Raw genomic sequence first — 288,358 nt, 5'->3', positions numbered from 1 at the left:
TACCGGTGGTGAAGGGAGTGTATATTTAGAGTGGTGGCTGGGGTGCCAGACAAGCAGGCTGCTTTGTCCTGGATCGTGTCGAGCTTCTTGAGTGTTGTTGGAGCTGCACTCATCCAGGCAAGTGGAGAGTATTCCATCACACTCCTGACTTGTGCCTTGTAGATGGTGGAAAGGCTTTGGGAGTCAGGAGGTGAGTCACTCGCTGCAGAATACCCAGCCTCTGACCTGCTCTTGTAGTCACAGTATTTATATGGCTGGTCCAGTTAAGTTTCTGGTCAATGGTGACCCCAGGATATTGATGGTGGGGGATTCGGCAGTGGTAATGCCATTGAATGTTAAGGGGAGATGGTTAGACTCGCTCTTGTTGGAGATGGCCATTGCCTGGCACTTGTCTGACGCGAATGTTAATTGCCACTTATCAATCCAAGCCTGGATGTTGTCCGGTTCTTGCTGCATGCGGGCATGGACTGCTTCATTATCTGAGGGGTTGTGAATGGAACTGAACACTGTGCAATCATCAGCGAACATCCCCATTTCTGACCTTATGATGGAGGGAAGGTCATTGATGAAGCAGCTGAAGATGGTTGGGCCTAGGACACTGCCCTGAGGAACTCCTGCAGCAATATCCTGGGGCTGAGATGATTGGCCTCCAACAACCACTACCATCTTCCTTTGTGCTAAGTATGACTCCAGCCACTGGAGAGCTTTCCCTCTGATTCCCATTGACTTCAATTTTACTCGGGCTCCTTGGTGCCACACTTGGTCAAATGCTGCCTTGGTGTCAAGGGCAGTCACTCTCACCTCACCTCTGGAATTCAGCTCTTTTGTCCATGTTTGGACCAAGGCTGTAATGAGGTCTGGAGCCGAGTGGTCCTGGCGGAACCGAAACTGAGTATCGGTGAGCAGGTTATTGGTGAGTAAGTGCCACTTGATAGCACTGTCGATGATACCTTCCAACACTTTGCTGATGATTGAGAGTAGGCTGATGGGGCAGTAATTGTCCGGATTGGATTTGTCCTGCTTTTTGTGGACAGGACATACCTGGGCAATTTTCCACATTGTCGGGTAGATGCCAGTGTTGTAGCTGTACTGGAACAGCTTGGCTAGAGGCGCAGCTAGTTCTGGAGCACAAATCTTCAGTACTACAGCCGGGATGTTGTCGGGGCCCATAGCCTTTGCTGTATCCAGTGCACTCAGCCGTTTCTTGATATCACGTGGAGTGAATCGAATTGGCTGAAGACTGGCTGCTGTGATGGTGGGGATTTCAGGAGGAGGCCGAGATGGATCATCACTCGGCACTTCTGGCTGAAGATGGTTGCAAATGCTTCAGCCTTCTCTTTTGCACTCACGTGTTGGACTCCACCTTCATTGAGGATGGGGATGTTCACAGAGCCTCCTCCTCCCATTAGTTGTTTAATTGTCCACCACCATTCACGACTGGATGTGGCAGGACTGCAGAGCATTGATCTGATCCGTTGGTTGTGGAATCACTTATCTCTGTCTATAGCATGTTGCTTCCGCTGTTTAGCATGCATGTAGTCCTGAGTTGTAGCTTCACCAGGTTAGCACCTCATTTTTAGGTACGCCTGGTGCTGCTCCTGGCATGCTCTTCTACACTCCTCATTGAACCAGGGTTGATCCCCTGGCTTGTTGGTAATGGTAGAGTGAGGAATATACCAGGCCATGAGGTTACAGATTGTGCTGGAATACAATTCTGCTGCTGCTGATGGCCCAAAGCGCCTCATGGATGCCCAGTTTTGAGCTGCTAGATCTGTTCTGAATCTATCCCATTTAGCACGGTGGATAGTGCCACACAACACATTGAATGGTGTCCTCAGTGCGAAGACGGGACTTCATCTCCATGAGGACTGTGCGGTGGTCACTCCTACCAATACTGTCATGGACAGATGGATTTGCGACAGATAGATTGGTAAGGACGAGGTCAAGTAAGTTTTTCCTTCGTGTTGGTTCGCTCACCACCTGCCGCAGTGCCGGACATCCCAAGGAAATCAGTTTTGAATCAGGGATGGGGGCTCACCATAATTAACAGCAATGAAGGAAATCATGGCACTAAAGGGTAACAAATGCCCAGGACTAGATGGTTTCCATCCCTGGGATTTAACGGAAGTAGGTGTAAACATTGCAGAAGCCGTAACTATAATCTTCCAATGTTCTCTCAGTTCAGCAACTGAATTTCCTTTAGATTGGAAAATTGCACATGTCACTCCGCTATTTAAGAATGGTGAGAGAGAGAAACCAGGGAATTATAAGCCAGTTAGTCTAACATCTGTTGTCGGGAAATTACTAGAGTCTATAATTAAGGATAGAGTGACTGAACACCTTGAAAATTTTCAACTGATCAGAGAGAGCCAGCATGGATTTGTTAAGGGTAGATCATGCCTGACGAACCTGATTGAATTTTTTAAAAGAGGTGACCAAAGTAGTGGACAGGGGTATGTCTATGGATGTTGTTTAAATGGACTTCCAGAAGGCATTCGATAAAGTCCCTCATAAGAGACTGTTAGCTAAAGTTGAAGCTTATGGAATTGAGGGCAAATTATTGACCTGGTTAGGAAATTGGCTGAGCAACAGGAGACAGAGAGTAGGGATAATGGGCAGGTACTCAAATTAACAGGATATGATTAATGGTGTCCCATAGGGATCTGTGTTGGGGCCTCAACTATTCACTGTATTTATTAACGACTTAGATGACGGGATGGAGAGCCACATATCCATGTTTGCCGATGACACAAAGATAGGCAGCAATGTAAGCAGTGTAAATGGAAGCATAAAATTACAGAGAGATATTAATAGATTAAGTGAATGGGCAAAACTTTGGCAAACAGATTTCAATGTAGGCAAGTGTGAGGTCATCCTGGACTCCAAGGGTTAAATTACGAGGAGAGATTACACAAACTAGGGTTGTATTCCCTGGAATTTAGAAGATTAAGGGGTGATTTGATTGAAGTTTTCAAGATATTAAGGGGAACTGATAGGGTAGAGAGAGAGAAATTATTTCCGCTGGTTATGGAGTCTAGGACTAGGGGATGTAGCCTTAAAGTTAAAGCCTGGACTTTCAGGAGTGAATTTAGGAAACACTTCTACACGCAAAGGGTGGTAGAAGTTTGGAACTCTCTTCCACAAATGGCAGTTGATGCTAGCTCAATTGTTAATTTTAAATCTGAGATTGATAGATTTTTGTTAACCACAGGTATTAAGAGATATGGGGCTAAGGCGGTTATATTGTAGTGGGTGGTGGTGTGTGTCAGCTTCACCTCTGACTTCTGAGCGGTTCAAATCGCTCCCACTCCCTTGGTTCTAGACCTTGGACTTATTTGGGGGTTGTGACAAAAGTGCAGCAGACAACTGGTTTTGGTGCAAGAAAAAATTGGGTTTATTGAAGTCACAAATGATCTTATAACATTAGGATTACACTGAGATTATACAGACCTACAAAAGTACACTTAGTTAAGAATGGGGAACACACTGCATAACGAGGGAAAATCACGCTACTAATCCCCTTACCCTTGTCCCATCCCCAAAACCTAACTAAATTGAACTAGGAGAGGTCAGGGATCATGCTCACCAACAAGGGTTCCTTGACAGTTCGAAATCCAGCCAGGTAAGCCGGTTGCAGTTTTCGGGGTACACTCTTTGTGTCCTTTGGGGCCTGCCGTCCCCACGTGGTCCTGGTCTGTGGAATCTGCGAAGGTTCTTCAGTTGGATGGAGTCCGCTGATGCGGTAAGGCGCGGTTGTGGGTTGTCGATTTTCGTGGAGGACTGCGGTTGCGGCCTTGTTGTCTTTGGTTGAGCCTGCCACGCCATGCCCCTCGCCGTGATGTTGCCTGCGGTCCTGCGAACCTCCGGATCTCCTTCCTCCGCTTACCTCAGCTATCTCTCCCTGCTTAAGCTCTGCTTAAAACTGCTTAAAACCTGCCCCCTTCGTAACTGGTGGCCCAGTTATACTGTTTTTCGAATTTCTTATCTGAGTGCCAAATCAAGTTTAGTGCTTTGTCTGATTTAGGTGGGCTTCTTCGGGTGATTATAATTTTTCGCCTTAACTGGTTTTGGGGCGGTTGTCTCGTTGTTTTTAATGGGCTTGCATAATGTTTATCGTTGCCTTCCTGCCCCCGTAACTAGTCTTGAACTGAAAGCCATTGTATATGTGAAGTCTTGATGGGCTTGCATAATTGCTCCATTGTTGCCTTCCTGCCTTAGTAGCTAGTAGTGATTATTTATGCAAGGTTTTGATGGGCTTTAGTTTCGTGTAAGATGAAGTCTTTCTCTGGGTTGATTGTTTTAAAGGGAAGAATGCGTGTTCTGTCTCCTCTCATTGTCTGGTTTCAGGCAACAATCCACACTGCACCCAACAAGCCCGGGCATGTCAAGTCCCAGGTTCCACATTTAACCCAGCAGTTGGGTCCTCTGCCATAAAAGTCCAAAAGTCATATCCTCGTTGATGATATGAAAAATGTGGGAATTTTGAGAACCCTTCAATATGGAGTTAGGTCACAGATCAACCATGATCTCATTGAATGGTGGAACAGGCTCAAGGGGCTAAATGGCCTATTCCTGTTTCTATGTTCCTGGAATATTTATGGAAAAGAACAAGAAACAACCAAATGTGAAAATGCTTAACTGGAAGAGGTCAAATGGAGTTAAAAGGAGATCTTGCCCAGGTAGATTGGAATCAAAAATTGGTAGGCAAAACAGTAATTGAACAATGGGAGACCTTCAAGGAGGAGTGGGTTCGGGTACAGAGTAGACACATCCTTACAAGGGGGAAAGGAAGGACATCCAAAGCTAGAGCTCCCTGGATGACTAAAGATATAGAGATTAAAATGAAACAGAAAAATAAGGCTTATGACGAATGTAAGGTTCATAATACTTTCCTTTATTAGCCGAGGCATAGAATAGCAGAGCAGGGAGGTTATGCTGGAACTGAATAAAACACTGGTTAGGCCACAGCTAGAGTTCTGGTCACCACATTACAGGAAAGATGTGATTGTACTAGAAAGGGTGCAAAGGAGATTTACGAGGATGTTGCCAGGACCCAGAAAAACAACTACTTTCAACACCCACCCGCCCCCAACCCACCTGTTCTTGGGGTTTAAAATCACCCACATATGGTACAAAAGCAAGGAAGTTATGCTAACCTTTATAAAACACTGGTTAGGCTTCAGCTGGAGTACTGTATTCAATTCTGGGCACTTTAGGAAGGATGTCAAGACCTTAGAGAGGGTGTAGATGAGAATTACTGGAATGGTACCAGGGATGAGGGACTTCAGTTATGTGGAGAGACTGGAGAAGTTGAGGTTGTTCTCCTTAGAACAGAGACGGTTAAGGGGAGATTTGATAGAGGTGTTCAAAATTATGAACGGTTTTGATAAAGTAAATAAGGAGAAACTGTTTCCAGTGGCAGAGGGGTCGGTAACCAGAAGACACAGATTTAAGGTGATCATCAAAAGGCGACATGAGGAAACATTTCTTTATGCATCGAGTTGTAATGATCTGAAATGAACTGCCTGAAGGGTGGTGGAAGCAAATTCAATAGAAACTTTCAAAAGGGAATTGGATAAATACTTGAAGGGAAAAAATTTACAGTGCTATGGGGAAAGAGCAGGGGAGTGGGACTAATTGGATAGCTCTTTCAAAGGGCCGGCACAAGCACGTTGGGCTGAATGGCCTCCTCCTGTACTGTACCTACTATGATACTGTGATTGTGGGGGAGTCCAAAACTAAAGGTCATAAATATAAGATAGTTCACTAATAAATCCAAACTTCTTTACCCAAAGATTGCTAAGAATGTGGAACCACAGAGAATAGTTGAGGCAAATAGCATAGATGCATTTAAGGGGAAGCTTGATAAGCACATGACGGAGAAAGGAATAGTAGGATATGCTGATAGGGTTAGATGAAGAGGGGTGGGAGGAGGCTCATGTGGAGCATAAATTCTGGCATAGACCAGTTGGGCCGAATGGCCTGTTTCTGTGCTGCAGATTCGATGTAACTCGATGATGTAACATTGAAGCCTCTCACCCAGTGCACAATCTGTGTCCTTACAACCCTCAATGCTTCCTCCAAGTGTTGTTCAGCATGGAAGAGTACTGATTAGTACTGTAGGAGGTAATCAGCAGGAGGTTTCCTTACTCATGTTTGACCTGAAGCCCCATGAGACTTTATGGGGTCCAGAGGCAATGTTGAGGACTCACAGGGCTACTCCCACCAGACTGTATCCCGCCTTCCAGTGGGACAGGACATTTCCAGGGATGGTGATGGAGCAATCTGGGACATCGGCTGATAGTTATGATCCTGTGACTATGACTATGGCAGACTGTTGCTTGACTAGTCTGTGGGACAGTTCTCCCAATCCCCAGATGTTAATGAGCAGGACTTTGGAGGGTTGACTGGGCTGGATGAACCTTCGTCATGTCGCGCCAAGTGGTCCGTCTGGTTTTCTTCTTCTTCTTCTTTGTAGCATTTTGATACAACTGAGTGGTTTGCTAGGCCACTTCGGAGGGCAATTAGAAGTCAACCACATTGGTGTAGGCCTAGAATCACCGGGTATGGTAGCATCGTGGTTATGTTACTGAACTAGTAATCCAGAGGCCTGGACTAATAATCTGGAGTTATGATTTCAAATCCTGCCTTGGCAGCATAAAAAATCTGGAATTAAAAAGCTAGTATCAGTAATGGGGGCCATGAAACTACTGGATTGTCATAAAACCCCATCTGGTTCACTAATGCCCTTTAGGGAAGGAAACCTCCTGTCCTTACCCAGTCTAGCCCATATATGACTCCAGACCCACAGCAATGTGGTTGATTCTTAATTGCCCTTCTCAAGGGCAAATAGGGATGGGCAATAAATGCTGGCCTCACCAATGATGCCCACATCCCATAAACAAATAAAAAAAAGGTCGGACCAGGTAAGGACAGCAGGTTTCTGTCCCTAAAGGATATTAATGAACCAGTTGGGTTTTTACAACAATCTGTCAGTTTCATGGTCACTTTTACTGACACCAGCTTTTTATTTCCAGATTTATTTATTTAATTGAATTCAAGGACTCAATTTTCAAATGAGAGTCCGGGTGTGTTGGGGGTGGGGGACAGCAAAAATCGGTAAAATCCCGAGCAGGTAAGGATCACGGCTTCAACCCGCCAACTTCCGTGTCTCACACAGACACACCTATGTGCGCGCGGGGTTCCAGAATCCGGAAGTCCCGCCGGGCAATTAAAGCCAGCAGGACGATATTTAAAGAAGCAAATGAACCTCATTGAGGTTCTTAAGGTACTTTATTTGTTACATAGTAGGTAGTTGCAACGATTTTCAATTTACCTGGGCAGCTTTCCCATGGCTTCAGATTCATGCCTAGTGAAACCAGACATGAAGGGCCAGATCAGGCAAAAATAAACTAAATAAATTAAATAAAATAACATTTCACAAAGTTAAAAAAATAAATAAACCTACCGTTCAAACGATATCACCTGCACCCCCCGCTCCAATGTCTGATGTCTCTTCCCTGATGTCCCTTCTCCAGTGTCTCCCCGCCGATGCCTCCTCTCCGATATCTCACCCACCGATGTCTCCTGATGTCTCCCCCCCCCCGACGATGTCCGATGTCCCTCCTCCATCTTGGCGTCCCCCCCATCTTTGTCCCCCCCCCCCCATCTTTGTCCCATCCCACTCTTTGTCCCTCCCCTCTGATCTTTGTCCCTCCCCACTCTTTGTCCCTCCCCTCTGATCTTTGTGCCCCCCCCCCACTCTCTGATCCAGCCCCCGATGATGTCTCACTCTCTCTTTCTCCCCCCACCCCCAACACTCGGCATTGTAGCTTCTGTCGGCAGCCAGCCTGTCAATCAGGCTGGCTGCCGGGTGCAAAACCCGGAAACAAGATTAATGAGCATCAATTACCTCACCATCGCGTGGGGAAAGGTAAGTTTTTTTTATTCTGTTTTGCCACGCGCCCATTGACCCCCCCCCACCTGCTGCTATCCCGCCACCCTTTTAAAATTGAGCCCCAAATTCTCAAACATTCATGTTGGGATTTGAACTTTCGTTCTCTGGATTAGACAAATCCTATTGTGAAAAGAGAGAGGAAGAAGGTGTTGCAGGGTGAGGTGAGAGGGAGAGAAGTTCTATTGTGGGGATGAAGAGTACATCTTGAGAGGAATCAGTACCACAGGGATCAGTGCTTGGGCCCCAGCTATTCACAATATATATCAATGATTTGCATGAGGGAACCAAATGTAATATTTCCAAGTTTGCTGACGACACAAAACTAGGTGGGATTGTGAGTTGTGAGGAGGATTCAAAGAGGCTTCAAGGTGATTGAGACAAGTTGAGTGAGTGGGCAAATACCTGGCAGATGCAGTATAACTTGGATAAATGTGAGGTTATCCACTTTGGAAGGAAAAACAGAAAGGCAGAGTATTATTTAAATGTTGATAGATTGGGAAATGTTGATGTACAAAGGGACCTGGGTGTCCTTGTACACTGGACACTGAAAGCAAACATGCAGGTGCAGCAAGCAGTTAGGAAGGCAAATGGTATGTTGGCCTTCATTGCAAGAGGATTTGAGTGCAGGAGCAAGGATGTCTTACTGCAGTTATGCAGGGCCTTGGTGAGACCACACCTGGAGTATTGTGTGCAGTTTTGGTCTCCTTGCCTAAGAAAGGATATACTTGCCATGGAGGGAGTATATCCCTCTATGGCATCAAGGGGTATGGGGAGAGAGCGGGAATATTGAGATGGAGGATCAGCCATGATCATATTGAATGGTGGAGCAGGCTCGAAGGGCCGAATGGCCTACTGCAGCTCCTATTTTCTATATTTCTATGTTTCTAGGGGAAAAACCTATTAACTGCGGTATAGAGACCCTGTTGACTTAGGGAGGAGAAAGGAAGAAATATACTCTGCTGAAGGACAAAAGAATGAGGGACCAAAGCCCCATTGTAGGTGAGGGGCATCTCTGAGCCTGCTGGAAGCAGAAGGTATGACTGGTATCAGGGCTTAGCGGACTCACCTGACAGAATAGCCTATCATCATCAGTGAGCAACAGCGCAGGAAAATCCACTATATAATATGCAATGCATGGTAACAAAACATGTTTCATAGGTTCAGTTAGAAGAGAGCATTACAATTAGTGTTTAAGAAATTGCTATAAAAATGACAAATGATTCTTAGACAAAACGGAAAGCAAGTGAGGGACAAACAAATTTGAACATCAAATGTTACCCCAAAATTGAGTTCGCTTACTGGTAAAACTGCAATTTCGAGAGAACACTGAAAATTCTTGTGCTCTACCCTTAAGCAGTAACCCCAGCAGCACAGCATTACTCATGGTCCCATTTGCTTTGACATTCTATCCTTATGGGAGAAAGATGATATTCATGAAGGCAATTCCATGAACCATTACCTTAGATCTACGCTCCAATTAGAACAACCTCGCGCTGGGGTGTTATTGAAAGTTTTCCACGGGAGGTATGGTTCTGTTAGCACTAATATGCAATAATAGGTATCACACGGTGTTAAAACTGATACAAGATTTACATTCAGTAAGATTGTAGATTATAAATATTTTGCCTTAAGACTTGGCATGCGTTTAACTTAAAACACTAATGAGAGGATATTTGTTTATCAGATAACACAATTTGATTTTGTGAAAAGCCAAATGAAATTAATGGTTCATTTTGAAAATGTTCCATTATTTCTCCACCAAATATTCTTGTCAAAATTGTCCACATGTTATATCATCAGTCTCCAAATCAGACCCAAGGGAAAGAGTGCATAAGATATGAGCACAAAGTGGATATGCAGTTTCACCTTAAGGAGCGCAAAAGATATTATTCCACTTGGCTGTAATTCTTAATTATTCTTGTGCAGCCTCAGAAAACAGTTTAATTTACAGCAAGGAATAGGCATAAGAACTCCCAACATTTGGAATTGCAAACCATTTGTATTTTCCTCCAGCTGCTTTCTTTATTCTCATCCATTAAATCTTACTTTGGATTTAGGATTTGTGGGCGATAAGCTGATTACTTTTTAATCATCATCAAGGTGAGAGATGTTAGTGATGGAGAATAGAACATCTTTTCCAATTTTGACAGCCAGTGTTACCAGTGAGCACTCCCAGCTGAAGTATAGCACAGGGCACAGGACAGATACAGAGTAAAACTCTCTCTAGTCTGCCTGAACCTAAGAACAGCAGCCACAGCCCCTTCCCAGCTGCATTAACATGATGGTTCCATTTCTCTCACTTTCATCAGACAATAGGAGGTGGGCTGAGCAGATCCATAATTGATTTTGTGGAAGAATTTTAAAGCCAGTACAGACAGGAGATATTCAGCCTGGGCTAGATTCAAACCCAAACCCCAAAGCTAGAAGAATAGTGTGGCACTAAGCTAGCACTGGTTCAGTATTATTATTTATATATTTCCTCTTGTTTCTATATTTAAATATTTCCTGTTTTTTACTCTTGAACAATCTCCGTGGCACAGACCCATAGACTGCTGGTTTTAACTTTCTACTAGTTCTGGATTAGTAACAAAAAATAAATTCTCCCAGCTCTCATTGCCCTCCAAAAAATCTGTTAAAAAGATCACTTTAGAAGTTTAAATAGATTCCAAAAATTCTGATGTGGTAACATTTGCAATCATTTACGCTAACTTCGTTTTATTACTTTCACATATTTCAGTGGTTTCGGCTCTAAACTTCCCAAAACTAGGTAGAATAAAATGGTAAGATAATGTCTCTGAATGGTAACTGTCAGTAAAAGTTACAGAGCTCTGGCAATTAGACAACCTGTGGGCTAATAACACGAGGAAATCAAATGACTGTTCCAGTAAATATGAGATGGATCTGTTAATACAATTCTACAAGATTTACTTTAATAGTTCTGAGTCTATAATTTATGTCTAGTATTTTGAGTAAGCAGATTAGTCACTTTAGTTAATGGAGACTGGACATTGCTGCAAGTCTAGATCCAGTCATTTATCATTAGACCCTGACAATTCAATTCAGCTCTATTTCATCTCCAATTTGCACACATTAATTCCTTCAGAATCTCGCTTCAGGACTTTTTTTAATATGGTCTGGTTCTCATTTTGTTGCACGATACAGTACAAGATCAGAATTACTCATAAATCGGACTTACAGAAAAAGGAAATCACATACTGAGGCTCACACATCAAGCAAGCAGGAAAAGCGTATTCTCCAAAAGTGACCTTGCCACTTGTTCTTTTATTTTGTTAAATCTCGTCTCCTGTCAAAGGTGGCTAGTGTAAAATTAATAAATAGCAATAATTCATAAGTAGGTCAACATAAAGATATGGATCAGTATGCCAGTATTCAGCATAAGGCCACTGTTGCAATTCCCCGCATAGAAAATGTTTTTATGTCGGCCAGGCTATTGGTGGAAGCACCAACAGAAGATTTAACTCTTTTCCACAGCAAAGAGATCACCTTCAGATATCTCTGGTGACAAGTTACAGAGCAGCATTGGCAACAAACAAGCATAAAGTCACTAGCTAGCCCATCTGCTGTGAAATGGTCCAGACAAGGGAATCCTAAAGTGAGGAGAAATGAACAATGAAAGGATATAAAATAGAAGTTACAAACAAAACCCTGCTAACATGGTACAACATAATTTCTTTCATTTTGTTACATGAATTAAATATTTAAGTTATCATTTTACCTTTTCAGATACTACAATTAAAAGAATTCAGAGGGAACAAAATAAGGCAATAGGTTAATAAGAGAAAAATCTATTAAGTTTCACTTGTAACCATTATATATATATATATATATATAAAAGAGACTCCACCCAAGCACAGAATTATTTGACTTGTTTTTTGCACATGTGCATGGCCATATCATCAACAAACTAACCACTTCAAGCAACATCTGGTCTAAGAAGTTGGATAGCATTGTATGTTTCCAATCAATTTCTAGACTCTGATGTTACATGTGTTTGTGTTACGATCCTTTAATGCCATACAGTGAAAGAGATGATTCATGAGTGTACAGTACGTATTGTGCTGAGGGACTACATGATTCAATAAACTTTAACTTCACACCTAATCTCAACATACCCTTGGGTTCACAACTCCTATAATGATTTGCATCTGAATTTAGACAAATTAGTATGATTCTGATGCTGTTCCAACACGTTGACATGTATTACATCGTGCTGTGCCAAAAAATATTGTCTAACACAAATTGAGTGAGTTTGGCACACGTACCTACATTAATGAAAGTGACCAAAAACAGATGCCTTATGCTATTTCTGTGATAGTGGAAGGGATATCAAGCATCTCATTTATTTTACATTGATATGTGTTAAACCTATTGAATGTGATATTCAGAAATGTGATATTTGACCCTTTCCCATCCAGTACAGCTGAAAACAGCTGTCATTATACTCCCCAGTGCAACAACAGGTAGTTTCCAATACTACCGTCTGTTTTATTTTCTAAGCATATGGCATATCATTTTAAAGATTTCTCACAAGATCTTTTTCTTATTCGCATCAGCTTTTCTTTGCTAAAATTGTCAATAGGAAGAATTTTTCCCCTTAAATGGATATTAACATTGGACATTTGAAGAACTTTTATTAATATAAAATTGGCAAGGATTTTGGCTACACTAAGGGAATATTCCAAAAAATCAAGGAAGCAAGCCATATTGAAAAACCATCAGGCAGGAGTTGCATTGTTAAGTTAGAACCATTGTCCAACAACCTTCTGTGTTAAGAAATTTCTCCTAACCTCTCCTCACTGTTTCAGCGACAATTTAAAATTGATGACCCTTCATCAATGACTCTCCGACCTGATTCACTCTATCAAAACCCTTCATAATGTTAAAGACATTTATTAAATCTCTGCCTAGCCTTCCCTGCTCTAGTGAAAACAAGCATAGTCTCTCAAATCTCTCCTCATAACTGTAACTTTCCATTCCTCGCATCATCCTGATGAATCTATGCTGTACACTCTGTATTGCTTTAATGTCCTCCCTATAATGGGATGCCCAAAACTGCACACATACCTTAACTGTGGTCTAGACAATATTTTGTATAAATTTATCTTTACTCTTGTAGAAGTCGACTTTCATTGTCTTCGCCTGGTGTTAACGGTGCAGGAACGGCCTCAAAATGGGGGCGGTAGCCTTCCCACACGTTAACACCAGCAATGCGGCCGGCTCCATTTTGAAAGGGTCCTACCATCGTGCGTCCAAAGCGCCCGCCTGTTTCAGACAATGGGCCCATTTTAATATGGAAATCGGGATCCTGTAACATAAATAGAATCCCGATTGCCATTTTAGATCGAAATTGGTCAGAGCGTGCACTGTACAGGCTCCAATTATTTCCATGGACAATGGAATCGAAGAGGCCCGCTAGAGATTAGCGTTCAATTATTTTTGTGGGCCCCAGGACCCACACCCTCCACGATCGCGACCCCCCGCAACTTACCTTGTGGGCAGCGGCTCCATTCCTACCTTGATTTCCTCAATCCGGAGAGCTGCACCAGGACGTCCGTTTGGCACCCCGCAGCTTGCCTGCCAGATTTAAATGAGACTGGGGCCTCAAAATCACAGGGGCCTTTTCGCTGCTGAACTGGGCGGCTGACCAGCATGCTCCGCTGGTCGGTCATCCAAAAGTTGAATTGGACTCCGTAGTCTATGCCCCTGTTTATAAAATTCAAAATTCCATTGCTCTTTCTTTATAACTTGCAATAGCTTTCTCAAGGAATTATGTATTTGAACCCCTGTTCATCCACATCCTTCAGTGCCTTTCCATTAAGTGTATACTCCCAATTCTTGTTTTTCCTCACAAAATGTATTATCTCACACTCATCCACATTAAATTGCATCTGTCACCTGTGTGCTCATTCCACCAACCTGTCTACATCTTCCTGAAGCATTTCTCCTCACAGTCTGCCACACCTAGTTTGTGTTGTCAGCAGATTTTGAGATCGTGTTCCCTATACCCAAGTGCAATTCATTTACATATATATATACACCAAGAACAGAAGTGGACACACCACTGATTCCTAGGGTGCACGATTACCAACCCGTCTCCAATCTGAGCAACACCTATTTACCCTAACTCATTGTTTCCTGTCTGTCAACCAATGTTTCCTCATTAATTATTGGAGTTCGACTCCTGCGTGAAGTGTAAACAAAATAACGGTTCAGGCTGATACGAATAGCTATGAACTACAGCAAAGAAAAAATAAACTGGGAGAAGAAGAATTTGATATTACAAAACATATTTTGAAAATGTTATATTATTAAGTTTAAATTTTGTGAAGTAGTATTCAAGATAAAGAAATGTTTAAAGGCAGGAAAATGTGCTATGGTTGTCTGCTATTTTAATGGAGTAATTAACCAATTTCAAATAAATGGCTTAACAGCACCATTAAAATAGCAGAGGAATTCGATACAAACTGGCTAAGTATTCATATAATATCACACAGCATAATTACTTTTATGGGATTTTTAGTGATCCCAATTTGGGACAGTATGGGAGTGAATTTAGTCCGACCCGCCCAGTGACATATTGCTGCAAATTGCCCAGGCGCAGGACGAGCCCTGGTGCAAATATCAATTTACCTGATTGGCAGAAAAAAAATCCTTCCCAAATAATGGGGAACAATTTCCGCTAGATTCTCCCGATCTGCCATCATAACTTCAGCAGAAGATCTGCAGAAACTCTCATCCATGACTCTGTCACCTGAGGGCTTGATTATATCCTATATAAACTCCAACTCATCCAGAAGTCTGATGCTCATATCCTATCCCATATTAAATCACCCATCACCCCTATGCTTACTGGTCTCCATTGTCTCCTCACCCCCCAGTACGTTGAGTTTATAATTTTCCTTCTCACTTTTAAGTTCCTCTGTGGCCTTGCTCCACACTACCTCTGAACCCTCCTGCTCGCTCTGCTTCACAACCAGTGGCAAAGCCTTCAGACACAACCCTCCTGTAATCTGAAACTCTTTCTCTAACCTCTCCGCCAAACTCATCACAGTCTCCACTTTCAACCACCTCCTCAAAAGCATTCTCTTTGATCACATCTTCAGTTACTTTGTAGGAGAAGTGCCCTAAGAATTGCTGTAAATATTTCCTCAAAATGGAGTCAGACTGAATGCTAAGAAAGCAAAGGTCTAATGCTAATTAAACAATGAAGGCTTAAACAGTCAAAGCATTCCTCTCCAGTGATGGAAAACATGACGAAGGGTACTCTGTTGGTTGTGTCCCGTGTTTGTCTTCTGAGGAGGTCTATGCGATTCTTCGCTGTGGCCCGTCGAAACTGTCGATCGACGAGTCGAGCGTCATATCCCATTCTTACGAGGGCGTCTTTCAGCGTCTGTAGGTGTCCATCGCGTTCCTCCTCGTCTGAGCAGATCCTGTGTATTCGCAGGGCCTGTCCATAGGGGATGGCCTCTTTGACGTGGTTAGGCCATCCCCTATGGACAGGCCCTGCAAATACACAGGATCTGCTCAGACGAGGAGGAACGCGATGGACACCTACAGACGCTGAAAGACACCCTCGTAAGAATGGGATATGACGCTCGACTCGTCGATCGACAGTTTCGACGGGCCACAGCGAAGAATCGCATAGACCTCCTCAGAAGACAAACACGGGACACAACCAACAGAGTACCCTTCGTCATCCAGCACTTCCCCGGAGTGGAGAAACTACGCCATGTTCTCCGCAGCCTTCAACATGTCATCGATGACGACGAACACCTCGCTATGGCCATCCCCATGCCCCCACTACACGCCTTCAAACAGCCACCCAACCTCAAACAGACCATCGTTCGCAGCAAATTACCCAGCTTTCAGGAGAACAGCGTCCACAACACCACACAACCCTGCCACGGCAACCTCTGCAAGACATGCCAGATCATCGACACAGATACCACCATCACACAAGAGGACACCACCCACCAGGTACATGGTTCATACTCCTGTGACTCGGCCAACGTTGTCTACCTCATACGTTGCAGGAAAGGATGCCCCGGAGCATGGTACATTGGCGAGACCATGCAGACACTGCGACAATGGATGCACGGATACCGTGCAACAATCGCCAGACAGGAGGGTTCCCTCCCAGTCGGGGAACACTTTAGCAGTCAAGGACATTCAGCCACCGATCTTCGGGTAAGCATTCTCCAAGACGGCCTTCGAGACACACGACAACGCAAAATTGTCGAGCAGAAATTGATAGCCAAGTTCCGCACCCATGAGGACGACCTCAACCGGGATCTTGGGTTCATGTCACGCTACACGTAACCCCACCAGCGGGAAAAAAAAGTTATCTGTTTTTAATACAACTGGACATTCTCTCTCTCTCTCTCTCTCTCTGCCTTTCGGGTCTCTTTCTCTCTCTGTCTGTGTAATCTGACCCATTGTGTATTCAGTATACTGAGATGTAATGTTTTCCGTGGCTAACCTGTCTGAACACCAACGACACCTTTGATTGCTGTGATTGTCTCCCAGCCTAATATATGCAATGCGATTTTAGAACCCTTCACTCACTCACCTGACGAAGGAGGTAAGCTCCGAAAGCTTGTGATTTTCAAATAAAACTGTTGGACTATAACCTGGTGTTGTAAGATTCCTTACATTTGTCCACCCCAGTCCATCACCGGCATCTCCACATCATTCCCAGAGGAAGGCAAGAGAACCAGTGTATCCACACCAGCTCACAAGGACAAGGTCATATAAATTCGGGAAACATTGTTAACTACACGACTTTAATCATTCAATAGACTGGCTCTCTATTGCTGTTAAATTGTCAGCCATCTGGAGAGCCTAATCCTAAATTAACCTCACCAATTTATATCAATTTCAGACACCGATCTCAACTGTAAACTTATAATCAGCAAACAGTTAATGCCAAATTATTGTGACATAACTGAACTGCCTTTGTAACCTCATACATTTCATCAATAAACTCTATCCACTAATTATTTGCATACTCAATGTTTAAGTGCTGCTAACTATGATTCTAAGGTTAGTAAACAATTGTTAATTCATTACTTTTTTGTTTGACTTCTCCTTTGATAACTGGCAAGAAAGGTTTCATTTATTCACTTAATAGTTTGTGCAGTTACTGATGGGAGGTTAGTAATGTAGATTCTAATATAATCTGAACTGGTTGATGCAAGACAGTTCAGCGGGCCAAATTTAGGCATCATCAACAGTCTAGACATAGACTGGGTGATAAACACCTGTATTTAGAAGTCAATGGAAATAAAAATCAGGAGAGATGTAAAATGAGCTGCCAACTCGCCATCACCCATTTTACACTATCGCACAAAGTCAAGACCTACCCCATGGTGTATAACAGGCATAGATGCCATAAATCTAAGTAGGCTATTTGAATTGGAGTGAATGGGCGTGATTTTAAACCCCTAGAACGGGTGGATTGGGGGCGGGTGGGAGTTGAAAATAGTTGTTTTTTTGGGTCGCAACCGCAAAATTTTCGGACTTTGCATTCCCATGGGAAGCCTGTACTTATACGCGCCGACATTAAACCCGGAAATAAAGCCGGGGTGCTGTTGTGACCCGAGAAACAACTATTTTCAACTCCCACCCGCCCCCAACCTACCTGTTCTTGGGGTTTAAAATCACCCCCTATGTATAAAACTGGATGCAGGTTGAAACTTAACAAGCCTTAGGTGAGACTAGGAATTATAACATTGTTGCCCACAACAGAACAGACTCCCAGCAAAAACACTAGATGCTGTTTTCAAGAAAGAGCTAGTTAAATGTTTGATTGGGACTGAAGGTTCTAAGCATTAGTTCAGACAGATATGGGGCTGGAGAAGGACAGAGAGGGGGACAGGGTCATCTCTGCTAATTAGGACTGAATAGTGGCGGTTTGCTTGATTACCGTAGGGGATCAGGGGTATTTATGCAAAACTTTAACCCAGGAGGTTAAGCAGGTGGATGGAGTTCATCATAAGGTGTATTGTACATAGTCATAGCTCATTCTCATGTTCTGAGTTTAGTATTGGAAAGATTAGGGACACTAAATTGGGCCGTGTAGCGCCCGTTGTTTCGGCGCTACACGGCCACTCTGACATCCAAGATGGCGTCTTGGGTGCGCATGCACATTTCCTGCGTGATGTGCGCCAGACGCCATCTTGGTATAGGAGTTAGGACATGCGCAGATAACGAAGGCTGGAATCAAGTAAATTAGGGAGAAAACGGCTGACTTAACGCTCAACTCAACGCACATTCTTAACCCCGACCATCTGAATGTGTCTTAGTGTGCCTGGAGAACCCCCCAACAGTGCTATTTAAAGGGACCATGCAGGATTTACAGGTTAGTGGCTGGATTATTGCTTCTGGCTGCCGAGACATTTGTAACTGTTTTTGGAGGTCTCCTAGACTTCAATAATAGGACGTGGGGACATAGCCTAACATTTACAGCCAGGACATGCAGGAGTGAAGTTGGGAAATGCTTCTACACGCAAAGGGTGGGAGATGTTTGGAACGCTCTTCTGCAGATGGTAGTTGATGCTAGCTCAATTGTGAATGTTAAATCTGAGATTGATAGATTTCTGTGAATCAAGGGTATTAAGGGCTATGGGGCTAAGGCGGGTATATGGAGTTAGGTCACAGGTCCACCATGATCTAATTGAATGGTGGAACAGGCTCGAGGGGCTAAATGCCACTGCCACTTGTTGCCTTTTGATATGCGCTACCTTCTCCTGCAAGAAAGCGGGACATGTGTCTGGGTGATGTGCCTGGTCATGGTTGAATAGCTGCCAGTGTGTGTGGCCTGTGAGTTGTGGGTGGGCGGCTTGAAACTGAGGTAATGTTTAAGGGTGAGAGGAAGCATCTGATTGGAAGAGTTGAGTACTGATGGAAAGAGTTTATTGGTATGTGGGGGATGGGGGGGTGTTGTGCATGGTGCAGTTGGTAGGAGACGCCACTTGACAGTTGACCTCACTCACCTTGACTACTCATGTCAAAGCATTGAACTTCTTCCTGCACTGCATCCATGTTCATGATGTTGTGCGCCTGGCATTGACTTTATCCCCCGCTGCCTCCTACTGGCCTTTGAGTATATGTCTGAAGGGCCTTTAGGCCCCCCCCCCCACTGCGGATATAGGATGTCCCTCCTTCTGTCCACCTCATGCACCCAAGGTCTCTAGTGCATCAACAGAGAACCTTAGTGCATGCACTCTCGCAGGCCTGGTACCAACTCAACTCGGCAGATTGGTGAGGTCTGGTGTGCAGATTGGAGGATGTGGGACTTAGTACTGCACAATCTTTATTCAATGTTTTAACATAACTCATCAGTGTGTAAACATAGAGATGAGACCTGCATCTGTTTTTATGTGTGCGATATCTGATCTCTGTTCTGATTCCGTGCAGACAGTAGACTGTTATTTTCAGCAAATAACAGGTACCAGCTACCTTTAAGAGAGTTCTAAGAAACATCCTCCCTTTAAGAGATTGAGCTCCCTCTGGTGGTGGAAAGTGCGAATTGCATTGATTCCACGGGCAAGGCCTGGGAAAGGAACGCTGATTGCAGGTAAGTGAACTGGTGGGTCCAAACTTGTGTCCTGCCTGCACAGGGGCCATTGGGCGCGGGGTACTACCGCATCGCACTACCCGCATCCAAAAACGGCCCCTGTTGAATTTTTTCCCCCTAGGTTCTTTTGAATATCTGATAGGTTGATGATATCAACAGAATCATTTCCATGGAGTAGCATGATGTGCTGATGCTCCAATATGTTATACCAAGTGATAGAATGAGGAAAGCGGAGTCTGGACACATCCCCAAAGGGAGATAAGGAAAATCAGAGAGTTAATTGATGAGGGCCACTCTTTTATATTTACTAACCTCTGGCTCAAAAGTGGCATTAGTAGATCAAAAATGATTTAGGTGCGCATGGAAGGAGAATTCCTCGCCTGCCTCTCAACAAGAGCCAGGGAGACCTAAAGGACAACCAAAAATACAAGAAACTCACAGACCCAACAGCCTTAATGTCAGCATTGGCAAACTTTCCCCTTTATGGCCACTCCATAGCCCGGAAAGAAAATTGTACCTTTTACCACACGAGACCAATCTCAAGGTTTCCTACAGTTGAGTGATGTCAGAGCACCTGTCAGACTGGTTTTAAGTCATGCTCACAAATGTTTTGAATGGACTGCTCTTGGAGACACACGACAACGCAAAATCGTCGAGCAGAAATTGATAGCCAAGTTCCGCACCCATGAGGACGGCCTCAACCGGGATCTTGGGTTCATGTCACACTACACGTAACCCCACCAGCGAACAAATGTTATCTGTTTTTAATATAACGGGTCATTGACTGTCTTCCTTCTCTCTCTCTCTCTCTTTTTTTGGGGGGGTTTGTATATTCGGTGGCCTTTTAGGTGACACCTTTCTGTCTGCTCACTGTGATTGCCTTGGCAACGGGCAGTAATCACCAGGCATTGTTCTGTGATTTTCAAATGCGAAGGATTTGAAAATGTCATTTCCATACTGTTCACCTGAGGAAGGAGGAAGCCTCCGAAAGCTTGTGAAATTTAAAATAAATTTGTTGGACTATAACTTGGTGTTGTAAAATTGTTTACAATTGTCAACCCCAGTCCATCACCGGCATCTCCACATCTTTATATATCATGAAGTATAATTTAAAATATATGTCTATTTCCTTTCAATTTCCAATGATCTTTTTTCAGTGATTGCACCAACTGCATTCCTTCTCTTATTTTGAATGAATAATGTTTCCTTTACACTCAGTGAAATTATAAGTGAAAACATAATCTCACATGATGAATAAAGCTACTTAGATGTTGAACTATCATGCTTTGTCATTTAGTCATATGCAAATGTTTATAGATATGTCTGTCTGATGATGATAGATAGACATACATATCTATAGAAGTGCAAAATTATACAAAGAAATAAAAGTAGTTTATTGAAAACAGCTACCAGAAAATAAACAGCAGTTGTTATTGTTTTTTTCTGGGTAGCTGTTTTCATTAAATTACTTTTATTTCTTTGTACAATCGATAAATGTTCAGATATAAAGACTTGTGAGACACACATCTGTGAAGGAGCTTGTTAAAACAGTTGGGAAATTAAGCCTTGACATTTTCCTATTAAGATCAAGGAGACTTGCTAGGCTCATTTTAAAATGAAGCACAACAATTCAACATGAGGATTTACAAGATGAAAGCCACTGAATCACCAGGGTAAAGAGTATAATAGAGAAAGACAGACAGAGAACACAAGATAGCTTAGTAATGTTAATACCAAAGACAACACTTAAAGGGAGACCAAGAAGTCAAAATATTAGCCCACAATAATAAACACAGTGAAGATAGTGAATAATCTTGTACCTCATTTACAAAACATATTACAAAGCAGCAAAAGGACTGGTAAAATACAATGAGCAAAATGTTTTTCTTGAAGGAGTAGCCAGTGCAGACTCATTTTCAAGTCTGACATTGGTATTTTTGCCTCCCCAGTATCAGCCTCACAAAGAAGTTAAGATTGTAAGAGTGATATCTTGTTAAATATCGCCCTTTTAGAGTGATATTTTTGTTTTATAATGTGATCGATTTCGATATATCTCACTATGAAAAGTAAACATTGGTCCCTTTATTGAACTAGGTTTGCAATCTGGCTCACTCTTTTTGTTCATAAATAGAAAATTAACAATTCCTTGATGTTAACGGTTCTGAAGAGGGGGAAAGAGAAAAGGAATGTCTCTGGAAGGGGTTATATCGGCTTGCAATTTACTTCATGATATTCCTCTAATGCAGAGCACATTTGCATAGCTCTTACTCACATTATGACCACCTTTGGAGATACCACAGGGCCCCTGTTACCCTTCAAACTGTACAGCAGCACGAGTTACTGACTCCAGGATAGAAGAAGAAAAGTGGAAAAACAACCCTTGAGGTCCTTTTTAAAGAATTCATCACAGGTCTGTAATTTAAAGTCACTGGCCTAGAAATTGGATCGCGCCTAAGATTCAAATATGGTGGGCGGCATGCACACACTCATTCCGCACCGGTAGTGCACCGCACATCGTATTGGTAAAAGCTCATTCGTTGGTGTCCAGGGCGCGCACCTGAAACAGGTGATATGGCCCTTTGCAAAATTGGATTGAAAGTGCTTGCTGCAACAGTTTCTTTAGGCACTTGGCAGCCAACCAGTGTCCTTAAACGGATCGCTGGAGACTGAAAAGTAAGTTTGAACTTTTTTACTTAGCTTGTTGTGGAGCTGGGAGGAGCAGGGGTGCTCCTCCCAGCTCCATATTAAATCCGCAGGCCGCCCTCCCAATTGCCTCTCACCCTTGGATTCTACCAACGCCCTAGGCCAGCGACCTACCCCTAGGGCCGTGACTGACGCCCGCAGCTCGCCTGTAATAAGCAAATGATGTGAAGGCCTTAGAGAGGGTGCAGAAGAGATTTACTAGAATGATTCCAGGGATGAGGGACTTTTGTTACATTGATAGACTGGCGAAGCTGGGTTGTTCTCCTTGGAACAGCGAAGGTTGAGAGGAGATTTGATAAAGGTATTCAAAATCATGAAGGGTCTAGACAGAGTAGATAGGGAGAAACTATTCCCATTGGCAGAAGGGTCAAGAACCAGAGGACATAGATTTAAGGTGATTGGCAAAAGAACCAAAGGCGACATAAGGAAAAACTTCTTTACTCAGCGAGTGGTTAGGATCTGGAATACATTGCCCGAGGGGGTGGTGGAGGCAGATTCAATCATGGCCTTCAAAAGGGAACTGGATAAGTACTTGAAAGGAAAAAAATTGCATGGTTTCTGGGATAGGGCAGGGAGTGGGACTAGCTGGATTGCTCTTGCATAGAACCGGCATGGACTCGATGGGCCAAATGGCCTCCTTCCGTGCTGTAACCTTTCTATGATTCTATGATTCTATGAAATGAGGCCGGCAGACCAATTTGCGGCCTCATTGGGGGCGGGCTGCATTTGCTGCACTGGGATTGTGTCCCGATTCAGATGCAATCCAATTTCTAAAACATTGTCATCATTTCTTGACATTAATGTACTTCTTTACGCTAAGGACCAAAGTTTTACGTTTAACCTCCTCATTAAATTCATGTTCCATCCCCAACATTAAAGTTGAATTTTCAGGTGATTTAGCTGAGTAAGACAAACAAAACCCTGCATCTTTCTCCCCTTAACATATTCAGAACTCAGTGGGAAGAGGAAGTAGTTTATTGTTTCCTTTCCTGAAATCAAAACATGTATTTGTAGTCAAACAGAAATCAGTGCCGTGGAGTTCCTCAGGGGTTCTTCTGATAGGCCACTGTAAGTTCGGCAGAAGATCAGCAGGAACCTCATTTACATGCCTATCCAGGATTTCCTCTGATCTTCTACTGAAGTAACAACAGCCGATCAGGAGAACTCCTGGCGCACATCTTCATATAGCCTTAGTGGTGCAGCTTTAAGAAGATATGCATGTTGAAATGAGAATAAGTGACACTGAATGCCCCATTCTTTAGGACCTTTCAAGCACTGATATTTTTTGTTCCTTTCCACCTGCGTGGAGTGCTGTTTCTTATTCCTGTCCCTTTCCGTTGTGTCAATTGAGCCCGAATTTGCTGCATTTGATGGATGTTTATTCTATAAGGTAAAGGAAAAGTGCAGAGAAGAGTTGGTATTTTCCTTTCCTAACTTGAACACCTCCAGATTAACACCCAAGCCAGCCCAAAGCTTCATTTTCAGGGTTACTCTATGGAGTTGTAATCCATAGTATTGGTGCAGTTCCGTGGAATAACTCAGTACAAGAGGAGATCCAAAATGTTGCCAAATTGTGTGATAGGCAAAGTAAAAATGATGAAGTTATTTCTTTGAAACTATATAGATGGGGAGAGTAAGCAATACTGAAAGTACTCACTGGAGCTTTCCTTCTCCTTTAATAAGTAAGCACAAAATTTTCCTATGTCTGATAATGATCAGCTGGATTTAATGCTGACAGTAAGATTTCTTTCCGGTGTTAAATATGCATGGGGTAGATTTACTGCTTGTTTAGAGTTTCCACTTGGTGCTGATGACCATTGGTAATGCTAATCACCAGAGCCAACTTAAGTCCTATTTGGTGGACAAAACAACAGAAGAAAAACTCCACTGCAACTTTTGATTACAAGTTCTAGTTTTCATTGCTGGAGGTATTTAGCTCAAATCAAAGGATTTAACATTTTTTAAATTGTGAATTCTAGGCGAAGGGCCAAGACCGTAGTGCTGGACATCATCAAGGTCGAAAAGATTATGAGAGAAGGTGAGGTAAATCAAGAAATAGTGGTTAGGTGATGCCAATCATGGGTGTAAATTGTAGGTGAAAAGAGAGGCTGAGGAGGATTAGGACTTCCACAACTTTGAGATCTTAGAAAAGAAAGAGTTAGAGTAAGAAATGGCACACAGGCCTAGTAATTGGTTCATGCCAGCCTGTCGGCAGGGAACAATTGCTGTGCTGCTGGAACAGGTAGCCCGAGACATACCCAATATTGGGCCTCGGGCATCATTTGCCTGAAGCCTTCAAACTGCAGACGTCTGCTGGGCATCCCCAGACAAAAACTGGCAAAAACAATTTCAATTTCAGGCCGCTGCGTCGGCGACTGTGGCCGTCAGATGGGTCCTGGGAAAGGGGGAATAGCGATCAGGAGGTAGAGGGATGATCGGGAGAGGGGTCAAGCGATTGGGAGGGAGACGGGGTGGAAGCAATTGGGAAGGAGGGAGGAGGAAGCAATCGGGAGGGAGGGGGGTGGGACAAGCTGGGGGCGGCAATGGTCTTCGGGACTGCAGTGATTCTTGTAAGTTTTTTTTTAAATCTTATCTTTTTGGTGGCAGCCTCCAGCTGCCCCATTATGGACTATTGGTTAGGCCGCATGTAGACCACATTTTCTTGCCCCAGGTCCATTCAGGGCAGCTCAATTTTGCATAGGGGGCCTCAAAAAGCCGTTAAGCCCCCATTTGCATATGCAAAGGGGATATCGCCTGGTTCAGGCACGGGCCCTGGACGCTTCCTTTTCTGCCTTTACCAATATGGCAGATGGTGCACTTCCGGCGCATAATGAGCGTGAGCCCTGCCCACCATATTGAATGCTCGGATGCCCATGTTGCGCCTGAAAAATGGGCATGGCACCATCGAATTTCTGGGCCAAATGACTCTTAATTTCAATACTGCTAGGACACAGGGTGGAGAAAGAGCATGTAGGGTGGTGTATTTGAAGCTGAGGAGAAACAAGAAAAGAACTCAGAAACAATGACCAGAATAGTATTGACAAAACAGGAAATATTGTGGCAGAGAGAGAGGCTGGAGGCTGGAGATGAGAGAAGAATAATCTATCAGATGTCAAAGATTTTCTTGTGTCTGGGTGTGTGAGAGAGGTGCCAGGTGAACCTCCCAAGATATTTGAGTACTACTCAGTCATAGCCAAACTTGGGTTCTATAAAGGGTTAAGAGCTGTTGAGAGGAAAAGAAGTTTGATCAATTGTTACTGATCCCCATTGTTCCTCCTCAGAGGATATGAAAAAAGGAAGCAAACTTCTTGGAGGCAGGTTTAACAATGGGGGAGATGTGGAAGCTCCAATTGAGGTCAGAAGAGAAGATATGAATGTCAGTAGAAAAGATGGACTAATGGTGCAGCTGCCAATGCAGTAGCTGTTGGTTGAGCTTGCAAAAAACATGCAGAAACTGAGCATTCAAAAAATTGCCTGCCCCCTGTAAAAGTACTGACAAAATCATATTCAAATTAATAATCCCATAAAACTAGCAAGATGATGATTCTGAGGAGGAACAATGGGAATCAGTGACAATTGATAAAATCTCTGCAAATTACTTGTTATTACTGAATGCCAGCTTCAGCTTTAGCAGATTGGAATTAAATACAAAAAAAATTGCCAAGTGAATAGAGATATCACCGACATTTTGCTGCTTCACTATTATCCAGTAGTTTTCCAATATTGAAAATAATTGTGCTGTCGGCTCTGACACTTCTGTTGTAAACACCTCCACTGATTTAAGGGACATCAATCAATCTATAATTGTGTAATAGGTAAAGCAGGTGAAGGCTTATAATGAAAGGCATATCTCATCCACCAGACTTCTAAATAGAAACTGAAAGCATTGTGTATCATGGAGCACCTTACTGCCTCACACCAGTGTCAAAAATGAAGAGAATTTTAATTATAAATAATGGCCCTGAAAACACATGGGATTCAATCAGAGTTTGTGGGGTAAATGGGAGGGCACTTCATTTGCATGGGGCCAGGAGGCACTTGTGCCATCATGAGACTTCTTCTCTGCCTGCCTACTCTATGCTGCTGGAAACTCTGCTGCCTGCCACTGTCAATATTTGTTTTTAAACTACCCAACTTCAGGGGTGCAGGCTGCTTTCACAGATGGAGCCCACTTCTGCCCTTCTGGAGGCCATCATAGCCCACTTCATTCGATGTACCAGCCTTCAGTGTTACACTGGGTCATGGGCTAGGGAAGTGGGAACTCTTAGTAAAAGGAGCTAAGCGGCCACTTTGTTTTTGGCTTTGGGCTTTGTGTTTAGAATAGATTTACTGAGCTTTATAGTGACTCTCCAATGAAATCTTATAATAGAATCATGCAAACAATTACATTCAGCAATCTATTAGAGAGTTTATCAATATCAAGACATAATTAAAGGGGTATTATTGTCACTTGGGAAAAGTAATAGTCAGAAAGAGTCCAGCATCATTTTAACCATTGATTCACCAAGATGACATCAATGTTAGCGACAAGGTGACATCATACTTCCATGACATTAACGACATCATTACATTATATTTTTACAAATACATTGGTCCCAAAATTCCACAGTTGTAACTTCAGTAGAGACTGGTTGAACCCTAGAGTAACAATGCAAACTGCCATTTTCAGCTGGTCCTACCATTACCCTGGGAGCTCCACCAGTCTCCCCTATAGAATTTCAGTTGGAAAATTACGTTCAGAACTGTTCAAAGGCAACAACCATAAAATTCAATAACTCAAGGAAATAACTAATCACATTTTTACCAGAACAACAATTGATATTTTTCTAGCTCCAGTGACCAGCAGCCCATAAGACACAGTTTGTCATACTATGAATAACAGAAATGGACAAAGGTTCCATGCAGCATTTCGCTCATTCACACAGACAAATCTATTCACAAAGTCTGCATCAATACATTTGCATCTCATTTGCATGATTATTTAATTTCAATTTGTCTGTTCCTCATTCCATGAATTTGTCTGTCACTCATCCACCGCAATTTTGGGTAGAAGAGCGGCGGAATCCCTGGAAAAAGGTCTAGACCATTTTTTGGGGGTTTCCACAGCTCTCCCACTGAAGTTACTGCGGAGGAGTGGAAAAACGTTGCAGAAATTCACCCCCAAAGTGTATTCCTGATATGGACACAAGTCAAGGCAATGGCTTTATATGCGCACATGACAAAATTAAGCTATGTCCCAAAATGTGAAGGTTAATCTTACTCAAGCCACTTCAAATTATGAATTTGATTCACCACTCGTTCCTGCTCATGACTGAAACTAACTTATTAAGATGAAACATTTTTAAAAAATTAATGGAGTGCAATTCACTCTCCCTAATATTCTTTTCTGCACTATCACAATCAAAATTTAAATGTTGATGTTTATAAACTAAATTAAGCCTTTTACACAAGATGTTAAAATATATTTTTGTAATACTTCAACTTCACACTTCTTCTGTTTGCAGTCACAACAGCCAGTTTGAAAGCGACTAAGGCCAATCTTGTCCTGAAATTAAGATGGCCATGGCATTACTAAAGTTGTGTAGAATTGTAGCTGTATCGGAAGCTGCAACCTGCATGTTGCATTGTTTTATTTTGTCTGTTTCTTGCCTGGCAAGATAGATGAATAGAACTTGTTGGAAAACTCATTATAAATAAGATGTTTTCATCAGGGGCACAAAGTTTAATTTGCACACATTTTAACTGATAGCTTCTGTAGGACATGTCTTGCTACGCATTACAGCTGTCATTCCATTCTATGTTTCTAATTCCAGATGTACATTGCTGCAAATGACAAGTAGATGTGGTGAGTTGATGTGGTATTTCCTGAAAATGGTAATTTATAAAGACACTCTGTTGAAATCTACAATTAAAGAAACCATTGTGGGTGCACTGTAAGTTCATAACAGTCATTACTAGACACTACAGAGAGTATTCCAAAATGCTAAACAGGATCGTTAAACCAAAAAAAAACTGGATTCATCCAACTGGAAACATCCGTACTTAAAAAGTTAAAGTTCCGTTGGGAGGAGAATTTAGTGACAGTAAAACACATAATAAATAATACACTCCTACTCTGCTGTCTACTTGCAAATTTAGTCATTATTCTAAGTGAGGAGGATAGGCAGTGCAATCCAATCCTGTAAGACAGAAGGAAAAGTATAAGCTATCAATGGTCGCACAATAGGAGAGTTCTTTTTACACATTGACTCTTCAAACACAGGAAAAAAAGCTTTGCTACAAAGAATTTATCAGAAAGCTGATATTAACTTGCTAAAAAAATATCCTATACCTAATCCTGTTGAGATGGTAAACCTTGAAAAGAAATGTACAGGTGAACCCAGCCAAATGTAATGGTGCTCTTTGATGCTAGTATTTAGTTACCCATTCAGCTTTTTCTATTGCAATTCAAGTACATTAGATTTAAAACTGCAAGTGAGTTACCACCCTATGAGAATGGAGGTTCAGTGAGAATGGTGGTTTATAAATAAGCTGTGTAAATGTTCCCTCCTCTATCTGTGTGTACTTAAAAATTACCAAGGTTACTAACACAATTGCACTCCTGCCTATAGTATTTATTCCACCTTGTACTCCAATACTAAATGCGACAAACTGAAGAGTAGACACATGATCGAAAGTAGTTTTTAATTATTGGTTGTCTCCTTTTTTTAATGCTTTGTCAGTGAGGCTAATGGTTGAGAAACAAGCCCACTCTTCCTATGAGCTGAAATGCAACCTTGTGTGCAAAGCAATCTGAGATCGTGTGCCCTGAACAAACAATAGGCCTGTTTATTTTCTTTGAATTACATGTAGGATTTTCATTACTTTTCCATGTACTTCAGAAATCAAATGAGTAATATCAATCATGCCAGGCACTTTTGCAACACACTAAACTTCCAAAAGGTTTATTTGCAGATAGGATAATTTACTGAAGTAGTGACAGCAAATTTTGAAGTCAGTCCACATAACACAGCAACTTTGAACCTGTTCATGAAAGGGTTAAACAGACAAAAGCATCATTTAAGTTTCTTTGATTGACTTCATTTGCAGATCTTTCCAAAATAAAGGTAGAACAAGTGCTTTCAGAATGGGAGGAGCTGTCTGACCCCCACCAGACACATGGAGAGAAATTGGTTTTGTCCCGTTTTTGGGTGGGAAATGGTTGGCGTGCTCAGAGTGCACGTCAGAGGCCCAAGGCTTGTCCAAAATTGGGCCTTGGTCCTTATCAACATAATTCTGACAAGCTGCAGACCCCAATCGGGCACCCCAGTGTAATTTGTTGGTTTCGAGGACACCAATTTGGACTGGCTGTGACTTTGAAGTGACCCTCAGGTATGTCAGGGAGAAGAGAATGAGGGGATGGTGAGCACGGTCCAGCAGCGACCCGCCGTAGTATTATGGACCATTCCTGCTCTCGTGGCTCCACGTTAAGATAAGTTAAAATTCAACAACTTAGCTTTCTGTTGGCCGCCTCCAGTGATCCCTTTAAGGATCACTGGTTAGGCCACAGAAGAACCCGAAAAATTGAAAAGAGCCTGGCCAGTGCGTGCTCCGTTCAGTCCTACCGAATTTCAGATCAGAGTCGTGACTAGGCATTAAGCCCCTCATTAGCATATGCAAGGTCCTAACGCCTGTTTCAAGTGGCCACCAGGGACGCCTATATTAGCCCAAACTAATATGACGTTGGACATACTTCACGCACCGTTCAGGCACAGGACATAGAAACATAGGAACAGGAGTAGGCCATTCAACCCCTCAAGCCTGTTCTGTCATTCAATTAGATCATGGCTGATCTGTATCTCAACTCCATTTTCCCGTCTGTGTTCCACATCCCTTGATTCCCTCACCTAACAAAAATCTATCGATCTCAATCTTGAAAATTTCAATTGACCCAGGATCCATCGCCTTTTCGGGAGCATTCCCCAAAAGATCATCCCTCAATCGTCTAAACTCAAGGGACAACAAATCAAGTTTATGCAACCTGCCCTCATAATTTAAACCTTTAAGCCCCGGTATCATTCTGGCGAATCTACATTGTACCCCCTCTAAGGCCACTGTATGTTTCCTGAGTTTCGGTGGCCAAAACTGAATGTAAGGGTCCAGTGGCACCACCATTAACTTCTTGGGAGCTACCAGAAGCTTAACTGGACCAGCCAAATCAACACCATGGCTACAAAAGCAGGAAAGAGGCTGGATGATTGGATCACCTCCTGGCTCCTTAAAGCCTCTCCACCGTTCACAAAGCTCAAGTCAGGAGTGTGATGTGGAATACTCACCACTCACCATGATGGATGCAGTGCAACAACATTCAAGAAGCTCGACTCCTTTCAGGACAGAGCAGTTCACTTAGTCAGCAACCCTGCCTCTGGACTCAATATTAAACCTTTCCATCACCAGCGTACTGTGACTGCAGTATGTGTATTTACAGGATGCACTGCAACAACTCATCAAGGTTATTCAGCAGCACCTCTCTTCCCTGCAACCTCTACCATCGAGAAGGACACGAACAGCAATGTTGTGGGAATGCTAACACCTCCAAGTTCTCCTCAAAGTCACACACCATCCTGACTTGGACATCTATCGCCATTCCTACACCATCACTGGGTCAATATCCTCGAATTCCCTACCTAACAGCATTGTGGGAGCACCATCACCACAGGGACTGCAGCGGTTCAAGAAGAAGGCCCGCCACCACCTTCTCAGGGCAACTATAGATGGGCAATAAATGCAGCCTTGCATCTTCCACATCCTGATAATAAATAATAAAGCAAAGACTTATCAGAGTGTTTTATATTGAGGAGAAAAAGCAATCGATGCCAAGCAGGAGGAAAAAAGGAAAACAAAAATCAACAGAGGCAACATGGATTTATGAAAAGGAAATCTTGTTTGACAAACCTATTGGAGTGCTTTGAGGATGTAACTAGTAGAATAGATAAGGGGGAACCAGTGGATGTGGTATATTTGGATTTTCAGAAGGCTTTCAATAAGTTCCCACACAGGAGGTTGGTGAACAAAGTTAGAGCACATGGAATTGGGGGTAATATACTGGCATGGATTGAGAATTGGTTAACAGACAGAAACAGAGAGTAGGAATAAACAGGTCTTTTTCAGGTTGGCAGACTGTGACTAGTGGGGTACCACAGAGTTCAGTGCTTGGGCCGCAACTATTCACAATCTATATCAATGATTTGGATGAGGGAACCAAATGTAATATTTCCAAATTTGCTGATGATACAAAACTAGGTGGGAATGTGAGTTGTGAGGAGGATGCAAAGAGGCTTCAAGGGGATATAGACAGGCTAAGTGAGTGGACAAGAACATGGCAGATGGAATATAATGTGGAAAAATGTTATCCACTTTGGTAGGAAAAACAGAAATGCAGAGTAATTTTTAAATGGTGAGAGATTGGGAAATGTTGATGTTCAAAGGGACCTGGATGTCCTTGTACACGAGTCACTGAAAGCTAACATGCAGGTGCAGTAAGCAATTAGGAAGGCAAATGGTATGTTGGCCTTTATTACAAGAGGATTGGAGTACAGGAGTAAAGATGTCTTACTGCAATTATATAGGGCCTTGGTGAGACCGCACCTGGAGTATTGTGTACAATTTTGGTCTCCTTACCTAAGAAAGGATATATTTGCCGTAGAGAGAGTGCAACGAAGGTTCACCAGACTGATTCCTGGGATGGTATAAGGAGAGATTGAGTAGACTAGGAATGTATTCTCTAGAGTTTAGAAGAATGAGAGGTGATCTCATTGAAATATACAAAATTCTTACAGGGCTCGACAGGGTAGATCCCTGCAGGGAGGCTGTTTCCACTGGCTGGGGAATCTAGAACCGGGGGTCACAGTCTCAGAATAAAGGGTAGGCCATTTAAGACTGAGATGAGGAGAAATTTCTTCACTCAGAGGGTGGTGAACCTGTGGAATTCAGAAGGCTGTGGAGGCCAAGTCACTGAATATATTTAAGAAGGAGATAGATGGATTTCTAGACACAGAAGATATCAAGCGCTATGGGGAGAGACGGAATATGGTATTGAGCTAGAGGATCAGCCATAATCATATTGAATGGCAGAGCAGACTCGAAGGGCCAAATGGGCTACTCCTGCTCCTATTTTCTATGTTTCTATGTTTCTAAATTTCTTCATTCAGAGGCTGGTGAATCTTTGGAATTCTCTACCCCAGAGGGCTGTGGAGGCTCAGTCACTGAGTACATTAAAAACAGAGATCGATAGATTTCTAGATATTAAAGGCATCAAGGGATATGGAGATAGTGCAGGAAAATAGTGTTGAGGTAGAAGATCAGCCATGGTCGTGTTGAATTGCGGAGCAGGCTCAAGGGGCCGGATGGCCTACTCCTGCTCCTATTTCTTATGTTCTTATGTTCTTAAAAGGAGTGTGGAGGGTGACCAAAGGATTGATCAATGGGAAGAATTATAAGGAGATTGTTGAAACTAGGGAAGGAAGTTGGAGGGACCTAGAGAGGAGGTTCCAGAGAACAGGGTCATAGTGACTAAAAAAGTTGAGCAAAGGGAGGTGGAAACATCGAGCAATCCAGAGGAGTGCAGAGTGCTTGAAAGCACGTAGGCTGAAGGAAATCACTGAGGTAGGGTGCTGCGAGGCCATGAAGGGATTTTAAAGCAAGGATAGAATCTTCAAGTCAATTCGCTGGACAACAGGGAACCAGTAGACTTTGAAAAGGAAGGAGTGGGCAATGTTTCAATGGTGGAGGAAAGTGATTTTAGTAATAGAACTGTTGCAGGGAACTAACTCATTTCAGGGCTGTGCAGCACACCACGGTTGCACATCTCCCAACTTAGCCTAAGAGGTGGCTGTGGAAGTAAATGGAGTCAAGCCCATATGTGCTAGAGCTGTCAATAACTGAAGAAGATGGCTTCAGTTTTACCAACAATAAGCTGGAGAAAATTTTGGATCATATAGATCTAAGCATCAGACAAGCAATTAGATAGTGTGGCAACAACTTTTGGACCAGCAGAGGAGGAAGAGTTGGTTGTCCTCAGAGTGCATGTGGAAGCTGATAACCTGCTTCCGATGATATCACAATGTTATCGCCAAGTTTTTGCATTTCAGAGTGGATGATTGCTGGGATTTTTCTCACCTCTCGGATTTACTAATTTGCATACTGTGCGATTTGGCGAATCACAGATCAGGAATTTGAACATGGTGTCACCACGAGTTAGAAGTGCTAGCAAATAAGTCACCCACTTCCTTTTTTACAGTAAAGCCTTGACAAACCATGATTGGATTATTTCTACTACCCACCCATCCAGTTTATATGTACACTCTGGTTTCTCTTCAGATTGTATAATCTTTCAATACTTATCTGGCAGAGGAGAATCTGTGATCCTCAAGGTGGATTTCCCAGAATGAAGTGGGACGAGTAGAAACAGCTATAACCTGTTTGTAGTTTTCCTGATGTGGAGGTGGATCTCAATGCTGGCCAGGGACTGGTCTAGCGCCTTTTTCCAGTAAAGTGAAGACGGTTTCTTTTTTGCATCGGACATGGCGAACAGAAGTTCCAGAGCACCGGGGCATATGGTGGGCAACACGATCAGGCTGACCACAAGGACGGGTGAAGGACCCTCGCCGTGGCAACTGGATGTCTTTGTGAGGAAAGTTCTGTTGGGAGCCTGTGGTTTCGAGCCAATAGACATCTTCTGACTGCAGGAATTCCCGAGGAGCAGCTATTTCGACATGACCTTCAAGAACGTCGAAGGAACCCTGAAGATGTTCCAGGCTTTCAAGGAGAAGGGGAAGGAAGTGTCGTTGTCACTCCTCAACACAGAACCTCTCTTTGCACTCCCTTGGGAGAAGGAACGGATGCTAATGGTCCACATGTTCAACCCACATGTGCCCGTCGTGGATGTGCTGATGTTCCTCAAGCGATACGTGGATGGAGCGGAAAAGAGCATCGACATGCACGGGATCTGGACCAGCAAGAGGAACATCCAGGCGAAGCTGAGGGCGGACACCAATGGTAACATCATCCACCTACCATTAAGCTTCGCGTTTGGGACAAGTCAAGGCTATATGGTTTACCCGAGGCAGCCCAGAGTGTGCCGATCCTGTGGCAAGCCCAGACACGAAGCAGCCTCTTGCAAGGCGGTGATCTGCAGGAACTGCAGGAAGGAGGGCCACCAGACGTTGGACTGTCAGGAGGCCAAGTGCTGCAACCTGTGCAGAGAGGCTGGTCACCCGTACAAGAGCTGCCCAAACCACAAACTAAGCTATGCACGGGCAGCAAGAGGCGAGGTGACACAGGAGATGAGAGCAGCAGTCATAACTGCCCCGAAAGAGGCCAGACCCCTCCCCCCTCCCCCCCCCCCCCCCGCTGTGGTCCCACGTAAAAGGGCCACGACTAGGAGAAGGTCAAAGAACAGAAAGAGAGAATCGAGGAAAGCAACTAAACCCCGACACCCAGCCCCAAAACTACCCCTGAGAACGCAGAGCCAATGGAAGGCGAACCAGCGACGGATGAAAGTTGGACGATACAAGCAAAGAAAAAGAGGAAGTCCCGCAGGACCAGAGGCACGAACGCCAAAGGTCTGGACAGCAGCAAGAGGAGCTTAGAGTTCCCAACAGACAACAGCGACCACTCCTCAGATGATGACCGAGGAAAGGGGGGAAACCCCAGCTTCATTAAAGGAAGAGGCAACACATGATGGTGACCAACGACACCGACAATGTGCTCCAACTCCAGGAACCTGGGAGCTGCAACACCCACCTCCAGGGCACGGGAGCAGCAACGCGCCCAGTGCACCCCAACTCCGGGACGCTGGGAACAGCAACGCGGAGAGCAAGGTCCCCCAACTCCAGGCAACCAGGAGTAGCAACACGGAGAGCGAAGTCCCCAAACTCTGGATAACCGGGAGTAGCAACGCGGAGAGTGAGGTCCCCAAAGGCCGGGCAACCGGGAGTAGCAACGCAGAGAGCGTGGTCCCCAAATGCCAGGCAACTGGAAGTAGCAACGCGGAGAGCGAGGTCCCCAAATGCCAGGCAACTGGAAGTAGCAACGCGGAGAGCGAGGTCCCCAAATGCCGGGCAACCAGCAGCAGCATGTCGGATGCGGAGAGCAAACCACCGGTGACAGACGAGGAGCCGGACCTGGTTGTGGATCTCACGGACACACCACCCCACAAGACCCCGCTGTCGAACCCGGGGTGAGGACCCTCCCCCAATGGAGGACAGGCCTCCTTCCTCAGCCCAAGAACTGTCTAGAAGTTCCTGTACACCACACAGATGCAGAATCTGAACCCAGGGTCCCAAATAGACAGTAACGTAGACCCCGGACAGATGCAGTAGTAAGACCTGAATGTTTTGCTTCCTTTTTATTTTAAAATGGATTTAAAATGGATCCATAAACATGTGTATCATCAAATCAACTACGCGATGTGCTGCAGCCCTGGACTACCTGTCCAGGGCCAAGAGGGACCTGCTGTTCTTGCAAGAGTGTGAGATCCTGCACCTCGGCAGTGGTCATGCATGTGGACCCACGGGCAGTTGATCTGGTCGGGGGGGCAACGATAGTCGTTCCTCAGGCCTGGGGATTCTGCTGCGAGGCGGTAAATTCACCATCACCGAGGTTAAGGAGGTGGTGGAGGGCCGCCTGCTCTTAGAAGACGCTCAATACAAGAACACCCCGCTCCGACTGATCAATGTGTACGCCCCTACCCTCTGGAGCAAGCAGATGGAGGTCTTCCAGCATCTCCCAATGCTGCTGGCAACCTCCAGACCAATCGTTCTCGCCGGATACTTCAATTGCATCATCGATGCAGCTGGTCGATTCAGCAGGGGCGGCAGTATACTGGACATGACGTCCAAACTCCTGATAGAGGCAGTGAAAGACCCAAAGCTTTGTGACATCTTCAGCAACCCTGCAGACGAAACGCCGCAGAGATACGCCTGGTCCAGGCCAGACGGGTCCGTCCATTCCAGGATAGACTTCCTTTTTATGTTCCTAACACTCAAGTTCAGATCCACCGATGTTCAGCCGGAGTTCTTCTCTGACCACTGCCTCCTACTGGCTGACTGTCAATCGCAAGAGGACCAGAGGGCAGGCAGGGGGATATGGAAGCTGAACATGAGACTATTGACCCCAGGGAACATCGAGGAACTAAAGAGGGATTATACAGGTTGGAGGACCATGAAACCCCTCTTCGACTCCACAGTGCACTGGTGGGAAGTGATCAAGACCAACGTCAAGAGGTTCTTCATCCTCGAAGGTGTTCAGGAGGCAAGAAAGAGACAGAGTGAAGTGTCACAATTCCAGAAAAGCATGCAGGATCTACTCCAGCTGCAGTCGATGGGGGTTGATGTCGAGGAGGAACTCAGAGAGGTGAAGGGTCAGCAAGCCTCGCTTTTCGTCTCTGAGGCCTCAAAGGTCATCTTCCGGCCCAGAGTCCGCTCTGTGGAGCAGGGCGAGAAGTGCTCGCGCTTCTTCTTCCAAAAGCTGCACAGAGAGACCTCTATGATCAGCAGCCTGAAAGAGGAAGACGGATTGCTGAAGTCCTCGCAGGCCGCTATTCTGAGGATCAGCAAATCCTTTTATGCCGGGCTGTACGATGCGAAGCCCACAAACAGCACGGTCTCTCAGCCCTTCCTGTACTCTATCATGGAGTCTTAGAGGACAGCGAGTGGGAGAGATGGATCAGCCATTGACTTTGGATGAGCTGACAAAGGCCGTCCGGTCCTTCAAGAAGGGTAGAACTCCCGGAAGCGACGGCTTACTGGTCGAGTTGTACTCGGCTCTGTGGGACTGGATAGGCCCAGACCTTCTGGAAGTGTACAGGGGTATGCTTCTGGCAGGCAGCATGTCAGAGTCCATGAGGAAAGGCATCATCACCCTCATCTACAAGCGGAAGGGGGAGAGGGAAGAAATCAAAAATTGGCGACCTATTTCCTTGCTAAATGTCGACTACAAGATTCTGTCTAAGGCCATCGCCAACAGGCTCTAGTCTGCTCTGGAACTGGTGATCCACCCAGATCAGACCTGTACTGTACCTGGCAGGAAGATCTCTGATAGCCTTGCGCTACTCAGGGATACAATTGTCTACGTGCAGGTCAGGGGGACGAACACCTGCCTCATCAGAATGGACCAGGAGAAGACCTTTGACAGAATATCCCACACGTACATGATGTACGTGCTTGCCAAAATGAGTTTTGGGAAGGGAATCCGTGATTGGATCCGACTGTTTTACGCGAACATCCATAGTGCAGTCCTAATCAACGGGTGGGAGTCAGGGAGCTTTCCGATCAGATCTGGAGTCAGGCAGGGCTGTCCCCTCTCCGCGGTCTTGTTCGTATGTTGTATCGAGCCGTTTGCCACGTCTATCAGGAAGGCACAGGTATCAGGGGTTGATGATCCCAGGCAGCGGAGGCTGTCAGGTTAAGGCCTCCCTGTACATGGACGACGTCACCATCTTCTGCTCTGATCAGCAGTCGGTACACACACTGATGAGCATCTGCGACCGTTTCGAGCTGGCCTCGGTTGCCAGAGTGAACCGAAATAAAAGTGAGGCCATCTTCTTTGGCAGGTGGGAGGCCCGGTCCCTTGTCCCCTTCACTGTCAGGTCGGACTTCCTGATGGTGCTGGGGTTCTGGTTCGGGGGCCCGTGGCCTGCACAAAGAACTGGGAGGAACGGATCACCAAAGCCAAACAGAAGCTTGGTATGTGGGTGGGGGTGCTCCCTCCCCACAACCACAGGGACCCGGTGATAAGGTGTGGGGTACTCGTGGTGTTGCTCTACGTGGCCAGGGTCTGGCCCATTCCCCACAACTCTGCCGTCACAGTCACCCGAGCTATCTTCCCAAGGTAGAGCACATCCACAGGGCCACCATATACAACTCTCAGACAAAGGGGGGAAAAGCGTCCCCAACGCCACTCTGATCCTGATGGCCTTTGTGTGTGGTTGCCTCAGGATATGTGTATAGCCCCAGTACACAAACACCAAGTGCCACTTTGTGCTGGGTTTCTACCTGTCCAACACACTGGGAAGGCTGGGTCTGGCCACGCTGGTCGACCAGGCGCAAGACGCTCGTCCAGCTGGACTGTCCCCCTTCACCTGTCCCAGGTGAAGAAGTTCCTGAGGAGGAATCCCTTCAACCTAAAGGCAGTCAGACAGTGGTCGGCATGGAACGTTCTCAGAGTCCTGCAAGGAATGGAGAGGGTGGACTCGATCGGTTTCTCCCCCGACCAGACGGTCGATGTCATTTGGCAGAATGTCTCGTCACCGGAACTGACCAGCAGGCACCAGGATGTGGCCTGGATAGTGGTGAATGGTGAGAAAGGCCCACCCAGTGAGGTCCTTCCAACACGCATGGAATCTCAGCGCCACCACGAGCTGCCCTCGAGGCTTCAGCGAGGAGGAGACAGTCATCACCTCCTGGTGGATTGCCCCTTTGCGCAGAGGGTGTGGAGAGAGATGCGTTGGTATCTGTCCCGGCTAATCCCAAACAGTTCAGTAACACAGGACGCTGTGGTCTACGGGCTGTTCCCTGGGGTGCATAGTGAGACAGATATCACCTGAGGCTGGAAGACCATCAACTCAGTGAAGGAGGCCCTTTGATCCGCCCGAAACATGCTGGTCTTCCAGCTGAAGGAGATGGCCACGACTGAGTGTTGCCAACTGGCACACTCCAAGGTCCAGGAGTATGTGCTGCAGGGTGCAATGAAGCAAGGTACAGCCTACACAAAGGCTCTATGGGGAAAGGCCACCGTGTAAGGCCATCCCACCTTGTATTGTACACTATGAGTCATAAGAAATATTGTTTGAATTATAATAATGAGATCACTTTGTGTACGATCTATAGTGTTTTGGTTTGAATTGTACTGGTTTTGAATTGTGATATTTACATTGAACTGTGTGTATCCTTAAATTCTATGAAATAAAGTATATTTTGAAATTTAAAAAAAATCCACCTTATATGTGTGGCCTTCCGGGATCCACAAGATATCCAGGAGAAGTACATGCATGAAGTGTTGGAAGGATGTGTTGCTTGAGCAGGAAAATGCTGAGCTCGAGCACGAGCTGACCACCCTCTTCACCATACAGAAAGAGGAAAGATTTGTGGAAGTGGTCACCCCACAGTCAAAGAGGAGCAGGAGAAATGGGTGACCACTCGTGGGACAGCAAGGAAAAGCAGAGAGGAGTGGGAAACCACTGTGCATCTGAAACTGTCTAATCCTTATTCAGTGCTGAGCGCCTGTGATGGGGACAATATTGGACATACAGGAGAGGGTAACCATAAGCAATGCCATGGCACTGTGGACCAAGTGGTTACCCAGGGGGAACAAAAAGAAAGAGGAGAATAGGCAAGTGGTAGTGGTGGGAGATACAATTATTAAAGGGATAGACAGTCTTTTTGCAGCCATGACTATGAGTCCCGTCTGGTGTGTTGCCTCCCTGGTACCAGGATGAAGAACATAACAGAATGGGTGGAAAAACTTTTGGAAAGGGAAGGACAGCAGCCAGACAACTTGGTCCATGCAGGAACCAATGTCGTAGGAAAGAGTAATATAGAGGTCTTGCGGAGGCAGTATGAGGAATTAGGGTAAAAACTGAAGAGCAAGACCTCAAGGATGGTAATCTCAGGATTATTTCTTGTGCCATGTCCTGGCTAGGTTAGATAAGTACAGATTAAATCCATTAATACGTGACTTGAGAGATGGTACAGTAAGGAAGGTTTCAGATTCCTAGAATATTGCAACCAGTTCTGGGACAGAGGGAAGCTGTTCATGAGGGACGTACTTCACCTGAATGGGAGGGGTACAAATCCGCTTGCATAAAAGGTAAATAAGGCAGTGGAGGTGGATTTAAATTAGTATGGCAGGGCGGGGGCTGGGGGGGGAACCAGAACAGACTGTAGGTTAGGAATAATTAGGAAAGAGGGAGTAGGGATATCAAAGGGTAGATCACAGCTGGTGTATTGTGTCCAATTCTGGGCACCACACTTTAGGAAGGATGTCAAGGCCTTAGAGAGGGTGTAGAGGAGATTTACTAGAATGGTACCAGCAATGTGGGACTTCAGTTATCTCGAGAGACTAGAGTAGCTGTGGTTGTTCTCCTTAGAGCAGAGAAGGTGAAGGGGAGATTTAATAGAGCTATTCAAAATCATGAAGGGTTTTGATAGAGTAAATAAGGAGAAACTGTTTCCAATGGCAGATGGGTCGGTATACAGATTTAAGGTAATCGGCAAAAGAACCAGAGATGAGGAGAATTTTTCTTTCATGAGTTGTAATGATCTGGAATGCACTGCCTGAAAAGGTGATGGAAGCAAATTCAATAATAACTTTTAAAAGGGCATTGGATAAATACTTGAAGGGGAAAAATTTGCAGGGCTGTGGGGAAAGAGCAGGGGAATGAGACTAATTGGATACTTCTTTCAAAGAGCCGTCACAAGCACGATGGGCTGAATGTTCTCCTTCTGTGCTGTATCATTCTATAATTCGATGATTATATAACCTTATTTGTGCTTATATGAATGCAAGGAGCATAAGGAATAAAATGGATGAGCTAGAAGTGCTGGTACTTAGGGAGGAAATAGATGTTGAAGGAGTGACTGAAACCTGACTATACAGATAACTTGCAGGGTTTTGTGTATTTTAGGAAAGCAAGACAGGAGGTGGGGTGGCATTACTTGTTAGAGAGGGACTAGTTACAGTGGAGTTGGATATTGGAATTTAAAACACTTTAGTTACCCGGATAGACTCAACAAGCTGGATCTCTGTACATCGGAGAAGTGGAGACTTGGGGGTGATTTGATCGAGGTTTATAAGATAATGAAGGGGGTCGATTGTTTATGTATACCAATTATTTCACCTGGATAAGTTAGGGAGGACCAAGGGTCACACTTACAAGTTATGTAAGGGCAGAACTAAGTTGGTGTTAGGCAGTTCCTCTTTTCCCAGAGAAAGTGGACCTGTGGAACAGGTTGCCGGCTTGCTCGGTGAATGCTGATTCATTGTATGCTTTCAAGCGAGAGCTCTGCCTGTTTCTGGATGGGGCGGAGATCAACTCGTGAACATAAATCACGGCCACAATGATCTCCTAGACTAGTTTTGATAGCCTAAGGTGGGGTGGGGGGGGGGGTGGGGGCCGGAGAGGAATTTTCCTGGTTTTTTTCTCTCTAATTGGCCTGAGTTTTTATCTTTTTTTTCACCTCTCCCTGGCGATAACATGGCTCCATGAGAGTGGGGAGTGTATATATTGTGATACATAAAGCATCACAACTGTATGGAACAGGCCGGTTGGACCAGTAGGTCTTTTCCTGTCCGTCATTCTCATACGTTTGTATGTAAAGCAGTACTGGATTTAGTTCCAATGACTGAGGAGAGAACAATAAGCAAAGTAGAAGTAAGGGAAAATTTGGGATCTTGGGACCATAATGTTCTGATATTCAGAGTAGACATGAGGGTAGAAAACCAAAGGAAGCCAATTAAAAAGCTAAATTTTAAACAAGCTAATTTTAAGGGTATGAAATAATTCATGGGAATGATAAAATGGAAAGATATACTGGAAGAAAAAGATATGGAAGGAAAGTGGAATAGTTTCAAAGTGGTAGTTTTTAAGATGCAAATGGAATTTATTCCTGAAATAGGTCAGAGACAGAATAAAAAAGTAAACTCAGTTTGGCTTACTAACAAGGTTGTAAAGGGCATTAGGGAGAAAGAGAAAGCATACAAATTTTTTAAATGTTCAGGAAAGGAACAGGATAAGGAGATCTATAAAGATAGGCTGAGGAATGCCAAGAAACTAATAAGGGCTATAAAGAGAGATCCTGAGGAAAACATAACTAGAAACATAAGGCAGAACAGTGAAGCTTTCTTCAAGTATGCCAGGAGTAAACAAAGGGTGCAAAGAGGGGTTCGCCCACTAAAAAAAGACAATGGGGAAGTAGTGGCCAAAGATAGAAAATTGCTGAAGTACTTAGTCGTTATTTTTTAACAGTGTCCACAAAGGAAATGGGAACTGAAATGACAGAATTGGGGGTACATTTTAATGTGAATGTAGACTGAAAAATTTTAAAATCACAAGGGAAGACATATTGGGGAGGTTGTTGATGCTCAAGGTAGATAAGGCTCTTACCACCTTCATCCCAGCATCCTGAAGGAATTGGCTCAAATGTTTGTGAGTCCTCTTGTAGATATTTTACACAGATTACTGGACTCAGGCCAAATTCTAGAGGATTGGAAAATAACAAATGTGACTCCCATTTTCAAAAGAACCATCAAATTATAAACCTGTAAGCTTTACTTCCACCGCTGGGAAAGTGTTTGAAAGTATCATGAGGGATAATATAAGGGAGCACCTTAAGGGGCAGGAGCTAATCCAAGACAGTCAGCATGATTTTAGGAGTGGGAGGTCATGCTTGACTAATTTATTGGATTTCTTCGAGGAGATGACAGGCATAGCAGATAAGGTATAAACAGTGGATGTTATCTACCTAGATTTTAGAAAGGCATTTGACCCTGTCCCACATAATAAACTACTACATAAGGTCCAAGCCCATGGGATAGATGGGAATGTATTAAATGTATAGGCAGGTATCAGGTTGGCAACAAGTTACCACTGGAGTTCCACAAGTTTCAGTGTTAGGGCTGCTGTTGTTTATGATTTTTATAAATGATTTAGAGGAAAGAATTATGTGCAAAGTGTCCAAATTTACAGACAATACTAAATTGGGCATAGTGGCATATAATGAATACAATGCACACAAATTCACAAGGATCTTGACAAGTTCAGTCAGTGGGCAAAGAAATAAAGAAGCAATGTAATACAAGGAAATGTATGGTTGTGGTTATTAGGTTTGACAGAGGAAAGATTAATGTGGATTATGTGCAAAATGGGAATGTACTTGAGGTATCGGAGCAGGAATGAGATCTTGGGGTTTTAGTGGACAGGTCACTAATGTTCCCAGACTGTTAAAAAAGCAAACAGAATGTTGGGATATACAACAGGATGTGTAACGTATAAATCCAGAGAGATCACTTTAAAACTCTATTTGGCCCTGGTGAAATCACATCTGGAGTACTGCATGCAGATTTGATCTCTATTTCAAAAGGGATTTTCGGTTATTGGAGGGGATACAGAGAAGGGCTACATGCTTGATACCAGAACTTAAGGGAATGACATATGAGGAGAGGTTTACTACCCTAAGTCTTATCTCTCTTGAAAAGAGAAGACTGAGAGGGGATATGATAGAAGTGTTTAAAACGATGAAAGGTTTGAACAAATTGAATCTGAATAAGCTTTACTGTCATGTGCAGAATTTAAGCACAAGGGGTCTTCTCTGCTTGAAACTGTCACTGTACAAATGATGCAGAAGAGGGCTTTGTCATACAATAATATTTCACAGTGTAGTTTCCAGGCAATAGTTTCTTCACAAGTTTATTTAGGTTGCGTGGGTTTTCCTGTTGTGAATTATGGTTAAATTATACCACTACACTGAGAACGAGTACAATTCAGAAATTCTGCTCCATTCGGGGTCAATAATGCAGCCCCAAAGCGGCTCATCCAATGCAATGTGTGCCTGTGCCCCACATAGATGATCTTGCCCCATAATGTGGGGTCAGCTAACTAACGTAATTTGTCACTGTGCAATGCATGATAGCTGCGAGAGTGCGGAGGTTACAGGGGCTGGATTTCGGGTGTCAGCAGCCACTGAAGGTGTACTGGCTGGTCTTAGACTACCTCAATTTTTTAGCGGGTTTTAAATATTTATGACACAACAACCCCATTCAATAATTGGCCTTCTCTTGCAGAACTCATTTGTAACAGCTGCTGAATGACTGGAGTTACTGTTTAGGTGCTTCAGCAACTGTACGGTGCGTTGGCCTCATTTAAATAAATTCTGGGTCCTTAACGAGCCTTGTGCACAGTTTATCCCTAAAAAGCTGCAGCCATTCCGACACACTGTAACTTCGGTGGCAGTCCGGCAGCATGGCTAGAAAATGGGCAGCACCCAGTTATTCAAGGTCCCGCCTTCCCCCAGAGTTTCTTTTATGGTCTGTTGAGCTGCAGCCTCCACCCACCCTCCACCCCCACTCCACCATGAGCCATCGTTAGAAGGGGGTCCGAACATCGAAGGTCCCACACCTCATGCCTTCAGTGAGGTCCAGTGCATGGTGAATGGAGGTACACCATGTCAGACCAGGCAAAGATCCCAGAAGAGGAGCTGAATTAAAAACATATATATTTTTCAATGCAACCCCCTTGGGAGCACCACAATGTTGTTCTGGGAGCGGGGCAGTCCCCGGCATCCTGCATGGACAGGCACCCTCCTCCACACTTTCGAGCCTTCCCCAGATGGTGGTATTATGCCTTAATTTCTGTGGGAATGTGTTAGTGTCATTGAACAGAAGATTGGAGCTGTTAGGTGTTTAGTTTCGGTACATGGTTTGCTGTGGAAGCGTCATAAGGATCAATTATGAGAACTCTTATCAATCAACTGGCTCTGATATACCAAATGATAACGTTGAGTGTGACCTACCGTCAATGCCTATTCCATCTAGAGAAGTATTTTTTACAGTTCCTCAGAAAGCTTCAGATGTTTCGCTTATTCCCAGATGTAATGAGCCAACCACCTCCCAGGACATTGCTTGTGCTCCTGATTCTGCTGTGAACTTACCAGGACGGTCTCTGAAAAAGGTTTCAGAATTATAATCTGATTCTTTAAACAAAAAGACAATCGCCATAAATGTTTTATATAGCTTCTCAAAATACTTTGTAAAATGGACTTGCTTGCTGTGACCTGTTTTGGGGAACCAGTAAAAAAATCTTTTCATGACTGAAGCTCACTTTTTACTTTATAATCTCATATAACCCAGAACATTATGAAAACACCAGCCTCTTGGTGAAATGCCATAATGAGTCTGTAACATAACGCAGAGTGATTTTTTTTTTGGTCCTGGTTGCCAATCAAGGCTGAGTCTGGAAAATAGCTGTTACTAAATATTCAAGGGTTAAATGTCCCCGATTGACGTCCAGGAGTAAAAAGGATGCTGATCCACACTGGATCCTCTTCTATGTAGTTTTGTGGAAAATTACCAGCCTTAAATACCATTTCTGCTGGAGACTGCAAGGAGAAAGTTTTTAAAATCTAATTTCTCCTACAAGGTAAGCTTTGTGATATATTCTTACAGTGTGTGTTTGCTGGAGACTGATGGTTTATACACAGTGCCCCCATTGTTTAGTAAACTTGTACACTTTATGATGCCATGTAACTTCATATCCTACATCTCTATCATCTTTATTAGCCTTTCACATAAGTTGCACATTCAGTACACCCACCACATAATGGTAAGAAAAGTCTTTAGTAAACAATCTTTTAAAATAGAAAACAGGAAGCAAAGGGTGAGGGTGGACGGGTGTTTTTGTGACTGGAAGGCTGTTTCCAGTGGGGTCCCACAAGGCTCAGTACTAGGTCCCTTGCTTTTGGTCGTATATACCAATGATTTGGACTTGAATGTGGGGGGCATAATCAAGAAGTTGCAGATGATACAAAAATTTGCCGTGTGGTTAATAGTGAGGAGGAAAGCTGTAGACTGCAGAAAGATATCAATGGACTGGTCAGGTGGGCAGAAAAGTGGCAAATGGAATTCAATTCAGAGAAATGTGAGGCAATACATTTGAGGAGGTCAAACAAGGCAAGGGAATACACAATAAATGGGAGGATACTGAGAGGTGTAGAGGAAAAAGGGACCTTGGAGTGCATGTCCACAGATCCCTGAAGATAGCAGGACTGGTAGATAAGGTGGTTAAAAAGGCATACGGGCTACTTTCCTTTATTAGCCGAGGCATAGAGGTTATGTTAGCACTGTATAAAACATTGGTTAGGCCACAGCTTGAGTACTGTGTACAGTTTTGGTCACCACATTACAGGAAAGATGTGATTGCACTAGAGAGGGTACAGAGGAGATTTATGAGGATGTTGCCAGGACTGGAGAACTTTGGCTATGAGAAAAGATTGGATAGGCTGGGGTTGTTTTTTTTGGAACAAAGGAGGCTGAGGGGAGATTTAATCGAGGTATATAAAATTATGACTGAGCTAGATAGAGTGGATAGGAAGGACCTATTTCCCTTAGCAGATGGGTCAGTGACCAGGGGGCATAGATTTAAAGTATTTGATAAAAGGATTAGACAGGAGCTGAGGATAATTTTTTTCACCCAGAGGGTGGTGGGGGTCTGGAACTCACTGCCTGAAAGAGTGGTAGAGGCAGAAACCCTCAACTCATTTAAAAACTACTTGGATGTGCACTTGAAGTGCTGTAACCTACAGGGCTACGGACCAAGTGCTGGAAAATGGGATTAAGCTGGATAGCTCTTTATCGGCCTGCATGGACACATTGGGCTGAATGGCCTCCTTCTGTGCCGTAACTTTCAATGATTCTATGATACTCAGTGATTATACACCAGTACAACGGCAAATACTGAGTCTTGGCATCCAAGCATTTCCAGTCAAATTCTCATGGAATCATAGGGCATAATTTTAACATGGCGGCATGAACTCCAGCAGGGGGAGGGGGGGATGAATAGTAGCATGGGAAGCCCAGAAATTTTTTTTGTGCGTCGGCTCAAGAGATCATGACGAAATTGAAGGCCCTAAATGTAACTTCTGGGTTTCACGTCTCCAAGCTGCGCAGTGGTCGTACTGCACACCCGAATGACGTGCTGTGAACTGGAGTATTTAAAGACCCACTGTAACCCTGGATTTTAAGGGAGGAAAGAGGAATGTGCAGAGATGCTGTATCAAAGGAGCAGGGCAGCACCCGACTTTAACGACCCTTCGCTTGAGTTGCTACTGGCCGGTGTGAGAAGCACGAAGGAGATACTGTACCCGGCTGATCGGAGGAAGCGCCCTGCTTCTGCCACCAAGAAGGCCTGGCTGGAGGTGGCAGAGGAGCTGAATAGCAGGAACACGGTGGCAGGATCGTGGGTAAAGTGCAGGGAGCGCTTTAATGACCTAACTAGGTCAGGAAAAGTGAGTACGGTTACTGATCCACCTACATCCTGTGGTGTACATCACCCTCCCTCTCACTCTGTCTTGCCAAGCCAACTCCATCACATCACTCCTCACACCAACTTAAGGTTCATTATCAACTTATCTTCACTTTCTGTGTACTTCCTCACCCCCCCCCCCAGAATAGACCAGATGAATGCGTGGCTGGAGGGTTGGTGCAAGAGGGAGGGATTCAGATTCCTGAGGAATTGGGACCGATTCTGGGGAAGGCAGGACCTGTACAAGCCGGAAGGGTTGCACCTCAACAGATCCGGGACTAATATCCTCGCAGGGGGGTTTGCTACTGCTGCTGGGGAGGGTTTAAACTAGAGTGGCAGGGGGATGGGAACCTGAGCGGGGAGTCAGAAGAGAGTAAAGTTGAAAGCAGCAAGAGAGGGAAGGACCCAGGGGAAATTTACAATACAAATAGCACAAATAGTTGTTCAAGAACAAGTGAAAGGGCAAAGCGTAGAGCAGCAGAAAGAGAGTGTACTTTAGGCACTACAGATAAAGTGAAAACGAGAAGGTGTAAAGTGATTAATCCAGCATCAAAGCTGAAGGACAGGCTAGGGTGTGTGGCCCAACTAAGAGTTCTATATACAAATGCACAGAGTATAAGGAATAAATTAAATGAACTACAGGCACATGAAAGCTATTACTGAGACATGGCTGCAGGATGGTCAGGATTGGGAATTAAATATAGCAAGTTATAAGGTCTACAGGAGAGATAGGGAAAATGGAAGAGGGGGAGGAGCAGCCTTAGTGATTAGAGATGAAATCACTTCAATGATAAAAGAGGATATAACGAGAGGTAAGCAGCCAACAGAGACCTTATGGGTTGAATTGAGAAATAGGAAAGGATCGAAGACTATAGTGGGAGTTGTGTATAGGACCCCTGGCAGCAACTCTGAAGTGCTAGATTGTATAAATTCAGAGATTAGACAAGAGTGTAAGAAAGGCATAGTGGTCTCAATGGGGGACTTTAACCTTCACATAGATTGGGAAAAGCAGACTAGCAACTGTCAGAAAGGTAGTGAATTTCTTGAGTGTGTTCGGGATAGTTTTCCACAGCAGTATGTCCTAGAGGCAACAAGGGGGCAAGCCATACTAGATTTAGAAATGAGTAATGAACCAGATTTAGTTAACACCTTAACTGCACGTAAACATCGATCCAATAGCGATCATAACATGATCGAATTCAAGGTAGTGTTTGAAAGGGAAAAAAGTGAATCAGCTGCTAAGATTCTAGACTTGGGTAAGGCTGACTTCAATGGGATGAGACAGAGACTGTCCACAGTAAACTGGGCAAATCTGTTAATGGGTAAAACAACTGATGATCAGTGGGAAATGTTTAAAGAAACATTTAACGTGATACAGAATCGGTTTATACCCCTGAGGGGCAAGAACTCTACTTTCCAAAAAAAACAGCCATGGACAACTAAAGAGGTAAGGGACAGTATAAGACATAAGGAAAGGCATGCAAAAAGGCAAAAAATGGCACAGATCCTGGTGAATGGGAAAGATACAAAGATCAACAAAGGGTTACAAAACAGATAGTAAGAGCTACAAAAAGAGAGTATGAAAATAAACTTGCAAGGAATATCAAAACCAATACGAAGAACCTTTATAGTTATATTAGGAAAAAGAGGGTGGTCAGGAGCAGTGTTGGCCCCTTAAAAACTGAAAATGGGGATATTGTCATTGACAATGGGGAAATGGCGGACATGTTGAATAATTACTTTGTGTCAGTATTTACAGTAGAAAAAGAGGATAGCATGCCAGAAATGCCAAGAAAACTAATATTGAATCGGGGACAGGGACTCAATAAAATTAACATAAGTAAAACAACAGTAATGAAGGAAATAATAGCACTAAAGAGTGACAAATCCTCAGGACCAGATAGTTTCCATCCCAGGATTTTAAAGGAAGTAGGTGAGCACATTGCAGATGCCCTAACTATAATCTTTCAAAGTTCTCTAGATTCAGGAACCATCCCTCTAGATTGGAAAATTGCACATGTCACTCCGCTTTTTAAGAAAGGAGACAGAGGGAAACCAGGGAATTATAGACCAGTTAACCTAGCATCTGTTTTGGGGAAAATGCTGGAGTCTATAATTAAGGATAGGGTGACTGAACACCTCAAAAATTTTCAGTTAATCAGAGAGAGCCAGCATGGATTTGTGAAAGGTAGGTCGTGCCTGACAAACCTGATTGAATTTTTTGAAGAGGTGACTAAAGTAGTGGACAGGGGAATGTCAATGGATGTTATTTATGTGAACTTCCAGAAGGCATTTGATAAAGTCCCACACAAGAGACTGTTAGCTAAGATAGAAGCCCATGGAATCGAGGGAAAAGTACGGACGTGGTTAGGAAGTTGGCTGAGCGAAAGGCGACAGAGAGTAGGGATAATGGGTAAGTACTCACATTGGCAGGATGTGACTAGTGGAGTCCCGCAGGGATCTGTCTTGGGGCCTCAATTATTCACAATATTTATTAACGACTTAGATGAAGGCATAGAAAGTCTCATATCTAAGTTTGCCGATGACACAAAGATTGGTGGCATTGTAAGATGAGAACATAAAATTACAAAGGGATATTGATAGATTAGGAGAACGGGCAAAACTGTGGCAAATGGAATTCAATATAGGCAAATGTGAGGTCATCCACTTTGGATCAAAAAAGGATAGAACAGGGTACTTTCTAAATGGTAAAAAGTTAAAAACAGTGGATGTCCAAAGGGACTTAGGGGTTCAGGTACATAGAACATTGAAGTGTCATGAACAGTTGCAGAAAATAATCAATAAGGCTAATGGAATGTTGACCTTTATATCTAGAGGACTAGAGTACAAGAGGGCCAAAGTTATGCTGCAGCTATACAAAACCCTGGTTATACCGCACCTGGAGTACTGTGAGCAGTTCTGGGTACCGCACCTTCGGAAGGACATATTGGCCTTGGAGGGAGTGCAGCGTAGGTTTACTAGAATGATACCCGGACTTCAAGGGTTAAATTACGAGGAGAGATTACACAAATTGGGGTTGTGTTCTCTAGAGTTTAGAAGGTTAAGGGGTGATCTGATTGAAGTTTATAAGATATTAAGGGGAACAGATAGGGTGGATAGAGAGAAACTATTTCCACTGGTTGGGGATTCTAGGAGTAGGGGGCACAGTCTAAAAATTAGATCCAGACCTTTCAGGAATGAGATTAGAAAACATTTCTACACACAAAGGGTGGTAGAAGTTTGGAACTCTCTTCCGCAAATGGCAATTGATACTAGCTCAATTGCTAATTTTAAATCTGAGATCGATAGCTTTTTGCCAACCAAAGGTATTAAGGGATATGGGCCAAAGGCAGGTATATGGAGTTAGATCACAGATCAGCCATGATCTTATCAAATGGCGGAGTGGGCTCAAGGGGCTGAATGGCCTACTCCTGTTCCTATGTTCCCCCATTTGTGAACCCACCACTCCCACTCACCCCAATCATGATCCAATGTGATGTCTCTGTCTCATACTCACCCTATGATGCATCTCTTTCATGGTCAGCCTCTGATACATCTGCTTCTTTGGCAGCCTCACCCAAAGCAACGCATCCATTGGGTGACCCTGTCACCCTCACTCACTCACACGTTTGTTCTTTCTCCCCTTGAAGGAGAAGAGAACACAAAATGCACAGGAGAGAGTAGGTCTGGAGGGGGACCACCACAAATAGTGCCCCTGACAGAGGCGGAGGAGGATGCTTTGGAGCTCAGCCACAAGGTGGAATGCCAGGTCTGAGATGGTAAGACTGGCACCCCGCAAACGTCTGGTGACAGAATTTTAACATCTTTCACACACATCAATTGATGTTATCAATGATTGACCTGTTGCACACCTCATTGTGCTCACTGCAAACTAACTTCTGCAGTAATTGTTAATATTGCTTTATGTTCTCTTCAGGGCCTTCAAGGATTGATGAGAAGGCACACATCATGGAAGAGGGTGATTCCTCAGAGGAGCTCCATTCCTCTGAGGGTGCACCGTCACATCATATCGAGCCATGCACCAGCGCAGATACTCACACTTCAGTGGGTCCTGTTAGGCAGATGGTTGGGTTGTCACCTAGTGATTCACCACTCACAAGTGTGCATGAGCAGAAACTGGTGGCAGGGGCAGCTGTGGAGAGTTCGCATTGATGGGCACACTCCTCTCCAAGCTCTGCTCAGCTGGACACAGATGCTGAACCCCAGGGGCCATCGTTGAGAATAAGAATGATAGAGGTACAGCTGCACCTTTGCGACGGACTGGAAAATGTGCCACACACACTCTTCACAATAGCGGAGAGGATAGAGGAGTCCACCTCCAGCATTAGTAGATTGGTGGCACAGGTAAGTGTAGGAATGTCTGCGATGGAGAGAATGAAAACCTCCATTGAGCTTCAAGCCCGGCTCACAAATGAGTCCATTCAGGCCATGACAACGGCCGTGCGGACTCTGGATGCCAACATATCTGCCATGTTAAACAGGCGGACAGATACTTTAGCTGTGGCCTTAGAATGCGTCACAGATCTGCTCCAAGCTGCTGTTCAGCAGAGTGGTAGGAGTGATGTGGCCCTGGCCCAGGAGAGGGATGATGGCAAAAGGGGACATGGAAGTCAAAGCGCTCCCACGTCTCACCTGATGTCCCCCCTTACTTCAACCAGTACCTGCAATGCTGCCTCCTCTCCCGATGGCCGAGACTGACTCTGCACAGATTCAGGTGGAGCAGTCTTTGGCGGGGCCCTCGCGGGCTCTAAAACCCAGAGGCCAAGAGCATTTCAGCAGTCAGGGAAGGGACCTGAGCAACCTGCCACTACCTCTGCTGAAGCCCCAGGGGATGCATCACGTAGAAGCGCCAGGAAGAGGATGGCTAAGGTTTTGTAATCACCAAGGGTATGAACAAGGGTGTCTGACACAATGTCATGTTTTTCATTTATATTTGTTTTTTCTTACATGCAGATTAAATGTTAGAATTGTCACCACCACTGCCACGTCTTGTCCATTCTTGAGTCTCTTTTGAGAAAGTGTCCTTTCATGTGCTTTATCATGAACATCATGACTTGTTGCCATCCATTGGACACGTTTACAATGGGTGTATGTGTGGTTGAAGGACTGTTTTGTGGAAGCGGGGGTGAAAGGGAGGGCTGGTGTTGGTGCCGGTGGTTGTTCCAGGCGGTCTGAGTAGTTCACTATCTTTAGTTTGCAGATCTCCTTATGACAACCTATTAGATATGAGTGACTCCCTGGCATCACGAGCAGCCATGTGCGCCGCTGCTCTGCCGATGGGTTGCCCTTCTTCATCCTCATCCTCCTTCTCCTTCACATCGTCTTCTTTAATGTTGCTAGAAGATGAGGATGCTTTATGAGCGCAATGGAGCTCCTCCACCTGTAACCCTCTCTGTTGAGCAATATTGTGCAGGATGCAACACATGAGTATTATTCTGCTCACCCTCGCTGGTGACTACTGAAGGGCTCCCCCAGATCGATCCAGGCACCTGAAGCACATCTTCAGCATTCCTATGGCTTGTTCATTGACAGTTCTGGTGGTGATGTGACTGTCGTTGTACAGCTGCTGTGTCTGGTTGATGGGGTTCCTCACAGGTGTCATGAGCCAGGTTGCAGGGGGTATCCCTTGTCTCCAAGGAACCAGCCCTTAAGTCTGTCTTGTGCGTGGAAGAGGGCCGGGATGTTGGACTTGTGCAAAATGAAGGAATCATGACAGCTGCCAGGGAATTTGGCACACACCAGAAACCTCTTCTGGTGGTTGCAAACCAGCTGCGCATTGATAGAGTGATATCCCTTTTGGTTGATAAACAGCCCTGGCTCATGTGGAGGTCCTCGGATTGTTACACGTATGCAATCAATTGCGCCCTGCATCGTGGAAAGCCAGCCAGAAAGTTGAAACCCACTGCCCTCTCAGTCTGGTTGAAGTCATCGCTGGGGAAGTTGACGTGGCCATCCGTGACCTGTCGTATACATTTATATGCAGACGACTGAGAGACCCTGGAGATGTCACCGGTGGTACCCTGGAAGGATCAGGAGCCAAAGAAATTGAGGGCAGTGCTTACTTTAACTGCGACGGGCAATGCGTGGCCACCAGGCCCAGCTGGGAGCATCTCTGCATGAAGGAGCCTGAAGATGTCAGCAATCACCTGGCCACTCAATCTGAACCTGCGTAGGCACCGCTTCTCAAAGAGGTCCAGTAAGCTCATCCTCTGCCTGTACACCCTCTCATGTGGGCAGTGCCTCCTTCAATGTTGGCCCCTCCCTTGTTCTCCTCTCTGCTCTTCTGTAGATCCTTGTGGTGCACCTCTGTCTTGTGCACCTGCAACTCCCAGAACTGCACGTGCACTGCTCTGCTGTGCCTACTGCGGATGGTGATGTGCCTACTCCTCAGATGTACTGTTGAATATATCCATTGCAACCCCCATCCTGATATTGTCTGTATAAGGGTAAGGAGGTCTTACTGCAATTATATAGGGCTCTGGTGAGACCACACCTGGAGTACTGTGTACAGTTTTGATCTCCTTACCTAAGGAAGGATATATTTGCCTTAGAGGGGGTGCAATGAAGGTTCACTAGATTGATTCCTGGGATGAGAGGGTTGTCCTATGAGGAGAGGTTGAGTAGAATGTGTCCATACTGTCTGGCGTTTAGAAGAATGAGAGGTGATCACATTGAAATGTATAAAATTCTTAGAGGGCTGGACAAGGTAGAAGCTGAGAGGTTGTTTCCCCTGGATGAAGAGTCTAGAACTAGGGGTCATAGTCTCAGGATAAGTGATCGACCACTTAGGACCGAAATGAGGAAAAATTTCTTAACTCAGAGGGTTGTAAATCTTTAGAATTCTCTACCTCAGAGGGCTGTGGATGCTAAGTCATTGAGTATATTCATGACTGAGATTGATAGATTTTTGGACACTAAGGGAATCAAGGAATATGGAGATCGGACGGGAAAGTGGAGTTGAGGTAAAAGATGATCTTATTGAATGGCGGAGCAGGCTCGAGGGGCCATATGGCCTACTTCTGCTCCTATTTCTTATGTTCTTATGTCAGTTTGAGGGGGTTCAAAATATAGGTAAATATTTCTGAACACATTGGGTCATTGGGGAAGCTGCATATACCCAATTTATTATGGTATGAATTCATAAATCTTCTATATCTCAGTCAACACTATCATACATTGCTCTGCTCTAAGTTTGAGACCATGGGTTCAGCTGCCTCTGCTGCATCCTTCCCTTCCCCTAGCCCATTAAGCCAAACTTCCCTCAAGGTTCCTCCCGCTGCCCTAGCCCTGAACTCGCATCTTTTTCAATTTTCTCTCCTTTCTCCCCTCATGCCCTTTCCGAGCTCAAACAGAATTCAAAAGCAGAGAAGTTATGTTAAACATATGTAGAACCTTGGTTAGACCACACTTAACAGTACTGTGCATAGTTCTGATCTCCTTATTACAAAAAGGATATAGAAGCACTGGAGAAAATGCAAAAAAGATTTACAAGGATGATACTAGAACTGAGAGGGTGCAGCTATCAGGAAAGACTGCACAGACTGGGGCTCTTTTCTCTAGAAAAGAGAAAACTGAGATGTGACCTGATAGTGGTCTTTAAAATTATGAAGAGGTTCAATAGGGTAGAGATGTTTCCACTTGTGGGGGAGTTCAAAACTAGGGGCCATAAATTTAATTTCTTATATTGTCACTAATAAATCCAATAGGGAATTCAAGAGAGACTTCTTTACTCACAGTGGTGAGAATGTGGAATTCGCTACCACATGAAGTGGTTGAGGCGAATAGCATAGATGCATTTAAGAGAATGCTAGATAAGTACATGAGGGAGAAAGAAATAGAAGGATATGTTGATAGGGCGAGACGAAGCAAGGCAGGAGGAGGCTCGTGTGATGTATAAACACCGGCATAAACCTGTTGGGCCGAATGGCCTGTTTCTGTGCTGAAAAATTCTATGTAATTCTATGTAATCTTGTCCACTAGACCCACCTCCTGCTCTCTCGACCCTATTCCCATTAAACTGCTGATGTCCCGAGTTCTCTTCCTGGCCCCCAAGCTAGCTGACATTGTAAACAATTCCCTCTCCTCTGGTACTGTCCTCCTCCCTTTCAAAGCTGCAGTCGTCATCTCCCTCCACAAAAAAAACACCCTTGACCTGTCTGTCCTTGCAAACTACCATCCCATCTCTAACCTTTCTTTCCTCTCCAAAGTCCTTGAACGTGTTGTCGCCTCCCACATTTGTGCCCATCTTTCCTGCAACTCCATGTTTGAACTTCTCCATTGAAGTTTCCATCCCTGCCCATATCAAAGTCACAAATGACATCTCATGTTACTGTGACTATGGTAAACTATCCCTTCTCATCCTTCTCGACCTGTCTGCTGCCTTTGACACAGTTGACCACACCATCCTTCTCCAATGCCTCTCCTCCTTGATTGGACTGCCCTTATCTGGTTCCATTCTTATCTATCCCGTCGTAGCCAGAGAATCTCCTGCAATGGCTTCTCTTCCTGCTCCCACACCGTCACCTTTGAAGTCCCCCAAGGATCTTTCCTTGACCCCCTCCTATTTCTCATCTACATTCTGCTCCTCGGAGACGTCATTCGAAAACAGAACATCAGATTCCACATGTACATTGATGACACCCAGCTCTACCTCACCACCACCTCTCTTGACCCCTCCACTGCCTCTGATTTGTCACACTGCTTGTCCAATATCCAGTATTAGAAGAGGAGAAATTTCCTCCAATTAAATATTGGAAAGACTGAAGTCATTGGGCTTGATTTTCCAGTGAAGTATCGGGTGCGTTGGGGGCGGGGGGGCTCCGAAAATTGCGGAAATCCCAAGCAGGTTCAGAGCCTGGCTCCAACCGCAGACTTCCGGGTTCCCCATTGACGTGTCTGGGTGTGCGCGCACCTCCCGAATGCAGAAATCCCACCGGCAATTAAAGCCGGTGGGATGATAGTTAAGACACTTATTTAGATACTTAAAGTACTTAATTTTGTCCACAATGAGGCAGGGGTCCGATTTTGAAATATTCCCAGCGTGTTTCCCATGCTGTAAACACTCCATGCTCTGCCAGGTATGTTTCAGCCAGCAGCCAGTGGGACATTCAAATGTTTGTTTGACAGATGGGGAGAAAAGGTGAGTTCTTGCTGCAGGACACTCAATTCTTTCACACAAACTTTTGGCTGCAAGATCTTTGTGTTTTTGCTGAAAATTCTTACTTTCCACTCACAATTCTTCTGTTCACACATATTTAATAACTTTTCGGACCTCCTCAAACTCACATCATCAGGATGGGGGGACGCCATGGCTGCATTCACCACTACATCTGAGGACGAGCAACATCACCATCCTTGCCAGGCACGGCGTGCACTTCCGCCACTTGGAGCTCCACAACACAGTGCTGCGCCACAGGCACCTGCACAAGAGCACAGAGGGAAACAACAGAGAGGGGTGTCGCTTGAGGAGGACCCATCCGCATCTGCCACCCACATGGAGGAGGAGGAGGAGGAGGAAGAAGCCATGGGCAGAGCAGCAGCTCACCTGGCTGCTCGTGAGGCCAGGGAGTCACTGATATGTGAACGGTTCTCCTAACATCAGAAAGTGTGAAGAGTCCAGTCCTCACACCACCTGGAAAAAGCATCACCCACACCAGGCCGCCCACCCCTCCCTGCACAAAACAGTCCTGCAACTACACATACACCCACTGTAAAGTGACCCAATGGGTGGCATCAAGTGTCGCCGTTCATGGTGAACCTCAAGCAAGGGCCTTCTCACAAAAGCCAATCAAGAATGGGCAAGACGTGGCAGTAGGGTGACAATCATAAAATTTAATGTCACTTTAACAAAAACTAAATATAAATAAAAAACATGACCAACCGTCAAACACCCTTGTGCATACCCTTTGTGTTTACAAAACATTTGCCTTTCTCTTCCGACTACTTCTACATCATGCATCCCCTGTGGCTGCAGCAGAGGTAGTGGCAGGTTGCTCATGTTCATGCCCTGACTGCTTAGATGCATTTGGCCTACGCCCTCTGGGTTGTGGAGCCCGTGAGGGCCCCACCAAAGACTGCTCCACCAGCACCTGTGCAGGGGCAGACTCGGCCACCTGGAGAGGAGGCAGCATTGCAGGTACTGGATGAGAGGGGTCAACAGGTGCGACGTGGGAGCGCTTTGAGTGGCGTCCCCACTTCCATGTCCCCTTTCGTCATCATCCCTCTCCTGGACCAGGCCCACATCACTCCTACCAGCCTCCTGGAGAACAGTTTGGAGGACATGTATGATGCCTTGGAAGCCCAGTTGTAAAGTTTATGTCTGCCTGTTTAAGGCGGCAGAATGTTGCTCACCCTGAGTCTGAACGGCTGATGTCAGGGCCTGAATGGACTCATTTGTGAGCTGTGCTTGAAGCTCAATGGAGGCTAGCCTTCTCTCCATTGCAGACATTCCCGCACTTACCTGTGACACTATCTCAGAGAGTTGCTCACGTCCCTGTGGCAGTATCCCAGAGATTCCCTCCTGTATCTGTGCCACCATTCCACTCATGCAGGAGTTGGACTCCTCCATCCTCTGCGCCATTGCGGAGAGTGCGTGTGGCACCTGTTCCAGTACCTCGCAAATGTGCTGCTGTCCCTCAATCATTCTCCTTTTAAAGGATGGCCCCCAGGGTTCTGCATCTGCATCCAGCTGAGCCTGAAGAGGAGTGCTCCCACCGACGCGGACTCTCCGCAGCTGCCCCTGCCACCAGTGTCTGCTCGTGCTCACATGTGTGTGGTAACTCACCAGGTGCCAACCCAACTAACTGAGGACTAGGACCCACCGAGGTGTGAGTATCTGCGCTGGTGGATGGCTCAATGAGATGTGACAGTGCACCCTCAGAGGCCAGCAGGTCCTCTGAGGAATCGTCCTCTGCCGTCACAGCGGTCGCTGAAGGCCCTGTAACAGAACAGAAGACAATATTAAGCATCATCACAGATGTGTCATGTTGCGATGAGAATACTGAGGTGCTGAAGATGGCAAGGCATGTTAACATCAATTCATATTGTGTGTGATGAATGTTAAAGTTGTGTCACCAGATGTTTGTGGGGTTGCAGTCTCGGCGTCCCCAACGGACAGGCACTCGAGGGTGCGGCTCAGCTCCAGCGCCTCCTGCTCCACGTCTGTGAGGACCACTATTTGTTGCGGCCCCCCTCCGATCCACGCCCTCTCCCGTGCATTTTGCGCTCTCTTCTCCTAGAAGGGGAGAAAGAACAAACATGTGAGTGAGTGATGGTGACGTGGCCAACCGATGAATGCATTTCTTTGGTTGCGGCTGACCGTGAAAGAGATGCATCAGAGGGTGAGTATGAGACAGAGACACCACATTGGATGAGGATTGGGTTGAGTGGTAGTGGTGGGTGAGTAATGGGGAGGTGAAGAAGTGCTGAGGAAGTACAAGTAAGTTGAGGATGAGCCTTAAGTGGGTTTGGGGAGTGATGTGATGGAGTAGTGTTGGCAGTGCAGAATGAGTTGGGGGGTGGGGGCAGTGATGTGGAAGATGGAATGTAAGAGAATGAGTAAGTGTACTCACTTTGGCTGACCTAGTTAGGTCATTAAAGCACTTCCTGCACTGGACCCAGGTGCGGGAGATGTTGCTGCTGTTGGTGACCTCCTCTACCACCTCGAGCCAAGCCTTCTTGGTAGCAGAGGCAGGCCACTTCCTCCCGGCCGCCGGGTAAAACAGATCCCTCCTCCTCCTCACCCCATTCAGTAGCACCTGGAGTGAAGCATCATTGAATCTTGGAGTAGCCTTGCCCCTGTGCTGCTCCATTGTGGTGTGTGGGTGTTTGCACCAGGAGCAGCCATTGGACTAATGGCCCTTTAAATAGAGCTCCTCCAGCTGACAACCTGTGATGCGGGTGCGCAGTCCGTCCACTCCACAGCTTTTGGACGGTAAACCCGGAAACCACGTTAAATGGCACCAATTGAATCGCGATCGCGTGGGAAACGGACATTTTTTATTGGTCGGGTTACCCATGCACTAATTCACCCCCCGCTACCATCCTGCCTCCCCGCTAATATCGGGGCCATTGTCTTTGGTCCCCGCCACAAACTCCGTTCGCTCTCCACTTCATTGATATCAATCTTATTGGTCCAGATTCTGAAGTCAATTGTTTTGAAGTTCAATCTAGAGTACTTTTTAATTTAGTGACTCTGACAGAGATCTAGAGTTTCTAACGGTATTGTGCTGATGCCATTTAGTGTTGTCTGTTTTGAACGTTAACTCTCTCATTCAGCAGTACTAGTTCCAGGGATACATTTTATTTTTAAAGATTACTTTTGGTTAGCTGCTGATGTGTTGAGGCCCAAATCATCTTTCTTAAATCTTCTTTAAAAAGATAAAACAGGGAGTAACTGTGGATATCAGTTTGTGCAGCAGTCACATTTCATCCTTGTTTAGTGTTTTTTTTGTGGGGGACGAAGTTAGCCATTGCATTTTTCTCATTGAAAAAAACACTCCTCGTTGTTGTTGGGAATTGCTTTGTTGCGGTAGGCAGTGGTTGGGGTGGAAGGAATCAGCAGTCCCTGGTGTGGTCATGAAGGGAGTCAGATGGACTCAGTCAATTGACTAGAATTCGGAGAATGACATTTTTTGTGCGTGTGTTTCAGTTCCTGTTATCCAGGGGTATCTCAAGCCACTAATTTTGCAACACCCCCCAGCCTGAACAAAGAGGACTGGTAGCCGCCAACACACTTTGCCAGAAGTTCAGTCCCTGGCTATTCAGGGCAGGAAAACTACAGCCAGTTAATAAATGTAAGGAAACCAAATGCTGCTAACTGCAAGAAAGCAATTGGTTGCTCTGTAGTAATAGATATAATAGTCAGATCATCTCTTAGAGAAAAACATTATTTGCTAGGGTCTATGTGAGTTTGGCAATGGAATTTTCTAACAGTGAGGACCTGCTGCATCACAGAATATGAGGCATCCATATGTTTTATTTGGAAGAGGCCTATGGTGGTCACTCAGGGGTAACAAATTTTACATAGAATTTACAGCAGAGAAACAGGCCATTCGGCCCAACAGGTCTATGTTGGTGTTTATGCTCCACAAGAGCCTCCTCCCACCTTATTTCATCTCACCCGATCAACATATCCTTCTATTCCTTCCTCACTCATGTGTTTATCTAGCTTCCCCTTAAGTGCTTTTTGTTTTTTACTGCTTGCTATATCAGAGTGAATTAAGGTTTAAAATAATTATCATTTAATCAACTGGAAGCACATCGGTAGCCAGCTCTTCTGCCTGAAGGGATATAAACATTTAGGTATCCCAAACTGCAGCAGGGAGCACACTGTTAGTTCCTGTGACATATGACCTTTAACCTGGAGTTAGGTGCTCAATTTTAACAGCTGTCATAGCAAAATGTGCTCCTTAACAGATTAACTGATAGAACATTTTCATGTCAACATCAGCCAGGCTAGATACTGGTTCACTAGGCCCTAGATGAATCATTTAACTTTTGTATTCATTGCCTTAATTCCCCTTTGGCACCAATTCCATCAGTAACTGTTACCACTCATCCTTTCTTTTCAGCCACAGTCCTGCCCTTTGCATTTCCTGCTGTTCAACATGAGAGTCCTGTTTCCTATCAATTTGCTTGTAACTTTATGTGGAATAAACTTGAATTTGGAACAATGCTTACTATAAATTTTGATTATTTGCAGCTTAAACCTAAGATTTATATAACATTTTTGAGGTTTGGCAAATTAACATTGTAAATTATGGGGTGATACTCGTCCTGGGCACTAGTGCAAAACAGTCGATGGCGAATCGGCTGCCTCTTTTATATTCCGCCCGACTCGTTGACTTCAATGGAAAAGAAAATCGAGCGGAATATTAAAAGGGCGGCTGATTCGCCATCGACTGTTTTGCGTTCCCGCCCAAGACGGATTTCACATCCAAAATGTCAAATAATGCAGCTGATACCTTGTGGCAGTGAGCTTCATTTTACTGTCTAGTTGGCAAGAACAGTTTACTCAATGATGCAACCTCCTTATGCTTTGAATGTAAATGATCCTTAGTCATGTATCTGATGACTTGGAATGAGTTCCTTTATTTTATTACCTATCTAAAATGATTAAAGTCCTTCATCAGGCCAGGAAGGCCATCTGCTTATTTCACAATAAAAACATCAGCAGCACTAGCCCAAATGGGGTCCCAGAGCTGACATAACTCAAACTATTCTTGGAGGTGACAGTTTTTATGGTCTACTGTATATTGTCGGACAGTTGATTATACTTTATACATTGGTCATAGGACAGTGGATGCAATGATGGAACTATAGGGAACCAAACAGTAAATCATGAAGACAGTGGAGCTACTCGAGACCACTCTCGGATTGTTATAAATCAATCCCGAGACATAGAACTTTCTGTTGTTCCTCCCGTTATAAAATACTTTGGAATTGTCGATTAGTTCATATCTTCAGCAAACACTTCCAGACTATTTTCTTCAATTCCCTAATCTCCAGCCCAGTCTGGCAAATAGTTCAGACTTAGTCATCAGTTCAGAAGAAGAACAGAGAAGGAAAATGAAAACAATGCAGAGAACAAAATTAAGGAGCAAAAAAGTTTGATATTTCAGCAGCAACGTTCCCAATATCTCGAATGCATCTGGACATAGAATAGGAAAACTAATGAAAGCTCTCTGTTGTCATGCAGGAACACTGGGCCTGAATTTGCTGGAACGGCGTGTTTAGCGGCGCACATCGTTATTTGGACTTTTCAGCTCCCCTTTCATTTTGATTTATATTTACGCTGTAATTTGCTGGAACATCAATCCGTCTATGGTGCAGCGGGTCAGTGGCGAATCAGTAACTCGTGGACGATGCAGCCAATGACTTACCCTGCAGACCAACCACATGGCGCAATAAATAACTGAGAACAGATGCCATAAGTCAGGTTGAGGAGCAGCACTGGGAGGTAGGTGAGCTGCAACTTCTGAAATGAACCTAAAATAACTTTAAACAGTTATTTGCAGTTTAAAAAAAAAGTTTTAAAAGGTTGTAAAAAGTAATCTCTAATGTCTGCACATCTCCATCATGAGCACTTCGCCAGTGCTCTGAATCCTCAGTTGGACATCGTGGACAGTTAGCACACTTAGCGATTGCTAACCCTTTCTGTTGAAAGTGACAGGTTCCTCAAGTGGAGCCTTCAGCGGCACTCGGGTCCCGTCGATAGCCCCCTGCACCCCAAGAAATCCAGTAATCCTAAGTTGACGCACCTATCTCTTTGCTGTGCAGGGGACATGTATTTAATTAAGTCGCATGTCCTGCGCAATGCAGGTCCTCACAATTACTTGACTGATGTTTCAGACTTCTCCAGTGCCTGACTGGAAGGGGCGGGTTCCATAGAAATTGGGGGCCATTATCACGTTCGTTGCCCCCGACAAGGTCCTGCAGGAGGTGTACCACAGCTTTAGTTCTTCATGGAGCATCTCACATAGCTGGCCAATTGATTCCTTGGGGAAATGCAGTCTACGCACGCACAGGTCCTCCGACAGTGCATCAAATTACATTTGTTTCCTGTACACTCTCTGTGGGGGATAGTAGCAAGATGGGTTCAGTCTCCAGCCATGGTACCTCAAGCGATGCGCCTGTTCCCTCTGCTCCTCCTCCATTGTCATCCATAATAATCAGGAACAGGGGAATGCCCAGTGGATAGGCCTGTTAGCACCTGAGAAACGGTCACTGCACAGCCAAATTTCTAGACCATAGTTCTTGATGGTTTGAAACTGGAAATAAGTCTGGGAACACAGATCTCAAAAATTCTGAATAAATATTGGTTGCTATGATACTGCAAAGGCCATAACAACTGAGGATTAGTGAGTAATGCTGCCTTGGTGTTCGTGCCATCTCATGTTGTGCACCAAGTGTGCTGTGTAATAACCAATATCTTAGAGATTTTAAAAATGGCACCAGTAGTAAGGTGACATGGAAGAATTCGGTAGGCATCTGGCTCTCATCATTCCAGTTATTCACGCTGGTTTTTTGAATCCCTGTCCTTGTAACTAGTTAAGGCACAGGCTGTACTGTTCAGACTTTGGAAGAGAAAATGGGTGATATATATACTCCATGAGTTGAAACCGATCCCGGATTATTAAAGTAGACTCAGCATTTAACATGTTCAATCACTTCAGAACTGCAGGCAACAGTTGAGGGTTGGGGGTTAAAGACTTAAATATGGGGAACGTATCCCCAACACAACTTTTTTACGGCGGTGGATATCAGGGCGTCCAAGTGTCCCACCGTGGATAGGCAGAGCACTTCATTAACATATTTAAATCGGGCTCCCACAGTACAATTGGGAGCCTGATTTAAAATTCACTGCTGCTGCTAATGTTTCCCAGTGTCCGGAAACCCAACAGTAAAAGGGAGGCGGGAGATGGCGGCTCCACAACGAAAGTGCCTTTTCCAGCACTTCTTGTGAGCTAGGAGAAGTAGCCGTGCTTCCCCCAACCCCTCAAGGAAGTCTTCGGCCTCCGCTCTGCTGATCGCAGCCTCCTTCTTCCTCCCTGCCGCATTTGCCAACCTACCAATCCCAGCCCCGGTGGACTCTCTCCACCCTGCCACAATCGCCGACCTACCCCACCTCCCAATTGCTAGGGATCATCTCCAAGAGACCTCGTCTGTGGCCTCCTGCCACTGGCTTTCCCTACCGGCCGCTAGCTAGGCTATCAATTTGGCCGGCTGCCGGGCGGGTAACAGAACTCAAAAATGTTAATGAGGTCATGCCATTCTTTTTTTGTTGAGGTAAATGATCTCATTGGGGTAGTAATAGGGGCACTACAAATAGCGCCAATGTCCCTGGGCTAGGCAGGGGAAAGATCAGCTAGAGTTTCCCCTCCTGATTGCTGTCAAGTGACCCCACAGGAAAGTATGCGTGTGTAGAAATCAGCTGAGGACAGGATTAGACTTGGCTGTGATCTTTATGATAAATAGTCTGCCAACATTCGGTGACTAGGTTTACCCACTAAGGATGGTCATTTGGGCGATACCACAAAGGGCGGCGAGTACACATGGAGCCTACACATGGAGCCTACACAAAGAGCCTACACATAGAGCCTACACATAGAGCCTACACATGGAGCCTACACATAGAGCCTACACATAGAGCCTACACATAGAGCCTACACATAGAGCCGACACATAGAGCCTACACATAGAGCCTACACAAAGAGCCTACACATAGAGCCTACACATAGAGCCTACACATAGAGCCTACACATAGAGCCTACACATAGAGCCTACACATAGAGCCGACACATAGAGCCTACACTTAGAGCCTACACAAAGAGCCTACACATAGAGCCTACACAAAGAGCCTACACATAGAGCCTACACATAGAGCCTACACATAGAGCCTACACAAAGAGCCTACACATAGAGCCTACACAAAGAGCCTACACATAGAGCCTACACAAAGAGCCTACACATAGAGCCTACACATAGAGCCTACACATAGAGCCTACACATAGAGCCTACACATAGAGCCTACACACAGAGCCTACACATAGAGCCTACACATAGAGCCTACACATAGAGCCTACACAAAGAGCCTACACATAGAGCCTACACATAGAGCCTACACAAAGAGCCTACACATAGAGCCTACACATAGAGCCTACACAAAGAGCCTACACATAGAGCCTACACAAAGAGCCTACACATAGAGCCTACACATAGAGCCTACACATAGAGCCTACACAAAGAGCCTACACATAGAGCCTACACAAAGAGCCTACACATAGAGCCTACACATAGAGCCTACACATAGAGCCTACACATAGAACCTACACATGGAGCCTACACATAGAGCCTACACATAGAACCTACACAAAGAGCCTACACATAGAGCCTACACATGGAGCCTACACATGGAGCCTACACATGGAGCCTACACATGGAGCCTACACATGGAGCCTACACATGGAGCCTACACATAGAGCCTACACATAGAACCTACACATGGAGCCTACACATAGAACCTACACATGGAGCCTACACATAGAGCCTACACATAGAACCTACACATGGAGCCTACACATAGAACCTACACATGGAGCCTACACATAGAGCCTACACATAGAACCTACACATGGAGCCTACACATAGAACCTACACATAGAGCCTACACATGGAGCCTACACATAGAGCCTACACATAGAACCTACACATGGAGCCTACACATAGAACCTACACATGGAGCCTACACATAGAGCCTACACATAGAACCTACACATGGAGCCTACACATAGAACCTACACATAGAGCCTACACATAGAACCTACACATAGAACCTACACATGGAGCCTACACATAGAACCTACACATAGAACCTACACATGGAGCCTACACATAGAACCTACACATAGAACCTACACATAGAGCCTACACATAGAACCTACACATGGAGCCTACACATAGAACCTACACATAGAACCTACACATGGAGCCTACACATAGAACCTACACATAGAGCCTACACATAGAACCTACACATAGAGCCTACACATAGAACCTACACATGGAGCCTACACATAGAACCTACACATGGAGCCTACACATGGAGCCTACACATGGAGCCTACACATGGAGCCTACACATGGAGCCTACACATAGAGCCTACACATAGAACCTACACATGGAGCCTACACATAGAACCTACACATGGAGCCTACACATAGAGCCTACACATAGAACCTACACATGGAGCCTACACATAGAACCTACACATGGAGCCTACACATAGAGCCTACACATAGAACCTACACATGGAGCCTACACATAGAACCTACACATAGAGCCTACACATGGAGCCTACACATAGAACCTACACATAGAACCTACACATAGAGCCTACACATAGAACCTACACATAGAACCTACACATGGAGCCTACACATAGAACCTACACATAGAACCTACACATGGAGCCTACACATAGAACCTACACATAGAACCTACACATAGAGCCTACACATAGAACCTACACATGGAGCCTACACATAGAACCTACACATAGAACCTACACATGGAGCCTACACATAGAACCTACACATAGAGCCTACACATAGAACCTACACATAGAGCCTACACATAGAACCTACACATGGAGCCTACACATGGAACCTACACATGGAGCCTACACATAGAGCCTACACATAGAACCTACACATGGAGCCTACACATAGAACCTACACATAGAACCTACACATAGAGCCTACACATAGAACCTACACATAGAGCCTACACATAGAACCTACACATGGAGCCTACACATAGAACCTACACATAGAACCTACACATAGAGCCTACACATAGAACCTACACATGGAGCCTACACATAGAACCTACACATGGAGCCTACACATAGAGCCTACACATAGAACCTACACATGGAGCCTACACATAGAACCTACACATAGAACCTAAACATAGAGCCTACACATAGAACCTACACATGGAGCCTACACATAGAACCTACACATAGAACCTACACATGGAGCCTACACATAGAACCTACACATGGAGCCTACACATAGAACCTACACATGGAGCCTACACATAGAACCTACACATGGAGCCTACACATAGAACCTACACATGGAGCCTACACATAGAACCTACACATAGAACCTACACATGGAGCCTACACATAGAACCTACACATGGAGCCTACACATAGAACCTACACATGGAGCCTACACATAGAACCTACACATAGAACCTACACATGGAGCCTACACATGGAGCCTACACATAGAACCTACACATGGAGCCTACACATAGAACCTACACATGGAGCCTACACATAGAACCTACACATAGAACCTACACATGGAGCCTACACATAGAACCTACACATGGAGCCTACACATAGAACCTAAACATAGAGCCTACACATAGAACCTACACATGGAGCCTACACATGGAACCATAACACAGGAAACATCAATAACATAATGAAAGGAAAGGAGAAATCAAAGAGAATTTAAAAAATTTTCAAAGAAAACAGGGGGTAAATTTTAACACACCGGCAGGATCTCAGTGGGGGATCAATACGCTGCTGGGAAACAGGGAAAAAAAAATTGTGTGTTTTCTCGAGCGGTCACAACTCAATTAAAGGCCCGTAACATAACTTCCGGGTTTCGCATCACCAAGCTGCGCAGCGGGCGTACTGCGCACCCGAATGACATGCTGGGACCTGGATTATTTAAAGGGACATTGCAGCCATGGGTTTTGAGGGAGAATGGAGAAATCCACAAACACGGAGCAGCAAAGGATGAGGCCAGCGCCCCGGTTCAGTGACTCTTCACTGGAGTTGCTGTTAGCCGGTGTGAGGAGCAGAAGGCAAACAATGTACCCGGCAGATAAGAGGAAGCACCCTGCCTCTGCCACCAAGAAGGCCTGGCTCGAGGTGGCAGAGGAGGTGAGCAGCAGGAGCACAATCTTAAGGACTTGGATGCAGTGCAGGAAGTGCTTCATTGACCTAACAAGGTCAGGAAAAGTGAGTACAGTTACTGATTCACCTGCATTCTGTGATGAACATTACCCTCCCTCACACTCTGCCTTGTGAAGCCTACTCCATCACATCATTCCTCACACCCACTTAAGGCTCAGTATCAACTTACCTTCACTTTCTGTGCAATTCCTCACCTCCCCATTTGTGCACCCACCACTCCCACTCACCCCAACCTTGATGCAATGTCATGAATCTGTCTAATAGTCACCCTCTGATGCATCTGTTTCATTGGCAGCCTGACCCAGAGCAATGCCTCCATCAGGTAACCCCATCAGCCTCACTCACTCACACGTCTGTATTTTCTCCACTTTTAGGAGAAGAGAGCACAAAATGCAAGAGAGAGGAGTTGAACTGGAAGGGGTCCTCCACAAATCGTGGCCCCTACAGAGGCAGAGGAGGAGGCCTTGGACATTAGCCAAATGGTGGAGCGCCTGGCCGCCGGGGATGCCGAGACTGGCAACCCACAAATGTCTGATGACAGAACTTTAACATCCCTCACACATAACATGAATTGATGTTATCAATGATTGAACTGTTGCACACCTCAGGATGCTCATCTCAACATCACTTCTGTAATGATTCTTAATATTGCCATATGTTCTCTTCCAGGACCTTCAAGGAGTGCTGAAGCAACAGACGACCTGGGCGAGAGCGATTCCTCAGAGGCGCTCCCTGCCTCTGAGAGCGCACCCTCGCATCATATCGAGCCATGCACCAGCGCAGGTACTCACACCTCGGTGGGTCCAATTAGAGAACTAGTTGGGTTGTCACCTGGTGATTCACCACTCACAAGTGAGCACGAGCAGATATTGGTGGCAGGGACAGCTGTGGAGAATCCACCTCAGGCGACGCACTCTTCTTCAAGCTCTGCTCAGCTGGACACAGATGCTGAACACAGAGAAGGAGAATGATCGAAGTACAGATGCACCTTTGCCATGCACACTCTCCACAATAGCAGGAGGATGGAGGAGTTCGCCTCCAGCATTAATGGAATGGTGGCGCAGGTAAGTGCGGGAATGTCTGAGATGGAGAGAATAGCAGCCTCCATTGAGCTTCAAGCACGGCTCACAAATGAATGTGTACAGGCCCTGACAACGGCTGTGCAGACTCAGGGTGACCAATATTCTGCCGCCTTAAACAGGCAGACAGATATTTTAGCAGTGACCTTACAAGGCATCACATGTGTCCTCCAAGTTGTTCTCCAGCAGGGAGGTAGGTGTGATGTGGCTGTGGCCCAGGAGAGGGATGACGGCGAAAGGGGACATGGAAGTGGTGGCTCCACTCAAAGCGCTCCCACGTCTCACCCGTTGCCCCCCCCACAACCAGCAATGCTGCTTCCTCTCCTAGTGGCCGAGTCTGACCCTGCACAGGTGCATGTGAAGCAATCTTTGGCGGGGCCTTACGGGCTCCAAAACCCAGAGGGCGTAGGTGGAGACTATTTCAGCAGTCAGGGCAGGGACCTGAGCACCTGCCACAGGGGATGCACCACGTAGAGGCAGTCGGAAGAGGAAGGAGAAGATTTTGTGATCAACAAGGGTATGAACAAGAGTGTCTGACTAAATATCATGTTTCTCATTTCTCTTTGTTTTTTGTTACATTCACAAAATGATATACTTGTCACCACTATTGCCACATCTTGTCCATTCTTCAGTCCCTTTCATGAAAGTGCATTTTAATGTGCCTCTTCATGAACGGCAAGACTTGATGCCACCCATTGGGCACGTTTACAATGGCTGTATGCGTGGTTGTAGGACTGTGTTGTGCAAACGGTGGGTGGGGTTGGGGGGTGGGTGGTGGCTGATGTTGGTATTGGTGGTTGTTCCAGGAGGTCTTCAATTTGAAGATCTCCTTATGAGATATGAGTGACTCCCCAGCACACGAGCAGCCAGGTGTGCCGCTACTCTCCGATGGGTTTCCCCTCGTCCTCCTCCTCCTTCACATCGTCTTCTTCTTCAATGTTGATGGCAGGTGCAGGTGCTTCATGAGTGCATGGGACGTCATCCACCTGTGACCCTCTCTGCTGTGCGATGTTGTGTAGGATGCAACGCATGACTATTATTCTAAACACCTTCACCGGTGAATACTGAAGGGATCCCCCAGATTGATCCATCTTGAGCATTCCTATGGCTTGTTCAAGAACTGAACTGGTGGTGTTGTGACTGTCATACCGCTGCTGCACCTCACCAGTGGGATTCCTCAGAGATGTCATGAGCCACATCTGCAGGGGATATCCCTTGTCTCCAACGAGCCAGCCTATAAGGCTGTCTTGTGTGTGGAAGAGGGCCGGAATGTTCGATTTGCATAGAATGAAGGAATCATGGCAGTTACCAGGGAATTTGGCACACACCTGCAGGAACCTCTTCCGGTGGCTGCAAACCAGCTGCGCATTGATGGTGTGATGTCCTTTTCAGTTGATGAACAGTCCCAGCTCATGTACAGATTCTCGGATTGCTACGTGTGTGTAATCAATTGCACCCTGTACCCATGGGAAGCCAGCCAGAGTGTGGAAACCCACTGCCCTCTCAGTCTGGCTGATGCCGTCGATGGGGAACTTGATGTAGTCGGATGTCCTGGCAAACAAGCCATCCATGACCTGTCGTATACACTTAGAATCATAGAAAGGTTACAGCACGGAAGGAGGCCATTCAGCCCATCGAGTCCACGCCAGTTCTATGCGAGAGCAATCCAGCTAGTCCCACACCCCCACCCTTTCCCCGTAGCCCTGCAAATTTCTTCCTTTCAAGTAGTTACCCAGTTCGCTTTTGAAGGCTATGATTGAATCTGCCTCCACCACTCCCTCGGACAGTGCATTCCAGATCCTAACCACTTGCTGTGTAAAAAAGATTTTTCTCATGTCACCATTGGTACTTTTGCCAATCACCTAAAATCTATGTCCTCTGGTTCTGGACCCTTCCGCCAATGGGAACAGTTTCTCTTTATCTACTCTGTCTAGACCCTTCATGATTTTGAACACCTCAATCAAATCTCCTCTCAACCTTCTCTGTTCCAAGCAGAACAACCCCAGCTTCTCCGGTCTATCCATGTAACCAAAGTCCCTCATCCCTAGAATCATTCTAGTAAATCTCTTCTGCACCCTCTCTGAGGCCGTCACATCTTTCCTAAAGTGCGGTGCCCAGAACTGGACACAATACTCCAGTTGTGGCCGAACCAGTCTTTTATAAAGGTTCATCATGACTTCCATATTTTTGTACTCTATGCCTCTATTTATAAAGCCCAGGATCCCGTATACTTTTTTAACCACTTTCTCAACCTGCCCTGCCACCTTCAGCAATTTGTGCACGTAAACCCCCAGATCTCTGTGTTCCTGTACCCCTTTTAAAAATTGTGCCCTCCAGTTTATATTGCCTCTCCTTGTTCTTCCTACCGAAATGTATCACTTCACACTTTTCTGCTTCAAATTTCATCTGCCATATGTCCCCCCAGACCACCAGCCTGTCTACATCCTCTTGAAGTCTATCACTATCCTCCTCACTGTTCACTACCCTTCCAAGTATTGGGTCATCTGCAAATTTTGAAATTGTGCCCTGTACACCCAAGTCCAAGTCATTAATATATATCAAGAAAAGCAGTGGTCTCAGCACTGACCCCTGGGGAACACCACTGTACACCTCCCTCTAGTCCAAAAAACAACTGTTCACCATTATTCTCTGTTTCCTGTCCCTTAGCCAATTCTGTATTCATGTTGCTAATTCCCCCTTTATTCCATGGGCCGCAATCTTGATGATAAGCCTACCATGTAGCACTTTATCAAATGCCTTTTGAAAGTCCATATACACCACATCAACTGCATTGCTCTCATCTACCCTCTCTGTTACCTCATCAAAAAACTCTATCAGGTTAGTTAAACATGATTTGCCTCTGTCCCTTAGCCAATTCTGTATTCATGTTGCTAATTCCCCCTTTATTCCATGGGCCGCAATCTTGATGATAAGCCTACCATGTAGCACTTTATCAAATGCCTTTTGAAAGTCCATATACACCACATCAACTGCATTGCTCTCATCTACCCTCTCTGTTACCTCATCAAAAAACTCTATCAGGTTAGTTAAACATGATTTGCCTTTAACAAATCCATGCTGGCTTTCCCTAATCAATCCACACTCGTCCAAGTGACTGTTAACTCTGTCCCGGATTATCGTTTCTAAAAGTTTCCCCATCACTGAGGTTAAACTTACTGGCCTATAGTTGCTGGGTTTATCCTTACACCCTTTTTTGAACAAGGGTGTAACATTTGCAATTCTCCAGTCCTCTGGCACCACCCCCGTATCTATGGATGTTTGAAAGATTATGGCCAGTACCTCTGCAATTTCCGCCCTTACTTCCCTCAGCAACCTAAGATGTATCCCATCCGGACCGGGTGACTTATCTACTTTAAGTACAGCTAGCCTTTCAAGTACCTCTTATTTATCAATCTTTAGCCCATCGAGTATCTCAACTATATCTTCTTTTACTGAGACTGTGCCAGCATCTTCTTCCTTGGTAAAGACAGATACAAAGTACTCATTTAGTACGTAGGCCATCCCCCCCGCCTCATGAGTAGATCTCCTTTATGGTCCCTAATCGGCCCAACCCCTACTCTTACTACCCTTTTACTGTTTACATGCCTGTAGAAGACTTTTGGATTCCCTTTTATGTTGGCCTCCAGTCTATTCTCATAATCTCTCTTTGTCCCTCTTATTTCCTTTTTCACTTCCCCTCTGAACTTTCTACATTCTACGTGGTTCTCACTTGTGTTATCAACCCGACATCTGTCATACGCCCCTTTTTCCGTTTCATCTTACTCAGTATCTCTCTTGTCATCCAGGGAGTTCTGACTTATGTGCAGACGACTGAGAGATCCTGGTGATGTCACCAGTGGCGCCCTGGAAGGATACAGAGGCGAAGAAATTGAGGGCAGTGGTGACTTTAACTGCGACGGGCAACTCGTGCCCACTAGGCCCAGCCGGGAGCAGCTCAGCATGAAGGAGTATGCAGATGTCTGCGACCACCTGGCCACTCAATCTGAGCCTGTGTAGGCACTGCTCTTCAGAGAGGACCAGGGAGCTCAGCCTCTGCCTATAAACCTTTTCATGTGGGTAGTGCCTCCTGTGACTTCGGCCCCTCTGTTGGTCCCCTCTCTGCTCTTCTGCAGGTCCTTGTGGCGCACCTCTGTCTTGTGGAGCTGCAACTCCCAGAAGTGCACGCCTTTCCTGCCGCACATAGTGATGTGCCTCCTCCTCAGATGTACTGTAGAATAAATTCATTGTGCCCCTCATCCTGATGTTGTCAGTTTGAGGGGGTCCAAAATGTAGGTGAATATGTCTGAACACAAGAACTCGGAGCGTGAACCAAGAAATCTCAGTCTAAACACAAAGAACTCCCAGCCAATGGTTTGTCTGAGAGAACTGAATACCCTGCTGCAAAAACTCACCTTTTCTTCTCGTGTCAATCATTGGTTTAAAGGCCCAAATGAGGGCCAGCTGCAGCTCGCCTCTGTTTCCATGGTGCCTTTCAGAGGCCACGGGAGACACGTTCAGAAGCAGTTAAAATGGCCTATGTAGTTCAAACCACAAAAGTTTAACATCTTTAAGTACTTGAAGTACCTCAGTTGGCCCTTTAAATATCGTCCTGCCATCAGGGTTTCAGAAACGCGCGCGCACCCAGACGCACCTGGGTCAAACCCAGAAGTTGGCGGGTTAGAGCCGGGATGCGGTCACGCTCCCAAAACCAACAATTTTCACTGCCCACTCGTCCCCAACCCACCCGTTCTTCGGGGTTAAAATTTATCCCAGAGAATCAGTAAATCCCTAGATTCACAATTAATAAAATTGCACCAAAAAGTATCCGTTATAATTGCATAATAATCTTTTTCTGCCCAACCTGCATCTGTATCCTGTAGAGGAACATTCCAAGGTAGTTTCAGTAAATTCAGTTTCCATTACAGTGAATAGGGGCATCAATTTCCACCTAAATATTTAAGCAGATGAGTTGAGAAAACATGTTTCCTCTCAGTATTGTATTTCTGTGTTCAAGGTTTAGCCATTTGGTCAGACACTTGTCTGTCACGTAACCTCTAATGATGTAACTATGCCCTGGTATCACTGTAGTCACACTTATCCAGACAAACCCATCTAATTTACAAGCCTGAATGGAAAAATCTGAGAAGCTACTTTAGTCATACACCTCCTAAATAAATAGCATTAAAATCCCATTTTACTCCAATGATACTTTTCTAACTCCAGCTAGCAAATTTAACCTACATCACTGAAAACAAGCTCCATTCTTCTGAAGAAAATTTAATTTAATTTAGATCAAAATACAGTTTATGCATTGTAACGTAAATGTCTTGAAGATTATAAGAATCATAGGGTTGGTTTCCTACATTTCTTATGATGCTGCTTTGCATAAAACCCACATATAGGGCAACATTTTCCAAGACCCCATGACACCGGCAGGGCCTCGGAGGCAGCAGATAGTTTATCAGAAAATCGCGGGTGTGCTGCCAGCAATTTTCCATTCATTGAAATCACTGGACAAATGATTAGGCAGTGTGCCAGTGATTTTCTAATAAGCTGCCAGCTGCAAGCAACGGGTCTCAAAGATTCTTGCCAGTTATCTGTATATGATATAATTTAGCACTGTTGCACAAAAATAGTATTTGACTCATTTTTTATGCAAGGAATTTTCACTGTTATTGTTAAAATTAGTCAGCGTTCCATTAATTGTGCCACAGCCAAATGTATCATTGAGGGTATATTTGTATATTAACAGTCATTTTTATCAGTTTTGATGGTAGAATTTCTATGTTAATACAGAGGAAAAAGAACGAATATAGGGATTATGATGGAAGAATTTAGTCTTCAATGTCACCAAGTTTTTTTTAATGATGTTTAAAACAAAAATAAAAGATAGACTTAAATAGAGAAATAGCCGTAGACTTCTGCTGTATGGAGCCATTCCTCCCTGTCACTGAAAAAGGTCACAAATTTTATTGTTTGTAATTCCATTATTTAAGTGGCAATGCAAAAATGTGCAGTTAAGGGTAGAATTCCCAAGATCCATTTTGTGGGGGCAGAACTGCAGGGGGTTAAGACTTCTGCCATCAGTGTAATACACTGCTAGCCCTATCCCCAATCAGTTTTGTGTCAATGGGATGGAAACCTGGTCAATCCAGGTTCCACTCCAAATGACAGCCCCCCTCCATCGGGCATCAGCCCCACTTGCACCTCCAAAAATCATGGAACTTCAGGGTTTTAGCATTTCTTTTGCATGAATGTAAATTGGTCAAATGAAATTGCAGCCATAAATCCCAGGGACCAAATTTATTTTCATTTCATTGTCTCTGGGCTACTATTTAACTGAGCTAATAGCATAACAGTGGAACATTGGGGTAGAAATTCGGGCACGCCCATTTTTGGGCATGCAATCCCTGTGCCTGAATGGTGAGGCTTGACCTCATTTCAGTGGAGCCGGCGTGTCATGAACAGCCAGCCGCAAAGATCGGGCTGCTGCTAGCGTCACAGCAGCTCTCAGCTCAGTGAAGTGTGAGGTGGTGCATTTTCATCGGAAGAATAAGAAGGCCGCATACTGCTTGGATAATAAGAGTCTAAACGGGATAGAGAAGCAAAGGGATCTAGGGGTACGGATAAACAAAACATTAAAAATAGCGACCCAGATTAATAAGGCCATAAAAAAGACAAATTAAGCACTAGGGTTCATTTCTAGAGGGATAGAATTGAAAAGCAAAGAAGTTATATTAAACTTGTAGAGAACTTTGGTTAGACCACACTTGGAGTACTGTGCGCAGTGCTTGTCTCCATATTATAAAAAGGATATAGAGGCATTGGAGAGGGTGCAAAAAAGATTCACAAGGATGATATCAGAACTGAGAGGATATCCTTATCAGGAAAGGCTCAACAGGCTGGGGCTCTTTTCTCTAGAAAAGAGGAGGCTGAGGGATGACCTGATAGAGGTCTTTAAGATAATGAAAGGGTTCGATAGGGTAGATGTAGAGAAGATGTTTCCACTTGTGGGGGACTCCAAAACTAGAGGTCATAAATATAAAATAGTCCATAATAAATCTAATACGGAATTCAGGAGAAACTTCTTTACCCAAAGAGTGTTAAGAATGTGGAACTCGCTACCACAAGGAGTAGTTGAGGCAAATAGCATAGATGCATTTAAAGGAATGCTAGATAAGCACATGAGGGAGAAAGATATAGAAGGGTATCCCGTTAGGGTTAGATGAAGTAGGGAGGGAGGAGACTCGTGTGGAGCATAAACGCCAGCATAGACCAGTTGGGCCAAATGGCCTATTTGTGTGCTGCAGTTTCGATGTAATTCAATATAAACTGGGGGTCGAGAGTTAGGAGGCTGAGCGTTGGGATCGGAGGCCGGGTTGGGGGAGCAGCAGCGATCGGGGGTGGGGGGGGAGCAGGAGCTCACCTTCTTTAAATGTGTGGTCGGGAGAAGCACTCCTGTTCCCCCCACATTCAGGTAAGTAAATTTGAAAAATGTACCTTTTTGATAACAGGCGGCCCCAAGGTTTGGTTTTATTGACTACAGTTGACGCTAGCTGCCTCAGGGCAAATCAATTTTGTAGTGGGGGCCTCATACGCATACGCATACACAAATAAGGGGCCTGAAACATCTGTTTCAGGCAATGGGCCCTGGACACCTATTTTATTTCCTTCACCAATATGGCGGTCGGCGTACTTTCTGCCGGAAACGTACACATGCTTCCTGCCCGCCATATTGGGGGTTTAGTAGGCTGGTTAACGCCTGAAAAACGCTGTGCGGCTGAATTTCTAGGCCATTGTTTTTGTTCATGTGAGAATTGCACACTATTAATGACACCATGCTGCACTAGGACTACAAATGTATAATAACTGGAAATGTTGTTTCAGACAACGCAGATACTTTAAATGTAATATTCTAACTGAAAAAGAAACCTCTGAGGTTTCTAAAGCTCTAGGCTGGATAATAGGAATTTGCTTACTCAGTTATAAAGGTATTGACTTTATACCATCTGTCAGGGTAATAATTTATTTAAAGATTTGTTTCATTCTTTTTTAGCCTACCTGTAAAGTAACATCACACAGCAGTTCAAAGGACTGCATTTTGCCCTAAAGCAATTGCATTTAGCTCTCATCTTAGAGTGTCTGCTGTTCACTTGACTGGTAATGTAATGGGTGTAGAGCTCTAGAGCAAAAGCGTAGTCAGATATGGTTCAAATAGCAGGAGAGAATAAAAGACAGGAGCTAAACTACAGAAACACCAGCAGAGTGTCTCGTCTCAGTATAGGGCTGACAAGTTGACATATCTTATGCTTCATTTAAGAGGGCGGGATAGGAAGTCTTGGAGGAGGAGCACCAATCTACCCCCAGATGAAATACTGTAATACTAGAGTCAATTTGAAGACTTCAAACAGTTACACACTGGCTGTTGTGTTAACACCAATCCTTTTGTTGCAATTTGTGCACTGGAACAAACTCTTGAGTTACGGTGAGTTTATTTAACTGTAGCAAGCTGGTGAGATGCAGTTCATTGAGGTTGTTAACTGCAGAGACACCAACCTGCTGCCAAGTAGGATCTGCTGTGTTGTGACACTAATGAGATCCAGATCGAGAGGCTAGGCTGCTGTGATCTCCCTTAACCACTGCACTGCAGGGTGAGTATGTTTCTGCTTTTATCCTAAGGAGAGAGAGAAAAAAAAAAGTTTTAAAAAATGGCCAGGAATTACCGGACTTATCCAAGATTAGTTGAATCAAGTGACAGATCTGTAAATTTAACCCTGGACAAATTTATCTAGATTTTTCTGTGCAGCCTTCTATCAGTAATAGTTGCACTGCTCAAATATAATTGGATGAAGTTAAAGGATATAATGAGTGAAAGAATAAGATAACATTGAATGCTGCTGACAAAAAATATGGCCACTCAACCCAGATTAGTTAATCTCATGACAGATCTGTGATTTTTGTTGCCTTGTATAAGGGTGTCTTCAAAGAAGGTGAGTAGAGCCTGTTAAGCAGGTGGCACTCACTTTTCCTAATGGATAAACTTAAAAGAGAAAAGTGTGGAAGAATGCAGTGAAATTGTTTTGATCCATTTGCTGTATATTCATATGACTATTTCCCAAACTGATCTTTATTTCCCTTGCAAAGACTAGAAGAAATTGCTGTGGATTTTTCTAGATTCTGCTTCTCACTAAATTGTGTAGATTAACAGTCTGAAAGGTTAATTTGCACACCTGACAGTAATGGCATTAAAGGACTTCTCAATCCATATTGCTTCAGACATTATCCTCAATTGTATTTATTCTTTAGTGCACTTCATGGGCATACAAACCACATGAGACGTACCAAAGCCCTTTGGAATTTCATTCATTATTGTCACAAGGCATAGCTTTCATCTGATTTAATGTTCCATCAAAAAAGATTGTTCAAACAGGTGAAGACTTTGAATAGAAGAAAAATCTAATGGTTTTACAGCCTTATTCTGTTTGTCAGAAAAATAAAACACAATTTTAGAACAGCACAAGACAACTATTAATGTTTATGTGTAAACTGTAATCAGAAAGGTAGCTGATAGGAGCTGACCTGTTCAATAGTCTTTAAAGAGGGAAACAGTTTCTGCAAACAGGTGGAATTATAATAGGAAAAGTATCACACTAAAAATCCATTTTGCTTATTATATTAACAGTGAATAGTGATATTATTCACTGTCCTATTTTCTGTACAATTGGATTAGAGTAAGGTCTGCAATACAGTCAGCATTCACTTGAACCATTGAAGATCTTTAATGTTATAGTCACCATTATTATCATATGCATATTGCTGAATATACCAAGTTGTCCAATACAATTTTATGCTTCAATGTTATGAAAAAGAAAAATTACTGCATGAATAAAATATAATCACCATCTCCATTAATTTACATTATTTAGACAAATGAGAATTTGTTTTAGATCTGTGAAGCATGATAGTTTTGCATGGCATATTTTAGAAGCATTTTCTCAAAATAAAATGATGTATTAGCTCATGTATATGTTTTCAAAAGATCTTTGGTCAAATAATCTGTTCAAGTGACCTATCATTAATAACTGAAAGTCCTTTTTTCTCAGTGTATGGACATTGATGTGAATTTGTTTAAAGCTATGCCAATTTGAAGTCTGAATTAATTCAGGATAAAACATTTCAAACCACATCTGGTTAAACTGATGCCTTGTAATTTAGTACCTCTCTGTTATTATTATACGAGAGAAACAGATAAGTTAGAAGTTTTTTTTGTGTGAGACTTTAATCACTCATGCTGGGGTTCCTTTATGATGGCAGCAGTTTATTTTATTTCACAGCTTTGGGGAGAGCAATTTCTAGAGCTACTCCCTCCCACTAGGAGTGTTTAGTTTTTGAGAGTTCCTTCAGCTGTTAAATGGTCACTTGGTGCAGCCTGCATAAAAGGTAGTCATGCACTAAATGCCTTCCCATCAGCCTGCATCAGGCTGCGTTTGATGTATTCTGTGTGAAATTGATTTAATTGATGAATTTATTTGTGCCCTGTTCATTCTTTCAGCATTTCTTAAAGCATGAATCATACATCCAAATGAAATAACGGTATTTGGTAATGGTGCTTGATTATACATTATTCACAAACCTTAAATTAGATCACACTTGTGCTACACGGAGTACAGGGATCTGAAATCATCTTTGGCTTTTTTGTACTTGCTTTCTGCATCAATGCATCATTAAATAATATTGTACAGTAAACCAAGCTGTTTTGGTTTGAGTTTTTTCTCCCCCTGCTTTTTAATCCTTACATAATGGATTTTCAATAAGGAGCTAAATGATCCATTAAAAACAGATTTGGCATTTTGTGGGAGGTGCACACATTTAGTAATCTTTAGTAATCTTATCCACCTTGCAACGAAGGATCATGTGTTTGGCACATTATACATTACCTATCGCCCATAGCGTGAAACGTCACAATCAAACTTTGGCTGAACAATTTCTAAACAGCTGAATCTAAGATATTGAGGTTATACTAGAGATGGTTTCTTTAACAAAAAGGTATATGACTTTGCTTGATCAGAAAAAAATACAATTGATAGGTTCCCCTACTCCCAATGGCGCAATTGGTAAATGCATCACCTAAGTGTGGTACTGAGCAATATAGACAGGGGAGATCGCAGATTCAATCCCTGGTCTGTGCTGAGTTGACCGACATCATTGTCCAATGGCTAGTAAAAAGCAGCCAGGGTTCCCACTTTTGATCACTGTCCAGTAATTCCTGCTGAAAAAAGTGCATGCGGACTTTAGTTGAGGAAGGGACAGGCTTAGCCGATGTCTTAATGTAAAAGTGATGTCTTCACATGTTGATGAGCACGAGCACATATTCAGGCAATGAGCAATAAATGCTGGCCTTGCCAGCGACGCCCACATCCCATGAATGAATTAAAAAAAACAACTGTACTAGTTGCACCTAGATGCAGAAACCTACTTTTCATGCTGGCCTGAGTGTGTCCTAGAGACCTACTAACACCGCAGCCAACTGTGGTGCAGATTATACTGTCCCACCATGTTTGAGAGTGAACTGTGGAGAAACACTCAGAGCATCAAGTAAGATCCCCATGTCTTTCAACCGGAAGAGCAGTTTATTTATGAGCTAAATGTGGTTTCCTCTCTGGAATTTCCTTTTTTACTTTCAAATATTAAAATATGGGGCCATTTCATACCTGGTGTAAAATGCATCCAGAAATCCATCAGCTTATGCTGACAATATTTCTTCACTGAAGCACAGGGAGCACTGAATCCTGCCTCTATCCTGCCAGCATAATTCCTTGCATATACTCCAATTCTACTAGGAAAATCAATTCTATTTTATTACCAATGGTCTGGCATAAACCCTGGTGTGCTCCCGAACTTTGGAAATTGCACTTTGGCACAAAGAGCACTGCTGCCTTGCTTTAGAGGTTAAAATTGTACCCAGTAGAGACGTAATGAACATAGAAACAAAGGAAAGTACAGGCCCAGAAAAGACCATTGCAGTCCATCAGTCTGGCCCCAATGTTCAAAAAATACCAACTGCACATTATCTTTTATTTCCCTTAATTACTTCTTTCACAACAAGCTATCCAGCTACCTTTTGAATTTACTGAAACTATCCACCTCCACTATCTCCATGGACAGTCTGTCCACATATTCACCACCTTCTATGTGAAATTGTTATATCTAAACTGTTTGTTCACATTCCCTCTTCTGAGCTTGAAGAATGTTTTAATTGGTCAAACATCTATATGTTTGAGTTAATTCAGCTGGCCGGCTCTACCTCTTGCCTAAGCCAACCTTTATGAAGACAGAAATTCTAAAAATGCACATCAGCTTAGTCAGTATTTGAAAGAGAAATATAGGTTAATCTCCTGCATGAAGCCCCAACATCAGAATTAAGATCTAATCAAGCTTCTCAATTGAACATTAGCGTGTTTTTTTCTCTTTCAAGGGCTGACTTACTGCTATCCATTTCCAGGATTTTCTGTTTGTATTTCAGTATTTGCAGTTTTTCTTTCTAATTCTAACCTTCTATTCTCCACCTGTGTTGTTAGTTGTAAGGACATCTCTAATTAATCAATCATTGAACATTGAGGATCATCTTAAAAAATAGTATTGTTACATCGACTGGGTTCTGTATACTTCACCCCACAATCCAGCGTGAATGTTAATTGTTATTCCACCCAGCTCTTAATCTACCTTCAAAGTATGTTTATCAGCACCATCCAAAGTCTGAATTGTAATACATATATTAGGTCTTTAATCAGGATAAAGTACTTTGAGGCATATATACTGTAATAAAAGCATGTCTGGGAATGTGCAGAACATGTGTCTGTACCATCCTCTGAAACAGTTCTACTAATTGCAGTGTTATGGAGCAGTGGTGAGGCAGCAACCACATAAGAACATTGCTCTTTCCTTGGTTTTTTTTTGGTGAACATTCTGATGTTGGAATGTGTGCTTTAAATAAAACAGGCAGTGAGATACTGACTGAGGTTCATTCGTTTTATGGCAATGGAGTAGTTCACATTTTAGGAAGGCAATAGGGCCTCAGTTTATATTTTTATTCACCTGCATCATGTACTCCATAAAATATATTTGCCTTAATGGAATGAGCTTGATGGTGGCTTGTATTGTGGAGGAGTGTTCCAGGTATTAACAACACTATTACATTAACATAAGGCTATTTGTTGCGGAGAAAACAATGTGGGGATTAAATTTGGCCTCATGGTGCCCATTTTTCAGGTGTAATGTGGCCTCCTAGGGCCCCAAAAATGGTGGGCAGGAAGGGTCCAGACCTTCCTGCCATATTGGGTAAGGACAAGCAAGAGGCAACCTTTACCAATGCCTGAAACAGGCGTTAGGCCCTTTGCATATGCAGATAAAGGGCCTAACACCTGTTTCAGGTTCTCACTCCAACATTGGTTTGCCTGAAAACCATCCCTAAACATCGCATAAATAAAAAAAAGATAAGTACTTACCACAACCACCATCCCGATCGCTGCCGCTCCCGGTCCCGAGACCCCCGAACTCCGGGTCCTGGCCCCGACCTTTGATGTCCCTCCCCCTGTCCACGACCTCCAGGCCCCCTAAAGTCCCCGATCCCTCCTGTCCATGACCTCCAGGCCCCCCAAAGCCCCGATCCCTCCCTGACCCCGCAACAACAGATCCAAGGCCCCCAATCCCACACTGGCCCCCGGGACAACAAGTCCGAGTCTCCTGATCCCTCCCTGATCCCTCCATGACTTTATGGTGGAACTTTCAACTTTAGAGGGTACGTAAAACAGGCGGTATTGGATCAGCCACCTGTTATAGATCCCACCAGATTTTCCTTTCCATTTGGGGTTTGTCAGCTGTGACTCAGTTGGTAACGCTCTCACCTTTGAGTCAGAGGATTAAGAGTTCAAGCCCCACTCCAGAGACTTGAGCACATAATCTAGGCTCACGCTCCAGTACAGTGCTGAAGGAGTACTTCACTGTCGGAGATGCCAACTTACAGATGAGACGTTAAACCGAGGCCCCAGGTGAACGGTCCCATGGCACTATTTTGAAGAAGAGCAGGGGAGTTTTCCCCGGTGTCTTGGCCAATATTTATCTCTCAACCAATCTGACTCCCCTTCTTCTTACTCCTAACTTCCCAAATGTTAAACAGTGTCACCTGGTATCTAAGACCTTCATTTTAGTGGAATAATCTTTGTCAAGATGTCTTGGTTGAGTAATCATTGTATTAATAAAACAATGGCCTTTGGATTAGGATGCCTTAACCAAAATCATATCATATATTGATAATATAGTTATTCAACAAGATATTAAATATAGCATTGGCAGTCTGTTATAGCAGACCTAATACATCAACTTGCATTTATGTAGCGTCTTTAACATAGAAAAGCGCCAAAGATGCTTCACAGAGGCGTAAGAAAAAATAAGATGCTGAGCAAAAGAAGGTGATATTAGGAGTGACCACTTGGTCACAGTGGCGAGTTTAAAGCAGGGTTTAATAGCACCAGAAGCCTTCGTCCTATCATATAGGTGCTAATGTTTACACTCTAAAGAAAGTAATTTTAAATTATCAGGATACTTTGAATACCTGCAATGAATTTTGCCAAATGAACAGGATTTAAATATGTGAGTAGGTCTGGACGAGCTGATAACCAATGTGGCTGAGTGTTTGATTCCCAAATAAAGGTATGATGTGGAGATGCCGGTGATGGACTGGGGTTGACAATTGTAAACAATTTTACAACACCAAGTTATAGTCCAGCAATTTTATTTTAAATTCACAAGCTTTCGGAGGCTTCCTCCTTCCTCAGGTGAACCTGAGGAAGGAGGAAGCCTCCAAAAGCTTGTGAATTTAAAATAAAATTGCTGGACTATAACTTGGTGTTGTAAAATTGTTTACAAATAAAGGAATGGAGCTGAACCTTGGTTGCTTGTCTCAGTTGGGTGACTTTAATCAGTTCCTAGGCAGACAGTCACACAGAAGCAAGGTGTTCGATCTCAAAGGAGGGAACTCCTGCCCTCGACAAGCTTGCCCTCCTCGACCTAAGCCTTTGCTACTGGCTGCTCTTGCTGTGACATTGATAGCAGTTTGTGGAGACATATATGACTCAGACAATTCGTTTTCTCTGGCTGGCATAGGAAACAGACGGTGATGATCTGCTTGTAAATGGAGTAACTAGAAAAGTGAACAACACTCACAAAAATTCCAAGGTGACAGAGAAGTTTCTTGAAATCATTTAAATTATCTAAATTCTGATGAGAAGAAAAGTTCATCAATATAAAATGCACAACAAAAGTCTAATAGAGCACAGTCTGCTAAAAGATTTGTCACCTATCCTTTCAGAACATACCCTTAAATATACAACTCGAGAGGCCTTTTGAGAACAAAATGTTAATGGGAAAAAACAGGAGAAATTAAAACCAGAATCCTGCTGATTCTAGTTTGCTGCATATTTTTGACTTTGTAGGAATGAGTAAAAATTCTAAGTACTATTATTTTTTTTAATTTCTATTTTCTTCTTCCTCTTTCTTTAGTTTGACCCATTGTCTGAGCTACAAAGCAGTGACCAGGCACAAACCTCTGGAGAATAGGGGATACATGAGAAACCGATTTTTTTCAACGTAACATGAAAATCTGAATAACCAAAAATCATTCCAAAAACTTCTAATGACTGTTTGACAGTATGTGTAGGGAAATCTTGCAAAGCACAAGGCTATAGAGAAGCGTCATTTTCATTTGTGGATTTCCGCATCCCCTATTGTCCAGCGGTTTGTGCCTGGTCACTACTTTGTTGCTTAGAGTGGCAACATTTCCCAGCATTGATGAAATGCATCTTTCCCAACTTGTGAATCATTTCCAGCTTCCTGGGACTGTGGCTGTGGATATGAAGTGAATGCCAAACCCTTGTCAAGTGTCCTACACTTTGTACAGATCTTAGGCGTGTTAGTTTTGGAAGAGATTTGAAAACCCGTCCCATGCCTCGTGCCTAATGAAGGGAAGTCTATCACATTTGTTTAAAATCTGATAAGGCTTTTGTTTTTAATTACTGAGTTGACATGTGAATTGTTGGATAAAGTCACATGACTGCCTCATCGCATTTTAACAACAGAGGGGAAATGAATATTTTAAAAAATAACTGTTGTCAGCATGCCCTCATATCTACATTTATTTCAGTATTGTAAGGTGGAATGGGAAGTTCAGCCAACAGATAATTCTACTTGCTATCATAGTCTATGATTAGTCTGCTTATCATAAGATCTTGCACCAGTGTAAAGGTACCAGTTCAATGGCAAGCTGGCTAAATTATGGTTGTACAATTGCATTAGTTCAGGTTTGCAATGTATAAAATGTGCATCAAAGTGCAGTCTGTAGCTATTCCCAACCAGATACTCAGCAAGTCACCATTAGGGATGATTTCTTTTGCTTCCTATAGGTTAGTGACATTGTTAGTGTAGTGGGGAGATTTCCTATGTTCACTATAACTGGTGAAATCTTAAACACATTTTAAAAACATTGCATTTATAACTTCACTAGAATTAGCAAAGAGAGGATATCTTACCACTGTTTATAATGTTACTAACCCATAGCAACCAGAGAAAGTCTTTCCACTTTAGAAACAGAAGCTCCTCATATTACCTAGCCTTTCTTTCTTGTAAGGCGCCATTAACAAAGCAATAATGGTGAAACCAGTATCACTAACATGCCCGAATAATGATTAGTATTAATTGTAAAAAGTTATAGATCATTTTTTAAATGATTCCCTGTTTTATGTACATTTTTTGCTAATGAGAACAACTTGTAATCTGTTTGTAAGTTTGTTACTTCCTGTGGGGCTGGTTATTATTTGATAACATGTGATGTTCCACAATGTGAACCAAGCCTCCTGGTCTGTGGCCTCATGGTCCTGTTTTATGACAGAAGTCTTTCATGTCGTCACTATACAATCAGGGAGAAGGTCAGTACGTAAGCTGATAATCCCTCATGAAATTCCATTATTTCTATCTTCTACTCTGTTACACTGTCACAAAACAGAGTGAATTTTGGTGCTAGCCTATAAAGTTTCTTAATGCATGTGCATTTACATTTACTCACCTCCCTATCCATTACCCTAACATCTGTAGGCACAGGCAACAATCATTTATTTGTATCTCACACCTAATAGCTTCCATACAAACCAGTGTTGAGGGTGAAATAATGGGGTCTGCTTTCTCATTAGCACACTGAATTTCCTCATCTTCCATAGCAATGCTGAACCTTTGACTTTTAGAACGTCTGACAAAGATAATGGTCCCTGATGAAATCGTGCCGGGAAAAGCCATAATTAATTTGAGCTTAAATCTCAGAAAGAGTGTAAAATACTTCCGTAGTTTTATATGAGACATCAGAAAGAACTAATGTCTTAGTAAGAGTGCTGTCATGGTTTTCATTATCGCTTAAAGCTAATCAAAAACACTTTTACCTCCGGCTGCCAGCCAGACACCACGAGACACCTTGTACACTAAGCCACATGAATACACTGACTTAGAAAGGTCAGCATTCCCAGCTCAGGCACTGGAGTGCCTGCTTTACAATTGCTTGCTTGTAGGGATTGAATACTCGGATTATTTGTCTATTTCTTCTGCCTGCCACTACTAGAAGCAAGTTTGTTTCATCAGTCCTTAGTCAGTCTGCTAGGTTGTGCCTGTGACAGCATCCTCTGTCTTGCATTCAGGAATAACTGACAGATGTCTTCATTTCACAATACTTCTGCTGAGCTGCTGAAATACCTCTACAAGTGACTATTTGGTGAAAACAAATTCAGTTTTGTGAATAAGGGAGATAGTCAACAGCCCTTCACTCCAGATTCACTCTTGACTAGCTGATTGTGGAGCAATATTGATTGGAGGCAGAGAGAGCTCAGCCTTTGTAATTCTGTGCCCCTGTGCTGAAGGGAGTTATTAAAGGGAAAATTCAGGAACACAAATAAAGTCAGAGTGTAAGTCAACCCGTGTCCTTCTTGTACACCTCCTTACAACCAGTTATAGAACTCCATAGGCAGAAACCATGAAGCACGTGGTCTTCAAGGTTGGGGCACAGTCTAAGGAGCATAAGAAAAACAAGAAAAGATGCGGTAAATTGTTATTTTGAATGATTTATCTATAAACATACAAACAGTTTTAGTCCATCACATTTCAGACGTCACATGCCCGAGCATGAAAATTATGAAGAAAGAAAGACAGTCATTTCATCTTGATTTTTTCTAACCTGAAGCTGTGAGTTTACAAATACCTTTCAAACTGCAAACTTTTCTCACAGATAGTAGCAAGGCTTTATTTGATCTCAAGGTGTACAGCAATTAGATTTTCTGACCATCAAGGCATTGGCTAACACAGCAACACCTTATCAGCAGAATAATACATTGTGCATTATACATTATAAAACAGTACATTATCTGACATCCATGCACAATGCCATAGAAGATCTGCTAATAAATATATATTAGTTGATCTCCCGTGGCATTGCCCACAGTGATTCCAGGCCAAGTGCAGACTTCAGTTCACGCAGGTACAGAGGGCTTCTTGCTCAGTCTTTTTTTCTCTCCTGGAGGTGGTAGATAACATAGCACAGTGTGGAAAAGATATAACAACAGCTGCATTTGGCATGGGGGTTACAGGGAAAATGTGGCCCTTAGTGGTCCCTTCCCATTCCCTCCCCCAATCATTTATGCTTCTCCCTTGTTCCCATCATGTCCTCTACCATTCACCTTCCCACTATCCCACTATCATTATATCTTCCCACCACCCCACCACTCCTTCAGTTCGATCACTACCCCTATCTCTTCCCTTTTAAATTGCCCACTCAACCCTTGTATCCTCCCTCCACCTTGCTCTACTGTCAGTCACCTCATCCATAACATCATCCAGATCCCTCTACTCCCACTTGTTTCACCGCAAGGAACAGTGACAAGAGGCAAGAATCCTGTGCACCTTCAACCTGGTTCCCTCCTGTTCTCCCTTCTTATATGTTTCCTTTAAAGAGGTTTCATTTGCTCTGAAAATTCAATTTACTTGTTTTTTTTAAAAAATCAATTAGAATGCAAAAATACAGTGACTGCCTCTCTCTCTCACACACATATAGGTGTAGTAACCTATCCTTTTATAAAAAGGATAGAGGCACTGGAGAAGGTGCAAAAAAGATTTACTAGGATGGCACCAGAACTGAGAGGTTGTATCTTTCAGGAAAGATTGAACAGGCTGGGGTTCTTTTCTCTAGAAAAGAGAAGACTGAGGGGTGACCTGATAGAGGTCTTTAAGATTATGAAAGGGTTTGATAGGATAGTCCTGGAGAAGATGTTTCCATTTATGGGGGAGTCTAGAACTAGGGGCCATGAATGTAAGATAGTCGCTAATAAATCCAACAGGGAATTCAGGAGAAACTTCTTTACCTAGAGAGTGGTTAGAATATGGTACTTGCTACAACATGGAGTACTTGAGGTGACTAGCATAGATGCATCTAAGGGGAATCTAGATAAACACACGCGGGAGCAAGGGATAGAAGGATTTGTTGATGGGGTTAGATGAAGAAGGGTGGGAGGAGCTTATCTGGAGCATAAACAACGGCATGGACCTACTGGGCCAAATGGCCTGTTTCTGTGCTGTACATTCTGTGTAATGATCTTTTCTAACTGTCAATAAAACACAGGTAGATAATTAGTTGGAACCAAACTCAAAGTATTTTTGAAAATTGAGCTATCATTACATGAAGTCTCTTTCTCTCTCCCCCTTTCCCTTTCTACCTCAGCTTTATTGATACACTTTCTAAAGTTCATAGAACTCAAATCAATAGCTTCAAGAGGTGTATAATCAGAATTTTACCATTCATCACAAACATAGCCTCTTCATTAAAAAAAATCAATATCAATTTTTCTTCAAAGATTGAAAAATTTGTCCTCTTATTTTTCAAAATTATTTGAAGAAAAGCCACTGACTGCTTGAAGTTAAAGAAAAATATTCCATCAGTACAGCTGACTGAATTGTACTGATGCATCCTGGGAAACACTTGCACTGCACATGCTCAGACTGCACAATCCAACATCAGCTCACAGAGTTATAGCTCTGGATAAAAATATCAAGTCCAAGCTCAGTATTTTGGAAGAGCTTAAAGCCTTAAAGTAAAACCTTTAATGAAGGCACTAAAAGACACAAAAGACAATTCAGTGGATAAATGTAATTAGGTTATTGTGAAATACATATTTTTTTACATTTTTACTTTATTTAAATCCTTATTTTGTAAAATTAGAATTTTCGGTTAATGAGAAAATAAAAGCCATTCAAAAAAATTTCAGAAAGAATTCTGAGCAATTTGTAGTGTCCAGATTATGTAATCACAAGTTAATAAACTCCCACTATTAAATAGCTGCTATTTTGTTTTTGCACAACATGACAATTCTAACATTGAAAATACCTATCCCAGCTCTACCTGCAAGAGTAACAGGCACTGCAGGTACTTTTAATGCGTTTTCCATGAAACGGATGCTCTAGGTATTGAATTTAATATTCACAGAGAAATTTCCCCAGCAATTAACCTCTAATTTGCCTCAGAAATTGCCTAGTGTCAATTATTCCCTGGTGATGCCTTTTTTACAGCAATTACACCTTATAGCTTTAATGGGAGATTTCAGATTACTCAGATCTCTACCTTTGCAGCACTATAATACACCATAAGTTACATGGTATCACTCTCTTAGCATTATAAACAGCATATCCTCCAACTAACTGTAAGCAAAACCACACATGGTTTGTTAGAAAGTTTATTAATCACTTTAGAGTATCAGTAATATGAATTAATATTTCTCAAGACACCTCTACCTATTGCCTAATGTGCACACAGTAGGAAGAAATCAAGCTGAAACAATACTGTATGATGATAAAATACTTGATTTTTCAGGAATTTATGTCTTTAGGAAACCTTTGAAAGATTGTAATGTTAATAAACGGATATAACATTAATTTGCCTGCAGTACGATACTTATGATGAACACCTCTAACTAACTAACTGGCCTGTGTGAATATCATTACGCTATTAAGATTATCTTCAGAGTACTTTGTCTAAAGTTCCCAGGTTCAATCCCTGGTCTGTCTTGAGTTAGCTAACCTCAGCCAGGGTTCCCACTCCTGATGATGATCCTATGACTGATGCAGCAAAGTGGATATCAGGTGAGGACAAGACTGAGCTCAGACATGATTTTCCCATAGTCAAATATCTTGCCAACACTCTTTGTGTGGGCTCAAACATGATCACTTTGACAAGTTGCCAGAGGGTGACTAGCACCCATAGAACTGTACCCCAGCATTGTCTTCATTAAAGAAGGGGGAAACAGGTAGGGGTGGGGCGCTTGCGTGAAGGTCAGTGACAACTACAGTCAAAAACTGGTCACAGTAATGTCAAAGATCAATTAAAACTACAAATATTTTTAAGCTTTATTCTACTTCTACCATTTTGTTATGTAATGTTAGAACAACCCTGATAAGATTACCTTTAGATCACAGTTTCAACCCATCCTAATGATATCATCTCATCAGATTTTCATTGTAATTTAGTGCAGCAACACCATAATTAGAACTTCAATTGGTGTTCATCCTGATTTAAATGGGGCCAATACTATCACTTTTGTGGTAATAATTGTAATAATCATAATTCATGTCTTGTACATCATTAGTGCTTTATATTTTTCTTGGTGCCTTTATGGATCATTTCCCTTCTGGTTCGGGGAAGAAATTGTTGCTTAAAAAAATTGTTGTAGATCTTTTCTTCCATCATCCCCTCCACCCCCCATGAACCTTTGCACCTTTAATGAAAGGTCTGTGTTTACTGCCCTCTTCTCTTTACACTAGGTACCTGTAAGTAAACAGATTAGGAGAGGACAAGACCCTTGTTTGGGCAATGAAACTAAGTTACCTTTTTGTGTCTCATTTGGTCATCTGCTAAGTCAGCTGTTTTGATCAATGAAGCAGATGAAAGCACCTAGCTAGAATTTTAAAACCCAAAAAGTGAGTCATTCTTCACAGGGTGAAATCCAAATCCTGTTTTATTATGTTGTCAATACACTGCAGAGATTCACTTCAGCTTGTTAACATGATAGCAGACAGAGGAGGTGAAATAAAAAGTACTGGTCTGTGAAAGCCAAGTGAAGGGAAATTGTACAGAACTCTCAAGTTACTCAGGTGAGTCTCAAACCACAACCGGAGACCCAGCCAATGGCCAAAGTGATGCAAGTTCCATTTGGCTAAACCGAACACTTTGACATGGTATCCAACTGTCTGCACAAAAGGGTAGATTTGCAGTTTCTTTTGTGGTCTCTAAACACAATGAACAAAGACTTCTTAAAAAAAGAGAGAAAAAAAAGGTACACAATAGTAAAGGAAGAGAATGTGAAGTCAGTAAGAGCACAAAGCCTTTAGAAAGCATGAACCACAGTACACACCATGTATTGTAGAGATTCCTCTGGTGAAATATTATGAAACAGACGTTCTTCGACAATATCTGGGATTCTGAAACTCTGGCTATTTCACTTTCTTGTATTTAGTCTCAAATACTTATGCCTTCAATTCAACTCATCAAATTGGATAAGTTCCCTGGGGAGCTCGGATGCAAAGGAAAGCTTCATTCTGTGATTAGTTTCAGTAGTGTATTAGGAAATTTGATTTGCTTGTGTTTCTTCTGAAAACTTCAATGTTTTTTTAAAGCTGTGCCAAGCATATTTTGTGTGTGGGTTAACCCTTTAACTACAGCTTTGTGGAGTGTTCTGGGTTGCAGTTTTTTTCCCTATGAGATTGCATACCTATCATTTCAAACAGCACTAATTCTGCATCTAAACCAAAAATGAATGTTAAAAACTGGCAACTTTGCAGTTAATTTCAAGAATATTATGAATTAAGAAATGTTTTGCAGTGTTGTCTATTTTTGCTAATATTACTTTATAATAATAATCATAGGAAATATATTGAATGTCAATTTTACTGAGATTCAATGAAACAGAAGTGTTGGGGTGGTGAATAGGTCCCTCAGTTAACGACAGCAAGAAGCATCTTTAACATACTAAAAGGCCCAACGTGTTTCAGAAGCAAAAATAACCAGACAGCAAGAAGTGTTAAGGGTGATAATCGAAGATGTTAATAAAGGGGAAGGATTTGAAACTTTTGAATAAAGGAATAGAGTTTGCAAGGTAAATTGGTTTAGAGAGCATTCCAGAATGTAGACATGAGAGAGCTGAAGGCTCGGAGGGCAAAAGTGGAGGCCAGAGTTCAAAGAGCAGACAGGCACACACTGCAACATAAGAATGAGGGAGGTTACAAACGTGGGGAGCAATGAGACAACTGAGGGATTTGTAGATGAGGAACAGGATTTTGATGCGCTGGAGGGATCGGGAACCAACGAAAGTTGGTAAGGACAGGGTTAATAGGTGAGCTAGATTTAGTGTGGAATAGGATGTGGACAATGGAGACAAGTTGACTACAGGAGGCTAGCAAGGAAAATGTTGCAAATAGTCGATTCTGGACTCCAACTCAGTACTCGAAGGCTAATTTTCTGAAATTGTGGAGTGTACAAGATGTAATTTAATGTAACAGATACATTTTACTTGTAATAATATTGTAATCATTTTATTTATGTGACAATTTAAGTATTTGATAGTGATAGGTTGAATAGACCCTGAAGCTGATTTAAGATATTGGGTAAAGAAAATTAATTTTTATTAAAAACCTTTAATGCAGAAATGACATCTGATATAAACTAAATAAAATGGAGCTGTCTGAGCGGTTTCTGAGAGTCTGACACAGCACACAGCCTCAGCAGATCATTGTAACTCCTTGTGAGGGAGAACCAATGGTATATTTCCCTCTTTATGTAAAATTAAAGAAAACATCTGGTAGTCTTGCTTCACCAGCACAAGTACAGCAGGGCCAAAATACCAGTCTGCCATCATCCACTGCCATGGACCCCGCATCAAATCACAGGGATTGGATCCTTTAAGTAATCAGGGCAGACAGCCCACGCCTGTGAGGGCACTTCGGAGGTGCTTGGCCTGTTCTGCCAAAGAAAGTCAGAGCAGCACACAGCCACTGCGCTAGACCTGTGCTGCTCTGACTTTCATTGGCAGAAGGCCTGAAGAGAAAACCAAGGTAATTGGTTTCTAGGGAGAAAAGTCTCATATTGTTAAAGATAATCAATCCCCTCTGGGATCAATGACCTTTCTTTTGAGCATTCTTGGGACCTTTATGAGGATCTCAGTGGAACTCACACCAGCTGTCAGCTGATGAGAGCTCCATTGGGCCTAACAAGGTTGTAATGAGCACAATTCCTGGGATAGCTGGATTTTAAACTAGGTTCCGCCCCAAATTCCAACACCCACCCCCCCCTCCATCCAACCAGTCTCCACCCTCCCCAAAATTCTTTACTAAACTGTCACTGATTTATAATGACAGCCGAGTAAAATATTTTTTTCTTTAACTTTATGTAGAGGAACAATTTTCAGTATATCTGTTATATTTCCACTGGTCGCTTTGTGCTAGTGACTAGTAAGCATACATATTCTTTTACGATTTCACAGGAAGTAGTGAACGGAGAAAATCTTCCCGTTATGTTTATGGTATTATTAATATACCTCAACTTGCCTGTAGTTGAAAAAAATCTATGCCGTTGATCAAAGCATTCAGGCCTTTAGTACCTAGAGATTGTCCAATCCATCACTAGTATTTATAAATGTTCTTATACCACATATGTCACACTATACTTCAAATAAATATATTGGTGTAGAAAATCCTCAAGGATGCGATCCCAGCATTTATACTGGCCCCACTGAAGCTCACAGGGGAAGGGGAGGGGCATCCACGAAGGGCCTTTGATAATTTAGGGGTGCATCTGTAGTGCCCTCCACATAAAGGACTCCGGAAACGCTACTGTAAGCTGGGCAGTTGGTTGGAGGTTGCTAGATCCCACCCCAAAAGGAATCTAACTGCCCCCCTGTATCAGAGGCCTTCTTTGAAATGTAAAAAAAAATTACTCCCCACCTCAAACTTCAGGATTCCAGGCCCTGACCCAGACTCTGACCCCAACCCCAGCCAAAACCACAGGCGGGCCTCACCTCCACCACTATCAGCAAGGTATGCCTGATGCGGCAATCATACGACGGATCCCGTCAGGGGGCCTAGGAGCGGGAACATCCGATTTAGGGAGTACCCGCCCCTGGCCTCGCCCTCCCTTATGTCAATGGCCTTATAGAGGCATATGACAGTTCTGTCTCCACAAGCCCACACATTTATGGCAGGGACCCAGTGTATCACATTAACATCAAGGACATGACAACCAAGAACACTTTCTAAAAACAAATGTCATCTGCCCTTTAATTTTGTTACAAGCCCAGCTCCAGCTGCATCATAACCCTGCCATTGACCATTAGCATCAGTGCGCTCACCATGACAGACCGATGGCCAAATTCATCAACACAAACAAATACTCACAAGTACATTGTATAAAAAAACACATCATTAAAGTAATCATTTAAACAGATAGAAGTGGGTCCCTTCACTGACTTGGGGCATTGCACAGACAGACAACAGCCCCAAATTAATATAGGACCATATAGGACCAAAACTATGGGCCATAAACATAAGATAGTCACTAATAAATCCAATAAGGAATTCAAGAGAAACTTCTTTACTGAGAGAGTGGTTAGAATGTGGAACTCGTTGCCACGTGGAGTGGTTGAGACAAATAGCATAGATGCATTTAAGGGGAAGCTAGATAAGTACATGAGGGAGAAAAGGAATAGAAGGATGTGTTAATAGGGTGAGATGAAGTAAGTAGAGTGGGAGGAGGCTCGGTATAGACACCGGCATGGACCAATTAGGCTGAATGGTCTATTTCTGTGCTGTAAATTTTATGTCATTCTATGTAATAGAACACATCTGCAATTCACTCTTGACCATTTATTATTCTACATGTACTGGAAAACATCTCAAGAATAACTATTCTGACAGATGGTGAGATAGGTAAAGATGTCAGCAATATGCATTTAGGAAGAGAAAAAAGTGAGAGAGAGAGGGTAAGCAGTTCTTTCAAGGAACCAAGCTATCCAGATGTCTGATGACTATGAGCCTCTGCCAAATTTAAAATTGAAAGAAATATTCAAAAGCCAATACACAATGACAAATAACAGATCAGATGTAATTCTTTCCTTGATTTTTGGGCATGGTTCAGTACAACGTGCTATTAATGACCTTACCTGTAAACAGCTCAGGATAAATGAGATTTAGATAAAGAGTGCGTTAGGACAAATGGAATTTATGTTTTATCCTAACTGACCCTTACTCTCTGCCACAAAATAAGGTGTAAAATAATATTGGGCCAGATTTTTCTTTTTAGTGCTTAGACATAAAACATTCCAGGGGTGGAGCACATAATAGGAAAATCAGTTGGAATGGAATGCAACCCTGTAATGCATTTGTCCAAGTTTCCATCCATTTAAAATAATAGATGGAAAATCAGTCAGGTTGTATTACTACTATACAACCCTCATCTGATTTTCCAATATGTGCACCATATATATGATACTTTACATGAAAGCGCTAAAGATAAAATCCGGTCAATTGTTTTTGTTTTGCTCTTGAAACAGGTTGATACACATTGCTATAAGTGTAGCTATAAAGTCTTCTGAATTGTGATAGTAGACACTCATCAGAAAGATACAATATAAATCAGGTATGCTAATTCCTGTAATATACTGTGAAATCAAACCTAATGGGCTGGAATTTCTGGTGGGAAACCACCCTGGCGAGTTAATTTCCTCCCCGCCAGAATGAGACCCGGCTGATTTTAATGGCCAGGCCTCATTCAAATCCCACTGGTCAACTTCTCAACTGTTCCAGCAGAAAGTGACGGAAAGTCGGGCGACTTAAAGGCCCGTCAATGACAGCAAGTAAGTGATGGGATTGGTTACTGGGTCATCCCATGGGGATCCTGCGACCGGGGTGGGGGAGGCAGGGGAGGCCTAAGCTTTCCATGTGGGGCCCAGAGGAGCACTCCTGTTCCTCCTGGCCTTACGAGAAAAGTAAAACAAAATTAAAACCTCTTTCCTCTCCTTCAAAAGCCTCCTTGAAATATACCCCTGACCATGCCTTCAGTCACCTCCCCTAACTCTTTTCTCACCACTGCTCAGCATCAATTTTGTTTGAAGTGTTTTAGGATGTTTTGTTATGTTAAAGTTACTATATAAGTACATGTTATTGTTACTCACTCATGCTGAACTCAGGTGTCCTGTTCAACCTTGAGCTAATCTTCAACTTCACATCTGGCCAATTGCCAAGATCACTTACTTCTACCCATAAGAACATAAGAGATAGGAGCAGGAGTAGGCCGTTTGGCCCTTTGAGCCTGTCTGCCATTCAATGAGATCATGGTTGATCTGATTTCCCACCTGTTCCCCATATCCTTTGACTCCCTTGCTGATCAAAACCCCAGGAACATTGCCCCCCTATGCCCCTGTCTCCCCCTTCCACTGCTGAGGCCCTCATCCATACTTTTGTTATATCAAGCACTATACAAACCCCAACTCATCCCCTCTCCTTCAAAAGCTATCCGCAAAACTTACCTCTTTGATCATGCCTTCTGCTAACCCCATCTTCTCTCCTAACTCTTACTCCGTGTCCATCACTCCTACTATAAAGTGCTTTGGAACATTTTGTTACTTGAAAGGGGCTATATAAATGTAAACAGTTGTAGTGATTTAATTTAGCTGCAACAAGTGGGAAAGGCTGCCTGGCTCATACTACAGTAACAATTTAATTACCGCTTTCCTTTCCCAATTTATTTTCTTCTGTTTTAATCACTCACATTACTGCACCACTCCACTAACAAGGGGCTGAGCAAGTGAAATGGTCCCAGCTCTTTGCCTATGCAGCTGTTTACCAGCCAGCATACCAGAGTGATTTGAGCCAACACAGATTCTGATGTTCCTTCTCTTCCTCCCTCTAGAAAAACACTTTACCTTTTCTCACTGACTTCTCAGCAGCCCAACTTTACATCAAGGACTCATCATTTAGGGAATTAACAGAGTGCAAACCTCAGGGAAAATTAGAGAATGAGATCCCCAGTCCCATCTGCCTGAGCGGAGGTCACATTTTCAGAGGGAAAGCAGTGTATGATCTATGAATAACTAAAAAGAGGACAAAGATGGGAACAAGAAAATAAAGAAACTATCTCTTCATTTGTTCTTCGGCACAAAGATATAGAACTGTTAGAAACTAAAAAGTAACATAAAATGGACCAGTTCACAGGTACAGTGTAATAAAGCATTGCACCCAGAAGGTAAGCACATAGGTTTATGTATAATATTTCCCATAAACTGAGCTCCTCACCTCAATTAGTCTACTTGGCATAATTGTCAACATCAAGGAAATATGAGAAATTAGAAAACGATAGTGACAGATCACTAACCCATTTAAACACTGGGAGCTGTATTTACTTGTAAGGGTGACACATATAAAAACAGGTTACATTTTAAACCAAACTGAACAAGCCTTGTTCGAAATGACGGAGACTTGACCGGTCTGGAACCAAGTATTAGCAAGGTGCTTCCTAAAGGAGAGAAGGAAAAATCAGAGATTGAGATAGTGCTGTTGGCTCTCACACATTTCCTAGTAGCCAGTTACTGAAAGGCATTAGTAGAATCTTGGCAGTAGGCTGTCTGCCTCTCTTCTCAGTTGTGGCATGCGGGGAAGCAAAAAGAGATCAAAAACAGGGGATAAAAATAAATTAAAATTACAGAGGAAGCAAGAGATTAAAAACAATATTTATCTACCTCTAATAAATATTTGGGCCACTGAATGTGACCTAGAACCCATTTAATGCTCATATGAAGAATATCAAATCAAGCCCCTTCCCTCAAGCATGACCTTTACAACTACATGCTGTTTGGATGGCTCCAAAAGACAACACTGTAGGGAGCTTCCGCTGTGTTTGTTTTAGAAAAAGACTGAATTTTACTGATGCCGAGTTTTTACAGTATAGTTGGATCCTAATAAATGCATAACTAATTTGCCATGGAATCCAATGGGTGCAGCTGGGCTGCTGTATAACTGAAGTGAATTGGAATGGTACATTATGATTCTATGCTTGGAATAGAGTTTTGCTTGGATAAAATATGTGTTTGTCCAGACTCTACCATGTATAGAAAAAAAAATGGCAACTGAAAAAATCCAGTAGTTTCAGTTGTTAGCTATAATTATTTGCAGTGTGTACACTGTGCAACATCTGGACCTGACTTAAATAAGATTAATAATATTCAACTCAGAGAATTAGTTTCATATTTTGTACGCCACAGCTTCAGCCTCAGTGGCGAAAGCACTATGGCTGAGCAAGTGCAGCAACATTTAATTTTACATTTTGCGACACTTTGGAGTTGAGGAACAAATCCATTATAGACTATTTACAGACAGCAGAGCCACCATTTTGTAATTGCCAATTAGAAGAATGACTCCTAGTTGAGGTAAGTTAAGGGACAGTTCCCTTTTCCCTTTTTTTTGAAAATGCGGGTTTAAAAATAATACTTTTTAGTCTCCGTTTGGAGTCTTGTCTTTCCAGGGATGGAAGTCACTTGTATAATAAATGTATTCTTTTGATGGAATAATGCCAAGTGTAACCTGATAATAGTTCAGAAATTGAGCAAGCCTTTGGCTTAATGGTAGCATTCCTTCCTCTGAGTCAGAAGGTACAAGGTTCAAACCTTGCTCCAGACAGTCCTGGTGAGTGGAGACTGGAGCACCAACTTGCTCTGAATTCTGGGTTGACATCCAGTAGGGTACATACAGCTGTGGGTGGATCCCCCTCCCCATAGTATAAGTTGTGGAAGCCCATAAACTGCCCTCTTTCCCCCCCCCACCCCATATAAGACTATCAGCTGATATAAAGATGGCTAAAGCCATGGAAAGAGTGGTCATGTTGCAGACTGTGAATCCTTCCACTACTTCTCACTATTCTCCAAGGGAAGACTGTGAAGATATGACAACAGCTTGGAAGTGTAAAGGTGGTTTTCTTGGCACTAAAATGTCAATGTGCCTGTCCATATGCTACTGCTGCCATAAAAGTATCTAATGCTGCCTAAATATATCCCTCACACAAACTTTAATTTGCAGCAGTAACTGGTGAAGAATTTGTTTTACATCACCACGACAAACATAAAAAAGAGCCCAGTATATTTCAGTAAAACTTTTTTTAAAATCCCCCAAATCCCTTAACATTCAAATTCTTACTGAAAATATAAATAATAATTAGTTTAAATAGTTAAAAAAAACAAGTGGCCCATATGTGCTATTGTCCAACTTTTGATCCGAAGTCACTCGTACCATTTTAAGAGTATTGCAGTCTTGAACTCACTAGTTTTTGTGTCAGCATAAAATTGCAGGCATCAGTCTCCCAAGTACATAGGGCTAAAAACTCCCCTCAAATAAGGAAAAGCTGTTATAAGTCAGAATAGTTTTTGAGTATCACTGTAGTGCTTTTCACCATCATTGAACAATAATTTAATTTTTTTTGAGTTGTTCAAAGAAACGTTATGTTGTATTCTTCATTACCAACCCCATCATAATATGCAGCAGTTAATTTTGTATGGTATTCATCCTGCAAATGAGAAGTGGAAAAAGTTCCCATACTTTGCAGTGCATGTTAATCATACTATCATTTGTACCCAGAGTAACTGCCAGTGTGGCTTCATCTAGGTGTTACTGAGTAAGCTCTGAAGTCCACAGTATTTATATTACTGCACATCTGGACCCTGCTGCACGTCCAGCTGTGCAGGCATCCAGGTGCCTTGAAATGTGGCAAAGATCAAAAGTAAAACTTTGTGGTATGACTGTAGGCAAACATATACACTACAGCAACAGCAGTAAGTGTTCCACTGGTGTGGAACTCATGGCCAGAAGGGAGAGTTGTTGTACCATTGATAGTGGAAAGAGTTTATAGCTCAAACTTCATAAGTTGCATTCATTATAACTGCATTGCAGAGTAAAGCTTATACTGTAAGCGGGGCTTCTGAGAATCCTACCTCTGTGTGGAATAGACGAGGGTCTAAACTACATGAACAGTGACTTCATCAGTCTTTAATGTCAATGTGACATTTATTTTCATATCAATGACATGTTAACATTGGAAAGAAGTAGCATATATATAAAAATAAAAAGCAGGTCCAAGGCATGTCTTTGCTGTTAGCATCATATCAGTTTGACATTGAAATATATGCTCATGGCAACTGCAGCTACTTAGGTCAAAACTGTCAGAGTTTTTATAAGGCATTGGGGATCTTTGAAAGGACCATACTGGGAAGCAATTCTCAGTTATTTAATCACATAGCTGTGGCTGATTGCCTTGCTCAGTGGTCAAGGTGGAAAATGTCTGGTAGTTCACAGAGAGTTAATTTCAATCAGTGTGGTTTAGTGAAGAATGTTAATGTCTGAACTTTGATAGCAGAGTGACAGATTCAGAGGCCTCCCTGCTGGAGCTTTCAGTCTCCTCTTCTGTCTCTTACGACTGTCTTTCTCACTGAAGGGTGTGCGGCCACCTCTGCCCTGAATTGAAACCACCTTTCCTATTCAATCACAGCACAAAACAACAATGTAAGATCTGTGTCTTACTAGTCAGATCATGGACAGTTTTTTTTATATACTTAAAAAAAGCTGACACTGAAGTATAAAATACAAGGTAATGTCTTAATTATTACCTGACCAAATAAACTGAACATTCATCATAATGGTTATCTGTAAAGACTCAACATTAAAAATGTAGTTTTTGTTTTAAAGAAAAATAAGGTAAATTTAAACTCAACCCTTAACTTTGAAACTTTGTATTAAGGACAATCCTTTTTTTCAAATAGGACACAGAAACAATTAATAATGGAGTCTATTAAGGTCTGATTGTTGCCACTAAGAGGGAGGTAGAATTTCAGTCCTTTGAAGTAACTGAGTATGAATCGGGCCTCATTACAGAGATATAATCTACATTCATACATTTATGTTAGTGACTTGAATCTATTGGGAGAGATTGAATTCCGTTACATAGTGCATCTTTACTCTGGAACTTTTCTCAGGCTTTCTCAAGTTAATCCAGTAGGTGACCCAATAATACAATGCAGTAGGACACTAAGGGACGCTGCGATACTGATGCAGAAGGGACTGAAAGACAAAGGAGAAAAAAAGTCTATAATTTTTAAAGGACTCATAAATGTGTTGTGTGATCTATAATACAGACAGCATCACAAGTGCATTAGAAAAATGTGTTTTCTACATGTTTTGCAGTTTGTTAAACAGAAAAGAGCCAGACTTGTGTTTTTATGATCAAAACATTTGTAATAATACGAGATGCATGAGCTTTGAAGAGAAAACGTAACTCAGGATGACTCATGTTAGCAATTACAAACTGTTTACAGAGGTTTCTTTAATCCTGTGAGCATAAACAGACAGAAAATCTTACATGGTTAAAAAAATTTAAAAAGCAGTGACTAAAAGTGTGAACACTTTGTTTCTTCTACGGAAGCAAAGAGCAGATGATTCATTAAATTAGGACCTCCTTCAAAGCTGGCTAAGTTTAAAAAAGAAACTAATTGTGTCTTTCTGCTCTTCCTGACCAGTATATAATCTGGTTTGCAGGACTCTGCAGACTGGTCTCCTTCACATGTGCAGGAACAGTCAGAAAGCAGCAAGCTCCAGGTGGCTCTCAAGTACTTCGCTGCCAAAAAAGCCCACGCTGAAAAGCAAGTCCAAAGGGGCTCCCTAGAGGGAGTTGGATTCAGCCCGGAAGAGAGTGAGATTAGTAAAGCATGACTATACAACCCATGCTGGTGGCCGGCTTTCAGAGGAAAGAGGAACAGTAACGGCAATTAGCAAGACTGAAAGCTCCAGAAGGCTTACAATCAGTGATCTGCATAGTTCCCTCAGAAGGAATTTTCTTCCAGTACATGGTTTCAGATGTCCACTGCTGCCTGATCCATAACAGGCTGACCACCGCGGTAAGCACATCCCACCTCAGTGTGGCAATCACTGACATTTTTCACCAGGCTTTGACCTGTTTACTACAAGGCGAAACACTTCTGTCTCTTCAAAGCCACCAGCTTCCCTTGGGCTGCCGGGTGTCTTCAACAGATTCGAACCAGCTTTATGTGCCGTAGCCAAGACAAAGTGAGGTCTCTGCAGCACATCGTACACTTTTGTGGAGTTACATTATCAACCAGTTCTCAGAAAGAGGCATTCATAAAAACATGTGATCAAACGAATAAAGAAAAGAAGGAATAATTGAGGAGCACAGTAATTCTACAAAACGTGGAAGGTGGTAAAAGAGACCCCACACTGGAGATGATTCATCACTTGAGCTATGGATATTGATGAACTTCATTCAAAGGATAACAGAGGTCAGACAGAGAAGACCAGCAACAAACTCTCAACCTGCCGCATAAGTTTCCTTGGCATTCCAGTATGTTTCTTTTTATGAGACTTTTTCTAGTGCCAAGAGCTTCAGTACAATGTGGAAATGGATACTGACAAAGGGTGCCTCAGCCTTTACACACCTGGCTTATGTCTTTCTCCTCTTCCTCATCTGTTCTTCGTCTATTGCCTGCAATGACATCAGCAGAGATATGTTGTCTTCAAATATCACAAGCTCTTCATCCAGCCTGGGAAGGCATGTGCGCAGCTACAAATACCTGGAAGGAGATGTGCGGTGGAGGAAGCTGTTCTCTTTCACCAAATACTTTCTCAAGATCGATAGGAATGGCAAAGTCGGTGGAACAAAGAGGGAAAACTGCCCCTTCAGTGAGTATGGAATCGTCATTCAGCTTCATCCAGATGTTAGAAAATAAAATATTTACTTTAGTTTTATTTTTAAAAATTTGAACAGCTGATTTTTATTTTTTTTAGCAATAACATATTGCTTCATAAATCCAGACTTCTTGCATGCTTCAAGCAGGAGCTTTAAAGCATGAATGGTTGCCTGTTATTAGTAGCTCTTGCATAATTGCTGGGATGATTGTTGCATAATGATTTTCTTTTATAGCAGTTAATATTATCCAAGGGATCTCTAAATTGCTACCAAAGCCTTAAAATAATTACTGAGTGCCATTGAAGCCATTTTATATAAAGTTAAGGACATTGAGTCTTTTACAAGTTAAAAAAGTGCCCGTTCTGTTTTTGATTTCTTTTCCCGCATGTTGCTTTGACTGATTGCAGTTTAAGAGGCAAAGTTAAGGCACCACTACAGCTATTTGTCTTCTCCGATGCCTTCTTGCTGGTAACTCGATACTATTCCGTGTCTGTATTGTCAGTAACATATGTGGCACTTTGTGGTTCTTTGTGGTATTCTGTAATTTTATGAGTTCTTGTCATACTCCTCTGTGGCATTTTAAGCTTCTAAACAATATAATCAGCAAAATATACCCCAATACAAATACAGTACATTTTAGTTTATTTGGAGAATAAATCTTTTCAAAATTGTCCTATTTTCCTCCTGCGTGAGTCTTGCGAAGATTTTGTTTATGTGGCTAGTGTCTTAAAAACTTGGAGAAAAATGTGGCATTCAGTTAGTTAAATGGAAGATTTCTTTTGTATTTCAACATAACATCTGACGTTATCAGTGTCAATGTTTTGGCATCTTTCCTCTCCTTCGCAAGAGTAACATTTAGCATGGGAGCAGATTAGATTAATTGTGGTCTTCTTGGCCCCATCTATCCATATTTATTGTTTCATAGTGTTGAAAATGCACAAGTCTTGTTTCTGTGTTCTAGAATCTCTTATTTTACAATCGTTATTGCATAATAAATAAAGGAGTGAGGGAAAAATGTGTGATTACTTATTAATGCATCTTTGAAACTGTTTTCAGTTTATACACATTATAGAACAAGAAAATGCTGTAAACACACTGTAGGTCAAACAGCATCTAAAAGCGATATATTAATCTTTCACTTATAAATGAATTGGGTCTTGCCTTATCAGAATAAAATGCAAAATGGATGAAGCGATCATTTATTTTTTAACTAATAATCACTTTTAACCAATAAACTGAATTAGTCTAAATTAAAATCCATACTACAGCAATTTTCAATATTTTTTCTGTTCCTGCTTTTTAACAGCAGGAACATATTAAGACTGGGAAATGTGAAAAGGCCATTCAGCCTATCCAGCTCATTTCAGAGTTTGCTAACATTCTGTACTTGCGTCCCTGACAGGCTGTTTTATTTCATAGAATCACAGAAAGTTACGGTAGAGAAGGAGGCCATTCGGCCCTTCGTGTCCGTGCTGGCTGAAAAAGAGCTAGCCCACTTATTCCCACTTTCCAGCATTTGGTCTGTGGCCCTGTAGGTTACCGCACTTCAAGTGCATATCCAAGTACTTTTTAAATGAGTTGGGGGTTTCTACCCTCCTTTCAGGCAGTGAGTTCCAGACCCCCACCACCATCTGGGCGAAAAAATTTCTCCTCAGCCCCCCTCTAATCCTTCTACCAATTACTCTAAATCTATGGCCCCTGGTCACTGACCCCTCTGCTAAGGGAAATAGGTGCTCCCTATTCAGTCTATCTAGTCTGGTCATAATTTTATATACCTCAATTAAATCCCCCCTCAGCCTCCTTTGTTCCAAAGAAAACAACCCCAGCCTATCCAATCTTTTCTCATAAAATTCTCCAGTCCTGGCAACATCCTTATAAATCTCCTCTGCATCCTCTCTAGTGCAATCACATCTTTTCTGTAATGTGATGACCAGAACAGTACACAGTACTCAAGCTGTGGCCTAACCAATGTTTTATACAGTTCTAGCATAACCTCCCTGCTCTTATATTCTATGCCTTGGCTAATAAAGGAAAGTAGCCCGTATGCCTTTTTAACCACCTTATCTACCAGTCCTGCTACCTTCAGGGATCTGTGGACATGCACTCCAAGGTCCCTTTGTTCCTCTACACTTCTTGGTATCCTCCCATTTATTGTGTACTCCCTTGCCTTGTTTGACTTCCCCAAATGCATTGCCTCACACTTCTCTGGATTGAATTCCATTTACCACTTTTCTGCCCACCTGACCAATCCATTGATATCTTCCTGCAGTCTACAGCTTTCCTCCTCAGTATCAACCACACGGCCAATTTTTGTAAAATCTGGAAACTTCTTGATCAAGCCCCCCACATTCAAGTCCAAATCATTAAAATACACCACAAAAAGCAAGGGATCTAGTACTGAGCCCTGTGAAACCCCACTGGAAACAGCCTTCCAGTCACAAAAACACCCGTCGACCATTACCTTTTGCTTCCTGCCACTGAGCCAATTTTCGGTCCAACTTGCCACTCTCCCTTGGATCCCATGGGCTTTTACTTTTTTGACCAGTCTTCCATGTGAGACCTTGTCAAAAGCCTTGCTAAAATCCATGTATTCTACATCAAATGCGTTACCTCATCGACCCTCCTTGTTACCTGCTCAAAAAATTCAATCAAGTTAGTCAGATATGACCTCCCCTTAACAAATCCATGCTGACCGTCCTTGATTAACCCATGCCTTTCTAAATGATGATTTATGCTGTCCCTTAGAATCAATTCCAATAATTTGCCCACCACCGAGGTTAGACTGACTGGCCTATAATTACTCGGTCTATCTCCTTCTTCCTTTTTAAACAACGGTACAACGTTAGGAGTCCTCCAATCCTCCAGCACCACGCCTGTAGCCAGGGAGGATTGGAAAATGATGGTCAGAACCTCCGCTATTTCCTCCCTTACTTCTCTTAGCAGCCTGGGATACATTTCATCCGAGCCTGGTGATTTATCTACTTTCAAAGATGCTAAACCCCTAATACTTCCTCTCTCACTATGTTTATCCCATCCAATATTTCACACTCCTCCTCCTTAACTATAATCCCTGTATCGTTCCCCCTCTTTTGTGAAGACAGACACAAAGGGCTTGATTTTCGCACCTGCAATCGGGTGCGTTCGTGGCGGGGGGCTGCGAAAATCGGGGATTCCCGGGGCGGGTCGGGAGCCCGGCTCCAACCTGCCCCATTTCCGGGTTTCCCAATGACGCGCTCACATGCGCGCGCAGCCCCTGCATGTGGGACTCCCGCTGGCAATTAAAGCCGGCGGGGTGCCACTTAAAGTACTTGAACAGGTACTTCAGGTTGTTTACAGACCTGATTGACCTGTTATTTTAGCAGGGATGGGATTTTGCAACTGACTGAGACTGTTTCCCGTACTGGGGGAAACACTCCCAGTTGAAATGGACGTGTTGCAGCCATCAGCCTGTGGCAGCTGCAAAGGTCCATTTGACAGGTGGGGGGGGAGACCCTCACTCATTGCAGGAGGCCACTCTGTCACTTTGGACAAAGTTTGGCCTCCACCACCCTCCTCCTAACAACAAAATTCACCAACTTGCACACTTACCCCGGTGTCCAGACACATTTACCTACCTTGCAGACCCCCTCAGATGTGCATCTTCCGGATGGGGGCCGCCGTAGCTGCAGTCATGACCTCCTCAGAGGGCGAACAGCATCACCAGCCTCGCCGGCCACGCCGTCCACCTCTGACACGTGGAGCTCCACAACACAGTGCTGTGACACATCCACCTGCACAGCAGGAGGGAGGGCAACTGCAGAGAGAGATGCGTCGCAGAGGGCACTACCCTCGCCACAGGGTCCACATACCAAGGCTCAGCTTCCTGGACCTCTCTGAGCAGCAGTGCACATGGAGGCTCATGTAGTCGTGGACATCTGCAGCCTCCTTCATGCTGAGCTGCTCACGGCTGGCCCTAGCACCATCTTCTTACCTGTCGCTGTCAAAGTCACCACTGCCTTCAACAACGTCTCCTCCGCATCCTTCCAGGGTGCCACCAGGGACATCGCCGACGTCTCTCAGTCGTCTGCACAAAAGAGCCCTGCAAATACACCTAGACCCACTCTGCAGTGACACAATGGGTGTCATCAGTTGTGGGTCTTCATAGTGATCCTCAGGAAAGGGCATTATTGCACAAACCAGACAAGATTCGCGAAGACATGGCAGTAGTGGTGACAATATAATATGTAATGTGAGTTGATCAGAAATTACATATAAGTAAAAACCATGACAAACCCTCAAACACCCTTGTGCATCCCCTTCATGCTCACGACATGTTTGCCTTACACTTCCTACTGCACATGTGTGATGCATGCCCTGTGGCTGCAGCACAGGTAGTGGCAGGTTGAGTGAGGCTGACCGTGAAAGAGATGCATGAGAGGGTGAGTATGAGATAGAGCCATGAGATTGTATGAGGATTGGGTTGAGTGGTAGTGGCGGGATGAGTACTGGCGAGGTGAGTAAGTGCAGGTAAGATGAGGATGAGCTTTGAGTGGGTGTGAGGAGTGATGTGACAGAGTAGTGTTGGCAGTGCAGAAGGAGATGTGGGGTGGGGGCGGTGATGTGGCAGACGGAGTGTAGGGGAATGAGTAAGTGTACTCACATTGGCTGACCTACTGAGGTGATTGAAGCGCCTCCTGCACTGTATGTAGGTGGGCGATATGTTGGTGGTGCAGGTGACCTCCTCTGCCACCTCGAGCCAGGCCTTCTTGGTGGCAGAGGCAGGCCACTTCCTCCTGCCTGCCGGGGGGGAAGATCTCTGTCCTCCCCCTCCTCCTCACGCCATCCAATAAGAGCTGGAGTGAGGCATCATTAAAACTGGGAGCAGCCTTCCCCCTGGGCTGCTCCATGCTGTAATTTTTCCTATTTCTTGCAGCATCAGTCAGTGGAGGACTGCCCCTTTAAATAGAGCTCCTCCAGCTGACAGACCTTATTGCGCATGCGCAGTCCGCCCGCCGCGCAGCTCAGCAGCGGGGAACCCGGAAAAACAGGTAAGTGGATCCAAACAGCCTGCGATTGCACGCGGGGCAGACTGATTTCACCGGGCGCGTTACCCATGCGCCCAATCTACTCCCCGCCGCCATGGTAATATCGAGCCCAAAGTATTCATTAAGAATCATACCCACATCTTCCACCTCCACACAAAGGTTACCTTTTTGGTCTCTAATAGGCCCAACTCTTTCCTTAGTTATCCTCTTGCTCTTTGTGCATTTATAAAACATTTTTGGGTTTTCCTTAATTTTACTTGCCAATATTTTTTAATGCCCTCTCTTTGCTTCCTAATTTCCTTTTTAATTTCACCCCTGCACTTTTTGTACTCCTCTTGGCTTTCTGCAGTATTGAGCTCTTGGTGTCTGACATAAGTTTCCCTTTTCTGCCTTATCTTACCCTGTATGCTCCTTGTCATTCAGGGGGCTCTGAATTTGGCAGTCCCACCCTTTTCCTTTGTGGGAACATGTTTACTCTGAACCCCTTGAATCTCCCCCTTGAATGTCTCCTACTGTTCTGACACTGATTTACCTTCAAATATTTACCTTCTGTTTTCAGTCCACTTTTGCTAAGTAACTTTTCAGCTTAGTTAAATTGGCCTTTCACCAATTTAGAACTTTTACTCCTGTTCTATCTCTGTCCTTTTCCATAACTATGCTAAATCTAACTGAATTATGATCACTACCACCAAAATGCTCTCCCACTGTTACTCCTTCCACCTGCCCAGCTTCATTCCCTAAAACTAAATCCAGAACTGCCCCCCCCCCCCACCTCTTGTTGGCTTTCTACGTACTGGCTAAAAAAGTTCTCCTGAATGCAATTTAAATATTCTGTGGCCTCCATACCTTTTGCACTGATTGTATCCCAGTTAATATTAGAGTAGTTGAAATTCCCTACTATTATTGCCCTATTGTTTTTGCATTTCTCAGAAATTTGCCTGTATATTTGCTCTTCTATCTCTCTCTGACTGTTTGGGGGTCTATATTACACTCCAGCAGTGTGACTGCCCCTTTTTTGTTCTTTAGCTCAACCCATATGGCCTCATTTCATGATCCTTCTAACATATCATCCCTCCTCACAGCCGTAATTGTTTCTTTAACCAATTTGTTTCTTGCGACAACGGTAAGTCTATATCCTTCCACTCCCTAATCAGAAACGTGTCTATTCCTTTTGTCAGTGATTCAGCAGACCCAGCACTCACCATACTTGGTGGGCAGTTTGCTCCATGAATTTATGACTCTTGAGTCTGAATAAACAGCCTCTTCAATCACATTTAGTTTGTAGTTTCCTAAGCTTATAATCATAGGCTTATGCAACAGTGGTCACTAGGGTATATAAAAGATATTAGAATTTAAATTAATATCAGTTTTCAATTAATTGCCATCTCTTTCATAGTAAATTAAACAAAAATGTTAGAATGGAATCTAAACACATTTGTGATTAGCTTCCAAAGCTACATAGCGTGTTGTATCCAATTTGAATCTGCTGTTCTTCAAGGATCATTCATTTTTCAAATATGGAATATTTTTCTCAAAGAGTCCATATAATAATATTGAGGTGTTTCAAAAATATATAATTTCAAACCTGAGCCAGGATGAAAGAAGCACAGAAAATGGTGTCAAATGAGAGCAATTTTAAGTGAAATGTTGATGGATTGAAACACATCATTTTTAATTTCTGAATTTTAAAACTTTTGACATAACCTGGAAAGAGATGCTCAGTTCATGACCTTTAATATCACTGCCAGCAACATAGGGCAAATGACCAAAAATGATAGGCTATGTGATGTGTGACTGTGTGACACCTAAGGCACTAACATAATTATTGGCTAAGATAGTTATTTTAACACAAGTATAGAGTGTCATTAAGATGTCGTTTTAATGCTATGTAATTACAAGGGAACAAAGCCTTGATGCCCCAATGCTATCCCGCCAAATTAATGCCTTATTATGGTTTCTAACCTATGACCTTGGTATCACTTCTCAAACCTTAATGATATGTTTGGGGCTGCTTTTATTCAAAAATAAGTACAAATTCGCTCTTTAATTATATTATAGGACTAATTGCCTTTTTGAGCAAAGGTGCAACTTGTGTATTTTTTAATCTTAACTGTGTTATGACCAAATAATAATGAGTGAGAAATACCTCCAGTTTAACTTATTATAATTCTAATATACATAACAATTAGCGAAAGTTTTGTCGTTAGATTCAATTGTAGTTTTAATTTTTTCAATGAATTGTGAGGCAACCTAAAAATTGAATCGCTCTTCCAGTAATATACAGTGACTAGCTATTGGTAGAGTTATCAAGTGGCTGATATCTCACGTGCCTATCCTTCAATATGAAATATATTTTTTAAAATGGCCACCGTATTGACATGTTAAAATTATCATGAAGCAACAATCTCAAAAACTTGACTGAGCTGATGAAAAATGGTTAAGAGGCAATCCTAGATATGGCTGCAGGTTCAATCCTCCAAATAGCTGACTTCCCCAGTCTCAATCACAGTGTTGTATGGAGTGGGGTGGGGGGAGGTGCTAAGACCAGACACTTCCCGAACAGTGAAGGAAAGAAAACTCGAAGGGGCAGTATTCCCTGGCCTATCTCAATTACTTCCTAGTATGCAGTTCAGAGCAGCATTATTTTACTCAGAAATGAACGTCAAATTAGCTCTTTAATTATGGAGTGTTATAGGAATCACTGCCTTTATGAATAAAGGTACAATTTGTGTCCTGTTTTTAAGTCCTATCTATTATAATAATGAAGCATAATTTACTTCAGTTTAGTTTGGAGGCCTCGGCACAGGTTGGTTGTCCACCCACCTTCTTAACTGCAGTTGATGCATGACCCATGGCATGATTCCTATAGCTTGGGTGTAAAGCATTGTTAAAGGGTGGAAACAGAAATAAGAATGATCGAGAAATTGGTCCATTTACCGTTGGGACTGCTATTTTGTTCTGCCTCTCAACCTGTCTATATAGGATAGCGGTGCAATTTCACATTCTGACCTGTTAAAGTACTCACAGAGTCAATCACATTCAGACAAGGTGTTAGAAGATCTTATATCTCATTTATATGGCAGAACTGCTTCTAGTAGGAATGTCCCAGTCTGTGTTCCAAATTCTCCTTAGTTATTCGGCAAGATGGATTCTGAGACAAGCACCAATTGCTCTAAAGTCATGTTTGCAAACTTACAATTCTGACTGTGCACCTTTTACAATATCAGGAAAAGGTCCAACAGGTCAGAATAGCAGTCCCAACGGTAAGTGTTCCCAGTGGCAGTGATTCACATTTGCCGTTGTGGTGCTATACCTTTAGAGGCAGATTTCAAAACCATCTCTGGAGAGACCATTTTAATATAAATGGAATTTAACCTAGCAACAACACCCCAGAAATTGCTGTTGAACATAAGAACATAAGAACTAGGAGCAGGAATAGGCCATACGATCCCTCAAGCCTGCTCCATCACTCAATCAAATCATAGCTGATTTTCAACCTCAACTCCACTTTCCTGCCCGATCCCCATATCCTTTGATTCCCCTAAAATCTAAAAATCTGTCTAGCTCAATGACTCATCCACCACAGCCCTCTGGGGTAGAGAATTCCAAAGATTCACCACCCTCTGGGTGAATAAATTCCTCCTCATCTCAGTCTTAAATGGCCGACCCCTTATCCTGCGACTATGCCCTATAGTTCCAGACTCTCCAGCCAGGGGAAACAACCTCTCAGCATCTACCCTGTCAAACCCCTTCAGAATCTTATATGTTTCAATTATATCACCTCTCATTCTTCTAAACTCCAGAGAGTATAGGCCCATTCTATTCAATCTTAGGTATAATGTTTTATGCTAATGGCAATTAAGCAGAAATATCAGGAACATAGGAACAGGAGTAGGCCATTCAGCCCCTTGAGCCTGTTCTGCCATTCAGTTAGATCATGGTTAATCTGTATCCTAACTCCATTTACCAGCCTTGGTTCAATATCCCTTAATACCATTAGCTAGAAAAAAAATCTATCGATCTCAGATTTAAAATTATTAATTGAGCTTGCATCTACTGCTTTTTGTGGGAGAGAGTTCCACACTTCCATCACCCTTTGCATGAAGAAATGTTTCCTAACTTCTCTCCTGAATGGCTTCACTCTGATTTTAAGGTTATGTCCCCTTGTCCTAGACTCCCCCACTAGCGGAAAAAGTTTCTCTCTATTTACCCTATCAATTCCTTTCAAAATCCAAAAACCTCAATCAAACACCTCATAATTTAACCCTTGGAGCCCTGGTAACATATTGTTGAATCTGTGCTGCACTCCTTCCAAGGCCAATATATCCTTTCTGAAATGTGGTGCCCAGAACTGTACACAGTGCTCCAGATGTTGTCTAACCAGGGCTTTGTATAGCTGTGACAAAACTTCCTAGAACATATGAACATAAGAAATAGGAGCAGGAGTAGGCCATCCAGCCCCTCGAGCCTGCTCTGCCATTCAACAACATCATGGCTAATCTACTACCTCAACATAATTTTTCTGCACTATCCCCATATCCTTTGATGCCTTTAATATCGAGAAATATATCGATCTGTTTTGAATGTACTCAATGACAGCCTTCACAGCCCTCTGGGGTAGAGAATTCCAAAGATTCACCACCCTCTGAGTGAAAAAAATTCTCCTCATCTCAGTCCTAAATAGCCTACCCCTTATTCTGAGTCTAGGTTCTCCAGCCAGGGGAAACATCCTTCCTGCATCTACCCTGTCGAACCCTGTAAGAATTTTGTATGTTTCAATGAGATCACCTCTTATTCTTCCAAACTCCAGAGAATACATTCCTAGTCTACTCAATCTCTCCTCATACGACAATCCCACCATCCCAGGATTCAGTCTGGTGAACCTTCGTTGCACTTTCTGAGGTAAGGAGACCAAAATTGTACACAATACTCCAAGTGCGGTCTCACCAAGGCCCTATATAATTGCAGTAAGACATCTTTACTCCTGTACTCAAATCCTCTTGCAATAAAGGCCAACATTCCATTTACCTTCCTAATTGCTTACTGCACCTGCATGTTAGCTTTCAGTGACTCATGTACAAGGACACCCAGGTCCCTTTGAACATCAACATTTCCCAATCTCTCACCATTTAAAAAATACTCTGCATTTCTGTTTTTCTTACCAAAGTGGATAACTTCACATTTTTCCACATTATATTCCATCTGCCATGTTCTTGCCCACTCACTTAGCCTGTCTATATCCCCATGAAGCCTCTTTGCATCCTCCTCACAACTCACATTCCCACCTAGTTTTGTGTCATCAGCAAACTTGGAAATATTACATTTGGCCCCCTCATCCAAATCATTGATATGGATTGTGAATAGCTGGGGCCCAAGCACTGATCCCTGCAGTACCCCACTAGTCACAGTCTGCTGACTTGAAAAAGACCTGCTTATTCCTCCTCTCTGTTTTCTGTCTGTTAACCCATTCTCAATCCATGCCAGTATATTACCCCCAATTCCATGTGCTCTAACTTTACCAACCTCCTGGGTGGGACCTTATCGAAAGCCTTCTGCAAATCCAAATACACCACATCCACTGGTTCCCCCTTATATTTTTTATTTATTTATTCGTTCATGGGATGTGGGTGTCGCTGGCGAGGCCGGCATTTATTGTCCATCCCTAATTGCCCTTGAGAAGGTGGCGGTGAGCCGTCTTCTTGAACCGCTGCAGTCCGTGTGGTGAAGGTTCTCCCACAATGCTGTTAGGAAAGGAGTTCCAGGATTTTGACCCAGCGATGATGAAGGAATGGTGATATATTTCCAAGTCGGGATGGCGTGTGACTTGGAGGGGAACGTGCAGGTGGTGTTGTTCCCATGTGCCTGCTGCTCTTGTCCTTCTATTCTACTGGTTACATCCTCAAATAACTCTAATAGGTTTGTCAAACATGATTTCCCTTTCATAAATCCATGTTGACTTTGCCAAATCCTATTATTATTTTCTAAGAGTCCTGTTATCACATCCTTTATAATAGATTCTAGCATTTTCCCTACTACTGATGTCAGGCTAATAGGTCTGTAGTTCCCTGTTTTCTCTCTCCCTCCTTTCTTAAATAGTGGCGTTACATTTGCCACCCTCCAATCTGTAGGAACCGTTCCAGAATCTATAGAATTTTGGAAGATGACAACCAATGCATCCACTATCTCTATAGCCACCTCTTTTAAAACTCTGGGATGTCGATCATCAGGTCCTTGGGATTTATCGACTTTCAGCCCCATTAATTTCTCTAGAACTGTTTTTTACGAATACTAATTTCTTTCAGTTCCTCATTCTTGCCAGACCCTTGGTTCTCTAGTATTTCTGGGAGGATTTTTGTGTCTTCTTCCATGAAGACAGACACAAAGTTTAATTTCTCTGCCATTTCCTTATTCCCCATTATAAATTCTCCCATCTCTATCTGTAAGGGACCCATATTTGCCTTTGTCAATCTTTTCCTTTTTACATACCTATAGAAGCTTTTACAGTCCATTTTTATGTTTCTCGCTAGTTTAGTCTCATTCTATTTTCCCTTTCTTTATCAATTTCTTGGTCCTCCTTTGCTGAATTCTAAAATGCTCCCAATCCTCAGGCTTACTGCTTTTTCTGGCAACTTTATATGCCTCTTCCTTTGATTTAATACTATCTTTAATTTCTCTTGTTAGCCACGGTTGGCCACTTTTCCTGTTGGGTTTTTGTGCCTTAAAGGAATATATATTTGTTGCAAATTATGTATTAATTTTGTAAGCGCTAGCCATTGCTTGTCTACCATCATACCTTTTAATGTAGTTCCCCAATCCACCACAGCCAACTTGCGCCTCATATCTTCGTAGTTTCTTTTGTTTAGATTTAAGATCCTAGTTTCGGATTGAACTACATCACTTTCAAACTTAATGAAGAATTCTATCATATTATGGTCACTCTTCGCTAAGGGCTCCTTTACAACAAGATTATTAATTAACCCTTTCTCATTGCACAATACTAGATCTAAAATAGCCTGTTCCCTAGTTGGTTCCTCAACATACTGATAAGAACATAAGAACATAAGAAATAGGAGCAGGAGGAGGCCAAATTGGCCCCTCGAGCCTGCTCCGCCATTCAATAAGATCATGGCTGATCTGATCCTAACCTCAAATCTAAATTCATGTCCAATTTCCTGCCCGCTCCCCGTAACCCCTAATTCCCTTTACTTCTAGGAAACTGTCTATTTTTGTTTTAAATTTATTTAATGATGTAGCTTCCACAGCTTCCTGGGGCAGCAAATTCCACAGACCTACTACCCTCTGAGTGAAGAAGTTTCTCCTCATCTCAGATCTAGAAAACCACCTTGTATACATTCCAGGAATTTGTCCTCCACAGTATTAGTGCTAAATTGGTTTGCCCAATCCTCCCCTTTATATTCTAGCCCTCTAAATATAAATGATGTGGAGATGCCAGTGATGGACTGGGGTTGACAATTGTAAACAATTTTACAACACCAAGTTATAGTCCAACAATTTTATTTTAAAATTCACAAGCTTTCGGAGGCTTCCTCCTTCCTCAGGTGAATGTCAAGAAATCCTCGAACCTCTCGCATTTATAAATCACAGAACAATACCTGGTGATTACAGAAGTCTTTTCAACTGCCTGTTGCCAAGGCAACCAAAGTGTTCAGACAGATAGGTGTTACCTACAGGGCCACTGAATATGCAAACGGCCAGAACAAAAAAAAACAGAGAGAGAGAGACAGAAACATCCGGAAGGAAAAGACAGCAATTGACCCGTTATATTAAAAATAGATAACTTTTGTTCGCTGGTGGGGTTACGTGTAGCGTGACATGAACCCAAGATCCCGGTTGAGGCCGTCCTCATGGGTGCGGAACTTGGCTATCAATTTCTGCTCGACGATTTTGCGTTGTCGTGTGTCTCGAAGGCCGCCTTGGAGTACGCTTACCCGAAGGTCGGTGGCTGAATGTCCTTGACTGCTGAAGTGTTCCCCGACTGGGAGGGAACCCTCCTGTCTGGCGATTGTTGCACGGTGTCCGTTCATCCGTTGTCGCAGCGTCTGCATGGTCTCACCAATGTACCATGCTTTGGGGCATCCTTTCCTGCAACATATGAGGTAGACAACGTTGGCCGAGTCACAGGAGTATGAACCATGCACCTGGTGGGTGGTGTCCTCTCGTGTGATGGTGGTATCTGTGTCGATGATCTGGCATGTCTTGCAGAGGTTACAGTGGCAGGGTTGTGTGGTGTTGTGGACGCTGTTCTCCTGAAAGCTGGGTATCTACTCTAGATATAAAGGCAGTGCAGTATACCCTCTCTTACCATATGTTTCCTGACACTAAGGAAATTGCAAGAGGGCAAAAGCCAAATGCAAGCATTAATGTACCCAAATCATTTAAGGGGATCAGGTAAGGTACTTAAGGAGATCGCACCTATATTGTTGCATTTACCCTTCACTGGTAAAATGCATTAATCTTACTCAGGTGGAAGAAATGTTAATGGTGAAGCTGCACTAAGAAAGCTGGAATCTTCATTTAAAGGTGAGTAGATTCAAAGTTTGTTTTGAAATTCTAGTTGCTAGAGGGAACTCATTCAGTACTCTGGACTTGGGCAAGAAGGGCAAGCAAGTGCAGGTAAGGCCTGTCCATAACGTCAGGTGGCAAGCGTGGCATACCGACAAGTCGTGTCACCATGCAACACGCCTGATTTCCTGTACCAGTCACAGTTAGATGATGATGACACTCCCTCTTCCATAATCTCCAACTTGTCAAAACTCAGCTGGAGTCCCACACTAAGTTACATATGTCCATCACTCCTTTCCTCTCTGACCTACAGTGGCTCCTCATCCCCTAACACCTTAAATATAAAATTTTCATCCATTTCTTTAATCCCCCAATGGTTTCCCCTCACCCTATCTCTGCAACCTCCTCCTGACATTTGAAAACAAAATGCTACACAGACTTTGTTGTTTAAGCTGTCGGTGTAGACAACATTCCTTCGCTTATATTACCATCCATTTCCCGTTCCCTTCACTTCCCCCCCTACACTCTCCTCTTCATTTCCATCCTTTTCCCTCCTTCGCTGCCTTCCATTACCCTCTCACTGTTATTCATCCTCCCGTTTCCCACTTGCCAAGCATTCTGCCCCTCATCTTCCCAACCATTACCCCTTCCCTTCTCTTCACCGGCTCTATCCTCTCCCCTCCCCAACGAATTCTCTTCTCCCTTTGCCTAATATTCCCCTTAAGAACATAAGAATGATAGAATGATAGAAAGGTTACAGCACGGAAGGAGGCCATTCGGCCCATCGAGTCCGCACCGGCTCTATGCAAGAGCAATCCAACTAGTCCCATTCCCCTGCCCTATCCCCTTAGCCCTGCAAATTTTTTCCTTTCAAGTACTTATCCAGTTCCCTTTTGAAGGCCATGATTGAATCTGCCTCAACCACCCCCTCAGGCAGATCCTAACCACTCGCTATGTAAAGAAAGTTTTTCCTCATGTCACCTTGGTTCTTTCGCCAATCACCCTAAATCTATGTCCTCTGGTTCTTGACCCTTCTGCCAATGGGAACAGTTTCTCTCTATCAACTCTGTCTAGACCCTTCATGATTCTGAATACCTCTATCAAATCTCCTCTTAACCTAAGACCATAAGAAATAGGAGCAGGAGTAGGCCATATGCCCCCTCGAGCCTGTTCCATCATTCAATAAGATCATGGCTGATCTTCAACCTCAACTCCACTTCCCCGCCCGATCCTCACATCTCTTGATTCCCTTAGAGTCCAAAACTCTATCGATCCCTTCCTTTGCTTTCCCCAACAGTTACACCTTCCTTTGCCAGCCATTCTCCCTTCCCTTGTGAACTATTCCCCCATTCCCTTACAAACCAGCCCTTTCCTCGTACCAATCACTTCTCTTCCTCTCTTGCCAACTATATGACCCTGCCATTTATCACCCACATTTATTTCTTCTTTATGTAGTGTGTGAATGTTAGCAGTTTGAGTTGGCATGGGGCTGCCCCTTTATGCTTGTACTTTGTTTTAGATGTGGGATAACTAATCTACTACTCCTTCTAAGTGATTCCTTGTGGCAGGAGTAAGTGTGCTGCTTGGCTGCAGATTTTCACCGACCATCTGCTGGATTTATGATGGCCATAGACCTTCTTGAATTCTGCATTAAAAGAATCCTGGATGTGAGTCAATGGTCTGTGGTGACTGACTGCTGTTGCCTGCTCCATAGAACTGCCCTTACTCGGTTTCGCTTCTATCTATCTAATCACAGCCAGAGCATCCCTAGCAATGGCTTCTCTTCCCACCCCCACACCATTGCCTCCAGTGTTCCTTAAGGATTTGTGTTTGGGTCTGCTCTCTTACTCATCTACAGGCTACCATTGACAACATCAGACATTGGCCGGGATTCTCCTCCACATTCCCACTGCATGTAAAAGGTGGTGTGGGGGCAGGGCCCAAGTCCCTGGAAGATTTCCCTCCCACTTTCTTTGGTTGCCACTTTTATTGGCTGCCATGGAAATGGTGGCAGTAAGCCCTGGGAAGGGGTGGTAATGGTCTTATCGTGTCCCCATGGAGGGGGAGGGTCATGTAGTATCCCCCTCTCCCTTGAGTCTGGCCCCCAACACGTACCTCCTAAAGCCCCAGTCTTAGCCAAGGCCTTCAGTGGGATAGCATATCCAATTTTCATGGTCCCTCATTGGCTCTTCTGGTATTGCAGCAACATCCACCATTGATATTCTGCTCTTCCCATTGGTGGGCTCCCGCTTAGTGGTGGGAATACTTCTGGGAGCCCACCATGCATTTCTAATGAGGCCTGATCTAAGGAAATGGATCAGGGGTGGGGCAGAGTCAGAGGGGCATGCAGAGGTCCCACTCCACTGGAAATGCAACCTAAAGAAGAAAATCCTGGTCAATGCATCAGGTCCCCATGTATGCCAATGACACCCAGCTCTCTACCACCTCTCTCAATCCCTTCACTGCCTCTGTGCTGTCAAACATCGAGTGTTGCATGAGCTATAGCTTCTTGCAACTAAATATTGGGAGGACTAAAGCCATAGTCTTCATTCCCTGCCACAAATTCCATATCCTTACTGACTCCATTCCACTGCCTCAGGCTAATCCAGACTGTTCGCAACCTCAGCATCTGACCTTGAGCAGAGCTTCCAACACCATATCTTCTCCATCCCAAAGACCTCCTAATTCCAGCTCCATAACATTGCTCACCTCCATCCCTACCTCACTCCAGCTGCTGCTGAATCCCTCCAACATGCCTTTTGTCACCTCTAGACTCAACTATTCTCTACACTACAACAGTGACCACACTTCAAAAGTACTTCATTGATTGTAAAGCGCTTTGGATCATCCTGAGGCCATGAAAGGCACTATATAAATGAAAGAAAGAAAGACTTGCATTTATATAGCGCTGTTCATGACCTCAGGGCATCCCAAATCGCTTTATAGCCAATGAAGTACTTTTGAATTGTAGTCACTATTGTAATGTAGGAAACATGGCCGCCAATTTGTGCACAGCAAGATCCCACAAACAGCAATGTGATAATGACCAAATAATCTTGTTTTAGTGGTGTTGGTTGAGGGATAAATATTAGCCAGGACATGGGGGAGAACTCTTTCTTTATTCCAGTGCTCTTTTGGCATTCACCCATCCTCCACCCTCCATAATCTTCAGCTCATACAAAACTCTACTACCTGTATCTGATACTACACCAAGTTCCACTCACCCTGTGCTTATTGAAATAGATTGGGTTCCGGTCACTCAATGTCTCAAATTTAAAATTCTAATCCTTGCTAAATCCCTCCGTGATCTCACCCACCCCTCCATATCTCTGTAACATCCTCCAGCCCTACAAGCCCCCTCCAACACCCGCCCACCCCCACAATTCTCTGTTCCTCTAACTCTGGCCTTTTGTTCATACCCTCTCCCTTCGCCCCATCTTCAGTGACCATGGCTTCAGATACCTAGATACCATTTTATGGAGTATCCTCCTCAAACCCCTCAGCCTCACCCTCAAATTTTTGGTCAGCATTTTCGTCTTTGGCTCAGTGTCCATTTCTTTCCTCAAGCCTTTGTGAAGCACCTTACGGATGTTTTTCTACATTAAAGGTGCCATATCTATGCAAGATGCTGTCATTATCAAGTTATCCCCTCTTATGCCTGGTGCACCATGTGCTTCTGGGCATGGTAGAGGTAGCTATCAGTCACTTAAATCGTGTGCCTCCTCACTCAAAGACTTTGCCTTTTTAGTGCTAATACAGATTCTTAACTGCCCCCTAGTTATAATTCATAGAGGCTTTAGCGGATTGATACTGCTCCCTCCTCATTGGCTGACCCACTGTGCAAAAGTAAATGACCAAGACTGAAAAAGCACTACCACGGGTAGACCAAGAGGATTGAATTGTCCCAAAAACCTTTTGTAATCCACAATCCTAAATAACACACTAATAGCAATTTCTGGATAATATAATGTTAAATAGGGTGAAATTTTTTTTTTAATACAGAAATATATAGGGTGTGGTTTGGTGGTTTAAGAATTTGGGGATAATAAGTGTATCATGATCTAATCTGAACTGACTGTTAATGATTAGTAATCAGCTGCAGATGATCAATAAACCTGCAGTGATTATGTCAAGATCATTTTCTTTTCAATAAGGATGTCAAAACACATCAGCTACAAAGAGCGTCCTGGCCATTCAAGTCTCAGGCAGCCCCAAGCAACTGAAGTGGAAATGAAATAAACTACCTCCTGCCTCTGCTGTACATATATTATAATAAAGAACAGATAAACAGGAGTGATTTCCAGGCAGCAATCTGATCCAAACTTTGCTCTGGCAGGTTTTGATATCATGAGAGACCCTTGATAAGGCTTCTACCCAGTAGTCACTACTGAGTACCTTAATATTGTATGGTAATAAACAGGTTATATTATGTTGTAATTTTATACTTTATAAATATGAATTAAATGATCAGGTATAAAAATTCAATTGATACAGATTACATATTTAAATCCCACCATCAAATAAAGAACTTTATTAGCAAAGCCCCCAGCACTAATCATCTGTTTTGTTTAATATATATTCAGACATAACCATTAATAAACTTAAAAGAATAAATCTTTCAAAAGATACAGTAATAGAACATCAAGATAGTGTTTTTCTTGCATAATAACTTCATTATCATATCAAAGATGACTTTATAGTTGCTCCATACAAGTAAAAACATGTATTGATCAGAAATGGTAAAGATACAGTACTTTTCAAAATGCTTTGCCAATACTGAGGTGATTATTCATCTTTTCAATACCAGAGAATGCGTTCCTATCTTAGTTCAGAAAATAATCTGTCATGAATTCAATTTCTGCTAAAGCAATAGTCTCTCCTAGTCAATGTCATTCTCAGCTATAGAATAGTTTAATGTTATTTTGAATTGCGCAGTCTCCTGCCAATCTTAGCATCACATTTATATTCCAGCTATGTAAACAAACATATATACCAGATTTATGAACATGTGGGGAACTGTATATTTTACTGCCTGTCTAAGCTGTTTAGTTTTGAACTTTCACCTCATCACCTCTCCAGCCTTCCCATGCTCCCTCCTTTCATATTTTTAATCTGCTTTTGTGATTTACATCTTTTTTAACTTGTTGTATATTTACAATAACAGATAGCTGGGACTGTGTCACAAAGCTGTAATGAAATCAAAGGGTTCTGGTTATATAACTAGCTTGTAAATGGGATCTGAACCATAAAGATATGCCACAACTTTTCAACTCACTCCCAAACATCAGCTATTTTGTATAACATAAAATTCAGATGTTTTAATGCAATAAGCCATTCCTGATTTACCCTTGTGCATATCATATTGTGACGTTTACATCATGTGGCAGGAAGGCGGGTGATACAAGCGTTGTGATGAGAGCTACATTGTGATCTATAGGCAGAATGAAAGTATTACAAGGGCATTCTCTTGTGTTACCAAGATATTTTCTTTAAATATAGAAGTATTCTCTTTACCAATCATCTTTGTATGATTGCTATTGTTTATGTATAATATTGCTGACAGTTACTATCTATGTGGCAAGTTACACTATAGTATGATCTTTAACCAAGTGCCAAGATCCATCAAATTTGATTAAATATTACAGATCAATTGCTATTTGATAAAAATTATCAGCCTTTTATCGATATTTTCCTCTTATCTCGTTCACTGCGCATTACCGTTACAATATCTCCTGCCACAGCCTATGCCCACTCTGCACAACTGCAGTTACTGCATCAGTCAACATCTTCCCAGGAGTCCACAATGGCCATTGGGGGTCATACGCGGAGAATGAGTTGATAAACCTTTATTAATTACTCTTCCCAGTAACATTAGCTTTGCACTATGTATTGTTAACGGTTAATTGCGCAAAGTAATTAGGTATCAGGGCTAAATTGTGGCTGGAACTGTGCTTTGAATAACCATTTAGTTTAATACTTAGTTTGTCAATGTTTTCTGACTGGTAATTCTTGAACAGAAATATTCAGGATGTAAGTGTCATTACATTGGTCTGTGCATCACCTCAATATGTTTCCATACTATCCGTAACATTTTCTAAGCATTCTCTGCCGCCAGATACACTGCAGACAGTAAGTGCACCGGCAACAATGTTCATTGTATCTCAGCTGAGGATTAACTCACCCAATGTACTGAAGGAGGAATCCAAAACCAAAATAGAAACATTAGTGAGTGGAGAAGATGAGAATGAGAAGCATTCTTTGGTTTTGTGTGCTGGTAGACCTCTCCAGTAATTTCCGTGGGAGATTCTTCTGATTTCCTTCCTTCGGTGGAAGATCAGCATAAACTCCAGGAAAATGGTGTAAATGGCCGTTTCTCCAGTATCTCCACCAATCTTGTGCCGAAGCTATGGCAGGCAATTCTACTCTCTGCTGTCTATTTCACCATTTTCTGTTGTATCTTCAGATTTTCAGCATTTACATTTTTTCTTCTTTCTTTTTACTGTAATCCATTGGATAATTTTCAATAAACATAACTAATGTATGTATATGTGAGTAACATCAATTCATATTTGACCCCAAGTGCTAACCAGTATAAAAAAAAGACTAAACAAAATTCTCAAAGTTTGCTCCCGGCGTGTGTAGCTACGTGCCAGCAACACTCAGAATTAAAATTTACCTCACTATTTCAATTAGAGCAATGGCTTCTGTGTAATATGGAAATCAATAGAAAAGAAAGATCAAACTCCTGACCTAACCTGGCTTCTGAAAATTTTGTTCTGGGCCTGATGTGTCATAGACTTTAGCCCAGGGTGGGAGGGAGGGGGGCAATTTTAACCATACCCACCCCGCAGGTGGGCAGTTAAAATCACTCAGGTTACATACCCACCCTGAAGCCGCTGTGAGCTGACATGTTCTGATTTTCACCTGCTCAGCTGAGCAGGTGGTAAGAACACCTGAGTGGTTCCTGGGAAATCAAGGCTAGTCCGTACATCCACCTCTGATGATACTGCTGTGTTTTCCCAGGACACCAGCTGAGCACCCCTATCATGACCATTTTTCCGCCAGAGTTATCACAGAGCACACCAGTGGAATTTCCAATGCTATATAGTTCAGCTAGGGTCTCAAGAATCAGGTTTTACACTGCTTGCTGCACAACTTTGCCTTATGAAGCATCCTCATCATGGAGGGCCAAGAGAAGGAAGGAACCCAAGATGAATAACTGTAGCCAGAAGAGAATGCAGAGGACAGTAGTATTTTTTTAATTCGTTCATGGGATGTGGGCATCGCTGGCAAGGCCGGCATTTATTGCCCATCCCTAATTGCCCTTGAAAAGGTGATGGTGAGCCGCCTTCTTGAACCATTGCATTCCGTGTGGTGAAGGTTCTCCCACAGTGCTGTTAGGTAGGGAGTTCCAGGATTTTGACCCAGCGACGATGAAGGAACGGCAATATATGTCCAAGTCGGGATGGTGTGTGACTTGAAGGGGAATGTGCAGGTGGTGTTGTTCCCATATGCCTGCTGCCATTGTCCTTCTAGGTGGTAGAGGTCGCGGGTTTGGGAGGTGCTGTCGAAGAAGCCTTGGCAAGTTGACGCAGTGCATCCTGTAGATGGTAAACACTGCAGCCACCGTGTGCCGGTGGTGAAGGTAATGAATGTTTAGGGTGGTGGATGGGGTGCCAATCAACCTGGCTGCTTTGTCCTGGATGGTGTCGAGCCTCTTGGGTGTTGTTGGAGCTGCACTCATCCAGGCAAGTGGAGAGTATTCCATCACACTCCTGAATTGTGCATTGTAGATGGTGGAAAGGCTTTGGGGAGTCAGGAAGTGAGTCACTCGCCGCAGAATACCCAGCCTCTGACCAGTTGGAGGGAAGACAATGAGAAGAAAGATTCAAGTAGATTGCTGAGGAGCAGAGTTCACGTAACTTACTAGAAGGAGTAAATTTAGGTAGCATGCACGCCCCAACTGAGATTTTCCTCCCAAGACCTGCAGGGAAGGCCACTGACCGCCTCTTCACCACTCCACTCTATTTAAGCGATAGCAGTGAGGCAGGACCAAGGAACCCGTCTGATTCCCCTGCCTTCCGCCACTGATACCGCCAATCTCAAGGACTGCCAGGAGAGGGGTGGCAGTCGTCCCCGAGGCAGAGGCAGAAAGCTAGCAGAACCCCTTTTTGGAGGGAGAAGGGGTAGTTGTGGGCACCTTGCCCTCTCCTCTGGTCCAACAACCTTCCCTTTGTTTAGGCCTCAGCCCAGTCCATAACCTAAAAAAAATTGTTTCACCTCTTCAGAGCTATTATGCCCCTTTAAATGGGTTCCCCCTCCTGATGCTGCAGTGGGTGTCAGTTGATTCCAAGCTTTTATTTGGGATTAGCTAATATAATACTTAGATACAGAATAGTCGCTAAACTGCAATAGTAATTTATTAAGTGGAGCGTACTGAGACATTTTAATACAATGTTTCAGCACAAACCAAGGATTGGAGGTGATTTTGAGATGTGGGTAAAGTTATTTTCAAGAATTTTCTGAATTAAGACCATGTAGCACACAGCCCGAATTGTATCATTTTCCATATGAATTTGGTTAATTTTGCCAGACCTAATTTATTGCTCAAGTCACAGTTTGGCAGCCTATTTAATTCCATGTTGCATGTTCACAATTACTACTAATTTTTATAGAAAGGAATTAGTTGAATTTTGCCAGATGACATCAACTAATACTGATATGTGAATTAATATCCAGATGAATACTGACATGTGCATTGATATGTCAATTAATGCTAATGTCTACATTGATAACTCAATTAACAGAGGTCTGAACTGATAGCTCAATTTACGCTAACATTTGCCAACTGCACTAAACCTCCAGCAATACTAACATCTACATTGATACCTTAGTTAATATTTACATCTGCATTTGTTCCTAGATCAATCCAATGATGTGATACAAAATAATTTATATTGCAGTTATTCTGCATTTGCCAGGTTAACACCATCATTTCTAGAGTTGTGTAAATGATCAGCTCAGAGTTATACTGACAGTCACACTGAATCCTGATCAGGCAAAGCAGAGCTCTGCTCACCAATCTATGACAGTTTTTCAAAAGTCTAACGTCAGAAGAAGACTGACAGGACAATCTTTTTTAATACTGGGCAATAAAAGGCACTTTGTAAAAAAAAGGTTGACTTTGTAGCTGTTGCAGTTATAACACAGTCAAATTGGAAAATGCCCAACTGATTCCAGTTCAACTCCAGGTCATCTTGTATTGTAGTGATGTGGAAATTGCTTTGCAATAACACGAGATGTGCAGTCTACATGCGCCATTAATCAAACAAAAATGTATAACATAATATTAACATATTTAATTTACCCTTTTAACTTAGTCAAAATGATGATGCTCTTTCTACCAAAGCATTAGAGAACATTTCAACTAACGTCCGGAAAATCTGTCCCTGAAACTGCGATGTGCCACTTTACACCCCTGTCAGTCAAATAACATCCCTATCATGCCAGATTACACTCCTATCGTACTACATTACACCCCTATTGTGCCACATTACACTTCTATTGTGCCAGATTACACCCCTATCATGACACATTACACACCTATCGTGCCACATTACACCTCTACCGTGCCACATTACACCCCTATCGTGCCACATTACACCTCTACCGTGCCACATTACACACCTATCGTGCCACATTACACCTCACTACCGTGCCACATTACACCTCTACCGTGCCACATTACACCCCTATCGTGCCACATTACACCTCTACCGTGCCACATTACACCTCTACCGTGCCACATTACACCCCTATCGTGCCACATTACACCCCTATCGTGCCACATTACACCCCTATCGTGCCACATTACACCCATATTGTGCAATATCACACCCCTATCATGCAATATTACACCCCTATTATGCCACATTACACCCCACCATGATACATCACAACCCTATCATGCCAGATTATACCCCTATCGTGCCACATTATACCCCTATTGCACCATATTATACCCTTATCACGCCACATTACACCCCTATCATGACTACAGTAACGTGGATTTTTGGAGCTTGCATTTATAACTAAAGGTTAGAGCTCCCCGGATGACAAAGGAAATAAAGGTTAATATAAAACCGAAAAATGAGGTTTACGACAAATGTCAGATACGGAATACAGTCAAAAACCAGGCAGAATATGGAGAATGCAGGGGGAAATTGAGAAAGGATATAAGAAGGGCAAGGAGAGAATATGAGAAAAGATTAGCGGGTAACATAAAAGGGAACCCAAAAATCTTTTATAAACATATAAAAAGTAAAAGGATAGTTAAAGGAATGGTTTTAGGGAAAAAAATTGAAATCTTCTTGTGGAGGCAGAAGACATGACTGAAGTACTGAATGAGTACTTTTATCTGACTTCACAAAAGAAGAGGATGAAGTTAATATCACAGTAGAGAAGGGGGAAGTAGAGATATTGGATAGGATAAAAATATATAGAAAGGAGGTGCTAAATAGGTTGGCATTGCTCAAAGTTAAAAGTCACCCGGTCCAGACGGGATGCTTCCTAGGTTGCTGAGGGAAGCTAGGGTGGAGATAGCAGAAGCTCTGACCACAATCTTTCAATCCCCCTTGAATATGGGAATGGTTCCAGAGGACTGGAGGATTGAAAATGTTACACCCCTTTTCAAAAAAGGGGAGAGGGATAATTTTGGTAGCTACAGGCAAATCAGTCTAACGTCAGTGGTGGGAAAGCTACTAGAGACCATTGTCAAGGACAAAATTAATTCTCACCTGGAAAAGCATGGGTTAATAGTGAATGGATGTTTTTCTGACTGGAGAGAAGTATGCAGTGGGGTTCTCCAGGGATCGGTATTAGGACCATTTCTTTCCTTGTTATATATAAATGATCTGGTCTTGGGTATAGCGAGGACAATTTCGAAGTTTGCGGATGATACAATGTAGTTTGCAGATGATACAACTTGGCAATGTAGTAAATAGTAAGGAGGATAGTAGCAGACTTCAGGAGGACATGGACAGACTGATAAAATGGGGAGACACATGGCAGTTGCAATTTAATGTGGGTAGTGTGAAGTGATGCACTTTGGGAGGAACAATATGGAGAGGCAGTATAATCTAAATGGTACTATTTTGAGAAGTTGCATATTCACAAATCTTTGAAGGTGGCAGGACAAGTTGATAAGGCGATTAAGAAAGCGTATGGGATACTTGGCTTTGTAAATAGGGGCATTGAATACAAAAACAAGGAAGTCATGCTAAACCTTTACAAATCACTGGCTAGGCCTCAGCTGGTGTATTGTGTACAATTCTGGGCACCACACTTTAGGAAGGATATTAAGGCCTAGGAGAGGGTACAGAGGAGGTTTACCAGGATGATGCCAGGGATGAGGGACTACAGTGGAGAGATTGGAGAAGGTGGGATTATTCTCCTTAGAGCAGAGAAGGTTAAGGGGAAACCTAATAGAGATATTCAAGATTATGAGGGGTTTTGACAGAGCAAGTAGGGAGAAACGGTTTCCTCTGGCAAGTGAGTCGGTAACCAGAGGTCATAGATTTAAAATAATTAGCAAAAGAACTAGAGGGGAAATGAGGAGAATTTTTTTCACACAGAGGGATATTAAGATCTGGAACACACTGTCTGGAAGGATGGTGGAATCTGATTTCATAGGAACTTTCAAAAGGCAATTGGACATATACTTGAAGAGGACTAATTTGCAGAATTATCGGGAAAAATCTGGGGTGTGGAACTAAATTGGACAGCTTTTTCAAAGAACCGGCACAGGCATGACAAGCTGAATGGCCTCCTTCTGTGCTGTAAGATTCTATGAACTCACTTCTGAAGTTGTTAATTAGTGAGAATTGTAAAATTCTTAATTGCAGTAGTCATTTTTTTGAGATATAATTGGCTGAAAGGTGCATACTATTGTTAATATATTATAAACCATTGGAGAGCTGTTTCTGAAGGGAAAGACCTGTTTATTTTTAAATCAATTTGATGTGTAATTGTCTACTTTCACATTAGACAAACTCCAATGCCACAGGAAGAGAGAGTCTTTGAACTGAGCGTATGAATAACTTGAATAACAACCTACTGTATATTCTTATGGAATCTGTGACATGATCAATTTTCCTTATGTCTCAAACTTTTAGAATTCAGTCTAGCCAATTACTGTGTCTATAGAACTGATAAGCTTATAGGAATCCACAAGCTTTTTTTTTCAATTTGTGTTTTACTTTCTCAGAAGTTTTTATATTTCAGCCGGATTCAAATATTTTTTCAAAAATATGTGGGACTCCAAAGCACATTCTTAAAAGGAAATGATTAGTCTAAAATGCTTGCTTCTGTTTACCTAAGTCCTTGTTCTTTTCACTGCGTTCTATTCATTGCAAGTGGAGGTTAACACTGTCGGGTCAAAGTGTGAAATTGTAGCCCCTCGTAGTTTTTGACTTCCCACATATTGACCTGGCGTTTTCTTTTTGAAGAAGGCCTAGTCTTCACAGATCATATGTCAAAAGGCACTAAAAGTGTCAGAATCCCACAGCAGGCTTGTAGTAGCTTGTTACTTTCCCCTGTCCATAAAGGAAACTGGCTGACCCATTAAAATCTAATGAGGGCCAGACACGGCCAATGCTTCGTAGCTCCCACTGAGAGAGGTGACCCTTAAAACAACACCATTCTGTTTTCTTGGATTATATTTTGCAAAATTCAAAATACACACATAGCCTCATAACTCAAATATTCAAATACTTGAATCACACCAAAAGTTTTGAGCCCCAGGATGGTTTTGTTACTTAAACTTGGCCTGCCTCATACGGGTGTGTTTGCAAAATTCTCAGTAGTGTCTTTTGGGTGGAGTGATCTGCTTAAGGTACTCGGTTCTTAAATGGAGGAGCAGGAGAAATCAGCACCGTCTAGCTTGCCAGATTTGAATGATTTCTCCCTCCAACTGGTCATGGAGCAGTATTGACAGTGGTTGTGAAGAAGTTTATTGCCCAGAACTTTCTGTTCCCTCAGGTGTAAGAAGATGCATGTTAGCTTGCATATGGCTTACAAAGGGGTAGAAAATTAGTTTTTATTATCGAAAATTCTATTTAAATAAATACATAAACCCTTTTCCAAAAAAGAAATATGCACCAGCTCCAAAATAAACAATGTGTGAGTGTCATGGTCATTAAAGGAAAAATTCCACATTTCGAAATGAAATATTATCACAGATGACAGGAGTCTGTGAATGTCTTTTATGGGAAATCATGGTGAATGTTTATTGAGGGTTTTGAAGTAAGAGTTGTAAAGTTTTTATAAACTATCAAACCAAATGGAATCTCTGCAGTTGAGTGATAAACCCATTTATCTTCGTCTTGCGTCTCAGTGTGCCGCCTTAGGTTCTACACGCAGTTTGGAGTTGTGTGTCACATTGCTAGCATAATGTACCAGGCTGCAAGCTGGCTCTTGATGACAGAAAACATTTGTTGTATGTAGTTTAAGGAATTATTGTAGTGATATTTTGCAAGTTATAGCTCTTTAACCTTCTCACATATCATGTTGTAATTCTATAGTTAGATCACGTATCACTCAATTTATCAGCTAAACTGGTATTGCAAGCTTGGAAAAGCATTACGCAATACTCTTAATATTTTAGAACAAAAAGATATGAAGGAATGTCAAGCATGAATAAAACATTTGAAACCTTAGCACTAAAATAATCCTAGCCTCTGGAAAATGAATAGAGTGCAATTGCACTGTGCAAAATTAGTAACAAATGCTTTAACACATTCATTTGAAATGCCGCAGTCCACTATTTTAATAAAGGTGTCTTAAAAAAAAGGTTAAAGTGTTTCTTGAAATAGTGGACAATGAATTTCATATGAACATGTTATTGTTACAGATATGACTAAGTTCAATTCCAATCCTCAAAAAGTGCACCCATCCAGGGCTGTCACTATTCCTGGATGGGTGCATTCTTCAAGGTTCAGTCAGTAGAACCTCTTGGCTGATAACTGATGGTGGCAAACCGGGCACCAATTATAATACTAGGTACTATTTGCATTGATATTTTGCTTTTTCACATCTTCAGGATACTTTATAGCTAATGAATTACTTTTAACATGTAAGCAGTGTGGAACCTTTATAAAACACGGGTTCTTCCACAGCTGGAGTATTGTGTCCAATTCTGGTCACCGCACCTTAGGAAAGATGTGAAGGCCTTAAAAAGGGTACAGAAAAGATTTAATAGAATGGTTCCAGAGATGAGGGTCTTCAGTTACGTGGATAGACTAGAGAAGCTGGGGTTGTTCTCCTTAGAGCAGAGAAGGTTAAGAGGAGATTTGGTAGAGGTATTCAAAATCATGAAGGGTTTAGATAAAGTAAATAACGAGACATTGTTCCCATTGGCAGAAGGGTCAAGAACCAGAGGACACAGATGTAAGGTGATTGGCAAAAGAACCAAAGGCGACATGAGGAAAAGCTTTTTTACGCAGCGAGTAGTTATGATCTGGAATGCACTGCCTGAAAGATTGGTGGAAGCAGATTCAATCGTGGCTTTCAATAAGGAATTGGATAAATACTTGAAGGGAAAAAATTTGCAGGGCTAAGGGGAAAAAACAGGGGAAAGAAACTAACTGGATTGTTCTTACAAAGACCCGGCAAGGGCTCTGTGGGCCGAATGACCTCCTTCTGTGCTGTAACCATTCTATGATTCTATGATATTGCAGGCAAATGTGGCAGCCATGTTGTGCACAGCAAGGTCCCAAAAACAGCAATGAGGTGAATGACCAGACAAGGTGTTTTTGGTGATGTTGGTTGAAGGTTAAATGCTAGTCAGGATGCCTGCTCTTCTTCAAATAGTGCCATGGGATCTTTTCTATCTACCTGAGCAGGCAGAGAGGATCTCAGCTTAACATTTCATCTGAAAGAAGGCACTCCAACATTTTAGTTAGCTAACATTATGTGCTCAAGGGCTTGGACCCTTAATCTCCTGATTCAGTGACAAGAATGCTACCACTGAGCCAATGCTGACACTAAAGGGGGAATTGTAACTCCCCCGCCCGGCAGAAATGGGGCGGCCACTCAGTTAAAATAGCCTGGGAGCTGCTGTGAAGGTAGCAAGCAAGATGTGAGTGTGTGTTTGAAATGAGAATGAGAGACAATCGACAATAGAGCCATTAGGAATGCTGTTTTTCTCTACAGATTCAGTAATTATTATGATGGTGGGCCACATTCATTTCCATTCAGTAGGTCAGAGTATAGTTACTAACTGTTTACTTCCTTCCTTCTGCTGATCTTGTGATATTTCTATAATTTGCTTCATGGCTAGAAGTGCCATAATCCTATAGGATTTGCGTGATGATTATGAGTGTGTAATACAGCCAACATAGTTCTGCAAGAGCAGGTGACCTGTCTAAGAAACTCTGCCACATTGTAGAGTTCACCCTTTTCTTGATGCGTTCGAGCATGCTGCATCACAAATTGAACTCTTGAATGCCAGCTTATCTTTAAAACTGGTGAAAAAGATTTTTGTTCAATAAGTTTGTGAGAATAATATTCTGTTGTATGGTAAACATTAGAGAAAGAAATTTTAAAAATCATAAATAGTAAAGTATATTCTAACTGCTGTTCTCGATAAATGATGGAAAATCTTTAACAGTAAGCACTATAAATAACTAATTACAAAAAAAGACAGTGAATTAGAACAAGATAGACGGACATGAAGGTTCGACTGTTCTGAATGACTGTTCTTGCCTTTGAGAAATTATTTTTTTTCTGTTAAACAACTACAAAGATTCAAAATGTTTGATACTGAGTTTGGTCAATTGTCATTGAAATGACATACAATTCAAGACAAAAAGACCAATTGGTGACCTTTGCTTTACCAGATAACACTCCCTTCATCTGGTTTTCATCAGCAACTACTTAATTAAATGTTTCAATCTTGTTTTTGACTGCCTTAGTAATAGGTATCTTATGTTGTGTGGAAAATATGGCTTGTTGACAAACTCACACGAACAAGACCTAAAGTTTAATTATGCTTGAATGGCACCAATTTTATCTGTCTCGAACAAAATTCGACTTAAGCAATCTGAGGAAAATATTAAAATGTTTTGACTTTTATAAACACTTTTAACTCCACAGCCTGCCTTTTTTAACCTTCTGTTATTTTGCACATAAGCCAAGCAATCGAGTTTAATGTGTTGTTATCGTTTGAAAAACCAGTGATAAATTGGATATTAGTCAGAGCAGACAGGGAGAGGTAACCCAATGGCTCAGCCTACTGGGACGCAAATGTGCGATTCCATGAAATTGAGGTTCTGAGTAGATCTCCATTTAATAAAAAAGACAGAAAATTCTGGAAGTACACAGGAGTCCCATCAATATGAGAAAGGGGAAAAGATAAAGTAATGTTTCAGGTGCAGACCCTTCAGTTCCTGATCTCAGCTGCGTTGACACAAAGGGATGTTGAGTGGAGGCCAAGTGCCTCTCTGAACTGGGGAGTTGGGAACAGCCAGGGGAGAGCCAGCCTTAAGTCAGTGCTATGTGTTTCCTGCCAGCTAATTCAGAATGCCATTGGCAAGGCCTCAGAATGGGTCACCTGCCCTTTCTGCCACAGGTTGTGCAAGACCTAGTGAGACTGGGGGGGATACATCAAAGGATTCCACACCAAATGTAAACTTCTACAGATTGAAGACATTTATAAATCAAATATCAAACATCTAGAAAATTATTCCATTGTAGAGTCAGAGGCCATTTCACTAAGCACAGTGGCTAAGAAATCCAGGCATTTAGAAAATGCTAAACAAAAGGGAACTATTAGTTGTAAGTTATTAAAAATAATTGGATTCAATTCAACCACAGAAGCTATGAAATGAAGCTGTGGGAATGTAGGAATTCTCCTGAGGAGCTGCAGGGATGGATAACTTACTAGGTGGCTTCTCTGCTTCCCAGTTAAGTGTCAAAGGCTACCAGAATTAGACAAGTCATTACACCATAACGGGATTATTAGTGCAGTAGTCCAAGACAAATATGCAGTATTTTTGTATGAAACCACCAATATAATGTGGGCGGCTGTACTTGCAGCAACTTGTAGAGTAGGCAATGTCAAAGCTGCTCAGAGCAAATCTTCACCCTAACATATAAATTGAAATGTTTCAATTTCAGTAAACAAATAGTTCATTTCCTGAGTTCTATCAGTGCAGCTGGATGAGAACTTCCACTGGTTGTAGAACGTAGAGAGTCAATTTTTTCAATTCAGTTGTTATGGGCTATATTTTGTTAGTCCCGATGTTCTGAATCTTATACGAACATAGAAAACGGGGAAGAAAATACCATCAGGCCCACCAATGCTCACCCTATCTATTAGACAGTGTAATCACTCATCATTAATAATACTACCTCCTTGGGGAGGAAAAAAAAGAAACATAGAAAATAGGAGCAGGAGTAGGCCATTCGGCCCTTCGAGCCTGCTCTGCCATTCAATATGATCATGGCTGATCCTCTATCTCAATATCATATTCCTGCTCTTGAGAATTCCACAGGTTCACCACCCTCTGAGTGAAGAAATTTCTCCTTATTTCAGTCCTAAATGTCCTACCCCATATCCTGAGACTGTGACCTCTCGTTCTAGACCCCCCAGCCAGGGGAAACATCCTCCCTGCATCCAGTCTGTCAAGCCCTGTCAGAATTTTGTACATTTCAATGAGATCCCGCTCATTCTCCTAAACTCGAGTGAATACAGGCCTAGTCAACCCAATCTCTCCTCAGACGACAGTCCTGCCATCCCAGGAATCAGTCTGGTGAACCTTCACTGCACTCCCTCTATGGCAAGTATATCCTTTCTTAGGTAAGGAGACCAAAATGGCACACAATACTCCAGGTGTGATCTCACCAAGGCCCTGTATAACTGCAGTAAGACATCCTTGCTCCTGTACTCAAATCCTCTTGCAATGAAGGCCAACATACCATTTGCCTTCCTAACTGCTTGCTGCACCTGCATGTTTGCTTTCAGTGACTGGTGTGCAAGGACACCCAGGTCCCTTTGTACATTAATATTTCCCAATCTATCACCATTCAAATAATACTCTGCCTTTCTGTTTTTCCTTCTGAAGTCGATAACTTCACATTTATCCATGTTATACTGCATCTGCCATGTATTTGCCCACTCACTCAACTTGTCTAAATCGCCTTGAAGCCTCTTTGCATCCTCCTCACAACTCACCATCCCACCTAGTTTTGTGTCGTCAGCAAACTTGGAAAAATTACATTTGGTTCCCTCATCCAAATCATTGATATATATTGTGAATAGCTGGGGCCCAAGCACTGATCCCTGCGGTACCCCACTAGTCACTGCCTGCCACCCCGAGAAAGACCCATTTATTCCTACTCTCTGTTTCCTGCCTGTTAACCAATTTTCAATCCATGCCAGTATATTACCTCCAATTCCATGTGCTTTAATTTTGCACACTAACCTCTTATATGGGACTTTTTCAAAGGCCTTCTGAAAATTCAAATACACCACATCCACTGGTTCTCCCTTATCTATTCTACCAGTTGCATCCTCAAAAAACTCCAGTAGGTTTGTCAAACACGATTTCCCTTTCACAAATCCATGTTGACTTTGTCTAATCCCGTTGATATTTTCTAAGTGTCCTGTTATCACATCCTTTATAATAGACTCTAGCATTTTCCCTTCCACTGATGTTAGGCTAACCGATCTGTAATTCCCTGTTTTCTCTCTCCCTCCTTTTTTAAATAGTGGGGTTACATTTGCCACCCTCCAACCTGCAGGAACTGTTCCATAATCTATAGAATTTTGGAAGATAACAACCAATTCATCCACTATTTCCATGGCTACCTCTTTTAGTACTCTGGGATGCAGATTATCAGGCCCTGGGGATTTATCGGCTTTCAGTCCCATTAGTTTCTCCAGCACTATTTTTTTACTGATACTAATTTCCTTTAATTCCTCCTTCTCACTAGTCCCTTGGTTCCCTAGCATTTCTGGGAAGTTATTTGTGTCCTCTTCCGTGAAGACAGACCAAAGTAATTGTTTAATTGCTCTGCCATTTCTTTGTTCCCCATTATAAATTCTCCCATTTCTGACTGTAAGGGACCTAAATTTGTCTTCACTGATCTTTTTCTTGTTACAGACTTGAAGAAGCTTTTACAGTCCACTTTTATGTTCCTTGCAAGTTTACTCTCATTCTATTTCTCCCCTCTTAATCAATCTCTTGATCCTTTTTTGCTGAATTCTAAACTGCTCCCAATCCTCAGGCTTGCTACTTTTTCTGTCAACTTTATATGACTCCTCTTTGGATCTAATACTATCCTTAATTTCTTTTGTTAGTCATGATTGGGCTGCTTTTCCTTTTGTGTTTTTGCACCAGAAAGGAATGTATAACTGTGCCAATTCATGCATTCGTTCCTTAAACGATAGTCATTGCCTATCCACCATTATGCCTTTTAATGAAGCACCCCAACCTATCATAGCCAACTCACTCCTCATACCTTCGTATGAAGAGAAAAGCACCTGTGGCCAATTTTAGGAAGAACTCCAGGAAATTTCTCCTCTACTCTTTAAGGCAATCAAGTAATTTCCAGGAGACCATAGCATCACTAGAAATACTTAACTAACCAGGTCTCCAGCTTGTACTGACTCCTCGGATAAGCTATTCCATACATTATCCCATCCATTCCCTCTAGGATCTTAAGTACTTCAATAAGATCACCTCTAAACTGCCATTCTTCCAACGTAAACATCTATAATGATAATAGTCTTTCTTCATAACACAGGAGCTCCATCCGACTTATCAATTTAGTTGTCCTTGTTTGTACTCCCTCCAAGCCCAGGATGTCCACTCTTTGGAATGATGTCTGGAGCTTTAACTGATACTCAAGGTGGGGACAGATTAATGCTTTGCAGAAAGTAGTTACTACTTCCTAGGACTTAACCTCCAGAATGACTTTTTTAGAATTGCTAAGGAAATTAAAAGAATAAGCATTTTTTTGAAATACATCAGGGGAGAAGGGACAAACATTATTGATTTCTGTAACCAGTAGCTCTACAGGCTCATAGAGCTACTGGTTACAGAAATCAATAATAGTGAAGACGTGCACATAGCTGAAAAAGTAAATGAATTCTGTAGCTTGGTATTTACAAATAAAACAGACCATATGAAGCAAAATTGATGTACCAAGAGGTACAGATTGAGGAGTTTAATAAAATTAACATCACTACTGAGCTGACAGTACCTGAGCTGAGGTACTTGAATAAGATCCAAGTAAATAAAGCGGCCGGTCAGATGGGATACACCCAGATGTCCTTAAAGAACTCAAAGATGAACTAGTAATACTACTAGCAGAGATACTGAAGGATTTGTCAGAAAAGAGAGTAGTACCACAGAACAGGAGAATGTGTTACCCTCATTTCAAAAGAGAACTGGGGAGGGGGTGGGAAATCTGGGGAACTATAGACCGGTTAGTCTGACATCAATCACATAAAATTCCGAAATCAATTACCTAGGACAAAGTAGTAGAACACAGAGAGATATATAAACTAATTGAAAAGAGTCAATGTGGATGTGCCAAAGGAAAGTCATGCCAGAGCATTAGAGAGGAAGCTTCTGGAAACAATGGAACAGGTCCTGGATCTGGAATCACTGGAAAAGCAATCCTGGGATCTGGGATATTGGGGCAATTCCGGGACAAGTGACCACTGAGAATGCAGTCTAAGGTTTTGTGAGCACTTAGATGGGGTTCTGGGATCTGGAAGTGGTTGGAGGAGGGGAGGCAAGTCTGAGCCGAGGTGGTCTTAGGTCCAGCAGGACTGAAAATGGGATTTTGGAGCATTGGTGAGGCCAGAGTATGTCAGTATTGGGGGATGCTGGAATCTGGTAGTATTGGGGAAGTTAGGTCCAACAGCCTCGTGGAGGAGAGAGGCCCAAGAGAACGGGGTCCCTTTCAAACCATTAGGCCCCATCTCCCCCAGTGTGCTCCTTCCTGTCAGCCAACCCCTGATTAATCTGCGGTACCTTTTGCATCCTCATGTACCATCCCACTTACCCCATCCTCAGACAGTTCCTGCCTTTATGTTAAAGCATTTAAGCATAAATCTTCTGCTTCTAATAATTAATGGACGGGAAATCGTGGGCTAGAGGTGTACAGTTTCCTGATATGCATGCCCAGCTTGCACCAAGAGCGCAGAGGCAAAACATTTAGTGTACTGTTAATGAATTTGCTTACTTATAGGGCTCGATTTTCCCGGGGAATTGCGGGTGCATTGGGGGCAGGAGGGGCTCCGAAAATCGGGGAAATCCTGTTCAGGTTCGGAGCCCAGCTCCAACCCGCCAACGTCCAAGTTCCCCACGGATGCACCTGTGTGCGCGCGGGCGTCCTGAGTCCAGAAGTTCCACCGGCAAGTAAAGCCGGCGGGAAGACACTTAAAGAGCCAAATGTACCTCATTGAGGTACTTAAGGCACTTTACGTGTGACAGATTACGTGGTTAGAATGATTTTTAACTTACCTGGGCGGCTTTCCCACCGCTTCTGATTCACGGCTGGTAAAACCAGACGTGAAGGGTCGGATCAGGCAAAAAGAAACAAAATAAATTACATAAAAAACCATTGCATACAGTTAAAACACAAAATCAACCTACCTTTCCACCCTGCTCCTTTGTCCGATGTCTCCCTCTCTGATCTCCCCTTCTTCACCCCCACCCCGTTCTCCCCTTCTTCACCCCCACCCCGATCACCCCTTCTTCACCCCCCGCCCCCGGTCTCCCCCTCTCCCTCTCCCCCCCCCCCCCCCCGGTCTTCCCCTCTCCCCCCTCCAATCTTCCCCTCTCCCCCCCCCCCCCGGTCTTCCCCTCTCCCCCCCACCCCGATCTTACCTTCTCCCCCTTCCAATCTTCCCCTCTCCCCCCCAACCCGTTCTTCCACTCTCCTCCCCCCGACCCCACAACCTCCTCGATCTTCCATTGGCAGCGCCGGATGATGTCTCGCTCTCTCTCTTTCTCTCCTCCCCCACCCTCGCTTTGCGGCTCCTGACGGCAGCCAGCCTGTCAATCAGGCTGTCAATCAGGCTGGCTGCCGGGCACGAAACCCGGAGAGCACGTTAATCACCATCAATTACAATGCGATTGCTTCGGAAACGGTAAATTTTTTTTATTCGGGTTTGCCACACGCACCTTCACCCCTCCCACCACCCCCCCACCACTGCCAACCCGCCACCATTTCAAAATTGAGCTCATACTGTCCAAATTTTCATAAACAAGCATCTGAGATAAAAATATCCAGTCGAATCCTAACCTTCTGAGACAGGCCAAGGCCTTGATGTAAGAACTTTAAGAAAGTACTAAAAGACAATTCAGTGAGTGACTTTAATCATGTTCTTGAGAAATATATAATTTTTTGAATTTCTTATTTTTTAAAACCTTATTTTGGACATAGAAATTTCAGTTACTGAGAAAAAAATAGCAGATCTTTTCAGGAAGCACTTTGAGCGATTTTTGGGGATAATAGAGCACTACCTCATGGCATGAGAGATACTGATCACAGGTCAATGCTGGCATTTAACATTGGAATTCCCATGCAAGTGCTGCCTACTGGTGTGACAGGTGTTAGTCATAGGTAAATGTAACAGTTAAGTGTTGACATTGGAATTCCCATTGGAAATGTTTACATAGCAGGTTTCATGGAGCATGTACCCTTTACAAGATTTTTTAATAAGATATAGATAGATGTGTGCTGCTTAGCCTAAGTATCCTGCAATTATTCACATTGTTCCTTGTTGCTCCTTACAATTGTGCATAGCAATTAAAAGGTTAGCTAGACTTCTCAAATGTTATGTTGTCTTCCTGTGTGTACACCAATTGCTCAACTATTTCACCATGAAGATTCTTATGGCTTAGTGGTTGAATCGTTCACAAAGGATGAATTAGTCTCTTTTTATGGAATGCCTCAAGATGACAGCTTCACTGATGTTTTCCCTTAAGGCATGATATTTGTCAGCTGCATCTATAGCAACAGCATTCTTCTAAACTTATTGGCTCAACAAAATATGATGCTGTATGGTACAGAATGCGGTTTACATTGCAATCACTTACCTTGGAACTATTCTTGACATCATCCAAATTTTTTCAGCACTTTATTAATTATTCTCCTCCCAAGCACAAAGTCAGTGGGCCTTAGTTGTTGTGTAAACCGCCAACCCAAATATTTGCTGCTGACAAGCCAGCATTTTTCTACAAGTAAATATATAGCATGGGCAGTGAAACATGCTGCACTTGCATGGGCGACAGCCAAAATCTCTCTTGCTTATCTGCTTTCCATGGTTATTCTATCCACCGCAGCCACTTTTAACACAATTATTAGGGTGGTTAAAGAACTTAATGGGGCAGAAATTTGGGCACTCCCATTTTTGGTTCAATTTTGACTTCAAAGGGTGTAACACTGATTTTACACCATGCCCAATTTTACTCTCCATTGAAGTCAATGGAGCGTAATATTGGGTGGGATGTAAAACCAGAGTTCCGCCCGACCCCATGGGTTTCCTGCCTGGTGAGATAGGTTAAAATTAGCCCCTATGTTTCAGGTCGATGACCTTTCACCATAATATGAAGGCCATATTTGCCTTCTTGGTTTCATGCAGAAAGTATTTCAATGAGATTTCTATGGTTTAGTACTAAAAGCAAAAAATGTTGGAAATACACAGCAGGTCCAGCATCATTTGAAAAGAGAAAAGACAGGTTAATATTTTGGGTGTTAGACCCTTTGATAACCTATCTTTTTTTTCTTGACATGCTGACAGACATGTATACATGCAGTGTTGCTTATTTTCTGTTTAATTCTTATGTGGTTATCAGACAGAATCATAGAAATGACAGCACAGAATAAGGCCATCGGGTCCATTATCATAGAATCATAGAATGATACAGCACAGAAGGAGGCCATTCAGCCCATATTGCCAGTGCTGGCTCTTTGAAAGAGCTATGCTGTGTCAATGCTAGCTCTTCAACTGGAGATATCTAGTGTTATCCCATTCCCCTGCTCTTTCCTGTATCCTTTCATATCCTTCCTATTCAAATTCATATGTAGTTCCCTTTCAGCTGTTTCAATAGCCACTTGTGGTCAAGTGTTCTATGTTCTGATTACCCTCTTTTTCAGAAAATTTGTTCTAACTTTCTTCTTCATGTGTTTGTAAACAAAGGATGAAAAGTTTACCAAATACTTTTATATAGTGAAGGTGTCCTTTAAGATAAAAAAAAACTCCTGCAGGGCGAAAATCTTAGAAGTCTGATTTTTAAGAAAGTAACATTTAAAATTGTTAAGAATCGCTGTGTTTTTATTTCAAGATAGTAGCCACAACAGGTTTTACAGATCGCGCACGCATGTCTAGTTGGACTTCTTGGTCCCATGATTCCTCCCTCGTTGTGCCTAATCTGGGTGGGTGGGGGGCATGAAGTGGCTTGTTACACTGGGTATTTTTGTATAACTCTCAAAAATTCTGCAGTAGGTGGGGGGGGGCTACACATAATACACGGACTCATTATGATGCCATGCAAATGTGGGATATACGCCATATTCCCCATCATTTGTGCACTAGCGACACTAGATGCAAAGTAATGCTTATGCATCCTTGGCATCTAGGGCTGCAAGGTCCTCAGGGGAATATTTAAATTTTAAAAGGCTGGAGTGATGGATTGCTTTAGAGAAACTGCCAAGTGGAACCTCAGAGGACTTTTAACAATTTTTGGACTTGCCGAGCCGGTACCGCAGGGCCTGCTTATGCTGTGACAAGACAACGCGGCGGAATTCCTGCCCCCAACCTGAGGCGGACGCCCCCATCACTACTGTAAGTGACATAGGCGCCTGCCCAAAATGCCCCTGACCCTGCAAAATGGACCAGGGTCAAGGGCACAAGTGGTGAACGGATGGAAATCCCACCCAGCCAAACCTGCAGCTACAGAACAGAAACAAAGAAAATTCGGGGCTCCTAAATCATAGCAGAAAGTTAATCTGAAGCAAGATTATTTTTGATTGGCAGTCTCAACCTGAAGAGACCAATTATCATGTACCATATCATAAAGTACTCCACATTGCAAAGTGAAGCAATATTGTTTTATCCCGATTTTATAAATACAGAAATAAACACTGATGATCACAAAATAGGTTGTTAAGCTTATCTGTTGAACTTTCAACTGATTTATAAATGTCCACCCAGCAGTGGGGTGGCTGACTCCTCATTCATGCTGCAATATTCGGGGGAGCTAACTCCTATTGGTGGATCCACCCTGTTGATATTACCAAAAGGTTTATTAACTAGAGAAAAACACATGACTGCAGCATTTAGTAAATCTAACCATTAGCCATACCCCACCCTCCTGCAACAGTCCTATCCTCCACTTAGAGATTTTCACTGCTGTCGGTTCAATTTGGCCTGCACTTCTGAATATTTTTAAATTGCACTGAAAAAAGTGAGAAATAAATATTTTTTAATATTATGCAAACAAAAGGTGAATGCTGTAAATGTGATATGTTTATAGTAATAAGTAGGAAGCAAAATGCTATGCTCCCACCTTTTTCACCGATTTGGTTATTTTAGTCAGTATAAATTAGGTACGAGGCAAACTAGCCACAGCTACCTTTGCCACCAGAAGAACGAACTTGCATTTATATAGTGCCTTTCATGACCTCAGGACGTCCTAAAGCGCTTTACAACCAATAAAGATTTTTTTTAAGTGTAGTGTAATCACTGTTGTAATGTAGGAAACGCAGCAGCCAATTTAAACACGGCAAGGTCCCACAGACAGCAATGTAATCTGTTTTTTTGTGATGTTGGTGTGGGATAAATATTGGTTATGACACCGGTGAGAATTCTCCTGCTCTTCTTCGAAACTGTGGCATGGGATCTTTTACATCCACCTGAGAGGGCAGACGGGACCTTGGTTTAATATCTCACCCGCAAGATGGCACCTACAACAGTGCAGCACTCCCTCAGTACTGCACTGGAGTGTCAGCTTAGATGATGTGCTCAAGTCTCTGGAGTGGGATTTGAACCCACAACCTTCTGACTCAGGCAAGGGTGCTACCACTGAACTATGGCTAATGCCGATGGAATTTAAAGCCTATCACAGTGGTCCTCATGAAAGGTGTAGTTTGCTATCAAAGACACAGGAGCCCTGAGTTTCTGTGAGCCTTGCAATGCAATCTTGTTGTAAGTTGGGCGCAAGTGTGGTAGAAGGCCCAGGAAATAGAACAGAAATTCTGCACACCATAAACAAGGTCACCCACGCCGGAGAGGGCCTGACCCCGGAAGGGGACTCCAAGGCCGGGAGTTTCTTCACCCTCAGCCTAGGAATCTGGCTGGCCAGAATGTCAGGTGAGAAGGAGAATACTGTTAGCTGGTGGAACTGAGACCTGCCTGAGACAGGACCTTGACCCCCAAAGTGCTTTTAGATTTTATCAGCCACCTTGCCTGGCATACTCTGGTAGGGTCGACGGCGGAGGTTCCCAGTGTGAGCATCCTGTTGCTTACGCCAAGATGTTGGCACTGTGGATTTTAGCTCCAGAGTATTATGTACCAATAACAAATGTGCTCTGTTTAGGCAGATTATTCGTAGGCTTTTCAATTTATTCCTATTTTAAGGCAGAAACGCTGCTATGTTTGGGGTGTAGCAGTGGTGGGAAGCTGCAGTATTGAGACAAACCTGAATAGACCTATTTTAGATCACATAATCATCTTATGAAAACAAAATAGTCTTAAAGGATTTTAACTGTATTTTAAATCAGCATAAAGACAGGTGGATGTATTAACTTTCATTTAGTACCAGAACTTTGGGCCCGATTTAAGCACCCGCTACCGGGTGTGTTCTCGGTGGGGGGGCCCCGAAAATCCCGAAATCCAGGTGCGGGACCGGATCGCGCCTCGATCCCGCCCACTTCCGGGTTCCGCGCTGACGTGCGGGGGTGCGTGCGCAGCCCCCGCTGGTGGGAATCCCGCAGGCAATTAAAGCCAGCGGGATGCCACTTGAGTGTATTTATTTTGCTTGTTCGGGTCATTAACTGACCTGATTAAGGGACTGTGTGTGATTTTGGATAAACATGGGACTGTTTCACACACTGGGGGAAACAGTCCCAGTTGAAATGGACGTGTTGCAGCCGTCAGCCTGTGGCAGCTGCAAAGGTCCATTTGACAGGTGGGGGGGTGGGGGGAGACCCTCAGCCATTGCAGGAGGCCGCTCTGTCACTTGGGACAAAGTGTGGCCTCCACCACCCTCCTCCTGATGGTCGAAGTCACCAACCTGCACATTTACCCCGGGGTCCGGAGACATGTACCTACCTTGCGGACCCCCTCAGATGTACATCTTGCGGATGGGGGCCGCCGTAGCTGCAGTCATGACCTCCTCGGAGGGCGAACAGCATCACCAGCCTCACCAGCCTCACCAGTCTCGCCATCCACGCCGTGCACCTCTGACACGTGGAGCTCCACAACAGAGTGCTGTGACACATCCACCCGTACAGCAGGAGGGAGGGCGACCGCAGAGAGAGATGCGTCGCAGAGGGCACTACCCTCGCCACACGTTCCACAGGCCGAGGCTCAGCCTCCTGGACCTCTCTGAGCAGCAGTGCACACGGAGGCTCAGAGTCAGTCGACATGTAGCCGTGGACATCTGCAGCCTCTTTCATGCCGAGCTGCTCCTGGCTGGCCCGTGCACCATCTTCTTATCTGTCGCTGTCAAAGTCACCACTGCCCTCCCGATCTTCTGCTCCACAGCCTTCCAGGCTGCAACCGTGGACATCCCCGATGTCTCTCAGTCGTCTGCGCAGAAGTGCCCTGCAAATACACCTACACCCACTCTGCAGTGACACACTGGGTGGCATCAGTGGTGGGTCCTCATAGGGATACCCAGGAGCGGGCATTATTGCACAAACCGGACAGGATTCGCGAAGACATGGCAGTAGTGGTGCCAATATAATGTGTGATGTGAGTTGTTCTTTAATTCAATAGAAGTAAGAACCATGACAAACCCTCAAGCACCCTTGTGCATCCCCTTCATGCTCACGACACATTTGCCTTATGCTGCCTACTGCACATATGTGATCCATGCCCTGTGGCTGCAGCACAGGTGGTGGCAGGTTGAGTGAGGCTGGCCATGAGAGAGATGCACGAGAGGGTGAGTATGGGATAGAGCCATGAGATTGTATGAGGATTGGGTTGTGTGTTAGTGGCGGGGTGAGTACTCGCGAGGTGAGTAGGTGCAGGTAAGATGAGGATGAGGTTTGAGTGGGTATGAGGGGTCATGTGACAGAGTAGTGTTGGCAGTGCCAAAGGAGATGTGGGGTGGGGCAGTGTTGTGGCAGACGGAGTGTAGGGGAAAGAATACGTGTTCTCACTGTGGCTGACCTACCGAGGTCATTGGAGCGCCTCCTGCACTGTATGCAGGTGGGCGATATGTTGGTGGCGCAGGTGACCCCCTCTGCCACCTCGAGCCAGGCCTTCTTGCTGGCAGAGGCAGGCCGCTTCCTCCCACCCGCCGGGTGGAAGATCTCTGTCCTCCCCCTCCTCCTCACCCCATGTATTGATACCTGGAGTGAGGCATCATTAAACTGGCAGCAGCCTTCCCCCTGGGCTGCTCCATGCTGTAATTTTTGCTGTTTGTGGCAGCATCTGTCAGTGGAGGACTGCCCCTTTAAATAGAGCGCCTCCAGCTGACAGATCTTACTGCGCATGCGCAGCCCGCCCGACGCGCAGATCAGCATCGGGGAACCCGGAGGAGCAGGTAAGTGGATCCAATTAGTGTGTTGCCTGCTACGATCGCACGGGCAACCCACTAATTTCACCGGGTGCGTTTTCAACGCGCCCGCTGGCCTACCCGCCGGGAACCCGCACCCCTGGTAAAATCGGGCCCCTTGTGTCCAAAAGTCCAAGATGGTAGTTTGGACTTACATATCAGTGTTATTACCAGATGGGTCGTTCCTGCTTCCCTCATGTAGAGCATAATTATATTTACTTGCAATTTAATTTCAACAATAGCAACTTAAAAATTTGATCAAATGTTTCTGTGACTTCTTTTTCAAAACTTGATTATTTTAATATAAAAGATAAAAATTGTGGAAGGAAATCTGCTTTAATATCCTTATCATTCCACAATGATATGGTTTGATTCTCATTTTGGAATAAGTTGTGAGGAAGGATTAATATACTGTGGGAAATAATAGTTTGTGAAGATGGAGCCTGAGTAACATAGATCAAACAGACAAGAGCATCAGCTTTAATGAATGTTGTCAGAGATTTTAAAGACGGGTTCCTCTCAGTACTGTCCGACTTACACATGTTAAATATTAAAGATAATGTGCTGCAGAGCCGTTTGGATTTTCAGTTAAAAAAAAATTGGTGTAATGACTGAAGGGCAAATGGCCTAATTTCAAAACCCAAAATAAGAAACAAAACCCAATGCAAATCATCTGATCTCGGTTCAGTCATTTATTTTTCTCCAAATCTTCATTCAACTATGTGCATCATTAGCAAGAGTGCGCATGCAACCAGCAAATCAGATCTCTTCTCAGAATTCATAGACAGGTCTAAGGAGTGCTGTACTTCGAAGCGAATCACTTCCTTCAACCACATCACTTACACCCACTACTTTAAAGAGAGAGGGTTGGCATCAAAAAAAATCATTTATAAATTATTGTGTTTAACTTTAGCCTCCTTCCCCCTCCTTTTCCTTGTTAACTTTTATGCAAGTAATGCCTGAGAGAATGTTTTGATGTATGCAATGAGGGAATTTTATCTCCCCTCCCCCAGAGGAAACCGGGCGGTACAGCAGTTAAAATAGAGGGTGAGACTTACCCACTGGCCTCCCGCCCCGATCCCGCCGACTGCAGGCGCCAAGGACACCCGCCCGAAGCTGGCAGGGTTCCCCTTTAGATCAGGTCCCGATGACGTTATCGGGACCCCATGGCCATTTTAACATTGGCCTGAGCAGCAAAGTGGCTGCAGCAGTGGCTTTCGCAACAGGCTGAAGCTAGCGGAAGGAGGATCAGCAGGAGAAGAAGCCCCTCCAGGTAAGTGTATTTCTTTCCTTTGTACAGCCAGGTAAATTCTCCTCCTCTCTCTACAAGGGAAGTGTAGGCCTCCCCTGCCGAATTCCCCCCTTCCCAAACTGCTGACTGTCTCAAATCCTCACACCCCTGTCCCAACTTCACACCCCGTCCCTACGTTTATCTTGGGCCTGACTGACGGCCTCCAAGATGCTTTAACATCGGCCCAGAGAAACAATATTAATGGCCATTTCCCATATTTCTCCACGGTTTCCACCGATCTTCCACCAAAGTTAAAGTGGGAGATTGGGAGAGCCCTCGTGGAAATTCCAGGTGAATAACTCTACTGCATTCCCTATATTTTTCCAATCATTCACTTCTGCAAACAACTTTATTAAATTTGTCAAGCACAACATAACTTTAACAAATCCACTCTGGCCAAGTGACTTTCTTTCAAATCAAATCCTTTTCTATTGTTATCTCTCTCAATTGTTCCATATCCTCCTCTGGTGCAACTACATTCTCTCTCCCACCATCATTTTTGAAACCTGATGCAAAATATTTATTTAATATCTCCACTATACCTTCACCTTTCACAATTACACTACCTCCATCATCCCTGATTGTTCGTACCCTCTCTTTAACTATTTGTTTACTTCCTACATGCTTATAAGAGCCCTTACTATTTCTTTTTATTTTATATAGAATCATAGAATCATAGAAGTTTACAACATGGAAACAGGCCCTTCGGCCCAACATGTCCATGTCGCCCAGTTTATACCACAAGCTAGTCCCAATTGCCTGCACTTGGCCCATATCCCTCTATACCCATCTTACCCATGTAACTATCCAAATGCTTTTTAAAAGACAAAATTGTACCCGCCTCTACTACTGCCTCTGGCAGCTCGTTCCAGACACTCACCATCCTTTGAGTGAAAAAATTGCCCCTCTGGACCCTTTTGTATCTCTCCCCTCTCACCTTAAATCTATGCCCCCTCGTTATAGACTCCCCTACCTTTGGGAAAAGATTTTGACTATCTACCTTATCTATGCCCCTCATTATTTTATAGACTTCTATAAGATCACCCCTAAACCTCCTACTCTCCAGGGAAAAAAGTCTCAGTCTATCCAACCTCTCCCTATAAGTCAAACCATCAAGTCCCAGTAGCATCCTAGTAAATCTTTTCTGCACTCTTTCTAGTTTAATAATATCCTTAAAGCTTTTCTCGTATTCCCTTTTAGCCCTTCTAATCTCCCTTTTCATCTCCTCAACACACTTTTTATATTCCTCACGATTATCTTTAGTGATGTTAGCCCTCACTTTAACTTATGCCTCCATTTAAGTTTCAGTTTAGTTTTAATCTGTCGCTTTATCCATGGAACCTTATCCTTGATGCACCCTCTTTTTGACTTATAAGAATATATTTATTTTGTATTCTATTCATCTCATATTTGAAGATTTCCCACTGCTGATCTAACTTTTTTCCCCAGTTAATTTAGGCCAGAGCCCCCTTTATCTTACTAAACTTTGCCTTTTTCCAGGCCAGTGCCCTTATCTTCCTTTTCTATTCTTACATTGAATCTAATTATCTTGTGGTCACCACTTCCCAAATGTTCTCCTACTCTCTCATCAGTTATTTGCTCTGCTTCACTTCCCAGAATTAAATCAAGCAATGCTTCTTTCCTTGTTGGACTAGAAACATACACCGACCTAGAAAGCAGTCCTGGATTAAATGAACATGACTAGATAAAGTAGCCGAGGGAAATCACCTGGCAATATCATGATTTGTAACGATGTAATGAACAGAAACAGGTCGATGTAACAGAGGGCAGTGATTTATCAAAGGTAATAAAGACAGGGTCAAACCATCTGGAGCTAAACTTTTATGTAGCAGACAGGAATGCATACTAATGGTTCATATTGTTAATGTATTACATGTGTTGTAGCGGGGGGAGATGGTGTGACTGAGAGCAGGCAATAGCTGAACCAGTAGCACTGGATTTCATCCATTACAGATTCTGTATTAAATCTCCAGCTGCTTTACAGCTTTCTAATACGGTACTGTGCCATGCAATACCTGTTAGGGTGTTTGACCATATAACCATGCACTCTATTCAGGCATTAAATTCTCTTTATGTATTCTTTTTAGTTAAATAGCTCTGGCTGCATACACCTGCTAATTAACCCTATAGGAGCTGGTGACATATTGTTCTAAGAATGCTTGGATCTCTGCTTAAATTCATCCCCATTAATTACATTGTACCAATACAGAATGATTTTCAGTGGGTGGTCGTAAATCATACCCCTTTGGTTAACGTGTTACAGGAAACAAAGCTCTGAACATGTGTAACATTCACAAATTGAGAGGAAAGTATATATTCCTACAAATACTTTTTTTTAAAGTTCTGGATTATTTCCTCCTTAAGTACGGCACATGATTGAAGTCTCTCAAGAGATTGTATTTTATTTTGTTGACTTTTACTGCACCCTGTTAGTCCTAAACAGTCCAATACTTGTTTAATGTAATAAAATCACTAGTCTTCTTGGTGGATTGTGAATGTTAACTTTTAGCACAATGAAGATGAACAATTTTAACTTCAGACAAAACACTTTAAAACTGTGTTCCATCTGAAACAACCCACATGTTTCATTGTTACTGAGATTCCTGATTTCAAGTGCACTAAGAGCTGGTATACAGCATTCCCCTTACAGAGTACTTCACAGTTTATCATGTATCTTCTGATAAGTGTTTCATATGGTGCTCTGTTTACTAAAGCTTGGAAGGTTAGCCAGTCAGTGGGTTACATACAACTTGTATACCTATCTTTGTGTTATTACTGACCTGTCTAGGACCTGCTTTTTCCTGCCTGGGCATCAACAGGTGATACAGTCACAGCTGCACTACATTCAGAGTGGGAGTATCGCTCTGATTATTTTGGATTGCGTGCTTGGTGAGTCCTGGGGAAATGCCAACAGCAATCACATTAGACACTGCTTACGTCATTCCAATGTCTTCATTTCCACTGGAGTTAGAAATTCTGGTGGGTAACAATACCAATGTCACGCCAGCTCAGTGTCTGTACTTACCAGATGAAAGTGCTGAAATATGAAACCCAGGCCCAGGTGGTGAGTTTCCATGCCAGTTTCATCCATTATTTTACATTGGCAAGGTTTGCACTACCAACCTTATACCGCAGTATAATTTATACCAGTTTTTGTCTTGGTCTATTTATTTGAGGATATTTAACTAGGGGTTTACAAGAAGATTTCTTATCTCATTTAAGAAAGAAGGAAAGAACAACTTGAACTTATATAACACCTTATCAGCTACTCAGCAATTTACAACAATAGAATCATAGAATCATAGAAAAGTTATTGGTGCACGGAAGGAGGCCATTCGGCCCATCGAGTCCACGCCGGCTCTATGCAAGAGCAATCCAGCTGGTTCCAATCCCCGCCCTATCCCCATAGCCCTGCAATTTTTTTCCTTTCAAGTACTTATCCAGTTCCCTTTTGAAGACCACAATTGAATCTGCCTCCACCACCCCCTTGGGCAGTGCATTCCAGATCCTAGTCACTTGCTGTGTTAAAAAAGTCTTTCCTCATGTCACCTTTGGTTCTTTTGCCAATCACTTTAAAGCTATGTCCTCTGGTTCTTGACCCTTCCGCCAATTGGGAACAGTTAAACCGATGGATTACTTTTTGAAGTGCAGTCATTGTTGTTCTTTAGGCAGTCACAATGCCCAATTTCAAATGAATGAATAATTCCCCTTTTTTCAAATAGTGCCATGGAAATCTTTTACATCCACTTGAGTAGACAGTCTTGGTTTAATGTCTCATCCAAAAGATTTTTTTTCTTTATTTGTTCACGGGATGTGGGCGTCACTGGCAAGGCCAGCATTTATTGCCCATCCCTAGCGAGATTTTTACAACTGAGTGGCTTGCTAGGCCATTTCAGAGGGCAATTAAGAATCAACCACATTGCTGTGGGTCTGGAGTCACATATAGGCCAGACCGGGTAAGGATGGCAGGTTTCCTTCCCTAAAGGACATTAGTGAACCAGATGGGTTTTTACAACAATCCAGTAGTTTCATGGCTATCATTACTGATACTAGTATTTTTAATTCCAGATTTTTTTATTTATTTAATTAATTGAATTTAAATTCGCCAGCCGCCGTGGCGGGATTTGAACTCGTGACTCTGGATTTTAGTCCAGGCCTCTGGATTACTAGCCCAGTAACATAACCACTACGCTACCGTACCCTGATGACACATCTGACAATGCAGCACTCCCTCTATGCTGCACTGAAGTGTCAGCCTAGATCATGTGCTCAAGCCCTTGGTGGGGTTTAGAAACCACAACCTTCTACCTCAAAGGCAAGAATGCTACCAATAGAGCCGAGCTGACATATTTACATTGAAGTCCTGGAAATGAAGCATATTGGGAAGGTTTTCCCAAGTTTAGCATCTTAACTGAAGCAGTTTACCCCCTAAAGTCTAGTATCCTCTTAACTCTTCAATCTAGTACAGTGATTAGGTATGAACTTGTCCTCCAAGTACAGCTAAATCAAGGTGTAAGTGAGCCAGCTAGCACAAGCTGGTGTAACTGGGACTGTATACAGTCACTAAAATCATCATTATAGTTGCACCTTAAATTATTTCTACCTCAGCAAGTTCACACCAGAGGGCAGCCCCTGTGGACTTAACCCTAGAGCAAAATTAATGTCAAGATAATGTTGCATAGAATCCAAATATCACAGTACAGATGCAGCCCATCTGGTCCTTCAAGTCTGCACCATTGTTTTCTCTCCACCTGAGCCACGCAGTCTGATCCCACTCTCCCCCTTCTTCCCCATTCCCTTTAGAATAGGGAATCTTAGAATTTTATTGCAGAGAAAGAGGCCATTCAGCCCATCATGCCTATGCCAACTCCCTGAAAGAGCCATCCATTTAGCTTCATTCCCTTGCCCTTTTTCCATATTTTGCTAAATTTTTATTTGTTTAAATATTTACCCACTTCTCTTTTAAAAGCTATTGTGGATATTTCTTCCATCACCATTTCTGGTCAGGCATTCTATGTCCTAACAACTCTCTGCATAAAAAAAAATCTATTAATCACTCCCTTCTTCCTTGTGCTGACTATCTTAAGTGTGTGGCCTATAGTTACTGATTCACTAACCATTTGAAATAGTTTTTCCCAACTTTCCTTATCAAAACCCTTCATAATTTTGGACATCTTTATCAGATCTTCTCTTAACCTCCTTTATTCTATTGAAAAGAGCCTCAGTCACTCCCCATAACTAAACCGTCACATCCTTAGTATCTTCTTAGTGAAGCTCTTCTGCAGCCTTTTCATAGCCTAAGGTGAGGCACTTGTAACTGGACACAATATTTATTCAATCCGTGGCATAGCCAATGATTTGCATAGCTTTAGCATTACTTCTTTGCTTTTGTACTTGATGCCCCTATTTATAAAATCTATGATCCCATATGTTTTTTATATCTTTATCTTGTCCTCCCACCTTTAAAATTCAGTGTATCTGAACCTCTAAAGTTCCTCTACTCCTTTTAAAGCTTTACCTTTTAGTTTATATTTCCTGTCCTTATTTTTCCTCTCACAATGTATCACCTCACATTTCTCCACATTAAATTTCACCCGACATCTATCAGCCCAATCTATTACCTGGTCCATCCCCACCGGAAGACTCTTACAGTCTCAACACAAACCATAACTTCTGGCTAACCCCTGAAACCTTTTCCAATAGCTTTTGTACATGCTCTGTTATGTCCCTTACTCTGGCACCTGGGAGGCAACATACCACTCAGGGCTCAGTTACGATTAAAGAAGCGACTGTCTATTCCACATTACATTACATCTGCACATTTGAGCTCAAAATAGCATTTAAGTGGCATACTGTTTGTTTTCTCTTTAAAACCACACAAACTATAGTGCACTTTCTTTGTATATTCTCTACCTGAACTGGAGCCAGCCTAAAGAAAAATTGCAATCAACTGCATATCTCACAAAAAATAAAGATAATAAATTCTTTTAGTGCTGAAATCTAAATATGGTGAAGCGTACTGAACTGCAAACATGTCAAGATCATTTTTCTTAAGTGATCTGTTGCATTAGGTCAATAGCCAGCACAGGCCGCTGACTGCCAAGCATCTTTTACCCCACTTGGAACTCCATGTGCTACAATATCATTTCCACTGCTATTTAGTCAGAGGAGAAAGCAATGGAAATGTTCATTTGACCAAAAGCAATCTGGAGTCTGTGCATTTATGTCGGTAAGACAGACACTGTAAACTTTAGAGCCACAGAACAGATTTTATACAAATAGTTATGCTTTTCTTTAATTCAAATTAAAACTTGGAAACAAGATACATTGTTTAGGAATTTCTGGCGAGGCCCATCTAATAATTACACAGGTAAATGTGCCAGTGAAACACCAACAGTTCGGATCCCCAGTGACACAGTGGGGAAAACACTTTGCAATCCACTGGTACTGCTTCAGTTAAATGGTGGCAGGTCATTTCCTTGAGAGGATAAAATCATAGAGTCATAGAGTTATACAGCACGGATAGAGGCCCTTCGGCCCATCGTGTCCGCGCCAGCCATCAAGCCCTGTCTAATCTAATCCCATATTCCAGCATTTGGTCCATAGCCCTGTATGCTATGGCATTTCAAGTGCTCATCCAAATGCTTCTTGAATGTTGTGAGGGTTCCTGCCTCCACAATCCTTTCAGGCAGTGAGTTCCAGACTCCAACCACCCTCTGGGTGAAAAAGTTCCCTCTCAAATCCCCTCTAAACCTCCCGCCTTTTACCTTGAATCTATGCCCCCTTGTTATAGAACCCTCAACGAAGGGAAAAAGCTCCTTAGTATCCATCCTATCTGTGCCCCTCATAATTTTGTACACCTCAATCATGTCCCCCCTCAGCCTCCTCTGCTCCAAGGAAAACAAACCCAATCTTCCCAGTCTCTCTTCATAGCTGAAGCGCTCCAGCCCTGGTAACATCCTGGTGAATCTCCTCTGCACTCTCTCCAAAGCGATCACATCCTTCCTGTAGTGTGGCAACCAGAACTGCACACAGTACTCCAGCTGTGGCCTAACCAGTGTTTTATACTGCTCCATCATAACCTCCTTGCTCTTATATTCTATGCCTCGGCTAATAAAGGCAAGTATCCCATATGCCTTCTTTACCACCTTATCTACCTGTTCCGCCGCCTTCAGGGATCTGTGAACTTGCACACCAAGATCCCTCTGACCCTCTGTCTTGCCTAGGGTCCTCCCATTCATTGTGTACATGAAAAACTGCAGGCTAGTTTTAGCTTTTAATATGTGAATTTCTGTGTTGGAATAAATTAAAGCCTAGACAGCGAACTCCTATATTTTGATTATATTTTGTTGTAGTAGGTTGGTCTTACTATAAATTTGAATATGGAAAACATTAATTCATCAAAGCAGAGAGAGAATGGAATAGGAAATTAACTTTTATTAATATTATGGCTTAAAATCTAATTCTATACAGTCTGATTTTCTGTGAGCTGTTACAACAAAAACTTAAATCTTCCTTTCAAACTCATTAAAAACCGCTTGTGGTCATGATTTGCAGAAAATGAAATGTTTCCTGTGTGAATGTTTGAACATATGTTTGCCATTTTACTCCCTATGTGTATTTTGTGCGAAAATCTAGTCTGGCTATGAAAGACATTAATGAGGTACGGGAACAAAAAGGTTCAATATTGTGATTGAATTTGATATTAGGTTTGAGAGGGAGAAGGGAGTGTCACAAACCAAGGTTTTAAATTTAAATCAGGCAAACTTCGAAGGGATGAGAAATGAATTGACCACAGTAAACTGGGCTCAACTGCTAACGGGTAAAACTACAGACAAATGGTGGGAAGTACTCAAAGAAGTATTTGGTACAATTCAAAATCAGTATATACCCCTAAAAGTCAACGGCTCCACTTGTGCAGTTAAGCAACCATGGTCAACAAATGAGGTAAGAGACAGTATCATGCCAAATGAAAATGCTTACACAAGTGGAAACCCAGTGGACTGGGAGAACTATAGAAAGTAACAAAGGGATACAATGAAAGTAATAAGAGGTGCAAAAGAGAAGATGAAAAAACTTGCACGGGATATCAAAGCTAAAAGCAAAAGTTTTCATAAATATATTAAGAGAAGAAAGTGGTAAAGGGGAATATGGCCCCATTAAGGACAGATGCAGGTGACATTATAATGGGCAATAAGGAAATGGCAAACTTGTTAAATGAGTGCTTTGTATCCATTTTCACGGGGGAGGAAGAGGTACAAGGGAACCTAAAAATAAGTCAAGGGGAGGAACTTAGTGGATTTAATATAAGTTTAAAAATGGTAATTGAGAAAATAATGGGAGTTAAGATAGACCAATCTCCAGGACCTGCTAGTTTCCACCCCACAGTACTAAAAAAAGGTGAGGAAATTGCAGATGTGTTGGTCATAATTTTCCAAAGCGTTCTAGATTCAGGAATTGTGCCTTTGGATTGGAAAATTGCAAATGTTACTCCATTATTTACGAAGGGAAGGAGTATCCAACCCAAGTCATATGGTTACCTCCAATTCTGTGCACTTTCATTTTTGCTAATAAACTCTTGTGCAGAACCGTGTAAAATGTCTTCTGGAAGTCCATATAGACAGCATCCATAGACATTCTCCTATCCACCTTGCTAGTGACCTCCTCAAAAAATTCTACTAGATTAGTCAGTTTACCAGCAGTTGTGGGAAAGTTACTGGAATCTATCATCAGAGACAGAGTGACTGAGCACTTGGACAAGTATGAACTGATCAAAGAGAGTCAGCATGTGTCAGCATTGTGAAAGATAGGTCATGTCTGACTAATCCAATCCCACACTACATGGTTGGGTTTTAATACCCTCAGGGCAACTAAGAATGGGTAATAAATACTTCCTTGCCAGGATGCCAACATCCCAAGAACAAAATTAGAAAGTAGAGTCAAAAATATTAGGATGTCCAAACTGTAGTTGGATGCTGGGATGGCCAGTTAGAATATGAGGTACAAGCTTTGATGGGCCCAATGGATTTTTACTTTCTTTACTCTTTTATATTCTTCTTATGTTCTTGTGACACAAGTTTGTTATTGTTTTATAATATATTATCTATAGTAGGTTTTTTATTTTCAATAAATGTAGTTGTAGTAAAAATAATATGGCATAAACAAAAGACTAATAAAATGGGAACAATAATAAACCTTCAGTTTCTAAAACACTGTGTAGCATGAACAAATTTCACTTTAGAAAAGAATTGGGAGGACATAACTTATTTCCTCTATTGTATAGACTATTCTATTAGCAGCATTCTGCTGGAAAGTGTACATGTGGATACCAAGTGAGAATAGGAACAGGCTCAGTTATTATACTTGTTGTAGTGAGCACTCACTGTCCAGGCTGACACATTAAGAATGACCATTTAGGCAGGGCATTGGAGAGTTCCCAGTGCTGGTGGAACCATGTCCTACCAATCAGCCTTCAAGAAGGGAAGGGAAAAAAATGGAAGAAAATAAAATGATATCAGCCAGGTTGTGTCTGTTCAATGCATTCCCTATTATTGTATATTATTTCAGACAAAGGAAGTGCGTTTGATTAACATTAATTCCAGAAGTGAATGTACCTGACTACAGTAATAGATAAAATTCCACACGGGGATTGCAATGGAAGATAAAGAAATAGGAAAAGTGTGGAAAACTATTAATAATTGTAATGTTGCTTTTACTTCCTAAGGTTGTAGGTGATACTGCAGGGTTAATTAAATCTTTTGTTGACACATGAGAGTGTGATGGCCTAATAATGAGAGCAGCCACTACAGGGTATAGCTCATTGAATAGAAGTCAGCCCTCCCTCCCCTCATAACAAAAGCCCAGTGCAGAGACCAGCAGAGAATAGATCAAAGGTGCTAGTCACCATCATTACCAATAAATGCAAAGTCAACATAAAATGCTATCTTTAAAGAGAACCTCCTCTATTTATTACTGAACAAACTGTGAAGTAATTGAAAAGGCATGTCAATCAGAAGTTCAGATCTGAGAACCATACTGGGGCTATTACTGGGTTCCCAGCCACTGGAATGCTACTTTCAAGGGGAGGGGAAACAATTGCATTTGGCTGAATTTACTTGAAATTGCTGACTGTTTCTTCAGAAAAAAATGACATAAGTTCAAATATATATGACACCTAATTTTCATTGATCTCGCTGTTTGTGGAATCTTGCTGTGCATAAAATAGCTTCTACATTTGCCTACGTAGCAAAAGCGGCTGCACTTCACGAAGGGTCTTGGGATTTTTCTGACAGATTTGATAAGACACTATATAAATTTCATTTTCAATTCATTTCCTTTAAGGAGTCCTTATTAATGTCCTTTCCTTTCAGTTACCGCTGGTCACCATCACCTATGCCAGTTAAACATTCGCTCATAATCGACACTATGTTTGTATTCAAATAAAGGATCAAAAACCAATTGTTCTTGCCTTCAGCTATAAAGCAAAACGGTAGCACCCACTGTGAGGTGGGATGCTTATAAATATGCAGAATTCCTGGAGCACTTTTCTTCAGAAATCAGTTTTTTCCCTCTCTGTGCCAGGTTGAATTATCCTATAATCTCAGATTTCTCTCTGTCATTCTTCAGAGCTCATCCATGGGAAACCTGTGATACAATTGCTAACTACTTTAACTGCATTGGTTTTACACAGTAGTATAAAAATCCCCAAGAACTGCCGGAGGTGTAAGGTTGCGTACAAGTCTAGATTGATTAAAAGTGGCTTCCAACAGCCAAATAAAGTATAACCTTTATTTAAAATATTTGTTCAAAAAGCCAGATCTTAGAAGGAAAACCAAACCACCAAGAATTAATTCAATGTTCTGGGACCAGATAGAGGGAAAATCATAAGGAGCATGACCACGGTTGCCTAGTTTGCATTCCCTGCAAGCGCTGCTGCACAGTGGGAGCATACATTCAGAAAATCAGCCTTTAAGCACCTTAATAAGGAAAGGATGCAGTGAGGTGCTGCAGTATTGGAGGGTAGAACACATCTTCTCTCGCACTTCCTCATCTTCTGCCCAATGTCTGACCTCGTCAGACTGCCTGGGGAGGTGCATTGCAGAGAAGCGTCATTTTATCTGAGACTGGTGGAACGGAAGGTCTGACACAGGAGGTTGATAATATGATGGTGACACATGAGGCCCACAGTGCACTTGAGCCACCCAGCGCACCACTATGTAGGTGGGGACACAAAGGGAACCGGGAGCCTGTGTACAGTTGACCATTTGGCTCAATAGAAAGAAAGAATGGACTTGCATTCATATAGCACCTTTCACATTCTCGGGATGTCCTAAAGCACTTCACAGCCAATTGATTATTTTTAAAGTGTAGTCACTTTTGTTTTCTAGGCAAACACAGCAGCCAGTTTGCAAGCAGGATTTTAGATAAATAACCATTTAATCTGTTTTGATGGTTTTGGTTGAGGAATGAATGTTGGTAAGATACTAGGAGAACTCCCTACCTTCTTTTTCAAATAATGCCATGGGATCTTTTATGTCCACTTGAACAGACAGGCAGGATATCACTTTAACAACTCAGCTGCAGGACGGCACCTCCTACAATGCAGCGCTCCCCCAGTACTGCACCGAGATGTCAGCCCAGTTTATGTGCTTAAATCCTGGAGTGGGGCTTAGAACCCACAACTTTTTGACTCAGAGGTGAGAGTGCTACTAGTGAGCCAAGCTGACACTGACCAACTTCCATGTAAATTCAGCGGCTGCCCCATAATGTGGCTAGAGCACCTGAGTGACACTCCAGCTGCAAAGTGGCCATTTGGAATGAAGGGGATACTACAGCAGCACCTCCCAAACACACGACCTCCACTGCCTCAAAGCGCAAGGCCAGCAGGTGCATGAGAACACCATCACCTTCAAGTCACACACCATCCTCACTTGGACATACATTGCCATTTTCATCATGGTCGCTGGGTCAAAATTCTGGAACTCCCTACCTATTAATATTGTGGGAGCATCTTCACCACACGGACAGTGGTTCAAGGAGAAGGCCTGGCCATCATCTTTTCGAGGATAACTAGGGTGGTGCAATAAATTCTGGCCTTGCCAACGACACCCATATCCCAAGAATGAATTTAAAAAACATTAGAAGAAACAAAAAAACTTGCAGCTACCACAGGCTCCCTGATATCCTTGCCTTCTTTACCATTTTATCTAGTAGTACAGTACTTGACTTACACTTAAACTATTCCAAAAACAATAGAGCCCAAACTCTTGGAAGTTGTTTCCAGAATCTTTTAACTAGATGCTCATGAAGTGTTACATGCCATACTTATACAAGTATTCTTCTGGGTTTCCAAAGGACAGGTTTTCTCAAAGATCTTTGCTGTTGACTTCTGCCTGCAACAGGAACTATCCAGGATGTCTGATTTGAGCCTGAACGTTTGTGTGCCTTAACTGATCAAATAAATGTGACCTAATTAGATATAGGCAGTGACATTACCAATGGCTGACCGCCTACTCTCAAAACTAACAATTATGTCCAGATAGCTTTGTGATGTCCTTCTCCCCACAAAGACAAAAAGAACTCTTTTAAGAATACAACTCCCCAAAGGCAGTCTTTAAATCACATTGTTTTGTACATCTAAAAAAAATGTAATACTATTTTTTCTTCTGTTCAGGCATTACAGAGCTCTGCTTCAGTCACAAGAGAAACAAAACAGTGATGCAATTGTGATTTAATATATTCTATGTCAAAACTTGCATGGTTCCATTTATATCTGTCCCAATGCAGCCAGCACATCTTCTGGAATGCCTTCTCCTCCAGGCCTGCAATGACACCTCTGGTGTGCCCTAAGATTCCATCCTTGACTCCCTTCTATTCCTCATCTAAAAGTTGTCCCTTGATAACATTGGCCCCAAAAATCTGCGGAGGTGAGGAATTCTGCTGCTGATCCTATCGAAGCTCAGGAGGCTACTTTAACAATTTTAAAAGTAAAAGTTGGTCCTGAATCTTCAGGGATCAAGGACCCACCTGCTGGGGCCAACTTGCATCCTTTAGGATGCCAGTATGCCTTAGCTCACTGAACATGCCTGCCTCCAAACCATACGCCAAGTTCCAATGAGGCCGAGAAAGTGGAAACTCCCACTGGGGCGTCCCCATCCTTGGCCCCGCTGCCTCCGTGGCAGTGGCTTTGTTTGGGGTGAATGAAGACTCTACCCTCAAACAACACTACTGGAAGCTCTCAAGTAAGGTAGGGAGCCAGCAAAGCCTCTGGCTATCCCAGCAGAATACCACCAAAGTTACAGCAGGAGTTCTCTGGAATGGCCGAACAAATTCAAGGCCATTATCCATAAGCACGGGGTCACCTTTCATATGCATATTGACGAAACCCAACTTTACTTTTCTATCATTACCTTTGATGCTGTAAATGTCATTTTGCTCTTCAACTGCCCGACCAACATCAGGCTCTCAATGCGACAGACCTTCTTCCAGCACAATATTGGCAAGACCAAAGCAATCTTGTTTGTTCTCCTCCAGAAAATTTGCACCTTAGTCCCTGATACAACCATGCCCCCCACTTTCTGGATGCCTGCTCAATCTCAACCCAATGGTTCACAACCTCAATGTCCTGCTGGACCTTGAGATATACTTCAAACTCTACATCCAGTCCATCACTAAGACTGCCTACTTCCATTTCTGAAATATCACCCATCTCCATTCCATTGCCACTAAAACCCTAATTCATGTCTTTATCACTTTCAGACTCAATTTTTAAAATACCCTCCTGCAATCTTTCTGAGATCCAACTGACATAAACTCTAAATCATCCAGAAATCCACTCCCGGTCTCCTGTCCGCCCCAAGTCCCACTCGCCTATCCCCCCTGTCCTTGCTGACCTCCATTAGCCCCTCACCCCTTAATGTATCAATTTCAAATTTCAAAATCCATGCCTTAGTCTACAAATCCCTCCACAGTCTTGCTCCACATACCTGTGCAACCTCCTCCAGCCCTTCTCTGGTACTTTGTTCCCCCCTCTCTTCTCTCTACCAAAGGCAGCAGAACCTTCAGCCATTTTGCCCCAAAAATCTGGAATATTCTCTTTAAACTTTTCCAACTTGCAACATCTCTCCCCACCTTAAAAAAATCCTCAAAGCCTACCTCATAGACGTGTCTTCAGCTACCTCCCCTAATTTTCTTCCTGCTCCTATTCGGGTATGACCGCCTCAACTGTTAAACTGCAGAAAAGGCATTATATAAATGCAAGTTGTTTTGATGAAAGTGCGGTATCTTATACAAATCACATGCAAATAATGCGCCCATTTTGAAATGGGATACAGTAGATTACAATTTTGTATAACACTGCAATGCAATCTCTGTTCACACAAAACTTGGACACTGGAATGTGAAATTATTTGATCAGGCTTCTTGTATCCTTGCAGCCAATTGTGTAAAATCATAAAGTGCACATTCCATTCACCAATATTGCTGAAACAATGTGATGAATGGAAAAATTATTTCTCTTTATTGCCTGTATTTCCCTCTGTGTGGTCAGTAATGCATTACCACAAGTGATAACTCCACTTATTTACTAGAAAGGTCAGTTTCCGCTACGGACAGTAACCAACAGGTTAGAATAATATTTTTTTTCTGAGAGTTTGAAATTCCTCTGTTTTCCCCTCCTTTATTGTCTCTCTGCATTCCTCAATGAGATGCTTCTCTTCAGCCAGCCAGTAGAAGGCATATGGCAATGAGCTGGCAATAACACGGCTGATAATGACAACTGAGGGGAATGGCGCAATCAAAACTGACTTGCTTTACTCAGTGTTCCAACACTGTCGTACCACTGCACTGCCCCGCACTAGAATATTCAAATTATTGACTGGCAGTACTCAGGCCACAAGTGTAGTCACTGGTGGTCCAAATAACAATGTAGAAATTCCGATTAAAGAGCTAAAGGGGGTAAACAATAGAACTTTCTTCACAACAACTTGTATTTATATAGCATCTTTAACATATTAAAACATCCTAAAGCGCTTCACAGGAGGATTATTAAACAAACTTTGACACTGAGCCACATGAGGAGATATTAGGACAGGTGACCAAAAGCTTGGTCAAAGAGGAAGGTTTTAAGGAGCATCTTAAAAGAGAAGAGAGAGGTAGAGAGGCGGAGGGATTTAGTGAGGGAATTCCAGAGCTTAGGGCTTAGGCAGCTGAAGGCATGGCCGCCAATGGTGGAGCAATGAAAATCAGGGATGTGCAAATGGCCAGAATTGGAGGAGCTCAGGGGTCTCAGAGGGTTGTAGGGCTGGAGAAGATTACAGAGATAGGGAGGGGTGAGGCCATGGAGGGATTTAAAAACAAGGATGAGAATTTTTAAATCAAGGCGTTGCCTCGATTATTTTTAAATGTTGGTGTGGAGTTAAGACTAAACCATGATTTATCCTTATCTCCAGTGGCATATAAAAAAATGGAAATTTGGAGCAGTGGTTGGTATATTCACAGATCACCTCTCATGAACCTATTCTGAAATTTGTTTTACCTGTTGGAAACCATTATCCCCTCAAAAATCAGCCAGTACCAGAAACCATTTTTTCCACAGGAAAATGCTAGCCTGTTTTTCTGTGACCAAATTTTGATATATGAACCTTGCTATTTTTTCTAAAGATATTAGGAACAGTTTAAAATGGAAGAATATATTGAAATGTGTTTAATATGAAACATCTCAATCTCATTAGTGCTTAAAACTACAACAGGATTGATAGTATTGCCATACCTGAAAGATGGATGCGGACTAAGGCTAAATATATCCCATGGCCAATCTTTATTAAGTGACAGCTTTGCTCATGTTGGTATCATTCATAGGGAATACATTATATGGTTTTGCACTATTAAAGGAACACAATTAAAGGAGCACTGCCTTCAATGTATCTGACAAAACATTTATTAATTTGTTTACAAACATATAACATAAAATTATATTAAAACATATCAACATGTGAGATCTTGTAAACACAACAAAATAATGCTAAACTCTGCTGTCTTTTCTTCCTCTCCGAAGAAAATACAAATTTCCGTGGCAGTGCCCCTGCAAATGATTAACTGCTATGATTCACAAACCTTTTTATATCATTTCTGATTTGTATATATTTGCTAGCTGATTTATTTTTTATCCAACCACATCTCGCCTTTAGGAAATGCTCTCTTTATTCTTTTGCACATAACCACAAGCAGGTGGCTCCAGAGCCTCTTTCATAATTCACCTTCATCTGTTCTTCAAAGTATTTGGTAGTAACAAAGCACCAGCCAATTTTTTTTTGTGTGTGCGAGAATCATTAGAAAAGGAGAACAATGCAATTGCTGAACCATTGATAAAAATTAATAAGGTGCTATTGGTCAGCTGTACAGGCTCCCTGTTAAATAAGACCACAGAGGAAAACAGCAAAGCTTTGTGTTCGATTTCAAAGGTATTTGGAGCTTTGTTACATTACAGTTGTATTATGTGCTTTTCAGCTCCTAGCGCAGTCAGACAAGAGGGGGGAAGAAAGAGAAAAAAAAAACTTGTTGATAGTTTAAAAACCACATCAAAGCTTTGGGACTAAGCAGCCAGGACAAATGCTTTTAATGCTGTGAAGTGTATCTGATTTTCCAATCTGGAGCATCAGAAATGATGTATCATTCCCTAGGTAAAAGAGGTCAGGATAGTCAGAGATGAGTTTTGTGCTTGCATTCTCAAAATTCACTAGGCACCATGGATTTCTCATGCTATCCCTTTGTTTCATGAAGACTGCTTACCTTTGATCGCAAAGGATTTAAAAATCTCCCAGCATCTTCTGTCATCTAATTTCACCTTCCTTCTCTTCTATACTTACGTTCTTGAACCTGAGGGTTGGGAGGGGGAAGCTATTAATTTACATCTCCAAAGATAGGGGGGAACCTGATATGTTTGGAAATATAGAAGGCTTGCAAAATAACTCTCTCATCTCTCTCATACATAGCTCTAATGCTGCTACAGCAAAAGAATGAATAAATTAGTAAGCAGCTACCACATATCACTTTGTAATATATAATTAGGTTTCTTTTTGGATAATCCTTGCTTTGTAATGAATGTTACCAGATGTTGCAGTCGTCCAACAAGGTATCCAATATGTAAATATTCTATCATTCAAACTTAAAAGTGTAAACAATAATTTCTATGAGATTTACCACATATTAAATCAACTGATCAGAAAAGGTACGAAGATCAGAAATATATTTCTACTAATTTTGTAAATATACTAATAATGGTAACCAATGATGTACTCTTCATTTAATATAATTCTTAAAGACCTTTCATAAATTGACATTCTTCATAGACTATTTCAAAGTGTTCATCATTCTGTTTTCATTGTACTCACTAAATTTACTGTTTCTAAATATAGTTATTTCTATGAATATGACTAAAGAAGGAGTAAATCAATGGCCTAAATGTTTACTCGGACCCGGGAAGGTGGCGGGGTGGCGGGGGGGGGGGATTTCCTGATGGGAAACCCGGAAGTACGGGTTTCCCGGACGTCCTTACAATTTTGACCTAAGGACGTCTTTTTTTTGTCGGTTTCCCACCCGACAGATCAGCCTGATTGACAGAGTGTAAGTCTTAGATGGCGGGGGTGTTTGGTCATGGGGGTGGGGGTCGGGGTCGGGGGACATTGGAGGGTCGGGGTCGGGAGTCATCGGGGTCATCAGGAGTCATCAGCGGTCAGGGTCGGGGTCATTGGAGTTGGGGTTGCGGGTCATCAGGGGTTGGGGGCCATCAGGGGGAACGGAGATCGTTGGGGGGGGTCGTTGCAGGTAGGCTTGTTGGGCCTGGGAGAAGCTCTCCTCCTCCAGGCCCACAAGCTGTGCTGTAAAGGCACTTACCTACTGTTTCGGGCCTTCTTGCCTCCTCACACAGAGTAGAAAGCCCCAGAATCCCGGCCTCCAGGGGTTCAAAACAAAAAAAGCTGTAAAAACGGAGGCCCGCACCCTCCTTGAAAGCTTTTATTGATCGACCTGCTTCCTAAGAGTGGGTTGGTCGCCCGCCCATCGTCCCGCCTCTGTTAAAACCGGAAATGGGCAGGTTGGGGGCAGGTTTTAGATTTTAAAAATTTTGACTGCCGACCCCCCCCCCACCCCCAACCCACCCATTTTTCCGAGTTAAAATTTAGGCCAATGTTTCTGTGCTGTATCAAATGTGCCGGTGTTGCTAATTACTGCAGGACAATACAGTATGATGTATTTCATAAAGTCATGAGGCTTCATTAGTATGAGTATCAGTGATGAGGCCTACTGTATAGAAGTGGATTGGACATGTTCATTCCCTGTGTAGTACAATCATGCAATTCATATTTAGAATAATATCTGCATCTGAATTACATTGAGACATGGTTTGCATAAGCAGAGTACGATTAGCATTAGGAACATAGGGATTGCTAGATGAAAGAAAACCAAGGTCCATCTAGTTCGCCTTCTACCATCCTCGTCATCGCATGATACAGCAATAGTGGAGTTGTTACAGCAATCAATCTCTACAACAGCCCCAGGTATGAGGTGAGGAAAACCCTAGTGGTGGAAGCTGTGGAAACCATAGGTCCAAAGTTACCTGTTCCTTACAAGCATGCTCTACTTACCAGTCATATGTCATGTCTCAATTTACTCATATACTGTATCCCAAAATGTTATTTTCTGAAAGAAATCTATCTAATTTGCATTTGAATGAATCAACACTAACTGCTTGCACCATTTCCCTAGGGAGCCTGTTCCATAGATTGACCACTCGCTCACTGAAATAATGTTTGTGCAGATTAGTTTTGAATTTACCCACCTTCAAGGCCATGTCCTCTGGTTCTACTGTTCTGCACAAGGTGAAACAGCTTGTCATGGTCTACATTATCTATTCCCTTTAGAATCCTGAAACCAGCAATCATATCACCTCTCAACCTTCTCTTTTCCAGTGAGAACATGTTCAATTTACATAACCCCTCCTTATAATCCAATCCCTCTACCCCCTCAATCATTCTGGTTGTTTTCTTCTGTATCCTTTCAATAACTGCAGTATAATTTTAGACCATTCAATTGTGCTAAACAGTAAGGTACTGAAGAGTAGAAATTGGTATGCGTTGTGCCCATTTTTGAGCATGAATAGGGCACAAAGCATACCAATTTAACAAGGGGTCAGCCTGTGCCCAATCTACACAGGTGTTGGTCCCACTGCCAAATTTGTGGGGCACAGGTGTTAGGCCCCTTGAATATGTAAATTAGGGGCATAACGCCTGTTAAAGGACCCCTTTGAGAAATTGGCCAACTCAGTATTCTTCAGGCGTATCCATGGTCGCTAACCAAAGGTAAACTTTAGAATTTTTTTTCTCAAAAATATCTTCCTTGGAGCCAGGAGGAACAGGTGTGCTCCCCTAACTGCACAGAAGCCACCACCATCTATCCCATTCAACCCCTCCTGTCCCGTCCCGTCCCCGCACACCGTAGCCCTCTGCAAACCCCCCTTCCGGGACTTACCTGAGGGCCTCTGCTGGTGAGGTTGTTTCTCTCGTGGGGTGAGCTTCCTTTGGAGGTGTAACCAGCGCTGATAGCTTACTCCAGGTGTGTAGATCAGGTCCAAAGAACAATTTCTATCGATCCTTGGCCCTTTTGCATCGAGCAAGCACTGCCCCCTTCTACCCCTGTGAATTTTGATGATTGTTAAATCCCACACTAGAATCTGACTTCTTCTAGGTTTATTCCTCCAGGTATTATGAGATAGTCATAGAGTCATAGAGTTATACAGCACGGATAGAGGCCCTTCGGCCCATCATGTCCGCGCTGGCCATCAGCCCTGTCTACTCTAATCCCATATTCCAGCATTTGGTCCGTAGCCTTGTATGCTATGGCATTTCAAGTGCTCATCCAAATGCTTCTTGAATGTTGTGAGGGTTCCTGCCTCCACAACCCTTTCAGACAGTGAGTTCCAGACTCCAACCACCCTCTGGGTGAAAAAGTTCTTTCTCAAATCCCCTCTAAACCTCCCGCCTTTTACCTTGAATCTATGTCCCCTTGTTATAGAACCCTCAACGAAGGGAAAAAGCTCCTTAGTATCCATCCTATCTGTGCCCCTCATAATTTTGTACACCTCAATCATGTCCCCCCTCAGCCTCCTCTGCTCCAAGGAAAACAAACCCAATCTTCCCAGTCTCTCTTCATAGCTGAAGCGCTCCAGCCCTGGTAACATCCTGGTGAATCTCCTCTGCACCCTCTCCAAAGCGATCACATCCTTCCTGTAGTGTGGCGACCAGAACTGCACACAGTACTCCAGCTGTGGCCTAACCAGTGTTTTATACAGCTCCATCATAACCTCCTTGCTCTTATATTCTATGCCTCGGCTAATAAAGGCAAGTATCCCATATGCCTTCTTTACCACCTTATCTACCTGTTCCGCCGCCTTCAGGGATCTGTGAACTTGCACACCAAGATCCCTCTGACCCTCTGTCTTGCCTAGGGTCCTCCCATTCATTGTTTATTCCCTTGCCTTGTTAGTCCCTCCAAAGTGCATCACCTCGCACTTTTCCGGGTTAAATTCCATTTGCCACTGTTCTGCCCATCTGACCAACCCATCTATATCGTCCTGCAGACTGAAGCTATCCTCCTCGCTATTTACCACCCTACCAATCTTTGTATCATCAGCGAACTTACTGATCATTCATTTACATTCATATCCAAGTCATTAATGTAGACCACAAACAGCAAGGGACCCAGCACCGATCCCTGTGGTACCCCACTGGCCACAGGCTTCCAGTCACAAAAACAACCTTCGACCATCACCCTCTGCCTTCTGCCACTAAGCCAGTTTTGTATCCAAAGTGCCAAGGCACCCTGGATTCCATGGGCTCGTACCTTCTTGACCAGTCTCCTGTGGGGGACTTTATCGAAGGCCTTACTGAAATCCATGTATACTACATCCACTGCGTTACCCTCATCCACACGCCTAGTCACCCCCTCAAAAAATTCAATCAAATTAGTCAGACATGATCTTCCCTTGACAAAGCCATGTTGACTATCCCTGATTAATCCTTGCTTCTCCAAGTGGAGACTAATTTTGTCCTTCAGAATTTTTTCCAATAATTTTCCTACCACTGATGTTAGGCTCACTGGCCTGTAGTTCCCCGGTTTTTCCCTACTCCCCTTCTTGAATAATGGTATTATATTAGCGGTTCTCCAGTCCTCTGGCACATCCCCTGTGGCCAGAGAGGTTCTGAATATATGTGTCAGAGCCCCCGCAATCTCCTCCTTTGCCTCACACAGTAGCCTGGGATGCTTCTGATATTTCTGAATAGCCGTGGCTGAGTGCACCAGTTTTAATACGATATTGCTGGCTGAAAAGTGAACAGTCAATAGTGATTATGGAATATTATGCCCACTTTCACAGGAAGAATCATCTCAACAAATATGATTGAGTGTGATGAGGTGTTGTCTAAAGCTTACCAGATTCAACAATTGACCCTGTTTGGGATCTCATGATTTGAAATTAAATTGATTCTTCATCAATAGTGCTCATAATGCAATAACACTGCATAATGCAATTACATTATTGTAATGCTACCATAATTTAAAACTAACAGCTGCCTGTGTTGGAATCCATTAATCATGCACAGGCCCATTATTTACAGCCATAATGAACAGAGTTATTCATTCCAACCTGTTGCTGTAAATCAAATAAATTGTTGTTGTTCATTCCTTATCCAAGATAAAAATGTAGATATTGAATAAGTAAAATAAACATTGGGGACCGGGGAAGAAATGATTCTCTTGATTTACATGTCAGTCCATATCCAGTACAACATGATGAAATAGCAAAACTTTGATATTTATCCCATGGGGGTATGGAAGAATCCCTATCCATGAAGATTAACCTATTTGTACCTCAAACGTTCAATCGGTCCTGTGTACGTTCTAGGATCCCTTTGCAATAATTTAACGAGGCAAGCAGCTGGGCCGCTCTTGTAAAGGCTGCAGGCAAAATGGAGGAGGGCAAGTTTGGAGCGGCAACAGGGCAGTAAATGCAGCATTCTGGTTTTAGGGCCGGTACCCCGCTCCCCCGGGTGACCCGAGTTCAAATTGGCCCTATCGACACCAAACAGGAAATGAAAAATTAATGGGGGAGCCATAGGGTATGGTCAAGGACATATGTTCTGAGGATATTTTTGAAGGGAGGGAGAGGTGTAGATTTTATATAACTTAGCCCATTGACCTGTTATAAGCATTATTTCATTTTGTGGTTTTAATTAGAAATGTTGCAGTGACAGCTTTGTGCTGCAGAATCAGGGCCCCATCATGAGCTATCACTGTGAAGAAGTAGCCATTGCACAGGGTAAAACACACTGGAGAGGGGCTCAGAATAAAAAAAACTAAATTAGATCTTCCAGAGACGCCACAAATTATTCTGTGGTGTCTCAGAGGATATGAAGCACAAAATACGGAAGTACGGTAGTAGCACATTCATCCTGAGTGTTTCATACAAGCCTAATGAATTATTGCCACTCTTGACCTAACCATCTGCTTGGTTAAGTTTTATTGCACTATTTTTCGGTGCAAGCGTATGAAGGGAGGATACAAATGTAACTAAGCACTAATATATGAAGGTAATTAAGGGCAGTGTAATCTATTTTATTGCTTTTTTTCCATTAAATGCACCAAATCTTGCTCTTGCCAAACGTTATCCTCATCTGCCCTTCATTTCAGTAGTGCATGTCTTTAATTTGCCTAGTTCACTATTGAAATGTATAGTGAGGTGAAAAGAGTAACAGCCTATAGTAACTAGCTTGCTGTCTGAACTTAGTAAGTGTAAAGTCAAGTTTAATTATAATATAAAGCCCAAAGCCTTGACCCCCATCTCCCGCTTCAGTTTAAGGTAAATGACTTGTGGGGAGTAACACGATGCACATGTTGTGACAGGAAGCAGCTGCCTCAGCTGTAGCTGCTCACCCCTGTGTGAGCTTTACAAGGAACTGTAAAACACCTTGTCAGAAAGTTCAATGGCCAAGTGTGGCTATAAAGGTACCAGTTTAGAAGGTGCCTGATTGGATGGAAGCAGAATATGCAAAATCTGAAAATGCGTTAAAAGCAGGCCTTTCAATTCACTGAGTATTAATCAAAAACCATCTCAGTCAATTTAGATCATGGTGAAGGGATCCTGAGCAGGAAATGGATACTCTACTATACTGGGCAAAAATGTTGTCCTGTGTCCTGTGTCCTGTGTGGGTAAAAATTAAAGATAAAATCAGTAAATTAATCAGATTGACCAAATGACCTTGTCAAAGATGCAATTAGATAATACTTTTAACAAGTTAGTGAGCGCCACAAAACTATGAACCACAACCATCTCACAAAGTTCCTGTGTCCTGTAAATTCTGCACAGTCATTTAATTCAAGCAGCTTTTCACAAATTGTTTATTCCTAATGGTTTAGGTCTTGATGATTTAATCTCTTTCCCAAGACATAAAAGCTCCGATGTTCCCACAGGCACACAGCATTTGTTCCACAGGCGAGCACAAAGATAGCGTTGCCCCCATTTTGTAACTAGATACAAAGTTGAAAATGGGCTCTGAGGCCCAATAGAACAGGTGTCCCAATATCCCAAGAACACACATGTTTAGGTGTAATCTGAGATTTCTGAAAATAATAATTTCCCAGAGGAATCCCCACTTACTTTTTTTTTAGGCACTAGTGATGACCAATTAGCCTGAGGCCAATGCCCATGTCTTAGTTACAGTGTCACAACACAGCAGCTTTCTTGCCTTTGCCTAATTTTAACATTCAAAATCGAAGCACACTGGAAAAATGGGCTTTTTGTTTTCAGAGACAACTTAAATGTACTTGGGCCTGATTCTGCTCTCGTGCACACAAGAAAAAAGAATGGGGGTCCAAGAGTTTGAATTTTCCCTTTTTTCTTTTTTAAGCTATTAATATTTTCAAAGCCTTTTAATTGCTGGAAAGTGTGGGTGTATGAACATCAGGTGGGAACAGTATTGGACTTGGCTGTGCTACCTCGTGTGGTCAAATAGCCTGTCAATACTCACTCTCCAGGTTCCCACATGAGGACTAGCCACTTAGGCAAGGTACTAGAGGACGCCCACAGTCTATGGAACTGGAAGGGAGAAGAATATTGGAGGAACAAAATAAACCACCTTAGATAAGACTATATAGGGCTGTTTTCATGATCCAGTGTCGGCGGCAGCAGCCATATATCTGGCCTGCGCTCCCTGTATCCATAGCACCCCCACTTGGAACACGGGATCGTGGAATTAAATAAGATCAATCTTGACTGTATGAACCTGAACCTGTTTGATAGCTTTGAATAAACATGTAAGCAATACTCTGCAGAATGTTTGGATTTTGCATCAAAGAGCTACACATATGCCAATTGTCCACATTTCACATACTATTGCTTATAATATAAAAGCTGTCCACTTCAACGTTTTCTACTGAAAATCAGTATGGAACTTAAACTGCCCACTCTGCCCTGATGTCACCTCATAATGCACCTCAGGAAAGCTCTTCTGCACATGCTCGGCTACATCAGGTAGCTCATTGGTTTAGTCAGCAGCAAACATGAGGCACTCAATGGGCATGATTTTAGCACCTGCTATCGGGTGCGTTCCTGGCGGGGGGGCCCCGAAAATCGGGAAATCTCGGAGTGGGACCGGAGCCTGCCGCGAACCCGCGCACTTCCGGGTTCCCCACTGACGCGCCGGCGTGCGCGCGCAGCCCCCGCTGGTGGGAATCCCGCAGGCAATTAAAGCCAACGGGATGCCACTTGAAGCTATTTATTTTGCTTGTTCAGGTCATTAACTGACCTGATTAAGGGATTATGTGAGGAGGGGTGGGATTTTAGAGCAAACTGGGACTGTTTCCCACACTGGGGGAAATACTCCCAGTTCAAATGGACCTGTTGCAGCCGTCAGCCTGTGGCAGCTGCAAAGGTCAATTTGACAGGTGGGGGGGTAGACCCTCACTCATTGCAGGAGGCCACTCTATCACTTGGGAGAAAGTTGGCCTCCATCACCCTCCTCCTGACAATCAAAGTCACCAACTTGCACACTTACCCCGGGGTCCAGAGACATGTACCTACCTTGCGGACCCCCTCAGATGTACATCTTCCGGATGGGGGCCGCCATAGCTGCAGTCATGACCTCCTCCGAGGGCAAACAGCATCACCAGCCTCGCCGGCCACGCCGTCCACCTCTGACACGTGGAGCTCCACAACACAGTGCTGTGACACATCCACCTGTACAGCAGGAGGGAGGGCTACCGCAGAGAGAGATGCGTCGCAGAGGGCACTACCCTCGCCACAGGGTCCACAGACCGAGGCTCAGCTTCCTGGACCTCTCTGAGCAACAGTGCACACGGAGGCTCAGAGTCACTCGACATGTAGTCGTGGACATCTGCAGCCTCCTTCATGCCAAGCTGCTCCCGGCTGGCCCGAGCACCATCTTCTTACCTGTCGCTGTCAAAGTCACCACTGCCCTCAACAACTTCTCCTCCGCATCCTTCCAGGGTGCAACCGGGGACATCGCCGACGTCTCTCAGCCGTCTGCATAAAAGAGCCCTGCAAATACACCTACACCCACTCTGCAGTGACACAATGGGTGTCATCAGTTGTGGGTTGTCATAGTGATCCTCAGGAAAGGGCATTATTGCACAAACCAGACAAGATTCGCGAAGACATGGCAGTAGTGGTGCCAATATAATATGTAATGTGAGTTGGTCAGAAATTACATATAAAAGTAACAACCATGACAAACCCTCAAACACCCTTGTGCATCCCCTTCATGCTCACGACACGTTTGCCTTACGCTGCCTACTGCACATATGTGATGCATGCCCTGTGGTTGCAGCACAGGTAGTGGCAGGTTGAGTGAGGCTGGCCGTGAAAGAGATGCACAAGAGGGTGAGTATGAGATAGAACCATGAGATTGTATGAGGATTGGGTTGAGTGGTAGTGGCGGGATGAGTACTGGCGAGGTGAGTAGGTGCAGGTAAGATGAGGATGAGGTTTGAGTGGGTATGAGGGGTGATGTGACAGAGTTGTGTTGGCAGTGCTGAAGGAGATGTGGGGTGGGGGCAGTGATGTGGCAGACGGAGTGTAGGGGAAAGACTATGTGTACTCACTTTGGCTGACCTACTGAGGTCATTGGAGCGCCTCCTGCACTGTATGCAGGTGGGCGATATGTTGGTGGTGCTGGTGACCTCCTCTGCCATGTCGAGCCAGGCCTTCCTGGTGGCAGAGGCAGGCCGCTTCCTCCCGTCCGCCGGGTGGAAGATCTCTGTCCTCCCCCTCCTCCTCACCCCATGTATTGATACCTGGGATGAGGGATCATTAAACTGGGAGCAGCCTTCCCCCTGGGCTACTCCATGCTGTAATTTTTTCTGTTTGTTGCAGCATCTGTCAGTGGAGGACTGCCCCTTTAAATAGAGCGCCTCCAGCTGACAGATCTTACTGCGCATGCGCAGCCCACCCGACGCGCAGATCAGCAGTGGGGAACCCGGAGGACCAGGTAAGTGGATCCAATTGGGCTACGATCGCGCGGGGAGCTGACTGATTTCACCGGGTGCGTTACCCATGCGCCCGATAGCCCCCCCGCGGAGAACCCGCATCCCTGGTAACATCGGGCCCAATATGTAGGTCATAGACTGTGAAAGGATTTGTGGCTCTCCCCAAACCACCAAGCTGCACACCTTCGTCTGACCAACTATCATGGTTCTGGTATTTTACAGTGGAAGAGAATATTTGCTCAGGCCATTTCATTCCAATATTGGCAGTATAATTAGTTATATCTTCAGGCCCAGACAGCTGGTACAATTGAAGAACTTTTCTGGGATAATCCTCAGTCTCCACATTATTGCTTATAATATAAAAGCTGTCTGATTTAGGCCCATTAGAGTTTTTAATCCTATTTTATTTATTATAATTTATTAGAAATATATTTAAGATTTGTGAAAATTGAATTGAAAGTACTATAATCACATGTTTACCCCTCGTGTTAGGTTTGTATTTTATAATGAATATTGTTGTTAAATGGAATCAAATACAATGTAGCCTTAATATAACAAATCAGAATGAACAAAAAAGCTTAGAACCAACCAGGAAAATAACAAACAGGCAATAACAGCAACGTTGACTAAATAGAAACAAATTACAACTGATAAAGGCCAACATTGTATGTCTGAGGTTCAAGTCCAATGGAAGAAAACTGGAGACTATAAAGTCAAAGTGAAATCTGGGCAATTACTTTATTTTCATATTTTAAACATCTGTACTCCTTCCAAGATAAATAATCTTTTGGCTTTAACTAAATGGCAGTAAACTTTAAAATGCTGCAAAACAGAACCAAATAAAGTGTCAAAAATCAAAAATGTTTCGGATAACATGCTCCCAAAACCCACTCGAAAATAATTTTCATACTATCAATAATCCCTTCCCCTTCAGGCTTTCATGCACTTTATTTTTTTTTCTTGCTATACAGTGATGGAATGTTGGGTATATCTGCAACTTAAATTATGACAAACCACTGCACTTTCATTGCTACATGTAATCACCTCTATTCAGGACTGCTTTTGAGTTGTCACCTTTATGGAGTCTGTGTCAGTTTTTTGGAAACTGTTGCTCAGCTTTTGCGAATTTGCTAAGTTAGCATGTATGGAACTACAACTGCCAGTTCTGCTCTTCGCACTCAAGTTTTGTTTCAGAAAAATGCCCCTAAAGCAAGATTATTTGATCACCTCCAGAGCACAGCTCAGTTAAATGATGTCAAGTCCACTTGCGGGAGAGGCCAGAACTAGGGGCTTCAAATATAAGATTGTCACTAGCAAATTCAATAGGGAATTCAGGAAAAACTTCTTCAACGAGAGAGTGGTTAGAATGTGGAGCTCTCTACCACAAGAGGCAGTTCATAGAAACATAGAATCATAGAAAGGTTACAGCAGGAAGGAGGCAGTTCGGCCCATCAAGTCCGCGCCGGCTCTATGCAAGAGCAATCCAGCTAGTCCCACTCCCCCGCCCTATCCCCGTAGCCCTGCAAATTTTTTCCTTTCGAGTACTTATCCAATTCCCTTTTGAAGCCATGATTGAATCTGTCTCCACCACCCCCTCAGGCAGTGCATTCCAGGTCTTAACCACTCACTGCGTAAAAAAGTTCTTCCTCATGTCACCTTTGGTTCTTTTGCCAATCACCTTAAATCTATGTCCTCTGGTTCTTGACCCTTCCACCAATGGGAACAGTTTCTCTCTATCTACTCTGTCTGGACCCTTCATGATTTTGAACACCTCTATCAAATCTCCTCGCAACCGTCTCTGTTCCAAGGAGAACAATCCCAGCTTCTCCAGTCTATCCACATAACTAAAATCCCTCATCCCTGGAATCATTCTAGTAAATCCTTTCTGCATCCTCTCTAAGGCCTTCACATCTTTCCTGAAGTGCGGTGCCCAGAACTGGACACAATATTCCAGTTGTTACCGAACCAGTGTTTTATAAAGGTTCATCATGACTTCCATACCTTTGTGCTCTATGCCTCTATTTATGCTTTTTTAACCACTTTCTCAACCTTCCCTGCCACCTTCAACGATTTGTGCACATATACCCCCAGATCTCTCTGTTCTTGTACCCCTTTTAGAGTTGTGCCCTCTAATTTATATTGCCTCTCTTCGTTCTTCCAACCGAAATGTATCACTTCACATTTTTCTGCATTAAATTTCATCTGCCACGTGTCCAGCCATGCCACCAGCCTGTCTATATCCTCTTGAAGTCTATCACTATCCTCCTCACTGTTTACTACCCTTCCAAGTTTTGTGTCATCTGCAAATTTTGAAATTGTGCCCTGTACACCTAAGTCCAAGTCATTAATAGATGTCAAGAAAAGCAGTGGTCCCAGCACCAACCCCTGGGGAACACCACTGTACACCTCCCTCCAGTCCGAAAAAAAACTGTTCGCCACTACTCTCTGTTTCCTGTCCCTCAGCCAATTCTGTATCCATGTTGCTACTACCCCCTTTATTCTATGGGCTGCAATCTTAATGATAAGCCTCGCATGCGGTACTTTATCAAACACCTTTTGAAAGTCCATATACACCACATCAGCTGCATTGCCCTCATCTAACCTCTCTGTTACCTCATCAAAAAACTCTATCAGGTTAGTTAAACACGATTTGCCTTTAAAAAAATCTGTGCTGACTTTCCCTAATCAATCCACACTCGTCCAAGTGACTGTTAATTCTGTCCCAGATTATCATTTCTGAAAGCTTCCCCACCACTGAGGTTAAACTGACTGGCCTATAATTGCTGGGTTTATCCTTACACCCTTTTTTGAACAAGGGTGTAACATTTGCAATTCTCCAGTCCTCAGTTGAGGCGGCTAGCATAAATGCATTTAAGCTGAAGCTAGATAAACACATGCGGGAGAAGGGAACAGAAGTATATGTTGATAGGGTTAGATGAAGTAGGGTGGGAGTAGGCCCATGTGGAGCATAAATACCGGCATGGACCTGTTGGGGCGAATGGCCTGTTTCAGTGCTGTACATTCTATTTCATTCTATGTAAGTCAAAAATATTGTATGTTGATAATCTCTGCACACTGCTCACTCTAGCATGATCAAAATTAACTGTTTTAGCCCAAAACGAACCCAATCTCCCCACCATTTGGTGATATTTCTGCGCTGCACAAATGGTTAATTGGTGGTTTTATTTGTCAACGGGGTACATAGCAACATAGGAACATAGGAACAGGAGTAGGCCATTCGGCCCCTAATGCCTGCTCCGCCATTTGATAAGATCATGGCTGATCTGTGATCTAACTCCATATACCTGCCTTTGGCCCATATCCCTTAATACCTTTGGTTGCCAAAAAGCTATCTATCTCACATTTAAATTTAGCAATTGAGCTAGTATCAATTGCCGTTTGCGGAAGAGAGTTCCAAACTTCTACCACCCTTTGAGTGTAGAAATATTTTTTAATCTCGCTCCTGAAAGGTCTGGGTCTAATTTTTAGACTGTGCCCCCTACTCCTAGAATCCCCAACCAGTGGAAATAGTTTCTCTCTATCCACCCTATCTGTTTCCCTTAATATCTTATAAACTTCGATCAGATCACCCCTTAACCTTTGAAACTCCAGAGAATACAACCCCAATTTGTGTAATCTCTCCTCGTAACTTAACCCTTGAAGTCCGGGTATCATTCTAGTAAACCTACGCTGCACTCCCTCCAAGGCCAATATGTCCTTCCGAAGGTGCGGTGCCCAGAACTGCTCACAGTACTCCAGGTGCGGTCTAACCAGGGTTTTGTATAGCTGCAGCATAACTTCTGCCCCCTTGTACTCTCGTCCTCTAGATATAAAGGCCAGCATTCCATTAGCCTTATTGATTATTTTCTGCACCTGTTCATGACACTTCAATGATCTATGTCCCTGAACCCCTAAGACCCTTTGGACATCCACTGTTTTTAACTTTTGACCATTTAGAAAGTACCCTTTTCTATCCTTTTTTGATCCAAAGTGGATGACCTCACATTTGTCTACATTGAATTCCATTTGCCACAGTTTTGCCCATTCACCTAATCTATCAATATCCCTTTGTAATTTTATGTTTTCATCTACACTGCTTACAATGCCACCAATCTTTGTGTCATCGGCAAACTTAGATATGAGACTTTCTATGCCTTCATCGAAGTCGTTAATAAATATTGTGAATAATTGAGGCCCCAAGACAGATCCCTGCGGGATTCCACTAGTCACATCCTGCCAATGTGAGTACCTACCCATTATCCCTACTCTCTGTCGCCTTTCGCTCAGCCAACTTCCTAACCAAGTCCGTACTTTTCCCTTGATTCCATGGGCTTCTATCTTAGCTATCAGTCTCTTATGTGGGACCTTATCAAATGCCTTCTGGAAGTCCATATAAATAACATCCATTGACATTCCCCTGTCCACTACTTTAGTCACCTCTTCAAAAAATTCAATCAGGTTTGTCAGGCACGACCTACCTTTCACAAATCCATGCTGGCTCTCGCTGATTAACTGAAAATTCTCGAGGTGTTCAGTCTCCCTATCCTTAATTATAGACTCCAGCATTTTCCCCACAACAGATGTTAGGCTAACTGGTCTATGATTCTTTGGTTTCCCTTTCTCTCCTTTCTTAAAAAGCGGAGTGACATGTCCAATGTTCCAATCTAGAGGGACAGTTCCTGAATCCAAAGAACTTTGAAAGATTATAGTTAGGGCATCTGTAACGTGCTCACCTACTTCCTTTAAAACCCTGGGATGGAAACAATCTGGTCCTGGGGATTTGTCACTCTTTAGTGCTATTATTTTGTTCATAACTGTTGCTTTACTAATGTTAATTTTATCGAGTCCCTGTCCCCGATTCAATATTAGTTTTCTTGGGATTTCCGGCATGCTATCCTCTTTTTCTACTGTAAATACTGATGCAAAGTAATCATTCAACATGTCCACCATTTCCCCATTGTCAATGACAATATCCCCACTTTCAGTTTTTAAGGGGCCAACACTGCTCCTGACCACCCTCTTTTACTTAATGTAACTATAGACGTTCTTCGTATTGGTTTTGATATCCCTTGCGAGTTTCTTTTCATACTCTCTTTTTGTAGCTCTTACTATCTGTTTTGTGACCCTTTGTTGATCTTTGTATCTTTCCCATTCGCCAGGATCTGTGCCATTTTTTGCCTTTTTGTATGCTCTTTCCTTATGTCTTATACTGTCCCTTACCTCTTTAGTTGTCCATGGCTTTTTTTTTGGCAAGTAGAGTTCTTGCCCCTCAGGGTATAAACTGATTCTGTATCACGTTAAATGTTTCTTTAAACATTTCCCACTGATCATCAGTCGTTTTTCCCCATTAACAGATTTGCCCAGTTTACTGTGGACAGACTCTGTCTCATTCCATTGAAGTCGGCCTTACCCAAGTCTAGAATCTTAGCAGCTGATTCACTTTTTTCCCTTTCAAACACTACATTGAACTCGATCATGTTATGATCGCTATTGGATAGATGTTCGCGTACAGTTAAGCCGTTAACTAAATCTAGTTCATTATTCATTACTAAATCTAGTATTGCTTGCCCCCTTGTTGCCTCTAGGACATACTGCTGCAGAAAACTATCCCAGACACACTCAAGAAATTCACTACCTTTCTTTTAGTTGCTAGTCTGCTTTTCCCAATCTATGTGAAGGTTAAAGTCCCCCATTAAGACCACTATGCCTGTCTTACACGCTTGTCTAATCTCTGCATTTATACAATCTAGCACTTCAGAGCTGCTGCCAGAGGTCCGATACACAATTCCCACTATAGTCTTAGATCCTTTCCTATTTCTCAATTCAACCCATAAGGTCTCTGTTGGCTGCTTACCTCTCATTATATCCTCCTTTATCATTGAAGTGATTTCATCTCTAATCATTAAGGCTACTCCTCCCCCTCTTCCATTTTCCCATCTTTCCTGTCGACCTTATAACCCGGTATATTTAGTTCCCAATCCTGACTATCCTTCAGCCATGTCTCAGTAATAGCTATCATGTCATACCCTCCAATTTGAATTTGAACCTGTAGTTCATTTAATTTATTCCTTAAACTCCGTGCATTTGTATATCGAACTCTTAGTTGGGCCACACACCCTAGCCTGACCTTCAGCTTTGATGCTGGGTTAATCGCCTTACACCTTCTAGTTTTCACTTTATCTGTAGTGTCTAAAGTACACTTTCTTTCTGCTGCTCTACACTTTTCCCTTTCACTTGTTCTTGAACAACTGTTTGTACTATTTGTATTGTAAATTTCCCCTGGGTCTTCCCCTCTCTTGCTGCTCTCAACTTTACTCCCTTCTGACTCCCCGCTCAGGTTCCCATCCCCCTGCCACTCTAGTTTAAACCTTCCCCAACAGCACTAGCAAACACTCCCGCGAGGACATTGGTCCCGGTCCTGCTCGGGTGTAACCCGTCCCGCTTGTACAGGTCCCACCTTCCCCAGAACCGGTCCCAATGTCCCAGGAATCTAAATCCCTCCCTCCTACACCATCCCTGCAGCCACGCATTCATCCGGTCTGTTCTCCTGTTCCTATACTCACTAGCACGTGGTACTGGTAGTAATCCTGAGATCACTACCTTTGAAGTCCTGCTTTTTAATTTATCTCCTAACTCCTTAAATTCACCTTGCAGGACCTCATCCCTTTTTTTACCTATGTCATTGGTACCGATATGGACCACGACTACTGGCTGTTCACCCTCCCCCTCCAGAATGTCCTGCAGCCGCTCCGTAACATCCTTGACCCGAGCACCAGGGAGGCAACATACCATCCTGGAGTCACGTTTGCGGCCACAGAAACGCCTATCTGTTCCCCTTACAATCGAATCTCCTGTCACTATAGCCCTGCCACTCTTATTCCTCCCCTCCTGTGCAGCAGAGCCACCCGTGCTGCCACGAACATGGCTCTTGCTGCTTTCCCCTGATAAGCCATCTCTCCCAACAGTATCCAAAGCGGTATATCTGTTTGAGAGGGAGATGGCCCCAGGGGATTCCTGCTCTACCTGCCTAGTCCTTTTACTCTGCCTGGCAGTCTCCCATTTCCTTTCTGCCTGCGTAATCTTTACCTGCGGTGTGACCACCTCACTGAACGTGCTAGCCACGATAGTCTCAGCATCACGGATGCTCCACAGCAAATTCACCCGCAGCTCCAGCTCCGAAATGCGGTTAGCCAGTAGCTGCAGCTGGACACACTTCCTGCACACATGGTCGCCAGGGACATTGGTAGTGTCCATGACTTCCCACATAGTGCAGGAGGAGCATATCACGGGTGCGAGCTCTGCTGCCATGTCTTGCCTTAGATTTACACTGCGTTCACCTCTCAGTCTCTACTCCCACTCTCGGTCTCTCCTTTTATACTGTGCTCACCTCTCGGACTCTCCTGCCTCACCTGTGACGTCGCACTGTAGTTTTCTCTTGTTGCAGGTCTGCTGCTGCTTTTATTCCCCACTCTCAGTCTTCTGCTGCTCAGGTCCACTGCCGCTCTGCGGAAAAAGTTAGGAAAAGCAAGGCAAAGCAGCACCTCCTTCCCCCACTTCACCGAACTCCCACACTCACCAAACTCTCAGCTGTCTCATTCTGTGCCAATGTTTGCCATTTAGGAACTTTGTTTATATGTGATGGTTAAATGTTAAAGTAGCTGAAGTTACAAAGGATGAATAAGGAAACAAAAAGAAAATGAACTCTATTTTTCAAAAACATCAACAGCGTAGGTATGTGAAACACTGAGAAAAGATTTAAGTTAAAATAAAGTTATATGCTTTAATGAGTATAAATGGGACAACAAGACAATAAATTAAATATAGCAAGAACTACCTTTATACTGTTATTTTGACCACTGCCTGTGCTTTAATATTACAAAAATGTTTAATATTTCACTTTATTTGGTTTTTATTTCCCACTTTATTATTCTGAGGTCCAGCCTCTGATAGACGCATTGGTTTATGTCTGTTATTTGTATCAGGATGAGACTGATTCTCTCTGGTTTTGTGCTGATTAGTGTGTAATTCATGTATCAGGATCAGACTGATTCACTTGGAATTTGTTCTGACTGGTGTAATTCATGCATCAGGAACAGCCTGATTCAAATGGGTTTTGTTCTGATTAGTGTGTAATTCATGTATCACGAGCAGACCGATTCACACTGATTCACTCTAATTTTGTTCTGATTAGTGTGTAATTCATATATCTCGAGCAGACCAATTCACCTAAAGAACATAACAACATAGGAAATAGGAGCAGAAGTCGGCCATATGGCCCCACGAGCCTGCTCCGCCAATCAATAAGATCATTGCTGATTCTCTACCTGATCTCTAAACATGTTTTTTTATTAGTTCATGGGATGTGGGCGTCGCTGGCGAGGCCGGCATTTATTGCCCATCCCTAATTGCCCTTGAGAAAGTGGTGGTGAGCCGCCTTCTTGACCCGCTGCAATCCGTGTGGTGAAGGTTCTCCCACAGTGCTGTTAGGAAGGGAGTTCCAGGATTTTGACCCAGCGACGATGAAGAAACGGTGATATATTTCCAAGTCGGGATGATGTGTGACTTGGAGGGGAACATGCAGGTGGTGTTCCCATGTACCTGCTGCTCTTGTCCTTCTAGGTGGTAGAGGTCGCGGGTTTGGGAGGTGCTGTCGAAGAAGCCTTGGCGAGTTGCTGCAGTGCATCCTGTGGATGGTACACACTGCAGCCGCTGTGTGCCAGTGGTGAAGGGAGTCAATGTTTAGGGTGGTGGATGGGGTGCCAATCAAGCTGGCTGCTTTGTCCTGGATGATGTCGAGCTTCTTGAGTGTTGTTGGAGCTGCACTTATCCAGGCAAGTGGAGAGTATTCCATCACACTCCTGACTTGTGCCTTGTAGATGGTGGAAAGGCTTTGGGGAGTCAGGAGGTGAGTTACTCGCCGCAGAATACCCAGCTTCTGACCTGCTCTTGTAGCCACGGTATTTATGTAGCTGGTCCAGTTAAGTTTCTGGTCAATGGTGACCCCCAGGATGTTGATGGTGGGGGATTCGGTGATGGTAATGCCGTTGAATGTCAAGGGGAGGTGGTTAGACTCTCTCTTGTTGGAGATGGTCATTGCCTGGCACTTGTCTGGCGCGAACGTTACTTGCCACTTATGAGCCCAAGCCTGGATGTTGTCCAGGTCTTGCTGCATGCGGGCTCGGACTGCTTCATTATTTGAGGGGTTGCGAATGGAACTGAACACTGTGCAATCATCAGCGAACATCCCCATTTCTGACCTTATCATGGAGGGAAGATCATTGATGAAGCAGTTGAAGATGGTTGGGCCTAGGACACTGCCATGAGGAACTCCTGCAGCAATGTCCTGGGGCTGAGATGATTGGCCTCCAACAACCACTACCATCTTCCTTTGTGCTAGGTATGACTCCAGCCACTGGAGAGTTTTCCCCCTGATTCCCATTGACTTCAATTTTACTAGGGCTCCTTGGTGCCACACTCGGTCAAATGCTGCCTTGATGTCAAGAGCAGTCACTCTCACCTCACCTCTGGAATTCAGCTCTTTTGTCCATGTTTGGACCAAGGCTGGAGGTCTGGAGGTCTGGAGGTCTGGAGCCAAGTGGTCCTGTGTAAGGACTATATGACTTTCCTCTATAAAATCTCATTATACTTAATAATTCACAATGTTATTATGTATAAGAAGCAGACTGATTCACACTGGTTTTGTTCTGATTGGTGTGTAATTCATGTATCAGGATCAGACAGATTTACACTGGTTTTGTTCTGATTGGTGTGTAATTCATGTATCAGGAGCAGACTGATTCACACTGTAGGATATGCCTTAATTCCTGTGGTTCTTGGAACTTGTCGAATAGTCTAGCAAAGAAAGTCACCCTCACTCATGGTAGCTTCATTAATCAAAAGTAATTATTTAATGATGTTATAATTTCTACGAGCATTCATGAAGCAAAATCAAGCCATACGCATGACTTTCCTCTATAAAATCTCGTTATACTTAATAATTCGCAATGTTATTATGTTATGATTTAACAACTCATACACACATCAGGCAAATCATTAATACAAATACCACTTTTAAACCAAGAATTTTGCTCATCGAGGTCTGAGAGTATTTCAGCTCTTCAGTCCACGAGGTCCTCTTCTTCTTGCATGATGTTCAATTGCGATGTGCGTTCCTTGTGACTGCCAGGTGGTGAAGAGCCTGTTCTACTCACAAAGTCTTCTTTTTCTGTTGTTTTTACCAATAGGACGTAGGATTGGGGAGTGTCATTCTTTTTGTCCAATCGCTCCCTCTTGCTATGCCTCAATCATTAACATACCCCAATGATTGACAGTTTAGGCTTTGATCATGTGACTGGAGACCCTTTTGATGTACTTGAACCATGGAATGTAAAAGACCCCTTTACTATCTCTGTTCATGGCTTTTCATGTAGAGATAGCCCCTTTCATTTTGTTACACAGACATTCTTAATAGTCCTGATAGCTCCAATTTTGATTGCTTCAGTGGTTTCAAATCCATTCCTATACCATTTGACCGTATGCTGGATGCAACATTATTTCATCAAATCCCAGTACTTTGAACTGATTACCAGATAGGAATGACAGGCCCATGACTTTTCATACCGATCATTGCTTTCCCGATCCAAAGCCTTTGATGTATGTATGTTTGTTGCCATCTCTTACATTACGCCCTGCTGTGTTGAAAAGCTTGCGTTTCCAAAAGCCTATGTGTTTTAAGAGCCTAACAACCCTTTAAGCTCAGTATTATCCATCTAGCTTATTTACTTAATAATCGAGATAACTATCCACAGTTCAATGTCTTCGATCCTGAATATCATACTTCTCCAATGCCATCAGCGTCATTGAGGGAAAACAGGATTTGCGAGAGCACAGTCTACCACAGTATTGTGTTTGCAGGTTTTCAAATGTCTTTGTTGAAAAGGGGTACAGTTAAACCATTCCTTCATATGTCTTTTGTTAAAGGGATTTTGAACCCCACGCACTGGTATTGTTCTGATTGGTGTGTAACTCATGTATCAGGATCACACTCATTCCCATTGATTTTGTTCTGATTGGTTTGTAATTCATGTATCAGGATCACACCGATTCCCACTGATTTTGTTCTGATTGGTTTGTAATTCATGTATCAGGATCACACCGATTCCCACTGATTTTGTTCTGATTGGTTTGTAATTCATGTATCAGGATCACACCGATTCCCACTGATTTTGTTCTAACTGGTGTGTAATTCATTTATCAGGATCAGACAAATCCACATGGGTTTTGATCTGATTAGTGTGTAATTCATGTATCAGGAGCAGACTGATTCACGTGAGTTTTGTTCTGATTACTGTGTAATTCATGTGTCAGGAGCACACTGATTCATGCTGGTTTTGTTCTGATTGGTGTGTAATTCATGTATCAAGATCAGACTGATTCACATGCGTTTTGTACTGTTTAGTGTTTATTTCAGATAGCAGGAGAAGATAAGAATGTAAGAAATAGGAGCTGGTGTTGGCTATACGGCCCCTCGAATCTGCTCCGCCATTCATTAAGATCATGACTGATCTTCTACATCAACTCCGCTTTCCCGCCCGATCCCGGTATCCCTTGATTCCCATAGAGTCCATAAATCTATCCATCTCAGCCTTTTTGCTGTGATTAGAGTGTAATTCATGTATCAGGATCTGACTGATTCACGTGAGTTTTGTTCTGATTATTGTGTAATTCATGCAGCAGGAGCAGACTGATTCACACTGGTTTTGTTCTGATTGTGATACTTGTATGACACAGCAATCAGACTGATTCACGCTGGTTGTGTTTTGATTAGTGTGTGATTCATGTATCAGAATGGCATGTACCAATGATGGCGGAGTCCAGCACGTGGGTGCAAAAGACAAGGCTGAAGGGTTTGCAACCATCTTCAGCCAGAAGTGTCGAGTGGATGATCCATCTCAGCCTCCGTCCGAGATCCTCATCATCACAGAAGCCAGTGTTCAGCCAATTCGATTCACTCCTCGTTATATCTAGAAATGGCTGAGTGCATTGGATACAGCAAAGGATATGGGCCCATAACGTCCCGGCTGTAGTGCTGAAGACTTGTGCTCCAGAACTAGCCGTGCCTCTCGCCAAGCTGTTCCAGTACAGCTACAACACTGGCACCTACCCGACAATGTGGAAAATTGCCCAGGTATGTCCTGTCCACGAAAAGCAGGACAAATCCAATCCAGCCAATTACCGCCCATCAGTCGACTCTCAATTTTCAACAAAGTGATGGAAGGTGTCGTCGACAGTGCTATCAAGCGGCACTTACTCACCAATAACCTGCTCACCGATGCTCAGTTTGGGTTCCGCCAGGACCACTCGGCTCCAGACCTCATTACAGCCTTGGTCCAAACATGGACAAAAGAGCTGAATTCCAGAGGTGAGGTGAGAGTGACTACCCTTGACATCAAGGCAGTATTTGACTGAGTGTGGCACCAAGGAGCCCTCGTAAAATTGAAGTCAATGGGAATCAGGGAGAAAACTCTCCAGTGGCTGGAGTCATACCTAGCACAAAGGAAGATGGTAGTGGTTGTTGGAGGCCAATCATCTCAGCCCCAGGACACCGCTGCAGGAGTTCCTCAGGGCAATGTCCTGGGCCCAACCATCTCCAGCTGCTTCATCAATGACCTTCCCTCCATCATAAGGTCAGAAATGGGGATGTTCGCTGATGATTGCACAGTATTCAGTTCCATTCGCAATCCCTCAGATAATGAAGCAGTCCGTGCCTGCGTGCAACAAGACCTGGACAACATCCAGGCTTGGATTGATAAGTGGCAAGTAACATTTGCGCCCAACAAGTGCCAGGCAATGACCATCAAGAGAGAGTCTAAGCACCTCCCCTTGACATTCAATGGCGTTACCATCACCGAATCCCCCACATCAACATTGGGGGTCACCATTGGCCAGAAACTTAACTGGACCAGCCATATAAATACTGTGGCTACAAGAGCAGGTCAGAGGCTGGGTATTCTGTGGTGAGTGACTCACCTCCTGACTCCCCAAAGCCTTTCCACCATCTACAAGGCACAAGTCAGGAGTGTGATGGAATACTCTCCACTTGCTTGGATGATTGCAGCTCTAACAACACTCAAGACAAAGCAGTCCGCTGGATTAGCACCCCATCCACCACTTTAAACATTCACTCCAACACCAGCGCACCTTGGCTGCTGTGTGTACCATCTCCAAGATGCACTGCAGCAACTCGCCAAGGCTTCTTCGACAGCACCTCCTGAATCTGCGACCACTACTACCCAGAAGAACAAGGGCAGCAGGCACATGGGAACACTACCAACTACACCATCCTGACTTGGAAATATATCACTGTTCCTTCATCGTCGCTGGGTCAAAATCCTGGAACTCCCTACCTAACAGCACTGTGGGAGAACCTTTACCACACGGACTGCAGCGGTTCAAGAAGGCGGCTCACCACCACCTTCTCAAGGGCAATTAGGGATGATCAATAAATGCCGGCCTTGCCAGCAACGCCGACATTCCATGAATCAATAAAAAAAGAGCAGACAGATTCACACTTGTAGGATCTGCCTTATTTCCTGTGATTCTTGGAACTGGACGAATAGTCAAGCAAAGAAAGTCATCCTCACTCACGGTAGATTCGTTAATAAGCAGTAATTCTTCAATGATGTTATAATTCCTACGAGCATTCATGAAGCAAAATTAAGCCATATGTATGATTTTCCTCTATAAAATCTCGTTATACTTAATAATTTGCAACATTATGTTATGTAATGATTTAACAATTCATTACATACATCAGGCAAATCATTGATACATATCCAACCTTTAAACCAAGGATTTTACTCATCGAGGCCTGCGAGTATTTCAGCTCTTCAGTTCACACACGTTTCCAGCGTGACGTGCGTCGTACGCGATCTTGGTATAGGTATTAGCGCAGGCGCGAATACCCGAACACCAGCTGCATGTAAAGTAAGGAGAAAATGGATACAAGCAGTGTAAAACACTGATTTAAAGTGATAGACACCATTTTGGAACTTAACGCTCAACTCAACGCACAGTCTTAACCTCGACCATCTGAACGTGTCTTAGAGTGCCTGGAGGACCCTCCACCGGCGCTATTTAAAGGGACCATGCAGAATTTACAGGTTATTGGCTGGATTATTGTTTCTGGCTGCTGATACATTTGTAACTGTCTTTGGAGGTCTCCTATACATGAACACTGGGACGCGGGGACATAGTCAAACATTTAGAGCCAGGACATGCAGGAGTGAAGTTAGGAAATGTTTCTACTTGCAAAGGGTGGGAGAAGTTTTGAACTTATGCAAACAGCAGTTGATGCTAGCTCAATTGTGAATTCTAAATCTGAGATTGATAGATTTCTGTGCACCAAGGGTATTAAGGGATATGGGGCTAAGGCGGGTATATGGAGTTAGGTCACAGGTCTGCCATGATCTCATTGAATAGCAGAACAGGCTCGAGGAGCTAAATGCCACTGCCACTTGCTGCCCTCTGATATACGCCAACTTCTCCTGCAGGAAAGTGGGACTTGTGTCTGGGTTATGTGCCTGAATGGTTGAATAGCTGCCAGTGTGTGTGGCCTGTAAGCTGTGGGTGTGTGGCTTGCAACAGTGGCAATGTGTAAGGGTGAGAGGAAGCATCTGATTGGAAGAGTTGAGTACCGATGGAGAGAGTTTGTTGGTATGTGGGTGATGGGGGTGTAGTGCGTGGAACAGTCGATGCGGCTTATGGTGCAGTTGGTAGGAGATGCCACTTTCTGTGTCCCTGACGACCATGTGTGCGGGAAGTGTATCCAGCTGCAGCTACTGACAGACCGCATTGCGGCACTGGAGCTGCGGATGGATACATACTGGTGCATTCGCGATGCTGAGAACCACGTGGATAGCACGTTTAGCGAGTTGGTCACACCGCAGGTAAAGGGTGTACAGGCAGGAAGTGAATGGGTGACCACTAGGCAGAGTAAGAGGTGCAGGCAGGTAGTGCAGGGGTCCCCTGTGGCCATCCCCCTCTCAAACAGATATACCACTTTGGATACTGTTGGGGGGGATGACTTATCAGGGGAAGGCAGCAGCAGCCAACTTCCTGGCACCGTGGGTGGCTCTGCTGCACAGGCTGGGAGGAACAATAGTGGAAGAGCTATAGTGATAGGGGACTCAATTGTAAGGGGAATAGACAGGCGTTTCTGCGGCCACAACAGAGACTCCAGGATGGTGTGTTGCCTCCCTGGTGCAAGGGTCAAGGACGTCTTGGAACGGCTACAGAACATTTTGGAGGGGGAGGGCAAACAGCCAGCTGTCGTGGTGCACATAGGCACCAACGATACAGGTAAAAAAGGGGATGAGGTCCTAAAAACAGAATATAGGGAGTTAGGAGGTAAATTAAAAAATAGGACCTCAAAGGTAGTAATCTCAGGATTGCTACCAGTGCCACGTGCTAGTCAGAGTAGAAATAGGAGGATATTTCAAATGAATACGTGGCTAGAGGAGTGGTGCAAGGAGGAGGGATTCAAATTCCTGGGGCATTGGAACAGGTTCTGGGGGAGGTGGGACCAGTACAAACCGGACCTGGACAGGGCCGGGACCGCTGTCCTTGGGGGAGTGTTTGCTAGTGCTGTTGGGGAGGGTTTAAACTAAAGTGGCAGGGGGTTGGGAACCTGAGCAGGGAGACAGAGGAAAGCGTGTCAGGAAGGGACAGAAGGTATGGAGTAAAAGGTAAAGTGTTAAAAAAGGAAAAAGCCAGAACTAAACATATTTGAAAGTTTTTTATCTGAATGCACGTAGCATTCGTAACAAAATGGACGAGTTAACGGCACAAATAACTACGTATGGGTATGATCTTGTGGCCATTACAGAAACATGGCTGCAGGGTGACAACGACTGGGAATTAAATATGCCAGGGTATTTAACAATCAGGAAGGACAGGCAGGAAGGAAGGGGAGGTGGGGTGGCTATGTTAATAAAGGAAGGAATCACTGTAATACAGAGAAATGATATTGGGACAAAGGATCAGGATAATGAAACAGTTTGGGTAGAGATAAGGAATAATAAGGGGAAAAAAACACTCGTGGGCGTAGTATATAGGCCTCCTAATAGTTGCAACTCTGCTGGAAGAAGTATTAATCAGGAAATAGTCAGGGCATGTAATAAGGGAACAGCTATAATTATGGGGGATTTTAACTATCATATTAACTGGACAAATCAAATTGGGCAGGGCAGCCTTGAGGAAGAGTTTATTGAGTGTATTAGGGATGGATTTCTTGAGCAGTATGTAACTGATCCTACAAGGGGGCAAGCAACCTTGGACCTGGTCCTGTGTAATGAGCCAGGATTAATTAATAATGTCCTAGTTAAAGATCCCCTTGGAATGAGTGACCATAACATGGTTACATTCCATATCCAATTAGAGGGTAAGAAGGTTGGTCCTCAAACAAGCGTACTGAGCTTGAATAAAGGAGACTATGATGGTATGAGAGCGGAATTGATTAAAGTGGACTGGGAAAATAGATTAAAGGGTAAGACGGTACATGAACAGTGGTGTTCATTTAAGGAGTTATTTTACAACTTTCAAAAAATATATATTCCACTGAGGAAAAAAGGGTGTAAAAGAAATGACAGCCATCCGTGGCTAAGTAAAGAAATTAAGGATAGTATCCGACTAAAAACAAGGACATATAAGGTAGCCAAACTTAGTGGGAGGATAGAAGATTGGGAAGTCTTCAAAAGACAGCAAAAAGTAACGAAAGGATTGATTAAGAAAGGGAAGATAGATTATGAAAATAAATTAGCAAAAAATATAAAAACAGATAGCAAGAGTTTCTATAGTTATATAAAAAGAAAAAGGGTGGCGAAGGCAAACGTAGGTCCCTTAGAGGATGAGACCGGGAAATTAATGGTGGGAAACATGGAGATGGCAAAAATGCTGAACAAATATTTTGTTTCAGTCTTTACGGTAGAGGACACTAAGAATATCCCAACACTGGACAAACAGGGGGCTCTGGGGGGGAGGAGCTAAATACAATTAAAATCACTAAGGAATTGGTACTCAGTAAATTAATGGGACTCAAGGCAGATAAATCCCCTGGACCTGATGACTTACATCCTAGGGTCTTGAGGGAAGTGGCAGCCGGGATTGTGGATGCTTTGGCAATAATTTTCCAAAATTCTCTGGACTCAGCAAAGGTCCCGGCAGATTGGAAAACTGCTAATGTAACACCCTTATTTAAAAAGTGTAGTAGGCAGAAGGCTGGAAATTATAGACCAGTTAGCCTAACATCTGTGGTGGGTAAAATTTTGGAGTCTATTATTAAGGAGACAGTAATGGAACATTTAGATAAATATAATTTAATAGGACAAAGTCAGCATGTCTTTATGAAGGGAAAGTCATGTCTGACAAATTTGCTTGAGTTCTTTGAGGACATAATGTACAGGGTGGATAAAGGGGAACCAGTGGACGTAGTGTACTTAGACTTCCAGAAGGCATTCGACAAGGTGCCACATAAAAGATTATTGCTCAAGATAAAGAATCACTGGATTGGGGGTAATATTCTGGCATGGGTGGAGGATTGGTTATCTAACAGGAAGCAGAGAATCATAGAATCATAGAAGTTACAACATGGAAACAGGCCCTTCGGCCCAACATGTCCATGTCGCCCAGTTTATACCACTAAGCTAGTCCCAATTGCCTGCACTTGGCCCATATCCCTCGATACCCATCTTCCCCATGTAACTGTCCAAATGCTTTTTAAAAGACAAAATTGTACCCGCCTCTACTACTGCCTCTGGCAGCTCGTTCCAGACACTCACCACCCTTTGAGTGAAAAAATTGCCCCTCTGGATCCTTTTGTATCTCTCCCCTCTCACCTTAAATCTGTGCCCCCTCGTTATAGACTCCCCTACCTTTGGGAAAAGATTTTGACTATCGACCTTATCTATGCCCCTCATTATTTTATAGACTTCTATAAGATCACCCCTTAACCTCCTACTCTCCAGGGAATAAAGTCCCAGTCTGTCTAACCTCTCCCTGTAAGTCAAACCATCAAGTCCCGGTAGCATCCTAGTAAATCTTTTCTGCACTCTTTCTAGTTTAATAATATCCTTTCTATAATAGGGTGACCAGAACTGTACACAGTACTCCAAGTGTGGCCTCACCAATGCCCTGTACAACTTCAACAAGACATCCCAACTCCTGCATCCCAACCACTGTCCACAATGCCACCAATCTTGGTGTCATCCGCAAACTTACTAACCATGCCTCCTAAATTCTCATCCAAATCATTAATATAAATAACAAATAACAGCGGACCCAGCACCGATCCCTGAGGCACACCGCTGTTTGAAATCACAGGAGAGTTGGGATAAACGGTTCATTCTCAGACTGGCAACCAGTAGCCGGTGGTGTTCCGCAGGGGTTGGTGCTGGGTCCCCAACTCTTTCCAATCAATATTAACGATTTGGAGGAGGGGACCGAGTGTAACATATCAAAGTTTGCAGATGATACAAAGATGGGAGGGAAAGTAGAGAGTGAGGAGGACATAAAAAACCTACAAGGGGATATAGACAGGCTGGGTGAGTGGGCGGAGATTTGGCAGATGCAATACAATATTGGAAAATGTGAGGTTATGCACTTTGGCAGGAAAAAACGGAGAGCAAGTTATTATCTCAATGGCGAGAAACTGGAAAGTACTGCAGTACAAAGGGATCTGGGGGTCCTAGTGCAAGAAAATCAAAAAGTTAGTATGCAGCTGCAGCAGGTGATCAAGAAGGCCAACGGAATGTTGGCTTTTATTGCTAGGGGGATAAAATATAAAAACAGGGAGGTATTGCTGCAGTTATATAAGGTATTGGTGAGACCGCACCTGGAATACTGCATACAGTTTTGGCGTCCATACTTAAGAAAAGACATACTTGCTCTCGAGGCAGTACAAAGAAGGTTCACTCGGTTAATCCCGGGGATGAGGGGGCGGACATATGAGGAGAGGTTGAGTAGATTGGGACTCTACTCATTGGAGTTCAGAAGAATGAGAGGCGATCTTATTGAAACATATAAGATTGTGAAGGGGCTTGATTGGGTGGATGCGGTAAGGATGTTCCCAAGGATGGGTGAAACTCGAACGAGGGGGCATAATCTTAGAATAAGGGGCTGCTCTTTCAAAACTGAGATGAGGAGAAACTTCTTCACTCAGAGGGTAGTAGGTCTGTGGAATTTGCTGCCCCAGGAAGCTGTGGAAGCTACATCATTAAATAAATTTAAAACAGAAATAGACAGTTTCCTAGAAGTAAAGGGAATTAGAAGTTACGGGGAGCGGGCAAGAAATTGGACATGAAGCTGAGTTAGGATCGGTCAAGGCCTTGTGGGTGGCGGAGCAGGCCCAGGGGCTGAGTGGCCGGGTCCTGTTCCTACTTCTTGTGTTCTTTAGATTTGAGGTTAGGATCAGATCAGCCATGATCTTATTGAATGGTGGAGCAGGCTCGAGGGGCCGATTGGCCTACTCCTGCTCCTATTTCTTATGTTCTTATGCCTCGGGAGCATATATCTGGAGGACCTCTTACTCCCCACCCCCCCACGTGGATATAGGCTGCCCCTCTTTCTGTCCACCTCTTGCATCAAGGCCTCTAGTGCATCATCAGTGAACCTTGGAGCACGCACTCTCGCAGGCCTGGTACAAACTCAGATAGGCAAATTGGTGAGGTCTGGCATGCAGATTGGAAGATGTGGGAATTAGTAGTGCGCAACCTTTATTCAATGTTTTAACATAACTCATCAGTTTGTAAACATAGTGGCGGGACCTCTATCTGTGTTTTACGTGTGTGATGTCTGATCTCCATTCAGATTCCGTGCAGACAGCAGAGTGTTATTTTCAGTAAATAACAGGTACTGGCTACCTTTAAGAGATATTAAGAGACATCCTCCCTTTAAGAGATTGGGGCTCCCCCTGCTGGTGGAAAGTGTGAATTGCATTGAATCCTTGTGTCAATGCTGATTTCCAACACTGCTTGAACGTAAGTCCTCAGGCCCAACGAAAGTCTCATCCTGCACTTGAGCCATCGGGCGCAGGTTAATAGCGGATCGCACTACCTACGCCTGAAAATAGGCCCTATCCAATTTTCCCCCCCATGTTCTTTAAGATCCTGACAACCCCTTAACCTCAATATTATCCATCTAGCTTATTTACTTAATAATCCAGATAACTATCCACAGTACAATGTCTTTAATCCCGAAACTCCTACTTTTCCAATGCCATCAGCATCATTGAGGGATAACAGGAAACAGGACTTGCGGGAACACAGTCTATTACATTACTGTGTTTGCAGGTTTTCATATGCCTTTGTTTAAATGGGGCACAGTTAACCTTTTCCTTCAAATGTCTTTTGTTAATGGGGTTTTGAACCCCACTCAATGGTATTGTTCTGATTGGTGTGTAATTCACGTATCAGGATCACACTGATTCACTTGGATTTTGTTCTGATTGGTGTGTAATTCATGTATCAGGATCAGACTGATTCACATGGATTTTGTACTGATTGGTGTGTAATTCATGTATCAGGACCAGATTGATTCACACTGTAGGATGTGCCTTATTTCCTGTGATTTATCCATTTTTAGCAGGCCTAAAAATGGAAAAATCCCCAGGCCCGGACGAAATGTATCCCAGGCTACTGTGTGAGGCAAAGGAGGAGATTGCGGGGGCTCTGACACATATATTCAGAACCTCTCTGGCCACAGGGGATGTGCCAGAGGACTGGAGAACCGCTAATGTAATACCATTATTCAAGAAGGGGAGTAGGGAAAAACCGGGGAACTACAGGCCAGTGAGCCTAACATCAGTGGTAGGAAAATTATTGGAAAAAATTCTGAAGGACAAAATTAGTCTCCACTTGGAGAAGCAAGGATTAATCAGGGATAGTCAACATGGCTTTGTCAAGGGAAGATCATGTCTGACTAATTTGATTGAATTTTTTGAGGGGGTGACTCGGCGTGTGGATGAGGGTAACGCAGTAGATGTGGTATACATGGATTTCAGTAAGGCCTTCGATAAAGTCCCCCACAGGAGACTGGTCAAGAAGGTACGAGCCCATGGAATCCAGGGTGCCTTGGCACTTTGGATACAAAACTGGCTTAGTGGCAGAAGGCAGAGGGTGATGGTCGAAGGTTGTTTTTGTGACTGGAAGCCTGTGGCCAGTGGGGTACCACAGGGATCGGTGCTGGGTCCCTTGCTGTTTGTGGTCTACATTAATGACTTGGATATGAATGTAAAAGGTATGATTAGTAAGTTCGCTGATGATACAAAGATTGGTAGGGTGGTAAATAGCGAGGAGGATAGCCTCAGTCTGCAGGACGATATAGATGGGTTGGTCAGATGGGCGGAATAGTGGCAAATGGAATTTAACCCGGAAAAGTGCGAGGTGATGCACTTTGGAGGGACTAACAAGGCAAGGGAATACACAATGAATGGGAGGACCCTAGGCAAGACAGAGGGTCAGAGGGATCTTGGTGTGCAAGTTCACAGATCCCTGAAGGCGGCGGAACAGGTAGATAAGGTGGTAAAGAAGGCATATGGGATACTTGCCTTTATTAGCCGAGGCATAGAATATAAGAGCAAGGAGGTTATGATGGAGCTGTATAAAACACTGGTTAGGCCACAGCTGGAGTACTGTGTGCAGTTCTGGTCGCCACACTACAGGAAGGATGTGATCGCTTTGGAGAGGGTGCAGAGGAGATTCACCAGGATGTTACCAGGGCTGGAGCGCTTCAGCTATGAAGAGAGACTGGGAAGATTGGGTTTGTTTTCCTTGGAGCAGAGGAGGCTGAGGGGGGACATGATTGAGGTGTCCAAAATTATGAGGGGCACAGATAGGATGGATACTAAGGAGCTTTTTCCCTTCGTTGAGGGTTCTATAACAAGGGGACATAGATTCAAGGTAAAAGGCGGGAGGTTTAGAGGGGATTTGAGAAAGAACTTTTTCACCCAGAGGGTGGTTGGAGTCTGGAACTCACTGTCTGAAAGGGTTGTGGAGGCAGGAACCCTCACAACATTCAAGAAGCATTTGGATGAGCACTTGAAATGCCATAGCATACAAGGCTATGGACCAAATGCTGGAATATGGGATTAGAGTAGACAGGGCTGATGGCCGGCGCGGACACGATGGGCCGAAGGGCCTCTATCCGTGCTGTATAACTCTATGACTCTGTGACTCTATGACTCTATGGATGAATAGTCAAGAAAAGAAAGTCACCCTCACTCACGGTAGTTTCATTAATCAAAAGTAATTATTTAATGATGTTATAATTTCTACGAGCATTCATGAAGCAAAATCAAGCCATATGACTTTCCTCTCAAAAATCTCATTGTACTTAATAATTCGCAATGTTATTATGTTATGATTTAACAACTCATACACACATCAGGCAAATCATTAATACAAATACAACCTTTAAACCAAGGATTTTGCTCATCGAGGTCTGAGAGTATTTCAGCTCTTCAGTCCACGAGGTCCTCTTCTTCTTGCATGATGTTCAATTGCGACGTGTGTTCCATGTGACTGACAGGTGGTGAAGAGCCTGTTCTGCTCACAAAGTCTTCTTTTTCTATTGTTTTTACCAATAGGACGTAGGAATGGGGAGTGTCATTCTTTTTGTCCAATTGCTCCCTCTTGCTATGCCTCAATCATTAACATACCTCAATGATTGACAGTTTAGGCTTTGATCATGTGACTGGAGACCCTTTTGATGTAAAAAGAACCATGTGCTCGAACCATGGAATGTAAAAGGCCCCTTTACTATCTCTGACCATGGCCTTTCATGTAGAGATAACCCCTTTCATTTCAATACACAGACTTTAATATACATAGAGATTGGTCAAACCAAATTAGCAATAATACTGTTAGGGAGGAATTCCTGGAGTGTGTACATGATGGTTTTCTAGACCAATACGTTGAGGAACCAACTAGAGAACAGGCGATCCTAGACTGGGTATTGTGCAATGAGAAAGAATTAATTAACAATCTTATTGTGCGGGGTCCCTTAGGGAAGAGTGACCATAACATGATAGAATTCCTCATTAAGATGGAGAGTGAAGTAGTTGAATCCAAAACTAGGGTCCTGAATCTAAATAAAGGAAATTACGAAAGTATGAGGTGCGAGTTGGCTATGATAGATTGGGGAACTTTACTAAAAGGGATGACGGTGGATAGGCAATGGCTAATATTGAAAGAACGTGTGCAGGAATTACAACAATTATTCATTCCTGTCTGGCGCAAAAATATAACAGGAAAGGTGGCTCAACCGTGGCTCACAAAAGAAATTAGGGATAGTATTAGATCCAAAGAGGAGACATATAAAATTGCCAGAAAAAGCGGCAAGCCTGAGGATTGGGAGCAGTTCAGAATTCAGCAAAGGAGAACAAAGAGATTGATTAAGAGGGAAAAAATAGAGTATGAGAGTAAACTAGCAGGGAACATAAAAACTGACTGTGAAAGCTTCTATAAATATGTCAAGAGAAAAAGATTAGTGAAGACAAATGTAGGTCCCTTACAGTCAGAAATGGGGGAAATTATAATGGGGAACAAAGAAATGGCAGAACAATTAAACACATACTTTGGTTCTGTCTTCACAAAGGAGGACACAAATAACCTCCCAGAAATGTTAGGGAACCAAGGAGCTAGTGAGAGGGAGGAACTGAAAGAAACCAACATTAGTAAAAAAAATAGTGCCAGGGAAATTAATGGGGCTAAAAGCTGACAAATCCCCAAGGCCTGATAATCTACATCCCAGAGTACTGAAGGAAGTGGCCCTGGAAATAGTGGATGCATTGGTGATCATCTTCCAAAATTCTATAGACTCTGGAACAGTTCCTACAGATTGGAGGGTGGGAAATGTAACCCCACTATTATTAAAAATGAGGGAGAGAAAAAACAGGGAATTACAGACCGGTTAGACTAACATCAGTAGTGGGGAAAATGCTAGAGTCTATTATAAAAGATGTGATAACAGAACACTTGGAGGGCATTAACGGGATTGGACAAAGTCAGCATGGGTTTATGAAAGGGAAATCAAGCTTAACAAATCTACTGGAGTTTTTTGAGGATGTTAACTAGTAGAATAGATTGGGGAGAACCAGTGGATGTGGTGTATTTGGATTTTCAGAAGGCTTTTGATAAGGTCCCACACAAGAGGTTAGTGTACAAAATTGGGATGGGGGGAATATACTGGCATGGATTGAGAATTGGTTAACAGACAGGAAACAGAGAGTAGGAATAAACGGGTCTTTCTCGGGGTGGCAGGCAGTGACTAGTGGGGTACCGCAGGGATCAGTGCTTGGTCCCCAGCTATTCACAATATGTATCAATGATTTGGATGAGGGAACTAAATGTAACATTTCCAAGTTTGCAGACAACACAAAACTGGGGTGGAATGTGAGCTGTGAGGTGGATGCAAAGAGGCTCCAATGTGATTTAGACAAGTTGGGTGAGTGGGCAGGAACATGGCAGATGCAGTATAACGTGGATAAATGTGAGGTTATCCACTTTGGTTGTAAAAACAAAAAGGCACATTATTATCTGAATGGTGATAGATTGGGAAAAGGGGAGGTGCAATGAGACCTGGGTGTCCTTGTACACCAGTCACTGAAAGCGAGCATTCAGGTGCAGCAAGCAGTTCGGAAGGCGAATGGTACGTTGGCATTCATTGCAAGAGGATTTGAGTACAGGAGCAGGGATGTCTTACTGCAGTTATACAGGGCCTTGGTGAGACCACATCTGGAGTATTGTGTGCAGTTTTGGTCTCCTTATCTGAGGAAGGATGTCCTTGACATGGAGGGAGTGCAACAAAGGTTCACCAGACTGATTCCTGGGATGGCAGGACTGACATATGAGGAGAGATTGGGTCGACTCGGCCTATATTCACTAGAGTTTAGAAGAATGAGAGGTGATCTCATCGAAACATATAAAATTCTAACAGGACTAGACAGACTAGATGCAGGGAGGATGTTCCCGATAGCTGGGGAGTCCAGAACCAGGGGTCACAGTCTCAGGATACGGGGCATGCCATTTAGAACCAAGATGAGGAGAAATTTCTTCACTCAGAGGGTGGTGAACCTGTGGAATTCTCTACCACAGAAGGCAGTGGAAGCCAAGTCATTAGATGTATTCAAGAAGGAGATGGATATATTTCTTAATGCTAAAGGAATCAAGGGATATTGGGAAAAAGCGGGAATAGGGTACTGAGTTAGATGATCAGCCATGATCATTTTGAATGGTAGAGCAGGCCCGAAGGGCCGAATGGCCTACTCTTGCTCCTATTTTCTATGTTTCTATGTAATTGTCCTGACGTCTCCAATTTTGATTGCTTCAATGGTTTCAAATCCATTCCTTATGCCATTTGACCATATGCTAGATGCACCATTATTTGATGGTTTACAAATCCCAGTTCTTTGAACAGATTACCAGATAGGAATGAGTGGCCCATGCCTTTTCACACCTTGCTTTCCTGATCCAAAGTCTTTAATATATGCCCTTGTTGCCATCTCTTACATTACCCCCTGCTGTGTTGAAAAGCTTGCGTTTCCAAAAGCGTGTGTGTTTTAAGAGCCAGACAACCCCTTAAGATCTATATTATCCATCTAGTTTATTTACTTAATGATCTAGATATCTATCCACAGTACAATGTCTTCAATCCTGAAACTCATGTCCAATGCCATCAGCGTCATTGAAGGAAAACAGGATTTGCGAGAACAGTTTATTATATTACTGTGTTTGCAGGTTTTCAAATGTCTTTGCTTAAAAGGGGCACAGTTAAAACTTACCTTCAAATGTTTTTTGTTAAAGGGGCTTTGAACCCCACTCACTGGTTTTGTTCTAATTGGTGTGTAATTCATGTATCAGGATCAGACTGATTCACACTGGTTTTGTTCTGATTGGTGTGTAATTCATGTATCAGGATCAGACTGATTCACACTGGTTTTGTTCTGATTGGTGTGTAATTCATGTATCAGGATCAGACTGATTCACACTGGTTTTGTTCTGATTGGTGTGTAATTCATGTATCAGGAGCAGACTGATTCACACTGGTTTTGTTCCGATTGGTGTGTTCACCCTCCCCCGCCCTCATTACAAGCTGCCTAAAGAAGCAGGCCTACCATTTTAGAGGGGGTGCAGGAACAGAGAGACCTGGGGGTGCACATACACTAATCTTTGAAGGTGGCAGGACAAGTTGAGAAGGCCGTTAAAAAAGTTTTTGGGATCCTGCGCTTTATAAACAGAGGCATAGAGTACAAAAGCAAGGAAGTTATGCTAAACCTTTATAAATCACTGATTAGGCCTCAGCTTGAGTATTGTGTTCAATTCTGGGCACCACACTTTAGGAAGGATGTCAAAGCCTTGGAGAGGGTTCAGAGAAGATTTACTAGAATGGTACCAGGGATGAGGGATTTCAGTTATGTGGAGAGACTGGAGAAGCTGGGGTTGTTCTCCTTAGAGCAGAGAAAAGAGAAGATTTATTAGAGGTTCTCAAAATTATGAGGGGTCTTCAGTGTAGGTTTCAGACAAAGTCTAGACAAAGTAAATAAAGAAAAACTGTTCTCACACTGGCGGAAGGGTCGTGAACCAGAGGACATAGGTTTAAGGTGATTGGCAGAAGAACCAAAGGTGACATGAGGAAAAACTTTTTTACGCAGCGAGTGGTTAGGATCTGGAATGCACTGCCCGAGGGGGTGATGGAAGCAGGGTCAATTGTGACTTTCAAAAAGGAATTAGATAGGGACCTGAAGGAGAAAAATTTGCAGAGCCACGGGGAAAGAGCGGGGGAGTGGGACTTGCTGGATTGCTCTTCCAGAGAGCCGGCACAGGCTCGATGGGCTGAATGGCCTCCTTCTGTGCCATAAACATTCTATGATTCTATGATTATGATCCTATCAGGATCACACTGATTCCCACTGGTTTTCTTTTGATTGGTCTGTAATTCATGTATCAAGATCAGACTGATTCCCACTGGTTTTGTTCTGATTGGTGTGTAATTCATGTATCAAGATCAGACTGATTTCCATTGGTTTTGTTATGATTAGTCTGTAATCCATGTACCAGGATCAGACTGATTCACATGGGTTTTGTTCTGATTGGTATGTAATTCATAAAGCTTGTTCTGATGAATGTGTAATTTGTTCTGATGAATGTGTAATTTGCAAAGCAGGAGCAGACTGATTTACGCTGATTTTGCTCTGATTGGTGCGTAATTCATTTATCAGGAGCAGACTGATTCATGTTGGTTTTCCTCTGATTAGTGTATAATTCATGTAACAGGAGCAGTCTTATTCACACTGGTTTTGTTCTGATTAGTGTGTAATTCATGTACCAGGAGCAGACTGATTTGCACTGGTTTTGTTCTGATTGGTCTGTAATTCATGCATCAGGAGCAGACTGATTTCCGCTGGTTAGGTTCTGATTAGTTTGTAATTTGTGTACCGGGATCAAGATGTTTCACACTGGTTTTCTTCTGATTGGTCTGTAATTCTTGCCATGGAGGGAGTGTAGCAAAGGTTCACCAGACTGATTCCTGGGAAGGCAGGACTGTCGTATGAGGAGAGATTGGGTCAACTAGGCCTGTATTCACTCGAGTTTAGAAGAATGAGAGGGGTTCTCATTGAAACGTATAAAATTCTGACAGGGCTAGACAGACTGGATGCAGGGAGGATGTTTCCCCTGGCTGGGGGGTCCAGAACGAGGGGTCACAGTCTCAGGATAGGGGGTAGGACATTTAGGACTGAGAGGAGAAATTTCTTCACTCAGAGGGTGGTGGAATTCTTTACCACAGAAGGCTGTGGAGGCCAAGTCACTTAATATATTTAAGAAGGAGATACATAGATTTCTAGACACAGAAGGCATCAAGGGGTATGGGGAGAGAGCGGGAATATGGTATTGAGATAGAGGATCAGCCATGATCATATTGAATGGTGGGCAGGCTCGAAGACCGAATGGCCTACTCCTGCTATTATTTTCTATATTTCTATATGATTAGTGTGTAATTCATGTATCAGGATCAGACGGATTCACAAGCGATTTTTTTCTGATCAGTGTGTAATTCATGTATCAGGATCAGACTGATTCGTACGGAATTTGTTCTGATTGGTACGTATTTCACGCAGCAGTAGCAGACTGATTTACTCTGATTTTGTTCTGATTGGTGTGTAATTCACGTATCAGATCAGACTGATTCCCGCTAGATTTGCTCTGATTGGTGTGTAAATCATGTATCAGGATCAGACTGATTTGCACTTTTTTTTCTGATTTGTGAGCAATTTATGTATCAGGATCAGACAGAGTCACGCCAGTTTTCTTCACATTAATGTGTAATTCATGTGAGGAACAGATTGAAACCCACTAATTTCGTTCTGGTTAGTGTGTAATTCATGTATCAGGAGCAGATTGATTCCCACTGGTTTTGTTCTGATTGGCGTGTAAATCATGTACCAGGATCAGACTTATTCACGCGGTATATGTTCTGATTGGTGTGTAATTCATGTATCAGGATCAAACTGATTCACTCTGGTTTTGTGCTGATTTGTGTTTAATTCATGTATCAGGATCAGACGGATTCACATGCGATTTTTTTCTGATCAGTGTGTAATTCATGTACCGGGATCAGACTGATTCATGCGGAATTTGTTCTGATTATTGCGTATTTTATGGATCATGATAAGATCGATTCACACTGGTTTTGTTCTGATTGATGTGTAATTCATGTATCAGGAGCAGACTGATTCACACTGGTTTTGTTCTGATTGGTGTGTAATTCATGTATCAGTAAATTTAGGTAAAAAAAGGGATGAGGTCCTGCAAGATGAACTTAAGGAGTTCGGAGATAAATTAAAAAGCAGGACCTCAAAGGTAGTGATCTCAGGATTGCTACCAGTGCCACGTGCTAGTGAGTATAGGAACAGGAGAATAGACCAGATGAATGCGTGGCTGCAGGGATGGTGCAGGAGGGAGGGATTTAGATTCCTGGGACATTGGGCCCGGTTCTGGGGAAGGTGGGACCTGTACAAGCGGGATGGGTTACACCCGAGCAGGACCAGGTCCAATGTCCTCGTGGGGGTGTTTGCTAGTGCTACTGGGGAAGGTTTAAACTAGAATGGCAGGGGGATGGGAACCTGAGCAGGGAGACAAAGGAGGGGGAAACAAGGATAGAAACAAAAGACAGAAAGGGAAGAAGCAATAGTGGAAGGCAGAGAAAACGAGGGCGAGAAACAAATAGGACCATAGTGCAAAATAAAACTAAGATGACTAGCAATCTTAAAAAGACAAGTCTAAAGGCATTGTGTCTTAATGCGCGGAGCATTCGCAATAAGCTAGATGAATTAACAGCGCAGATAGATATTAACGGTAATGATATAGTTGCGATTACGGAGACATGGCTGCAGGGTGACCAAGGATGGGAACTGAACATCCAGGGGTATTCAATATTTAGGAAGGACAGGCAAAAAGGGAAAGGAGGTGGGGTAACGTTGTTAGTAAAGGAGGAAATCAATGCAACAGTGAGGAAGGATATTGGCTCAGAAAATCACTATGTGGAATCTGCATGGGTGCAGCTAAGAAACACCAAGGGGCAGAAAACGCTGGTGGGGGTTGTCTATAGGCCCCCAAACAGTAGTGGAGATGTAGGGGAGGGCATTAAATAGGAAATTAGAGACACATGCAAGAAGGGTACAACTATAATCATGGGTGACTTTAATCGACATATAGATTGGTCAAACCAAATTAGCAATAATACTGTTAGGGAGGAATTCCTGGAGTGTGTACATGATGGTTTTCTAGACCAATACGTTGAGGAACCAACTAGAGAACAGGCGATCCTAGACTGGGTATTGTGCAATGAGAAAGAATTAATTAACAATCTTATTGTGCGGGGTCCCTTAGGGAAGAGCGACCATAACATGATAGAATTCCTCATTAAGATGGAGAGTGAAGTAGTTGAATCCAAAACTAGGGTCCTGAATCTAAATAATGGAAATTACGAAAGTATGAGTTGCGAGTTGGCTATGATAGATTGGGGAACTTTACTGAAAGGGATGACGGTGGATAGGCAATGGCTAATATTTAAAGAGAGTGTGCAGGAATTACAACAATTATTCATTTCTGTCTGGCGCAAAAATATAACAGGAAAGGTGGCTCAACCGTGGCTTACAAAAGAAATTAGGGATAGTCTTAGATCCAAAGAGGAGATATATAAAATTGCCAGAAAAAGCGGAAAGCCTGGGATTGGGAGCAGTTGAGAATTCAGTAAAGGAGGACAAAGAGATTGATTAAGAGGGGGAAAATAGTGTATGAGCATAAACTAGCAGGGAACATAAAAACTGACTGTAAAAGCTTCTATAAATATGTCAAGAGAAGAAGATTAGTGAAGGCAAATGTAGGTCCCTTACAGTCAGAAATGGGGGAAATTATAATGGGGAACAAATAAATGGCAGAACAATTAAACACATACTTTGGTTCTGTCTTCACAAAGGAGGACACAAATAACCTCCCAGAAATGTTAGGGAACCAAGGGTCTAGTGAGAGGGAGGAACTGAAGAAAACCAGTATTAGTAAAAAAAAAGTGCAAGGGAAATTAATGGGGCGAAAGGCTGACAAATCCCCAGGGCCTGATAATCTACATCCCAGAGTACTGAAGGAAGTGGCCCTGGAAATAGTGGATGCATAGACTCTGGAACAGTTCCTACAGATTGGAGGGTGGCAAATGTAACCCCACTATTTAAAAAAGGAGGGAGCGAAAAAAAACAGGTAATTACAGACCAGTTAACCTAACATCAGTAGTGGGGAAAATGCTAGAGTCTATTATAAAAGATGTGATAACAGAACACTTGGAGGGCATTAATGGGATTGGACAAAGCCAGCATGGGTTTATGAAAGGGAAATCATGCTTAACAAATCTGCTGGAGTTTTTGAGGATAGAATAGATAGGGGAGAACCAGTGGATGTGGTGTACTTGGATTTTCAGAAGGCTTTTGATAAGCACCCACACAAGAGGTTATTGTGCAAAATTAAAGCACATGGCATTGGGGGGAATATACTGGCATGGATTGAGAGTTGGTTAACAGACAGGAAACAGAGAGTAGGAATAAACGGGTCTTTTTCCGGGTGGCAGGCAGTGACTAGTGAGGTACCGCAGGGATCAGTGCTTGGGCCCCAGCTATTCACAATATATATCAATGATTTGGATGAGGGAACTAAATGTAACATTTCCAAGTTTGCAGACAACACAAAGCTGGGGTGGAATGTGAGCTGTGAGGAGGATGCAAAGAGGCTCCAATGTGATTTAGACAAGTTGGGTGAGTGGGCAAGAACATGGCAGATGCAGTATAACGTGGAAAAATGTGAGGTTATCCACTTTGGTTGTAAAAACAGAAAGGCAGATTTTTATCTGAATGGTGATAGATTGGGAAAAGGGGAGGTGCAATGAGATCTGGGTGTCCTTGTACACTAGTCACTGAAAGCGAGCATTCAGGTGCAGCAAGCAGTTAGAAAGGCGGATGGTATGTTGGCCTTCATTGCAAGAGGATTTGAGTACAGGAGCAGGGATGTCTTACTGCAGTTATACAGGGCCTTGGCGAGACTACATCTGGAGTATTATGTGCAGTTTTGGTCTCCTTATCCGAGGAAGGATGTCCTCGCCATGGAGGGAGTGCAACAAAGGTTTACCAGACTGATTCCTGGGATAGCTGGACTGATGTATGAGGAGAGATTGGGTCGACTAGGCCTATATTCACTAGAGTATAGAATAATGAGATTGATCTCATCGAAACATATAAAATTCTAACAGGACTAGACAGACTAGATGCAGGGAGGATGTTCCCGATGGATGGGGAGTTGAAAACCAGGGGTAACAGTCTCAGGATACGGAGTATGCCATTTAGAACCAAGATGAGGAGAAATTTCTTCACTCAGAGGGTGGTGAACCTGTGGAATTCTCTACCACAGAAGGCAGTGGAAGCCAAGTCATTAGATGTATTCAAGAAGGAGATGGATATATTTCTTAATGCTAAAGGGATCAAGGGATATGGGGAAAAAGCAGGAACAGGGCCTGCTCCGCCATTCAAAATGATCATTTTGAATGGCGGAGCAGGCCCGAAGGGCCGAATGGCCTCCTCTTGCTCCTATTTTCTCTGTTTCTATGTTTCTATGACCAGACTGATTCACTCTGGTTTTGTTCCGATTGGTGTGTAATTCATGTATCAGGATCAGACAGATTCACATGCGTTTTCTTCTGATTAGTGTGTAATTCATGGTTCAGGATCAGACTGATGCACACTGGTTTTGTGCTGATTTGTGTTTATTTCATGTATCAGGATCAGACTGATTCCCACTTTTTTTTCTGATTTATGTATAATTTATGTATCAGGATCAGACTGATTCATGTGGTATTTGTTCTGATTGTTGTGTAATTCATGCAGCAGTAGCAGACTCATTTGCTCTGATTTTGTTCTGATTGGTGTGTAATTTATGTATCAGGATCAGACAGATTCCCGCCAGTTTTCTTCATATTCATGTGTAATTCATGTGTGAGGAACAGACTGAAACCCACTAATTTTTTTCTGATTGGTCTGTAATTCATGTATCAAGATCAGGCTGCTACACACTAGTTTTTTTCTGATTGGTGTGTAATTAATGTATCAGGAGCAGGCTGATTCACACTGGATTTGTTCGGATTGGTGTGTAATTCATGTATCAGGAGCAGGCTGATTCACATAAGTTTTTTTCTATTTGGTGTGTAATTCACGTAGCAGGAGCAGACTGATTTACACTGATTTTGTTCTGTTGGTGTGGAATTCATTGGCGTCATTTTAGCACCCGCTATCGGGTGCGTTCCTGGCGGGGGGGCTCCGAAAATCGGAGAATCCCAGCGCGGTACCGGAGCCCGCCCCGAACCCGCGCACTTCCGGGTTCCCCGCTGACGCGCCGGCGTGCGCGCACAGCCCCCGCTGGTGGAAATCCCGCAAGCAATTAAAGCCAACGGGGTTCCACTTGAAGGTGTTTATTTAGGTATTTCAGGTCATTAACTGACCTGATTAAAGGATTATGTGGGATTTTAGAGCAAACTGGACTGTTTCCCACAATGGGGGAAACACTCCCAGGTCAAATGGACGTGTTGCAGCTGTCAGCCTGTGGCAGCTGCAAAGGTCCATTTGACAGGTGCGGGGGGGAGACCCTCACCCATTGCAGGAGGCCACTCTGTCACTTGGGACAAAGTTTGGCCTCCACCACCCTCCTCCTGACAGTCAAAGTCACCAACCTACACACTTACCCCGGGGTCCAGAGACATGTACCTACCTTGCGGACCCCCTCAGATGTACATCTTGCGGATGGGGGCCGCCGTAGCTGCAGTCATGACCTCCTCAGAGGGCGAACAGCATCACCAGCCTCACCAGCCTCGCCATCCACGCCGTGCACCTCTGTGACAGCAGGAGGGAGGGTTACCGCAGAGAGAGATGCTTCGCAGAGGGCACTACCCTTGCCACAGGGTCCACAGACCGAGGCTCAGCCTCCTGGACCTCTCTGAGCAGCAGAGCACACGGAGGCTCAGAGTCACTCGACATGTAGTCGTGGACATCTGCAGCCTCTTTCATGCTGAGCTGCTCCTGGCTGGCCCGAGCACCATCTTCTTACCTGTCGCTGTCAAAGTCACCACTGCCCTCAACAACTTCTCCTCCGCATCCTTCCAGGGTGCAACCGGGGACATCCCCGATGTCTCTCAGTCGTCTGCGCAAAAGAGCCCTGCAAATACACCTACACCCACTCTGCAATGACACAATGGGTGGCATCAGTTGTGGGCCCTCATAGTGATCCTCAGGAGAGGGCATTATTGCACAAACCAGACAGGATTCGCGAAGACATGGCAGTAGTGGTGCCAATATAATATGTAATGTGAGTTGGTCAGAAATTCAATATAAGTAACACCCATGACAAACCCTCAGACACCCTTGTGCATCCCCTTCATGCTCACGACACGTTTGCCTTACGCTGCCTACTGCACATATGTGATGCATGCCCTGTGGCTGCAGCACAGGTAGTGGCAGGTTGAGTGAGGCTGACCGTGAAAGAGATGCACGAGAAGGTGAGTATGAGAGAGAGCCATGAGATTGTATGAGGATTGGGTTGAGTGGTAGTGGCGGGATGAGTACTGGCGAGGTGAGTAGGTGCAGGTAAGATGAGGATGAGGTTTGAGTGGGTATGAGGGGTGATGTGACAGAGTTGTGTTGGCAGTGCTGAAGGAGATGTGGGGTGGGGGCGGTGATGTGGCAGATGGAGTGTAGGGGAAAGACTACGTGTACTCACTTTGGCTGACCTACTGAGGTCGTTGGAGCGCCTCCTGCACTGTATGCAGGTGGGCGATATGTTGGTTGCGCTGGTGACCTCCTCTGCCACCTCGAGCCAGGCCTTCCTGGTGGCAGAGGCAGGCCGCTTCCTCCCGCACGCCGGGAGGAAGATCTCTGTCCTCCCCCTCCTCCTCACCCCATGTATTGATACCTGGGGTGAGGCATCATTAAACTGGGAGCAGCCTTCCCCCTGGGCTGCTCCATGCTGTAATTTTTTCTATTTGTTGCAGCATCTGTCAGTGGAGGACTGCCCCTTTAAATAGAGCTCCTCCAGCTGACAGATCTTACTGTGCATGCGCAGCCCGCCCGACGCACAGATCAGCAGTGGGGAACCCGGAGGAGCAGGTAAGTGGATCCAATTAGTGGATTGGATCCTACAATCGCGCGCGAAACTGACTAATTTCACCGGGCGCGTTACCCACGCGCCCGATAGCCCCCCCGCCGAGAACCCGCAGCCCTGCTAACATCGGGCCCATGTATCAGGATCAGAATGATTCTCACTGGTTTTCCTCTGATTGGTGTGTAATTCATGCATCAGGATCAAACTGATACCTGCTGATTTTGTTCTGATTAGTGTGTAATTCATGTATGAAGATTAGTTTGAGTCTCGCTGGTTTTGTTCTGATTGTTGTGTAATTCATGTATCAGGAGCAGACTGGATCAGGCTGGTTTTATTCTGATCAGTGTGTAATTCATTTACCAGATACATGATTTACACAGCAATCAGTACAAAACCAGTTTGGATCAGTCTGCTCCTGATACATGAATTACACACAAATCAGAACAAAACCAATGTAAATCAGTCAGATCTTGATATATGAATTAAACACTAATCAGCACCAAATCAGCGTAAATCCGTCTGCTCCTGCTACGTGAATTACACACGAATCAGATCAAAATCAGTGGGATTCAGACTGATCCTGGTACATGAATTTCCATCAATCAGAACAAAGCCCACGTGAATCAGTCTGATCCTAACATCAATAATGATTGTAATAAATTGGATAGCCAGGTGGTGAAGGATAGAGCTAGGTCTTCAATTACTTCCAAGGCTTTATTCACAGAGATCAACATTACCCACTCCATACCTTAGATAAGCTCTCATCTAAATGGATACAAAAGAGTTTTGATACGCACCGCCTGAATACAATTAACACTAATTGATATAAATCATATGGATAAAATTAACAGGTTCCCTGCTCTCTCTTTAAATAAAAAAATTAAACTTTATATATACAATACAAACAAAAATTTCAAAAATCAAGAACTTCCATTCTCTGTACAACTTATACTATTCAAAGCATTACATTGTGAGGCGACCCTTCTCCAGGACCCCTAATAATTTCTTCGTACGTGTACGTCTTTTAGTAAAACAATCTGACAGTTGATGGCTTGAATCCACCCATTTAATTTTAGAGATTTCCTTTCTCTCCAGCATTTGTTTCAAGCCAGCGAGGTCAATCCGTAATCTTTTCTCACTCACATTTTTCGTAGAGTGTACGTTATCCCACAATGAACGATTGTCTACATAACATTCAATGGGTATACTATCTTCAGTGCTCCCATTGTACAGGATGTCACAAAAAATTTTTGCCAAATAGAATCCCATAGCCACTGTGTCTACAAGAGCCAGTGTTTCAGCAACCAGAATACTTTTAACAATCCTTTTTACTTTCTTAGCTTCCCAAGCTAAAGGACAACATTTCCCATTCTTACCCATAAGAAACACTATGAAACCAGCTGCACTGGAATAGCCATCAGAAAGATTAGCATGTGAAGCTTGGGTCACCTAAGAATGGGAACATAAGTACGCATTTATCAATATTGAATTTTTTATAATGTTTTATTTGCCCTTAAAACATTCTCTACTATGGGGTGTTTCAATGAAGTACTTAACTCCAACACATCAAAACTAGCATCTGGTCTAGTCTGAGTGCACAACCAGTTCAACTGACCAATCTAGCTTCGTAATTGCTCTGTCTCTGCTTTAGCTATAACATCGCCTTTCTATGATGACGTAGAACAATTCACTGGGACGGGAGTAACACTCTCTAAATAGGACTGTTGATTTAAAGTTATACCAGACCCACTCTACTTAATATCTAAACCAATATATTTAAAAGCCCCACAGGCCTGACTCCCAATTTTAAATTCTACTCTAATCTTATTAATGACAAATTTCTCAATTCCGCAGTACCACCCATAAGAAATCATCAATATGCATCATGAAGATGCCTGAAGGTTTTCCATTATGGTACCAATAAAACATTGCAGGATCTGATTTTAGATGAACACAACCTATTTTCAGCAAAACAGACCTCACTGAAAAATACCATACCCTGGAAGCATCATTTAGGCCATAGATGCATTTGTTTCGTTTCCATAGTTTTCCTTCCACATCTGCTGCCTCTTTAGGCGGTTTCAGAAACATTCTCTCTGAAAAGTATTGCCCTGCAGAAATGCGGCTTTTATGCTAATTGACCTACACTCCAATGAATATGTTGCCAAAAGAGCCAAAAAGATTTTTTAAGATTACCTTTCCAGCAGTGGGAGAATCCACTCGAACATCTGTATCACCTAGTTTCTCTTCAAAACCCCTAGCTACCAACCTCGCTTTAGTCTTATAAGTCCCATCTGCACAGACTTTTTCAGTACAAGCACATCAATGCGACAATGCTGGTTGACCCTTATCTATTACTTCAGAATAAACTCCAAATTCTTTCCAACTATCTAACTCCCTTTGTTTTTCCTCACTTACTCGTTTATCCTCAAGTTTATTGGTAGCCACCAAAACTTCAGGATCATGAGGACTTCTGCTTCTAGTTCTGTTACGTGACTGTTCTGTGGTCTTTGTTTCATTGTCTGACCTAGTCAAGCTACGTTCTTCATCTTTCATCTCTTGTTCGCGATCGTTTTCTGACGTGAGATTCACTTCCGGACTCCCTATCACTACTTGTACTCCGCTTTCGTATTCTCCAATCTTTTACCCCATTCTACCAGTCCACGGACCGTGCTGCATGGCCATCATCCTGAACACTCAACCAAAATTTAAACCTATCAGTAGCTTTGTCTGCACATCCAAAAATTGTTGCATCCCTCCATTCATTAGTCCCCTCTGGAACATATGTCACCCGTGCACCCACTTTGGGTAATTGTTCTGTGGATGTGACAGCTCTGTCATGTGTTTCCTGATCACTGACATTACCACTGTCCAGCCTTTGATCTACCTCAGTCTGTTCCTCAAGAACCTCATCAAAAAAATCACGAACATTTGAGGCTCAAGGGGCCTCGTTTACTTCTATCAACTGCTCAGAGTCTGAGATTTTATAATTAATTCCAATTAATCGTGAGGAAAGAACCTTAACGGTTTGATTGTCATGTTGGACAATTACAGTCTGACCATCATGACCTATTACCTTACCAGGGCCTTTCCATCCCCTATGACCCTCACTTTTATAGTATACCAAATCTCCTGAATTGAACTCTGTCTCAGATGATCTAATGCGATGCCTCAGTGCTCTACGAGTTGTCTCTGATACCTCAGCCTTGATAAAAGTCTGTCTCCCTGCATGCATAGCATTTAAATGCTCAGAAAAAAATGGCACTAATTGTAGCACCTTCTAGAGCAGGAGGATTATCACAAAGAACAGAAGGTAATTTGGGATTGCGCCCATAAACGAGTTGGTAAGGATTATATCTTCCAACCATCTGAAGAGTATCCTTTGCATGAACTGCCTATGCTAGGGCAGTTGACAATTTACACTCTGTTCGATCAGCCAAAATTTTATGCACCATTCTATCAATCACAGTATGATTCCTTTCACAAAAACCATTGCTAAAAGGGCACTCAGCTGCTGTATTCATGACAATTATATTCGCATTCACACACATATCTCTGAACTCTGCATCAGCGAATTCACCTCCATTATCGGTCAAAAACTTTGCTGGTATCCCAAGTCCAGTCCCTGTCCATTCTTCCATAATTTTATCTAGAATAATCTTCTTCTCCTTACCATGTATTAGTGTAGAAATACTAAATCTTGTAGCCAAGTCAATAAAATGTGAGATGAAAACATTTCTGTCTTTTTCCCATACCTTTAGATCCATGGCAACTACCTCGTTAAAGTCACATGTTAATGGAGCACTTACAATCGGACGTGGGGATGTCTGTCTATACTTCTTACAGATTTCACAGTTCTCACTAATCTCTTCTATGAGCCTCGTGTACTCCTCATCAACTACACCTGCATCTTTTAGCAGGATTTTTAAACATTGACAAGTAGGGTGGGCAAATTGTCTATGTAACTTTAAGACAATTTGTTTTTTTACTCTCTTATCCTTATCACCTGATGCCATTAATACTTGTCTAACACGCTGATGAGAAACATGAGGTTTTAAGGGGATACAATAATGCCCTGACTGGGTAAACTGCAAATCAACCAATTTCCCAAAAATATTTGCCTCATCGTGTTCCATGTCCAGTTTCATTTTTGCCTTTTTCATGGAAGGTTTACTCAAAAGCATAGGTATCTCACCAGAGACTACATCCATACTTGTAAAATGGCTTACTCCAGCTATCTTACATGGAATTACCACTCTCTTGAGTGACCTCAAGGTGTTGTCATCTCCAAACCTAAAACATGTAGAACTTTTATATTCCTTAACCTTGCGTCGATCCTCACTACTTAGTGAATCAAGACAACATTTTAACCAATCTACCCTGCATACAGTTGAAGTACATGCACTAACACCGCACAATTAAAGGAATCCATAACTAATACATTCATCACTGGATTGAAACTCCTTGTGACCAGTATAATCTGTTCAGATTCATCATTATCTTCATCCTCTTACTCAGAACTACTTTCTTCATGCGTCATTTCAAAGACCCTGCTTCTTCACTCTGGGCAATTCACCTCATAATGATACATAGAGTCATACCTAAAGCATCTACTGATTTTTCCTTGGGCATTCCTGGAATTCATTCACCCATTATTACTGGCCCAATTTTGTCTTCTGTTGATATAACTGGATTTGCTGTACCTGCTCTCATCACCAATCTGGCTGTCTTTTATCCTTCCATCATATTGACGCCTGAGTCCAGTCTCTTGAAAATTTTGAAACCTGGTTACTTTAAGTATCTGGAACATTTATAACCTGGTAACCATCGAATCTTCTATTCTTTGTGTCACAGCGGAAGGTCCCATTTGTTCCATGAAGGCTGAAGGGAATGATTGTTTCCCCAGGAATTTTTGAAAGGCAGCAGACATTTGATCCAACAGAGTCTGCTTTTCCGAGAACTGGAAGCCAGTTGGGACCAGTTGTCTGTCCATATGAGACACCTTAGCACAATCTAGTATTTTAAACGCTAGTACCGATCCAGGGATTCCCATTGGAACTTTGTCAACCTTTTATACAATATGTTAAAGTCCAGGATATACTCTTCCATTGAATGACCGTCCGTTTTCCGAAATCTATCAAATGCTCACCAGGCCTCATAAGCACTAAACAGGTTACCTTTCTTGTAGATTTGATCCAGAAATTCTATTAGAAAGGTAAATCCTTCATCATTATGCAAAAGATCTGCATCCATCTCAGAAAATTCCTTACTTCTGATTTTACTTCGTTCAGGAAGCATCAACACCAAGGCCACGCCTTGTTTTCACTTTGGCAGAGTAGTGACCCGTGTCCACATATCAACTTCATTCTTCCACTGGTCTATGGTTCAAACTCCAAGAACATCGGGGTCAAATCGTACCTCGATGATTTGAACTTACTTTCTGCTATTTTCCACAATGGCCACTCGGCTTACAAGTTTTTTTTAACGTCCAAAAATTTGTAGTTTCCAATCTCCACTTTTAGGCAACCAGCCTCTGCTACCAGGTGGTAAAGGATAGAATACTAGAGCCTGATCTTCAGTTGCTTCCAGGTCTTTATTCACAGAGATCTACATTACCCACTCCACACCCTAGATCAGCTCTCATATAAATGGATACAAGAGAGTTCCCAATTAATACGCACCACCTGAATACAATTAACACTAATTGATGTAAATGATATGGATACAATTAACAAGGATCGGACTGATGTGCATTGGTTTTGTTCTGATTGGTGTGTAATTCATGTATCAGGATCAGACTGATTCACACGGGTTTTGTTCTGATTAATGTATAATTCATGTATATGGAGCAGACTGATTCATTTTGGTTTTGTTCTGATTAGTATGTAAATCATGAATCAGGATCGGACTGATTCACCTGGGCTTTGTTCTGATTGGTGTGTAATTCATGTACCAGGAGCAGACTGATTCACACGGGTTTTGCTGTTACAGTTTAATATTTTTTTATTCGTTCATGGGATGTGGGCATCGCTGGCGAGGCCAGCATTTAGTGACCATCCCTAATTGCCCTTGAGAAGGTGGTGGTGAGCTGCCTTCTTGAACTGCTGCAGTCCATGTGGTGAATGTTCTCCCACAGTGCTGTTAGGAAGGGAGTTCCAGGATTTTGACCCAGTGACGATGAAGGAACAGCGATATATTTCCAAATCGGGATGGTGTGTGACTTGGAGAGGAACATGCTGGTGGTGTTGTTCCCATGTGCCTGCTGCCCTTGTCCTTCAAGGTGGTAGAGGTCATGGGTTTGGGAGGTGCTGTCGAAGAAGCCTTGTTGAGTTGCTGCAGTGCATCCTGTGGATGGTACACACTGCAGCCACAGTGTGCCGGTGGTGAAGGGAGTGAATGTTTAGGGTGGTGGATGGGGTGCCAATCAAGCGGGCTGCTTTGTCCTGGATGGTGTCGAGCTTCTTGAGTGTTGTTGGAGCTGCACTCATCCAGGCAAGTGGAGAGTATTCCATCACATTCCTGACTTGTGCCTTGTAGATGGTGGAAAGGCTTTGGGGAGTCAGGAGGTGAGTCACTCGCCGCAGAATACCCAGCCTCTGACCTGCTCTTGCAGCCACAGTATTTATGTAGCTGGTCCAGTTAAGTTTCTGGTCAATGGTGACCCCCAGGATGTTGATGGTGAGGGATTCGGCGATGGTAATGCCGTTGAATGTCAAGGGGAAGTAGTTAGACTCTCTCTTGTTGGAGATGGTCATTGCCTGGCACTTGTCTGGCACGAATGTTACTTGCCACTTATGAGCCCAAGCCTGGATGTTGTCCAGGTCTTGCTGCATGCGGGCATGGACTGCTTCATTATTTGAGGGGTTGCGAATGGAACTGAACACTGTGCAATCATCAGCGAACATCCCCATTTCTGACCTTATGATGGAGGGAAGGTCATTGATGAAACAGCTGACGATGGTTGGGCCTAGGACACTGCCATGAGGAACTCCTGCAGCAATGTCCTGGGGCTGAGATGATTGGCCTCCAACAATCACTAACATCTTCCTTTGTGTTCGGTATGTCTCCAGCCACTGGAGAGTTTTCCCCCTGATTCCCATTGACTTTAATTTTACTAGGGCTCCTTGGTGCCACACTCAGTCAAATGCTGCCTTGATGTCAAGGGCAGTCACTCTCACCTCACCTCTGGAATTCAGCTGTTTTGTCCATGTTTGGACCAAGGCTGTAATGAGGTCTGGAGCCGAGTGGTCCTGGCGCGAACCCAATGAGACAATCAACGATCCGGAACAGCAGACAGAGGGATCCGCGATACAGCAACCGAAGAGGAAAGAGTCTCACTGGACTCCTCCAAAGGGTCGCTGCCCTCAGCTTGACATGTATGCTCAAGCTGTCAGGAAATGCGTCTATGCCAGATTCATCAGCCGCACTCGGAAGACAGTCCAGAATGTCACCCGAGCACAACGCAACGCCATCAACGCTCTCAAGACCAACCGCAACATCGTCATCAAACCAGCGGACAAAGGAGGAGCCATCGTCATACAGAACAGAACGGACTATTGCAAAGAAGCATACCGACAACTGGACAACCAGGAACACTACAGACGGTTACCCGCAGACCCGACCAAAGAACACACCCATCAGCTCAACAAACTGATCAAGACCTTCGATCCAGACCTTCAAAACATCCTACGCACTCTCATCCCACGTACTCCCCGTGTGAGAGACTTCTACTGCCTCCCAAAGATACACAAAGCCAACACACCCGGACGTCCTATCGTATCAGGCAATGGAACCCTGTGTGAGAACCACTCTGGATACATCGAGGGCATCCTGAAACCCATCGTGCAGGGAACCCCCAGCTTCTGTCGCGACACTACAGACTTCCTACAAAAACTCAGTACCCACGGACCTGTTGAACCAGGAACACTTCTCACCACGATGGACGTCTCGGCACTGTACACCAGTATCCCCCACGATGACGGCATCGCTGCGACAGCATCAATACTCAACACCAACAACAGCCAATCTCCAGACGCCATCCTACAACTCATCCGCTTCATCCTGGATCACAATGTCTTCACCTTCAATAACCAGTTCTTTACCCAAACACACGGAACAGCCATGGGGACCAAATTCGCACCCCAATACGCCAACATTTTCATGCACAAGTTCGAGCAGGACTTCTTCACTGCACAGGACCTCCAACCAACACTATACACCAGATACATCGACGACATTTTCTTTCTATGGACCCACGGTGAGGAATCACTAAAGAGACTACACGATAACATCAACAAGTTCCATCCCACCATCAAGCTCACCATGGACTACTCCTCAGAATCAGTTTCTTTCTTGGACACACGAATCTCCATCAAAGACGGGCACCTCAGCACCTCACTCTACCGCAAGCCCACGGACAATCTCACAATGCTCCACTTTTCCAGCTTCCACCCTAACCACGTCAAAGAGGCCATCCCCTATGGACAGGCCCTGCGAATACACAGGGTCTGCTCAGACGAGGAGGAACGCGATGGACACCTACAGACGCTGAAAGACGCCCTAGTAAGAACGGGATATGACGCTCGACTCATCGATCGACAGTTCTGACGGGCCACAGCGAAAAATCGTGTAGACCTCCTCAGAAGACTAACACGGGACGCAACCAACAGAGTACCCTTCGTCGTCCAGTACTTCCCCGGAGCGGAGAAACTACGCCATGTTCTCCGCAGCCTTCAACATGTCATCAATGATGACGAACACCTCGCTATGGCCATCCCCACACCTCCACTACTCGCCTTTAAACAGCCACCCAACCTCAAACAAACCATCGTTCGCAGCAAATTACCCAGCCTTCAGGAGAACAGCGTCCACGACACCACACAACCCTGCCACGGTAACCTCTGCAAGACATGCCAGATCATCGACACAGATACCACCATCACACGAGAGGACACCACCCACCAGGTGCATGGTTCATACTCCTGTGACTCGGCCAACGTTGTCTACCTCATACGTTGCAGGAAAGGATGCCCCAGAGCATGGTACATTGGCGAGACCATGCAGACGCTGCGACAACGGATGAACGGACACCGTGCAACAATCGCCAAACAGGAGGGTTCTCTCCCTGTTGGGGAACACTTCAGCAGTCATGGACATTCAGCCACCGACCTTCGGGTAAACATACTCCAAGGCGGCCTTCGAGACACACGACAACGCAAAATCGTCGAGCAGAAATTAATAGCCAAGTTCCGCACCCATGAGGACGGCCTCAACCGGGATCTTGGGTTCATGTCACACTACACGTAACCCCACCAGCGAACAAATGTTATCTGTTTTTAATATAACGGGTCATTGACTGCCTTCGTTCTGTCTCTATCTCTTTTTTTTTGGGGGGTTGTATATTCAGTGGCCTTTTAGATGACACCTTTCTGTCTGCTCACTGTGATTGCCTTGGCAACGGGCAGTAATCACCAGGCTTTGTTATGTGATCTTAAAATGCGAAGGATTCGAAATTGTCACTTCCACACCGCCTGAGGAAGGGGAAAGCCCCCGAAAGCTTGAGAGATTAAAAATAAAATCGTTGGACTATAACTTGGTGTTGTAAAATTGTTTACACAGGTTATTGGTGAGTAAGTGCCGCTTGATAGCACTGTCGACGACACCTTCCATCACTTTGTTGATGATTGAGAGTAGACTGATGGGATGGTAATTGGCCGGATTGGATTTGTCCTGCTTTTGTGGACAGGACATACCTGGGCAATTTTCCACGTTAATATGAGTGAGCTTGCCAGTGACAATTAGCACCAAATTAGGGCCGTTTATACCACGGCCCATGTTCACCATGAATTGGATTGAAAATGGCTGCATTTATTTTATGAGGGACACTTGTAGCCAGCAGACAAGGGAGAGTTTTCATTTTTTTTAATTCATTCTTGGGATTTGTTCATCGTTGTCAAGGCCACTAATTATTGCCCATCCCTAATAACTGAGTGGCTTGCCAGGCCACTTCAGAGGGCAGTTAAGAGTCAACCACATTGGTGTGGAACTGGAGTCACATATAGGCCAGATTGGGTAAGAACCGCAGGTTCTAAAAGGCATTATTGAACAATCATGGTCACTTTTACTGAAACCAGCTTTTTATTTCCAGCCTTTTTTGAACTGAATTCAAATTCTCAAATTGCCATGTTGTGATTTGAACTCACGTTCTCTGAATTATTCGCCCAGGCCTCTGAATTACTAATCCAGTAATTTAACCACTACACTACTGTACCCAAATGCAGTCTGACAAGCCAGTGTGGGGGCATGCTCTTGATCATGAGAAAGTACAACCTATTGAGGTAAATTGTTGTTGAATTATATCATCACATCATTTCTTCCTGAGGGCCGATTTCATGAAAGCTTCTCATGGCAGGAGCCTTGTCCACTGGCAGCGTATCAGGAAATCACAGGTACATTTCTCGTGATTTTATTTTTTGTCCTTTCCTATTAATTTTAATGGATGTAAAATCATAGGGAGTGCATCTGCAATATCTCAAAATCACTGCCGGTGTGCAAGGTTCCACCCGGGAGCGATTCCATATAACTGGACCTTTCAATATCATCGTAGCAAAAGTTCAGCACACAGCTTTTCAGGATCCTTTCCTTCCCCAAACAAGAAAAAAAAGGTATGTCAAACACATTTTCACGAAGACCAACTGCCTTTAATCTTTGAGTTAGTTTCTCAGTGGTAAGCGGAAGATGCTCAATGGATACAAAGGACACGATTTTAAGAGTGAAAAACGGATGGGTTGGGGGCAGGGGAGCATTCAAAATATCAACCATATCAGACCCACCCCCAACCCGCCTCCATCCCGCCCATTTCCGGTTTTCACCGGGGTGCGACGAGGGGCAGGCAACCAAACCGCTCCCAGGAGGCGGGTCAGGCCTTAAAACCTTTCAAGGAGGTTTCAGGCCTCCATTTTCCCACAGTTTCCGATTTCAACCCCGGGGGCCAGGATTCCAGGGCCTTCTCTTTTACGCCTTGTGAAAAGAGTCAAGAAGGACCAAGACTAACAGGTAGGTGCCCTTCTGGGACAGCTTATGGGCCGGGAGGAGCGGGACTGCTTCCCCCAGGCCCAACAAGCCTACCTGCAGCGACCTCCCAACGATCGCGGACCCCCTCCAATCCCCGATCGTGGACCCCCAACCCCGAACCCCGATCGCGGACCCCCGACCCCAATACCCCCCAACGATCACGGACCCCCGCGATGACCCCTGATCTCAAAACGCCCCCCCGTGACTGACCCCCGATCCTTCCCCCCATGACTGATGACCCCTATTCCAACCTATGCCCCATGCCAACCTATGCCCTATACCCCGTGCCAACCTATGCCCTATGCCCACCCATGCCCCCCACATGCCCACCCATGCGCCCCATGCCTCCCTCCCATCCACACAAACAAATACTTACCCGAAGACTTACCTGAACACATCCTCCCCCGGCTTCTCCCCGTCCGACTGAGGCCAACCTGTCAATCAGGCCGGTCAGTTGGACGTCAAACCGACAAAAAAGAACTTGTCCTTACGTCAAAATCGTAAGGACGTCTGGGAAACCCGTACTTCCGGGTTTCCCGTTCGCAATTTGACCCCCCCCGCCCCATTCCCGGCTCGGGGTCAAAATGATACCTAATATGTGGAATTTTTCTAAAAAGATCGACCTCATAATCTGTTTAATGATGAAACACAGTTGTAAGTAGGTGAAATATCCATTCAATGGACGCATCTCACTTATATTACAATATTTATAATGCACATAAAAGTGAATCGGGGTTAAAATTTTAATTGAACATTTACTTTATAAAAATTTACATTTAATTTTTTTTTAATCGTTGATGTAGGAATGATCCAACAATGTGATGGATTGTTAAAACATTTGATGTAAAAACTATAGAGGGATTGTAACTCCCTTCGCCCAATGGAAAGTTGGCATTACGAGAGTTAAAATCAAAGTGGGCCACTTACCATTCTCTTTCCGCCTCCCCAGCTATTTTAAAGTCGAGCACCTGAGATGCCTACATCAGGAACTTATGCTAATTGAGATCCTGTTACATTGATAGGACCCTGAAGCCACTTTAATGACTCACTGAGGGGAATGTTCGCCGTGAACCCTCCACTCAGTAGAAGTTGTTGGACCAGAAGCAGAGGCCCCACAAGGTGAATAAAACATTTATTTACCTTGCAACCGGTCGAGCAGTCATATTGTGCCAGCCCGAACCTGGCGAACTGCTTCTGGATGACCATTTGGAACGGGCAGCTCGCCGACTCCATTAAGTGAGGCCCGGCCATTAAAACGGGCCAGGCCTCCAGCTCCAACTCCCGGTCGGTCTGCCCACCGTTCCACCAGCCGACCACATGGGAGTTAAAATTCCATCCTATAGTTCTAGATCCACTATTCTAATGTTGCTCGTAAAGCAATAACTTTCATGAATGCCCTGTGTTATTGATGAAATGAAGCTTTGATTACATGCTTCCTATTCAATTGGAAATTTATTGCCTGTTGCATGTATTTGTCAATCTGGGGGGTGATAGTGAAACTTTATGTACATGACAGTGGAATTCCCCTCCAAAACACACACAGTCAAAATAGATGATTTTAATAATAATAATAAATAGGAAATATTTTGCTTGATTGAAAAAAATATGCAATTGTCATTTATGTGAAAGAAATGTAAATTATTAGCAGCTCAAGTATATAATAACTCAGAACAAATGCAAAACAGTTCCTTTGGAATTCAAATGGGACATATACTGTACTTATCTCTGTAGAATGTAAGCCCCAAGGAGTCCAAGATAATTTGAGAGACCATTAACTAAAACTGTTATTATGTACTATATGTCTTTTCCCACGGCTTAATTCGATGTTTACCATTTACTCACGGTTGGTTGCAATTCCTGGAAACTATGAATATATCAAAAAAGAAAATCACATTGTCAGTCGGGCACATAGTTAGCATGCAGTCTGCATCTTATTTATCAGCGGAAAAATAAGGCCTCAAGGTAAATTACTGCATGTAGTTCATTAAACACTAATCCAAAACACAGCAAACAACAAGCTGATTTGTGGACTCTGAAAATATAGCTTTGTTTTCTATTTTGCCTTTATTACCGAGCTTTTTTAAAAGACAATTTCATGGTGCTGTGCACACAATATCGTAATCTGAACATATCCCCCAGCTCATAGAAGATATATCATAACCAGCAATCGGATGTGATATGTATCTCCATAAGTGTGGCCAACAGGAAACCCACTTTACAAAAAATTACACTTATATGAAAAAGCTCAACCGGGATCTTGGGTTCATGTCACGCTACACGTTACCCCACCAGCGAACAAATGTTATCTGTTTTTAATATAACGGGTCAGTTGCTGTCTTTTCTATGTTTCTACCTCTCTATCTCTGTTTTTTTTTGTTTGTTGTTTTTTTTGGTGATTTGTATATTCTGAGACCTGGCAGGTAACACCTGTCTGTCTGCACACTGATTGCCTTGGCAACAGGCAGTTGAAAAAACTGTCTGTTATCACCAAGCATTGTTCTGTGAATTATAAATGCGACTTCATTTCGAGGATTTCATTTCCACATCGTTCACCTGAGGAAGGAGGTAGCCTCCGAAAGCTTGTGAATTTAAAATAAAATTGCTGGACTATAACTTGGTGTTGTAAAATTGTTTACAATTGTCAACCCCAGTCCATCACCGGCATCTCCACATCATGAAAAAGCTAGGTAAAGGGCAGGACATCATCAAGCCTGAAGATAGCAGGAGAGAAGGCAAGATAGTTAGGTAATGCTTTGCTGGTCATGACACATCCTGGGCTATAAACAACACCTATAACATGTTATATATTATCATATTAACTTTCTTCACCAAAATCTCAAAACTGTGGAATTCCTTACCTCCTTCTGTCTGGCCATTTTATTCTAAAATCTACTGGCTTTAAAAATCCAAGTTTGACCTAAACACTAATATCAGAATTCTGCAGTTATTTTGGGGGAAGGAGAGCAATATGGAGGGGTGGACCTTGGCCTCCTTGCCCTGCGGTAGATGCCACAATATTCAGGGTGGGCGCTCACACCTGTCCACTGAGGAGGTGGAAGTGGCAATCTGCAGCTCCAAAAGGAGGTACCTGAGGGCTAGGCTGAAGCAAACTGAACAAGGAGTCATGTAAAAATATTCTAAAAACACTTCCCCTGACCTGCACAGCAACTATTCACTGCTCCATCTGGGATTGATTACTGTTTTCTCTTTAAGTGCTGCAGCATTCAACAGGCATAGGCTCCACTGAGCCAATTATAGGTGAGCAGAGCAGAATTCCCAAGGTGGCCTGGGGGAATACTCTCAGACCCAAATTTATTAGAGTTTTTTGAGGATGTAACTAGCAGGATAGATAAAGGGGAACTAGTGGATCAGGTATATTTGGATTTCCAAAAGATATTCAATAAGGTGCTACCCAAAAGGTTGTTACACAAGGTAAGGGCTCATGCGACTGGGGGTAATATATTAGCATGGATAGAGGATTGGTTAAAGGACAGAAAACAGAGAGTAGGGATAAACGGGTCATTCTAAGGTTGGCAGGCTGTAACTAGTGGGGTGCTGCAAGGATCGATGCTTGGGCCTCAGCTATTTACAATCTATATTAATGACTTAGATGAAGGGACCGAGTGTAATGTATCCAAGTTTGCTGACAATACAAAGCTAGGTGGGAAAGTAAGCTTTGAGGAGGACACAAAGAGTCTGCAAAGGGATATAGACAGATTAAGTGAGTGGGCAAGAAGGTGGCAGATGGAGTATAATGTGGGGAAATGTGAGGTTATTTACTTTGGTAGGAAGAGTAGAAAAGCAGAATATTTTTTTAAATGGTGAGAAATTATTAAATGTTGGTGTTCAGAGAGACTTAGGTAAGCTCATACAAGAAACACAAAAAGTTAGTATGCAGGTACAGCAAGCAATTAGGAAGGCAAATGGCATGTTGGCCTTTATTGCAAGGGGGTTGGAGTACAAGAGTAAGGAAGTCTTACTACAGTTTTACAGGGCATTGGTGAGACCTCACCTGGATTACTGTGTACAGTTTTGGTCTCCTTATCTAAAGAAGGATATAATTGCCTTAGAGGCAGTGCAATGAAGTTTCACTAGATTAATTCCTGGGATGAGAGGGTTGTCCTATGAAGAGAGGTTGAGTAGAATGGGCCTATACACTCTGGAGTTGAGAAGAATGACAGGTGATCTTATTGAAACATTTAAGATTATGAGGGGGCTTGACCGGGTAGATGCTGAGAGATTGTTTCCCCTAGCTGGAGAGTCTAGAACTAGGAGGATAAGGGGTCGGCAATTCAAGACTGAAATGAGGAGGAATTTCTTCACGCAGAGGGTTGTGAATCTTTGGAGAGGGCTGTGGATGCTGAGTCATTGAATATATTCAAGGCTGAGATGGATAGATTTTTGGACTCTAGGGGAATCAATAGATATGGAGATCGGGCAGGAAAGTGGAGTTGAGGTCGAAGATCAGCCATGATCTGATTGAATGGCAGAGCAGGCTCGAGGGGCCATATGGCCTACTCCTGCTCCTATTTCTTATGTTCTTATGACCCGCCCCCAATAACCCTCTAACCAGCTCCCCACCTGGAGCCCAAATTGTCAGGGAAGTCAAGAGGGACAGAGGCCTGGCAGATCCTGATTCCGCCTCAAATTGCGGTCCCCCTATTGGTATTTTAAACCAGTTCCACCCTCCCCTCCCCCCAAGTGCAGGATTTTCTACCCGTACCTCTTGATTTATCCTTCTTCTCTCACCGACACTTTTTCACCTTGGTGATGTTTTTCCAGCACTATGCAACTGGGGCCCTCACTCAGAATTAAAAACGTATTTGTGCAGTTTAGTACTCTGAGGTAATGAAAGAAAATTTCTTTGTTATTATTAGAGAAGTTATTTGTGAAAATAACACCTCCCTATCTTATTTTCTTTGTGGGGGGAATTATATTCCGCTTTTATGCCAGGAAGTGGTTGTAATGTCACTAATGTGGAAATAAGACATTGGGCTCGATTTTAGGATCGGGTTTCCGGCGGGTTCCCAGCGGGGGGGCCCCGAAAATCCCGATATCCGGTCACGTGACCGGATCGCGACGAAATCCCGGCCACTTCCGGGTACCGCGCTGACGTGCGGGGCTGCGCGCGCAAGCCCCGCTGGTGGGAATCCCGCAGGCAATTAAAGCCAGCGGGGTTCCACTTGAGAGTACTTACCTTGCTTGTTGAGGTCAGTTAATGAGCTGAAGCAGCTGTCAAAAGAGGAAGTGTGGGATTTTAGGTTCAAGGCAGTGAGTTTCCCACACTGGGGGAAACAGTCTCCCTCCAACCAGGCGTGTTGCAGCCAGCAGCCTGTGGCAGGTGCCAAGGTGCACTCCATGGGGGAGAGCCCTCACCCACGCAGGAGGCCACCGCGTCACATAGGGCAACCCCTGCCCCCCCACCACCCCCCGCCAAGCCAGAGGACAGACCGACATGAAACCGCAGCCCCAGTCCGAGGAACCACCCACCTACCCTGCACAACCCCTCAGACCAACACCTGCCAGATGGGTGGTGTGTGGAGACCCTCGGAGGACGAAGAGCATGACCAGCACCAGCAGCCTCGCAGTCCACGCCGTCCGCCGCAGAGACGTGGATCCCCCCAACACGGTGTTGTTGCACGCCCACCTGCACAGCAGGAGGGAGGGCTACCACAGAGAGAGACGCGTCGCAGAGGGCACTACCCTCGCCACAGGGTCCACAGACCGAGGCGCAGCTCCCCGGACCTCTCCGAGCAGCAGTGCACAGGGAGGCGCAGATTCGCTCGACATGTAGTCGTGGAGATCTGCAGCCTCTTTCATGCCGAGCTGCTCCTGGCTGGCCCCAGCACCAACTGCTTACCTGTCGCTGGCAAAGTCACCACTGCCCTCCACACCTTCTCCTCCGCATCCTTCCAGGGTGCAGCCGGCTACACCGCCGATGTCTCTCAGTCGTCTGCGCGGACGAGCCCTGCAAATACACCTGCACCTACTCTGCAGTAACACGATGGGTGGCATCAGTGGTGGGTCCTCATAGTGATACCCAGGAGCGGGCATTATTGGACACAACGGACAGGATTCGCGGAGACATGGCAGTGGTGGTGTCAATATAATGTGTGCTGTTTGTTGCTCTGAAATTCAATATGGGTAACACCCATGACAAACCCTCAGACACCCTTGTGCACCCCCTTCATGCTGACGAGACGTTTGCCTTACGCTGCCTACTGCACATATGTGATGCATGCCCTGTGGCTGCAGCACAGGTTGAGTGAGGCTGGCCGTGAGGGAGATGCACGAGAGGGTGAGTATGGGATGGAGCAATGAGATTGTATGAGGATTGGGTTGCGTGTTAGTGGCAGGGTGAGTACTGGCGAGGTGAGTAGGTGGAGGTAAGATGAGGATGGGGTTTGAGTGGGTATGAAGGGTGATGTGACAGAATAGTGTTGGTGGTGCCGAAGGAGATGTGGGGTGGGGGCAGCGTTGTGGCAGACGGAGTGTAGGGGAAAGACTTCGTGTTCTCACTGCGGCTGACCTACTGCGGTCATTGCAGCGCCTCCTGCACTGTATGCAGGTGGGCGATATGTTGGTGGCGCAGGTGACCCCCTCTGCCACCTCGAGCCAGGCCTTCTTGGTGGCAGAGGCAGACCGCTTCCTCCCGCCCGCCGGGGGGAAGATCTGTGTCCTCCCCCTCCTCCTCACCCCATCTGATGATACCTGGGGTGAGGCATCATTAAACTGGGAGCAGCCTTCCCCCTGGGCTGCTCCATGCTACAATTTGTCCCATTGGTTGCAGCATCTGTCAGTGGAGGACTGCCCCTTTAACTAGAGAGCCTCCAGCTGACAGATCGTACTGCGCATGCGCAGCCCGCCCGACGCGCAGACCAGCGCCGTGGACCCCGGAGGAGCAGGTAATTGATTCCTATTAGTGGGTTGCCTGCTGCGATCGCGTGGGCAACCCACTAATTTCGCCGAGCGTGTTGACCACGCTCCCGGAGGACCACCCGCTGGGAACCCGCAGGCCTGCTAAATTCGGGCCCATTGTTTTCCACACTTTAGAGATCCTGGTGATTATTTTTGTAGTGAAAAAGCTTCCACAGCTGGTTGCTGGGGAAAATTGTCAAAATCTATATTTAAAGTGGAAAACTTAAATTGATATCAGTACTTTTTAATGAAAAAGACTGAATTGGTGATTTTACCGCGAGGAGAGATTGGTGTGTGGGAGGAGCCGGAGTGAGCAGTAAGATCACGTACCAGTACCGCCTGAGTCCCAGAGAGATTTTAGTTCCTGGGCCTGATTTCCATAGAGTAGGTCAGACTCCTGCTCAAACCCGACAGGAATCATTGTCTGGCTGGCAGGTGGGAGCAGAAATAAGGCCGGCCAAAGGCTGCCACTGGAGACCCAACAGAATGGTCCCCAGCTGTCAGATAAGTAGATGGGGGTTCGGGTAGCGATCGTGTTGGGCGGAGCTCTGAGACAAGGGAGGCCCAAGGTTTCCTTGAGAGGCCCGAAGGAGCACTCCAGGGTTTCCAGGCACACAAGAAAAACCTTTACAAAAATTAAAAATTTAAATTTACCTGGATCTCTCCTCGCCCTCAATCTAACTCCCGGCAGGTTCGGCCTGGTGGGGAAGCCACAATTGCTCAGGCCTCAGGTTAATATTGACATCATCGGAGCCCGTTCAGCGTATTTTAAGATGGACCCCATCGGCTTCGAGTGCGTGTCCTTGCCGCCTGTAATTTAAATTGCAGATGGCTAGATCAGGGCGGGAAGGCAGTGGGTAAGTCCTTCAATCCATTTTAACTGCTTTCACCAGGCAGGAGGGATTAAAATTCCCCCCTGAGTCCATCCCCAGAGGACTGTCAATATGTAAGTGACCAATTTTACAGTTCTATAGTGCAGAGATCTCTCATTATGCAGCACAATCACTGTAACTTGGTTTTCATAGAACTGCCAAAGGCAACGTCATCCCAAGGAGTTAGTGGGGGCAATTTTCATCTTGTTACCATTCCAATTATGTCTAAAAACGGGGCTGCAGCGGGGAAAAAAAATCACATGGACGCAGAACCACTGACTCACTGCGGTCATCTGCCCATTCCGATTTTCCGGTGGACCTCAATTTAGGCAGCCAGAGCTCCCACCGGGATCAGGCGGGGGCCCAACGAATATATACTAATCACGGTCAGTTGATGTAGTCAGGACCCCCGAGCACCATTTTCATCCCTGACCGCGATGCTAGTTCCTGCTCCCGCCCACAAACTGTGAGTGGTACAAGTTCAGCAGGCGGGATCCTCAGCTGCTCTCTGGTAAAATGCTGAAAAGCTTTGGGAGATATTTGGCTTGCATTAGATAGTGGTTTTTTGCTACTTACATGGTTTTTTTAATGTGGTCCTTTTGTCAGGACCGGCAACTAACTGCTACATCTAGCACAACATTGTCTGTTGCAGTCAAGGCCACTGCAGCCATGAACTTATAATCATAGAATCGTAGAAAGGTTACAGCATGGAAGGAGGCCATTCGGCCCATCGAGTCCACGCCAGCTCCTTCCAGGCTGCCACAAGGGATCAGTAATATCAGTCAGTCTGCAGTTCATGCTTGCAATAAGCAGGTTACTGAAGTCATGTTTCCTAAAGCAAACACTTTATTACTTTCCCTATGGACAACCCTAAGCAGCATGATAGAGGTCTCGGGTTCACACGGATTGCAGAGCTCCCCCAAGTCCAGGACCTCACTGACTGCCCCCAAGTCACCCTGCAGGCTCCTTCACATGACCCTTCATCAATCACAAGGAGTTCCATTCCATTAATGTGCAACTGGTATGTGATGACCAGCCGCGCATCATGCAGGTCTGTGCCCGCATTCCTGGCAGCTGCCATGAGGCTTTTATATTGTGCCAATCCTCCATCCCCTCTCTCTTTCACTTTGTACAGCAAGTGAGAGGCTGACTGATTGGGGACAAGGGATATCCCTTGCACACTTGGCTCATGACTTCTCTCAGGAATCCATGCTTAGCAGCCAAACTGTGCTACAATGAGATCCATGGGTAAAGAAATGTCCTCATCGAACAGACTATTGGATGCCTGGACAGATCTGGTGGCTTTCTGCAATGCAGACCACAAAGAGAGTCCAATATTCACTTCTGAGATTGATGGATTTTTGGACTGTAAGGGAATCAAGGGATATGGGGATCAGGTGGGAAAATGGAGTTGAGATTGAAGATTAGCCATGATTTTATTGAATGGCGGAGCAGACTCGAGGAGCCGTATGGCCTACCCCAGGTCCTATTCCTTATGTTCTTACACAAGTTTGCTTTATACTGCATAATTTTGTGCTGCAACAGGGACAACACATGGGGCCACCATTAGAGGATGACCTTCAGCATGATGAGGGAGAGGACACTGATGACGTAGAGGATGGTGAGGAAGTGGAAGGAATCCAACACTTGCCTGCAGCCAGAGCTCTTCAGCAGCAGCTCATTGGAGAGCATTGCAGCTGAACTATGTCAGCTCCCCTGCATTAGCAGACCTTCCACCCTCAAATAAACTGATATTCATGTCAACTAACATTGCAGGGTCACCAAGAACACTTTCTGCATGCAAAGATTTCAAAAAGGATTATCATTTTATGCCTAAAGCAAGAAGTCTAACATTAATTATCACCCAGATGTGAGCCTCTAGTGCCTGTCTCTTACTTACTCTAGTGCTCCTACAAGGTGCTCCTCCAGTGGCTGCTGCATGGGAGGTGGAAGGCTGTTGTAGATTATGGATCCTTGAGATGTTCTTAGTCAGCGACCTCTAGGAGCTCGGGCCTGAGAAGGACCAGGTACAGACTGTAGCAACTTGGCAGCTTTTGGGGCAGACTGGTGAAGGTGGCTTTCTGGCACCAGGGTGGGCATTGATTGAGCAGGTCACGAGAATCCAGGCATGCTGTCATCCTGAGAGATGGAAACTTGTTCCATTTCAATTAGCACAACTGCCCCTGCTACCAGACTGCAGTTTCCACTGGTTTGTGGGAGAGCAGACTGTAGGACATCCATGATCCTACTAAAGCCCTCATTCATTCAGTCTCCCAGTCTCTGCAAGGTGGTGGAGATGGTGGAGCCCAGAGCCTGCATGGCACCAGTATGAGCATCTCTAAGAGATGCTACTACTGGTGCCATAGACTCCTGCAGGGTGGACACAGTTGCAGCATCCACAGGCACGATGGTTGATGCCATTCTCCAGAACCCTACAGAAGCTGTTAGTGAACTTCTTCACACTCTACAACATGTTGCAGAAGCTCCCTGGCACACAGTTAGCAATCTCTGGTGCTAATAATATTTGCAATTAATGATTTGTGATGCAAATGGAACAAGCAGCATTATTCTCTTTGGTTTTAAACAGGTGACGTAGTCTCCAATGTTGACATTAGGTTTACAGTTGTCACTGTAAAATTATATCAACCTGTGTGCCAATTTCTTCCTTGCAATGCTAATTGTGATACCCAGTTATTGTTTGGGCACAGTAAGATGGGTCTTGGGGCAAACTGGGTGGTGCAGTGGTTAAAATCCAGTGTGGGCTGATGGGATGAAAATTTCCACTGCCTTTGAGCTTTAAGGATCATATGTGAAATGGGTTTGAGTTGTCTTAATTCGGTTCCTGTTAAGTGTGTTGCTTTTTGGACCGAGAGGTGGTCAATCGCGTTTGGTCATCTAGTTGATGGCATTAGTCGTGCTGGAGCACTTACCACGAGGACCACGTGAAGGTCACAATCTTCCTCTTCCGCAGGGCTTAGTCTTGGCACCATCACTTCTTAATAGTTATCCTGCCGACCCAGTCAAGGAAATTTGGATATGCAGATGACCTTGCGATAGGCATCCAAGTGAGAACTCTTGCCCAAGCAGAACGCACGCTTGCAGAAGACTTGAGGACTATCATAAACTATGGCGTTTTTATCCGAATCCTCAGCAAAGGCTTGTCACAGCATTTCATTTGAACAACCGGCATGCAAAGAAATGCCTGGGTGCTGTCTTCTGTGCTACCGAACTAAGGCACACAACTTCCTAAATGACCTTGGAGTGGTTCAGGATTGCAATCTCTGATACCGTCAACATCTGATGAAAACTGCAGCCAAGATAAAGACCAGAATCAACTTAATCCAAAAATTAGTTGGGACCAGCGGGGGAGCAATTGCTCACACCTGCGGACAGCCACCTTGACCCGAGCTCTCTCAGTAGCTGGATATTGCGTACCAGCGTGGGGAGGAGGTGCACATACAAATTTTGTTGATGTGCAACTGAATCATCACAGGTGTGCTGAAACAAACACCAACCCGTCTGGCTTCCTGTCCTTGCCTATATCTTGCCACCACCCCTCAGAAGAGAAACAGCAATAATCAGAGAATACAACCTGGCCCTAGCAAACTCAGCTCTGCCTATTAATGGGGATCTCCAGCAGCTCTCGTGACACTGCCTTAAGTCCAAGAACCCCATCTGGATGGAGTCCAAAACTCTCAAAACCTTGGAACTCTCATCTAAAGATAAGTGGCGGAGGATGTGTGAAACCAGCGGTGTCAAGAATCAGGACCTGACCATGGACTCCGCGGATCAACTGCTCGGGTTCACCTTGCCACATAAAATATGGGTCACTGCAAACCTCATCAGAACTTCATAAGGTGCTGCAACCACCTGTTCCATAAATGGAAGATGAACGCTAGCCAGATGTGTGACTGTGGACACACTACATAACGTATTCAGAACCTCTCTGGCCACAGGGGATGTGCCAGAGGACTGGAGAACCGCTAATGTAATACCATTATTCAAGAAGGGGAGTAGGGAAAAACCGGGGAACTACAGGCCAGTGAGCCTAACATCAGTGGTAGGAAAATTATTGGAAAAAATTCTGAAGGACAAAATTAGTCTCCACTTGGAGAAGCAAGGATTAATCAGGAATAGTCAACATGGCTTTGTCAAGGGAAGATCATGTCTGACTAATTTGATTGAATTTTTTGAGGGGGTGACTAGGCGTGTGGATGAGGGTAACGCAGTGGATGTGGTATACATGGATTTCAGTAAGGCCTTCGATAAAGTCCCGCACAGGAGACTGGTCAAGAAGGTACGAGCCCATGGAATCCAGGGTGCCTTGGCACTTTGGATACAAAACTGGCTTAGTGGCAGAAGGCAGAGGGTGATGGTCGAAGGTTGTTTTTGTGACTGGAAGCCTGTGGCCAGTGGGGTACCACAGGGATCTGTGCTGGGGCCCTTGCTGTTTGTGGTCTACATTAACGACTTGGATATGAATGTAAAAGGTATGATCAGTAAGTTCGCTGATGATACAAAAATTGGTAGGGTGGTAAATAGTGAGGAGGATAGCCTCAGTCTGCAGGACGATATAGATGGGTTGGTCAGATGGGTGGAACAGTGGCAAATGGAATTTAACCCGGAAAAGTGCGAGGTGATGCACTTTGGAGGGACTAACAAGGCAAGGGAATAAACAATGAATGGGAGGACCCTCGGCAAGACAGAGGGTCAGAGGGATCTCGGTGTGCAAGTTCACAGATCCCTGAAGGCAGCGGAACAGGTAGATAAGGTGGTAAAGAAGGCATATGGGATACTTGCCTTTATTAGCCGAGGCATAGAATATAAGAGCAAGGAGGTTATGATGGAGCTGTATAAAACACTGGTTAGGCCACAGCTGGAGTACTGTGTGCAGTTCTGGTCGCCGCACTACAGGAAGGATGTGATCGCTTTGGAGAGGGTGCAGAGGAGATTCACCAGGATGTTACCAGGGCTGGAGCGCTTCAGCTATGAAGAGAGACTGGGAAGATTGGGTTTGTTTTCCTTGGAGCAGAGGAGGCTGAGGGGGGACATGATTGAGGTGTACAAAATTATGAGGGGCATAGATAGGATAGATACTCAGGAGCTTTTTCCCTTCGTTGAGGGTTCTATAACAAGGGGGCATAGATTCAAGGTAAAAGGCGGGAGGTTTAGAGGGGATTTGAGAAAGAACTTTTTCACCCAGAGGGTGGTTGGAGTCTGGAACTCACTGCCTGAGAGGGTTGTGGAGGCAGGAACCCTCACAACATTCAAGAAGCATTTGGATGAGCACTTGAAATGCCATAGCATACAAGGCTACGGACCAAATGCTGGAATATGGGATTAGATTAGACTGGGCTTGATGGCCGGCGCGGACACGATGGGCCAAAGGGCCTCTATCCGTGCTGTATAACTCTATGACTCTATGACTCTATACGAGCTCCAATCAGTCCCGTATCAATAATCATTAGCCTGCTGAATAGGCCAAGATTTTGGTTTTCCAATATAGTTCATAAAATTAAGACTCTAACTATATTCTAGATGTTGCAAATTGCAGAGACATGTTGCAAAAGATAGATGCTTTAAATTTGCCTTACCACATTGCTTAATATTTCATCCAAATGCCTGACTCCGAAAAAGGTAACGTTGGAATTGATGGTTGTCTGAACTGTTTATATTGAACAATTATTTAAATATTTTACTTTTTTTAAAGTAAAACCCTACTTAAGATATTGAGAAATGATATTTATCAATGTAGATGCTAGTAAGTGTAATAATCACAGTCATATCTATCAAACCTAAAGGATACATCGTACGTCCAAGATGTCTCGTGTGAGGTGTTCCTATCATTTACTTTTTATCTTGTGCTTTTCCCCACACCTCTATCATTAGAACATCAAGTTTAGCATTGACTCAAAAGTTTGTTTAAGTTCTTGTTGATTAGTTTGTCTCTTCAAAGTGCAAGAAGCTAGAGTGATGTTGTAGTGGCCATGTCCTGCTGCTCGGGAAATGAATGACTGGGCGAGCAAAAGGAGGGGGTGATTTTCATTTTCAGTTCACGGCCAGATTCACCAAAGAGAGGCAGCTTGCCAATTGAGTGGCGGTGTTTGTGGGGGGGGGGGGGAAGCAGGAAATCCATGAACCTGATTGGACAATAAAATTTTGGAGTCTATTATTAAGGAGACAGTAACGGAACATTTAGATAAGCATAATTTAATAGGACAAAGTCAGCATGGCTTTATGAAGGGGAAGTCATGTCTGACAAATTTGCTTGAGTTCTTCGAGGATATAACGTATAGGGTGGATAAAGGGGAACCAGTGGACGTAGTGTATTTAGACTTCCAGAAGGCATTCGACAAGGTGCCACATAAAAGATTATTACTTAAGATAAAAAATCACGGGATTGGGGGTAATATTCTGGCATGGGTGGAGGATTGGTTATCGAACAGGAAGCAGAGAGTTGGGATAAATGGTTCATTTTCGGACTGGCAACCAGTAACCAGTGGTGTTCCACAGGGGTCGGTGCTGGGTCCCCAACTCTTTACAATCTATATTAACGATTTGGAGGAGGGGACCGAGTGCAACATATCAAAATTTGCAGATGATACAAAGATGGGAGGGAAAGTAGAGAGTGAGGAGGACATAAAAAACCTGCAAGGGGATATAGACAGGCTGGGTGAGTGGGCGGAGATTTGGCAGATGCAATATAATATTGGAAAATGTGAGGTTATGCACTTTGGCAGGAAAAATCAGAGAGCAAGTTATTTTCTTAATGGCGAGAGACTGGAAAGTACTGCAGTACAAAGGGATCTGGGGGTCCTAGTGCAAGAAAATCAAAAAGTTGGTATGCAGGTGCAGCAGGTGATCAAGAAAGCCAACGGAATGTTGGCTTTTATTGCTAGGGGGATAGAATATAAAAACAAGGAGGTATTGCTGCAGTTATATAAGGTATTGGTGAGACCGCACCTGGAATACTGCATACAGTTTTGGTCTCCATACTTAAGAAAAGACATGCTTGCTCTCGAGGCAGTACAAAGAAGGTTCACTCGGTTAATCCCGGGGATGAGGGGGCGGACATATGAGGAGAGGTTGAGTAGATTGGGACTCTACTCATTGGAGTTCAGAAGAATGAGAGGCGATCTTATTGAAACATATAAGATTGTGAAGGGTCTTGATCGGGTGGATGCAGTAAGGATGTTCCCAAAGATGGGTGAAACTAGAACTAGGGGGCATAATCTTAGAATAAGGGGCTGCTCTTTCAAAACTGAGATGAGGAGAAACTTCTTCACTCAGAGGGTGGTAGGTCTGTGGAATTTGCTGCCCCAGGAAGCTGTGGAAGCTACATCATTAGATAAATTTTAAACAGAAATAGACAGTTTCCTAGAAGTAAAGGGAATTAGGAGTTATGGGGAGCGGGCAGGAAATTGGACATGAAGCTGAGTTCGGATCGGTCAATGCCCTGTGGGTGGCGGAGAGGGCCCAGGGGCTATGTGGCCGGGTCCTGCTCCGACTTCTTGTGTTCTTTAGATTTGTGGTTGGGATCAGATCAGCCATGATCTTATTGAATGGCGGAGCAGGCTCGAGGGGCCGATTGGCCTACTCCTGCTCCAATTTCTTATGTTCTTATGTTCTAACCCTTAAAGGGTATGGCCAGGCCGATAAGTTTGGGGGGTGGGCTCAGCTGAAAGGTAGCAGTAGTCATGAGGATTTTTGTGGCGCTACAGGAAGATCCATCACGCTCACCCAGCCCCTAAATAATCCTCCCCAAACCTGAATTTTGGCTTTTCCTGAAAAGCCTGCAGTGATCCCTTTAAGCTGGTTTGGCTACTTAGGGCCCAGTATCAGCAGGCGGGGCTTGCGCATCAGATCAGATGCAATGAAACATTTGTCCTCTGTTGATTCAGCATTGCACTCCAACCACTATCCCAGTGACACTCTGCTACAGCAGTGTGACATTTCCCTTTCTCTGTCCCCTCATAATGAGACTGAGAAATTAATATCACATGGTGCAGAACTCAAGCGTGGTGGCTGTGGACTTGAGTTTCTGTGAACTACCTAATACAGTCCAAACCTCATTTCCTCACACCCTGAATTGCCATCATTTCTTCTGTAGAGGTTAGATTCAGATTCAGATCCCAGAAGTCAAGTAACAGCATTTGTTAATGTATTTTCCCTCCTCTACCTATGTCACAAACATTAGCAAACAGAGGAAAGTATAAACCTAGACCTTCTCAGGAGATGCACCATTTTCTAGGAGGACAGCAGGCAGATGATCTCCTAAACCTCTGGCAATACCTTTCTGGATGCTATAAATGGGAGATTTAGGCAATTTAAGAGATGTTTCCAAAGGACTTTTTTTTAGCTTGTTGATTCTTTTATGACCAGCTAATAGGAGGTATGGGATCATGGCTTGGGTTGTCTTGTTCGCTGATGTTCCCTTCCTCCCTGTGTGGAAGCACCTTGCCTGTACTTCTGTACTTCACCTCCACATGATAGCATGTCTGAAATGGGAACTCACCATGGGGGAATTCACAGGCAGGAGCCTGTGCATCATCACCCCTGTGTACAGTCCACCAATCCACTGAGCCTCCTAAACCAACCCAAAGTACTGCATTTTACCAATATCACTTCTGGTAAATATAGAGATTTTAAAAAGTGTGAATACTGGAAGTCTGAAAGAAAAATAGAAAATGCTGGAAATAAACAGAAGGCCCAAAGATTCCCAGACAAAACATCGACCTGTCTTTCCTCATTCAGTACTGTGCTGATGGACCTGCTGTGTATTTCCAGCATTTTCTGTATTTAGAATTACTATAATGGTGGTGGATCAGTACAACAGTTTGTGTGAAAAGATGGGCCAAATGGCCTCCTCCGGTGCTGTAATTTCTAAGGTGCTGTGAAAATATGTGCAGCATGGGGAATATGACATTTTTACAACCTCTGTTCAAATAATCTTCCTTGTTTGCAATAGCCGGTATTTAAACTATATTCTCTGAAATACCCCCTGCAGTAGTCTTCATGATAACAAGATTATTTTGTTTCGTTTCAGGTATACTGAAAATTACGTCTGTGGAAGTTGGGGTTGTGGCTATTAAAGCAATTAACAGCAATTATTATTTGGCCATGAACAAGAGAGGAAAGATCTATGGCTCAGTAAGTACTCTTTAAAAGCATTTCAATTATAAAGTAGTTAAAAAGAGATTAGAATGATTAATGGGTTCATTATCTGCAGATTATAGTGTGGTCAGTAATTGATTTAGTTACTAATAGGCCAAAGCCTAAACCACAGAACATATGAACTGTCAGATTACTGCTGGGTTTGGTTGGATTGATTAGATTAGATTAGATTTAATTGAACTAATTGTTGAAGTATTACTGTATTATCTTTATTCTTCTTGTGGGTTCTGAAGTACTGTAGGATCTAAACAAGCCATTCCCCTTTTAATGCTTCGATTTTTTTCTTTCTCATCCAATTTTGCTCCCCATTTCTCCTGGAAGTGCTAACTCATACTGGGGTACAGCTCCAGATGTGCTGGCTGGCCTCATCCGGTATCTCACCTTGTCCAGGGGGCCATTCTTCATATATGAGTTTAGAGCTTTTCAACTGTGATGGTGTCATAGTTCAGCCCAATCTTGTCCACATGCATATGTTTTCCTTCAGTACAACGATCAGGAGCAGGAAACATAGCTGATTCACCCCTCCTTCTAGTCCAGAGGGACCAAGGCCAATTGTAGCATCCCAATTGCCACTTAGAGTGAAATCAGCTAACTCGGCACAGAACAAGGGTCATAGATATGCCATTATTATCCTTCAGTATTTGAAAATAAGTCCAAAGTATGTGCTGTATATTCAAAACAAAATAAAAACAGCTTTTGGAAGGATATCTTTTTAGTCCTGTTCATGTTGCAATTAAATTGCCAATGTCACATGCTTGGTAATACAATTGAATTACTGAAGTCAAATATTACCATCATTTTCCTGGGAGTTTTGACATTAACACAGAAAATAATGAATTTTCTCCAGGATGTTATTATTTCACTGTGGTGTGTATGGGCTTTAGTGCTTAAAGCAACTAGCATTTTCATGAAGCTGTTGATGTAAGAGAATGTCTCAGAGGAACTTTAGAAGTCAAGTAGCTGGTCAACAACTAGAAATTAGGAATTTGGAGAGCAGATCTAGTGAATGATTTTTGAGAAGCTTTTCAAGGCAGAGATAAAGTAAAGCTAAGTGGTTTTACGAGAAAATTGCAGATAACCACAATGTAATGGGGTAGAAATTCGTCAATGCGCAAGCTCCTCGTGCCCCAACCGGGAAGCTCAAGGCCGGCCCGAAATTGGGCCTTGGGCCTCATTAAAATTCTTTGCGTGAGCTGCCTATTTCACCTCCACAGGCAGCTCGCATTTTACTTCGAAATGGAGTTGGAGCAGGCAAGGGTGGGGGGCTGGGGGGGGGGGGGCGGTGATGGTCGCAATCGTGAGGACTGTGGAGTCGGGGAAGCACTCCTGCTTCTCCTGGCTTCACAGGAAGTTTTATGAAAAGTTTTTTTTTCAAAAACTTGCCTTTAGTTGGCAGCCGCTGCTTAGGCCACAGTTGCTGCTGAAGAATCCTGAGCGGGGCAGGCCCGACGCCTACCCCATTCATCGCTGCCCAATTTCTGTGAATGGACCTTAAACAGATGTCAGGCCCCTCAGTTACATATGTAAGGGATCTAATGCCTGTTTTAGGCAGCTGCCAGGGATGCCTGAAAAATGACCCAACCCATTTTCTGGTCGGACATTTGTTTTAGACGTCCTCAGGTCGCAGAACGTTGGACCCCGAAATTGTCATTTTACGAGCGCAATTTATACCCCAATAACTGAAAGGATGGTCTCCATGGCGGAGGAGAGGAAGCAGGAAATCAGCACTAATCCAGAGTCAGAGGGTTGGAGAGAGCTAGCTGCAGCGTATTGCTACAGAAGATTGCTCAGATAGTATGGAGCAAAATCATGAGAGGAATTGAAACTGAGGGTATTTCAAATGGGGGATTTGAAATCAAAGGCTTTGAAATCAGTTTCCTGAGTCAGAAGGAGTTTGGCAGGTATATGGGGATGGAGGGGAGAAGGAATAAATGTGATGAACATGCGAGCGAGGACGTGGGCTGCAAATCTCTGGATTATTTACTGGAGACCAAAATTCCTCTGTAAAATTCCATGTTCTACAATGTTCTACGTATTAACAGATTTAAATTCAGGATGAATATGCTTGCACTTTGCATGGTATAAGACCAATATTAATGTAAAAAAGTAAAATCTGCTTTATATAAAAATACAATTTAGACAAGTCATTGGAAGTGTGATGGTTTTGACACTGTAACAAGCAGTGATACAAGTACCCCAATTATTACTTGCAGATCTGAAAAAAATGCAACAGATTGTTTTTGTCCATCTAGGCAACTCCCTCCTATTCAGAGTGATAGACCTGAAATGGTTGGATTGTTCCGTGTATGACCAGGTTCTCTGGTTCCTGTCCCCATAAAATGACATTGTCAGATCCCGAGAACATTCACAGTCTATTGCACATGAATAACCCTCCCTGAGGAATGGGGCTTCAAAGAGAATTCCCATAGCAGTGAATAAGCGGTCTGAGAGCAATTTTTTTACAGGACCAATCTGAATAAAATAACGTAACACACAACCACTGGTGCCAAATGAATTTTATTTTATTTTCATTTAACTTCATAACTTAAATTATTGTATAAATTAAATCCAATTGTTTTAAGTGAGCAACAGTAGACAATCAAGAAAAGTGAAATCTTTAAGCATGATTTTTACAAATAGCTGTGTCAAAATTGTCACGGCAATCTAAAGTTAAAAATAGCTTGAGAGAAACCTAAACTTAAAGTTATGCCAAGACGTTTCCTCAATAATACATATGTAAATATTCATCTATCATTTGTTAGGGCCAATTCATAGTGGGAGACACTACCAAAGTTGAAAAAGAATACAAGACAAAAGTGAAATAAATAAATAATGTTTAGTTGATACCAAGCTTCAGTTTTTAAAAACTTTACAGGAAGAAGGAAACACTAAGAAAGATGAGACGTTCTACTGATTTGAGGTCCCAGGTAGCAATAAGTTAGAGTAGAACATGGAACGATGTATCTTGATTTCAACACATTCAGAATGCAAAGAGTGGAAGAGCATGAATTACATAGAATGTACAGCACAGAAACAAGCCCTTCAGCCCAACAGGTCCATGATGGTCTTTATGCTCCACATGAGCTTCCTCCCACCCTTCTTCATCTAACTCCATCAACATATCCTATTCTTTTCTCCTTGTGTTAGAGAGTTCCACATTCTAACCACTCTCTGGATGAAGAAGTGTTTCCTGAATTGCTTATTGGATTTATTAGTAACTATTTTATATTATGGCCCCTAGTTCTGGTCTCTCCCGCAAGTGGAAACATCTTCTCTACATCTACGCTATCAAACCCTTTCATAATCTTAAAGACCTCTACCAGGTCAAACCCTCGGTCTTCTCTTTTCCACAGAAAAAAGCCCCAACCTGTTCAATCTTTCCTGATAGGTATAACCTCTCAATTCTGGTATCATCCTAGTAAATCTTTTTTGCACCTTCTCCAGTGCCTCTATATCCTTTTTATAATATGAAGACCAAAACTGTTCACAGTACTCCAAGTATGGTCCAACCAAGGTTCTATACAAGATTAACATAACTTCCCTACTTTTCAATTCTATCCCTTTAGAAATGAACCCCAGTACTTTGTTTGCTTTTTTATGGCCTTATTACTGAGTTGCTTTTTTAGTGAATTGTGTATCTGTAACCCCCGATCCCTCTGCTCCTCTACCCCATTTAGACTCTTATTTTCCAAGGACAATGTGGCCTCCTTATTCTTCTTACCAAAATATACCACCTCACATTTATCTACATTGAAATTCATTTGCCAATTACACGTCCATTCTGCAAGTTTATTAATGTCTTCCTATATTTTGTCGCAGTCCTCCTCAGTATTAACCATACCCCCCAATTTGGTGTCATCCGCAAATTTTGAAATTGTACCCCCGACTCCCGAGTCCACATCGTTTATGCAAATGGTGAAGAACAGTGGTCCCAGCACCAATCCTTGTGGAACACCACTTCCCATCTTTTGCCAGTCTGAGTAACTACCTTTAACCCCTACTCTCTGTTTTCTGTTTTGTAGCCAACTTGCTATCCATTCTGCTACCTGTCCCCTGACTACACATGCTCTGACCTTAGTCATGAATCTACTATGCAGTACCTTATCGAAGGACTTTTGATAATCCAAATATATTACATCTACCTTCATTACCCTTGTCTACCATTTCTGTTACTTCTTCAAAGAATTCAATAAGGTTGGTCAAGCATGACCTTCCTTTTTGAAATCCGTGCCGACTATTCTTTATTATATTTTCGGTTTCTAGATGTTTTCTATTACATCTTTGAGGAAGGATTCCATCATCTTTTCTACCACTGCGTTAAGCTAATTGGTCTATATTGGTCCATGAGAAGAAGACTTATATACAATTATGGGGGAACAGGGAAAATTCAAATAAGTCATTCTGAGTTATGTTTGTTCTCACTCCTACCCATCTCCAAAATGGAATACCTCACCACCACAGGACACTACGTTCAACAACTCAGATGTGATCTGACAAACTCCTCCAACCGTAGCAAGTGAAGTGGACTGACACACAATCTAAGCACATGATCTCCTCACCCACTGTTTGGCAGTCAATCACTTCTAGTGCTTGAGCAACCAAGTAGTAAACTTCTTTTATCACAAGAACATAGAAGGGCTTTTAATCAGAATATATATTAAACATTCAGTTTATAGTAAATCAGTACATTCCAATAAATTAATTTTTAATATTGGTAACTCTAGTCCAAGGCTTTACACCAAAATAACATTTTGGTGATGTCCTAATCCATTATCACAAAGCACAGAATATTAAGGAGCAATATGTAATTTTTGAAGTTTGATTTTTGTAACATTATTTTTATTTTACAGAAAGAGTTTAATATTGACTGCAAACTTAAAGAAAGGATAGAAGAAAATGGTTACAACACCTATGCTTCCATGAAGTGGAAGCACAATGAACGACAAATGTTTGTGGCCTTGAATGGAAAAGGAGCTCCGCGGAGAGGACACAAAACAAGGCGGAAACACCCTTCAGCCCATTTTCTACCAATAGTGGTGAGGCAGGACGTCTCTATAATATCGGACTAGAATCAGTGAAGACACAACATTGCAGTAATGACTCCTGGCCTTAATTCAACACGTCGTTTCTTTCCAAGCATGGCAAGACTCTATTAAAATGTGGAAGTCTTAATGAAGAACATTATCAGAGCTCAGGCAGTAAACTCACAGACATCTGCTTGTAAAACTTTGAACAAGCCTTTGATATTCAAATGATTGTTACTGGCACAAGGAGTTCCTATGCCAGTAAAGATTGAAGCAATTGGAGAGAATATATTTCACTGGCGGGCAATGTCAAAATGTCTTGTGATGCAACCTGAAGCACGAGAGGCAATGCAGCTGTACATTGTTGTATGATCTTTGTGAGAAGATGTTATTTATGGAGTACTAATCCATATCAAAGACATTGTGTTCATTCAAGCCTGATTATCCAATGAGCGGTTAAACACTCAAACGTTTATCTGGAAGCACTTTGGGTCAGATGTGAGAGCAACTGTTTTCTGTAACTACACTTCAGCACAATAGACAGGCTCCAAAAGTATATATAAACACAAGACATGTAAAGCTGCTCTAACAAAATGAGTCTTGAGTTGCTCTTCAGTTAATCAATTCTAAATTCAACTTCTAAAGTGTGCTTACGTTACACGGACAGCAAGACTCCGTGAAATAAATTGTTGTAAAATTAGCTTGGTACTGATCCTTATTTGAAAATAATCTCTATAAAATAAATACTTTTGTTTGTCATTAAAATAGTGATAATATTACGGCACAACTTATTAATCTTCCGCAGACCTTAAAATGGCCCCAACCATTTTGCTGAAAACTAGATTCATTTTGATAGAGCAGGTCAAAAATAGTAACAGTATACATCCCTTTTTCATTATAACACACTATGTAAGTTGCATTAAGCCTCTTTTGCAGTGTGAGTAGAAAAATACAAGTAGTAGTCAAATTGTACTTTGTTCTAAATACTTTTAAAGATATTTCTATTAAGATTAATATTGATGCTGCATTCCCTTCATACTTCGTTATTGTAAAATGGTTTGTTTATTTTTGTTGTTTGGGAATAGTATTTTTGGTACAAAGAAGAGTTTTTGACAAGTCGGACTGTAGATTTGTTCTAGAATTTAACCCCTTTGTTGCTGGTGTCCCATGATTATTTAACTTATGCCATCCCAGGCATTTCTAGCCAGCACTTCAGATGTTTAATCTGTTGTTTGTTTGAGCACTAGCTGTACAAAAGATTCTTTCTACGTTGCATAGTGGAAAACAAGCATTTGATCACTCTCTTGGATTCTTTAATAAAATTGGTTGTCTCTTACAAATGGGACAATATATCTAAGTTAGATTTTGTATTTCAGTTGAAAGAATTAGAACTTGAACAGAATAGTTTCCCAAATTTTCACCTTCCCAGTGAGAAATGTTTTTATTTTCTTCACAGTTTTCTCCTCTTTCCCCTTCTGTGCTAACAGCAGCGACTTACGCTTGGGATATGGTTCAGCAGATGCTGGCAATGCTTCAGTGCCTCACCTGAGTAACTATTCTTCATGTGTGGGCCTGGGCAGTAAGTTGATGGGTTATTCAATTGTGGAGTATTCATCACAACCGAATCTGATCCTTTATTTTAAACGAACATTCACATTTGCACACTTTCTGATTGGATCACTGGATAATGATCAGCATGGGAAAATTGGCCAATTTTTGCCCTCTGTATTCTGGGAATATATGAGCCAATTTTATCACCCTCACTTTTGTCCAGCTGAGATGTCCTAACTCAGCACAGATCAAGGTTATTGGCTCTTCCTTGCCTGTACCACTCACTACCAAACCACGTGGTGGACCTGCTGACTAGGCCATCAGGGGAGCTGACAATATTTTTTCCTCACTTTGAAATCTGGCATTCTTGTTTTGTGTGTTGCCAAAGTGAAGAATTTCTTGGGTTTAGATCGGAGATCAGAGGGATAATTTTTACAAAATCGATCTCCCAGCAGGGAGCTATGCCCAATCTGAACAACATACAGGGAATTCGGGCACAGGCGCCCACCATTTTCCATCCATTCATTTCAATGAAGGGAAAAACACGGAGAGTGTGTACTGAATTCTTAATATGCAGTCCCAGTGGGCAAGGCTCCCAGCCAGGAGCATTATCTCCTAAAATTATCTTTCACATGTGAGCATTGCTTTACTTCTTACTGTGAAAATTCCTTACAACGTCTGGTATAAAACATATAAACTTGGTGGGTCTTGGCTTACTGAAAAGTAAGGGAACCCATGACATCAGAACCATGTAATCTTGCTACCCACTGTTGTCACATGGTGATTGCTACTGATTGTGACTGTGCATTATTGTAAACACTTAAAGATAGCTGTTGAGAAGAAGCTGGCCTAAGTTCTTACCGTCTAAAGAACAAAACGGCACTTAATTCCTAAAGTGATATTTCTCTAAATGCTACACCAAAATCCAGTTGGTTCTGCTATTGAAAACAGGCTCAAAAATGTTGAAGGTTTAAGCCTCTTTGTGATGACAGCTTTACTGGTTGCCAGACCAATCCACAGTGAAGTACTTTATTTTCTAGTAAACCACCATAATTTAGGCTGTATATGGATTGGTCTGGTAACTAGTAAAGAGGCCTAAACCTTCAACATTTTTGAGCCTGTATTCAATAGCAGAACCTACTGGATTTTGATGTAGTATTTAGAGAAATATCACTTTAGGAATTAAGTGCAGTTTGGTTTTGTAGATGACAAGAAATTAGACCAGCTTCTTCTTAACAATTATCTTTAAGTGTTTGCAGTAATGAACAGTTATACCATTCATTAAAATGCAAGATTATCCTGCAATACAGAATTGCTACACGAATATAGCAAGCATCAGGTACAAAGCATGAAGTTTAACCTAAGACTTTCATGTTTTCTAGTGTGTATGTTAACGATTGAAGAGTAACATATAATGTTTTCTCATTGTAATTATCATGTTGTATTATTACATTAAGAAAACATGGTATGTTACTTTCCAATTGAAAATACAAAACCTTTATAGCTACAATGCAGCTTCTTGGTGAATGGGCCAAGAAGCTGCTCTCTAGATATAAAGGTCTTCTAGAGCTGAATAAAACAGAAAAGAATAAAAGGCAACTCATTGATAAACATAAGGCATCTAGTGGCCTTTCTAAGAATTCACAAAACACACTATACATGTGGCTGGCAGATTTGAGTGTCAACCACAATTGGAACCTGAGCCAGCAACCACAGCAGCATGAAGGGAGTGTCTAAACCACTACACTACCAGACCACAACACTTTTACTATATATTTATAAGATTCATTTCTATCATTCTTCCTTCCCCTTTCTTTTTATTGTTGTAATCCCTATTCATCATAGCAGTAGAATCCTTTAGGCGAATAGTATACAGAAGGTTACAATAAATAATAGGCATACAGTGGAGCACTATTTATTTATTTAATTATTTAGTCAGAGAAAAGCTGATCTTAAGTAAGTTTTAATAGTAATAGAGTTCTTTTGTTCTTTGGTAAAATAATGAAAATAAAGACAATATTGGATGTTGAGCTTTTCTGTCACCGCTTTACTTGTTGAATACTGTACAGATTGTGCAGATTGAAGGTTGTGCAGCCATTTTATAAAGTGTACTAGTTAATTTGTGCTGCACTCATAATTTTTGTCAAATCACATCATGGCTAGGACATTGATGGCTGGACATCTATTCTCAACATTTTTGTGGCAGTGCCAAAAAGATGTACCTTTTGGGTGGCATAAAATTCAGACCTGGGTTTTTCTCAGGAGCAATTTATTTATGCACTGACCCATCATGCAACCCTACTTAAAACTTTATCAAGCAGTTAACTTGTAAGGATTTTCCAGTGGTCCTGCAGCAGAATCTTTATCATGGAAGTGGTGTAAAAATGTTTTTTTAAGCTGTCAAATCTACAAATTCTTAATCGTTTCAATTTTGCTGGTGGCAATGGGAATAATCCCAATGATGATCCCTTAAATCCTTCAACTCATTGGCATTTGCCCAGGAGATCAATTTGGCACAGAGCTGCATCATTATTCATACCAGAGCAAATGTATTGAAAATAGCTACATCTTAAAGCAGAAATGCAGAGCACCATAAGCATTTAGACAATCACATTTATACATTGTGGCCCTTTTTTATATTAAACAAGATAGCCCTAAAAATCCACAGACTTTCTGATGGACTCCTGTCGTAACTTTGGCAGGAATCGACTGGACGGGCTGGAATATAGGCTGAGGACTGGTACGCCTAGATCTAACCTTGCCCAGGGATTCCCATTTGTAAATTTTGGTTTTATATCAATGTGCATTAAAATTATAGTAGATGTGATGTTAAATGGGATGTAGTCTCTCTAGAATCTGAATCATGAGGTTTTACACTGAGATGAATGGAAACAATTTTGCAAGTGGTTTTTTATCTCATCAGAACCAACCTGACCTCCATTATATTACAACCATTAAATCTTTATCAGAACATTAAATACAGTACAAGCTGCTCAAATTACACACCATTAATGGGACTGTCTTATTAACAGGAACATTTGGTCCAGTTCCAATGCATTGCCTTTACATTCAAATGGAAACTATAGTTGATAGGAACAGTTTTAGAGTGGGAATTGATAATTTAAAGCATAACTCTGAAATAGCCCTGCAACTGATCCACGCCTAGATTGGCGCAAAAGTGAAGTACAGCTTGTAATTGTTTCAGCAGGTTTAACATTTCCGTACTCTACTCCAGCACAGTAGGTCCAGCTATGGGTCAATGTACAATAAAATAATAATAGATGTGATAGAGTCTTAGCCGTGACTCAATGATAGAACTCTCAACTCTGAGTCAGATGGTTGTGGGTTCGTCCCACTCCAGGGATTTGAGCACAAAATCTAGGCTGACACTCCAGCGCTGTACTGAGGCAGTGCTGCACTGCCGGAGGTGCCGTCCTTTGGATGAGATGTTAAACCAAGGCCCTGTTTCGCCTCTCAGGTGGATGTAAAAGATCCAATGGCACTACTTTGAAGAAGAGCAAGGGAGTTCTTCCGGTGTCCTGACCAATATTTATCTCTCAACCAACATTGCTAAAACAAATTATAACATTTCTGTTTGTGGGTCCTTGCTGTGCGTATATTGGCTGCCGCATTTCCTACATTGCAACAGTGAGTACACTTCAAAAGTACTTAATTGGTTGTAAAGTGTTTTGGGTCCTGAGGTCGTGAAAGGCGCTATATAAATGCAAGTTCTTTATTTATGGAGCTCAGTAAACCACTTCCATATCATCTTAATGAAAACCTGCCATGAGAGTGACAGAAATGACATTACCTCTTGGCTTAAAAGACACATAACCACCTATTTGAAATGGTAAGCATACATTCCTTTCAATGGTATTTGCTGATCAGAAAGATTTGAACAAAGAGAATGTTTTGCTTCCCATTGAGAAATAGTCACATTACGTGACTGGTTATACTCAATGAGTAATTGCTGGTGGTGCCACATAACTTTGTGTCACTGGGTTTACAAGCTTCAACAGCCATTAAATTATTATGTTATTATAATAGTAGAGTTAATAAAATGATTTGGAAGAGGTGTAATTCATGAAAATAATTCACTTCACTGCATCTGAAGGATTGCAATCCACTCCCCTTAGGATTTATGGGTTATATTTTCTGACATTTTTATTTTGCGTGTTACTTTAATGCATCCACACTGCTCCCAAGTCAATTGTTCCTTAAGGCAAAGATGCAAAGGATTAGGCCTTATAACTCTCCCAGGGTGTAGTATGATACCAGTCTTATACCACCCGTTAGCGAGAGGGAAGACTCCCATAGCATGTAATTTTGTGGAAAAGGCAGATGTACACTGAAGGATATGGTATGCAATTAAACTTAGCCTTCTATTACTGAAAACACCATTTATACTGTTCCAAATGGAAGTGCAAGCTTTCCTATCAATCTAATAGTTCAGTTCGCAGATCCCAACTCTAGTTGACTTGTCCAGTCTTTGGGGAATTTAGCCATTTATGTCATTTGGATCAGAGTGAGGAATATCATGTTCCAGTTCACAACATTACACTTTGAACAGGGGGACATATACCTTATAAAACATAATATGAATCATGTGTAATGCTATAAAATTTAATTGGTCAGACTTTATTGTTTTTAATAAACTTTTACTATGAACATGGATTTTTCAGCCCTTATTTTTAAGATATAAAATAGTTATTGAGGGTATTCTTCTTCCCTTTGATCAAGAGGTCAGTTCCTAAAGCTGACAATATTTGGCATGTCTACAGTATTTTAGAATTTCTCTCATAGACTAATTGGGTTTGATTGCACTAGGATTTGTTTTGTCCAATCTTCTCTGGAAGGCATTGACTCATGCTGGGCCATAGTTGCACAGATGCTGGCTGCATCTCTTGTACCTCATTCTTCATGTGTGAGCATAGACAATGAGTGCCAGCAGAGTATTCGGCCATGGGGGTGGAGGGCAGACAACTGATGTCAAACCAATCCTATCCTTATCCAATGTCCTGTATTTTCCAGCAGAAATCGTTCAATCATGAACCGGAGTGGGAAGCCTGGCTAATTCTTCTCATCCCTACCTCAGGTGCACCCAATGCCAATTGTAGTGCAGAGTGCCCTCTCCCCCTCCCCGCTGCTGAAATCAGCTCATTCAGCACAGACCGAGGACTGAACCTGAAACCTTCCTGGTCCATATGATAAACACTGGACCATGAATCTACTGACTGGGCCGTGGGAGAGCCAAATCAGGATTTCAAATTTATTATATTCTTATGACAGCTTCACAATATCTTTGCCTCTGACTGAGTGATCTGAAACATAGAATCATTTCTGAATGTAATGTTAAATAATGGCCCAGAAATTGCTTTTAAAATAACGGTGAGCCTATCAGCGCTATTAGTAGCAAAATCGAAGAGCAAGTTCCAGCGACCGCACAGGCGTAGTCAAAAGTGGAAATCCAGAACTTGCTCTTCCTGATTCATCGGCGATATGACAGCTTCGCCTTAAAGGGATATCATCGGCTGCAATCAATGGGATCAATGGACCAGCACCAACTTGCTCTCCTGCCCAGCTGGAAACGAACTAATCTCGCCACAAAACAGGTATGCTCAGTTTTTTTTAGGTCTAAACTAAGTTTTAACAGTGTGGTAAGTCTTAATAACTGCCAAATAACTTCTTTGGGACTAAAAATTAACTTTTAAAAATGTGGAGTCTCATTACTCCTGATTTTAATCATTTTTGGACATTTAAAAAAAATGTTAATTATAAATTTTTTAAAAATGTTTCCTTCTGTCTCTTTTATCTCAGTCTTTTAATCTTATCCTCTCTTTATTTAGCTTTCTCAATGTCATTTTATAACACCTTACCGGACATATCCGGATTTTTAGTCTGCGCTGTTTGTCGATGAACTGCACTTCCTGGTTCTCGCTGCGTGGCTTGCTTCAAGCTGATTGGTTGAGGGATCCTTTCACCACTCATACAGCCCGGGAAAGAACGCTGCTGTTTTTGAACTTGTAGTTCAAGGAAGTTGCCGCCAAAAAGAACACGGTAACTTAGTGGGTGCATTTAAATCTAATGAGTGGCGACCACTGCTGGTTGGCCGCTCGGAGCAATTTCTGGCACAATATATTTAGCAGCTGGCTGCAAAAATCTTCTGGCAACAGTTAGGAGAGGAAGGGCATCTCTTTAGAATTTTGTCACGTCAATCTCTGAAAAGAAAAATTCCAGAAAAACTTTGCACGCTTTCGGTAATTTTTCGCATGTCTGAATAGACTATTTGTAGTGTAATAACAATCAAATGCTTTGGATTCTCCACGTGCCTCACCCCAGTTTACTTTTGTAAGGTGGATTAAGAGCCAATGGATGCAAAAAAAATACTTGTGTTACACAGGAATAGATGACTGTGAGAAAAATGAGGCAGAAAACCTGCTTCTATATTACAAATTTACAGATTTCTTTTTAAAACTTGTCACAATGCCTACAGTCAGCATTAGAAGTGTTATTTTTACAGTGTTATTGTTTTTCAATTTAAAATTAAGTTTCCCTTTTAAAATTCTGGAAAATGAAGGTTAACGGTCAGTCGTCATATAAATATTTAGAATTTTAATATTTATAACTCACAGCTTATGTGAGGAGTTTATGTGGTGTACTATTAGCTGCAGGCTAAGTAGTGTGCCTCTTAAACATGTAAAAACTCCTCCTGTAAACCATTTTAACTCATTGGTGTGTCATGATTATCATCTAGATTTTCTGTTCCTATTAAGTGAGAGTCATATCTTGCACACATCATATGTTCCTCTCATAATTTGTGCTGACACCTAGGGTAAGAATTATATCAATCGCAGCCACGGTACTCATCGGAACATTCACCTACAGCAGCACTGAGCGAGTTAACGTGTAGTGCCATGGTGTGGGGACAGATGGCAGCTTGATTCCCCCCCTCCCACCTACCCCCCTCCCTCAACTCAGTTCCCAATCGGAGCTGTAGGAATGCGCCAAGTGGAGTCTGTGACATCTCCCAGCAGGAAGGAAACAAAATTGGAGGGGCCAGTCATGCCTGGGCTGTTCCTGGCACTATGTAGTAACTGATCACAGTGGCTCTTGATGACAGCCCGAGAGCAGGCAAAGCGGCCTTCATCGGGCCAGACCAGGCCAGGCCAGGCAAAGAAAGGGAGGAACATAAAGAGGGGGAAACTTACCGTCTTCATGAAAAAAAACATGAAAAAGGAAAGTTTTTTTTTAAAGTTATCGATCAGTGGGGGACCCATATACATACTGACCACATAAGACAGGCTTTGCTTTAGTATCTGTAAAAATTGAAAATCTAAAGTGCAGATTTTAAAATTTGGTTGCAGTTAGTTTTAAATTATTTGACATAATCATCCGAGCATAAACTCTCCAGAACAATTCCAGCTATTGAATACAGAGTAAATATCAGCAATTTCTTTAAAGCCAGACAAATGAGAACTGAGGAAAATATGCCTTGCTGGGCAAGAGCTTGTTTTTATTCAAACATTTGCAGCTGTTGAGTCCCACTAATAACAGGGCTGTCTCAGCTGCAGCTATTGCAACTGACCTTTTCCGTGATTGCAATAGTGGGAACAAAATCAAACAACACAGCACAAAGAGGGCTGACTTCACGCTCACCTTGGCAGATCTGCAAACGCTAGCATTCTGATGAAGGCACAAATAGCAGCTCATGTCTCAGCCCTGGAGCAATATTTACACCAGCCTTAACCCTTCTGCAAATAGTATTTGTGTCATTGAACCAAGGCAGAAATGTTGCCCATACCGGCAGCACTGGTAAAATGGACACCCTTTGTACAAAAAAACGGCACTTTGATTAATGTTGAAAAAGACACTTTTACAACATCCATCAGGGAAACAGAAACAACCTAAACTGATCTCCTGAGAACTTTTGACTAGTAACACCTTGTGCTGTTCTGACATTTGTCCACTTCTTAATGAAATCACTCGCCCTACCCTAAGTTCCACTATGTAGGATTTTTTGCAACTAAATATTTGTATCTTGTCTGTAAAGAAAAGTCTGATAAACCAGAACATCAATTAAAACACGTAAGAAATGATAAATTAGTACAGCCGTATTTGTTTGCACACATTTTCTGGATTCCTCATTCTAATGGGACACTTCCTATTAAGAGTGGGCTGTTTGCTGCCACAGGATGAGATGGATTCTTTGTGTTGTTGATGCCACCAATACAGCAACTTTCTTTATATCAAGAGAATGGTTTCCGACTTATGAATTTGAACCGGAAAAGTGCAAATTTTTAAATGTGGTTGCAGTTAGTTTTAAATTATTTGACATGATCATCCCAGCATAAACTCTCCAGAGCAATTCCAGTGGTCAGAAACGCCCACAAACATAACTTTAAAATTGGTTCTGCTTCTCATTAAAACTAATGGGGAAGTGCAGTCTCATAAATTTTGTTGTGCTGTTTTCTGTTGGTGTGACTGTATCTTCAGCACACTAAGGACACGTTTCAGGAACTTCGGTTGTTACCCTTTATCTCAGAGCAGAACTATGTGAAGTAAAGCAATCTCCCTCCAATTCGTGAGAGCTCATTATTCTGAATGTTTTAGTAAATGTGATTCAGTGTGAGCGTCCCATACAGAAAGCATAAAGACACAACTTGGATGGCAGATTAACCCTCTGAAAACTGCATGGCATTTCTGTATAAGACCAAAAAAACCTGCTTTATTTCAAAAGTGCTATGGGGGGGATTTTTATTTCCATCTGTCTTCCGGTGGGAAACCGCTGGTTCAGTTAGATTCCTGCCCGCGCAGAATGAGGCCACGGTGATTTTAACTGGCAGGCCTCATTAACATGCTGCCGGCCTAGAAGTGGGCGGGAAGCAGTCTGTCGGTACTCAGGTAAGTATAGGGGCCGGGGTTCATGGGAGGTCCTGCGGTATGAAAGGCAAGGGGAGTACAGAGCAGGGGAGGCCTTAAACTTTCCTTATGGGGCCCGGAGAAGCACTCCCGCTGAGTGGCTTTCCTGCTCAGGTCAGAGTTAAAATCACAGTCATGGGTCTCATTATATCATTGGACCCTGAACTGCATATTTAAAGAAGGATCCCACTGGCTTCAGGCAGGGTGCCTTTGCCATCTGCTCAGAAGAGTAGGTTAAAATTGAAGACACGGGATCCAGGTGGGACAGCGGCAGGTAAGTCACCCGGTCAATTTTAACAGCCGGGCAGGTAGGGTTAAAATTGACTCCTTTGAATTAACAAGCACATGATCATTGGCCATGAAAATCTGTGGAACCATTTGCACCCTGGAGTCGGGTATCAGCGTCAATCCTCTCCTGCACTGACCCCGACATAAATTGCAGAATCAGTTCATTTACATATCCATTGTGGTTAAGTAGCACAACTCCTGTAACACAGGAGCTGTGCGCTGGAGGTCGTTTGGAAATTAGGAGTGCAGCCTTTAAAATGCCAAGAATGGCTGAAGATTGCAGCAGGCTCAGGGAGCAGCAGGTAAGTTGGAGAGTGTTTGGCACAGTGATTCAGCACGAACTCCCCATGCAGAAAGCATAAAGACACAACCTGACTCTGGTAACAGCAGGAATTGGATTGTATACTTCAAAAGGAAAAATTTGCAGGGCCAAGGGGAAAGAACAGGGGAGTGGGACTGATTGGATAGCTCTTTCAAAGAGCAAGCACAGACACGATGGGCTGAATGATCTCTTTCTCTACTGTAAGAGTCTATGGGCTCGATTTTGCCGGCAAATTGCGGGTGCATTGGGGGCGGGGGGGGCTCCGAAAATCAGGGAAATCCCGTTCGGGCTCGGATCCCGGCTCCAACCCGCAGACTTCCAGGTTCCCCATTGACGCGTCTGGGTTCGCACACACCTCCCGAATGTGGAAGTCCCACCAGCAATTAAAGCCGGCAGGATGATCATTTACATAGTTGTTGAGGTAGTTCAAGTACTTGAGGTACTTAATTTTCTCCACATTTTGGCAGAGGGTGCGATTTTAAAGCGTCCTCAGCCTGTTTCCTGTGCTGTGGGAAATGCTCCATGTTGCAACAGATGTGTTTCAGCCAGCAGCCAGTGAGACATTCAAATGCTTATTTTACAGATGGGGAGAAAAGGTCACTTATTGCAGCAGGGCACTCTGTTAATCCAAAGTGTTGGCTGCAAGATCTTTGTGTTTGCACTGAAAATTCTTACTTTCCACTCAAAATTCTGCTGTTCAAACATATTTAACTACTTTGCGGACCCCCTCAAACTCACACTGTCAGGATGGGGGGATGCCATGGCTGCATTCACCACTACATCCGAGGACGAGCAACATCACTGTCCTCGTCAGGCATTGCGTCCACCTCCACCACATGGAGCTCCACAACACAGTGCTGTGCCACAGGTACCTGCACAAGAGCACAGAGGGCAATAACAGAGAGGGTGCCGCTTGAAGAGGCCCCATCCACATCTGCCGGGAGGAGGAGGAGGCAGAGGAGGAGGAGGAGCAGGAGCAGGAGCAACCGATTGGCAGAGCAGCGGCTCACCTGGCTACTCGTGAGGCCAGGGAGTCACTGATATGTGAACGGTTCTCCTAATATCAGGCAGTGTGAAGAGCTCAGTCCTCACCACCTGGATAGAGCAGCGGCCGCACCAGCCGCCCCCACCCACCCTGCACCCTACCCTGCACAAAACAGGCCTGCAACTACACATTCACCCATTGTAGAGTGACCCAATGGGTGGCATCAAGTGTCACTGTTCATGGTGAACCTCATTAAAGGGCCCTATTACAGAAGCCAGTCAAGAATGGCCAAGACGTGGCAGTAGTGGTGACAATAATAATATTTAATCGGAGTTTAAAAAAAAGCTAATGTAAATAAAAAACATGACCAACCGTCAAACACCCTTGTGCATCTCCTTCATGCTTACAAAATCTTTGCCTTTCTCTTCCGACTACTTCTACATGGTGCATCTCCTGTGGCTGCAGCAGAGGTAGTGGCAGGTTGTTCTTGTTCATGCCCTGACCGATTAGATGCTTTGAGCCTACGCCCTCTGGTATTTGGACCCCTTGAGGGCCCCCCCAAAGACTGCTCCACCTGCACCTGTGCAGAGGCAGACTCGGCAACCTGGAGAGGAGGCAGCATTGCGGGTACTGGTTGAGAGTGGGGCAACGGGTGAGACCTGGGAGCGCTTTGAGTGGCATTCCCACTTCCATGTCCCCTTTTGCCATCATCCCTCCTCTGGGCCGGGCCCACATCACTCCTACCACTCTGCTGGACAACAGTTTGGAGGACATGTGTGAAGCCTTGTAAGGCCAATGCTAGTGTATCTGCCTGCTTGTTTAAGGCGACAGAATGTTGTTCACTGTGAGTCGGAACGGCCATTGTCAGGGCCTGAATGGACTCATTTGTGAGCCTTACTTGAAGCTCAATGGAGGCTAGCCTTCTGTCCATCGCAAACATTCCCGCACTTACCTGTGACAGCATCTCAGAGAGTTGCTCATGTCCCTGTGATACTATCTCAGAGATGCCCTCCCGTACCTGTGCCACCATTCCATTCATGCAGGAGTTGGACTCCTCCATCCTCTGCGCTATTGTGGAGAGTGCGTGTGGCACTTGTTCCAGCATCTCGCAAATGTGCTGCTGTCCCTCGATCATTCTCCTTTTAAAGGATGGCCCCCAGGGTTCAGCATCTGCGTCCAGCTGAGCAGAGCCTGGAGAGGAGTGCTCCCACCAACGCGGACTCTCCGCAGCTGCCCCTGCCACCAGTGTCTGCTCATGCTCACATGTGTGTGGTAACTCACCAGGTAACTGAGGACTAGGACTCATCGAGGTGTGAGTATCTGTGCTGGTGGATGGCTCGCTCAGATGTGATGGTGCACCCTCAGAGGCCAGCAGGTCCTCTGAGGAATCGCCCTCTGGCCACCACAGCTGAATCATTCACTGAAGGCTCTGTAAGAGAACAGAAGGCAATATTAAGCATCATCACAGATGTATCATGTTGCGATGAGCATACTGAGGTGCTGAAGATGGCAAAGCATGTTAACATCAATTCATATTGTGTGTGATGAATGTTAAAGTTATGTCACCAGCCGTTTGTCGGGTGCCAGTCTCGGCCTCTCCGTGCATTCTGGGCTCTCTTTTCCTATAAGGGGAGGAAGTACAGACACGTGAGTGAGTGATGGTGACGTGGCCAACCGACAAATGCATTGGTTTGGTTGCGGCTGACCATGAAAGAGATGCATCAGAGGGTGAGTATGAGACAGAGCCATGACATTGGATGAGGACTGGGTTGAGTGGTAGTGGTGGGGTAAGTAATGGGGAGGTGAGGAAGTGCAGGTAAATTGTGGATGAGCCTTAAGTGGGTGTGGGGAGTGATGTGATAGAGTAGTGTTGGCAGTGCAGAATGAGTTGGGGGGTGGGGGCGATGATGTGGAAGACGGAATGCAGGAGAATGAGTAAGTGTACTCACTTTGGCTGACCTAGTTAGGTCATTGAAGCGCTTCCTGCACTGGATCCAAGTGCAGGAGATGTTGCTGCTGTTGGTGACCTCCTCTGCCACCTTGAGCCAGGCCTTCTTGGTGGCAGAGGCAGGCCACTTCCTCCTGTCAGCTGGGTAGAATATATCCCTCCTCCTCCTCACCCCATCCAGTAGCACCTGGAGTGAGGCATCACTGAATCTAGGAGCAGCCTTGCCCTTGTGCTGCTCCATTGTGGTGTGTGGGTGTTTGCTCCAGGAGCAGCCATTGGAGGACTGCCCCTTTAAATAGAGCTCCTCCAGCTGACAGCCTGTGATGCGGGTGTGCAGTCCGCCCACCGCGCAGCTTTCCGACGGCAAACCTGGAATCCACAGTAAGTGGCTCCAATTGTCTCGGAATCACGTGGGAAACGGACATTTTTTATTGGGCAGGTTACCCACGCGCCCAATCACCCCCCCCCGCTGCCATACCGTTACCATGCTAACATCGGGGCCTATGAATCTATGACTTAGATTCAAGGTGCCCTTATGAAGGAGGGAGGGCTGACGCCAGGTTTAATTACCAGTTCTGCTGGACAGTTCCTGGGCAGAGAAGAAGTTAGTGGTAAAATTGTTAAACTTACTGTCGAGGAAAATGTCAAAAGAAACAGCCAAAGACACATTCGAGGTCAGTTGGTAAACTCTGCTGGGAGAGGCAGGTAAGGCCTAGGCTACTCTACCTAAAGAAGAGACCCTATCAGACCCAGACCAAAAGAGAAGTCTCAACTTTAACCTAATCCGCCTGGGGTCAGACTTCCATTTTACACCTTGTCCAATTGAAATCAATGGAGAGTAAAATCACACAGGGTGTAAACCGAGCGTCCAACCCAAACGTGCCACATTTTCGGAGGGTGGGTTAAGTTAAAGTTGGGGCTAGAGTGTCACTTAGACAGCTGCAGCAGCCTGCTGCAGAGTAAGTGTGCCAGCTGTGCTGACTGCAGAATTTAAATTGTGTAAAAAATTACCTGTTTCTGTAAGGGGTTTCTTTTTTTACTGTTTCTCGGGCTTATTATAGGTCAGCCAGTTATGTTTTCCTGAGCTGCCCTGCCCGCAGTGCGGTTGCGAATCGCTTACCCCTTCCTGATTCTGAGCTGAGGACTTATCGAGCGGTAATAAGGACAGACAAACAGACCAGTGGATTGGTACAAGGAAAACCAATGTTTATTAATAAGAAAACTAAAACTACAAGGTAAACAGTACAATACAGAAGATAAAGAAATCGCTATGGATGTAATACAGTCTTACACTTATCGGGTTGAAAGAAACGGACACATCGAGGGAAAATTCTAAAATCACAAGTTTAGCAATATCCCTTAACCCCCAACCTTACACTTATGCTAGGTTGTCTTGTGGCGGCCAGAAAATTAATGCTCACCGGTGAAACAGATGAAAAAGGCCTGGCCCCTGTGCCTGCTGTTGCCGTCGACATGTGGTTGCGAGGTTTACTGAATGGCCTTCCTTCTTAGTTGCTAGCAGACAGACAGGACAGGGCCAAGAGGCGAAGAGAGAAACGGAAGAGAGAGAGATACTGGGCAGCCCCAGTTATACCCTCTTGGTAACAGGTTTTTTTCATACCTCATCAGCTTGCTTCATTGTTTGATTTAAGCACGAAACGTAAGACAAAGGACCCCATCTCTGGCCCATTTACATTAATGGCCATTTCCTGTATCGATCTGTTCGCTAACTGCTTTACCATTGTTCCGAATGTACCTTGATGGTTCACCTTTTGTCCTGCGATCACTTCCTGCTCGAATTTTGATGTGTTGGCCGGCCATGTTGATAGCTTGCCTCAGGGCTAGGATGCAACTGCATTGTTTAAAGAAACCTGTCTAGACACGAAACCTGCCAAGTTGTTGAGAATGCAATTTCAAATCTGCCGGTCCTCGGCCATGTGTCTAACTGCAGCCATTTTGAGAGACCTTGGATTTTTTAAAACAGTCACACCAGGGTTTCTTTAATAACTCCAATAAATCTTCGGGGTGGGGGGAACATGTGAAATTTTGCAAATCCCTTCATTCTAAACAGGCCAGTTTCCCAACTGCAGTCACTGGGCAGGAATTTCCTTGGAATTGTTCCCACTCTGTCACTGTAACATTGTGGCACTGACATCAGGGCCTTGATTTTTACTCCCTGCCATGGAGAGCGGCGGGGGGGGGGGGGGGGGGGGGGGAGGGGGAAGCATTTCAAGACGGGAATCCTGGAAGTATGGGTGTCCCGGACGTCCTTGCAATTTTGACATAAGGACGACTTTTAAATTTTTTCTGCAGGTTTCCCACGCGACAGCCAGCCAGATTGACAGGCTGTCTGTCTGTTGGACGGGAGAACAGCCAAGCAGCCATGAAGCAGATGCCAACTGGTAAGTCTGACCTCAGGGGCTTGGGGCTGGTCATCGGGGGGGGGATGTCGGTCATCAGGGCGGGGGGAGGGGGGGTCGTAAATTGGTGGCGGGATGGGCATTGGCCGATTTTTTTTTTATTCGTTTGTGGGATGTGGGCGTCGTGGTGAGGCCGGCATTTATTGCCCATCCCTAATTGCCCTCGAGAAGGTGGTAGTGAGCCGCCTTGAACCGCTGCAGTCCGTGTGGTGACGGTTCTCCCACAGTGCTGTTAGGAAGGGAGTTCCAGGATTTTGACCCAGCAACGATGAAGGAACGGCGATATATTTCCAAGTCGGGATGGTGTGTGACTTGGAGGGGAATGTGCAGGTGGTGTTGTTCCCATGTACCTGCTGTTCTTGTCCTTCTAGGTGGTAGAGGTCACAGGTTTGGGAGGTGCTGTCAAAGAAGCCTTGATGAGTTGCTGCAGTGCATCCTGTGGATGGTACACACTGCAGCCGCTGTGCGCCGGTGGTGAAGGGAATGAATGTTTAGGGTGATGGATGGGGTGCCAATCAAGCGGGTTGCTTTGTCCTGGATGGTGTTGAGCTTCTTGAGTGTTGTTGGAGCTGCACTCATCCAAGCAAGTGGAGAGTATTCCATCACACTCCTGACTTGTGCCTTGTAGATGGTTGAAAGGCTTTGGGGAGTCAGGAGGTGAGTCACTCGCCGCAGAACACCCAGCCTCTGACCTGCTCTTGTAGCCACAGTATTTATATGGCTGGTCCAGTTAAGTTTCTGGTCAATGGTGACCCCCAGGATGTTGATGGTGGGGGATTCAGCGATGGTAATGCCATTGAATGTCAAGGGGAGGTGGTTAGACTCTCTCTTGTTAGAGATGGTCATTGCCTGGCACTTGTCTGGCGTGAATGTTACTTGCCACTTATGAGCCCAAGCCTGGATGTTGTCCAGGTCTTGCTGCATGCGGGCACGGACTGCTTCATTATTTGAGGGTGTGAGATCACAGCAAGTTAGCTTGTTGGGCCTGGAGGAAACAGTCCTACTCCTCCTGGCCCACAAGCAGTGCAATAAAGGCACTCACCTGTTGATCCGGCCCTTCTCGCTCCTCTTACGTGGAGAGAATCGGAAGGCCGGGAACCCCGGCCCTCAGGAGTTAAAAATAAAACAGCTATTAAAATGGAGGCTCGTAGCCTCCTTAAAAAATTTCAGTCACCCCCCTCCTGAGAGCAGATTGCTCACCTGCCCCTCGACCCGCCTCCGTTAAAACATGTTTACAATTTTTTACCTTCTCACCCGTCCCCAACTCACCCATCCATGAGGGTTAAAATTACCCCCCCAGGATTCACCATTCCCCCAGTTGGACTTTAGGGTTTTTAATAGTGGGAATAATTATTACATTATTTCTTATCACCACAATGCTGCACCCTCTTACTAGTTAGTAAATAATGTGGTTGTCTATCTGTTCTTGTACTTATTCCCAGTGCTGGCTCTGTGTCAGGAGTATATGTGGTGACTGGCAGCTGCATTTCCACAAGAGGATCTTGTGATTGACAAGGCTGTCAATCTCTGTGAGCCAGCCATCATGAGGGGCCTGCGTCAGGCTGTGGCACCTCTGAGAACATGTCTTAAGCCTAGCCCTACTTGCTTACTGGATCCAGTGAAGTAATCGAAGGTGGAGGGAGGACTATGGTAGTACGATTTCCATTAAGAGAGGCCCAAGCCTCATCCTCTGAAGACCCTGTAGGAAGCCTCCAAGTCACTGTGCCTTGTGGCACCAGATCCCATTGGAGCAATTATATTGTTGAGGCTCTTTCATGTAGGGGGTGGTGGTGTGTGTCAGCTTCACCTCTGACTACTGAGTGGTCCGAATCGCTCCCACTCCCTGGGTTCTAGACCTTGGAATTATTTGGGGGTTGTGACAAAGTGCAGCAGACAACTGGTTTTGGTGCAAGAAACTTTGTCCTTTATTCAAGAGAGGAAATACAACACAACAATCTTAACACTCTAATAAAATGGGGAACACTTCAGTACATGCGAGGGAAATTACAGTAGAAAGATACCTCACCCCTCCCAATCCCACTGTACTAGCTAAGTTGGACTCTAAAGGACCAGGGATAATGCTCACCAAACGAAACCTTGACAGTAATTCACCCAGAGGTAAGTCAGAAATAGATTGTAGAGTGGAAACTTTGCGGGTCTTCGGTTTTCTCAAGTTGGTTCTCTTTGGTCGCGGTGGCTCAATATTACCCTGTTGGTTGGTGGTAATATTCAATTGGTTGTTTCGTAAGGCCCTTGTTGCCGCGAGGTGTCTGACGGTCACTGGGACTGTTGCTCTGGTTTCTTGTGTGTCAGCCTGCTTCTAGAGCTGCTGACCTTCCCTGTCGAACTGCTTTCCTTGTTGTCTGCTGGAAACTGCTCTTCTTTCCAGACACAGGCAGAACCAACACAAGCTGCCCACCAGAGCCAGCAAGCCAGAGAGAGAGCAAGAGAGAGAGGGCTTTCGCCTTGTGGCTGTCTCTCTTACAATGGTCTGTTTAAACAGTTCTTTCAAAGTTCTTTGATGGCCTTTTGATGGTCCCAATCATATTGCAAATTGCTTCTCCCAATGTGTCATTGTTTTAATTCCAATTTAGAGCTTGTCACATAAGGCTTCCTTTTGTATCCAACGTCCTAGGTGTTGATAGGTTTTGCATTAAAACAAAAGCATGGCCCCACCAGTCTGGAAACAGTTATCTCTTTCAATGGGAGTGCTTATCGACCCCCTGCTGTCCGTTTTGCATTAAAACAGAGACATGTCTGAAGCAGTAATTCTCCCACCTTCCACGTGTGGGTTGTGGATTTCGTCTGGTGACCTCTCAACTATCCTTCCATTTTAGGATTATGGTCAATGGCCAAAGTTTTCCCATACTCAGGGTAAAGGTGAATTTCTTTAGGGTTTTTCTCCGAGTTTTTGGGGGATCTGTGAATTTTTGAGAATCTTACATTCACCAGAGAAAGATTGTAAGGCCATCAGTATAAAACATAACCATATGCTAAGTGAAACTTCATGGCATTGAGAGTTGCTTTTCAATATAATGTTATTGTTATTCTTTGTGCTTTCTCTTTATTACTTTAGTACTTCCTTACTAAACTACTACTGTACAATGGATGCAAATAATAACCAACAGATGTGGAGACAGTAGTTTAAAACTAAAGAGTTGGAATGAAGCAATGTTCTGGACCAAAGGATTTTTTGTTGTTGATGTTGTTTGTCCCACTGCCATTTCTCTAAATTCTTCAGACAACTCAGGCCTTACAGCCACGTAGACAGAAGGGGACAACCCTCCCGAAGATGCACCATCACTCGTTTTATATTTTTCCAAGCACCGGCACAGAAATCGGCACCCTATATGGTATAGATAGAGGGACATGGTGGATGGTGAACAGATCATAATTCTCTTCATTCACTCAAGCTGATTTAATAATCTGCCCCAGGCCTTTATGCCTCCAGTGTGAGCATTTGGGAGGGGTGCAAAGACCAGCATAATGGCATCTGCTATGAGAGACTATGGAGCTTGGAGCAAGAGCTGCTGCCTCTCACTCCAAGGCAACTACATATTTTAGAATCCTTTCAATAGCACCTCACACATGCAGGAGTTGGACTTTTCCATCCTGTCTACCATGTGTCAGAAGGTGGAAGGCACTTCCCCCAAAGATTCCAAAAATGTTTTGTGCACAGTGGGCATTTTTCTTTTGAAGGTTCGTCCCTGGAGTTTGGGTTTCTTGACCTCACAAGCTGCAGATAAATGTGACCTCAACCTCCAGTGAGGGACTTCCTGTTCCTCCTCTTCCACGTCCGCTTGCTCCTGTGCTCAGTGCATCTCCCAGTAAAGTATCTGCCCTCAAACTGACGTTCTAGATCCCCTGGGAGTAATGTTTCTGAACCGATACTTGTGACAGTGGGACTCAGTGACGAGTGAAAAATAAGGTGTCTGGGGACTGCTCCTAGGACCTACTGGTTCTTCATCGGCCATACCTGTGAATGCATAAATAGTTCACAGGTGTAGAGATAACTTTGCTGGACTTTGAACATGGCTGGCTAGGGCAGGCAGCTGGTATGCTGCAATAAATGGTTTGCAGCTTGTCGGGTAGTGCTTATGGTCAGGACAATGAGCAAGTACCATCTGTTTTATACAATTCCTGCACAGGGATCGAGCCTCCTGCATCACAATCTCTGACATCCCGAAGTATATGCTGTCTATTAATCTCCAGGACCCTCCAGGTGCATTTCTCTCCTTTCGGTTGAGTACAGCCTTTTCCTTCTAAAGAGTAATCTTCCTTCACTCACATTACCAAAAAGGCAAGCAATGGTGCCACCCAATGTGTGACGTTGATCACTGGCAACATTGTGAGATCAAGCTTCCAGAGCATGCAGGAAGTCTGATGGGAAGGATGACAGCAGGTTTATCATTTACCTGCACATGATGAATGAAGGGGTGTGTGGTGAGGGACATGGTGGATGGTGAACAGATCAAAAGACATTATGTTGGAATAGGCCATTCAATGGGAAGGTGGAAAATGTCACAAGAAGTTAATGGGGGCGAGGTTCTGCAACATGCTTTTGCTACTAGGTGCAGATCGTAGATAAGAGGGGTCCTTCAGATGGGTGACAGGTGACCCAGAAAATTAGCCAGCAGGAGTGGAGAGAGGTTGACCTAGCTGCAGTGCAAAGAGAAATTTGATGACTTTACTAATAAGATCAAGGTAAGACTCCTCTCCACATCTCTCTTATTCTCTACATAGCCCTCCAACACCTTACTTTTGCCCTAGCACTAGCAATCCTTCCCTCCCCCGAGCCACAAGCCTCTCCTCCAATCACATGGGGACACTTCACCACCTCCTTCTGCTTCTGCTCATATACTGCCCTCACAACCACTTTCCCCTCTTGCCCACACTTGCTCCCTTTTCCTCCCAGAATGCACACTATGCTAAGCTGCCTTATACATTTTCACAACCATTCAATAGGGCACACACTAAACCATTCCCTCTCTTCTTGCAGGAGAAGATGGCACACAATTAAAGGGAGACCTCAAAATCAGGAGTTCCCGCCACGGTCTAAACTTTGATTGCAATGGAGAATGCCGCCATTGACATCATTGGCAGAGGAAGGACATGCAACATTGGAGATGGCCAGGCTGGAGGCCACGCATTGCAGGATGATTAGGCATTTTCCCTTTTTTGTTTCTTTCCACTTAACTCTCTAACTACATACTTACACACAGACAGCATAACCTGGGGCTGCATTTCACTGTCACTCATCTGCTATTGCTTGCCATTGCCTTTACATGCTAACCTTTGTCACACTGCTATTTCTCTAGGTCTTCAGACAACTCAGGCCTTACAGCCGCGTAGACAGAAGGGGACAACCCTCCCGAAGATGCACCATCACTCGCTCATACTTTTCTAAGCACCGGTACAGAAATTGGCACCCTGTATGGTATTGATAGTGAGCTAAAGTGGTCTACACTGGGTGATTCACAGAGCACAAGTGAGCAGGAAAGTGCTAGTGGAAAGGGTAGTCCAGGAAACGGCTCTCCAGAGGGAAAGCTCAGATCCTAGCTCTGCTGAAGAGGACAGATTTGCAGACTTGAAAGGCTCAGCGGTTAAAAGAAACATGCTTTCTACACATCAGCAATTCCTGAATGTATCAGACTGTCTTTCAGGGAGCTCCCGCAAACTGTCAGAGATTGTGGAGGAGTGCACTACCAACTTGTGTGGGGTTCTGCCACATAGCATCGACGCTCTGCAGTCAACCATGGAGCATGTGGTCACCTCACTGGATGCTGCAACTGGGCCCTCCTTGCAGGTATCTGTGGCACCAGTCAGTAGTAGCACCTCTTAGGGATGCTCATATGGGCCATGCAGGCTCTGGACTCCACCATCTGCTCCACCTTGGACAGGGTGGGTGACCAAATAGATAGGAGCTTCAATCAGATCATGGATTTCCTACAGTCTGGTCCCCCGCTACCGTCCTGTACACAGGTGTAAATGGGGCAGTAGCAAGATGAAAATCAGCCACCATGGTCTTTAGAAGGAATAAATTGGTGGGCTAAATGGTCCTTTCTCACACCATTCTTTTTTATGTTCTAAACTGAAAGGATTCAACTTATCTGCAAGACAATTTTCAAAATAACAACCTACTGCCATGATTTTTAATATTCGAAAAACTTACAAATGACATTTTTATGCTGTTGAGCAAATCTTTATGATTGTGAAGCAGCTATAATTAGTGCTTCCTTATTAAACTACTACTGTGCAATGGATGCAAATAATAACCAACAGATGTGGAGACAGTAGTTTGAAACCAAAGAATTGGAATGAAGCAATATTCTGGACCAAAGGATTTTTTGTTGTTGACGTCGTTTTGTTTTTCTGAGTTTTTTTTTTGCTGTTTGTTAAATTCAATGTGGTGGTGAGGGTGAGATATATGTCTTTATTACTTTCTCTCTGGTTTTTTTTTGAGGGCAGGAATGGAGTTAAAACTAAGTTTTCGGATTAATTAGTCTTCCAGACAGAGTACATTCCTTTGGTCGGACAATGACCAAAATACCAAGTTTCTGTCGTGTCCTTTCAGAGACAGTTTGTTGCTGCTTTCAATTATAATATGTTTGTGCCAAATCCTGTTGCTTGTCTTACTACATCACTTTAATTTTTGTGTACATATGTATAGTATTTCAATTTTTTTAAATGTGCTAGCGTGTGAGACTGTCACCAAGTGAGTGACAACAGTAGCAGTAATGATGCCTCATTGTTGCCAGGAACACAGTGCCAGTGACATAACCACAGACTAGATTCAAACCAATGCAAAAATATAACTCAAAAAGGCTTAACTATAAAATGCAACTACGGAAGGTATTTTGCCAACTAAATCCCCAATACAGAGATTGATTGTTCACCATTCCAGTTACCACAGCACCAATAGCACTGCCACTAATAGAACCTTTTAATAAAAATTATGAGACACATATAGACGGGCTCCAGACATTTTGCATAGTGTTTTTCCACTTACAAAGAGAAAGCACAAAGAATAATAATAACATTATATTGAAAAGCAACTCTCAATGACTTGAAGTTTCACTTGGTATATGGTTGTGTTTTATACTAATGGCCTTACAACCTTTTTCTCAGCAGACCATCCCCATTGACTGACTTAACATGCGTCTCTTCATCCTATTTCTCGCTGTGTTCGCAGAAAGTGAGAAGGCTGTTCTCCCAACTTCTTCTCTAATCAGGAAATCGCCAGTAGGCCTGTCAACCAAACTGGCTACCTCCCTTCCAAGAGTATATTCCCAGAAGACGACTCTTTATTGGGTATCGAAGAAAACCATCTCAAATGGATGGCCTACTAGTTGCCTGAAGTGAGATAACAAATGACTTATTGTCTCATGTCATTGTCGAAAAAGGTAAGGACAGTTGGCTCATTAAAACATCAATCCACTCTTTGTCTCTATAGCTACAGTGTATGGCTGTTAGGAGGAATATTAAATCTGGGTGAACTCACTTTAATTTTAAACAGAACATAAAAACATAAGAAATAGGAGCAGGAGTAGGCCATCCGGCCCCTCGAGCCTGCTCCACCATTCAATAAGAACAATTGTAAACAATTTTACAACACCAAGTTATAGTCCAGCAATTTTATTTTAAATTCACAAGCTTTCGGAGGCTTCCTCCTTCGTCAGGTGAACGATGTGAAAATGAAATCCTCAAAATGAAATCGCATTTATAATTCACAGAACAATGCTTGGTGATTACAGACAGTTTTTTCAACTGCCCGTTGGCAAGGCAATCAGTGTGCAGACAGACAGGTGTTACCTGCCAGGTCTCAGAATATACAAATCACCAAAAAAAACAACAAACAAAAAAAAAACAGAGATAGAGAGGTAGAAACATAGAAAAGACAGCAACTGACCCGTTATATTAAAAACAGATAACATTTGTTCGCTGGTGGGGTAACGTGTAGCGTGACATGAACCCAAGATCCCGGTTGAGGCCGTCCTCATGGGTGCGGAACTTGGCTATCAATTTCTGCTCGACGATTTTGCGTTGTCGTGTGTCTCGAAGGCCGCCTTGGAGTACGCTTACCCGAAGGTCGGTGGATGAATGTCCATGACTGCTGAAGTGTTCCCCGACTGGGAGGGAACCCTCCTGTTTGGCGATTGTTGCGCGGTGTCCGTTCATCCGTTGTCGCAGCGTCTGCATGGTCTCGCCAATGTACCATGCTCTGGGGCATTCTTTCCTGCAACGTATGAGGTAGACAACGTTGGCCGAGTCACAGGAGTATGAACCATGCACCTGGTGGGTGGTGTCCTCTCGTGTGATCACCACCACCATCAAGCGATTTCATTTCGAGGATTTCATTTTCACATCGTTCACCTGACGAAGGAGGAAGCCTCCGAAAGCTTGTGAATTTAAAATAAAATTGCTGGACTATAACTTGGTGTTGTAAAATTGTTTACAATTGTCAACCCCAGTCCATCACCGGCATCTCCACAATAAGAACAAGGCTGATCTTCCACCTCAATGCCATTTACTGCACTATCCCCATATCCCTTGATGCCTTTAATATCTAGAAATCTATCGATCTCTGTTTTGAATGTACTCAATGACTGATCCTCCACAGTTCTCTGGATTGGAGAATTCCAAAGATTCACCACCCTCTGAGTGAAGAAATTTCTCCTCATCTCAGTCCTAAATGGCCTACCCCTTAGTCAAAGACTGTGACCTCTGGTTCTAGATTCCCCAGCCATGGGAAACATCCTCCTTGCATCTACCCTGTCAAGCCCTGTAAAAATTTCGTATGTTTCAACGAGGTCACTTCTCATTCTTCTCATTCTTCTAAACTCTAGAGAATACAGGCCTAGTCTACTCAATCTCTCCTCATACGACAATCCCGCCATCCCAGGAATCAGTCTGGTGAACCTTCGTTGCACTCCCTCTATGGCAAGTATATCCTTTCTTAGGTAAGGAGACCAAAATTGTACACAATACTCCGGGTGCGGTCTCACCAAAGCCCTATATAATTGCGGTAAGACATCTTTACTCCTGTACTCAAATCCTCTTGTAATAAAGGCCAACATACCATTTACCTTCCTAATTGCTTGCAGCACCTGCATGTTAGCTTTCAGTGACTCGTGTACAAGGACACCCAGGTCCCTTTGAACATCAACATTTCCCAATCTCTCACCATTTGAAAAATACTCTGCATTTCTGTTTTTCCTACCAAAGTGGCTAATCTCACATTTTTCCACATTATATTCCATCTGCCATGTTCTTGCCACTCACTTAGCCTGTCTATATCCCCTTGAAGCCTCTTTGCATCCTCCTCACAACTCACATTCCCACCTAGTTTTGTATCATCAGCAAACTTGGGAATATTACATTTGGTCCCCTCATCCAAATCATTGATATAGATTGTAAATAGCTGGGGCCCAAGCACCGATCCCTGCGGTACCCCACTAGTCGCAGTCTGCCGACCTGAAAAAGACCTGTGAAGACAGAACCAAAGTATGTGTTTAATTGTTCTGCCATTTCTTTGTTCTCCATTATAATTTCCCCCATTTCTGACTGTAAGGGACCTACATTTGTCTTCACTAATCTTTTTCTCTTGACATATTTATAGAAGCTTTTACAGTCAGTTTTTATGTTCCCTGCTAGTTTACTCTTATATTCCATTTTTTCCCTCTTAATCAATCTCTTTGTCCTCCGTTGCTGAATTCTGAACTGCTCCCAATCCTCAGGCTTGCCGCTTTCTCTGGCAATTTTATATGTCTCCTCTTTGGATCTAATACTATCCCTAATTTCTTTTGTAACAGCACTGTGGGAGAACCTTCACCACACGGACTGCAGCAGTTCAAGAAGGCGGCTCACCACCACCTTCTCGAAGGCAATTAGGGATGGGCAATAAATGCTGGCCTTGCCAGCGACGCCCACATCCCATGAACGAATAAAAAAAAACATTGCCTTTTTGCCTGCGTAATCTTTACCTGCGGTGTGACCACCTCACTGAACGTGCTATCCACGATAATCTGAAGCATCGTGAATGCTCCACAGTGAATCCACCCGCAGCTCCAGCTCCAAAATGCGGTTAGCCAGTAGCTGCAGCTGGACACACTTCCTGCACACATGGTCGCCAGGGACACCGGTAGTGTCCATGACTTCCCACATAGTGCAGGAGGAGCATATCACGGGTGCGAGCTCTGCTGCCATGACTTGCCTTTGATTTACACCGCGTTCACCTCTCGGACTCTTTTCCCACTCTCTAGACTCTCCTTTTACACTGCGCTCACCTCTCTGACTCTCCTCTCGCTCTCGGACTCTCCTTTTACACTGCGCTCACGTCTCGGACTCTCCTCCCGCACTCGGACTCTCCTTTTACACTGCGATCACCTCTCAGATTCTCCTCTCGCTCTCGGACTCTCCTTTTACACTGCGCTCACGTCTCGGACTCTCCTCCCGCACTCGGACTCTCCTTTTACACTGCGATCACCTCTCAGATTCTCTTCCCACTCTCGGACTCTCCTTTTTTGAGGATGTAACTCGTAGAATAGATAGGGGAGAACCAGTGGATGTGGTGTATTTGGATTTTCAGAAGGCTTTTGATAAGGTCCCACACAAGAGGTTAGTGTGCAAAATTACAGCACGTGGGATTGGGGGGAATATACTGGCATGGATTGAGAATTGGTTGACAGACAGGAAACAGAGAGTGGGAATAAACAGGTCTTTTTCCGGGTGGCAGGCAGTGACTAGTGGGGTACCGCAGGGATCAGTGCTTGGGCCCCAGCTATTCACAATATATATCAATGATTTGGATGAGGGAACTAAATGTAACATTTCCAAGTTTGCAGACGACACAAAGCTGGGGTGGAATGTGAGCTGTGAGGAGGATGCAAAGAGGCTCCAATGTGATTTAGGCAAGTTGGGTGAGTGGGCAAGAACATGGCAGATGCAGTATAACGTGGATAAATGTGAGGTTATCCACTTTGGTTGTAAAAGTTGAAAGGCAGATTATTATCTGAATGGTGAAAGATTTAGAAAAGGGGAGGTGCAACGAGACCTGGGTGTCCTTGTACACCAGTCGCTGAAAGCGAGCATTCAGGTGCAGCAAGCAGTTAGGAAGGCGAATGGTATGTTGGCCTTCATTGCAAGAGGATTTGAGTACAGGAGCAGGGATGTCTTACTGCAGTTATACAAGGCCTTGGCGAGACCACATCTGGAGTATTGTGTGCAGTTTTGGTCTCCTTATCTGAGGAAGGATGTCCTTGCCATGGAGAGAGTGCCACAAAGGTTTACCAGACTGATTCCTGGGATGGCAGGACTGACGTATGAGGAGAGATTGGGTCGACTAGGCCTATATTCACTAGAGTTTAGAAGAATGAGAGGTTATCTCATCGAAACATATAAAATTCTAACAGGACTAGACAGACTAAATGCAGGGAGGATGTTCCCGCTGGCTGGGGAGTCCAGAACCAGGGGTCACAGTCTCAGGATATGGGGTATGCCATTTAGAACCGAGATGAGGAGAAATTTCTTCACTCAGAGGATGGTGAACCTGTGGAATTCCCCACCACAGAAGGAATGGAGGCCAAGTCATTAGATGTATTCAAGAAGGAGATAGATATATTTCTTAATGCTAAAGGGATCAAGGAATATGGGGAAATAGCGGGAACAGGGTACTGAGTTAGATGATCAGCCATGATCATTTTGAATGGTGGAGTAGGCCCGAAGGGCTGAATGGCCTACTCTTGCTCCTGTTTTCTATGTTTCTATGTTTCTATCATATTATGGTCACTGTTCCCTAAGGGCTCATTTAAAACAAGATTATTAAAACACAATATAACTAATTTCCACTCCTTTCCTGGAGAAATGGTTAAAAAGCTAGAAACTGTGAAAGCAGACATAATGGTACCACTAAGATATGTGAATACCTGACTAAACGTAATCGATCGGATTTTGTTCTGAGCGGTGAACAAACAGCGCCGTTCCTTTGACTTACACTTGCCCATAGACTTTTCATGGGCTTTTCGATGGCAAGTTCCTCTCGTTGGATCCAGCGCAGCGGCTTCTCCCAGGCATCTGGGACCCGTGTGAACAGGGCAAGCAACTGGCTATCCCCTTAACCAATCAAATTGAAGCTATGCAGAGTCAGAAGCAGGAAGTCCCAGACTCTTTCATTACCATCCCTGGGTATGTCCTGTCCCACTGGCAGGACAGACCCCAGAGGTGGCGGTACAGTGATATACAGTCAGGAGGGAGTGGCCCTGGGAGTCCTCAACATTGACTCCGGACCCCATGAAATCTCATGGCATCAGGTCAAACACGGGCAAGGAAACCTCCTGCTGATTACCACCTACCGTCCTCCCTCAGCTGGTGAATCAGTCTTCCTCCATGTTGAGCACCATTTGGAGGAAATACTGAGGGTAGAAAGGGCACAGAATGTACTCTGGGTGGGGGACTTCAATGTCCATCACCAAGAATGGCTCGGTAGCACCACTACTGAGCTGGCCGAGTCCTGAAGGACATAGCTGCAGACAGCGCCAGCGGCAGGTGGTGAGCGAACCAACACGAGGGAAGAACCTACTTGACCTCGTCCTCACCAATCTACCTGTCGCATCTGCATCTGTCCATGACAGTATTGGTAGGAGTGACCGCCGCACAGTCCTCATGGAGACGAAGCCCCGTTTTTGCATTGAGGACACCATCCAACGTGTTGTGTGGCACTACCACCGTGCTAAATGGGATAGATTCAGAACAGATCCACCAGCTCAAAATTCCTCAGGGCAGTGTCCTAGGCCCAACCATGTTCAGCTCTTCACCAATGAACTTCCCTCCATCATAAGGTCAGAAATGGAGATGTTTGCTGATGATTGCACAGTGTTCAGTTGCATTCGCAACCCCTCAGATAATGAAGCAGTCCATGCCCACATACAGCTAGACCTGGACAACATCCAGGCTTGGGCTGATAAGTGGCAAGTAACATTCGCGCCAGACAAGTGCCAGGCAATGACCATCTCCAACAAGAGAGTGTCTAATCACCTCCCCTTGACATTCAACGGCATTACCATCGCTGAATCCCCCACCATCAACATCCTGGGGGTCACCATTGACCAGAAGCTTAACTGGAAAAGCCACATAAATACTGTGGCTACAAGAGCAGGTCAGGGGCTGGGTATTCTGCGTCGAGTGACTCACCTCCTGACTCCCCAAAGCCTTTCCACCATCTACAAGGCACAAGTCAGGAGTGTGATGGAATACTCTCCACTTGCCTGGATGAGTGCAGTTCCAACAACACTCAAGAAGCTCGACACCATCCAGGACAAAGCAGCCCCCTTTATTGGCACCCCATCCACCACCCTAAACATTCACTCCCTTCATCACCGGCGCACAGTGGCTGTAGTGTGTACCATCCACAGGATGCACTGCAGCAACTCACCAAGGCTTCTTCGACAGCACCTCCCAAACCCGCGACCTCTACCACGTGGAGGCACAAGGGCAGCAGGCACATGGGAACACCACCATCTGCAAGTTCCCCTCCAAGTCACACACCACCCTGACTTGGAAATATATCGCCGTTCCTTCATCGTCGCTGGGTCAAAATTCTGGAACTCCCTACCTAACAGCATTGTGGGAGAACCTTCACCACACGGATTGCAGCGGTTCAAGAAAGAGGCTCACCACCACCGTCACAAGGGCAATTAGGGATGCCAGCGATGCCCACATCCCATGAACGAAAAAAGAAAAAGTGGAAGTTAGAATCGTGAATTCAATGTCAAATCGGGTACAGAAAGCCAACTAATGAAAGGGGAAGAAATATTGAATTCAGAGACAGTGCTAAAAGAGACAGAAGGAAAAGTAAAAAAATAAAAACTTGAAACATTTTTTTTAAATGTCCAAAAACAATTAAAATCTGAAGGAATGAGACGCCACACGTTGTCAGGGCCCATATCCGTCAGGTCAGTGCAGTAACCTCACTCTGTTCCGTTCATGTGAATGGTAAGTCAGCCGACGAGATGTCTTTCCCGCGAAGCTCATGGAGGAGCAGGGCATCTAGTGGAGCAACTTTTGGATTTCCACCTTTAACTTGGCATGTGTGGTCGCCGGAAGTTGCTCTACCATTTGCGCTGACATAATGGAGAGCAGGGTTAGGCTCACCATTATTTTCCAAGTGAAATCCGGCCCATTGTCGGGTGTTTTCCCACAGAATGCCGTGCTTTCAGAGCGAAATCCGGCCAATTGTCGGGTGTTTTCCACAGAATGCCGTGCTTTCGGAGCGAAATCCGGCCAATTGTCGGGTGTTTTCCACAGAATGCCGTGCTTTCAGAGCGAAATCCGGCCAATTGTCGGGTGTTTTCCACAGAATGCCGTGCTTTCAGAAGCACTGCATTGTGGAAGACATGCCAAAGTGAACAACAGATAGCCTAGCCTGATTGGTGATACCTTTGAGGATATAACCAATCATATCTGTAGGCCCTGGCACACTTATCTGTCACTGATTGTGGAGAACTGTCTTCACAGGGTCCTGATTAGCGGAGAATCAGATCCAAAGCTGTGTCACTTGCCGAAAGGACACCATATGGCATGAGGCCAGCATATCCAGTGACTGTAATAGTCAGCTGCACCTCCACCTCCTTTTAGACATATGAAAATGATGGTCTATGAGGGTAGTGATATGGAATGGCACAAAGGGCAACCATCCTCACAAACACCTGTTGCAGGACCACCTCCATTCAGAAGCTATCAAAGAGGGGGTCGGTTGCTGGGCTGCTCTGTCACTTGCTTTCAGACTCCTGCCTGCACCTTGGGTTTATTTCCCCTTCATTTCTGCCTGTCCCTTCTCTCTCATCAGTCTTGGCGAGGGCTGCCAATGGTGTGGGATGCCTTTCAAAATTTTTGTCCCCCTATTCCAGCACTCCTCTTTAATTGTCATCTCCCTTTAAATTTCACCTACACATAATTTTATGCTCCCATCATTAATATGCTCCCTGCACACATTCAAATCTGCACCTGAAGTTAACCCAGTAAAATTGAATGCAAACAGCACATTTCTATTTGAACCTGTTCAAAAGCTCCCATTAGCTATCCCAGCCTTGACTTAGTGGTAGCACTCTCTCTGTGTCAGAAGGTTGTGGGTTCAAGTCCCACTCCAGAAACTTGAGCACACAATCTAGGCTGGCACTTCAGTGCAGTGCTGAGGGAGTGCTGCACTGTGTCGGAGGTGCCATCTTTCAGATGAGATATTAAACCGAGGCCCTATCTGTGCTCTGAGGCGGATGTAAAAGATCCCAAGGCACTATTCGTAGAAAAGCAGTGGGAGTTCTTCAGATTTCCTGGCTAACAATTATCCCTTAACCAACACTTAAAATAGATGATCTGGTCATTTATTCCATTGCTGTTTGTGAGAGCTTGCTGTGTGCAAATTGTCTACCATAAATCCTAAATTACAACAGTAACTGCACGTCAAAAAGTACTTAATTGGCTGTAAAGCACTTTGGGGCATCCTGAGGTCATGAAAGGCACTATATAAATTCAAGTCTTTCTTTCTTTCAGTCTAAATTGTGCCAGTATCAGAAAATCTAGGCTCATACATCATCCCTGTGATTGTATTGCCGTAACAATTAACACTCATTGGTGAGAATATTAATAGGCCTTAGTAAAAATGAGTTTTTAATGACTTTCACTTATTTGTGATGATGGTATTCTCTTCCTTCTCAGATTATTTTTCAAACACTGGTGAACCTTATGTAAGGAGACAGCAGGCCCAAATAAAGTTGAAATCCATTGAAATTAATGGAAATGAACATCAGATTGTTTCTATAACGGGCAGCTAATCTGCAAGGCCAGGTTTATGCCTGGGCATCAAATTGAAAATTTACCCCATACCTCTACTTTTCAGTAATAGCATTCTGTCTCTTCTGAGATTTTTAAGCAGCCTCTTAGCTCCTTTGTGATTTTGAAAGCTGTCTTTCCCAAAGGATTTTCTGACTGCCCCCTATTGACCTGAAACACTCTATTTTTTTTATATTCCAGAAAAGAGTTACTAGAACATCTTGAACAGCTGATTTCTTAAGTTCAAAGGAAACGGTAGAGCAGATATCAGCGGAACCAAGCTGACACAGTGGAACTGTATATATGAAGATCCAAATAGAAGAGCAATATTGGGTAGACAGCCGACCAAGGGGAGAGTGAGATGGCAAAGTCTCGTGGTGTCTATGAGAGAGCCTGCTTGTGTTGATTGACCACATATGATTTTCATCACTTATGACGCCATGCACAAGGGATGTGACGATGTTATCATGATGCAGTAATATGTTTCAATGTGAATTACATGACTGGTTGAGTATCAAACATACAGTGGAGGCTTTCTACCTTTCATCGAATACAGTTCTTTAAAATGAGCATGTGAATCATAAGCACATGTGATTGGACATTATATTATCTTGGAAGAAATGCAGCAAAACAGCTCTCTCTCTTTTTAAGTACAGTTTATTTGATTACACCATGGATGTCTTTCAGATGAGATGTTAAACTGAGGTCCCGTATGCACTCTCAAGTGGACATAAAAGATCCCATGGCACCATTCGTAGAAAAGAAGTGGAAGTTCTCCCAGTAGCAAGAGGAAGATATTTTAATTATATGTGAAAAAGATAGAAACATCCTCACTGAAGTAGACAGAATGGTTTCTTAGTATCTCTACGAACATAAGAAATAGGAGCAGGAGTAGGCCATCCGGCCCGTCGAGCCTGCTCCACCATTCAACAAGATCGTGGCTGATCTTCTACCTCAACGCCATTTTCCTGCACCATCCCCATATCCCTTGATGCCTTTAATATCAAGGAATCTATCGATCTCTGTTTTGAATGTACTCAATGACTGAGCCTCCGCAGCCCTCTGGGGTAGAGAATTCCAAAGATTCACCACCCTCTGAGTGAAGAAATTTCTCCTCATCTCAGTCCCAAATGGCCTACCCCTTATTCTGAGACTGTGACCCCTGGGTCTAGACTCCCCAGCCAGGGGAAACATCCTCCCTGCATCTACCCTGTTGAACCCTGTAAGAATTTTGTATGTTTCAATGAGATCACCTCTCATCCTTCTAAACTCTAGAGAATACAGACCCAATCTCTCCTCAGACGACAGCCCCGCCATCCCAGGAATCAGTCTGGAGAACCTTTATTGCACTCCCTCTATGGCAAGTATATCCTTTCTTAGGTAAGGAGACCAAAATTGTACACAATACTCCAAGTGCGGTCTCACCAAAGCCCTATATAATTGCAGTAAGACATCTTTACTCCTGTACTCAAATCCTCTTGTAATAAAGGCCAACATACCATTTGCCTTCCTAATTGCTTGCTGCACCTGCATGTTAGCTTTCAGTGACTCATGTACAAGGACATCCAGGTCCCTTTGAACATCAACATTTCCCAATCTCTCACCATTTAAAAAATACTCTGCATTTGTTTTTCCTACCAAAGTAGATAACTTCACATTTTTCCACATTATATTCCATCTGCCATGTTCTTGCCACTCACTTAGCCTGTCTATATCCCCTTGAAGCCTCTTTGCATCCTCCTCACAGTTCACATTCCCACCTAGTTTTGTGTCATTGGCAAATTTGGAAATATTACATTTGGTCCCCTCATCCAAATCATTGATATAGATTGTGAATACCTGAGGCCCAAGCACCGATCCCTGCGGTGCCCCACTAGTCACAATCTGCCAACCTGAAAAAGACCCATTTATTCCTACTCTCTGTTTTCTGTCTGTTAACCAATTCTCAATCCATGCCAGTATATTACCCCCAATTCCATGTGCTCTAACTTTATTTACCAACCTCCTGTGTGGGACCTTATCGAAAGCCTTCTGAAAATCCAAATACACCACATCCATTGGTTCCCCCTTATCTATTCTACTAGTTACATCCTCAAACATGATTTCCCTTTCATAAATCTATGTTGACTGCCAAATCCTATTATTATTTTCTAAGAGTCTTGTTATCACATCCTTTATAATAGATTCTAGTATTTTCCCTACTACTGATGTCAGGCTAATAGATCTGTAGTTCCCTGTTTTCTCTCTCTCTCCTTTCTTAAATAGTGGCGTTACATTTGCTACCCTCCAATCTGCAGGAACCGTTCCAGAATCTATAGAATTTTGGAAGATGACAACCAATGCATCCACTATCTCTATAGCCACCTCTTTCAAAACCCTGGGATGTAGATCATCAGGTCCTTGGGATTTATCGACTTTCAGTCCCATTAATTTCTCTAGTACTATTTTTTTACTAATACTAATTTCTTTCTGTTCCTCATTCTCACCAGACCCTTGGTTCTCTTGTATTTCTGGGAGGCTTTTTGTGTCTTCTTCCGTGAAGATAGACACAAAGTATTTATTTAATTTCTCTGCTATTTCCTTATTCCCCATTATAAATTCTCCGGTCTCTGTCTGTAAGGGAGCCACATTTGCCTTCGCCAGTCTTTTCCTTTTTACAAACCTATAGAAGGTTTTACAGTCCGTTTTTATGTTTCTCGCTAGTTTACTCTCATATTCTATTTTCCCTTTCTTTATCAATTTCTTGGTTCTCTATTGCTGAATTCTAAAATGCTCCCAATCCTCAGGCTTACTGCTTTTTCTGGCAACTTTATATGCCACTTCCTTTGAATTTAATACTATCCTTAATTTCTCTTGTTAACCACATTTGGACCACTTTTCCTGTTGGGTTTTTGTGATTTAAAGGAATATATATTTGTTGCAAATTATGTATTAATTCTTTAAATGCTAGCCATTGCCTGTCTACCATCATTCTATTTAATGTAGTTCCCCAATCAACCAAAGCCAACTTGCGCCTCATACCTTTGTAGATTCCTTTGTTTAGATTTAAGACCTTAGTTTCGGATTGAACTACATCACTTTCAAACTTAATAAAGAATTCTATCATATTATGGTCACTCTTCCCTAAGGACTCCTTTACAACAAGATTATTAATTAACCCTTTCTCATTGCACAATACTAGATCTAAAATAGCCTGTTCCCTAGTTGGTTCCTCCAAATACTGATCTAGAAAACCATCTCCAGGAATTCGTCCTCCACAGTGTTAGTGATAATTTGTTTTGCCCAATCTATATGTAGATTAAAGTCCCCCATGATTACTCTATTACCCTTGTTACACACACTTCTAATTTCCTGCTTTATAGCGTGCCCTACATTACCACTACTGTTTGGTGGCCTATAAACAACTCCCACCGATGTTTTCTGCCCCCTGCTGTTTCTTAGTTCCACCCAAACTGATTCTACATCTTGATCTGAACCAAGATCCTTTTTCACTGTTGTACTGATCTCATTCTGAACTTCTTCCCCACTGTGCTTGACATGCTACCTGACAATATAACAGTTGTTATAGGGATAGTTAGCATGGGGCAGAGACCTAGGTGTTACATTGGGATAACTGAAAGGGAAATAAAATCTTTTTGATTTTCCATAAGGTTATTACATAGTATAATGCTCTCTATTATATGCTTTCTCGCAAACTCGCAGAGACAAAATCTCTGTTTTCCTGCCAACAGCAAGTACAAACCACTTCCTGAAGATTAATCCAACTCTTACATTCTTTCCTTAGGGGGTTTCACTCTGGTCATGTATGACTCAAAGGGCATCAATTTCTGTTTGCAATGTCTGCCTGTGTGTGGCAGTCTATAAACAATGCATTCCATTTTACCAATGACTAATAGGGTAATTTTTCAGTCTGAGGGTACCATCTGGACATTATCAGCCATTGAGCCACTAACAACATTACTGATATAAACCGCTTAATTGGTTTGAAGTTCCTATCAGGCTGAGTTCCAAGATGTTAATCCTGGAATGGCACTGTAGTAAATTTTGGACCATATTCACAGCCCTGCCAATGACTTCTTCTTAAGAACTGCCTGCAGCAATCCCACAATAAATGCAAACTCTTATCAACCTTTATCTTATACCTGTAGTGCATGTCAGAAAATTGTGAAATTGAGACAGTAAAAGGAGTAAGTAATCCTTTTTAAGACTTAGTCTTGTACTCTGCGTGACATACTAATGCCAATTTGAACTTGTCCACCCGGCAGGAACAAAGTGGTAGCAGCCCTAAAGTTGGACTGGTTCACTTACTGCATTGAACCTGCTCTGATCTGCCCATCACCGTACTGCCCGGGGCCTTCACAAGTTGAACCAGGTACCTACCTGAAGCAGGCGGAAGCCTCATTAAAGTATGTAAATCAGGATCCTATGCTGCCAATAGGACTCCAATGCCATTTTGTTAAAACGGAAGTAGCTGGACCAACTGAGTACTGCTGGAGGGTACAGGTATGAAACAGCAATTGGAACCAGATTTTAAAGGGGTGCTCACCTGTAACCACTCAGATCATTGGTATATGTATGCAGTTGACCTGGCTGGATTTCTTCAGATGTCTTTGCATTGAATTTACTGTATTTCACTATTATTCTGCTTCTGTACCGTCAAGAAGCTGGGTACAGTAGTGTTTGGGTTATGTTACTGCAGTAGTGATCCAGAGGTCTGGACTAATAATTCAGAGACTATGAGTTCAAATCCCACCATAGCAGTTTGAGAATTGAATTCAGTTTAAAAAATCTGGCATAAAATCTGCTATCAGTATAAAATTGACCATGAAGCTGCCGGTTAGACGTAAAAACCCAACTGGTTCACTAATGTGCTTTAGGGAAGGAAAACCGCCATCCTTACTCGGTCTGGCCTTATGTGACACCATTCCCACACCAAACGTGGTTGATAACTCAGAAAATCAGGCTGTAGAATCAGTATGGGTGGAGCTAAGAAATAACATGGGGCAGAAAATGCTGATGGGAGAAGTTTATTGGCCTCCTAATCGTAGTTATAGTGTTGGACAGAGTACAAATCAGGAAATTAGAGGAGCATGTAACAAGGGTAATGCAATGATCATGAAGTACTTTAATCTTCATATAGACGGGGCAAACCAAATTGACAAAAGTAGTTTGGAGAACGAGTTCATGGAATGTATTCGAGACAGTTTTCTAGAACAATATGTCGAGGAACCAACTAGGGAATAGGCTATTTTAGAACTAGTATTGTGAAATGAGACAGGGTTAATTAGTAATCCTATAGTTAAGAATCTTCCGGGGCAGAATGATCATAATATGATAGAATTTCATATTGAATTTGAGAGCGATGTAGTTAAGTCTGAAAGTAGGATCTTAAATTTAAACAAAGCCAATTACGTAGGTATGAGGGACAAGTTGGCTAAAGTATATTGGGAACTTAAATTAAAAAATATGACAGAAGAATGGAATGGTGAACATTTAAAGAAATAATTTGTAATTCTCAATGAATATGCATTCCCTTGAGGAATAAAACTCCATGGGAAAAGTGATCCAACCGTGGCTAACTAGAGAAGTTAAGGATAGTATTAGATTAAAAGAAAAGGCTTACAATGTTGCCAAAAAAGTAGTAAGCCTGAGGATTGGGAGGGTTTTAGAAATCAGCAAAGGATGACCAAGAAATTGATAAAAAGGGAGAAAATTGAATATGAGAATAAACTAGCAAGAAATATAAAAATAGATTGTAAGAGCTTCCATAAGTATGTAAAAAGGAAGAGATTATTGAAAGTAAGCTGTAAGGAGGATGCACAAAGGCTGCAAAGGGATATAGAGAGGTTAAGTGAGTGGGCGAGCAGGGGGGAGATGGAGTATAATGTGGGGAAATGTGAAATTAACCACTTTGATTGGAAGAATAGAAAAGCAGAATATTTTTTGAAAGGTGAGAGACTAAGACATTTTGGTATTCAAAGGGATTTAGGTGACCTTGTATACGAATCACAGAAAGTTAACATGGAGGTACAGCAAGCAATTAGGAAGGCAAATGGTGTGTTAGCCTTTATTGCAAGGGGGTTGGAGTATAAGAGTAAGGAGGTCTTGCTGCAATTATATAGGGCTCTGGTGAGACCACACATGGAGAACTGTGTACAGTTTTGGTCTCCTTATCTAAGAAAGGATATTCTTGCCTTAGAGGTGGTGCAACGAAGGTTCACTAGATTGATTCCTGGGATGAGAGGGTTGTCCCATGAGGAGAGATTGAGTAGAATGGGCCTATACTTTCTGGAGTTTAGAAGAATGAGAGGTGATCTCATTGAAATGTATAAAATTTTTAGAGGGCTTGACAGGGTAGATACCGAGAGGCTGTTTCCCTGGCTGGAGAGTCTAGAACTAGGAGGTCATTGTCTCACGATAAGGGGTCGGCCATTTAGTACCGAGATGAGGAAAAATTTCTTCACTCAGAGGGTTGTGTATCTTTGGCATTCTCCACCCCAGAGGGCTGTGGATGCTCAGTCGTTAAGTATATTTAAGGCTGAGATCGATAGATTTTTGGACTCTAATGGAATTGAGGGATATGGGGATAGGGCGGAAAAGTGGAGTTGAGGTAGAAGATCAGCCATGATCTTATTGAATGATGGAGCAGGCTTCAGGGGCCATATGGCCTACTCCTGCTCCTATTTCTTATGTTCTTATGATTCTTAACTGCCCTAGTAAGCCACTCATATCAGCAGTTCAACAAGAGGGCCCTCCACCATCTTCTCAGAGCAACTAGGGATGGGCAATAAATTCCTGTCTTGCCAGTGACACCGACTGCCTGAGAATGAATTATAAAAAAGCGCAGGATTCAAGATGGGAGTCATCCTGGGAAGTCTAGTGTGGTTGAAGGAAGACAAGCAATGGGAGCAACAGAAGCAGCAGCAATAGCGTGAGAAACCTCAAGGAGCTGCTGCTGGTCCTCTTAGGAGACCATACAAGAGGAGGGCTGCTCACAGCCATCCTTACCAAGTCCATTGGTTTATAGGCCCAGTGAGTTACCTCCAGTTTTCTGAGGAGCAGTGCATCAGGAGGTGGTGGCTCTCCAGAGAGGCTGTCACAAACCTTACAACAAAACCTGCAATCCACTCTACCAGCTGGTCATGCATTACCTGCAGCAGTCAAGTGACTACACCCCTTAATTTTTTTGCCTCAGGCTCATTTTAGTCTGCAGCAGGTGACATTAGTCACATAAGTCAATCTTCTATCCGTGCCTGCATTAAGCAGGTCACTGATGCCCTCTTTGCCAGGGCCAACGATTACATTGCATTTCCCACGGATGTCAGCAGTCAGCAGGAAAGGGATTTGGGCTTTGTTGCAATAGGAGGCTTCCCACAAGTGTTGGCTTCCAATCAGCCAGGAGCCTTTATGAAAAGGAAAGGCTACCACTCCATCAATGTTCAGCTGGAGAGTGATCACCACCACCGAATCATGTAGATCTGTGCCCTGTGTCCTGGCAACCGTCACAGTGCATACATACTGCACCAGTCCACCATTGTCCGACTATTTAACCCGACTCAGCACATCAGAGGCTGGTGCTAGGGGGCAAAAGCTACCCTCTATGCACATTGACACCCATACATAACCCGCACTCACCTGCAGAACGGAGATATAACTAAAGGAACGGGACCATTAGATCCATTATACAGCACACCGTTAGACTGCTCAAACAACACTTTCACTGCCTGGACAGGACTGAGGGTTCTCTGCAGTCCATCCCACACAGAGTCTCCTTCATTGCTTCAACACCAATGAAGTACTTTTGAAGACTAGTCACTGGTGTAATGTAGAGAAACACAGCAGCCAATTTGCACACAGTAAGGACCCACAAACAGCAATGAGATACAATAATCTGTTTTTTAATGATGTTGATTGAGAGTTAAATATTGGCCAGGAGAACTCCTCTGCTCTTCTTCAAATAGTGCCATGAGATCTTATATGTCCAGTTGAGAGGGCAGACGGGGCCTTGGTTTAACATCTCATCCAAAGGATGGCATCTCCAACAGTGCAGCACTCCCTCAGTACAGCAGTAAGGTGTCAGCCTAGATTATGTGTTCAAGTTTCTGTAGTGGGATTTGAACCCACAACCTTCTGACTTAGAGCTGAGAGTGATACTACTGAGCCAAGGCTGACACCTTAAACTTGGTTACTTTTCTTAGAATGTCATTTTCATGGTCCGAACAGCACAGGCTTGGCTCATTGCTTACCTTCATACCTTTTAAATCGGAGGTCTTCAAACTTGAATGCACCTGGCACGTAATCGGTTTTGTCATCCACCATCACATTTGGTTGGATCATGTCAAGCCCATTATCACACTTCCCTCTCCAGTCAAATCTGTCTACCACTTCAGCCCTGCCACAAACTCCATACCCTTACTATCGATTCCATCCCCCTCCAACCCCCGACTGCCTCAGGCTGAGCAAGACTGTGTGCAACGTTGGTGTCCTATTAAACCCCAAGCTGAACTTCCGACCCCATTTCCTCTCTATCACAAAATACTGCCACTTCCATTGCCCGCCTCTGCCCCATCTCAACCCATCTGCTGCCAAAATCCTCATCCATGCCTTTGCCATCTCCAGCCATCACTATTCCAATGGGCTCCTGGCCAGTCTCCCATCCTCCAACCTCCAATATTTTGCGGAGGTGAGATATTCCTTCTTAGGGGGCTGAAAATTGATATAGGCCAGTTCTTTCTGCATGAATCATGACTACTGTTGGCTGACTACAGAATGACATTGGCAGTGACTATAGAGAGGTCCATGGTTGAGACCATCTCACCCTTCTAGCTAGAGAAGCAAGCACAGCAGCGAGTAGCACCATGAGGAAAAAAATAAGGATTACAATTATTTTCAAAAGCACAAATAGACTGTAAACGCAGCACAGCAAGAGGAGAGTGTGATTGGCTGAAATATGATTGGCAGGTTACTAAAATAAAATGAAGTGCTTGTTTTTGTAATATATTCTTTACTTGCCATTGCAATCCAAATGTCTTGCTCCTGCCTTTATATAATTATTGTTTTGGCATGAGCTTTTTAAGTATAAAATTTTCAACTCTGCTCAGTAATGTGAACTTTTCTATAACTTGTATCAAGACAACACATCTCCTCAGAGTATGCATATTATGGATTATGTGGCCTACTCAAGCCGAAACAAGACTGTTTGGAAGCCTGAGGGACAAGAGTAATGTGCTCCTTTGATTCAATGGGAGATATTTCCAAAGTCATAATAATTTGGGAGCTTTTATGAGCCACAGATTTGTCACTGGCTCCTTCTACTGCTGCAGCATTCTATTGACTCCTTCTGTGCTTTTTTGCCAGATACAAACATAAATCAATTTTTACAAAGTTTTCATCATTTGACCTGAGGGATTTGAAAATACACTACAGAACATTATCCAAGCATGATTCCATGATTTCATAATATCATAAGGAATTTAGCTGTTTTAACTATTACTAATTTAATTTGTCCCTTGGTTTTATCAACTTGGATTGTTTTACATAAATTCTGTTCTTACCACAAGAATGTCCGCACTGATGTAACTCTCTATACTTTGGTTTCAATTTTTTCTCGGATTGAACTAAGCTTCCATGGAGAATAACAATAAAGGTCACATCCTGTTTGCTCCTATCCAGACTGCCTATGCTTTGTCAACATTTAAACCTGAATTTTATTGGTATATCTGGAACACCATTTCCAGAATGACAAGTATATCACTGCCATTTTGCAATCATTATTGTAACACAGACGCCATTAATTTCTATGGGGTTCTCCCAATTGTCCGCTGTAACTTCAGCCGAAGATTCGCTGAACCCCTGGAGAAACAATGGGCCAGATTTTGCTGTAGCAAGGCGTCTGCCATTAGTTAGACTTGCCCTTGCACTCGTTGGCTCAGAACATTTTTGCTTACTAAGCTGCTGAAAGTGCGAGCTGATAATAGCGCGTTGAGGGAAACAAGGCATCTGGGACCTGAGTGAACAGAGCAACCAACAGGAATGGAGGGAAAGAATGATTGGATTAAGAGAGAGAGATAAAAAAAGACAGAAAGGAAAAGTAAACCTTTTTTTAATTTTTAAATTTGACATTTTTAAAATCTTCAACAATGAATACCTGAAGGAATGAGACTCCGCACTTGCAATAGTTAATTTTCAGTGCCAGCGAGGTTGATTGGCAATAACTAATAAGTATCAAGTCGCTAAAAGGGTACTTATGCTTGAAATGACAAGATTAAACTTTCTGTGGCGAGTTTAGTTCGTATCTACCGTGCAAATACAGCAACTTCACGCCATTCAATGCATTTAAATGGTGAAGCAGGCAGTGAGATGCCGTTTTCGCAAAGCTAACTGCGGAGCAGTGCATCTCGGACAGCAACTTTTGGATGTTGACATTTAACCACGCATCTGCTGCTCGCCTGAAGTTGCTGTACCATTTACACATAAATAACGGTGAGCGCCATTAGCCTCACCTTTATTTTGACAACAAAATCTAACCCAATGGGGTTTCCATTGAACGTACGGGTGGACAATCAGAAAAAACCCTGCAAAATTTCAACCACAGAATGTTAATTCTGAGAAGTCTATTAATGGAGAAATCTAATTTATGTTTTATGCTACTTCATATCAAACTTGCATACCATTTTGGGTGTTAACTACCTGATGATAGAAATATGTTCATGCATCTATATCTCTTATATATTAAAAGTCTTGAGTATAGCACACACTACATGTAGCGTTTTTACCATTACAATTTTTCTGTCACTCTTTGTTGATTGGCTTAAAGCAAAACAGCAGCAAATCATAAGTGTAGAGGTAGGGAATGTACAAATCAAAAGTGAGGATAGCTGCTAGAAAACTACTATTAACAAACTACTAAAAACTTATGAAAACAACAAATCTTGAATCACCAATCAGGAGACGCTATGAATAAAAGAAAGGAGAAAGCGAACCACTCACATTACTCAAAAAAAAATTCCAAGTCCTTTCATGTACCAATTTTTATCTGGGTAACTAACATTTCCAATGTTCTAAATAAAGTTTTAAACAAAACCAATGGCATTAAAAATTTCATATTTCACAATAGCATTATTAAGTTTTGCTTCAGGCCTGTGTCAAAAGCTTTGACTGGATTTTTTCCCAGAATAGTTGAAGGGAGTTACTAACCATACCTGTGCAATCTGAGCATGTGCACTTTACAGGATTTCCCAGCATGCATCAGTAGGTTTCTCTGAGTTGAAGCAAAAGGCCATTTGCCCTCATCTTGCAAGAATTGGTAAGTTTCTCTGCCTTTTCTAAAAGACCTCAAAACCTCAGTCAAGTTTCACGTTTATAATGTCAATAACTGCTCAGGTTTCTGTTTCGAGGGGATCAATTTTTATCTCACTGTCAGACAGGACCTGTGATTATCATAAGAACATAAGAAATAGGAGCTGGGGTAGGCCATACGTTCCCTCTAGCCTGCTCCACCATTCAATAAGATCTTCGAACTCAACTCCATTTTCCCGCCTGATCCCCATATCCCTTGATTCATTAGAGTCCAAGAATCCATCTATCTCAGTATTGAATATTTTTTTCTTCGTTCATGGGATGTGGGCGTCGCTGGCGAGGCCGGCATTTATTGCCGATCACTAATTGCCCTTGAGAAGATGGTGGTGAGCCGCCTTCTTGAACCGCTGCAGTCGTTAGGTAGGAGTTCCAGGATTTTGACCCAGCGACGCTGAAGGAACAGTGATATATTTCCAAGTCGGGATGGTGCGTGATTTGGAGGGGAACGTGCAGGTGGTGTTGTTCCCATGTGCCTGTTGCCCTTGTCCTTCTAGGTGGTAGAGGTCGTGGGTTTGGGAGGTGCTGTCGAAGAAGCCTTGGCGAGTTGCTGCAGTGCATCCTGTGGATGGTACACACTACAGCCACTGTGCGCCGGTGATGAAGGGAGTGAATGTTTAGGGTGGTGGATGGGGTGCCAATCAAGCTGCTTTGTCCTGGATGGTGTCGAGCTTCCTGAGTGTTGTTGGAGCTGCACTCATTCAGGCAAGCGGAGAGTATTTAATCACATTCCTGACTTGTGCCTTGTAGATGGTGGAAAGGTTTTGGGGAGTCAGGAGGTGAGTCACTTGCCGCAGAATACCCAGCCTCTAACCTGCTCTGATAGCCACAGTATTTATGTGGCTGGTCCATTTAAGTTTCTGGTCAATGGTGACCCCCAGGATGTTGATGATGGGGGATTTGGTTATGGTAATGCCATTGAATGTCAAGGGGAGGTGGTTAGACTCTCTCTTGTTGGAGATGGTCATTGCCTGGCGCGAATGTTACTTGCCACTTATCAGCCGAAGCCTGGATGTTGTCCAGGTCTTGTTGCATGTGGGCATGGACTGCTTCATTATCTGAGGGGTTGCAAATGGAACTGAACACTGTGCAATCATCAGCGAGCATCCCCACCATATGATGGAGGGAAGGTCATTGATGAAGCAGCTGAAGATGGTTGGGCCAAGACACTGCCCTGAGGAACTCCTGCAGCGATGTCTTGGGGCTGAGATGATTGGCCTCCAACAGCCACTACCATCTTCCTTTGTGCTAGGTATGACTGCAGCCACTGGAGAGTTTTCCCCCTGATTCCCAATGACGTCAATTTTACTAGGGCTCCTTGATGCCACACTCCATCAAATGCTACCTTGATATCAAGGGTAGTCACTCTCACCTCACCTCTGGAATTCAGCTCTTTTGTCCATGTTTGGAGCAAGCCTGTAATGAGGTCTGGAGCCGAGTGGTCCTGGCGGAACCTAAACTGAGCATCGGTGAGCAGGTTATTGGTGAGTAAGTGCCGCTTGATAGCACTGTCGACGACACCTTCCATCACTTTACTAATGATTGAGAGTAAACTGATGGGGCAGGTAATTGGCCGGATTGAATTTGTCCTGCTTTTTGTGGACAGGACATACCTGGGCAATTTTTCACAGTGCCAGGTAGATGCCAATGTTGTAGCTGTACTGGAACAGCTTGGCTAGAGGCGCAGCTGGTTCTGGAGCACAAGTCTTCAGCACTACAGCTGGGATGTCATCGGGGCCCATAGCCTTTCCAGTGCACTCAGCCATTTCTTGATATCACGTGGAGTTAATCAAATTGGCTGAAGACTAGATTCTGAGATGGTGGGGATATCGGGAGGAGGCTGAGATGGATCATCCTCTCAACACTTCTGGCCGAAGATGGTTGCAAACGCTTCAGCCTTGTCTTTTGCACTCACATGCTGAGCTCTGCCATCATTGAGGATGAGGATGTTCACAGAGCCTCCTCCTCCCATTAGTTGTTTAATTGTCCACCACCATTCATGACTGGATGTGACAGGACTGCAGAGCTTTAATCTGATCCGTTGGTTGTGGGATCGCTTAGCTGTGTTTATAGCATGCTGCTTCCACTGTTTAGCATGCATGTAGTCTTGTGTTGTAGCTTCACCAGGTTGGCACCTCATTTTTAGGTACGCCTGGTGCTGCTCCTCTTCTACACTTCTCATTGAACCAGGGTTGATCCCCTGGCTTGATGGTAATGGCAGAGTGAGGGATATGCCGGGCCATGAGGTTACAGATTGTGCTGGAATACAATTCTGCTGCTGCTGATGGCCCACAACGCCTCATGGATGCCCAGTTTTGAGCTGCTAGATCTGTTCTGAATCTATCTCATTTAGCACGGTGGTAGTGCCACACAACACGTTGGATTGTATCTTCAATGTGAAGACAGGACTTCGCCTCCACAAGGACTGTGCGGTGGTCACTCCTATCAATACTGTCGTGGACAGATGCATCTGCGGCAGGCAGATTGGTGAGGAGAAGGTCAAGTAGGTTTTTCCCTTATGTTGGTTCACTCACCACCTGCCACAGGCCCAGTCTGGCAGCTACGTCCTTCAGAACTCATCCAGCTCGGCCAGTAGTGGTGCTACCGAGCCATTCTTGGTGATGGACATTGAAATCCCCCACCCAGAGTACATTCTGTGCCCTTGCTACCCTCAATAATTCCTCCAAGTGATGCTCAACATGGAGGAGGACTGATTCATTAGCTGAGGGAGGGCGGTAGGTGGTAATAAGCAGGAGGTTTTCTTGCCGATATTTGACCTGATGCCATGAGACTTTATGGGGTCTGGAGTCAATGTTGAGGACTCCCAGGGCCACTCCCTCCTGACTGCATATCATAGAAACATAGAAAATAGGAGCAAGAGTAGGCCATTCGGCCCTTCGGGCCTGCTCCGCCATTCAAAATTATCATGGCTGATCGTCTAACTCAGTACCCTGTTACCGCTTGTTCCGCATGTCCCTTGATCCCTTTAGCATTAAGAAATATATCTATCTCCTTCTTGAATACATCTAATGACTTGGCCTCCACTGCTTTCTGTGGTAGAGAATTCCACAGGTTCACCACCCTCTGAGTGAAGAAATTTCTCCTCATCTCGGTTCTAAATGGCATACCCCGTATCCTGAGACCGTGACCCCTGGTTCTGGACTTCCCAGCCATTGAGAACATCCTCCCTGCATCTAGTCTGTCTAGTCCTGTTAGAATTTTATATGTTTCAATGAGATCACCTCTCATTCTTCTAAACTCTAGTGAATATAGGCCTAGTCGACCCAATCTCTCCTCATATGTCAGTCTTGCCATCCCAGGATTCAGTCTGGTAAACCTTCGTTGCACTCCCTCCATGGCAAGTATATCCTTCCTCAGATAAGGAGACCAAAACTGCACACAATACTCCAGATGTGGTCTCACCAAGGCCTTGTATAACTGCAGTAAGACATCCCGGCTCCTGTACTCAAATCCTCTTGCAATGAAGGCCAACGTACCATTCGCCTTCCTAACTGCTTGCTGGACCTGAATGCTCGCTTTCGGCAACTGGTGTACAAGGACACCCAGGTCTCGTTGCACCTCCCCTTTTCCCAATCTATCACCATTCAGATAATAATGTGCCTTTCTGTTTTTACAACATATCATTGTGCTGCCACCTCTGGTGGGCCTGTCCTGCCGGTGGGACAGGACATACCCAGGGATGATGATGGAGGAGTCTGGGATGTTGGCTGAAAGGTATGATTCTCTGAGTATGGCTATGTCAGCCTGTTGCTTGACTAGTCTGTGGGATAGCTCTCCCAATTTTGGTACAAATCCTCAGATGTTAGTGAGGAGGACTTTGCCTTAGTCGTGTCCGGTGCCGGGTGGTCTGTCCAGTTTTATTCTTATGTCTTTTTGTAGCGGGATTGTACAACTGAGTGGCTTGCTAGGCCATTTCAGAGGTCTGTTAAGAATCAACC

At 43.5% G+C, this 288,358-nt stretch overlaps 1 protein-coding gene across 1 annotated transcript; it reads left to right on the top strand.

Moving 5' to 3' along the window:
• The first annotated feature begins 101,790 nt into the window (after window positions 1–101,790).
• LOC137322644 (fibroblast growth factor 10-like) lies at window positions 101,791–243,196 on the top strand. The gene is made up of 3 exons (XM_067985555.1): window positions 101,791–102,768; window positions 235,638–235,741; window positions 240,616–243,196. The coding sequence occupies exons 1-3, from the start codon at window positions 102,480–102,482 to the stop codon at window positions 240,832–240,834; spliced, it is 612 nt and encodes a 203-aa protein (XP_067841656.1). The 5' UTR covers window positions 101,791–102,479; the 3' UTR covers window positions 240,835–243,196.
• The last annotated feature ends 45,162 nt before the right edge of the window (window positions 243,197–288,358 follow it).

Source organism: Heptranchias perlo, chromosome 1 (assembly GCF_035084215.1).
Source record: "Heptranchias perlo isolate sHepPer1 chromosome 1, sHepPer1.hap1, whole genome shotgun sequence".
Taxonomy (NCBI): domain Eukaryota; kingdom Metazoa; phylum Chordata; class Chondrichthyes; order Hexanchiformes; family Hexanchidae; genus Heptranchias; species Heptranchias perlo.
The sequence above is the reverse complement of the archived record's forward strand: the minus strand, read 5'-3'. Positions and strand labels throughout refer to the sequence as shown.

What these genes read in the sequence shown, in the direction of transcription:
- LOC137322644 (XM_067985555.1), top strand. Translation starts at nt 102,480, where the DNA reads ATGTGGAAATGGATACTGACAAAGGGTGCCTCAGCCTTTACACACCTG. An exon ending in GAGGGAAAACTGCCCCTTCA is followed by an intron (nt 102,769 to 235,637) that starts GTGAGTATGGAA and finishes GTTTCGTTTCAG; the next exon opens with GTATACTGAAAATTACGTCT. An exon ending in GAGGAAAGATCTATGGCTCA is followed by an intron (nt 235,742 to 240,615) that starts GTAAGTACTCTT and finishes TTTATTTTACAG; the next exon opens with AAAGAGTTTAATATTGACTG.